This window comes from Podarcis pityusensis (assembly GCF_964106645.2).
Source record: "Podarcis pityusensis genome assembly, chromosome: 11".
NCBI lineage: Eukaryota > Metazoa > Chordata > Lepidosauria > Squamata > Lacertidae > Podarcis > Podarcis pityusensis.
The window spans coordinates 45343032-45550498 of record NC_138036.1 but is presented as its reverse complement, the minus strand read 5'-3'; the positions used below and the strand labels follow the sequence as shown (position 1 = coordinate 45550498).

The window sequence follows — 207467 nt, the reverse complement described above, 5'->3', positions numbered from 1 at the left end:
CCCAGTTTAAAATCACAACCATATTTCTCTAGATAGTGTGGTGAGAGATACAGTTTAGCTTCAGATTTACAGGTATGTGCTATTTTTCTTCAATAACTAAATCCCAATGGATTTTTTACGCCATAAGGGTATAGTCCTTTTTTTAAAAAACAATTTTCACTATTTTGCTATAGGGATCCTGGCAGCACCCATGTCACAAGTTTCTTTTGGCAGAATGTATTCATGGTGTATGCCCTCTTATTTAGTAGGGATAACTGGGGAGAAAAATTGAATATGTGTTTTAACAATCTTCCATATTTCCTGAATAACTTCATTCCAGAATAAAGCAACCGGTAGGAATCCCTGTCACCATTCATCCTACAGTTTGGTGATGTATTAGAAGTAATATTTGGAAGTGCACAATATTTATAAAGAGGTAGTGGGCTTTGGGTTTGCTTTGTCATGAAAGGAGTCTTGAAGGATCTTGAAACAACAACAAAAAGTTGTTGGTATTCTCTTTAGCATTTATATAGCAATATGGGAAGTAGGCTAAACTTAGACCTGCTGTATTATATGGTCCCAGATAATTTGCCATTATTGTAGCTTCAGCTCCCCGTCTGTTAAGGGGGGAAAGCAACAAACAATCTTGGAACTAGCATTGGAAGTGACCCTAAAGGTCATCTTGTCTTCAGTATACCACTTCAGACTGTAATGAGGCTGAGCACAAATACAAACTTTTAGAAGTCCTAGGAAAACAATATCTATGAGTAAAATTTTGGGTTTTAGCTCTTTAAATAAACCACACACTTTTTCTACTAAAACATACAAAATACTATACAGAAGTTTAAAAACAAGGAGAGAACTGTAAAAGGCAGAAAGTAAGAGGCTGTAAATTAAGTTTAAATGCTATTTTTCATAGTAAATGGAAACATTGAAATTTCTGGCTTTTAGGAGCTTAATACCCTGGCTCCCCTTTTCTTGCAACTACAGATTCCCTTATTAATCAGCTGCACTTCCAATTTAAAACCCTCCCTTTAGATCCACAGTCTTCACCTATTTAGGAAAGCCTAAAAAGACCTACCTAATCCTGAGAGAAAAAAGAGACGACTCATCTTCTGTCTGAAAAATGCAGTTTTAAATTGCTGTCACAGGTGTCAGGTCTCCTGTTTGTCTTGCTTTATAATTTTGCAACGTTGCAGCACTTATCTCACAAACTTCCTACTAGTACACAGTAATTAAAAGCATATTAGTCTGCTTCAGGTGAAAAGCTTCTGGCAGTCCTAGAGTTCATAAGTCTGAAGCAGAAGCAGTCTTCCTGGCTGACATAGGAGACACAATAAAAATCCAAATGTTTTATATATGTGGCACAATCAAAGCTCAAGTAGAGTATTAAACATTGGTCATAGGACCCGTTTGGAGAAAGATATTTTCCTCCTCCTCCTCACCCGAGAAACTAACTTTGTGCTTGCTCCACTCTGCTCTCATAGTGTTTAAAATACAAAATTTGAAGATGGGCCATAGCACTTGGATACATTAATCACTTGAAGGGGGGAGGGTGAGTACAAAGGATCCTTGGCCCCAACATCCACATGCTGGGCATAGACACCTCTATAGGTCAGGGTGGAGAACCTGTGGCCATTCAGATATTGGATTACAACATCGGCCCAGTATACCTGAAGGAGCGTCTTCACCCCCGTCGTTCAGCCCAGACACTGAGGTCCAGCTCCGAGGGCCTTCTGGCAGTTCCTTCATTGCAAAACTAAGGTTACAGGGAACCAGGCAGAGGGCCTTCTCAGTAGCGGTGCCCGCCCTGTGGAACACTCTCCCACCAGATGTCAAGGAAATAAACAACTATCTGATTTTTAGAAGGCAGCCCTGTTTAGGGAAGTTTTTAATGTTTGATGTTTTATTGTGTTTTTAATATCCTATCGGAAGCTTCCCAGAGTGGCTGGGGAGGACCAGCCAGATGGGCGGGGTATAAGTAATAAATTTTATTATTATTATAGCTAAGATTCCTGACCATTATGCTGGCAGGATCTGAAGCGAGTCCAACAAGATCTAGATGGCCACAGGTTCTATACTGAGAGAGCTCAAGGCCCAAATATGCCATTTAGGTAAAGGTAAAGGTACCCCTGCCTGTACGGGCCAGTCATGTCCGACTCTAGGGTTGCATGCTCATCTCGCTCAAGAGGCCGTGAGCCGGCGCTGTCCGAAGACACTTCTGGGTCACGTGGCCAGCGTGACGAAGCTGCAGCTGGTGAGCCAGCACCAGCGCAGCACACGGAAACGCCGTTTACCTTCCCGCTATAAAGCGGTACCTATTTATCTACTTGCACTTAAGGGTGCTTTCGAACTGCTAGGTGGGCAGGAGCTGGGACTGAACGACGGGAGCTCACCCCGCTGCGGGGATTCGAACCGCCGACCATGCGATCAGCAAGTCCTAGGCACTGAGGTTTTACCCACAGCGCCACCCGCGTCCCTAATATGCCATTTAACTTGCATCAAACATTGATTCCCATTTTGAAGGAAACTAGTGGTTTGGAGGGGAGGGAGTTAATAGCTCTTCCTTTCCTTCTATATATGTATTTATTTACATAGTACTTTTTGTCTGTATAATTCTAAGCACCATATCATGGGTTCCCTGGTGGTCTCCCATCTGGGCACCTCAGCAGACCTGCCAAGTGTCCCTATTTTCCAGGAACAGATTTACAGAAGCCATTGTGACACCTCCCACTACTGGCTCACTGGTCTCCAGAGTGCTAAAAGGCCTGGTGAGGTCCTATGGTTGGATCATTTTGTGTTTGTTACAGAAAGAAGATAGACATGTAAGTAAGATTTCTCTCAGCATCTGCATTCTGTGATGATAGTGAATTCCTCTTGAGCTTAGAGGCGTGAATGCCAAAATCAGTTTAGGGACGTAGATCAGGAGAGTACTAACTGTGGGCCCCATTTCTCACATTTTTCTCTTTCTTTTCTAGGCTTTCAAGGCTGAGAAAAGTGTTTTCCTGGTTGGGAAGGAGAAATAAGATTTCACCTCTCCATGAGACCTGCTCCTCACCCACAACCTCCCCCTCCGCCTTCCCCTTTGGACATAAAAGGTAAAACGCTTCTGCATATAGATGTAGCTTCCAGAGTAATATTAGTCCCTAAGTAAGGCTTCTTACGCGGGTGGCGCTGTGGGTAAAACCTCAGTGCCTAGGGCTTGCCGATCGTATGGTCGGCGGTTCGAATCCCCACGGCGGGGTGAGCTCCTGTCTTTCAGTCCCAGCTCCTGCCCACCTAGCAGTTCGAAAGCACCCCTAAGTGCAAGTAGATAAATAGGTACTGCTTTCTAGCGGGAAGGTAAACGGCGTTTCCGTGTGCTGCGCTGGTGCCGGCTCGCCAGAGCAGCTTCGTCACACTGGCCACGTGACCCGGAAGTGTCTCCGGACAGCGCTGGCGCCCAGCCTCTTAAGTGAGATGGGCGCACAACCCTAGAGTCGGACACGACTGGCCTGTATGGGCAGGGGTACCTTTACCTAAGGTTTCTTAGCAAAGGTCTCTCTGTAACCGTCTGAGTCCTGTTTCGAGGCTCAGAAAATAAACATATCCCATGTGACTCTTTGTTTCCCTGTAGGCTCTGCAGACCTCCTGCCAGCCAGAACTGAAAACCCCAGGAAAACATGAAGGCAATGTCTATTTCCAAGGATAAGTTCAGGGTATATAAGAAAGTCCCTAAAACAGTTATAATTGCTAGCCTTCTCTTCTTTTCCATTGAGATGACATAATAACTGAAGACCTGGAGGGAGAGCAGGGGCAGGACAGCTTTTATACTAACACCATGAACCACAGAACCTAAACACGGAGTTTGTCCTCACTCTCTACCAATGCTGGGCAGAGCTTCACCATGGAACGAACCTCGCCATTTCCCCAGTGAGCGTGTCTCTTTCCTTGGGGCTCAAGGAAGCCCATTGGCTCAGCTGCATCATGTTCTGGTATACAGCACTCATGGTAAGGCAACCTTCTGAGAAACAGCTTTTCGGTGAGCAGTGCATGCTGTCGTGAACTTCCCCTTACAGCTTGGCCTGTCTTTTCTCTGAGACGCCAAGGAAGCTGCCCTCCTGGGGCACCAGGGCTGCCTGGGTCATGGCGGGGTCCGGAGAGCCAGACCTCACATGGCCCAGCAGGAGCAGGGACAAGGGAGGGCATGTCCTCTATGGGGGGTCTTACAAGCCCAATTGGGGAGAATTTAACATTTTTAAAGCAAATGTCCTGGATTTGGGGTTTGGTTCAGGCCCTGACTCGGCAGCAGTGGAGGGTCTATCGGGAGACTTCGTATGTCTTGAAAATTGGCAACCCCAGATGTTTTTGCTTCCCTGATTCTCAAGACAAGACAAACTGATTCTATTGCACACTATTTTGCACTGACACGCTTTAAGACATTGCTATGTATAAATATGCTATTAAGCTAGAGCAACTGTTCACTCATCTGATGAAACCTTTTAAAAGAATTGTTGTTTAAGCCTAAGCAAACACCTAGCATAATTACTTTTATTTTAAATTGTAATCTTACAATTCCTAAGTTATTCCTTATAACAGAAGGCGATGGGTTATCGAGTAAAGCTATCAGAGTGCAACTCAAAGTAGAAATATTGCACAGCTGGGCTGGATGCAGATGACCACATCTAACACCACAGAAAACAGATGCCCAGTGTTTTTAGCGCAGGTAGCATATCTGATTAGACATACTTAACTGGTGGGCAGACAAGGCTGTTGTTTCAGAGGCTTCTTTCTTTGCATGGCTTGTTGAGATCCTAAAATGTCTGTCCAACAGTTGCTTGAAAAGCTTTGAGAGATTGAAAGCGTAACTTGGTATTCATGAATTACAACTGACTTAATTTTCTTTAATGATACATTTCAAGGCAGCTGCTTTTTATAAACTGCCAATCTGCCTAGGGACAGCAAATCAATGAGTAAAACGAGTGGTTGCATTGCACAAACACACTGTATCCTAACAGTGATCTCCGGATCATTAGATTTGTATAGTATTTTCCACTAGTGCTAAGGTAGCTGACTTGAGAAATTCTAAAGTAAAATTTTCCACCATTTTTTAAAAGTAGCATAATACACTGAGACTTAAAAAAAATAATACTGCAAGATCTTGTGTAATATCTTCAGATGCTCAAAAACAAAAAAACCCCTTCTTTCCCCTGCCCTTCCTGGGAGGCATGAAGGCAAGAAGTGGTGTCTGGTGAAGCAAATTGTGCAACATTTCAAAGCAGTATTGCCATTGAGAAAATGGCAAAATGTTTTCAGTGGAAGGGAGAGAGAAAAGAAAGAAAAATACACCACTGCTGGCCCCCTTTCCCTTCATAAGAAAATTCAGTAACTAACAGTCCACCTTCAGTGCAAGCCTTCCACATGAACTATTTTTGGAAGTTCATACTTTCATGTGATTGGAGGGGGGGAATAGTAATTCAGTAGTTTCTAATTTAGAAATTGAAATGATGATTTTGTTTAAGCAAGCAATACAATCACTTGAAAGGAATGGGGTTTTTTTCTGCCAGGGATCAAATCTAAAGGGTTCAGGACCATCCACATATGAAATAGGGCTAAGTAACTGCTGCAAGTAACACCTAAGTCAAAAGCTGCTGTTCAGCTTAAAAACACAACTTGTCTTGGTCAGTGCCAACTGCTACATCAGAGTGGGGAACCAGCATAGGTCCCAATTTGGCCTGCAGAACCATTTCCCTCAAATCCTGTGACCCACACCTGATGTCATATGTGATGTTAGGTGTGGGGCAGGCAGAGACTGGGCAGGAGAGAGCTGCAGAACCAAGTTCCTTATGGAAAGTTTGTGCAGCAGAACCCTGTGGAAAGCAGGGTTGAAGTCACCACTCATCAGCTGCGTGACTGAGTTTCCCATGGGAAATTTGACTGCACAGCCAATCCTTACAGAAAGCAGCTCTGCTAAACATAGGGATTGCAAAGCCCCTTGCACTGCACAGACACACCAAAACAGCAAGCAAAACTCCTGTTGCATGATGCTGTCTCATACATAGGCAGGCCCCTTCTCTGGATCCAAGCCTTGATGTTTCACGTTCGATATTCCTAGATTCCCAACTTCCCATCAGCCTCAGCTAGGTGTGGGCCATTTTCCAATGCTCAGGGATGTGGAGTTTTAGCTGAAACCTACAGGCTCCATGGGACGCGGGTGGCGCTGTGGATTAAACCACAGAGCCTAGGACTGGCTGATCAGAAGGTCGGTGGTTCGAATCCCATGACGGGGTGAGCTCCTGTTGCTTGGTCCCAGCTCCTGCCAACCTAGCAGTTCGAAAGCACGTCAAAGTGCAAGTAGATAAATAAGTACCGTTCTGGTGGGAAGGTAAACGGTGTTTCCGTGCGCTGCTCTGGTTTGCCAGAAGCAGCTTAGTCATGCTGGCCACATGACCCGGAAGCTGTATGCTGGCTCCCTCGGCCAATAAAGCGAGATGAGCGCTGCAACCCCAGAGTCGGTAATGACTTGACCTAATGGTCAGGGGTCCCTTTACTTTTACCTTTACAGGCTCCATACAGGACAGCAGGACTTTTGTTCAGCCAGAACTCACTGTAACCCAGTTCCAACACCTCTCAGGTGGGCACCATTGTCATAAGAAAATAAGGGAGGCGTTCATGGTGAGTTCTGACACCTCTTTTTCTAGAATATGCATGATAGCATTCTTAATGACCACAGTAGCTGAAGAAGCCACCAGCAAGCACCTCTTGAAACAGCACCAAGAAAGAGTCTCATTACCTCCGAACACTCCTTGGTGCCCAGAGAAGATGCACTAAGGAGGTGCCCAGATAAGCACAGGTTACAGATGTAAAGTTTCCTCACTCCCATCACTCTTGTCTTTTCAACATCTTGAAAGTCTTAGCTGTGAACAAGAACTTAGCAATTACGCTCATGTAAGGAAATTTCTTTAACGTTAATCATCATACACCCTCTTATTAAATGGTTATGTTGGGAAACAGCCAAGCACTTTAGGCTTTCTGCACAGTTTCTGGGTTCCACCTTGCTAAATGAAGGTGCTGTTCCTCCCAGACAGAAGCAAGATCCAATCTTCTGGCCTGCAGGTGCTAGATGGGACAGCGCACAGGCGCATGCAGAAGAATGGAAAATGAAGTAAACAAAGAATCTTCTGTACTTCATAGTATTTTGTAGTACCAATCATATAGGAGATTTTCCCCAAGAATTCTGCTAATCGACATTGCATTGAGAGGAACAAACATGCATACACAGGAAGTGCCTTTACACGTGTGAAGAAAAACCTGGTTTACATCATACACATAGCGTACGTATTTTAAGGCAGCATGGCTTTTAATGAATTTTAACTTAACATTGGAGATTTTAACTTTGTCTTGGTATTTAATGTTTTCTCTTACTGTGCCAGTTCATTGATTTTTGTTCTTACTTTTCTTGTAAAGTGCCTTGTTACAGCCAAACAGTGGCATAAAATGTTTTAATAAATACTCTATATGCCGGTAAGTAAAGGTAAAGGGACCCCTGACCGTTAGGTCCAGTTGTGGACGACTCTGGGGTTGCACACTCATCTTGCTGAATAGGCCGAGGGAACTGGCGTTTGTCCACAGACAGCTTCTGGGTCATATGGCCAGCATGACTAAGCCACTTCTGGCGAACCAGAGCAGCGCACGGAAACACTGTTTACCTTCCCGCTGGAGCAGTACCTATTTATCTACTTGCACTTTGACGTGCTTTCGAACTGCTACGTTGGCAGGAGCTGGGACTGAGCAACAGGCGCTCACCCCGTCACAGGGATTCAAACTGCCAACCTTCTGATCAACAAGCCCTAGGCTCTGTGGTTCAACCCACAGCGCCACCTGTGTCCCCATGGATCGTGGTGTCTAGCAAGCTGAAATGTTTGCACTGACAAGTTTTGCATCAGAAGAGTGTGACACTGAATTCCTTCCTCTGCTATCAGTCTGATGTGTTAACCACTCTTGGTACAAATTCATGATCATGTATGAAATCTATATTTCAGCAACAAATTGATTAGAAGGGTGGGGAAAAGTGCACACCTTACCAATCTTCAACATCATACCATGGTGTCCCCAGTTTGTGAATGAGCCAGATTGAGCACTGAACTAAGTATACCAAAAGATGAGTAGAATGATCCAGCTTAAACTGTTACACCCAGTTTCAAGGAATTATGGTTTGTTTAAACTACGGTTTCATATCCTGGGCATTTGAAACGAACCACAATTCCTTGAGTTGAGATGTAAGAAGGAACAGTGGTTAGTTTCAAACTCGGAAGTTGCATGCTTCAACCTCTTCACTAGGAGCACAAAAAAGAAAGGTGGGAGGGAATATATTAAATTGAGGGGACAGACATAACATGATTACCTTTAAAATGACCTTCACGCTAAGGAAAGAGTCTTCATAAAAAGTTCATAGCAACTATGGCATTTTGGAACAATGATTCTCTACACGACTTTTTATTTAGGCATTATGGGTGGGTACTAAATACATGACAATATTACAAAATTTGAGTTATTAGCTGAAGAGTATTCTTCACAAACACACTCATTCACCCATTTTCCTTGTAGAAGTGCAGAACTGTACACAATATTGGAATATTGGCATACTTAAAGTGCAACTTGTCAAAAGGTTTACTGAAAAATAATAGTACTTCTCAAAATATAAATTTCCATCTTAAATTTATTTATTTCTTTTTTAAAAAAGTCTGAACTGCTGGTACCCTGAACTGTAAATTTTCAGTATGCTTGGCTGCCTTTGTGATTCAAATATAAAACTCAGAAACTGGAAAATTAGGGTTTGTCTCTTTAACGTTGAAATCATTTCCCCATATTTGTCTTTTGAATTAAAATGTGAAGGGCGACAGTGTTTAAAGAGGAAATGCTTTAATACATACATGAAATATAATCGTCACAGCACTCAAACTCATGATCTGCTCCAAAGTTCTGCAGGCTTTCTGTCCAACATAAGCATAACTTTCCATAACCCTAGCATGTATCGTCCTTGTTGATGACTGTAATAGAAGCCCCACAAGGGACATAGGCCACTCTACAGGCCACTCCAAGCACTTATTTGCTGGTGCTAGTTCCTTCACAAGCAGGGTATTAAAAGGCATGCCTTCCAGTCATGTGACTGCTTCATGGCACATGATAGAGCTATTGTCACCAAGTCACCCCATGGCCTGATCATTGTGTCTTAAAACATCAATTGATTCATGGGAATTTCAGAGGAAAAATGATTAAAATTCAATGTATCAAACAACTGTGCTAGTTCTTTGAAATGCCACTGTGCATTTCTTCTCCGCAATAGTAGCATATGTGTTATTGCACAAATTTAAATGCAGGCTAAGTGCTTAGAAACCACCCCTCTGCTCCTTGCACAGAAATCTGCAAAAAATTACATTTAAAATCATATAAAATGTTACAAAATATTAAAATTAAAATGTTAAAGTATGTGTCCTGAGAATATTACAAAATTCATTATACAAGCCCTTCATTTTTGTTTTATTTACAACATCCATTCCCAGACATATTTTTTTTTTACAATTAGCATTGTAATGACACTGTTCCCACCCCCCAATATTATAGCAAAAAGTATATTATTTGCATTTGAGTAACCAGTCTCTTATCTAGTTTACATACTTTTCTACACTTCTAAAATGAAAGAGTAACCCCAGAATAGTTGTTTTAGCACATAGAAAACGCTGAAGGCTTTGTGCATTTCTATATTTTGGTCAAAACAGTTAGTGTATACACTTTTTACATTTTGGCAAAAGAAACGTGAAAATCTTATTTCAATATACTTTGATTTCCCCCATTATAAATCTATAGTATATTTCATACCCCAGATTAGTCATTTTCTTTTGCAGTATTTTCTAAATTTGCTTCAGAAAGGCAGTTACAAGGTAAACACTATGATCTAAGTGCTGGGGAGTGAACAGCATCTTTGGGCTAAATGAAAACAAATTCACCAGAAAGAGTAAATCGCATTATTTGTCTATTTCCTGAAACACTCAGCGTTTTACAAAAGAACAATTCGCATTCAGCATCCTTATCAGCACATTCCTATGGTTCATTTCATCAACACTAAAGGTTCATGTATTGTTTTCTTTAAATATAATTCTTAAACAGTTTTATGAGAGAGATAATCACATAATATTTGCATATTTTTAAACAGGGCTTAGATAAAAATATATATTCTGTATGTCTCTTGGTTTAAGGAAAAGACTGCCATCCTGATAGCAGCCGTTCAAGCATGGAAAGTTCCGACACAAAGTCTACCCTTCAATTCTTAGCTCTGCATACAGAGTTCAAATTGCAACAATGATCAACTTGGATTCCAGGGATTAGGTAGCAGCGGTGGCTCAACTCTCAAGAGGTGCTTATTTTAGACAAGTACAACCCATACTCATAGCTAGCTAGGAGGAGGAATTTGGCAACAGATAGTTGTATTTATCAGGCTAACATCATAAGGCTTCGTTATGGTATGGGTCTTTAGAGAAGAATAAATGAAAAAAAGACCACGTTCACCTACAAATTAAAAACACAGCAACGTACATAAAAAACTTCAGCAACATACATATTTTAAACATTTACTGAATGATCGCATATGGTTTAGGCAAAACCAGAAGGAACTTATTAAATCTTTAAGGCATCAGTGCATTGAGGACTGAAGCGCCAAGAAATAAATATAAACATCGAAAAATGTTATTGTGGTGTTATCTGTACAATCATCAACATACTTTACATACAATTGTTACCCACTTATAAAATATATTTCAGTATTAACACCATACTAGAGCATGAATTTCACATCACTTTTCAATACTTCACTGAGTGAGCTAAATCGATCTGGCAAGATTCTCATCTTTACTGTCCCATCAGCTCCACATGAGAATATGTGATTTGCTGGTCCTGTCTCAATCTGCATGACACCCGTCCCAAGATTTCTGAAAATAGACTGTCGAGAATGTTCATTGATGAAAGTGTGAAGAAGACCAAAGTTAGATAGACTCCATACCTAAAAACAAAAAGAAAAATATTTCAATATGTGGGTTTGTTTTTGCTATTACAAGGACAATACTGTTTGCTTAATCAATTATCTTGTACTAAAATTATTTCATCAATACTGTAACTTTGGTTATTGTGTTTTTTAAATATATTTTATTTTATGGTTTGTACTGCAAGCCTACTTAAACTTCTATAAAGAAAGGCAGGGCATAAATATTTTAAATAAAAATGAATTTATAGTTAAGACAATACTAAATAGTCTTAGGTTTAAGGAAAAAGCAGAAGAGAACGAAACATGAAAGTCCTACTCAATATAATTCTTAGGCAATGCTCTAATGAAAGTGTAATAAATTTATATTTATCAAAGTCTTAAAAAATGGAATTTTACAATGTGTTACCTTTATGTTTCCTTCAGCAGATCCTGTGACAAAATATTCTTCTGTAGGATCCACAGCAATTGCTTTAATTGGAGAATCATGACTCTGGAAAAATTGTCGTTGTTGCTTTTGCCGAAGATCTATTAAACAGGTATAGCCTTTTCTGCCACCTGATATTAATAGCTGGTGTTTCGGGGCATATGCTAAGACAGTTGCTCCAGTATCATGACAAGTAAAGGCTAAAATCCAAATCAATAAAATAAAATTAGTATTAGTATTTTTATTTGCAGTCTTGTATAAAGCTTTGTGTAACAACAATAGTGCACATGAACTGCAATATGAAACCTAGGTTTTATAGTGCTTAACTCAAGTCCAAAGAAACTAAAATGTTACTGATTCTCCTGTTGGCTCTCATGCACGTGGTTCAGAGATTTCTCCTCCCTAAGCAAATGACTACGAGGAACCACTTAAATCAAGAAATTTGCCCTCTATTAATAATGCACGTATTCAACAAGATGTTGCCAATAAGCTCTAGCACAAGTTCCAATAATCTATTGGTCAGTTGATTGCATGTAAAATGAATAGTGATTTGTGAGGATTTGTGAGGAACAAGAATGTAAATCTAGACCACAGTATTTGTTTTGCAGAAGCTCAATAAAGAATGTAGTGAACTTTAAGGGAAACATAATTATCTGAAATGTAAAAGCTCTACCTACATATAAATATGTAGTTTTAAATTGTTTGTATGTATGCATTAAACTTACCATGCACTAAGCTACTAGAATGTGCAACCAGAGTATCCCACAGACAAATATTTCTAAAAAAGAGAAAGATAAAAATAATCAAATAAACTTTTCTGAATTGCACTTCCTGGTGCCCTCCCTTTTTATACACATCAAATAGTGCTTGTGTGTATACAGTGTGTCTACTTCACTATATCAGGATAGCGCTTCCTGCATTGGATAAAATGGACTGCCTATCTGCAGCCCCTGAAAGATTGCCTCTGAGGGAATGACACTGTTGCAATAATAATTAAGTTCTACTCCAAGTAGATCCACTGAAATTCATGGCTATAATTTTGATGCATTAATTTTAATGGGTCTGCTGCGTTTGGTGGTTTTATGCTTGTAGAAATCATTTGTGCAAGGCAGGATAATGCATTTTTGCCAATTCTCTCCTACCTACTGTAGTTTCCTGTACACTCCGATAAGCTGGTCTCAAGGACTGGAGGGCCCTCCTAAGTAGTGTGAAATATGGGGTCGAGGACTTGCAGAGGGTTGGTGGAACTGGTGAAATTCAGGTGTCCCACCTTGTGCGAGCAGAAGCACTTCCCCCTACTGCAAGCCACCACTGGCACAACCCAACATAAAAAGTACTTTCTTCATTTGCACTCAGTTTACCACTGTGATCTTGGAACAAGTTTAAGTACCTGTTGTCAGTAGACTGCCCAGCTGTGGCTATCAAAGATGAAGAGCTGATGAAAACGAAGTCACTGGCTGTTTTGTTATGGCACTGCCACGTCTGAAAATTGTAACGGGCATGTAAAGATTGGAAATAAAATTAATATATAATTTGATCTTATAAACAGTAACATGTATGAGATTGTCTAAGGGCTTTCCACTGTCATAGTAAAAACCTGAATTTGGCCCAGTAACAAATCCTCAGCCAGTATGGCAGGAGTGTTAAATGCTGATAAGATCTCGCATCTGTCAGCAACCATGCAGCATGCAGCCTTCTGCTCTAACTGCAGTTTCTGGGGCAAGTGCAAGGGAACCGTAACATTCATAGTGCATTGCATTAATCCCATCTTGAAGTCCCAATGCCACAACTATTGTGGTCAAGATCTCCCAGTCCAGGAATAGTCACATCTATCATACCAGCCAAAGCTGGTAAGGTGTTTTTTTTGTTTTGTTTTGCTTTTACTTCTTTTCATTGAACAGAAGGTCCCTAAAACCATATCATAACATACTTTTAGAAAGTCCCCGTTTCAGAAGTGGTTTGCCATTTGGCTTGTGGGTTTTTGTTAGAGAAGAAGAACGAGCACAAAACCTGCAATTTTTCAACCAAGTATATTTAACAATAGATGTCTAATGTCTTACAACAATTAAAATACAGCTTTTCAATGTCATGGTGCTATCAAACAAAAGCAAGTTGGGGGGGGACTTTTTAGGCTCACCAAATATGGTTTGGGTGTGCTTCCATTAAGTAGAGACGTTTTCCAGTTTGTTTGATACAGACTTATAAACCCATCACCATCAACGATCCCAAACTGGGGGGAAAAAACAACATTAAGAATATGAATATATATGCAGTTCCAACATATATTGTTTGTGTTTGTGTGTTTATATATTGTCCATACATTTAAACTTATTGTATCCTAAATGTTTAAACCTGTGGTTCCCAATGTGGGGCACACACCACACAGGGGGGCCACTTGATTTTTAAGGGGGGCAATTCGAAAATGAGTTATTAACAGTGAATGGCCTTTTAGGCTTCCTCCACGTGAATAGGACTTCACTTTTTGAATAATAAGAATTATATGTCACGGGGGGGAGGGGGGGGATACATTTTAGAGATTATTAGGTGGGACATGGCCCAAAAAAGGTTGGGAACTACTGATTTAAACTTATTGTATCCTAAGCTACTGGAAGGAGCAACCAGAGTGTTTCATAGAAACACATTTCTTTTTTAAAAAAATCTCTATGAGATGCAAAAGGGATGCTACCTTATTGCCTTGATAATTGAATCTCATCCGTGTAATCCTGGAGTTGCCACCAGACCGGAAACATGTAATTTGCTGAGAATGGCCCCACTCAAACATTCTCACACTGCCATCCTGAGCACCTGTCAAATCTGGAATAAAAAATAATCCATAAAACTTCAACACTTCTTTAAAACTATAGTTAAAATAGCCAAAAAATAGATTCAATCTGAATTAAGAATTACAACCGCCTACAAGTATGCTGGTTTTTTTCTCCATCTTTTTAAACAAGGGGCACTTTTCCTTCCTGGATATTTTCAAACATTTTCCCCATACGCTGCATAATAAATTGGGACTATTGCAAACATCAAAATGGCCTAGAAATATTAAACTTACAGTAAGGTAGTGTTGGATGGGAAGCCATTCTTCGAACATTATTGATAGCCTTCTTGATCATCTGTTAGATGTGCAAAAATAAATAGGTAAGATGCAAAATTGATCAGAAGCCTTTAAAAGTAATTAGTGATGTAAAATGCAGACGCTACTAAGTTTGTTTACCTTCATGAATTTGGGGCTGAAATACGGATGGAAGTCAATGAAAGCTACATAATTCCCTCAGCATTAGTGCACACTGATATCAACAGAACATAACCCCTGAGTGTGGGAGCTTTCGTTCCACAGGACTAAGGGTCCCAATAGAGACACTCTAGGCTGCATTCTTACCTCTTTTCTTGCCAATTCCTTTCTGATTCCATTAAAATTATTGGAATATTCCTGTATATTGTAAGGTAAGTAAGACAGAGGTAGAAGCAGAAGCATGTAAGAGAGAGGCAAACAAACTTTTACAGAAGTTAACTAGGAATGAAGAACATTATGTTTTGCATTTAATCAATCACAGAAAATTTAGTTGTGACTTATTTGCATTAACTGGAAAATTATGTATCTAAGTAGCCTTCGGTTAAAGAGCATGTATTACAGCAGTTAGTAAGGTATTGACACAGCTATGTGGCACATTCATAAAGCCTAATTTTTAAGGAGTTTCCTAAATACTCCTGCAGCTTCTCCTTTCACACTTAATTTGTCTCCCCTGCCCCCATTACTTTTACATATGCTTCTTTCTTCATTTCTTATCCCCATCTTCTCTACTCCAAGTTTATTTTTTAATATTAACCTTTTATCTCTTTATTTCCCATCAGTACCCACTTTGGCTCTTTGCCCCTCAGAAGAGGGAGGAGAAGCATTCTGATTTGGTAAGTGATTAGCAGGAAGGATGGGAGAACTGGAGTGTGGATGTGGGATTTGAAAGGGCCAGAAGATGCAGGAGCAAGCCCCAAATGTTTCCTTCTCCCTCAGTTCATCCATTCATTCCTCCTCCTTTTCTCATATTTGGCTGGGCACTCTGTCCTCCTCTCTCTCTCTCTCTCTCTTGCTCCTTTCCAACTTTGCATGGTACATCTCACTCTCCAACCCCCTCTTGCTTCTGTGTGTGCTTATACACTCAACGGTGCATGTAAGCAGCTACTGGGAATGGTGTCAGTTCCATGAAAAGGCTATGAAGCCCATGGGTGGTCCCTTGCCCACAGTTTGAGAAAAAATGTAGAACAAAAACAGAGTTTAAATTACGTCAAAAAGGCAGACACATTAAGGAAAGTGTTTCATCCGCCAATGTCATTTGAACGAGGCATTATTCCATAGCTAGCAGTGCCTATTTCTAGGTAAAAGATTAGGTAAAACAAAACATGTACACATCCAGCTTTGCTGAATACCGCACACTTGCTTTGGTCTTCCTAGTGTAACAGCTGAAGGGAGTACTCAAAATTCCTTCTACGTGGATGTGTAAGTTGCGCCAATACTTTAGCATGGGCAATTTGCCCAAGTTCTCCCTTTGGATGTTACATAAAAACCATAAATTTGAAGTAAGAATTCAACCTTGCAGCAAAAGAAGATATATGGTAATTACAATGCATAGGATCACAGCCTTGCTACTGTCTGAGCAATTACTATCTTCCTACAGTATCACTGGGCTCAAATATACATGCCTTAGAGATTATTTGAGATCTTAGTGTAATCCATTTTACTTTTGCTCTATTTTCTCTACTTTTTGCAAAGGCAAAAATGACTGAGCATGGATACAAAAATCAAAACCAAGGATACATATAGAACCCTTTCAAGCAGTTATTTTAAGTAACTAGTTCCAATATTTTATAAACTGAAGCTAATCCCTGATAGTTGTATCAAGTTTTATTTATTTTGCTTTGTGTTTGGCAACTTTAACTCACTAACTGCAGATAAACCTGCCATTTTTCCTCCATCAGGAAATAAAGGGCATGAATGAGATTTGTAAAATATATCCAGTGCCCAACATCTTCTGGACCAATATACACATAATGGCTCATGCATGTTTCTTTAAAAGAATCATCAACTGAAGAGATTAAAATACAAAAACAAGTGAGCTTTCCTAATGTAATAGCAAGCAGCTTGCACAGCCTCAGATTCCTACTAGCAGAGCTGATGTGAAAACTCAGAACTGGTGAGGATTTAAAACGTTGGGGAGTAAAAGTAGAGAGATGTTTTCAGAAGTGTTCTCTTCTGAGGAAAGTGTCAGGGCAGTTGGACCAGAACTAAAACTTCAGAATCGCTTTAGAGACAGCATGGAAAGGTAACCAAAGCTAAGGAAGAAGAGGTCCTAAGAGGTTGGGGAATCCAAGGGGATGTTGATGGAGTCAACAGTGGACTGAGTTACATTGGACCAAATGAAACACAGATGGAGAAAGAATCCTGAAGAAAATGCAAACAGAAAACGCACAACTGAGGACTCTAAGTGACTCTCAGTTTCAGCACTCCCACCCCACAGCAAGGGCACAGAAATACTTGCCCCTATTGTAAAGAGTTTTTGTAAGGGTTACAATTAGATGATGCATGTAAAGCATTTTGAAAGCTCTAAAAGGTACTATATTGATGCTGTTTTGTAATGAATTATTCTGCTTAAAGGAAACTGGGCTAGGCAGTAAATAAAACTAGCTGGGAGTAACAGTGGCTGTAGTAACAAAAGGGACCATTTTACAAGACACAGCTTTTCTATCATTGTAACACCATGATGGGAAGATCCACAGCTAGTAAATTCTCCCCAAGTACAAAGGTCATATGAAGAGCCAGACATGAAGATCAGTGAAACTCAAACAACAAAAAAGGAGAGCTCAATCATGTGTAAAATTTGAAATAAATGGCCAAGGAAGGAAGGCAAGGAAGTAAACCCTAGGCTGAACTCGGATTTCTCTCGACGTTTATCCTTTGCACAACATAATAAACTTCTGAATACTGGGCATCAGCACCAGGCTCTGCCTTTGCCTCACTTCTCCATCTCTGCCCTTTGAAAGGAACCGATGGCAAAAGAGGCAAACTGAGGAAACTTAGTATTAGCATGGTACCTTTTAGAATGTTCAGAATGCTTCATGAATTTGTGTCACATTTTCAACCACCAAATATGGACAGATTAGTTTTATAATTTCTGTGCTACAATTAGGGATTGAGAATTCAACCAGCAACTTCTTAACTGATATATCATGCTCTTAGACAATGCACTATTACTAAACTTTGCTTTTTTTCCAACAGCGTTTGGATTGTCTGCACTGAAGAAAACTGTTAAATGTATGGATTCACACAGTATCAGAAGTGCTGAGAGTTTCTTAAGTAATTACTAATGTTTTAATCTTTAATAGCATTAGAAGTGTATATATTCTGAATATGATTTATAACACCTAATAAAACTTATATATTCAATATTAAGTGTGTAATAGTGTGTAATTCAAGGATTATTCTATCGCAGGTGACTCACCACAGCAGCACCTCTGCCAGTCTGGGTACTACCAAGCCAAGGCATGTTGATCGGAGTGCCAGGATTGCTGTGAGTATAAGGAGTAGTTCCCTGAATGTTTCCCAAGTCATCACGAGCATGGATAACCAAGAAATCATCAGCTCTATAAAGGAAAATGTTCTAATGAGAATTTTATGTTGCAAGAAACGGCAGTTGTTCAGCCCATCTGCATCTACAAATTACAATGCAACATCTCTAATTTAGGCTACTGTGAAATGGTAAGAGGGGGCTGTGTCAGGCTTCGGGGAATCAGCTTCCTCCCCCCCCCCCCCGGTAGTAAATAAGAAGATCAAACGAAAGGAACGCCTTACCAATTAGAATATTTAATAACCACAGCAAGAGAACTAAGAACACATCTCCTAGAAATTGTAAGGATCACACACCCCTCTGTCCCTATTAATCTACATCACTCCTACATCTTGTAATCTGTGCTTGTACCCTCTGCGCTTTCTGTTCTGAGATTTTCTGAGCTCTTTGTGACCTTGGGGAGGGTGGTGGAGGAATGCTGCCCAATGACTGTGAATCTGTCAACCCTCTCTCTCCCAGGGTTGTTTCTTCTGCTAGCTGTTCCCATTCGTTATTTCCCAGCTTCTGCCTTCTGAGCTATGTCCCTCTGCAAACCACTGTTCCAAATCTATACTGTCTTCCTGCTCCTGGAAAGGTTCAGGAGCAGGGGGAGGGGGTGGCTCCCACCATTTCTCCTCAGTGCAGCCCTCCTCAGCATGGTCCCTGACAGTCTGCTGGGTCTGGCCAATGGTCCATCTGGTCCAGCATCCTGTTAACATAATGCCGTTAACCAGATGCCTGCTTATACTTGGCTCTTTGAGTTCAGAACTAAGGTGACCATATAACCACTTCAGTGTCTGGGTCAAAGCAGGCCAGTCTTTTGAGACAGCGTGACAGCTAAGCCAACAGCTGCCAAGGGGGGAAAAATGATTGCTTTTGTCAACACAGGTGGACTGTAAAACCACAGCAAATAACAGAAAGGCGGCGCTAACATTGGGGGAAAGGTGGTCTGGGAACTGAAGCAAACAGAGAGGGGGAAAGTCCAAGGCTGAGGAGATAAAGAAAATCAGGATGGAGATCCCATAATACTCTTAGATAAATGTTTTAATAACTTTTTTAAAACTAGTTGGATTAAGAAATTAACAGTCTATCATTATCATGTATTATTATTATTATTATTATTATTATTCATTTCATTTCATTTCTATAGTGCTTTATATTTTTAAGAAAAAAATAAATTCATGTACAGAAGCCAATGTTAGGAGATACAGCCAACAAATGAAAAAATATACCCTTTAGCTTCCACTTCTACATCATCATCAACCCAAGTGTAGATCTGTGTAGCAAGAATTCCAGAAACATCTAGTTCTTGAACATCGTGACTTGAAGCTATTGCAATACAATTCCTGTTGGCCTACAATATACAAGTGTAAGGGGAAAATAATAAGCTCAGGACACCACCGGTTAACAATACCTTTAATTCCACTATTGCCTGTTCACCACTGAATACAAAAGCCCCATGGAAGCGTGAAGTTATGAGTGTGACAGGGTGTTTAAATGAATCCGCATTGGCAGAGCTCCACATAGCTTCATATCATTTGGGTCCCCAACCACACCAATCAACTACTCTTCTTTGGGTGGAAAGTGCAGAAGGTTAAAAATATAATATCCATGCTGCAGTCAGGTGCATCTGGTTCAGCAAGCTTGTTTCCAAAATTGACCAGCCAGATGCCCCAGGAAAACCATTATCAGGGCATGATTGAAAAAGCTATCTGCTATCAGTTTTTCAGTCAGTATTATTGCATTTCAAAGGTTCAACTGGATGAAAAGCTGCCCATATATATGACTTTTCATTTATGTTGTACCCACTCAGTTCCATTGCAACCATCTATTTATGTTGGTAGTAGACCAAAGTTTCTAGAACAGCAGAGTTACTGCAACAAAGATCACTGTGCCTTTTGTGCATGCAGAACACAACATAATATTGACTGTAGGAGAAATAAAAATGGTGTTATTACCTCTAGCTAAGGTCTGACTATTTTCATTAAATATTACAATAGCTCTTCCTTCTTGTGAGCCTGAACTACAACATTCCAAAATATTCATTTTTTTTAAACACCCCATTTGTGTGCATACCTTGTTGACAGCAAAAGCAGTGATAATGTCAGACTCTTTATGGATAATTCTAGCTTTACTTCCAGGGTATCCCATATCAGTCTCTATCTGTATATAAAAGGGAAACAAAGAGAGAGGGGGTCACACACATACCCTTTTTTAATCAGTAAGATTTCTATCTTTCTAGCTCATGCTGAAATATAAAAGCTACATATTAATCAGGAAGAGTTCTGTGCTACTTGAAAGCATGTTACTTTTAATTAGTTCTAGATAGTCCAGTAAAAAAAGGTAAATTGTTATAAAAAATTAAAACACATTTTAAAAGGTGTAACAACTTTGCATCCTATCTACTTTATAATCATTTATTGTCCCATCACTGTTATATTTAGTGCATAACCAGAAAACTAGAGAAAGAAAAGCAATTTCACATAAAGATGAACCATGTCTACCTATGAAATATTTAAAATTGACTCGGTATCTACCATTTAATAGTTCAGAACCAGTCACAAATAATGTGAAATTTGTCAAGAGCAGCAATAACCATATGAACAATTCTACAAGTCAGAAGGTTATAGAGGGAAATCTTCTGTTTTTGTATGTTAGGCCTCTGTTACCAAGCACAGAAATACCAGTATACACATTACTTATGCACTTGTCTGACACATAGAAGTATCTATGAAGGTTTTACAGGTTGCTGGTTGTAGCCTTTAAACATAATTACAATTAAAGTCTGCATAGTTTATCAAATACAAATAAAATTAATCCACAAATCTGCAAGACTTGACACAGTTGACTCTGGGGGGAAAAATCACATACAAAGGAGACCAGACGATTGCTGGTATTAGTCCACTCTGTATCTTCCCAATCAATACCAATGAACCACATAATGTGTTACACAGTTAAAACACACACACACACACAAACATTTTGAATGTAGGCTATAGTTTTCCCATATCACCATTTATTTTATTTCACATATACCTTATTGATTCCAGGCTCCTCCACTGAAGTACTTTTGATATGTTCGTTTTGGTCTTCTATTGACTACACCAGAAAAGAATAAATCACATGACAAAAGACAAGATGAGACTAACATGCAACTATGAGGCAAGGTTAACAATTACATAGTAGTTTTATGAATATGCAACAACATTTAACTTAGTGGAACAAAATTGTGGAATGCTGCAATAAACTTCTTTGAAGTACATTCTCCGAAGTACATCAGAAAGAGTTCTATACCTTAGATACTATGGTGAAGACTTAACTCTCAGTTCACAAATGGAAATTGGACAAACTATAATAAATGTATTTATGCCAGACAAATAATACTCTCATTATATTGTTCTCCAGCCAGTGAACCTTACTGCTTACACATTAAGCATATGCAACCTTTGTATTTGAGGAATGTGGTGCCTTGGAAACTAGAACAAGCTTGGATGGGGGTTGAGGAGGAGACCCTGTGAGTTCAAAAATTTGAGGAACGCTGGCTTAAGAAAAGCCAAGTAATGTTATTAAATTTCTGTATAAAAACATACAATACATACCTCATTCAAGCACCTTTTCTTTGAAAATATGTTTCTGATGAAGGTTTCCTGGACCATTTCTTGTTTAACGAGGTATTGCCAAAGTCTCTTCACAGATAGTGCATTATTACTTTTAGACCTAAAAATGAAGAGAAACATGTTTTTAAGCATGCTGCAGTTTCAGAAGCTTTTTCTGTAAGCCCAGTTTAGTCCCACTACCTTTATAAATCGGGCAGAGGAGAATCCAGATTTGCTCATTGCTCAAATCAATGCCAGGGAGGACGCAGATGATCGCCAAAGAGAATCATTTTTTGCCAGCATGAAATTAATAATCATGTTAACCTATTCATATGGAGCCAAAGAACTACCGTATTTTTCGTTCTATAGGGCGCACCGGCCCATAGGACGCACCTCGTTTTTTGGGGGGGGAAATGAATAAAAAAAAATATTCCCCCCCCGCCGCGGCTGCCGCCCCAAGCCTTGTGCACACCTGCAAGAAGCACGGGGCACCCTCCGGAGGGCTCCGCGTGCTTCGGGCTGCAGGCTACCGCCCCAAGCCTCGCGCGCTCGGCGGGACCTCCCACCGGGCACGCGAGGCTTGCAGACACTCGCCCGAAGCACGGGGAGCCCTCCGGAGGGCTCCCCATGCTTCGGACGACAGGCTGCCGCCCCAAGCCTCGCGCGCTCGGCGGGACCTCCTGCCGGGCGCGCAAGGCTTGCAGACACTCGCCCGAAGCACGGGGAGCCCTCCGGAGGGCTCCCCGTGCTTCGGGCAACAGGCTGCCGCCCCAAGCCTCGCGCGCTCGGCGGGACCTCCCGCCGGGCGCGCAAGGCTTGCAGACACTCGCCTGAAGCACGGGGAGCCCTCCGGAGGGCTCCCCGTGCTTCGGGCGACAAGCTGCCGCCCCAAGCCTCGCGCGCTCGGCGGGACCTCCTGCCGGGCGCGCAAGGCTTGCAGACACTCGCCGGGGCTGCAGGCTGCTGCCTGCAAGCCTTGTGAGCCCGCAGGAACTCCCACCGGGCTTGCAAGGCTTGCGGATAGCTTCCTGAAGCCTGGAGAGCGAGAGGGGTCGGTGCGCACCGATGCCTCTCGCTCTCCAGGCTTCAGCGAAAGCCTGCATTCGCCCCATAGGACGCACACACATTTCCCCTTCATTTTTGGAGGGGAAAAAGTGCGTCCTATGGAGCGAAAAATACGGTAATCCCTCAGGTTTGTTTTGTTTCAAGGAAGCTAGGTTTGAAATTAAGATGACCCAGTCTGAGCAAAGAGTGCAGATGTCATCTGGAAAAGCAGCAGAGCGTCTTAGCAAATTTTGATGAAGCACAACCAAAGGTAACAGAAAGAAGAAGAAAACGCTAAGTAATAGTGTAAAAGATAAAATAAAAGAGAAGAAACTGGATAAATAAAAATAAGGTGGGTGAAGAAGCTCTCTTATTTCCATAAAAGTCCTTATGTTTCCTTGCACATTAAGGTGAAACTTCCTCCAGAAAACAGCAAAAGGTATTTCATTAGATTTACTTACTTGTTTGTATTTGTAGTGTTTGGTTGTGGAGGACTGTTGGAAAGGCACAACAATATATAACTTAAAGCAGCAGACGGGGTCAGAGCAAAAGTCAGGTTTGTCACCAGCTACAGTCCACCCCAACTCCATGTTTATCCGCATGATTCATGTTTGCAAACTTGTGGTTGCTTTGCCTTTCCACTTTTAAATATACAGTTTTAAGTGTACATTAAAATACAATCTATACACGCACACACACAAAATTAGTGAATTGTCCTTAAGTACTATCAGCAGAGGAAACTTGCTTTGAGGTAACACATCCACAGTATCCTGAGGTACGCTTACAACACTAATTAGAACGTATTGCCGATATGGAAATGTGACAACCGGTTTACAGAGCATGAAAAGTACAAAAACGACAGAACCACTGTGCACACTTACTTAAAGGGGGTGTTTGTTGGCTCTAGCAGGGCTTTGTGGCGAAGTAGTGCAGGGCCAGAAGAGGATGCATCTTGAGAAGTATGAACAGAAATGAAGTTTTCTGGTGGGCCGCCATGCATCTCAAGTCGCCTAAGAAGAACTTGCTCCCAGCGTTGAAGTATCTTTAGTACTGCATGACACAGTGGGGAACTAACTGGAAGCTCTAAAACAAGAACAAGTTTTCCCTTAACTGCAATATATTAAGGAACTTTACACTCCATTTTCTGCTAAGGTACTGCTGTCACATCAATTGCAGATTTTACTCTATGGATGGAGCCTGCACATTTTCCTGTCAAGATGCGCACAAGCGAGGCAACCAGAAATTAAAAACAAAATCAAACGGACACATAAATTTACATGCTAAATTTGGGCATGGGCATTTATATGTGCTAATGAACTGTAGGAGTAACTATCAAAGCAAAGCTGGAGATGGCAAACTGGTTATGAAATGAGGAATAACAGTTCTTTAGCCCAACCCTAAAATCCTTTATATATGTTGTTCATGTATGCATAAATATTTTTAGGTACATTTGATCCTGCCTTTCCTCAAAAGAGCTCAAGATGACATAGACACCTTTTTTTTTAAATCTCTGTGAAATAGTGACTGGCCCAAGGTAAGCTAATAAACTTCATGAATAAATGTACATTTGTATCTTCCAAATCCTAGTCTGCCACCCTCAGCTAGTACAGCACACCAACACCCTGGTATTAAATGGAGCTTAGTTCCTCAAAATTATCCTTAATATGACTTAATATGATAATTATTTTCAAGATTTAACACAAAACAGACCCTTTTCACAGTTACATAGATTCTAGCCTGTTAGCTGGCCGTATGTGCTTTTAATAAAGGCAGTATAAAAATATTACTGCTAGAACATGGCTTGGTATGTAACTTAAATATATGCTCGTTCAACGGGAACTCAGGTTTAGCCACATTTAATATTTTAGCTGGCTGTTGTACTGGAGGATGTAAAAAAAAATCAGCCTCTCTCTTTAAGAAGCTCTGTAAAGGGAGGCTTTAGCATCTGTGGCTCATGATGACATTCTTGCAAAACTTTAACCCTTAAAACTCCTCTCACTCAGTCCCTTTTGAATATTCACTCACAAAGTTCAAGAGGGATCATTACTTCAGCATCTGGACATTATATTAGCTTCTCATCCACATATTTCAAGAGTATTGTCCCTGTTATACCTAATTGCAAATTCAAATGTATGCCTAGCGAGTTTTATGACTTCCTTGATATTGTATGTGAGCTGGAACTGGTCTGTGACCAAAATAATAAAATTCATTCATTCATATTTCAAGAAGGAAAAAGAGAAGGCTAATTTTCTCAGTCCTTAAACAACGCCATCCCACAATGCCTTTCAGGAAAACGAGTTTGCCTTTTACACCAACTAAAACTCAACTAGGCTTGTAACTGCAAGCAAGGACTAAAAAACATTTGCAGTATTATGATAACAGATAGAAATGTATAGATGGAAAATAAGATAGGGACATGCATGAATGAATAATAAATATAATGGAACCATGGAGAGGGTAGAGGGAAGTCAAGGGATTGGAGAAATCCCACACTGTGATATTGTATTGATGTTTATTTTATATTGTTTGTTATGAATAAAACCATTTTTTTAAAAAAAGTAACTGCAAGCAAGGATGTACACATATGTGTACACATATGTACACATTATTTTTTTCATAATCAATAGTTGTATAAATTTTATGAAATAATAAAAATATGCACCAGTAAAATGGGTTAATTAAGGAATATGAGGGAATTCTATATAAACAAATCCAAAAACCCACTAAGACAGACTTACCTGAAAGATCATGCCCAGCCATAGGGTAGAAAGTCTTCAAGTTCTGGAGGACAAGCTGAACCATAGCCAAGCGCATCAGAGACCAACTAAACAGAATACACAAACAAGTATACACGAGCTGTGAAAAGATCATACTGGTTTCCCTTTCCTTTTTATTATTAACTAAGGGGTGTTCCTCTGCTTGTTCCATACACCAACTCGCTTCTCCCTGCCTCAGTTGTCTTCCCCCGAGTTTCCCTCCTCAGAACCCAAAAATTTCTCCCACCTGCTTCCATATTCCTCCCCAAGACTACAATGCGCTCTTCCTTCCTCAACTTCCAAACCCACAAAGGGTTGCAATATCACTCCACGTCCCCCCTCTCTCCCACCCACAATGTAATCTCCCCCACCTTCAGTTTTCCATTCTTTCTCCTCCTCTCTCACTTTCCACAAAACCTGCAAGTTCCTGTTTGTGTACAGAAGCACTTAGGGAGTGTGCAGGAGAGAACTTTAGATGGAAAGGTTGCCTCTTCCCTAGATGCCTCCCATTTCATAGATGAAAACAAATGTAGAAACAGTAAAGGAAAACAAATGAATCAAATCATTTCATACCTATATGAATTTGAATTTGAATGTTCCTGACTCTTTAAGTCTGGTGAGAATTCATCATCACCTTCATCATCGCTGCTTTCCTGACTCTCCTCTGAGTCATATTCAATTCTAGTTTGCGATGATGGAAGAAATGGCTAAAAGGTAAATGGAAGTCTTAGTCGAGGTAAACACAAAACAAAATACACCTGCTTCAGATACTTAGGGAGATCTGCTTATCATTTCAATTTCAGATTACTTTTAGTATGACTTGGCTTGAAAAGGGTAAAACCAATAAAGAAGAACTTAGTATTTTTATTTCTTTTAACCTTAGAAATACAGACAGGAAAAATGCCAGGTTCCCTCTTTCATTTATACTTACCTTATACTTTCATTTTTCCGTCTATAAAACACCCCTATGTGTAAGATGCTCCCTATTTTGGGGGACTCAAATTTAAGAAAATGGGGGGAGATGTATCCGTGTATAAGACACCCCCTAATTTTTGACATTATTTTTAGGGGGGGAAACCTAGTCTTATACACAGAAAAATACTGTAATTCATATATTCTGTACATCTTTCTTTTTATTTCTTGGCGCCATTTCCTTTTAGAGTTGCCTCCTATGGTCAGTCCTTAAGCTACTTTACTAATTACCTAGCTTTTTACAAATAAGATCAGTCCACAGCTGATGTGCTCGTTTTTCCACCTGCTTAGCCAATAATTTAAGGTTAAGAGATTGCTTTTCAAGCAGGGTTTTTGAAATACAGTAATTCAAGTAACATGTCATATTAAAACACAATTTTAAACCAGAGGTGGAGAGCCTTCTGCTCACAGAACAAACTTGGCCTGCTAGCCCTGACCATTTGGCCCGCAAGACTGTTTTGGGGAAGCCATGTCCATCTGCCCTACATCTGATATTATACATTTCATCAGGTGTGGGGTGGGTAAGGGCTTAAAAGATGCATTCAGTGGTGCCAATGAGGGTATCTGCTTGAAGAATCAAGAGTTGATTCTGTTTCTCCTTGAAACTGGATTCTGTTTTTTGCCAAGAAAAACTACCTCACCCGTAAGGCCAGTATGTGACAGAATGAGAATCACTTTTGCTTATGGAAAATATTCCAAAAGTGAATAAAAATTAAAATAAAATACCTTTGCTATGAAGTAGTCCCAGATACTAAGTTCCGGAGGAATAAATTTCTCTTTGTAATTTGGGGCATCTTGTTCTGTTGAAGGTAAAGTAGTCTGTGAACTCTCTTTTAGAGAGGATTTTGATGACATTCTTAAAAACTTCTGTTGCTTCTCACCATCATCTAGGGGAGAAGAGGCTGCAGAGAGAAAAAGATGCATCTTTTTAGTAAAGTTTGGAAACCATTCACCAGATGTCTATCATCAAACTATTTAAGAATAAATGTTAAAAATCAATGTCTTAATTGCAACACCAACCACCAAGAACAAGTCTAGTACAGTATTACAGTATTAGCAATTTTAAAAATCTCTGGCTTCCAAACCCTTAATACTTTATCTATCCTCTCCCTTAACCCTACACCTCCAAAGAGGTGCAATTATACTGCGAAAATTCTTAGCAAGAATTGTAACTTTCATTTCTGCATACCTGAGAAATCAAATCTCCAACTATCATATTACAATGCAGACTGTCAATTTATATCCCCACAGAAGAGCAGCATGTGGTGCTGCTATTTGCTAATAGTAAATAAAATCCTCACTGGCATGCAGGTTTTAAGAGTACATAATCTATAAATGGAAGTACACGATAACACAGAAATAATTCAGATTTATTTTTCCAGTATATAATTGTCGCAAAACATGCTCATAAAATTCTCCTTAAAAATGCAACTCACTTACCTTAAAGATAAAAACATATCTGTTATAATACAAAGTATTTTAAACTTTGGTTTTTAGCTAGCACATCAAACATGCACATGCATTGCTTAATATGGTGCATTAGTTTTTGAGCTCAACGAAAATAACAAAGCTTTCTTATGTTTGAAATGAAGGCATAGGAAAATAAGCTTACAGAAAGTGTTACATGATACAGAACTTGAGTAATAATGGCTCTTTTGAATTCTTGCTTCCACTCACCCCCCATCTAAACAGTAACCACTGTGCTTAACTGCTTTCTTGATTTAAATTTTACCGTTTAGGCCTGCAGCACTAGTAGGCTATTTGTTATGGAACTACAGACAAATGCCAAACTTATTACAGGAAATGAAGTCTCACTGACAAAGTTCCTGACTCTACAAAATAACTAAGGTAATTTATCTAAAAATGGTTTAGGACTGGTATCTTAAATGGTTAGGAATATTCTTGTAGTGCTTTTTCTTATACATGGCAGAGAAACAGAGAAAGAAGTTAATAAAACATGTATATAACAAGACTAACAAAAGAACATAAATAAGTGACAATATAAATAAGCGACAAATTGAATCTAAACATCACTGGATAATTTAGAGTGTTCTATTGTAAAAAAACCTGACAAGTCTTATGTTAATAGTCTATTTAAATGTATAATATGAATTAGGCAAAAATTCCAAAATGCCCTTTTCTTATTAACCACCCCCAACTGTATCATGTTTTACACAAGCAGCAAGATTTGAGCATTCCTTAGCTTGCACTGGAAAACTGCAACCATCAGCACAGCCAGTTTGCATTCCATTTGCTATCTAAAGTCCCAAATTGCTTGAAATAACTTTAGGGAGGTTGCTCCCATGGAGCTACTTTGGCATGGCACTTTTCTGTTTTACTTTACTATTCTTTTGTATTGTCAAAACAACTGAGCACCCTAAATGAAGAGGAATATGGGCTTCTAGTTATTTTTTAAAGGTTGACAATTTGCACTGTACAATATCCTTACAGCATTCAGGACTTCTCAGCAGGTTGTTATAATAAAAGAAGAAGGAAGTGTCACATCTATATATTAAATACTTAAATATCTGAATTTAGCCGAAGGACAACCAGCAGAATCCAAAATGGGTTGGAATAATAAACATCTGTTTTGTCTACCCCTTCTTCCAATTCACAGTGCAACACCCATTTATTAGTATCTATATCCTCCATTAAATCATCATCACTTTAGACATTTCAGGAATACAGATCTATTTATGGAAGACTGCCAATCATTCACTGTGGAAGATTTCTCTTTCAGAAGTACTGTTATTAAAATATTTAGTCCAACGAGTTAAAAAATAAGAATTTATTTTCAACCTAGATGAAAATGCTAACACACCAAAAGGAAAGGAGAATTCTGATTATGGTGTGTGTGTGTGTGTGTGTGTATTTTGTTGTACTCCATCCTGGAATCTGAATTGGATGGAAGGTGGTACATAAATTCTTTAAATAAATGTGTGTGCACATATTGGGCTGGATCTTGGAGGTTTACTCCCCCACCCCCGGGTCTCTGTCATCTTGGCCTCCTCCAATTAGGCTCCTCAGTGTGAGGCCATCCCAATTCACAAATACAAAAAGAGTAACTTTTTACAAGTATTAGACCTGTGACATTTTGGAAGACATGTGAACACAAACTTGCTTTATACCAAATCAGAGTACAGTGGTACCTTGGTTTAAGTACAGCTCAGTTTATGAACAACTTGGATTAAGAACGCTGCAAACCCAGAAGTACGTGTTTTGGTTTGTGAACTTTGCCTTGGAAGCAGAACATGTTCCGCTTCCTGTTGAGTGTGTTCCATTTGTAAATTGAGTCCACCACTGCTATAGGAAAGCACACCTTGGTTGAAGAACGCTTTGGTTTAAGAACGGACATCTGGAACAGATTAAGTTCGTAAACCAAGGTACCACTGTAATTGGTCCATCTAGCTTACATGTGCCCCGACATTCAATGGCTTTCCAGTAATGGGCAGCCATTTCTGGATCTTTCTTCCTCTGAAGCTGCTGACAGTGATTCCTGCCTTCAAACACTAGTCCCACCTGAAATCTTCTTACAAGCATGGGAGGAACACAATTTTATCACTGAAAATTCCATGGTAATCCAGAGTTAAGTACAGACACTGACCGAATGTATTTCCTCTTTTCTAAAGTGAGCTGTCCAATGAAAAGCAGTTAATCCTAAAATATGTGCTTGCATTCAAGTTCTAATGAAGTCAGTTTTGCTTACTTCCGAGTACATTCACAGATGGCAAGAGCTATAAATTTTACCCTAAAGCCACAAAGGAATCCATTATCAGAATCCTTCAGAATCTAAGCGTTGACATCATTCATATCTAATCTGCATACCACACAAGTTTACTGTAGGTTATAGATAATAGAAGGGACCATGAGGATCATCTCTACAGGAATCTTTCAGAAGAAGTAGAAGAAGAAGAGTTTGGATTTGATATCCCGCCTTTCACTCCCTTTAAGGAGTCTCAAAGCGGCTAACATTGTCCTTTCCCTTCCTCCCCCACAACAAACACTCTGTGAGGTGAGTGGGGCTGAAAGACTTCAGAGAAGTGTGACTAGCCCAAGGTCACCCAGCAGCTGCATGTGGAGGAGCGGAGACTCAAACCCGGTTCCCCAAATTACGAGACTACCACTCTTAACCACTACACCACACTGGCTCTTTCACCCAGTGTGGAGCTCACACCCATGACCCTGTGATGAAGTCTCATGCTCTACCAACTGAGCCATGAACTATTCCTCAGGATCATTTGTTTGGTGTAATTAAAAATTGTCTATAATGGATTATATGTGGACATTTGAATACAAAGCAGCATTTTGCTGTGGTCAAATAAGCAGGCTATGTGAATGATGATGTTTAAATCAACTCTTCTCTGCCAAGGCCATTTTGTGTCGCCTATGCCAATCACAAATCAAATTATAAATCAGCCAAAATGAAATGTTAAGCAGGTCACATTACCAGAGGATCTGTAGACACCAAGTTTTACACTTATATTATTTGCTGCCCTACAACAATCTTTGATGGCGACTGGATTCATTTTTGCTACGAACTAAAGGCGGCTTTTATATGCTAAATTAACAGTTAGAAATCCACAGCCATATGCATGGTCATGTGACACAAAACAAGCAGTCTTCATGAGCAAAAAAATGTATTGGAAATATTTCTGGTAATTGCAAGCCATGTTCTTCCTTCAATAATGAAGTCATTTAAAACTGATTCAGAAGGGATTGTTCCAAATGTATGAATGACCAATGTGGTGGTTTTTGTTTTGTTTTCTAATTTTCAACTCCAATTCACATAGTTAACATGATATAAATAAAACACAGTAAAAACCTGAGGTCACGACTTACAAACAGAAATTTTTCTTTGTATCTTTATTCCTACATATGCAAGATCACATATCAGCACTGGATTTAAAAGCCTAAGACTGAAGCTAGTATCTTGCCTGCAGGTTTGGTAGGACTATGAGTACTGATGGCAGTTAGAGATTTGGTAAACCCCACACATTCCATGGAGAATACTACTACCTGGTGTGGGCTAGGCATAGGGAAGTGCCTACCTGCCAAAAAGAGAAAACATAGGCTGCTCTTAGAGTAAAGGAATATGGCTACATCAAACAAAAATAAATTATTTTTTCACGAATCATTTAAATATCATGACAATATTTTTTTAAACTGGCATTTAATAGGCTGCATAGAAAATTAGTTTTAGACTATCAAATACTGGAACACCTAGAACTGTTTGATTAATTTCACATGTAAGGTATGAAATGGCTATTTCAGCTACATTAGAAGTATTTACAGCACAAACCAATGTACATTTACTTTAGAACCAAGCTCAGCTACTTCCATGTAAGAACTACATAGGATTGCAGCCTTAATGCAGTTATTTACTTAATTTAACTACAGCAGATAAGAGGAAAGACAGTGCCAGACAGCCTAGCCAGTTTATGCAGCAGGAACAGGAAGGAACAGAGTTCACAAAAGTTTTATAGGTAAAGAAAACAAAGAGTGAACTAACCCATCTTTGATGTTTGTTGCACCTGGCCTTTCTTTGGAATCTTTGCTCCTCCACCAAAGACAGCAAACCACATTTTGTCATTAAGAGGATGGGCCACAATTCTGTACAGCTCATTGCTGGAATGGGTGGCGAGACCATGGATGAAGAGGCTAAGGTAGACTGCTGTCAAAATTTCACAGAGCAAAACTGTGACCCCAGATTGCGCTTCTTCTCCAGTATGATTTAATAACTGTATTAAAGCCATTATACCTAGAAAGAGAAAAAGCACTATCTAGTTTTTAAACACACAAAAAACCCACAAAACAATTCTCCCCAGAGACAATAGTAAACTTACTGTGAGCTATTTAAGGTGTTTATTTGTTATTTGTGCAGTAATTGCTGCAACCCACCCAAACCAACTGAGTATAATGGTGTAAAAATGTAGTTTTTTCGACTGAAACTACATCAATGCATCCTCAGGAATACGCCTGTTCCCCAGAATGCACTTAACAGAATCAGAGTTTTGGGGTGTTCTTGGAAGCTCAGTTACCCTCAGTGGCTAGCAGTGACTTTTACCAGCTCCCGCTGGTACATCAACTATGGCAGTTTTTGGATAGGGCTAGTCTGGCCATGGTAATTCATGCCATAGTACCACCTCAAGGATTGATTGATTGATTGATTGATTGATTAATGCAATGCACCCTTGGGCCTGCTGTGGAGGCTCCAGTTAATGCAAAACACTACAGCTAGATTGTTGATGGGGACAGATAATCACCAGCACATAACTCCGGCAAATGCTTGTACTGGCTATTCATATGCTACTGAGTCAAGTTCAAGATTCCTGTATTAATTTACAAGGCCCTTAACAAGTTGGGCCCAGGTTACCTCAAATACCACCTAATCCCTGCCCTAAGGTATTTGCGGGAGTCATTGAAAGCGGTCCCCCATGGCTCAGATATAAGTCTTGTATCCACTAGGAGCTATGTGTGTTTAAGTCCTGTATCCCCAATTTTGGGGAAGAGGCTTCCTCCTGTTCACATTCTGGCACCAACTGAAGTATGTTTTTCTTCCAGTAGGCATTTCAACTGAAGTCTGATTTTGTAGTTTTAACTGATTTTTACCCTTTCTCTGTTTTTTTTGAAGACCTTTCATAGACAATTGTAGTTATACAGTATATATTGTTTAAATAAACAAAAAAAAGGAACAGCACTGATTATTGTCAAGAAAGCTAGATAAGACAAATAAAATAAAATCATTACTACCTGGCCACTGAGATGGTGCAGTATTGGGAGTTACTGTTTCATCTAAGCTTGCTGTCCTTAAGGAATGCCGGTGAGAAAGCAGCAGTGTTTGGTAAACTGTTCCAGTGAATTGGTTTGCTTGTAATGAGCTATTAAAAAAGAAAAGTTAAAATTAAATTAAATTAAGCCACTATTTCTATTAATCATGGCACTTCTTTTATTCTTTTAGAGCAGGCATAGGCAAACTTGGGACTACAACTCCCATGATCCCTACCTAACCGGACCAGTGGTCAGGGATGATGGGAATTGTAGTCCCAAAACAGCTGGAGGGCCGAGTTTGCCTATGCCTGTTTTAGAGTGTCTTTCAACCTACAAACCCGGTTCATATAATGCTAAACTATAGTTTGTTTAGCTTAAGTCTAATTTCCTTTTCCACCAAACTCAACCAGGATCGCTACCATGGTTTGAGGTAAGCAAACCAGGATCATACACCATGGTTTGAAGTTGGTTTGTGAATCTTATTTTACACTGTAGTTTGTAGTTATGCACAAACTTTGTGTGCTGGTTTAATCAAAGCTTGTTATACTACTCTACCCCTACTACCCACCTGGTTACAGAGTCACAAGCAAATATAAAAGGGTGGAATCTGGGGTCTGTAACTTACATCTCCAGAAGGTATGAATAGTAAAAAGGACCAAATGATTATCTTACCATAAGTAGCTATAGTGCTGTTAAATAAGAGATGTAATTAAGTTTGTCCATTTACATCTAATACTTCAAAAGACCACAGAACATCATAACCCTTTATCATAGAATACACACAGAGGCAGAAGCTGGGGGAAAAAGATTTATGTATTTTTATACCTTAAGTAGGACTGCAGCTAGGGAATTATTTCTCTCAAAGCTCACATTCATTTATTTTAAAAATCATTACCTGTAGCTGTGACCACCACAGAGAGACTGGTATATGCAAGCTGACAGAGATGCAGCTAACGTATGCATTACATGGATCTGGAAGAAAGTTTTAGAGGACACATTACACATCAGGCAAGAATTGTTGTTTATGTAATGTTGGAACCTCTCGTTTCCAGAAACAAATTATCAAGTCAAACACAGTATGTCACATGACGTAATGTGCCAGCATCTATTTAAAAATGAACGAAACACACTCGCACCAATGTGGTCTTAATTAAAGTAATTCCAAGGGCAGACTTTTGTGCCAGGGAATACATGTGCGTAGATATAAACGGGTGAAATGCAACATAGCATTTAGTGCAGTATGCGTAAACAGAAGAAAGTTCTGTTGTGCAAGTGGAACCTGTTTCGCTTGCGCAGCAACTTAGTCGAATCCCACCATATTTTCAATTGTTAAAAAAAGACTTATTCAAAGACAAAAAAGAAAGTTACTTGTAATAAGACTTGCCTTATTATTTTGTACATCTGGACTGGGAGGCGCATGAAGGTTTACTATAGCATGTAGTATGTCATGAGTCAGGTTACTAAGATGTAGCAAAGGATTGGCCACCACGGTTTTGGCACTTGCAGTACAGGCAAACAGAAGCGGTATTGAACTCTGCTCAGATACGGTATTAGTAGGAAAATGAAGCAACAGTTCCTTGGGGGTGGGGAGAATAATAGAAAGCATATTTTAATAGCTGAATTCTGGAAATACTAGCATAGGTTATTAACAGTGATTGCTTCCTTCTTACGGAATTCCTGCTGATGATACATATACACACTTGAAGTGATAACGTTAATGGTTTGCCTCTTCCCTCTCAAAAAATTACTCAAAGCTAAACAGGAATCCAGTATGTTATTATATAAGCTGGTGACCAGCCTGGCAAATTACTTGCCCTCTTGAATAAGCGATGTTTCGAAAGTGGCCTAGTGATTGGGCAGGGAGCGTAAGGTTTCTGAATTGGCCAGGCTAATTTATGATCCATGTCTGATCAGCAAAACTTTCACCTGCTGCACCCCGAATTTTCAATTTAAGACCCAGCTCCAACAAATGACTATTGAGACCTGAGATTGGAGGGCTCTCTCTAGATCTGGTTGCAGTAAACTCTGCCTCAAGCTGGCCCCTATTAAGTTTTAGGCATTGCAACACCAGTAATTGTGTTAAGCTAAATCGCCAGTTTGTGTCCACACACAGCAATGAATGTTGCATGAAGCATGTTTCTCTTGTGAAATTCTGTGCCACGTGGTGATGTATACAGAGGGAGGTACAGTAGTGAGTGGCAGTTTCAGAATCATTTTTTCTCTTATATAAGAGCATGTGCACCTTTGCCAATGGTTACCTGTGCAGAGTATTTTGGGAGTAGATTCACTGTTGCCTCTTTTTGGTGGTTTATCTCCCTTTACCATTTAATGTCCTTCAATTATGCAATTTTGCTGTGACTGCCTTAGCTTCTCCCTTGTTGTATTTTTTATCTTTTTGCTAAGGTAGTCCTCCATGTCACTGTTTAAGATCTGAGAGTAAGTCCAACTGAAATCAATGGGTCTGACTTGTGAGTAGACATGTAGAGGATTGAACTGTCGACTTCAGACTAGTTTTTTGAGGAAGGGGAATGAGAAATGGGAGGTGAAACTGACATTCCAAGCCTTATTTCCCTCAAAGGAGGAATTTGAAAGGGGAGAATGAGAACAGATCCTTTAGAAATCACAGGATCCCCCCCCCCACAGAATCTGTGATTTTTATAGTTCAGTCTATATGCACGGATATAATGCATGTGTGATATAATGGTACTTCCAACAGTATGCTTTATTAACCAGAGGGGTCTACTTTTGCACAAAACTGAAGTTATTCCTGCTTTGCTGCTGTGCAGATCCATATTGAAAAATGTTGCCCTCCCCCCCTCCCAAAAAAAATTAATGGCTGACCATCTAGTATTGCAGATGGAAGTAGAGTAGAGGACAAATTTGTGCTCTTGGAGCTACTCAATGCATACACAACATACACAACAGTGGGAAGGTGAAGATGCAGCAGAAAGATTGCCAAACTAGTTCAGCAACCTGAAGGCACTAGTCCCAGTAAAGTTAGAATAAACTGTTGCTTGTATCTGTCTACTTTGTAAACAAAGCGACAGTGCAATAAACAGAAAAAACATGTCTAAAATGAGTTGATTATTGTGGCATGTGGCATGGAGGTCAGCCTCCTGTTGCTACAATGGGAAATGTCACATGACACATAAACTCACTTATAATTCAGTAAGCTTCAACATGACAAACTGCTCCTGTCTTTATCCTAAAAAGGGTGAGGCATCTCCAGCCCGCAGGCCAATCTCTGCCTGTCAGGGGGTCCAATTTTGCTTGCTGGCCATTTCCCTCAAATCATGCTCACCCACCCAGCAGCTAACACCACCAGATAAACGGATACTTTCTACTTCTGTTCAGCAAGGAACAGGATTGTACAGCCAAGGCAAGATTTTAATCTCCACTTATTAGCTGATAAGCAGGGATTAGAGTACTTCTCAAAAATGCTTCTTAAAGCAGTTCATGTACTTCTGGAATTAGGTGGGCACCAGTGGCAGCAGTGGGGAGAAAAGAAGTTTCTCCTCCCCTCTCCCCAGGTACCACCCACCCGGACAAGTGTGTGAGCTGCTTCAAACAGCCCTTTTGTGAAGTAATGTAAGGCACCCCTCATGTTCCCGTGTCAGCTGCAACAAGAGTGTGGGGACTGCCTTAAAGCGCTTCCCAAAAGGGCAGTTTTATGCAGCTGCCCCCTTCACTTAAAGGAGAAATGGTTGAGTGCTTCAAAAAGCGCTTTTGGAAAGGGCTTTAATAGAGTCCCCATGCTACTATTTCAGGCTGAAATGGGAGCATGGGGGCTTTCTTAAAGCCTGTGCAAGTCTCCCCATACCCCCCTGCTAATCTTCTGAGATTGGGAATTTAAAATGGGAAGGGTGAGACATGCAAAGTAATACACCTGGCAGGTGGATCAAATTTGGCTTGCAAAGCCAATCCTGAGAAGCTTCTGCCTCCCCGTCCTCAAAGAGCTGTGAGGATACTAGATATGATAGTTAAATACTTATGTGTAGATGCAAAACTATTTAGACATGTGTTATTTGAAGAAATTATAGAGATATCTTTATATACTGAACCAGAAATACATTAATGGGCACTATAATTATATTTTGCCAATAATATACTTTTCCTCTTAACTATTCATATTTTAATACTACATCTATACTACAAGGAGAAAACTCCATACCTGCTGAGATTCTTGAAGCAGTAAAATCAGTTCCATACGTACAGATGCCAAGCCTCCACCATGAGATCCATGAAGGATACAGTAACTTAAAAACATTCGCAAAAGTGATTGATATTTTACAAGCCACTGTCTTCTCTGAAGGTATTCTCTCTGCTGTGTATTTTGCTGTGTGTCTGATAGTTCTTCGGTCATTTCATTTGATGAAGCTTCATCCATTACTGGGCTAATTCCTGGCTGAACATCTTCTGTTTCAACACTATAGTCACAGGTTTTCTGAAGAGCTACCACTTCTCTTTCAAGCCAGTGATACAACTGGTATCTTAATTTTCCACCATCTACTTCATAGCCGGTAGATAATGTACGAAGCTCCACTGTAAGGATCTTCAAGCATGCCCTAAATTTCAGCTGTGCAGAAATGATGTCTTCTGATGAAGTGAAAACCTCATTTTCAGCACCTGAACTGTAGGTTTCTGTATAGCTAGAACTAACTTCATTTGGTTTCTCACTCACTTCCTTCTGCAAAGGTTTCATTACAATACAATCTTCACTTTCATCATCTTTGTCACTGTCCCACTTTAGCTCAAAAGGCTCATCCTGGAAAACTGTGCTCGGTTGACTCCAGTCAAACGAAAGAGCAGAATTTGAATGTTTACCTGATGACCCATCTGAAGATGATTCCAGACCATTGACGATAGGTTGTGACCAGTCAATGCTGAAAGGTTTGTTATCCTTTGATTCCAGTGGTCCTGGAGAAGAGGGTGAGCAGCCTTTACTAGTGTCCATTAAGCTAGATGTTCTTCCTAAAGGCTTTGACTTTTTTACCACTTTGGGCATCTTCAATAACACTTCCAAAGCCAGCATGGGACAGCCAGCTTTTAAGTGAGCATACGCAGTCGTAAAAAACAATCTTCTTTCCCTTAAATTGATTTCATCTGCCAGCCCATTTTCTCCTGTTACACAAATCCTCGTGGAAGATAAGTCAGAAGACCCAAAATGGCGTCTCAACAAGAGAGGATGTGTCCTTAGGTAATTATAAAAATTGAACACTGAAGGGTTACATCTTGACACATTGCCTTCATCTGTAAAGACATTGCATCAGAGATTATTGTTAATGATTTATTTATTCCATAAAAGAACTCAACCATTTCCAGTTCTAATACAATCAATCCCCTGGAACTACAATTGTATGTAATATTATCCCACCACTATGTTTATAATGTGCAGTAGGACTCCCCAAGAGGTTTATATTCAAAACATGTAAAAAAATTATATTTGTATCTGCCTTATAAAAAGAATCACATCATGAATTCATTTAGCTCAGTATTGTCTCCATTTCAAACAATAAACAATTGGTTTATCATTATGTGTAAGAACGCTGGATTAATGCGCTTTGTACTCAGGTACTCTTGCTCTCTTCTCATATTCTCCAGTGTGACCATGTGAACAGACTTGTATTTCTGAAAAAATATTGTTTCTACAGAAGAAAGAAGTTCATGTCGAAGAGAAAAAGTAAATAGCAGATGTCTACAGATATTCTTCAAATGATATGATCATATCAAAGTAAAGGTTTTCAAATACATAGTAACATACTTGAGAATCAGCACTGTAATGATCACTCAAAGCTCCCATTTTGTAACTAGAATGAGACGGTGACAGATTTTCTTTCTGACCCTGCCCACTTTCCCCTTATTCCATTGTTGAGAGATTAATTTCTTATGTAGCTAAATGTTCATTCACTGTTGTGAACAATGTCCATCTGGACTACCAGTCTGAACCAGAATAGCAATTCTTTGCTTTCTTTTACTGATATAAACTCAAAAGGTATTTTCTTCAGGTGATAGACTCTTTATATGTTTCCTAATGAACAGCATATATAAAGTGTCCCAGCTTACCTTCCTCATCCAAAATGGGTTGGCTTATAAGAGTATCAAGAGCATGGCTATAATCCTCCAAAATCCAATAAGCCATACTCCGAAGAAAAGGATCAGCATGTGTGCTTGATGGACTCTCTTTAGTATGATGTCTGCTTCCCAGAATTCTCTTCTGTAGAATTGATTTGTAAGTTCCAGATACTTCAAACTCTGGCTCATAAAGTCTTGCTATTATAAGAGCCAATTGAATATCATTTAGTTTCTCTAGGCAGACCTTTTTGAAACAAACATAGGATTACTTTTAAAAATTGTTTCTGTCAATTTGTATCTCCACTGGGTTTTGTTTTAAGAAACTTAATATGTAAATGGAAAACAAATGTTGGATTACAGCTCATTATTTGGACAGCTTTCTAAACAATCTACCTGCTGATATTTTGCAGTAATGTCAGAAAAGTATTCAGCCTAATACCCAACAAGCTAATTAAAAACAAAGCTGGCTTATGAAGCTTTCCCCCCCAATAAATACTGTTCTTACCTACAGCGTCCGTTTTCAATTAACTGCAGTTTATTGATTTGTCTGAATTTGGAACTGCAATTAGTTGAATTATGGTTTATCTCCAAAAGCCAGAATCAGAAACCAGAGCCTGAAATTGGCTTGTTCAGACAACTATGAAATGACCAACTGCAGTTTGTTGAAAATCGAAGTGGGTGCTTTTAATTTTCTTACTGGTGGAAGAGTGGGGAGTGCCCACTAAACCTAAATGTAATCACTATTTATTACAAATGTACGTTGATTATCAGAGAACAGTAAATACAAAGTGTCAAAGTTATATACACAAGACTCAAAGAAAAAGACAAGCCTAGACCCAGTACCTTAATGCCAGTAGTAGCTAAGTCCTTGAAATAGGTTATTTTTTAAGCAGTACAATGTCACTAACTTGAAAACATGAATATCAGTATGCACATTTTGAACTGAGTAGAACACTGGGTTAAAGAGAAAAATCATAAGTGCACTGGAGATGATTTCACAGTCCCTTCTTTGATTCCAAGTACAGAGGCATTTGAAATCTTTAACCACAGTAAGCCAAGCCAATGACGTTTTTCTTTTAAGAATTCAAGCCTAATATTTTTCCTGTAGCAGCACATTACATAATTATGGTAATAGTTATAGCCCCTGTTCTAAATATTTATCACTAGTCTCAAAAGGTACTTTTATCCTACTTACCTCAACAGCATCTTTTAGGTGACCAGCCAACAAGAAAAATGCTGCAGAATGTTCAAAGCGTTGTTTGCCTAGCAGTGAAAAAGCATTCTTCAATGCAGCTTTACGCCATCTGTCTTCAGTAAAATTGTGTCCAAAGAACTGCGTCATCTTAGTGTCATTTAGAGATCTGAAAATGCAAATATTTAATACACTTGATTAAATCAGAACGTATTCTAATAAGTAAGTGATTGGTTCAGGAGCATCCAGGGGGAAAAAATACTGGTAAGCATATTATCCAAATATCACAGGGTAGACCCTACTCAAAGTTCAAACAGCAATTCAACTTGCTTCTGAAAATTTCTATACTTAGGAAAAGACAGGACCATTGGTCTTATCTGCAAGTTATTTCTATGTGCATGCAAATATGTTTTCTCATGGGTCTCAAGCTCACCTAAAGGATGAAGAAAAGAACACTGTTTTGCTTCAAAATACCTAAGTTTCTGGATTTTACTCAGTCTGAAACTATCATCAGATCATTCATGCCTTTGAGTGAAGCAGATGATGAGTGTATTCTCTGTCGGGTCTTCCATGGCTCAAGCCGGTATACTGCAGTGTGTGCAATTAGTTTTCAACATTTGCTTGTCTGTTACTTTGTACCATTAGTCTTTGTCTATCATTCCTGTTTTTGTTTCTGAGTTGTGACTGTGGTCTATATGTTTCTCTTCAGTGTGAGTCTTTCTAGTCCCCTCCTGGCCCTGGTGTGATCTAACTCAGTTTATCAGTACTGTATTTTAAGTAATCCCTGTATTCCCCATTTTTTTTGAAGAGTCCATTTTTCTGAGTTGCTGTTGTTTAAAAAAGAGCCATTTATATTCTCACATTTTGTCTGTCTCTCCTCTATTTTTATGATAGTCCTAGCCCTAAGTGTTTTGTTGTTGTTGTTTTAAACTTGCTCCAGGCTTTGATCCTTTAGTAGTGATGAAGAAAATGTACAATTCAGAGCTACCAGCTAGAACCCCAACAGCTTTCTTGGTAATAGATGAAAAAGAGTAACAGAGCTGCACGTCACCTGCATGCAAAATCCTCAAATGACTTCTCTCAGTAGTTAACACAAAGAGATGTTGAACAACATGAGAGACAGAACAGATTCCTGAAGTAGACCATGCATCAATGGCAAAGGTGCTAAAAGGAATCTAACACCTCCAGTATGACTAGTCAAAACTTATCCAACATACCAGGGTTCAGAAAGGGCTTGTTAAATAAAGGTCCTATGCTGCCAACTTAAGGTTAGCTAGAACTACACTTTCCTGAATGTCTTTGTAAGTGGGACTAGAAAACATACTTCCTATTTGGGGCCATAATATTTAAAGTTCTATTTCAGGCACCTGAGTTTTTTTGACTCCTGCTTGCAAGTTGGCATTTGTAATACTATTGGCAGAACAGGTGTGCTATGACATCAGTAATGAACAGCTACTGGAAATCACAGAAGCTTCAAAAACTTATAGTAAAAAAAGTAAAAGTAACCAAGTTAATTATCCACATGTATTGAATTAAATCCAGTTATAAATCTTTACCTGTATAATCCCCAAATCACAGCCTTCTTTTTCATTGCAAGGTAAAAAATGGCCGCATCTAAGGGGTCATTGTTTCTTTGAAAGGCTGATTTAGCGACCTGTAAAGATAATGGTGTACCTAAGCATTACAGATTTCATACATTTCTATCTAGAGGACTGCAAGCAATACTGAACAATAATATTTGAGTCAAGGTAAAAACATTTATGTCAGTGCTGCTCATTGTTGTGGTTCGAGGGCCCGATCCCCGCAAAGTGGAATGAATACACAAGGACACATGATATAAGGTTAATGGGCAAGAAAAGGCCACAACTTTATTGATTACAGCCGAGGAGGGGCTGGCGCCGCAGCATTTAGGCTGCTGTACACGCCCCCTCGGAGGCACCTGGTTGGGTGCCTGCTGATGGGTGTGGGCGCCAGCCAGGTGAGTGGGAGGCAGCGGGCTAACGCCCCCTGCTAGAGGCGGAGCTTGGCTCCCGCCCACAACCACTCCCCTCTCTTCCAGGAGGAGAGTCTTTATAAGTCTTCTTCTTCAGCAATCACTCATAGCCATGAACACGGTCTTAACGTAAATGACTGTGGAGGCTAATTCTGGATCCACACATCCTTCCACAGTGGGGACATAGGTTTCGGGGCGGGGGTTGATCATGGTGAGGGTTTGCCAAATGTGCCTTCCTCTTAAGGGACATAGTATGAGCTGAATGACATTAAAATGAATTAAAATAAATTCCTACAATGTCTTGCAACAACAAAAAAGCAACCTGAAAACACGTGGTACAATGCATATGATAAATGAGAATTAATGGTTTGTAGCCAACACTGTCCATGTGTGAACAGAATGGACTTCAGTTTGTGCAATGGGACTTTGCCTTCTACCCCTCCCCTCATGCATCCTCAAAATCCAGGAAGAGAGATCAGGGACAGGCTTAGATTCTCATACCTGGCTCCCCACTCCCTTCACTGTATGGAATGATTGAACTAGGAAAATCAGTGTTTGCTTGACTACGGAATCTCCCTTCACATTACAAGAAGAAACCCTTTTTAAAAAAGGGAGAAGTTAAACTCAGGGTCTTCTCCTGGTCTTTCACTTGCAGGATGTGAACATACATGTGTGGCCTTCCAAATACAACCATTACACAATGGTTACACAACCATAAATTTAAATTCAGCGTCAAACGCAGGCAGAGATCTTTGAAAATGTGGTCTGGGCTTAAAATACAGTTGAAAAGATATTTTCTTCCGCTGCAGTCCCAGCTTTAAATTAAGCAGGGGCTTCAAAAAAAGAAAGAATGAATCAGAGAACACTTATGAGTGTGCTTACAACTGAATCACCTTATCACCTTTAAAGGTGAATCATATGATGCCCAGTGATAGAAAGGTAAGTGGCCCTGTCCACCTGTTGAAAATCATGGATCTAGCTCACTGGGCGGATCCAGTTCCTCGCCCCTGATTTAGCAGAAAAGGCTGAGTGTGAAAGATCCTTTCCATTGGCTTTACTGGTAAAGGTGATACATGCCATCTTCTCCTCTCAGACTATCAATGACTGCAGGACTAAGCTTCCTTTCCATTTGTCTAAATTGGTTCATTTGTCTTTTATATTTCTTTTCTTATCTACTTATCTTTTTCCTATTAAAAAGGTAAAATATATAGAAAGTACACATTTTAGTTTTAGTTACCCATGCTGAAAATACTGATGTTTTTGCTTAAGAACATTCCAAAATCATAAAGCAACATGCTATCAAAGTATTTACCTTCTCAATGCATCTCCGCAAGCTATGGGTATTTCGAACCCACCATCCTACACCCATAGCTCTGAGCTCTGACCATGTTGGATCACCTTTTTGCATTGCAGGAAGCATGTTTAGCAGTTCTTCTCCTGCTACTGAATGAAACGCCCAGGCAAAATGACTAGAAGATAAGCCTAAATTGTTCAAAGAGATTATATTGTTACATGTGTAATTTATAACATGCTATCATGCTAAATGCTTATTTTTTTGTTTCTTGTAATCAACGTTTCAGAAAACTTTGGAGATCTTAGGATAACATCCAAGGGATCCACATCACATCATTTGGCTTTTTGCACATTAGATTTGCCAGTCTAAATATGTTACATGGGCATTTGATTGTTAAATTGAACACGGAATTATGCCAATCTCTATGAAGCCCCCATAATCCTTACATCGGGGTGGGAAAACTTTTTTCAGTCTGAAGGCCACAGTCTTACTTTGGCGTAGCTAGAATATAGCCTAAAAAGTCAGACCACATCACTCCATTCAGGAAAACAAGAGGCATTATTAAGAGTTAAATGACACATTCCAGTCAGGCAAAAGCATGAAGCAGTCAGTGCCAGTGAGGGGATGTGAAGTGAAGAGGGTAGATGACTTGGGGAGAATCCTATAGGCTAACCGACAGGCCTTGAGAACCACATCTGGTCCCTGGGTCTGAGGTTCCATATACCTGCATTACATGAAGAGCCCCAAACCAAGCCAAAATAGCAATTGTCCAGGCAGCCCTAGTTGTGCAATCATACAAAGGAAATCCAGTTGCTCAGTGGAGAACTATGAAAGCCTACATCAGCACAATGACAGAGCTCCCGAAGGCTAACATTTCCTCAAAAATCAATTGTTTCTAAAAATGTTGCCCTACATAATGTAAAACTGATACTATAGGCAGAGTGAAAACCATTACCTTGGTGAAGGAGCTGGGCTCTGTGAGCAGGTGGCAGCGAAGTTGTCATAAATGAGTGAAGACGTACAGCCAAAAGAAACTTTAAACCACATTCATCAAGTGTTTCTCCTCCTATGATTAAATGTTCAGTGTATATAATTTAATTCTTCATGGAAAATGTAGATATTCATTCCACCCTCATCTTGTTTCACATCATTTAAATCGCATTAGGAACACATGGTTCAACAATTTTATAATGTCAGGAAACCAGTGTACAGTAAAAACTGATTTACTAGCAATCAAAAACTATTCTAAATTAATATTGTAGACAATTATAGTGTTCATTAATTTGCTCACAGGCAATAAGTATAGCTGAAGTCCTGCGTAATTATATTGTGATATTTTTCAGTGCACAATTGTGTTACATATTACATCCAGAAGGAATATAGTCTGGATACAAAGGAGATGAATGTTGGACATTTGCAAAATAATATAGTCCAGATACAACATTGGGTAGCTTAGAATGACTCTCTCCCTCATCTCTAAGTACCTACCACTAAATCAAAAGCTGTAACTGCTCTATTTCATTCACAGAACTCTTTGATTCTCAGAGGGCAGCTATCATGTTATATGCCTAAGCAAGTGTTTCAGTGGGAGGCAACTTCTGAAACCATTCAACTAACCATATGTAAGAACTGACAACTATAAAATAAGTATAAAAGGTTCCTAAAGGGCTGAAGCCTACAAGGGCTGCCATAGTTGAACTATATCCCAATATGATGCTAAACCACTGTATCCTTCAAAACCAATCCAATTAAATCCTTTCTATAGTATGCCTGTGGAATTAAGTTTCACCTACATTGGTCCCTCAGATTTCATAGACTTCCAAACCCTTTCATAATAAACAGATACATTCTGTGACTATTAGCAACACTAGCTAATGGATTATAAAAGTATTGGCCTTTGTATTTCAAAGTGCAATCTAAACATGTTAACTCAGAACCAAGTTCCATTGTATTCCAGGGAAGTATTCAAAGGTTTTTAGCCTAAGGGCCACATCCAACATCACACAATCACAATTCTCACAACAGAATGTCCCCTTCTTCTCTGTCCCCTGCAGCCTCTGTTCACATGCCCCAAAATCTGCTCCGGGTCCTCAACCTTCTCTCCACAAGCAGTTTTCTGGGGCACAGAGGGAGAGAAGGACTCCATTCTGCCAGTGGTGTCTGTTCCCCTGACAAATGGATATCATTTGATTTCTAAAGCTTGGTTTAACTATGGACTTTTAAGTATATAGCACATCAGATGAGTATCTAAACAAGCATACATAGAAATTCTGAAACAGTTTTGAGAAGGTGAATATCTCATTTCAACAAATCATGAGAAAACTCACCCTTGCTTTTGTCTCTGCTTTCTCCTATATCAGTGCTGGTAATGGCAATTGTATCGACCAAGGCCATCAAAGACATCTGCTCCATCCTGGTGAGACCGGGTAAGCTAGCATGAAGCAAGTGCCGCGAAAGAACTTGAGCATGCTCTGGTCCAAAGTAAGTTGGACTGTACTGAGAAAGATCAATAACCTTTGGCTTTTTATCTTCTTCATCTACTTCAAACATAGTGAGATCATCCGTATGTAGATTGGAATTCTGAAAGAGATCGTCATAGTTTTCATCTGCCACCTCTTGCTTCTTAAGGGTTCTTTGGTTATTCGACTTCTCTGTACATGATGTATATGAGCAGTCCTCATCTGCAGCAAGCAATGCATATAAAGGTAGTGGTGGAACAGAGTCTATTTCTGTATAGTCTGTAATAGTACATTTGCTAAATGTCATGGGGTCCCGCGTACTGCTCCCACTGGCACAGATTGAGAGAGAACGGTACCGCTTTTCATGCTCAGGATCGTCGATGGCAATAACTTCTCCAGCAATGCATTTCACAAGATGAGAGAGGATGGCTTTTGCTCTACGCACTTTCCCTAGATCCATGAGTTCCAAAAGCTGGAGAGGATGGTACTGAGGTAAAGTAGGACATAATGTATGAGCTGCTTCAAAGAGGCCAGAATCTTCCATCTCCAGGGACAGATCATATACAGTTCGTTTCCCACTCAGTTTCTGAGCGAGACTTGTCATGGATCTGGTCAATGTCCTCTTGGGTGGGTGACCACCAGATGACTGACTTTGTTTCATTAAGCTTATTATGGATGGTGTACTCCCACTGTAAGAGTCTAGAGTAACAGGTTCTTGCTTTGTAGGGGGCTGCCACTGAGAATAAACATGCATTTCACAATCCATCCCAACTACGAGGATGCCATCACGAACCCAAGATAAAGAAACAGGTAAAGGTGGTGAACCTTCTACTGATGAAACTAAATCCACACATCTTAGCAATATAAATCTAGAAGAGCATGACGTTTTAGCATTTTCCCACACAGGCAGTACGAGCATTTCCTTACCACTTTGTTCTTGCATCTTCCCAGACAGCTGACCAAACATATACAGCTTTGCCCCAATGCCTACTGTTAGGATATGCGAGCCGTCTTCTCTAGACATCCAGTCTAAGTGAACCATATGATTTGTTCTAGGTATTAAATTCTCATTTCCATCTATCACTGAACTGCTGTCAACACCCAAAGAGTCCAATGTTGGGTTTAGCTCATCTAAGTGAAGCGTTTGTTCCAATATCCAACAAGAGCCTCCTGTAGATTCGCATTCAAAAATTCCAACCGTGACCAAAAAGTCTTGAGATGAACGACTGTTTACAGTTGGTGTTCGCTTATATGCCACAGCTAAGCGATTTGTATGTGCACAGCTGATTTCCAGAGCTTGGCCTGGCACAAAAAGAGCACTACTGCTAAGAAGTCCATCTTCTATTAGTAATGGCCATTCTTCCCATATATACATGCCACTGTTCGTAATACTCTCTGCTACAGAAGTCACACCTGATTCCACTGCTAATCTGCACCTCCAAAACCTAACCTTACCATCTGAGCATAAAGTTGCCAGAAGATAAGGTGCACGACATACAGGATAAATGGAAGAAGAACTCAGGTGACCTGAAATTAGGAAGAAAGAAACCCTCAGGATAGCAGATAAATATATTTTTTAAAATACTGTAAATCTCCTAGGAGTGACCAGCATTAAATGATCAACAAGTTTAATAAAGTATAACAAGAAAAATACAGAATTCCAAACTGGACCACCACCCCCCCCGAAATCAGGACGTTCAAATAGAGTGGTACCTTGGTACTTGAATGGCTTGGCTCCCAAATTGGCTGCCAAACACCGCAAACCCAGAAGTGAGTGTTCTGGTTTGCAAATGTTTTTTGGAAGCCGACTGTACGATGCAGCTTCTGCAGCTTCTAATTGAGTGCAGAAAGCTCCTGCAGCCAATCAGAAGCCGCAACTTGGTTTTTTAATGGTTTCGGGAGTTCAACAGACTCCTGGAAAAGATTAAGTGCGAGAACCGAGATACCACTGTAAATCCAAAGTTACCCCCCACCCACCCACAATCCCCCCCCCTAAATTACAAACCTGCTGATGGTTTGATGCTTATGATCTCTACTCCTTCTGGTAAATTCAATTCTTGACTATAGACAATTTCTGAAGAAAGAGTAAGTTGGCTGGTACTTTGAAGGTTCTCTTTGCAGGCTTGATATTTCTGAGTAAAGGAAGACTGGAGCTTCTCTTGATCTGGAGAAGTGTAAAGCTCTTCTTGAGACGCTGCTTCACATGCCTTGGAGTCTATTTTTTCATCTAAAGAAAGTGGACATTTTAGCTAGATGTATTATAAAAGCAGGTTTTTTTTAAAAAAATAAAAATAAAAATCTATACCCCATGTATTCAAATTCTAGCCTAATCCTTGCATTGATGTTGACCTATTTTCTTTCAATGGGTTTAACATGTTTGTGAGCTCGGGGTCATGTAACAGCTATCATGAACTACCCTTGGCACTCTAAGACTTCAAGTATCCGCAAGCTGTTACAACTATTTATGTAACAGTTTAGTAGTCTGTATACTATATTTTAATACTGAAATACATTAGCAAGCGGCAACAGTCACATTCTGTCCCCATAAGCTCTACATAGGCAGACCCTAGAGATAGTGAACTTGACTTTTCAAAGCCACACATAGCAATAATAGCAAAATTATCAGATGGAGCTGTTGACAGAGTTCTTCTTTCAGATACGGGAAAATGGGTAGCCCACAGCAAATTGTTTCAAGACTAACATACCTCACATGACAGTCTGAAGATAAATGATTTAAGAACTGTAATGTATTCATTCTTGTACTGGAAATGTTATGCTGTCTACAATGCACCATTCTGCACAACGCAATCATTTTGGATTATTTGCACCAATGCAAACTGCCATATTTGTATTGATCAAATTAGCGCTACGAAGCACCTTTTTTAAGGCTCTTTTAAAAATATTAGGCTGCACTCAAACACTGGATATGATTCAGCCCTTACTTTCAACAGGAGGTGTGCTTAATTGCCTGTTTAAAATCAAACACATGCAATATGTTTAACTGAATACTACCCATGGCTGGATTTCTACCCATTGCTTTTTAGGCAGACACAAACAGACTGAAAATGACTTGTTTTACTTTACTAATATTGGCCTGGGTTGCATCTTCCAAGAATTCTCTCGGTGTGCCTCCCTTCCTCTTTCCACGCTGCTGCTGCTGCATCACTGACAAGCTAAAATCTACTTTGTTTTGTTGTTTGAACCCAGGCTCACTGTTTGTTTCCTCCAAACTAGCATCAAGTCATACTATGACCTAGTATTTTCTTAGTGATGATGCAGCAGGGAAGTAGCAATGTAGAAACTTTATAATAAAGGATAGCTTATTTGAGAAGATTTTGAGGCAAGGACAAAAAGAAAAACTAAATCCCATGCGTGCGCGCGCACACACACACATTTGAAGAAGAACCAAAAATATTATTGAACTACAGCATTGCAATAATAATCAAAATAAGCAAGCATTCTATCAATAAATGTGCTTTATAACTTTAAAATTTACATTACAAATATAAATAACCTACCTATTGAGACTGGTATGGACTTCAAATGTAATTTCCACATATGTAACATTGAACAGTTCTGAGTATGTTCAATTACTATTAAATAGAACTTTTCAGAAAACCCATTTTTCTGACATCCTGCAAAAATGTAGACAGATTTAGTTATTAGTAGAGGATAATTTCAGCAGTTGTTAACAACTGACTGGATAACGTTCAACCCTCTGTTTTATGGTATGTATGCATTCAATTTATATACTTGAAGGACCATCCTTTGTATAAAAAACTACAGAGATTTTTACTTGTTAAGGAATCCTGTTTTTGACACAGATTTAGTATGGCACAAGCTTTCACGGAATCCAGTCCACTTATCAGATGCATAAAATGTTATCCTGGGTTGTAAGTACATATAAACATTTGGAGGGGGCGGAGAACAATAAAGTCAGAAAGAAACGGGGGTGCAGAGTAATGGGAGTACAATATGGTGTTAATCGTGCTATTTTATTTTATTAGCAGTGGCCATTCATACACCAAACACACAAACACACACACACAATATTTAACAAGCCAGACACTCTGGCACACCTGGTTCCATACATTGCAAAGGGATTTATTATTTCATGAGAGAGAATAAAAATTGAGCCTTAGGCCACAATTCTATGCACAATTAGTTCAGAGTAAGTCATACTGATTTCCGTGTTGCTAAGAGCCAAACAAGATGTGACAGTAAAGGTGTCGTTAGGAAAAACATTATTATTAATAATAATAATAATAATAATACGAGCATGAGTGATTTTCATCAGGTTCTCAGCACACAAGAAGGGAAGATTCCGCTTTTACTTCCCAAAACACTATTCTGATTAGGTAAAGGCAGGCTTCCTCAACCTCGGCCCTCCAGATGTTCTTGGCCTACAACTCCCATGATCCCTAGCTAGGAGGACCAGTGGTCAGGGATGATGGGAACTGTAGTCTCAAAACATCTGGAGGGTCAAGCTTGAGGAAGCCTGGGTAAAGGTAAAGGTAAAGGACCCCTGAACGGTTAAGTCCAGTCAAAGGCGACTATGGGGTTGCAGCGCTCATTTTGCTTTCAGGCTGAAGGAGCTGGCATTTGCCCACAGACAGCTTTCCGGGTCATGTGGCCATCATGACTAAACCGCTTCTGGAGCAATGGGACACCGTAATGGAAACCAGAGCGCACGGAAATGCCATTTATAATCACACAACCACCCCAAATTGGCTTTGAGAGGAAAAAGCTCCCAGAAGTGAAAAAGGGACTTTTCCCATATGTGGAAGGGATGATTTTCACTGTGATGGTAGCTAGGGATTTAAGTCTCTTCCTTCAATGTGGCTCTGTTGAAAATTCCTTTACTTTTGCCACACTAAAATAAAAATTTAAAAATGTAATTTTCTAATGATGCATGAGTTCTTGGAACTAAGGGCTGACTCTAAACATGGGACTGGAATGCTGTTCAAACTCAATCCAACAAGTCCCTTTAAACATATACAAATGATTATACATGCCATGGCAATTTGGCACTGTAGAATAGCAGCTTCTGAACAAAAGGACTACATATTCAGAATTTCAGATTACTCTTTTCTAGACTGAAGCCTGTACAATGACTGGTTTACATACACAGCGGAGTGAGAGGAGAATAAAATTAATTTGTAATACAATAAAAGAAATAAAAGAAGCAATAAAATACAATTAACAATCAGTATGAAAAATGGGATGGATGTGGTGTCTCCCATCTTCAACCACAAATCCAGACACAGACCACCTGAATGAAGCTCACTGATCAGTTTGAGAAACCCTGCTTTAGAGGCAATTAAGACATTTAGTTTGGCTCTTAGCAACATTTGGCCTTCTGCATTGGCCAGCATGGGAAATCTTTGGCAGATATGCCTTGTGGACATTTGTGAAACTATTTTGTTTTTAAAGACTAAAAATGAATTTTAGGAGACACAATTATAACTAATAGTATACAAGGTAAACTGTCAAAAAAACAGAAGTTAGTATAGTCATTTCAGAACACTTATCATTCCATAGAATCTGTAAGATATTTAAATTTTAAAATAAAAAGACAATTAAAACCATACCGCAACAGCACACCACATTACAACTGCTACAGCAGGTAGAAAAATTTTTAAGTGGTCCACCAAGACCTTCAGCAATCATCAAGTAGTCCATGGGGGGCAAGTTTGGGAATCACTGTTCTAAAATATTAACAGTATGCTAGGATAAGCCTGTTGCTTACGGGACAGGAATCCCATTTTCTTACTATAATTAGAATACAATCACTGCTTTAGATTTCATATTTCCACAGATTGTTACACAGTCATAATGCCATTGTATTGAGAAGTTACTAAAGATGCTTTACCAGAGTCAGGTAACATGGTGTTTTTCTCAGACAGTCTATTTTCATGATTATTCAAAATGAAATCTTCTTGAAAAACGTGAAGTAGCTGCATTTTCCCACCACGCTAAATAATAAAAAAGCATATTAAAACACAACATTCTGCCCAAATTAAATTTAAATAGTCTCAAATAGAATATGTTGAAAATATGCAATACTTTGCTGAACATATTTTCAGGAGGCAAGGGGTGGATTAGCCCCTGAGAGGTTGATAGAAAAATCAGGGAAGAGGAATCCCTAGAGAAGCTGGGAAGTGGAGCTAGAGCAGAGGAATCTGCAGCTTCTGTTGATTCTCTTATGATGGGACCTTCCCAGAGAGTGGTAATAATGCCTACTTTTATTTCTTTGTGGCCCAACCCTATAAGCTATAGAATAAAAGCAGGAATGGCTATACTGCTCCACCTCCACCAGTGTAACACTGCCTCCCTAACCTCCTAGATGATGAGCTGTTGCAGCCATCAAAGAAAATTTGCCCAGACTTAGGTTCCTACCACAAGTCTGGAGTCACAAAGCAAGATGACCCGCTGTGCTGCCAATAGCATGAGAGGATGACTCATAAGAGGCTTCCCTCAGCATCACTGCCACCTCCTCCTCTTCAATGTGTTTCATCTTCTTTGCGACTACACAGGCTGTGTAAAAGCCTCATCCAACCACTGATTAAATGAAGTCTGTATTCCCTTAAGTTTTACCTCTTATAGTTGTTTTAACTGCATGTCTTTTAGTTCTTATCTGTTTTAATTATCAGTTTTTAGCCATCCATTATCTATGTTTAATCTCATATTCTATTCACATGTTTTATCCAATGCCTGTTTCTTTGTTCTTATTTGCTTTAACAATTATCTGTCTAAATGCTAACTGGTATTTTAGTTATATATTTTCTTATGCTGGTCTGTGACTGTAATAAAGTTCATTTATTCCTTCGTTCATTAGAGAAAACTTCCAAAAACCTAACTTATTCACCAATTCATTTTTCTGGATCAATGCATATTCATCCCAAAGAGGGAAGTATCATGTACTGTGAGGAACTCACTGGTTTGCATGCTATTTGGCACGAGAATGCCAATTGATGCAGAGATGAGATGAGCTGAACTTAAGGTTAGGAAAAACCATCTGTAAGATTTGGTATTTGCCACCTATGTTCTCATCTGGTCAAATGAAGTGATGGGAAGTCCTGGCCAAAACAATGTGTTCTGCTTTGTGTATAAAGGATGTAGAAATGTTTGCTTGGGCACGGGCAAGCCATCTCCTTGCTGTGGTGGTCCATTCTACTTTCTGGGGGATGTGGCAAGCTGATTTGCTGTAACTCTACACCTTTCTTTTAATAAAATCTGAGGCAATTTTACGTGAGGTGGCAACTGGTTAGTAGCATCCCCTGACTCTGGGCAGAGAAGGGTGGGGTAGTACTGTTCTACCTACGCTAGCAGACTCATACCCAGTTAGAGAGAGCAAAGAGATCCTAGTTTTCCCCAGACCAGCTGCCAATGACTGGGAAACTCACTGCAACCCTGGCAGGATACTGTGGTTCCCTTTCTTCACTTCCCTGCTGAACTGAGCTGAGGGGGCCAAGGCTGGGAAGCAGTGTGCTTACGGCCAGTTTGGTGGTAGGAAGGAAGGTTAGTCCTTCTCACAACATAAATAAAAATACAATCTTTGCAAAGCTTGTCCCCATTCCTCAGCCAAGACCCTGTTCTTACAGTGCCAGATAGGGCCATTCTCATTCTCCAGGATGGGATCATAATGATTAGACCCTGCCTGGCCTTGTTGGGATGAGCTAACCCTGAAGATCTTGGAATGCCCTCTAGAATAAGGTTATCAGATTTTTTTCAATGAATCCGGGGACACTTTTCAGCTTCAATGAATTTTGTATGGGGACTGATTTGTAAATCCAGGGACTGTCCCTGGGAAACGGGGACGTCTGGTAACCTTACTCTAGGAACCACAGGAGAAAACACAATATTTTGCTCATTTTTTCAGAGGCATATGATTTCTAGAAAACAGGTTATTTCTTTTGAATAAAATAAAACAATGATGTTTCCACCCATAAAATGCAAGCGCCTTACCAGCTCTGTAATGGAATTCAACTCTACAATGCATCCTGGTCTAGCTGTGGATTGTTGACTTATGATGTTAAAAACTTCACCAACGTATTTCTGTAGAGTTATAAAGGTCAATAGTTACAATTTTTGAGATTACATAAACCATTGTCTGAATCTTAATGTAATGTAATCACTTGGGACTTTATGAGAAGGTATTTCTGCTTTACTTAAAAAAGAGTGAGAATTTTTATTTTTGTGAATTCCTTAAGGCAAAACAAGTTTTGTTCTGAGAAATCTGGGTCAGGGATGGGGAACCTGTGATTCTCTGTGATTACAACTCCCATCATCCCAGGTCATTGGTCATTCCAGGTGGGGTTGATTAGAGCTGGATTCCAGAAACATTTAAGGGGACACAGATTTCCCCATGCCTGATCTAAGCAAAGCTCAAAAACATAAAAATCTCCTTATAATTTCAGGAGCCAAGATAAATCAAGCCTGAAAAAGATTAGTCATACTTTATTAAACTACAGGGCAAGCTAGACTTGATGCATGTGGCAGGAGTTTAATCCTCCCCTTGTGATCTTTCTGTTAGATTATGTTAGATTTCTGTTAATTATGTAATTAACAAGCCTACTGGCCTTTACTTACAGAAATTCCTGGATTTGATAGCTCACAGAGAAGTTTTTTGGCATCTATTATAGCTTGATACAGTCTCAAATATTGTCCATCACTTGCAACAAAGCAAGCACTTGGTGAATTACAGTATGCACCTAAAGGCAATTATGAACAGTCTGATTTAGGTAAAAAAGATCAACGAGTACCAGTACATACACACAGTTTTATTCAGATATCATTATGAGTTGTTACTATGTTCCTTATTTTATTTATTCATAGGAGGGACTTACCTAGGCAGTAACTGGGTATAAGGGTAGGCAGCCATGCCACATTTGAAAAGGCAGAGACATGAAGAGAATTAATTCTTGCAAGCTCAGAAACTCCACCAGAAAAAGATAACGGCCCAACTGGATCAACTCTCCAAAGGATAAGTTCACTGTAAACAGCAGTGAGATCCTGTGATGTGCTTGCTGTGCCTTCATCATGAAGTCTCGATGGTGAGACGTCACACGACTCTTTTATGCTGTCAACAGCCGGTGTCCTTATTGCATTATGATGAGAGGTTGTAAGCAGCAATGGAAGTACTGAATGACAAGCCAAGTCATTAAGATGGAAGCGATGACCACAATACCTTGATTTGTGGGAAATACTGAGTACAACTGAAAAGGCAGATTCCTCTGCAAAGCTGACCAGCCATTGGTTTAGAGACCCATCTGCATGTTTGGAAATCATCATAACATTTGGGGTGAAGATGCTTAATTTTAAGCTGTTGGTTGATTTACTATGGCCCGAAGAGATTAACATCGAGCAGGAACGCCCAAGGCTAGATGGTTTCTGTTTGCCTTGCTGAAGAGCAAGATCCACATTCTTTGTACAAGCGTACATCACTACACTTTTGCAGAGCGAATTTGCATCACCAGTAGGGAAGGCCACAGGAATCCTCGAAACAAACGATACCTAAAAACAGAAATGGTACAGAGAAGCATTGGAATCAAGTGGAACACCTCAAAACTATTTAAAAATTTTATTCAGAAGAGCCACAGTACCTGTACTTGGCGAAACATGCCTGGCTGGTACTCATCTAGCCAATCTACATGCCATACTAACAGTGACCCATCCATAGGATGAATACTAAACAACATGTCTGCATTTTTATTCCATTCAGACAGCTGTACTTCAATCTCATGATCAACAATAGAAGATGACAAGGGGATATAGCTTGAATTTGGAGCTGGTTTTTCACCAGCAAGTTCTTGATTTCCTTTTTGATTTTCTCTATTGCCATCGGTTTCTGGTGAGAGAAAAAAGTGTCGCTGTCAAGAGATCTGCACACTGAAACCATCCTTATAGTTACAGGCAATGTGACGTTTTACAGCATTTTCTAGAACTCAAAAAGTTCTAGCAGGTTGAAACAGACATCTCCTATACGCATACATTGACCTAGCACACATGTTACTTTAGACCACAGCTAAGTTTGACTGTGGTTTAAAGGTGAAGGACAGTGTGTAAGTGAACAGGGAGGAAATAGTTGCCTCTTCATGCCACCCTTCGCTCCTGCCGTGATACTGGGAGTTAAATCAAAGTTACGCTCAAACCAAGACTCAGAGCTGACTCTCTCCAATCAACCCACAAGCTGTAACCAAGCCTTGTTCTTGACTTACACCTCAAGACTTTGTCTGGCAAAGACAAGCCACAAGTCCAGGTTCAGATGTAATGGTAGCGTGGCAGCAGTGGGAGAAGGGAGAGTAAATTTGCTGTTATTTTTTCCTTGTGCACCTGCATGCTGGACGGTCACCTTTAAACCATCTTTAAGTTTAACTTTTTTTCAAGTGACATGTGAATGAGACAACTTTGCCAAATATCCATGTTCAATATCTCCATCAATAATTGCCTATGGCTGCCAATAATTTACTATGACTATTTTGAAAAATATTTCATATTTGGTTTATCTAACAAGGCAATGTTCACATGAGGGATAGAATCATAGAGTTGGAAGAGACCACAAGGGCCATCGAGTCCAACCTCCTGCCAAGCAGGAAACACCATCAGAGCACTCCTGACATATGGTTGTCAAGCCTCTGCTTAAAGACCTCCAAAGAAGGAGACTCCACCACACTCCTTGGCAGCAAATTCCACTGTCGAACAGCTCTTGCTGTCAGGAAGTTCTTCCTAATGTTTAGGTGGAATCTTCTTTCTTGTAGTTTGGATCCATTGCTCCGTGTCTGCTTCTCTGGAGCAGCAGAAAACAACCTTTCTCCCTCCTCTATGTGACATCCTTTTATATATTTGAACATGGCTATCATATCACCCCTTAACCTCCTCTTCTCCAGGCTAAACATGCCCAGCTCCCTTAGCCGTTCCTCATAAGGCATCGTTTCCAGGCTTTTGACCATTTTGGTTGCCCTCCTCTGGACACGTTCCAGTTTGTCAGTGTCCTTCTTGAACTGTGGTGCCCAGAACTGGACACAGTACTCCAGGTGAGGTCTGACCAGAGCAGAATACAGTGGCACTATTACTTCCCTTGATCTAGATGCTATACTCCTATTGATGCAGCCCAGAATTGCATTGGCTTTTTTAGCTGCCGCGTCACACTGTTGGCTCATGTCAAGTTTGTGGTCAACCAAGACTCCTAGATCCTTTTCACATGTACTGCTCTCAAGCCAGGTGTTCCCCAACTTGTATTTGTGCCTCTCATTTTTTTTGCCCAAGTGCAATACTTTACATTTCTATAGGATAATCCTTGTTCTGTGGGTAATTAATGTCTGATTTAAAAGCTTTAAATGAAATATTCAGAATCTAGAGGTCAAGGCTTCAAGATTAAGAGTTACACAGACAATGAACTCTCTCGTGCACTTAGGGAAAGAATCCAACATTTTGCAAGTGGGCTTTCACACATACAATAGGACTTCTCCTTCCTCTCCTCCCCCTGCAACCCTCTGTGTGCTCTCAAAATCTTCTGGAGAAGATTCCAATCCTCTGGAGCACATTTTAAAGGTGCCTGTTAAGACATACAAACTAAATAATAAATTAGTGTATTATAGGCATTACGTTGTTTCCAAAAAGAGTCAAACAAACCAACAGTAGGCACTTTACCTTCATCAGATTTTATCTCTGTCTGATTAGACTCTTCAGTGCTGACCTCTGAAGAAATATGCTCAAAACTCTTTTTTAGTTGCTGTAGAAAGACTTCCATTGATAGGGTAAAATGCAATTCTTTGTTATTCAGCCAGTGTACAACAAAAGGCCCACTCTTTTCTTCATTTTCATTAAGACTCAGAGACATGATGGAAGGGAGCAAAGGAATGTCTACAAGCAAAAGACCAAACTTACTTTCCCTTCAAGATGTACCATAACTTTTAAATTATTTCCTTTTTAGTAAGTAAAACTTAACTGCATTAGAAGATGGACATTAACACACACATGCAAAAATCACAGGACAGTTAATCCTACATTTCTTTAATAAAGCACACCCAGAGATATACATAGACCCCACTCCCCTCTGCCCACAAAAAAAGAGAATACAAATATGACTGCTTGAAAGTATGTTATTAACATCTCAAGGATTCATGTCCGAAATTCAAAGAGCTTTTTAAAGTACACCTGAAGATTTTGGGCATGCCCATTGGGATTTCTTATTTTCTTTTATTACAGCAGCAGAAACTAAATGTTATCTGACACAAGGAAGGAGGGCATGTTCAATGGACAAAGACCAGTCTGGTTTTCTTGTCTTTGGCTGCAAGGTGCCAACATAACCCAACTATGGCATGTGTGAATCACTACCAAAGAAACTAAACAGATTATATGGCACAGTTTCATTTGAGGTTTTTGTTATTGTTATAAAATTTATATACCACCCTTCATGCAAAGATCTCAGGGCCCTGTTCCAGTTAACATAAATTATTTTCTGTTAATCATCTTCAGCAGCAGTCAAAGCCTCGAACTGAAGCTGTATATCATCATTATTTACAGTCAGACAGTATGTCTATATTACTTTCGCAGGAGAATTTAAAAATGAACTGTACCCACTTATAAAGCAAAAATTGGCATTCATAATCACCTGTAGCTGGGTTGATGCTGGCAGCAATGTGGAAGTGGCAAAGTGCATTTGATTGCAGCGGAGTGTTTCGATGAACTTCGTGAGCGTCTTGCTGATGCGGCAAGTATCCAGTATGTGCAAGTGCTATTGACCTCCTTCTTCCTCGTCGAAAGGGCTTTAGATTTAACTGTTGAGAAAATGACATGTTGTACAAAAGCAGAAAAGTAATCTAGCAGCAGCAATATAGCTCAGATTGCTATTTCTCAACAGTCAGCAGGTTAGTATGGTTGTTACTTTAAATACAAAACTATAATGATCTGGGAGGCTTACTCAAAGTCAGGTAATTATCTTCTTACCTCTAAAGCATTTTTCATGCTCTCTTTACTAGAAGCATTCCTCTTAAAGTTGTTAGTTGACTTCACAGGTTCAGGCAAATGGTTGTATCCACCTCCATATAACAGACTGTCATTTGGCAACAAAGTCTCTGCCCAGAGACGGCATATATTATCTTTGCAGCATGTCAACAGCACATTACATACGGCACCACTAGGACAGGAAAAAAAGTTTTTTAAAAAATTCTGCAGGGGTTTCTGAATTTTATACTGTGCTGCTACCTATAGCAAGTCATATTTTTCTGCTTTGAAGTCAATACTACACATGAATACTTGGAAATAACTTTTTTTAAAAAATGTAAGACATGTTCCTATTTCCTTATCACCCTTCTACTGCAGCAGTATGATGCAAATTAGGACAACTCGAGCCACAGTGGGCTTGGATATATTAGGTTCCTGCTTTGTTTCCCTATAGCCAAGGATATTTGGATGGTGCAACACTGGTGAGGACACAAACTCCTAACGTTATATGCACAGTGGTACCTCGGTTTTCAAACATAATCCATTCCGGAAGACCGTTTGAGTTCCGAAACATTCAAAAACCAAGACTCAATAGCCGACAGCTAGGTCTTCAGATCTTGCACTAAGCAGAAGCCACATAGCACATTCGACTTCCAGGGCTTGTTTGAAAACCAAAGCATTTACTTCTAAGTTTTCGGTGTTCGAAAACTGAAACATTCGACTTCTGAGACGTTTGAAAACCGAGGTACCACTGTATAAGTATTTCCTACAATTAGTGTGATCGTTATTAAGTGACTCTCATTCGATGACTATGTTCCACTCATGGATCTATTACACTAAGCAATTACTCAGTGCTGAGGCAGTGATGGAGAACGAAAATGTGGTCAGACAGCGCGCTGCTGAAATCACTTACCTACTGTATTATAGGAACTTTTATGCCCACCAGTCAGGTAGATTAAGGTGCTTTTTCATTTAATGTCAGAACACATGTGCGGAACTGATGTCAATGTTGCCAAAGTGTCGTACAGCAGACCTTCAGTGTGTTATGAGTGCTGGATGGTTCACGAGGCTTTGCACTGTGGCAGATATTTTACATGCTGCTTGTGGCATTTTACAGAAGCCTATTATGTGCAGTAGCAGTGGATGGCATGTGGAGGGTGCACCACTCACCTGACATTTCTATGCTCCTGTTGCTGCTAAATACTGGGATGTAGAAGGGGAGCAATGAGATGGTGGTAAGGTCAGTGCTGTGCAAACACACTGCCAAGAGCATCGTATTGGCTCCTCCAGTTTGCACTGCACTGACCTTAACCCTCCCATTTTCTGTCCTGATCGGCAGCTGCAACTCAGCTGGAGGGAGGTCAGGTGTGCAGCGCAGCCCAACCTCAGGGTCTACTACTGATTATATAGCTCCATAATCTTATATTACCTGTTTTGGGATCACTACCGGTGAAGACTTACTTAGATTCATCTGAATAATTACTCAACCATGGCTGATTGGCACAATTTTGAGAGCACAAGGCAAAATTTGAAACCATTCACAATTTCTACCAATTCAAAGATGGAACAGTGAAAAAATGCTCACCGTGGCATGTAGTTACTTGTCTTTCGCCAGGAGAACCCATTAACAGACCGAGGATGAACCAAGTAGATAAAGGAGAAGCCTACTTCCTGCGTGATTGCTTCTGGTGCTGTAACTGGAGGTGTGACTGCTGACTTCCAGCTTTCAGTGTTATACCACACCTTTACAAGACAATCATCCTAGCAAAGAAAAAGTGATATATATTAGAACACTATTTTCCATAATTGCTACACAGAGCTAATTCTTCCGCTTTTGCTCACTCTTAAATAAGCTTTTCAATACAACTGAATAGAATTATTTTCGACAGAATTATTTAATCATGTTGAATGGAGGATGAAGTCACCTTTTCCCCATAAAAACAACTTTTAAAAATTCTTCTTAATCTGTGGTTCATAATTTCTGCCAATTATTTTTAATGAACTCCATCCCTCACCAGGGCCACTTCTTTTTGAAAAATGTAAGCAGCAGCAAAAAAAAAGATCATACTCTTTCTGCAAGAAGAGCCAAAGGAGACTACATTTCTCTCCCGAGTTCTCTTCCCTTGTCCAATCCTGGTTTCTGTAGATGTTTGATTCCCATGACACTCATCCACCCTCTGGTTGTGAGTACAGAAACAAAAATATAAAATGATTTGCACTAAATGCTGATCTGCCTCACCTTGCATGAACTTCTCAGCTATTGACAGATACATAGCTGGCTTATTTTAACTGAAACTCATAACTCATTTCTATGTGTGTAAATAAGGGGAAAATTTGGTATTTTAGTATGCCATGCAGTTAAGATATCTGAACCATAATCAGAGCCCAGGAAGAAAGAATCACTGAAAAATCCAGTATAATAGAAAAACGGTTACTGAAAATAATAAAGAGAAAATGGAAGGTGAATGAAGAAAGATTAGCTAAATAATTATTCAAGAAAGAGATAAGCAGTTGTAAAAATTACAGAATTAACAGTCTGTAAAAAAAAATGTAGTCTATAGTCCAAGGATGCCAAGAAGTTATGACTACATGAGATAACAATAGAAAAGCATGAGCATAAAGATATCAATGAAGCTCTAGAGAGAAGCTGCTGAAGGACAAGATTTATCATGCTGTTTTGAAGGGCTGTTAAAGGCTCATTTGGAATTGAAATAAGAATGTGCATTGGCATAGAAGGTGCTATTAAAATAAATTTAAGATCTGAAAAAAAGAAAAATATCAATAGAAGTTTTCATAAGATTTGCTAATTACAGAGTAAAAGATGCAATTCAGATAAACGTTTGGACAGGGTATTCACTTAAAACAGACAACACAGAGGCTGATGTTTTAGCAGGTATGCATCTGAAAATATTAAGTAACAACCAGTAATTTTCACCATTTGTTTGAGAGACAGACAGATGAGGGACTTTTATTCTTAAGTTTTTGTTTGGAAAAGAATGGATTGCACTGCAGAATACCAAAGAAGGTCAACACTTGTTAGACATAATCAAGAGTTCTCTCCAACAAGCAAATAAAACCTAACCACTTAATGCTAGGCTGATGTTATTAATCTTTTCATCTCTCTCAAACAGAAACAGAATTTCTTGAGAAAGGAAGGAAGGGAAGGGAAGGGAAGGGAAGGGGAGAAATGAAACATGAACAAAATAGTAAGAGAAAAATGTGTAACTGAATAATGGATAATTTAAGATTATCGTCTGTTAACGTATGGAGTCTGAATTAATAAATGCATAAACATCATTAGGCTATTGAGAAAAGAAAAAAAGCTTCAAGAATTCACCTCCAGTATTTGATGTTCACTTCATCAAATCTGGCCCCCTTGGAAAAAAGTTTGGGTACCCCTGTATTAGAGCAACTACTGCCAGTGTCAAAGTATTTTCTTAAATGGGCATCCAATAATAAATAGCAGCTATCCATTTCCCTTAATTTTGGCACTATAGCCAAATATGTCAATTCCACAGAAAGTCATTCTGTCTGAAAAACAAGCATCACATGATTGCATCTTAGGCCTTAGGGGAAGTGTTAGCTGCTTCAAACAGATCACCATGTTATTGCAATATTATGCTTCTGTGCTGATGATTATTCATCCGAAGAGCACAAGAACTGTGAAATCCAATACGTTAAGAGAAAAAAACATCACACTGGATTTTAAGTTAGCTGATCTTTTGTCCAAAATTTAGTTTATAAAGGTGACTTATTATAACGAGCAATTTATTTTATTTATAAATTTGCATAGCACTCTTCATCTGAAGATCGCAGGGTGGCCCACAACATAAAATTGGAAATTATATTGTATGACTTATTCTTAATATTCTTGGAGGAAACTAAATTATGGTTTGTGAAATCTGTAATTTCCTCTTCTTTCAAGCAATTTATGACACTGTCGCAGCATCACAGTTGCTCCATGGATGAGTAGAGTTTGGGAAGATAGGGGCTTTCGCAAAACCACAGACTTACATAGCTGATTAGCTATGTGGACTACAACTTTCCAATCTTTGGCTTGTTAACCACTTGTGACTGTGTCTGCATGCTGAACATTCTACAAGGCATAGGAGTATCACAGCTAAGCTTGCTTTGCCCTGCCTTTAAAAGCTTGGTGGTGGTCATGTTAACCCATTGGGACAAATGAGCTGACAAATGAGTTCTTGCCCTGAACTTTGACTCAGGACTACTGCTTCTAGTCCAGCTAGCCCTGTCATTCCTGTTGCCTAGTCCAAGCTCTGAGGCTGTTACGATACTATGCTTGCTGCTGAGCCTGTACCTTTAATCTCCCTGTATAAAGATCTCTTCCTTACTCTCAAATAAGAACCTCTGTTGCCATGGTCTGAGTGGAAGCCAAGATAGGTAGTACCTATGAACTGCCCTCCCCTCCTCTTACTATAGTCACATGAGATGGAAAATGACTTAAAATGTGTGTGTAAGAATATCAACATTGTATCCCTGGTTTTATTGGTTCTTTTCATTTTATTGCTTTTTTTCAAAAATGTTTTATTGTATTTTTATTGTAATTACTCTTTCTTACTTTAATGCTATATGCAGAAAGCCTAGGTGTGAAGTTAAAATAAGAAATATATTTCAGATCCTATGAAACTGGTTTACCTTTCCTGCAGTAGCAAAAAATTCCCCATCTGGTGAAAACTTCATTAGCTGAACTTCAGAAGCAGTCCTGTGAACAGCAGAAAAGAAAAGGGGTAAAAGATGTTCATCGTGATTTGATACCTCAAAAGCTTAATAAAACTGAACTTGAGTTAAATATTAGAGTTAGCAAAATCACTTATTTGAAATTCAATTATTTTTGTTTTAGTTGCAGGTGATTAATTACAAAACTGATGATACAACTTATGTGGTTTACTTGGCTGTTCGCCTACCAAAAACAAAGTTACAACATTAACACAGGTTTTACAATTATAAAGCTTAGTAAAATCTGTTGAAACCCTGTTTCACTTCTTAGCATTTGCATTGTTTGCTTTATTTATGCTGGATCACCCTTCTTAGAGTAAAAGGGTGCTAAATACTCATATGCACTTCCATATGTTCAATGTTGTAAAAATGAAACATCTACTACATATTTTGGAAAGTATCTCATATATAACACTTTTTAATCTGGGAAACAACATACAATGATTGGCTCACACCGAATGCACTGAATTGCAGTTTACCAAATATGAAATTAGACCCGTGCTGAGGACAAAGGAAGTCAATTAGAAAAGAATAAGAATTGAAACATGGATATACATTTATTATTTGTTTGTATTTTTAAAAAAGTCTGTTCATTGTGTGTGTTTGTATTGTAATAATAAGCTAATAAAAAGCATATATAAAAAATGAATTGCAGTATACTTATCATTTAAATATACTGCTTTGGAGTAATGCACCGGTCCATGGAGGTACAAAAACAAGTGTAAATTAGTCTTAATATATTTCTTACTTGCACTGCCAAATGATTCTCCAATTCCGAGCTTCTGTTTTTTCAGGATTTTCATCTTCTGATGGGTTTTCATAATTGACATTGGACCAAAGCTGCAAACAACTGCAAGCCGTCAATAGACGGGAGCCTAGATTTTGAGAATGTGCACACATAAATTAGAATAAAAAATAGTAGATAAAGTCAAGCTATAGACTCTGAAATAACTGTAACAAACAATGTAACTATAAACCAACTATATACTCTGAAATATACACCTGAATCTATAAAGTTTTAGGTGATCAATCTAAACTGCTCATAATGAAACCACTTCATTTGCATACACAAAGACTAGAACTGGCAACTGTCCTGTAAGATGGCAAATTGGCAAGAAGTCAACTGGCAAAAATATGCATGCCAATCCAGCTATCAGAATTCCATCTTTATTAGTTGTCGCCTAGAGGAAGGGAAGAGATCGATCTAGCTTCACTTACCAGCAATGTACTTCAGCAGCTTCTCTGACTACACTGACTCAGCTAGTAAAATTCCATTTTTAACTGCCAAGTGCCTTATGAACAGATGGGGCAGGCCTGTGTAAAGGATTCTCTTTATGAGGGTAAGCATTAAGGGATGGTGGGAACTCAGTAGACACATACATGAGGAATGATAGATCAGAAGGATTTGGAAGCATGGAAGAACAATGACAGCTGCAGAGAATCTCATTGTCACTCAACTCTTGTTAACTAGTCAAATAACAGCTTTTTGGTGTCCAGCCAAAGAGTAAGGGATAGTAGGAAGAACCTCCAGATCAGAGTAGCCAGATGTTACTGGTCTCCAGCTCCAACCAGTCCCAGCCAGCATAGCTAAAAGTCAAAGCTGAGTCCAACAACATCTGGGCATCATTTTGGCTAATTCCAAGTTAGATACACTGAAACCTTAACTGCACAGCATCATGCATTGGGGCGAGAATGAGGCTTTGAGTTTGCTAGGAATTCTGCAACACAAGTAAGGTGAGCAATATGCATTGTCCTGGTCAATTTCTTTCAAATTAAAAATACTGATAAAGTAGCATGTGAATCCTAGGATTTAGGAAGTGGGGACTGTGTTGTAAAAAATGACCGAAGAGCAATGCTGTTTATATCAAATTTCCATAGAATCATAGAGTCATCTAGTCTGACCCCCGTTATGCTATTTAGACGTGTGTGTTTTTCCAATTCATTCATATAAATGTCTCTTATTCCTCCACCCCCAAGCAGAAAAAAATAATCTGTTCTGCAAAGTATCATAAGCTTCAACATATATTCAAGTCAGTCAGTTACAGGAAAACAGAAAGCAAGGTTGGGGGTGTGGTTTGAGAGGAAGAGAGGAATCTTGGAAAAGAAGGGTACTTGAGAATAAACAGGGAGGTCCACTTCAGGGGAGGCTCGGGTTCCCCTGAATTCAAAGCACTCCCACTCCCCAGGCATACCCCTGGGATGGGTGAGTGTGGAGACTTATGCCATTCCTTCAGCTAACACACTTATTTTCCCTCTAGCCACTCCCTATTCTCCCTAACCAGCATGAATTTTATGTTGTGAACTGCTCTGAAATCTACGGCGGTATACAAATTTAATTAATTAATTAATAATAATAATAATAGCAATGAAGCATGAGATTGGGTTGTTGTTCTATTGCATATACTCCCCCCACTGTCATCCTACAGGATTGCTCTGCCCAACACTACACTTCCTTCCATAGAAACATGCCTAAATATGAATTACATTATTATTATTATTATTATTATTATTGCCATAAGATAATTCATTGAAAGGCAGGGAGAAAAGAAAGGCAAACATTCAGCTGATTTTGTATTTACCTGTTGGATCCCATGTTAAGTTATGCACCGCATCTTCCAGTAAAATTTGATCTGACTTCTGCCACTGATAATGTAATCCCTACAAACCAAACACAAATGCAATACAAATTGTTTCTAAACACCTATATTCAGTTGCCATAGTTGTCAATTAAAGCACAAGGAATTCAGAAGATTTGCCAAACTTCCTTCAGCAGCTATAGGAGAATATTTCCAAATAACTGAGATAGCAATGACAAGTTCTAAAGGTTCAATTCTATAAGCTGAAACTGAAACTTCATTACAATGAGCCCAACACTTATGCAAGGGTTTTGTTCCAGGAGTTCGCATGCAATGGGGAAAACATTCAAAATCAGGAATCCCAGGAACCGTCCCACCCCACCCCAGTGAGGCAGAGGACTGCTCCCCAGGGGCTCTGGGAAGGTCATTGCCCTCCCATGACTTTCCCAGAGGCCAGTAAGCAAGTCGGTGCATCTGAAAGAAACTGCTCTATGTTTGGAAATACCGGTACTTGCATCAAATCTACGCAAAAGAAACTGGTCTATGTCTAGAAATATTTGCACCAAATCAAGAAATAAACTGGCATGTGAAAATGCAGAAGTTGATTTCAATAGTAATTTGTTTACTACCATTTTGATGGTTTCTGTTTTTTATGTTTTTTGCCTGCTCATTATAAAGTGGCAAAACCACATAGATGCTAGTTTCTTACAGTTCAGCAGCTTGTAGCTCCATTTGCAACAAAAACTTAAAAAAAATTAATTTGTAATTATTGTCTGCATATACTGTACTTTCAATATACCAGAAACAATAATTCTATGGTAAATGAAGTTACACATAATGCATTTTATGTTCCTAAAGCAATAAAGTTACTTTTGCTATTTAAAGAGTGCATAAAGAACCAAGTATTGCATTTTCCCACCCCCCTCCCACCCCCCAAAAAATTCTGTTCCCTCCGGAAAAAACCCCACCAAGAACATTTTCCCTCCATGGCTTCAAATAAATACAACTCACAATGCAAATGCTTAGCAAAGATAGAAAAGATAAATTACTTACAGTATGATGACTACTCTTCTGTTTCAGGTGTTGAACTGGCTCAAATATACAAATCACATTCCCATAAGAAGCTGCAATCTAAAGCAAACAGCATTTTAAAATTAGTTTGTACTGTATTTACTTGCAGGTTGTGTTACTTTCCTTCCATAGCCATAAACTTCTTTGTATCTCCACGCAAAGAGTCGCCATCACAGAAATGGCAACTAAGTTATTTTGAAGATACACAATATTCATTTGGTTAGATATGGCTACATAATAGCTTTGTTAAGACTCACAATATATCTAATTACCCTGAGGCTGGGAGCTAAAATGCACAATTACATTTGTTCAATTTATATGGTTCATGTATTTTAAATGGGGTGAGAAAGTGATATGCATGTAAAAGATACTCTGCAACATGATAAGAAATGTGTGATACAGATCAGAATTCAGCAATCCTGGGTGTCAAGAGTACAGTACTTTGAAAAAGAATACATACAAGACGTTAACATGCAAGAAACATTTAAAAATCTAAAGCAAAAAAAGCTCAGTCAGTCCGAAATAAAAGGATTAAAGACAAGCAAGGGTAAAAAAAAAAGCAAACAGAAACCACCTATGTATATTTGTATGTGAGGCAATAACAGAGACATATATAATCACAATTTTACATATTGCACAGAACTGGAGAAGCAGATCCAAAAAACGTAGGGGAAAATAATGAAAAGAAGTTTAAATATTTTAACTTCAACTAACATCTGTCAGAACCATATTCCACTTTCATGCACAATATAAAATAATATATATATTGCGTATAATGCACTATTATTTTCATGGACAGATCTTTTTTTTAAAAAAGAAAACTTTATAATGTTACTTTTGCAGAAATTCTGGAAAAATGCAGTGAGATGCAGGTTCAAGATTAAAAATCTATTACAAAAACAAATTACAAGGCATAGCAATCTACACATGAGCATGACCTAAAAATGCCAACTAGAATCTTGTCAGAACTGCACAAAATCTAGAGTAGTAAAGACAATAAGAAGGTAGAAAGGTATTGCGCGCTTAATAAAGAAAGTGATAATCTCCAGTATTTCATTCTCACGTGGATCTCAACTGTGAAGAGGAGTCTTATGTTGGGGAAAAGTTTATGAATTTGGTAGTGTGTTTAAATTCACACCTTTCCTAACAGAAGGATGTTCTCCTTTCATGATCTATGCTTCTGCAGTTTCAGAAATAAAAAGAAAAAAGGCAAGAAGTTCAGAGAGTGGATGTATGAGCAAAATCCAACACACCTTATCAGCAAAGGAGAAAGCAATGTTGGATAATACAGAGAATCCAGAGTCCTAAGATAGTGTCTTAAACTTCAAGAGAGGCCAAGAGAGATCATCAAGAAATCTGTTCCAAGGTAACTCTCAGTTGATTTTTAAAATTGGTTTTAAGTTTCATTTACAACAGTAAATTACTATGTGTGTCTCCTACTATATGACCATATCTTACCACTCCTGCAGACATCTGAAATAGCATGAAGAGACTTCTCTCCAAGGTGCTAGGTTTTGATGCTGGCATGGTTCACATGTCATATTCAAACACAGTTAAATATTAACTATGGTTTAATGCATATCAGCAGAGTGCTGCTGCATGCTGCTCTAAGTTCGTTTCACTTTCCTCCCATCCTGGATATGCCAGGAACAACAAACAGCAAAGCCTTGTATAGCGTCATCAAAATCATGGTTTGTTTCTTGCCTAAACAAACAACATGTGATAGCCAAGAAAACGAAAGAGGATAGTCTCATGGAAAAACCTGTACTATCTCAGCCACAAGATGTCTTAGCTGGCTATGTACCCACCGCTGTAGGAAATGCCTGCCTTTGTGGGGGCTTGGGCCCACATTCACAAAGAACCTTGTAGTATATTGATGACCAGACTGTTCTTCAAAACACAGTACTGTATCAGACTCTAGAATATAAACAGGAGTCTCCAGCAGAGGAATTAAAATAGCAGGATAGCTGCAAGCATAATTCAATCTTCTTACATGCAGGTCCTTGTGAAGGGTTAGTACTAAAAGTATTTGAAGAGTTTAATATCACCTTCAGACAGGATGGCATTGCAAAATACATATTGCAAGAACAAATCAGATAGGTAAGTTTAACAAGAGTATCACTTCTACTTACCTTCCCTTGTTGCATAGAGCAATCTACACATCCCACTTGTATATTTCCATGTTTTGCTCCAGGAATTATTTGTAATCTTTCAAAATCAGTCCCCAATATCACAATATCACATCCTGATGCGTATGCCTAGAAAAAAGTGAATTGTATAACTGCTCTGCCTTTTTATTATTTGTAAGACAATTCGAAGAAAGGTGTATTTCAGTAGTTACCAGTAATCTTTAAAACCCATTTACCTAATCATCTGGTTTATAAGTGTAGCCACATATTTAATCCACTGAACCATCCCTAACAAAAAATTAAAGCTTTGTATTGCTGCTAATTAGAAAAGCCACTTTGTAAGTAGCATACACATCCTGACTGGATGCCAGTTAAGTTATTTCAATAATTACTTTCACACAAATTCAGCAAAATACATCTCTTGTGAACAAACACAAGCATCTATACACTTATACAAAGTCAAAGCCAATAACAAAGTTCAGCTTCTGCTTATGGCCTGCTTAGAGAGAGACAAACCATAAGCCTGGGCTCAAACATCACAACAAACCATACTCAGACATGTTTGTGGCCCCATGCAGCGCAGTAAGGAGAAAAGGGGGGGGGGAAGCACTTGTGTTTAAACTATAGTTTATTTGGAACAATGGTTTAATGTTTTGTGAGAACTTGGCCTATATGGGGGTGAGAAAATTTTCTGAAGAGTGTGGAGAATGAAGTGTGCCCTGTTTCTCTCCTAGCTCCTGCAATCTCCCTGGAGAGGTTAATATCATTGCACATATACCTACAACACTAATCTGCTTTTAGAATATTGCTAGAGACTCAAGTAGGCCAATAAACTGAACTTCTACATTTAGGGACAATGTTAGTTAGTTAGTTAGTTAGTTAGTTTATTATTCTGCCCTTTCCTCCAATGAGTTCAAGATGGTATACATAGTTCTTCCCCTCTTCATTTAACCCCAACAACAACCTTGTGACATAGATTAGGCTGACAGGTAGGAATTGGTCCAAGGTCACCCAGTGTGCTTTACGGCCAGGTGGAGACTTGAATCCTGGTTTTCCAGATTTTAGTCCACTATACCATACTGGCTCTCTTTTGATTACAGGATGCTATGAACAAAAGTAGATTGTTATATCATAATCTGCTTGAAAGCTTCCAGAAGCACCTAACTGGTCGCTACTAAAGACACACTGCTACTGCAAACTAACAGGAAGAACTCTTATGGCCTTGTCACGCATTAATGCAACTGTAACATTATATTTTGGGTACTTGCACAATATAATGAACACAGAACACTTCTTAGGAATTCAGCTGTATTATAAATTGTGGCTAACTGAATCTGGAAGTGAAAGCTTTTGGTTTCCTCTTCACAGCATCACTGGAGAAGCATATGTAGTTTGCTCAGATAGTGTTACAACAATTATTGTTTGAGCGGCTCCCAACCCCTTCTCTCTTTTGACAACCCCTTCTCTCTTTTTGACCAGGAGCCACATTATGCTTTGTTAAAAGAGCATAATCGTAACATATCATAGAAGATGTAGCCCTTGTAGAAACTGGGCTGTGCATTGTTTTAAACCTTATCAAGATCTTCCAGGGCAGCTTTGGAGGACCAGCCCTGTATGAAAATCCTCATTACAAGTCTCCAAATATGTATTGCCAGGTAATGAGACTAGACACAGCTGCTAAATTCAGAGAGAAGCAACAAATAAAAAACCTACAGAAATTGCAGTGTTTCTGGAACTCATATACTGTAGTTCTTAACATGCAATCAGTCAGATTGGCAGCCTCTGTAGGCAGTCCCCAAATGGGACAACAGACCACCAATTCTACTCCTCAAGTAAGTTATTAGGAAAATAGCAGAGACCGATGAAAACCAAAGTATCTCCAGCTCAGGCTTAGCAACCTGTTTACTCTTCAGTCCCATTCTGAAGCTGTACCCCATCAACCCCTCAAATGGGAGCGAACTCGAGATGCATGTGCTGCTGGCCAGCACTGAAAATGTGATGCTAGCACTTTAAAATGCTGTCATTTTGTTCTTTTTTGCATGTATCCAGTACCTCAAATTGTTATGCTGGCTCCTAAAGTATTGATTCTGATGCCCAGGAATTTAAATATGTTGCCAATGATGAGGCACAGTTTTTAATACACTGGCTGAAGGAATTAATAGCCTGTTCAGTGCAATAAACTTAACAGAAATCAATTAATATATTTATACAGTTGTGTTAGTCAAGTAGAAGAAAAAAAAATATGTACGTAATGATATATTTTTTTTCTGTAGATGTGTGCTTTTTCGTTTTTGTTTAGTTTAGTTTTGTTTCCTTTGCTTTTTTTCCTTTTTCTTTTCTGCTTTTTTTTTGTATGTTCCATTCTTTTTTGTTTGTATAGTATTATTTTGGATTCAATTTTTGTAATTTTTGTTATGATTCTGCATTGAAAATTTGAAATTTTTTTTAAAAAGAAAAAAATCCACAAAGCAGTAGTGAAGTAATACCTCCACTAAAGGTAAAGGTAAAGGGACCCCTGACCATTAGGTCCAGTCGTGGCCGACTCTGGGGTTGCGGCGCTCATCTCACTTTACTGGCCGAGGAAGCCGGCGTACAGCTTCCGGGTCATGTGGCCAGCATGGCTAAGCCGCTTCTGGTGAACCAGAGCAGCGCACGGAAACACCGTTTACCTTCCCACTGGAGCGGTACCTATTTATCTACTTGCACTTTGACGTGCTTTCGAACTGCTAGGTTGGCAGGAGCAGGGACCGAGCAACGGGAGCTTAACCCACAGCGCCACCCACGTCCCAATACCTCCACTAGGACCAAGTAAAACTTCCCGAAACAATAAGCAATCTATTGAGCTTATCAGATTTTTTCTTCAGGTTACCTTAAACAAAAAAGAGTGCGTGGGACTTCTTTTTTGCTGCGTATAATACAAATACCTGTCTTAGTTTTTAATAGTCTAAAAATGGAAATAGAGAAGGACACTGTCACCTAAATGTTTGGTCTTGTCTGATAATAGGCACATTTCTACTTCCTAATGAAATTAATGGGATTTACACCTACATTTAAGGGATGAATCTTAAATTAGATGGTGCAAAATAGAAATGTTTAGTTTTCATCTGAAAAGCAGAAGCTGGAAGACATTCAGAACATTCTTTAGCAACACAAATCAATGCATATCATTGCTATAATATTGTTGCTATAATATTATAGCAACAATGTCCATGGACTCCCAGTTGCACCGATAGTCAACACTCCTGCTTAAAACAAAACACCCAGAGTTTTCCTCATTGCATCCCTTGACATAACATAGAAAGGGGGGTTGGGAGAAAGAGCTTTTCCTATGAAAAAGATACAATCTTAATAAAATATCAACTTATCCTCCATGCCAGTGGCATTTTTTCCTACTTCTAGAAACTTTTCACAACAGAAAACCTGTGAATAAATAGTTGAATTTTCATTTAAACAAGGAAAAGGCCTTCCAGGTCACCTCTAAGATAAAAATGTCCCAAGCTACTTGTGATGTAATCACTTCCTTGAATTCACACCAACAAGCAGTTACTGTTTACATTACTACGTTCTTGGACTATTTGATAAACAGTGCTTATGTTCATTTGTTCATTTTTAAAACAATGAAGAACCTGTCAGACCTTGAAGAACTAGAATTTTACTAGATGGTGCCATAATAAAAACATGGAGGGTGGCTCATAGAACTCAGCAAGCACAAGGTCCCAGTTTCAATTCCTGACATCTCCAGTTAACCATCTCAGGTAGAAGGGCAAGGAGTGGTGAAATAATTCTGCAGGGGACTTTAGAGAACTGCTGCCCATTAGAGGAAATAAATCTAGGCTAGTTGATCCACTGGTTTGACTCATAAATGGCTAGATTTGGAAATTTGAAGCACTTAACAATTTTAAGAGTGTATTTTTTGTTTTCTCTCATAGATTGATTGTTCTGACTCCTTTCAACATGTCTTAAGAACTACTTGCTATTTTGCCAATCCAATACTTTGCACGAGCAAAAGGAGTGGAGTTACTTTCATGCCCCTTAGAATATTATGCAGACGACCATATTTTTATTATTGTTTACCTAATTCCACAACTATTGCAGGGACGGGAAATTAAAAAGATAATATAGTATTTTCCAAGACACATGCTACAACTACTTTGAATTAATAGCTAGTCTACAATTTGCATATACCATATTTTTCCATGTATAAGGCACCTCCATGTATAAGACAATCCCTATTTTTTTAAACCAAAAATTAAGAAAACAGTATTTAAACATCAAAAAGGGTGGGGGGGTGCACACCCAAGATCGGGCAAATTTGTTGAGCTTTTTTTCAGAGATCGCCAAAACTGCGCTCCTGGGGGGGACAGTGGCTATGATGTTCCGGCAGCTTCTTCACAGAAGGTAAGTGGTGTTTTTTAAAAACAAAAACAAAAACCCTGTGCATTCACCATCTTTGTATAAAACAACCCCCAATTTTTTACTAAATTTTAAAAGCAATTTTAAAAACTTATCTTATTCATGGAAAAATACGGTAATTTTAAAAGATCAGTTGTGTTTTACTTAAGTTCATAACTTGGAAAACTTACACTTTTTCCTGATGATGTACAAAGTACTGGCAAAAAAGAAATGCTACGAAGTTGAATATAGAGAGATAGATAGATAGTTACACACACACATACACACACACCACAGCAAGTCTAGAACACACATTCCAAAATAATACTTCCCACGTTTCTATTATGGTATAACAGCTGGAATCAGCACAGTAGGTTTTCAGAATTTCCAGCACTGTCTTAGAACAAGTGTTGCAAATACTCTGAAAGACTGTAGTAAGACTCATCAGCTTTTTCTGGTCTACCTCTGCAACAAAACTTAAGAGTTTAACCATTTCATTCCAATAAATATGCAGACAAAATCTCAAATAATTAAATGTTGCAGCAAGGAGATACATGGCAGAAATAGCCTAGAAACAAAACATACTTAGAAGTTTAGGCCCAAGTAACAGAGTTGTTCAATAGTGGAACAGACTCCTTCCGGAGGTGATGGACTCTCTTTCCTTGGTGGTTTTTAAGCATAGAGTGGATGGCCATCTGTCATGTATGATTTAGTTAAGATTTCTGCATCGCAGGGGGTTGGACGAGATGAACCTTGGGATCCCTTCTAACTCTATGATATCAAGAAATGTATTTTATTGCCATCCTATTGTTAAAACGCAAGAAAAAAGCCTCACTACGAAACAAGTTATGAAGAACAAATGTTTCCAGAGACCACCAAAATATGCTTTATTCTCATTATAATTAGTCATAACTCAGGGAGGCCTATTGTTTTGTTTTTGTCTTATTATGTATGTTGTGTTCTTGTTTGTAGTTTATGTTCGGAACCACCTGTCATCCAGGAGTTCAAAGAATATATACATGCAATGCTAATCCCTAAGGAAAGTAGTAAGATCAAACTGTATTTATACTAAGGGTTTCCCGAGGGAGGTTGAAATGTACCAAAAAATGATTCTGGGTGACCACAGACCAGTTTTCAAACAGCAGTTTTACCCTGGGCTGAGTCAGTTTACACCACAGTTTACTGTTGCACTGGGAGCCCGTGCAACACCTTGGACTCAAGCAGTCCACATTCCTTTTCCCACACAGCTAAAAGGAGGAATTAACCATGTTTCAGTTTCTCCATCTCCAATTTCTGACTTGACATTATGTATTAAGCAGGAATTGTGGCTTACAATCAATTCTAATCAACTGCAAAAGCAAGTCAACTTTAAAATACAAAATGAGAGCACAAATACAAAAGCAAACCAATAACTCCTCTCCCACAAACACATTTAATAGGCCATATAATGTTTAATCAGCCAAAGTCTGGTTATAGAGAAACATTTCATATGTATGAAGGTGTCAGGTGAGCCTCTCTGGGGAGAGTATTCCACAAACAGGGAGCCAACACAGAAAAGGCCACCCTCTGGGACTCTTTCAGAGAGGGAACACCAAGAAGAGACTCAGGTGATGACCACAAAATAGTACTAATAATTAAGCCATAAGGAACTGTATATGCCCAAAAGTTGTTTCTAGCATGACCCTTTGTCTTGATTGCCCAATCACACACATTTTGTCACAAGCGCACAAGAATGGGAGTACTGCATTTCAAACCTCAAAACCGAATATATAAACACCACACTCAAATGTCACTTCCAGTTGTTTTCGATTGGAAAGCACAGCTGTTAGTTACATAACAGGCAGGCTGATCAATAACAGCCTCAGAAACAAGACAATCCAGATGTTTCCTGGGGCCCACAAGAGTGCCATATAGGAGCCTAACCCTATCTCTTGGCCACTTGTCCTTGATATCCCTTAAAAAGAAAAGAAGAATTCTTCCTCCCTGAACACGTCTTGAACCGTCGGGCTCTAAAGCAAGCGCAGCTATAACAACAACAATACAAATGAATAATAATAATAAAGGGAGATACCTCTGAGTATGTGGAGAATGCCTCTGTGGCATTAATGCAACCGGACTCACCTTACGCCCAAGCACTTCGGAAACTAACCACAGCTCAGATGAGGAGTGCGCATTATTGGGGGGGGGGGGGGGGAATGTAGAGAAGTGGCAAAAATGCTTGCAGCGGGAGCGAAATAAAGGGAATTGATCTGCCCCGTCATGGCAAAGAAAGGGCCCGGTCTCGTGCTCGCTCAGCTCCCGACGCCAATACAGGCTCGGCTCCGGTCGAACCGGCGAATCTCGGGCGTGCTTCAACAAGGCACCTGCCGAGCGTCCCACCCGCACCGGTGCCACCGTCCCTGACGCAAACTGCCCGCCCGCGCGCCCTCTTCGCCTGCCGGCTGAGGGAGGCCGAGCGCTGCCCAGGGAAGGTGCGCCGTCGGAGGCGGCCTGAGGGGGGGGGGGACCCTCTTGTCGCGGTGGCACCGGAGCTGAGGAGGAAGGAGACTCACCGTGAAGGGATGCCCGCCGACGTTCCCCACGGAGAAGCAGTTGTCCCCGGGGTTGACAGCCCCCGTCAGCACCTGGTGCAGGTTCATAACGGCGAGGCTCCCGCTTTCGGAGCCGACGCTCTCCGCCAACGGGCAGGGCAGCTGAGGCACCCGGAGCCGCTCGGCCGCGGCTAGTCCCGCAGGGGGCGGCGGCGGCGGTGGCACATAGTGGGGGGCGGGGTCTTCCTCCGAGGCTCCTCCCCTTCTCGGGCAGAGGCAACGTCCGCTCGCGACCTCAGGGGGCGGGCGGAGGAGCCCCTCTCGCGCGCGGACTTCCTCCCTCAAACCGGCTTCTTACTGGCCCTCGCAGAGTTCTGTCTCTCTCTCTCCCTCAGCCTACAATAGCGGGCCGACCCTCTCTTGCGAATCGAACCATCGCGAGAGCGGGACCGGCCATGACGTCGCCCGGTTCACCCAGCAACCCGCGAGCTCCCTCCTTTCCCCCCATTAGGCATCGTTACGTACGCGTGCGCTAGGACTTTGAGCGAGGGAGGGAGGGAGAGGATAAGGTTCAGAGCATGCGCGGTTGAGGCTGCGTGCCTCCGCGAGGAAAAAGACGCGGAAGCCGGAGCCGCCCGCTCGTGCGCAGGCGCAGGTTCGGGAAGGAACGTCGACTTAAGGGAGGAAGGAGCGCAGGCGCAGTAGAACCGTCTAGTCCATGGCGGGGTGTGGTTGTTGTCACGTATTCGTCATGACCGTGAGGAAGGGCGGCGTGTGTTGGGGGAAAAGAGTGTGTGTGTCGGGCTGGGTGTGGTAGAGGAGCCGGTGTGTTCTGTTCCCGCAGGGAGGATCCTGGAGCCAAGGCTTCAGCTGTGAAAGGGTCCAGTGAGGATGTGGGAGGAGGATGTGAGGAAACTGGGAGCAGCCAAGGGATGGACGTGGCAAACTGGGGAAGAAGCGCGGCTCTGCTGTTAGGAAATAAAGCCTTGGAGAAGAAAGTTAGCTAAAAAGTATCCCTACCTTCCTCTCCACCAAAGTCTCGATCTGGATGTTATAGAATAATATGTTTAAAGTTAAAATGACAAGAAAAAAAGATGTTAAGTGATTAAGTTAGTTTTATGAGAAATCTGTTTTGGAAAACTGTTACAATGATATACACTGAAATTCAGCCAGGCGGATTTGAGGAAGTCACTTAATGTTACTAAGATTGGATTAAGCAAGGTTAAGATCTATGTTTGTTTGTTTAAAAATTTTGGGAAATCAATTTAAAAAAATTGAAAAACAACAACAACAAAGTCTCGATCTGGATCTTCTAATTCCATTTTTTTAAAGCCGCTAACAAATGTCTAGGAAGCAAAACGCCGTTAGCAATTGCATGAATGGCACTCCATCTGGTCTGGCCCTAAAACGACCTGTACCCTGGTTGGTTGGCATCTTGTCTGTCCCGGGATGGCTTCGGGGGTGAAGTCTAAACCGTTAGAGAATGACATTCACCTGCTGCAGCTTTCATAATTGCTGCCTCCCGCATTGCTTTTGCTGCATAAGCAGCATCGAAGTACCAAGGCAGTGTGTATAGAGAACATGGGCTGCCCAGATGATATAAGACCCTGCCCCCCCCACCTCCCTGATGTGGTCCAAAGGAAAGCAGAGCAATACATTTGACACAAGCTTGGCAGCAGGAGTTGCTGAAGGAGGCAAACAAGGCACATTCCAACCGCCTTACAGACTCCACTTTGGATTTGTATAGGATTTACTCCTTAGACGTCTTCTCTTGAAGATGTCCCACAAGGCAGTGAGTACAGATGGTTCCTCAGAGTTTACTCCTGAAGCCTTTCTCACAAATGAGTATGACCACAAGGCAGTGGAGGTTTAGGATCGCAGTTTTTCTTCTCCTATTTGGGGCTACCTTTCCATGTTGACTAGCCCCATCTGCTCCCCTCATTTCCCTAAATAGCACATGTAGAAGTCCCCTTCTTAACTATTGGATCCACTATTGGTGTTCACGCAATCTGCTGGAGTCTGTCTTCGCATGCAGGGGATATCTTAATGTGTGGCAAGCCCTAACACTTGCTTTCTGTTTGTTCAAAAACAAATTAACAGTTCTGGATAACCTGTAAATAGTAACTGACCACCTCCCCCACAAATAGTAATCCTGGAGCATGTCTCATTGTTACAGTATCATTACACACTCAGTTTCCTCGGCACTCAAAAAAATAGTTCAAACTGTTCCTATTATTAGTCTGCCACTTTGAAATATGCAGTGGGCATACAGTGCAACCTTTTTCATATTTACTCAAAAGTAAGCCCTGTGTTCAGTGGGGCTTACTGCTGAATACGTGTAAATAGGATTGTAATTATATTAAGTGTCACTGTAGTTTGAATATATTTTCAGAAAAGGTCAAGTTAACTCATCTGATGCAACTGACATTATGAATTTAGCTTTAAGTCTTATACAAATGTGAAGTAACCTTATTGTGCTATATGTCCTGAGCATTGTTTTAAGGCAAAGCTGGCTTAAAAACATTTAAAATCAATAGAGTATATTTTCCCAGATAATGTGACATGACCTTGTGATCCTGGAAGGAGAAGGTACTGGGGTAAAGTGAGGGAAAAGTGGTGTGTAGAGAAAATAAAAATGTGTTTTTATTTTTAAAAAGTCTGAGTTCAGGTCGGTGGAGTATAAGAAGAAGGGGTGTATACATGGAATATAGTTAATCCTGTGCATTTTCTGGTTATCCCAGTTACTAACAAATGCTAAAGAGTTTATTTAGTTTATTCCCACTGTGTTAACTGCTAAGTATGCATAGGTTTTCCAGAATAACCTAAGCACATTTACTCAGAATTTCTGATGAACAGTACTAGCTCCACAATAATCTACTGTGTGGAAAAGTCCTTAATCTTGACTATTTTCAGCTGAATTGAGGTCTTGGTATAAAGAAACATGAATTTGTTTCTTACAGTTTAGGATTTCATTGTGAACTTAAGCAACTTGCTATTTTAGTGTGGCAGCAATTTTTTCTGAAGTTCTCCTCTTGGTTGTCATAGGCAATTAACTATACTATGGCTGTTCATCATCATATGTTACTGACTACTGAAATCCATGGGATGGAAAGCAGAAGGCTTAAATGAGAATGCAGAAGAGAAGAGTTTCAAATTCAGGGACTTTCCATGGTGTTGGCAAACCTATTTAACAATTATTTCTTATACTATAGTTAAGGAACATCTTCAGTGGAAAAAAAACCATTGAGCTGCAAAAAAAAAAAAAAAAAAAAAGAGTAATTTCTATGCAGTATTTGAGAACATATTGACAGAGCTATTCATGGAGAACATTGTTTTAAGAAGTGAAATCATGGTTTTGAAGTTTCAGTACCAACAAAATTAATCATAATCCTGAAATATCAAATAGATTTGGGGCAGAATATTTTGTTCTGATTTTTTCCTGTGCAATACTATACCAGAAATTTGTCATGCACATTTGAAAGACTTAAAAAAAAATGTAACAAATGTATTCATGAATGCCTATAAAACATACGTTCAATATCCCACTACAGAGATATAAGCATTGGTGTGTTTCAAAAAATACTTCACTATACCATATTACAGGAATGTAACCTTACAGTACCTCTCTGTCTCAGACATAGTTCTTTGGGAGAACCTTTAAGTGGAAACTGAACCTGGAACCTCATGAATGCAACTTATGAGCTGTACTAACGAGCTCTAACACCACCTCTGCAATCACTAACTTGCATGCTTTGGAACAAACACACTAACAGCCTAGTACTGTACTAAATGTCATAGATGTAAAGGAATTCCCCTTCTTCGTGCCTGCTCCATGAGATGTCCAGAGGGTGGCAAAACAGGAACAGGCTTTTTCTGCAGTAGCTCCTTGCTTCTGGAATGCTCTCCCCAGGGAGGCTCGCCTAGCACCTGTTACATATCTTTAGGCACTAGGCAAAAGCACTCTGCCCATGCCTTTGGCTAATATAAACAATCTGTAGCCTTTTAAGCTGGGGGGGGGGGATATTGTTTTTGTTTGTTATTGTGTTGTGTGTTTTGACACTGTAAACTTCCCAGTGCTCCTTGGATGAAGGGTGGTATAGAAATTTAATAATTTGTAGAATCATAGAACTGTACAGTTAAAAGGGACCCAACCCCCTGCAATGTAGGACTTTCAGCTAAAGCATCCATGACAGATGGCCATTAATTAAAATAAATAATAATTACTTAGTAATACGAAGCAGAAATATTTTGGATCTTTTAAAAATATACCTGTGTGCCTAGAGAGGGATAGAAGTCCTGCCTAGGCCACCTCTTTGGTGAGAGCCCTCCCTTGTTTTCCCAGTCTGCATCTGTAGCAAACTGTTCTTCTGATGTTTGTTTTTAAGGTGTTTTAGTATTTGTTGTTTGTTTATGAAATAAATAAAGGAGCTCAGGCCAGCAAACAAACAAACAAACAAACAAACCTGAAGTTATTGGGAGGAACTGATGGTCTGGGGGGTTGGAATTTACTCCTGAGGAGACTGAAATGGAAAAGGGAAACTTTGCCACTCTGGAGAAAGAAGCACACTGAAGCAGCCACCCTGGGAGAAGAGGGCCACTGAAAGCTTTGTTGTTGGGGAAATATGCAAACCATAGAGTGGAGCAGCATTTCCGAAATGAGGGCTTGTATACAGCTGGCCCGATGTGTTCAGCTGCCTCCTTTGACCCCTTTGCCAGGTATGGTCCATGTGCCCCTTCCCCAGAATTACAACACACAGTGTATAAGCAATTGTATGCAGTTAGAATATCTTGATATTCTATATCATTGATATTAACTTCTCTTTTTGTTGCAGATCAGTATCGTGCCATTTAGTAATTTTATTCAGTTTCAGTTTTCACATTGTTTGGATGTATTTGTATTGAAAACACTTTAGGGCCTCCCTGGCTATGTTGACACATGATACTTTGGCACACAAAGTCCTTGCATGTGAAAGCACAGTGTGGATTTCTGGGCAAAGGGGCTGTTTACTTCTTAATATTAGCAGCACAGAACCTGTTGGCATGTGAAATCTTACTTCTTTCCCCCCTGACACTGCAAAGAAGAATTGTGCATGGGACTTAAGGAAATAAGCTCCCATATCTGCTGTATCAGATGAAAGGCCCATCTAGCACCTTATTCTCACAGTGGCTGACCAGATATCTGTTGAAAGCCCACAAACAGGCCATAAGTGCAATGAACGCTTGTCATTCATAGCAACTGGTATTAACTGGCATATTGCCTCCAACATGAAGGCTCTAAACTTAGCCATCATGGATAGTTGCAACCGATAGCCTTATCCTCCACGAATTTACTAAACATCTATTAAAATCATCCAGTGAAATATACTCTGAGTCGAGTGCGGATTTCATGCTCTTTATTCAGCTCATAGTAGTGAGGAATGAATGTCCCCCCAAATATCTGCTTTATATACATTATTTACACAATGGGTCGCACGTGATTGGCTAATTCTGGGATTCTCCTGTAGGCCAATCAGGTTGCAGATTCACTTCCACCTGGAGCTGGATTGGGTGGCTGCTGCGGACCAATCATACTGCTGCATTGTTCTAGGACCAATCAGACTGCTGCATTCTGGACCCTATTGTTTTAGGACCAATCAGACTGCTGCATTCTGAATCCTATTGTTCTAGGACCAATCAGACTGCTGCTTTTTGGATCCTATTCAATTCAGTACATAACATCCAGGTTGGTGGCCATCACTACATCTTGTCAGAGAGAATTCCATCATTTAACTATGCATGGTGGGAAGAAGTATATTTTTTAAATTGTCTATCCTGAATCTTCCAACATTCAGCTTTACTGGATGTCTATAAGTTTCAAGTATTAAGGGATATTTTCTCTTTCTTTAAAACTAGCCCCTCCCCGACTGTAACCTTTCACCACAAGGGAGTTGCTTCATCCCCTTGCTCTTTTTGGTTGTCCAATTGTGAACGCTTTCCAGTTCTAGTCTCTTTAGAAGTGACCATAACAATAAACATCATCCCAAGTGTGGTTGCACTGTAGTCTTGTAGAACGGTGTGACAATACTGGCAATTTTATCTTCAATCCCTTTCCATTTATCCCTTTCGTGGAATTTGCCTTTTTCAAAGCTGTTGCACAGCTATCCACTGTGACCCAGTGGTCTCTCTCATTCCTAGTCAGCCAGCACCAGTTCAAGCTCTCTTAGCATAGCACAGGGGTCTGCAACCCGCGGCTCCGGAGCCGCATGTGGCTCTTTTACACCTTTGCCGCGGCTCCGGGACGGATACTAGCGAGGGGAGGAGGTGCATTGTGCGCCCCGACACTCCCCACTGTGGCGGGCGCTGTACTGGCTGTGACGTCGCATGGGGGCGGTGCGTGCGTTAGTCACGCACCGTCCCGACGTCACCTTCCCGCCCGCTGTCAGATCGGAGGGCAGCGGTGCGCATGCTTTAAATGTCACAATGGTTTTGCGGCTCCCAGTGTTTTTTTCTTCGGAAACGGGTCCAAGTGACTCTTTTTGTCTTAAAGGTTGCAGACCCCTGGCATAGCATATACCTGTGAAATTAGGGTTTTTTGCCCTAATGTGCATCAGTTTTCACTTGCTTACACTGAATTGCATTTGCTATTTTACTGTCCATTCAATTTGGAAAGATCCTTTTGGAACTCCTGGCAATCTTATTTTAACTGCCCTGCACAATTTGGCAGTTATCAGCAAACAGGGCTACTTCACTGCTCACTTGTAACCATATAGGGGTGTTCTTATGTTACATTAAGTGTGCAGTCTTTGTACTTTGGTACACAAGTAGTAGAGCTGTACATTTGTGGTTATTCACATGTAACATTCAGCAAGTGAACAATCTTTAGTCTGCACACATCTGCTGCAAGCAAAAGGAAATAGATTCAGTGACTTATTACAACTGAAACAATTCCATTTTACTGGCAACAAGGCAGGGAATGTCAGTCATGTTGTACTTCCTGAAAAAGTTTCTACAAAGGTTTACATTCAATAATAAGAATTGTGGCAGTGTGGAATCTAGCGTTGCTCTTCATTTCCCCTCTTTTTCAAACTTGCTCCAGTGAGCTTTGCAACTGAAGTTGACCAGTGGGGTGAAAATAACAGAGTTCCTAAGTCCAAGGTCTAAAATTAACTAGTTTCACCACTGGAGCTTGGAAAACAGGAAAAAAATGAAGAGCAACATTGCATGCCACTCTGCCACTATTCTTACTTGGTAGGAAACTGTTTCAGGAAATACATCAGGACTGGCATGTCCTGCCTTGCTGCCAGTAAAAGGGAATTGCTTCAAGGACGCATGTGACAAGAGTCATTGTGAAGCCATTTCCTTCTGGTGGCATCAAATGCATGTTGGCTAGCGATTGCACATTCTGTTAATGATGCATGTGAATATATGAATGAGTGTACACTCCTTGAATGTAACGTGTGAATATCACTAATGAGCAAGTTAAAAAAAACTTGTTCATAAAGCTGATCTTTGGAGGATCTGCACCTCCTACACCCCTCCCCCTGAGAAAACCGTCCATTTTCTTATTCTCTTAATCATTAACTGATCCATAGGAGAACTTGCTGTGCCGCAGAACAAGATTTCCTAGACGTTACTACAAGCGGAGAACAGATCTGAATCCGGGTAAGGCGGTGATTCGCGCCCAGCACTTAGCACGGGAATCTCCCGGCTCAGGCAGCATTCTGCGGGAACAGCCAAAGCCTTTGAAGAGCACGCTGCTTCCCGATTGGCTGGAGCCGCGTTTCTGATTGGCTGAGCATGTCCGGCGGGGGCGGGAGAAAAAGGAAAGCCCTTTTCCCATCACACGGCCGGCGTTTCAACTTTCGGGGCCCGGCGGGGTCCTAGCGCCCTCTCTTGAACGTTCCGGCGCAGGGCAGAAGCGATGGAGGGGAGGGAGACGCCGGCAACGGACGCCGCGGGGGGCAGAGAAGACGAGGAGCCGCTGCTGATGCCTCCCGCTCCGGCGAGCGGCCCCGAGGAAGAGGCGGAAGACTGCGGGGGCCTCTGGGAGCTTCCCGTGGAGCTCAGCGCGCGGAGGCCGGAGTGCGGCCGTTGCGGGTGAGTGGCGAGGCGCGAGGAGAGAATGAAGGCAGGCCGCCGCGGCGCGCGGAGGTCACGTGACACCGCCTGTCCGCCCGCGCCCCCTAGTGGCGGAGAGGCGGCGGTGCAACTTCGCCGCCTCTTTCCACCCCCCTGCTTCTCAGTTTTATGGCGCCTCTGGGGAATAGGAGGACCTTTGTTGCTACCTTTAAATAGAGAAACGAAATATTAAAAAAAAATCGTTCCAGTAGCACCTTAGAGACCAACTAAGTTTGTTCTTGGTATGAGCTTTCGTGTGCATGCACACTTCTTCAGATACACTGAAACAGAAGTCACCAGACCCTTATATGGGGAGGGGTATTACTCAGAAGGGTGGTGGGAATGGCTGATAGGTGTGGTAAACCTGTTAATGACTGCAATTGGTCTTACAGGAAAAAGCAAGGGGTGAGATGGCTAAAAACAGCTTCATCATGTATAATGAGATAAGAATCCAATGTCTCTATTCAAACCAGGTCTCTCCATGGTTTTAAGTTTGGTAATAAGTTTCAATTCAGCAACTTCTCTTTCCAGTCTGTTTCTGAAATTCTTTCGTAATAAGACAGCTACTTTGAGATCTTGTATAGAATGTCCTGGGAGACTGAAGTGTTCTCCTACTGGTTTCTCTGTCTTGTGATTCCTGATGCCAGATTTATATCTATTTATCCTTTGGCGTAGGGTTTGGCCTGTTTGTCCAATATAGAGAGCTGAAGGGCACTGTTGGCATTTGATGGCATACACAATGTTAGAAGATGAGCAATTAAATAGTCCTGAGATGGTATGTTTGATGTTGTTGGAGCCAGTAATGGTGTTATTCCCACCACCCTTCTAAGTAATACCCCTCCCCACCCTCTCATTATATATAAGGGTCTGGTGACTTCTGTTTCAGTGCATCTGAAGATGTGTGCTTGCACACGAAAGCTCATACCAATAACAAACTTAGCTGGTCTCTAAGGTGCTACTGAAGGGAATTTTTATTTTTATTTTGTTTCGAGTATGGCAGACCAACACAGCTACCTTCCTGTAACTTTAAATAGAGAGAGAGATTAGATAGTCGGCTTGTTTGGATAAGATAAGATATGATAAAATACTGCTTTTCCCCCCCTGCTGCTGCAAGCAAGCCAGCTGTGGTGCTTAGTGGTTACAGCAGGGGTCAGCAAACTTTTTCAGCAGGGGGCCGGTCTACTGTCCCTCAGACCTTGTGGGGGGCCGGACTATATTTTTTTGGGGGGGAAATCAATGAATTTCTATGCTCCGCAAATAACCCAGAGATGCATTTTAAAGAAAAGGGCTCATTCTACTCATGTAAAAACACCAGGCAGGTGCCACAAATAACCCAGAGATGCATTTTAAATAAAAGGGCTCATTCTACTCATGTAAAAACACACTGATGCCCGGACCGTCCACAGGCCGGATTTAGAAGGCGATTGGCCTGGATCCGGCCCCCGGGCCTTAGTTTGCCTACCCATGTGTTAGAAGAGCATCAAACTGTGAAGTCCAAAGTTCCAATCCCTACTTAGCCACGAAGCTCACTGGGATGCAGTGAGGCATACCTCTGAGGAAATAAGCATAGGATCCCCCTGTTACATTTGGGTTTGACAGAATATTACATCTAATGATCTAATGTGACCTTTTTGAAGGCATATGCGGTAGCCACTAAGCAACATGCATTGGTGACCCTGTGCTGCCATCTAGTGAGCAATAGTGTTCTTGCAAGTTTTTGTATTAAAAAAACACCCCATGCATCTTATTTATTTCGGCAATTGAAGTAATCGTGGTTGATTGTGGTCCATGAATTTCATCGCATCTACTCAGCGTATTTACTTAGCAGTACGCTACCCCTTGCATGTTTATAGAGGCACATATGTGCTGTTACTGTTGTCAATTCCAGATAGGATAGGATCTTGTTTGACGAAAGGTACTATAGGAGATGGAGGGAAAAGTCATTTCCCCATGTTTCTTTCACCTTCCACAAGCAGCCCATTTCAGCAGCATTTCAAAGAGAAAACTACAAATGGGACCTGCACAAAAAGTAAACTAAAATGGCTTAACCTGGCACCAAAATTGTTGTAATGTTGGCGGAATATTTGTCTCCTTGGGGTGGGGGGGCATTTCAAAGTTGGGTGTGCCACCACATAAAAGGCCTTCTCTTCCTTGTGACTACATAAAGTCACCTTTGAAGGTGACCCGGAAACTACAATTAATCCAGAATGCGGCAGCTAGACTGGTGACTGGGGGCGGCTGCCGAGACCACATAACACCGGTCTTGAAAGACCTACATTGGCTCCCAGTACGTTTCCGAGCACAATTCAAAGTGTTGGTGTTGACCTTTAAAGCCCTAAACGGCCTCGGCCCAGTATACCTGAAGGAGCGTCTCCACCCCCATTGTTCTGCCCGGACGCTGAGGTCCAGCGCCGAGGGCCTTCTGGCGGTTCCCTCATTGCGAGAAGCAAAGCTACAGGGAACCAGGCAGAGGGCCTTCTCGGTAGTGGCGCCCGCCCTGTGGAACGCCCTCCCATCAGATGTCAAAGCGATAAATAACTACCTGACATTTAGAAGGCATCTTAAGGCAGCCCTGTTCAAGGAAGCTTTTAATCTGTGATATTTTACTGTATTTTTTGTTTCTATGGAAGCCGCCCAGAGTGGCTGGGGAAACCCAGCCAGATGGGCGGGGTACAAATAATAAATTATTATTATTATTATTATTATTATTATTATTATTATTATAAAAGTAAAACCAGCCTCTTCACTCACTTGCGCAAACTGGGGTGTCCCTCGCCCTTCTTGCACCCTTCCCCACTGTCCCAGGAAGTTTATGTGGTCCTGCAGGGAGCTGTTATAAAACTGCTAGACCAAGGATGCTGGAACTGGCAGCAAGGTCTTTGGAGAAGGTCGCAGAGGAGAGGCAAGCAGGTGCCAAAGGTCACCTTTCCTCATTTGGCCCAGGGCAGGATTAAGATACTCTGAGGCCTTAATGTCAAATTTAAGTGGCCACATAGGGACTCTGACCATTAGGTCCCGTCGTGGCCGACTCTGGAGTTGCAGCGCTCATCTCGCTTTATTGGCTGAGGGAGCCAGCGTACAGCTTCTGGGTCATGGGGCCAGCATGACTAAGCAGCTTCTGGCGAAGCAGAGCAGCGCACGGAAACGCCGTTTACCTTCCCGCCGGAGCGGTACCTATTTATCTACTTGCACTTTGACGTGCTTTTGAACTGCTAGGTTGGCAGGAGCAGGGACCGAGCAATGGGAGCTCACCCCATGGCGGGGATTCGAACTGCTGACCTTCTAATCAGCAAGTCCTAGACTCTGTGGTTTAACCCACAGCGCCACCTGCGTCCCTAAGTGGCCACATAGCATTACCTTAAAGGTAATTGTTCAATGGACAATGTTCAACGGACAATTGTTCAACGGACAATGAAAATGGAAAGAATGAAGTTTTGTATTTGCTATATAGGTATGTAGGTGAGGATGCAACTAAAAACTGACTATCTGACTAGCTTTTTGGGGACAGTGGTATTTAGAGGCACCTCATAATCTGAGGCCCTAAAGTGTCGACTACATAGCTTGTGCATAAATCTGGCGTTGCTCAGGTCAGATAGTCTCATCCATTTTCTCTTATTGGTGGGCTGCTGCAGTTGCTTAATTTGTTCTTCCTTTTGGGGGAGTTTGTGGAATTTTTTGGTTTCTCTTGAATTGTGAGAATGGTGGACTAGAAGTTAAATTAAATCAATATATACTTGGCCACAGAAGTTAGTCCTCTTACCTATTTTATATATCCTTGGGCGGACTCTGGCTTCAGTTCACCTAAGAAATTAGACATATATATAAAATTTGCCTGTCTGCTTTTCCTTATAGGCTTTCTTGCTGCCTCATCAATTTTCTAACTGGATTATGAAATCTTAGCTTGTTTTCATGAAAGTAGAAAAGAAGAAGAAACCTGTCTAAAATTATTTATGTATTATATGTATGTATGTATGTGTAAGTCCAAGAAACTATGATTCTAATGTTTTAACAGACCATATGGAGGATTCAATTAATTTGCACAGTGGAGTCTTGCAAATAACTGCCTTGTGAAGTTGACTGAACTGGTGAAATTTAGTAAATCAGAGTTCTGTTATAAACTATTATTCCACAGTCCCTCTGTGAACTTTCTATCATAATCATATGCCAGTGCTTCTGGGCCTTAGAGATATCTGCTAGCCTTGACATTTTTGCTCGTGTGAGTCACGGCTGTCATCACCAAGAGAGGTTTATTAAATTTAACTTTTGAGATTTGTCAGTCAAAGAGAGAGAGACGGAGAGAGAGGAGTATTTGAAATAGCTCATTCGTAATTCAGCGGAAAGGCTGCCTTGATTTAGAGAATTAATGCACTGGCTAATGTGCTAGATGGTGGGAATAAGCTTTGCAGGTGATGAGAGATGTTTTAGTCCCTCCTAATTAAGTCCCTAATGGGTATGTTTACAAGCCATCAGGGCTTTTCAGATGTAAGCTTTTCAGAAAAAGATAGGCCTTTCAGTCCATCTCCGTGCCTTGACAGGGTAGAATTACTTACATGTACTTCTTACAGTTCTTCCTCTAACATAAATTTGACCTGGATAATTGTTGCATGGTGGTGTTAGGTGCTCTTTTTGCAACAATTTTCATCATTTAATAGATATATCTGTATAATCCACCAGTTCTTTGAAAGACCCTGCTATTTCAGGAAGCCTTTCTGAAGACCTTTTTAGAATCAGTTTTTAGTTCCAGTCCTCTTTCAGACATCCCCTCCATGTCCGTCTGAGTAATAACCTCAGTTTGTGCATGTTTTGGTCTTGTGATAACAATGTTACTGTATGTATTGACACATGAGCAGCGTTTCCCAAACTTCTCCAATTCCATTTCCCCTTCTTAACCTACTCTACCTTTCCCCTTCTCCTAGTGCTTTGCACGCAGAAGGTCCGAAGCTCAGTCTCTAGCATCTGTCCCAAACTGTGAAAGACCCCAGTCTGAAATCCTGTTGAGCCATTCCCAGTGCTGAGCTAGATAGATCAGTGGTCTCCATTAGTTGTTTGATTCGGTATAAGGGAGCTTCACCTGTTGGATGGCAGATGTGCGGAGATCCTCGTATGTAGCAGAGTGCATATTAGTCTGCTTTTGTGGACAAGGATGTATAGATGAGATAATGGGATATTATTTTGTAATAGAATGTGTCCCAGTCCTCCAACTCTTTTTGCCCATCTTCTGCCATTCATCTGCTTATGTGATGCATACAGCTCTGAATTTAGTATAGGGATGAGGCTTTGCACTCCCCTAGAGCATCTAATGCATGGGTAGGCAAACTAAGGCTCGGGGACTGGATCCGGCCCAATCGCCTTCTAAATCCGGCCCGTGGACGGTTCAGGAATCAGCGTGTTTTTACATACCGTATTTTTCGCCACCTGTGTCCCAATATTGGTATACGTGGGGCTTTTTTCAGCTGGAAGTTGCCAGAACTGAGTTCCGGCACCTCTCAGGTAGGCGCCATTGCCATTATAAGAGAACAAGGGAGGTGTTCATGGTGAGTTCCGGCACCTCTTTTTCTAAAAAGATTACACTGGGTATACAGCATGTTCAATTCTTAAATGTGGTAGCACAGTGAGTTAGGATCACATTTTAAGACTTGGTTGGGGGTTGATTATTACATGATGAGTTCTGATCTTTTCAGGCCATCCGCCCCGCGCTCATTCCATTTGGCTGCTACCTGTTTTGCTCTGTTGACATTAAAACACACACACACAATTAGACATCATTGGATGGCCGTGTCCCTTGACTGATGAGAACAAAGAGCCTCTGCCTGTAGCAGTGACTAATCTTGTTAATTAATGTCATTACCTTTTGATTGGCTTTGTCTTCTGTGATTGTATTAACTGTAGTCTTGCCTTGAGGAGTATGGGATTGAGAAAAGAAGGATATTTCAGTGCAGACTGAAACATCATAAGCTGTATCAGTATTGCTATAAGAATCCTAGGGTCCCAAATATAAAATAAGCATTCATAAATTTACAAGGCAAACACATACATAAGTATATAAACCACGTGTCTAAAATAGTACAGGAGAACAATCCTGAAGTCATTTTGACTCACCCAGTGACCTCAAATATTTCTCTGCAAGGAGGAAGGAAATGGGAAAGTCTCTCCTTTGTCTTTTGCTTACCTGTCTTAAGGGCGTACTTGTGTGGGTGAACAGGATGAGCTTGTGACCTGGATTCAGGAATTAAAGTATTTACCACCACAAAAGAATGGCCTGGCTGTCCAGGTAATGCAATCAGTGACCAGTGATCGGGTATCCTGGCAGACAGGCTTTCTTCTGTAGACCGCCTCTTTCTGTGATGTATATATGGTGTTTTGGGGGTGGTCTCTGGCTACAGGGTGGGCAACTTCAAAAGTCTTTATAAGAGTTTGCACACCATTGTTCTGGGTTCCTCTCCTCCCTCCCTGCATGGCAGGAGTGGGGGACCCTGTTGCAACAGTTTAGTAAAGATCATGCTTACTAGCTGCTTTGCTTCTCCATATTCTCTGGTTGGTCTCTGTTATTTTCTCTTACCAATACAGAACCTACATAAAGACTCTACGGGCTCTAGGATATCCCATAAGGGATAAAGGAGCAGTCCCGTCCGTCCCCCTCCCCCCCTTATAACAAGTATATTCACTGAAAAGATGACCTATTTTTGAATAACCAATTTTTTGCCTTTCACCACATTTCACATATTGTGGTAGCGGAAAAAGAGAAAACTGTCCCCCCCAAATTGTCCACTTACGAAGTGTATTAATATTTTCCCAATAACATTCCATTTAATGAGAAATTTGAAAAAAACCAAAACCACTGTTCCCAAGCTTTGTATTAATGAGCCTTTGGATCATAGACTGGAGGTGTCTTATTAAACATGTTAGAAAATGCTAATATTTTTTCTCTAAAAATATACACTCTGTTATAATTGGTGAAAGGCTTTTGTAGTATAGTTTGTAAACTCTTACAAAGAACAACAGCACCGACAGCAAAATAAAGTCAATGCATGATAAACCTATTGATATCATTGGAACAATTATATTTGCTTTTGCATCCTGAAAAATCCTGAAAAAATACATATTTGATTGACATATATGTTGATCATTATCTGGCTGTAATAACCCTAATAAAGGTAAGTTGCCACTTGCCATTCTTGAGGCAAAAATGTCCGTCTTCATCAGCATTTACATCCTGCTTGATATCTCTTTAATCTTAATTGCTTCTGCCAAGTCCTCAAAGTTTAAACAAAGATTCTGGCTGCAGGCTGTGCGTATAAGACATCTAGCCAACTGCAGGAATGAATTGTTGCCCGAGACAAATGTGATAAGGCCTTCAAAATACTGAAAGAGAAATGTTCAAGAGGCTTTTGTTTAAAGCAGCAAACAGTGTAAAATACTTGCTATTATTCTTGCCCTGCCACAAAGATATGTCCTAAGTATCGGATGATTTTTTTTCAATGGAATATAGTGAATAGTTTTCAAGAGGAAATAGGCTCTTGGATAATCCCCTTTGCTGCTTCTCTCACAATCAGTTTAGGTACTTTTCTCTATTGGCTGCTTTTCCCCCTTGTTTTGGAAATTCTTGGCAATATTCTCCGATTTGCAGAGTAGGGATTTGCAGTGACAGAAAAGGGAGCAGTGAGCCAAATGTATTTTCTCTGCAGGTACCCCTTGTAGAGAAATATTAGAGCAGGTGGGCCTGCGGCAACACAACCTGCTCTAAAATGGAGATCTCTCTCCCGTGAAGGATCCACAGGGAGTAGCAGTGAGAGGCTCCTGCATCCCGATTCACAGTGTTCTATAATAATAATAATAATAATAATAATAATAATAATAATAATGTATTATTTATACCCCGCCCATCTGGCTGGGCTTCCCCAGCCACTCTGGGGGGCTTCCAACAAAATATTAAAATACAGTGGTACCTCGGGTTACATATGCTTCAGGTTACATACGCTTCAGGTTACACACTCTGCTAACCCAGAAATAGTACTTCAGGTTAAGAACTTTGCTTCAGGATAAGAACAGAAATTGGGCTCCCGCGGCGCGGCAGCAGCAGGAGGCCCCATTAGCTAAAGTGGTGCTTCAGGTTAAGAACAGTTTTAGGTTAAGAACGGACCTCCGGAACGAATTAAGCATTTAACCCGAGGTACCACTGTACAGTAATGCATCAAATATTAAAAGCTTCCCTAAACAGGGCTGCCTTCAGATGTCTTCTAAAAGTCTGGTAGTTGTTCTCTTTGACATCTGGTGGGAGGGCGTTCCACAGGGCGGGCGCCACTACCGAGAAGGCCCTCTGCCTGGTACCCTGTAACTTGGCTTCTCGCAGTGAGGGAACCGCCAGAAGGCCCTCGGAGCTGGACCTCAGTGTCTGGGTAGAACGATGGGGGTGGAGACGCTCCTTCAGATATACTGGGCTGAGGCCGTTTAGGGCTTTAAAGGTCAGCACCAACACTTTGAATTGTGCTCGGAAACGTACTGGCTTTGACAAAGTTTTTTGGGTGTGGCTACATCTCTAAAGGTACTCAGGGCAGTATTCAAATAATTGCACTCGTGGATAAACAACTGCTTGCACAATGGGACTTTCCCGCTCGCCTCCCCCTCTGTGTCCCCTGACCTTCCAGGGCAGGTTTGGGACAGCAAGGGTGGAGGAGAGGGGGCAAAGTCCCACGGCTTCGAAGCCTCGAAGTATATGTTAAAGATAGACAATATGTTAAGGAGTTTAACAATAAAGAGCAGAGTGTTTTGAAAACTGAAGTATGATACCAATATTTTTATTGTAAACACCAAATTACACATGTATTCACAATCTCTGATAAAAACGTGATATTAACAATGTGTCTCTTACGTGAATTGTGTATTCGTTCATGCTTAAAATAAATAAAAAGTGTTGCTGATCGCCCCCCCCCCCCGCCCTAATGACTAGGAATTCTGTTTTGGCGCCCACAACCCAGGTCCCAGGAGCCATTTGGCTCCTAGCTTTTCTATCCCAGTTTCTAACACTTATGAGGAGATGCAGTTTTTAAGGCATTGAGGTCCTGCGCTGTGTACAGCTTTATAGGTCAGCACCAGCACTTTGAATTGGGCCCAGAAACTAATTGGCAGCCAGTCTCACACACACACACACACATATCATCCAAAACAGTTTCAAAACAAGCCAGATTCCCAGTGTGGAATGAGAATTCATGGCAGTTAGTCACACTAAAATTAGCCAACCCAGATTAATGTATGTAAAAGAGAGAAACACACATCCACAATGTGAGGAACACAGAGTAGTTGCATGGCTCTCTGGGTTCAGAAATTCAGTTTTCTATTTACTGTAAGGCAGAAAGCAAGCGGGAGAAGAGTTCAAGCAAAGATACTATGCGAATAGGGCTGAGCGATATATTAATATATCCAACACCGTTTTGAAGTTCACATCATGATAATTGTTTCATAATATTTGAGCCGGCGATATATGGTGAATCAGAATGTGTGTAAGGGCTAGACTAAGCAATATCTGGTTTTCAATATTGCGATAACTCACCAGCTAAACGTTGCAATGTTATCACAGCTAAACACTGCAATCTACCTCAGTGTCTGAAATAAGGATGGAACTATACAGAGGCGAACAGGACAATGTCCTGGCAACTGCTACTACTTAGGGCAGGGGTTGGCAAAGTTTACCAGTTCATTCCAGCGGAGATCCCTTCATGGGTGTGATTTCCAGCAGACGTGATTTCTGGCACCACAGAAGCAAGTCCTCGCGCCGCGCCAGTTTAGCGCAGCGTCCAGGGACTCGCTGAGCGGATGGCTCGGTTTTGGGGGGGGGGCTTGTGGGCCGGTTAAACGACCCCCGTGGGCCGCTTGTGGCCCATGGGCCTTAGGTTGTCTACCCCTGACTTAGGGGTCTAAAACGGATAAATGACAATATTATCAATCATCTCACAGTTTCATCAGCTTCTGCTTCTTCTGTCACTTAGTAGGCCTGCTGGCAGTCCGGCAGTCTCAGATTCTTTGCATTCACTATGACTCATCACTGTACTTTGGATTGTCCTGAATACCAACATTTGGTAGCCAAGCCCAAAACCAAAAGTCTCAATTGGATGCATTTTGCCTTGCCTGCTGATGAAAGTTGACCATGAGGTGATTGATAATCATTTATCAGTTTTAGACCCTTAAGTAGTAGCAGTTGCCAGGACATTGTCCTCTGTGTAGTTCCTTCCTTATTTCAGATATTGTGATATAGCAATATATTGTGATGTTTAGGTGGTGATATATCATGATGCTGAAAACCAGTTATGGCGCAGCCCTAGATGTGAATAGGAAGAAGTCTCAGTGGTCCTTCCTTGGCACTTTGTAGATTTAGAGGGATAAGCATGCTCTCCATTGCAGGCTAATAAAAATACATAAGCAAGGTAGATATTGGCTCAGATTCTTACTGTGTGTATGTACTTTTGTGATAGGCTTTTATTCTCTTTAAATAATTACCCTAAGCACTTAGAGTGATATGGACAGCTCTTTGTGGTTCTCAAGAAGAGAAATCAATAGAGTAAATAAATAGAGATGAGTGTCCTTTAAAGCTTCATTGAGCAAGTGATCGTCTCAATCCTTTTCCACATCTTTTCATTTTGACGTGCTTGCAAAGTAAATCTATATAAAGCTTTCTTCATAAGTTATTATAGGCAAGGTGGGTGGGTTTGCCAAAATACACAGATAACAATTAAAGAGGCTTAACAAAACAAAACAATCTACTCCCACAAGCTTCTGTCTTCCTTAAAGCATGAGAGTGCTCTGCAAGAAAGTATTTGGCAGAGATGCTGTAAAATAGCAGTGGTCTGTTGTTATCTAGATTGTTGCCAAGGGACCAGAAATCACACTGAGTCTTCTCCAACCAAGCACTCATCGCAAAACACATTTACCTAATTGTTTCTCACTTCAGAGAGATAATAATTTTATTTGGCAATCTTGGATTTTAATATTGCTTTTCAGTGAACTTTTCTGAAGTTTGACTCATAAAGGGCATACCTTTGGAAAGCAAGCTGTCTTGTTAGCTTTCTTAATAGAACAGCAGGTTAATTATACACTTCGGTAGCTCAGGTCTTTATAGGATGATGAAAGTAGCTGTGTGTTTAAAGCCAGATGTGCACTTTCTGCTGAAAGGACGTAATTCTTCATGCATTTTATAAGCCCCATTTCAAACACTTAGGTTCTCACGGTTCAGACATCTGAAAGCTCCTTTTTGTTTTGCATACAATATATGACATTCTTCATGGCAAATGCATACAGCTGCCTGCATCTGGACCCAGACAAGGGACATAATCCTAGCTCTCCTCTGTACTGAATAGTGGATGTGCTAGAGACGGTTGTCTTACCTTGGTAATGGACTGGATGAGATCCAACAAACTGAAGCTCAATGCAGATAAGAATGAGGCATTGTTAGTGGGTGGTTCCCTAGACTGGTTGGCTGGAGGTTGCCTGCTCTTAATGGGGTTGCACTCCCTCTGAAGGAGCGGGTACACAGCTTGGAGGTCCTCCTGGATCTTTTGCTGTCTCTTGAGGCTCAGGTGGCCTTAGTGGCATGGAGTGCCTTTCATGAGCTTCGGCTGGTGGCCCAGCTGTGCTCCTGTCTGGACAGGGATAGCCTAACTTTTGTGTTCTATACTCGGGTAACCTCTAGGTTAGATTACTGCAATGCATTATATATGGAGCTGCCTCTGAAGACGGTTTGGAAGCTTTAGCTGGTGCAGAATTCAGCGGCCAGGTTGCTCACTGGGGCAAGATGATTTGAGCATATTACACCGATCCTGGCCCTACTGTACAGTGGTACCTTGGTTCTCAAACTTAATCCATTCTGGAAGTCTGTTCCAAAAGCAAAGCGTTCCAAAACTAAGGTGCGCTTTCCCATAGAAAGTAATGCAAAATGAATAAATCGGTTCCAGACTTTTAAAAACAACCCCTAAAACAGCAATTTAACATGAATTTTACTATCTAACGAGACCATTGATCCATAACATGAAAGCAATAAACAATGTCTACAGTCACACAATCAATCAGTAGTTGAACTGGGTTCCACACAGTCACAAAAACAAAACAAAAAAGCTGCAAAACCGGAAATGCAAAATAAATAGCATAAACAGACAGACCTCAGCTTAAAACTCAGAACGGAAGAGTGGCACTCAGATCGGAAGCGTAAGACTCAAAACAGAGCTCGTTCGTCTTCCGAAAAAAGTTTGCAAACCGGAACACTTACTTCCTGGTTTGCAGTGTTTGGGTTCCAAGTTGTTTGAGTACCAAGGTGTTTGAGAACCAAGGTACCACTGTACTGGCTGGGCCCAATTCAAATTTCTGGTTTTGATCTATACATCCTTAAATGGCTCTGACCCGCAATACCTCAAGGACTGCTTCTCCCCTGATGAACTGATCCAGACCGTGTGATCATCATCTGAGGCTCTTCTTCATGTGTTTCCTCAGCGAGAGGCCCGGATGGCAGCAACACCATAACAGGCCTTTTTTTCAGTGGTTTCCCGTTTGTGGAATGCTCACCCCAGGGAAATTCATCTGGCACCTTCATTCTATATCTTTAGGCACCAGGCGAAAGTTTCTTTATATTCAGGCCTTTGGCTGATTAAATGTTATATGGCCTTTTAAATGTGTTTGTGGGAGCCAGTTAGGGTTTTTTTTTTTGTTTTTTTTGTTTTGGTTTAATATGTATTTTGTACTCTCATTTTGTATTTTTATGTTGTGAACCACCCTGTGGACTTTGGATGAAAGACAGTATACAAATTTAATTAATACTACTACTACTAATATTAATAGTGGCAGCAGAGCAATTTGTTCTCAGCTACCCGGTGTTCATAATACACTTGTTAACATGAAGTGAGGAGTTCCAAAAATATACATGTAATAATAATAATAATTTATTATTTATACCCCACCCATCTGGCTGGGTTTCTCCAGCCACTCTGGGCAGCTTCCAACAAAATAGTAAAAATATAATAAAATATTCTAATCGTTAAGGAAAGTGGTAAAATCAAACTATATTTATACCACAGCTTTCTTGTGGTTGATATATATATATATTTTTAAAAAAAGATTTTGGGTGACAATAGACCAGTTTTCAAACAGCAAATTATAAAAAGTAGTTTTACCTTGGGCTGAGCCACATAAAGTCTAAACCATGGTTTAGTGTTGCACATGCAAGCTTCTTGGAGCCTGTGCAAACCCTTGGATTCAAGCAATCCCCTCTCCTGCTCTTACACAGCCAGGAGGCATAAACCATGATTCGGTTTCTCTCCTCGATTTCTGGCTTGTCATTATGTACAAACCAGGAATTGTGGTTTACCATAAACTCTAATCAACTGCAAAAGCATGTCAGCTTAAAACGGGGGGTTATGAGCCTGGTTAATTTAACACACTGGAGTTTATTTTAAACCATGATTCCTGATTCGCATGTAATGAAAAGCCAAGAATCTGAGAAAGTGAAACTGAATCCTCCTTTATTTCTTCCCCCAGCCAGGCAGCAGGATGTTAGCGGAGAGGAGCAGAGGTCTTGAGTCTGAGGTTTCACTTGGGATTGCAGAGGTTTTGTGCACATCAAGTTAAATCATGGTTTAGTGTTGCATGCAAACTGGGCTATTGTCACCTCCTTCTCTGTCCCTCGTCTAATACATCTGTTAGTTGTCTGGCTGTACAAGGCTGTATTCGGTCATCAGACATTTTGAATGGGTAAAAATAGATGAAGACACAATTTTTTATCTCGATTCCAGACACAAATTTAGTGCATGAGACATGTGGAGCTTCCAAACTTGCTTTGCGAGTTCAGGACATTGTTCTTGCACTGGATCAATCTGGTGTGGCAAATACGTCTCTTTAGCCTTTCTTATCCTATTCCCTTCAAGTATCATAAAATACACACCGCTTGGTTGTAAACAAACAAACAAAACCCTCAAAGCTGTTTACAAAAGATAAAAGAGTAAAATCAAGAAAAACCCACAACCCTAAATTAAAATATACAATGCTAAAACAGATTAAAATCCCCCCAACTTTCAGAGCATCTGGGTAGGTTTGTCTACATAGGGATATTTTTAGCAGGCACTGAAATAGAGTACAATGTAAGCATCTGCTTGATCGCAATAGGCGGGGAGTTCCAAAGTAAATGTCAGTTCTACTTCTTTCAAATTCAGAATGGGTGCTATGTGGCACCTGTAGTAATGCCAATTCCACCCATTGAAGCGGTCGAGTGGGCACTTGTGGGGTAAGGCGATTTCGTAGATAAACTGGTCCCAAGTTGTGGTGCTGTGGTCTAAACCACTGAGCCTCTTGGGCTTGCTGATCAGAAGGTTGGAGGTTCGAACCCTTGCGACGGGGTGAGCTCCCATTGCTCTGTCCCAGCTCCTGCCAACCTAGCAGTTTGAAAGCACACCAGTGCAAGTAGATAAATAGGTACCACTGCGGAGGGAAGGTAAATAGCATTTTCGTGCACTCTGGTTTCCGTCACAGTGTTCCATTGCACCAGAAGTGGCTTAGTCATGCTGGTCACATGACCCGGAAAGCTGTCTGTGGACAAACGCCGGCTCCCTCAGCCTGAGAGCGAGATGAGTGCCGCAACCCCATAGTCTCCTTTGACTGGGCTTAACCGTCCAGGGGTCCTTCACCTTTACCTTTTTATAATAATAGTAACACCTTGAACATGGCCCAGTAGCAAATTGTCAACCAGTGCAGATTTATGAGCACAGGTGTTATCTGCCAACAAGGCTGTATAGCTCAGTCCATAGAGCATGAGACGCTTAATCTTAGGGTCATGGGTCCGAGACCCACACTGGGCAAAAGATTCCTGCATTTCAGGGGGGTTGACTAGATGATCCTCATGGTCCTTATATGATTTGTATGATTCTAAGGCCTCACTTCTGTCAGCCATCATGCTGCAGCATTCTGCATTAACTGCAGCTTCTCGATCAAGCACAAGAGAAGCCCTATGTAGAGCGCATTGCAGTTCTTCTTTGGTGATCACTTGTAGCCAAGTAAGATTGTCTTCCATAAACATGATTTTAACAATGAGTCCGTAAGTGATTGTGGAGGCCAGTTCTGGATCCACACGTCCTTCCACAGTGGGGACATTGGTTTCTGGGTGGGAGTTGATCACTGTGTGGATTTGCCAAGTGTGCCTTCCTCTTAGCATGTTTCTCCTTTGCGTCCTGAGTTCAATTGTCTTCAAAGCCCATGACACCTTTGGTAAAGGCTGTTCTCCAACTGGAACGCTCGCAGGCCAGTGTTTCCCAGTTGTCAGTGTTGATACTACATTTTTTTTAGATTTGCCTTGAGGCAGTCTTTAAACCTCTTTTGTTGACCACCAGCATTACGCTTTCCATTTTTAAGTTCGGAATAGAGTACAGTGGCGCCTCGCAAGACGAAATTAATCCGTTCCGCGAGTCTCTTCGTCTTGCGGTTTTTTCGTCTTGCGAAGCACGGCTATTAGCGGCTTAGCGGCTTAGCAGCTATTAGCGGCTTAGCGGCTATTAGCGGCTTAGGGGCTTTAAGAAAAAGGAAACAAACTCGCAAGAACTCGCAAGACGTTTCGTCTTGCGAAGCAAGCCCATAGGGAAATTCGTCTTGCGGAACGACTCAAAAAACGGAAAACTCTTTCGTCTTGCGCGTTTTTTGTCTTGCGAGGCATTCGTCTTGCGAGGTACCACTGTAGTTGCTTTGGAAGTCAATAATCAGGCATCCACACAACACGATCAGTCCAACGAAGCTGATGTTGAAGAATCATTGCTTCAACACTGGTGATCTTTGCTTCTTCTAGTACACTGATATTAGTTCGCCTGTCTTCCCAAGTGATGTGTAAAATTTTTCAGAGACATCGTTGATGGAATCTTTCGAGGAGTTGGAGATGGCGTTTATAAGTGGTCCATGTTTCACAAGCATATAGTAAGTTGGTAGTACAGTAGCTTTGTAAACAAGCATTTTGGATTCCCTGCAAATGTCCTGATCCTCAAACACTCTGCACTTCAATCGCGAGAAAGCCGCACTCGCAGAGCTCAGACGATGCTGGATTTTGGCATCAATGTTGGCCCTTGTGGAAAGATAACTAATCCAGTCTTGAAGTAACCAATACATGAACTACTGTGGCAAGGCTTTCCTGGACCAGGAATGGCCAGAGCTATGATTTTGTACTGATTGTGGTTTGCATCTTCTTCAAGGCCTATTCTTTTTGAGCTTGTGCAAAAATTGAGCTTTCGGGTTTAAAACTAGCCAGTAGAGGGCAGTGGTGTATTTCATCATTGCATATTTTCCCTGCTTTAAAAATTTGATATGGAAAAATTCTCACTGGCTCTTTAAAACAATTTCCCTATGCCTGTATATGTCACAAGAATGCTTAATGCTTCTCTTTTTAATTCATTTTAAAGATATCTCAGCTAATGTAATCCCACTCATTTGACCTACAATATATGCATTCCGTGTTTTATAAACTAGTAGGAAAAGTCCATGTAGTAAGTTGTGCGGAGACTGTAAAAGCAAACACAAAACACCTATTTAAAAAAGTATTGAACCCAATTTTACAGATATTTAGTGTTGTTGTTTTTTAACAGATTTTCTATAATGTATGGAAGGAGGCCGTTTTTGCAAATTCCACCTTTCTCTTGCAGCCCTCAGTGGCACCTCTGCTCCTCCCACCAAATGCTGTCACAAGGGTTTTCACAGCCCTTGGATCAGATTTGGGGATGGGGATAAGGGCTCCAGAAGGAAGGCGGAATGATAGAAAATAGGCTTCCCAGCGCCCCTTCATGGAAGCCTCCACAGGATCAAAGAGATTCTATGAATGGTTAAAATGGGGGGGGGGGGGGAACCAATGGCTAAAATGTTTTGATTTGAAAGACAGTTAAAACGATCCTTGAATCTACTCCTTGACACTACCTGATGGGTGCTTATTTTTATATGTTTTATTACAAATATTGTGTGTTTTAAATTCTATTTTCCCTCTCTGATTTTTTTTTTGGGGGGGGTGTTATTGGGTTGTTCTTGTTTTTATTTTGATTATGTATTTTGTGTTTTTATATTGCGATTTTATCCTGTGAACCGCCCTGAGACCTGTGGGCATATAAAGTTAATTATTATTATTATTAATAATAGAATAGAATTCTAAAATAAATGTATTTATAATTCCATGTATTGTCTAGTTTCTTTGTTCTGGAATACCTGAAAATGACGGGTTCTTCTGCAGGTATGAAGTTACAGGCAACACATCCTTTATTAAAATGTGCATATCTATGATGTTTTGTTTTGTTTTTTAAAACCCTATGCCCAGAAAACTGATTAATCTTTTTCTTCAAGTACAAAACAAAACCCCAGTCCAAACAATGTATAAAATAAAATAATAATAATAATTCTATTTTGCAGCAGCTGGTTGCAAATTGTTTCTTAATTAGTCTAAAACAAGGAGGCAGTGTGCTCCAGTTATTCGTAAGTGAAGGTAACTGTCAGTTGCAGACGTCACTACAATTATATATTGTATTATTATTTCTTTATTAGATTAGTATACCACCCTTCATCCGAAGATGCCCAGGGTGGTTCACAACAGAAATACACAGACACCATTAGTTTCTCCAAAGGTAAAAACTCTCAGTTGTACACAGTAAAACCAAACAAAGCTGCTACTTCAAGGTTCCACTTCATTTCCCCAATTATTAAGGTTATTATTATTATGCTTATGCATTATAGTGAGAGTCCTGGAGTCCTTGCCTCTAGCATTGACTGATAAATAGCTTTGAAAATAAGCTGGCCTAATGCGTACCTTAATAGCATTCAACAGCCCTTCCTCCCTTGACACATGCCCTTTATTTACATTAATCTCAGGCATTCTCCTCCGTTTTGCTTTGCATAGATTGTGAGCCAATTTATAGGATTCAGCTGATAAACAAAAGAGCATCCTTTTAGCACCGAAGAGAGATCTCCATCAGTGGAGATAGTCCATCTTAATGAGTACCTGTGTATTATATTAATACACAGATGGGCTTCTGTGGAAGAAAGTGGCTTCTTTCACTTGACCCCAATCCGTAGATGCCCTTCTACTGGTTTCTGAGTGCCAGGGGTAAGGCATATAGATGGTATCCAGGGATAAGACCTTCTCTAGGGTGGTACACTGAGGTTAAAAAAAGAAGTCCATAAAAATGTATAACCTTCGTTGTGTAGTTTTCTTGTATGCTAAATACACACCTTTTCCCCCTAGCCTGAGATTGATTTTGCTCTTTGCTTTTGACTGTAATTCATTTTAATAGATTTTAAAATAGTTGAAACTTGGGACTCTACAGTGAAGGGCGGCTAAGAAATCTAATAAAAATAATAATTTCAAGTAGAGTATAGATACTAAAGATCTATTATTATTCTCCTGTAAAGCAAGTAGGTCTATTCTATTGTTAGTTTGCACACATTCAGTATATAATGTAATTTCAGAGCATATAAAGACACTCAGCTTTTAATGTGTTACAAGATTTCCAACTACTTGAAATATATGTAAGTTGTCTGCACACATGTTCCAATACTCATTTTTCAGAACCTACGCCTCATTTTTCTGGCCCTAGTCTTGTCCCTTTTAATACCAACTTAATATGCAGAAATTAAGCAGCTACAGTGCTTCCAGTATTTTATATCTGTTCCAGGAAAGAAACTCCATCAGCCTAATTTCTCCAAGTTCTGCTGAAGGTACAGGTCATTAAAAAAACGTTGGCAATTCTAGCTCCAGCTTAATGAAAAGCAGTGTTTTTTAACTCAAAGTTATGTGCTGATGTCCTTTAATTACTTGGGTCCCATTAAACTCAGTTGGAATTCAGTGTATAATTTACCTGATATTTTAAAATTCCATTCTCTTTTGCAGAAGAAAATACGTGAGCTACAAGTCGCTTTTGATTGGTGTTGGTATGTCAGTGTTGGGAAACTAAGAACATATTCCAGAGATGGAATGGCTCAGTTAGTAGAGCATGAGACTCTTAATCGTAGGGTTGTGGGTTCAATCCCCACACTGGGTGAAAAGGGGGTTGGACTAGATGACCCTTGCGGTCCATTCCAATACTAAATTCTGAGTTTCTATGGGAAAGTAGTGTACACAACACTACTTTAAACCTGCTTTCGAGAAAATTGGGAAATAAACAAAGTGAACTGATGCTGACCTAATACTGGAACAGAAGGTGCTTTTGAGAAGTTTCTCACCTAATAAATGACTAAATAGTCATACTGCTGCTTTAAATAAGGTGTATTTATAGAAATATAGCTGGGACGCGGGTGGCGCTGTGGGTTAAACCACAGAGCATAGGACTTGCCGATCAGAAGGTAGGTGGTTCGAATCCCCGTGACGGGGTGAGCTTCCGTTGCTCGGTCCCTGCTCCTGCCAACCTAGCAGTTCAAAAACATGTCAAAGTGCAAGGAGATAAATAGGTACTGCTCCGGCGGCAAGGTAAACTGCGTTTCTGTGCACTGCTCTGGTTCGCCAGAAGCGGCTTAGTCATGCTGTCCACATGACCCAGAAGCTGTACGCCGGCTCCCTCGGCCAATAAAGTGAGATGAGCACCGCAACCCCAGAGTCGTCCGCGACTGGACCTAATGGTCAGGGGTCCCTTTACCTTTATAGAAATAGAATGGCAGTTCCCAAATATACTATTACCACTAGAGGGCATAAAATACTGAGACCTCTTTATCCAACAGACCTATGTGAATTAAAATGTCCCATGTACAGTAGTAGAAAGTAATGTTTGGGTACGTATTCCTCATATTATGCAGATCAGATTTTTTTTTAAAAAAAGTCTCTTCTATACTCTGTCACTTTCTGTTCCATTTTAGTTGATACCACTTGAGAATCATATTCTGATTTTTCTCTCCACCTCCCCCCCACCCCTTTTGCTATATCAGACCTGTGGTTAACCTGCAGCCACCCAAATGTTGTTAGACTCCAGCTCTCATCGACCCAGCCAGCATGGTCAATGGTCAGGCATGGCGGAAGCCGCAGTCCAACAACACCTGGAGGGCCAAAGGTTGACTACACCTGTTATATCAGTTTCAGTGAAGAGAGTGTGTGTGGCATCGTTCAAAGAAATTGGTAGCGACTGGAAAGTAGCACAAAGGCATCCATTTCAAAATTCTGAAGAAACACTGCTTAGTGGTCCCCCCCCCCCCGAAGTTTTTCTTAATTAAGTTTTCCAAAATTTAACACGTACATTTCAATACATAATAAAAAACATTTTTTCTGACTTCCCACCCCCTTTTCTATGGTGTTTGTTTCTCTCCCTCTGCTGTACCCTACCTTCTATCTCTTAAACCTTAACTATTATAATCTTTAATCCCTTCTGTTGCGCATCATTCAAACCCTGCTCATGTGTTCATCATATAATAAAATTTCTTTGAATAATTTGAGAAGGATTTCCATTCTTCAACAAAACCTTCACCATTAGGTTCTCTTATTTTAGCTGTTAACTTTGCCATGCAAAGACTGGAGTTCTAATTATTTCAGGAGGCCCATCGCAAAGTTAATTCCATCAGCTTATCATGAGGTTATTTTACATGTAATGTCTGCCAAGTTTATAGCCCTGATTAAAATTTCTCTTTAGCAGGAAGCATCTTGAATTCAAGATGCAGTATCAGCGGATGTTTAGCAGGTTCAAAACATTTCTATAGGGTCTTATTTTAAGGTGTAAAAAAGGAACTTGCACACCTGGGAGGGCAGGGAGTAAGGAAGTGGTAAAATCCTATACAACAGGTGTTATTGAACTGCAGCTTCCATCATCCTTGACCATTGGCCATTTTGTCTAGGCATGATGGAACTTGGAGTCCAACAACATCTGGAGGGCACCAGGATGGGGAGAGCTGCTCTACTTATCTACTCAGAAATAAGTCCTGTTGAGTTCAAAGGGGTCTACTCCCAAGTAAGTGGGTACAGAATTTCAGCCTAAAACATAGAGGGGAGAGGGCTATGAGATTTGATATCTAAATGGAACATTCCATGTGCATGAGCTGTATACATCTAAGTACCTAATGCTGGAGACAAATGACATGATATAGACACTGCTTTCAGAGACTGGCATTGGTTAGAAATGGAAACTGGACACTTGGCTTAATTTAGCAAAGCTGTTCTTATGCTCTCAGGTACAGTCGTACCTTGGAAGTTGAACTGAATCCATTCTGGAAGCCTGTTCGATTTCCAAAACATTTGGACCCAAAGTGCAGCTTCTGATTGGCTGCAGGAAGTTCCTGCAACCAATTGGAAGTTGTGGAAGCCCCGTTGGACGTTCGGCTTCCAAAAATAGTTCAGAAACCAGAACAGTCACCTCTGGGTTTGCGGCGTTCAGGAGCCAAAATGTTCGAGAACTAAGTTGTTTGAAAACCAAGGTACGTTTGTGTTCATATGAGCTCTGAGAGGGGAACTAGGAATTTCAGCCAATTCCCTTTCTGTGATTTTTATTTTATTTTATTTTATTGGTGCTCTGAAAAAGGTATCTGACAGCATGAATATTGCTGCCATCAAAATCCACAAACTGCTGACTGATAACTCACACTGCTCTTAGAAATGCAGGTGCTGGTGGTGATGTGTAGAACAGAAACATCCTCTAAAGTCTTCATTAATGAATTGTTCTTAATGGCTACGTTTAAATACCATTAGCACTACACCTTGTTCAGCAAAATGAAGACAATAAGTATCTTGTGTCGTGCTCACCACTAAGTCAACTCACACCACTAAGCAAGATGCATTAAAAATGACAACACTAAGGTTCATTAGTTCTTGACTTTCCCCGCTAAGTTAAAAACAAAAAACAATAAACTTTAGCAAATGTCCCTGGCATGAGATTGGTTTTTAGTGCTCTTGGTGTCGTCCAATGCCATTCAATTAAAATATAGACATAACTCAAGTAATCATAACACTGTTCCCTTTTTACTTGTGGGCAACTTGCATTACAATTTGTTAATGGAAATTACCCGCATAAATCCTTTCTTTTTAAATGAGCCAATAGAACCCATAACGTAGAGTTCTTTTCTATTCTTTATTTAATTCTCTCCCCATTTCCCCCTCTCTGTTCCCTTTCTATCAAATGGTCATTGGAATGGAAGAGTGAAGAAATGCTTAGTCAGATTTTCTGTCATCATAATGTTCGAGTAAATAATGTGTTACGATTTGTTCTTTGCAGCGATGGATGGGCAATCTTCCCCCAGGCTAGATTTGAAGTGGGCCTGACTGAGACATACTAATTAGGACTCCATTTTGATTGGGTCTAGATTAGTTTTAAATTTTAATTGGGACCCATCATCTCATGGTTTCAGATTGTCAGGATCAGCCACCTTTTCCTAAAACCATGTTTGCAAAAGGGCGGTGGCGTGCCATGGCATCCCAAGGCCTCAGAATTATGACCTAAATGCTGTTGTGCGAGTATGCACAGCCTTATCTTTTGTTCCCAGGAACAAGAGGATGCTTTTGTTTTTTCAGCATAACCTTGCCCTTAATCAGGAGACCTAAAAATGTTGCAAGCTCTTCTTGCTGCTGCCCAAGTTTGCAGGAAATGGCCGGCTGGCAGGCAGCTTAGTTAAAAAAAGAATTTATTTTGAAATGGTCATGAATTTAAAGGGGTTCGTGGTTGTGAGAGTGAATAAAATAAATTTGGCTTTTGAACTCTATCAGTATCTAAACTGGGTGCTAGTTCTTTGCAAAGCAGATCAGACAAATAGCTGGTTGTCTTGCCATTCTATAGCAAATTCACCATTGGATTTTGCAGGGATTAGAAGCTTGTGGAAATAACATATTTGTTATTTCCAAATAACATTGGAAGCTCCTGCAGCCAGTTGGAAGCCCCATCAGACGTTCGGCTTCCAAAAGTAGTTCACAAACCAGAACAGTCACTTTCGGGTTTGAGACGTTCAGGAGCCAAAATGTTCAAGAACTAAGCTGTTCGACTTCCAAGGTATGACTGTATTTAATAACAAGTCACCCGCTTTTATGGGACGAGGGTGGCGCTGTGGGTTAAACCACAGAGCCTAGGACTTGCCAATCAGAAGGTCGGCGGTTCAAATCCTTGCGACAGGGTGAGCTCCCGTTGCTCGGTCCCTGCTCCTGCCAACCTAGCAGTTCGTAAGCACATCAAAGTGCAAGCAGATAAATAGGTACCGCTCCGGCGGGAAGATAACTTTCCGTGCGCTGCTCTGGTACACAAGAAGCGGCTTAGTCATGCTGGCCACATGTACGCCGGCTCCTTCGGCCAATAAAGTGAGATGAGCGCCGCAACCCCAGAGTCGGCCACGACTGGACCTAATGGTCAGGGGTCCCTTTACCTTTACCCGCTTTTATATTTTTCTTACATACTATTTTAACCTTTGACTTGCTACCTATTTTCCTCACTTTCTGTACAGATTTATCTTTCCTTCTTTTTCTCCAAAATATGGTTGTGGCACCATAGGTGCAGCTCACATGGCAATTCACACCTTATCATGGGTGAAGCTCACCTGGAGTATGGAGTTATGGAAGACTTACAAAAAGTTTTAATGATGTTTTTCCCCAGTGCTGTTGGGATGCATTAAACCTCCACCTGTGGACAGCAAGTTAAGACATTATTGGCTGCTTCTGCAGCAAATGTAGATAGCTAATTACTTTGCACCTTTCCCCAGGAGGGCCTCAGAGCTAGGAAAAGGTAAATAGAAGAAGATTAAAGCTGCTTCCAGATTATCTCTGGACTGCACTCAGAATCAATCCTCTGATTATCATAATTTTCTGTATGGGTGCATTTCACATCAGCCCGACTATTGGCTCTGCTGGCTGGTGCTGACAGGTAGTTAGGTCTCCTGGAGGGCCAGAGCTTCCTTATCCCCAATTTACTGAGTCTTGACCAACTCAAAAAAGATACAAACAACAGATGTCTTCACAGAACAAATCAGGAGACTTCTGACATGAAAGTATTAAGTTGCTGAGTTCATTGAACACAGAACTGAACGTTTTCTCTTTTTAAAGAGCTAGACATACTGCAGATTATGATGCAAATCAGAGGCACCGAGGCACCACATGGTTGCCTTGGGCCAGCCCCAGTCGCTGATGGCAATCTATTTGTGGCAAGCCTGAATTAATGGACACCTTGGCCTTTGTCGGCTGTGGCCTGCTCTTCAGTGCAGATTCTGCTTTCCTCCAGACATCTGTCTCTCTTCCTCCCTCATAACATTTTAAAATGCAGCCCAAAGACATATATATATTTATGCTCCCTATTGTGCAGAGATGATTTATCTAGTGTATCTTATATTTAATCATAAGCTTGAAATGTGGTTCTTCTGTATTCTACTGTCAGGAATGAGGCTTACTTATATCCACAGAGATTTGTGTCTCCAGTAGCCTCAGAGCTACTTACCCAATCGTAACTAGGAAGAGCTTGCATTGAATTGAGACTAAGAACTTCCAGGGGCTCGTCTTATTTATTTAGGAAAGTTCTATCCAGCCATCATAAAATATATTGCAGGGTGGGATAGAGGAACCTTGCCTTCCCCTTTCAAGGGCTTGTAATTGTGTGCCTTGTAGACCCTTCATTTACCCATTTAGAAACACCAAAGAAGCTTTTTGCCTTGGTATTCTCAATCACCTCAGTTATAATTATTGAAATAAGGGGAATAGCTGTAGCCAGAATCCCAGGGTCCATCCCAAATCTGAGTTTTGTGTAAGCCTCAGTACGATAATGTCTGCTTCACCCTGTGGTCCTACAACCAGTACTCCCTGCCTGATGTAGATAGTTAATGCAGCCGCTCAAGTAATTTAATACCGTCCTTCCTTCCCAAGAGTTCATTAGCTGACTTTGATGTCCTAAAAGTTGAGCACGAATATTAAACTCATCAGGAAATATATTGGCTGCTTTAAAGGCCTCTCCAGTGGGGATGTACTTTTATGTGTCTTCTGTTATTAACGTCAGTAAGTGACACTCTACTACTGTAGCCAGTGTCTTTCAGACATTTTGCCACATTTGTCCCAATTTGGAATTGTTGAGTTGTGACTGAAAATCATTACAATCTGATGGATCTTTGGGAGTAATGAGAAGTGAATTGATGATGTCAGGCTAGGTGTCAATGAGAGAAGAATCAGGATCAAAGCTGGCATTAGTTGTCACCCTTTTCTTTGCTTAAAAGGAAACCAACATTTAAATGGACGTTGAATCCTGACTGACAGCAAGCAGTTCCTTTCTTTGAACTTTTAAGATGTGAAACCCTTCTCCTGTATTTGCCCTAGACATCTAAGTGAATAGCAATTCACTTTGCAGAAAACCTTAGTGTATCTAGACTACTCTGCCATTAGTCTTGACCACCACCCTTTAACCATCTTCCTCAAATCACCGCCTTGCTCAAATTTTCTGTGTATACCTTTTTTTTGTATGTTTATATGGCTGTCTCTGGCCCTGTTCAATCATTCATATTCACACGATTCTCATCTCATGAGGGAGCAGTGAGGATGTGCTTGGTGGCCTATTGCCATTCACTGGTGGGAAAGTCTGAAAGGAAGAATCTGTTTTAAATGTGTTGGTGTGACGAAAAAGTTGGTTTTGCTGGACAGGTTGAATCAACAAGTGTTTCTTTCTCTACCAGCAAATGGTTAATGAATGGCAGCCTCTGATTGGCGGTGGTTCTAGGAGGGAGAGTTTAAAAGGAGAGGATTTGAGGAGAGACAGGTAGTTAGGGGTTGGGGGTTGGTTAAGGAGTTGAGGGAGTTAAGAGGGTTGGTTTTGGACGGTTGGAATTGAGGTTGGAGAGGTTAGAAGATAGGTAGGGAGACAGCTTGAGATATAATGAATGGGAGAGAGAGTTGCTTCTGGGTCAAAAAACAACTTCCACTCTGAGCGTATTGTGAAGGACAGAGTGTGGTGTCCTGTAGGAGGAATAGACCGAAATTTTACTGGGAGGCAGAGGCTGAGCCAGGAGAAGTAGGAGCTGGAAAGGAACAGCCTACTTGGGACTCAAATCTAGTCTGGAGGGGAGAGATTCTTCCAAGGAAAAGAAGAAACTCCCAGACCCAGTGAAGGGAGGTGATATGGAAAGCCCTTTGGTCTAATACTTAAAGTACCTCAGGAGCAGGCTTGTTAAAGGGGGTGGATAACCGAAAGAAAGTATCACCGTATGAAGGAACCAAACCTATACAGTGGTACCTCGGGTTACATACGCTTCAGGTTATATATGCTTCAGGTTACAGACTCCGCTAACCCAGAAATAGTGCTTCAGGTTAAGAACTTTGCTTCAGGATGAGAACAGAAATTGTGCTCCGGAGGCGCAGCAGCAGCAGGAGGCCCCATTAGCTAAAGTGGTGCTTCAGGTTAAGAACAGTTTCAGGTTAAGTACGGACCTCCGGAACAAATTAAGTACTTAACCCGAGGTACCATTGTAACTCAAATACAACTGAGGAAGAATTAAAATGAAATCACACTCTTTTCTTGAAGAAACCTAAGTTTAATCCATGTGTGTTATATACTATCTTGCCTTATATAAATCTTTATTGTTTATTTAAAGAAAACCTGTCTGAGACTCCAACTTACTAGTTATCCCCTCACAAAGGTCCCCCTGCAGGATTCTCAGGGCTAGAATTATAAGAGGAAAGGAAAAGAAACCTTTGGGCAAAGGGTTGTTTAGTAAGGTGGGGGCAATTTATCTGAGTGAGAGCAGGCCCACCGGCATGAGAGGAAAAAGTGCCAACGTGCCTGTTGCAGTTGGCTCCCATCATGATTTAGAACCAAATCATGCAGACCAGATGCCCATGTATGTAGAGCAGGATCTCTGCTTCAGACCTTGCCCAAACACATGTGGATGTGGGCAGGGGGAGCAGCAGGGGTTGCAAGAGCAGACCCAACTAGTGGAACCCCTCCTCTGCCCCTTGTGTATGTAATGGTAGTCTTGCAAGTATGATTGCGAGGGCTTCATTTTCAGGCACTATGGCTGCTTCCTTGTAGCTCGCACAGGACACACACACACACACCCGCTCAAAAAATGACAGTAATCTTAAAAGTGATTCCAAATCTACAGGGCACAAAGTGAAGCGATATGTCTCAAATGACGATTTGAGAATGGATATGATAGAGGTGGCAGATTGGCAAGCTTGATGCAACATAAAAGAACTTTTAACAGTTAATTCACTCTCCTGCTTGTCTTTGACTCTGACTCATACTCATCATCTGCATTTGAAACACACAAGCCTCTTGTTTTGGGCAATTGGATTATTAAAAATGGATGGCTTTCTCTAGAGAATTCCCTGCTCATTTTCAAATATCACACTTTATTGAATCATTCATTTAAGAGGAAAAAACGATCTACAATTTCATTCTTATGTAGGAAATTAGATGCATATTATATCCCTATGAATAGATTGAGTTGAAGATTGTGAGCACCTGTTTCAGTGTTTTTCTATGCCTGTTTTTAATTTTTACAAGAAATATCATTCAGTAACTCTGATTTCTCCCCCATTCTTTTCATATAATTTTCTGATGGTTATTACATTGGAAACAAGAAATGCTTTGAATATTTTTCTCCCCAGTTTCTGTTTTTCTGTACACCTGTGATCATATTATTTTACTGCCAGCTTCAAAAGAGCCATATGCAACTGTGTTTGAAAAGTGTCCTAATGATAGAGTTTGCAGTTGGAAAATATTTATATGAAGATGGGAATTAGTAAACATCCTTTGGAGTTCTAACCAGGATTATCCCTTTGGGTTTTGGTGCTTAAAACCATTTTATGATCTAGATGGTTAAGCTGTACTGAGAGATTAGCACACATATACTACTCCTGTTTCCTAAAACTAGCCACAAAAGCTCATTTAGAGAAGGCTTTTATCACTTCCCAAACTTTCAAGCACAAATATTTACAGAGTTCCTGAAGGAATTATAACATGGGCTAGGAACCTCAGATTTGGACTCCTCATGTGGCCTTCCAGAACTTTCTAGTTCACTCTCAGAAGTTTCCTCCGGCCATATCACCTCCCAAACTCCACCCCTCATCAGCCTTGAATAGAATTGTAGAATTGGGAAGGACCATAAGCATCATCTAATCCAAACCCCTGTATCGCACCCTTCTCAAATGTTTTTGCTTGGCTGATCTATGATATTTAACAGTTGTTATCATTACAGTGGTACCTCGGGTTAAGTACTTAATTCGTTCCGGAGGTCTGTTCTTAACCTGAAGCACCACTTTAGATAATGGGGCCTCCTGCTGCTGCTGTTCTCATCCTGAAGCAAAGTTCTTAATCCGAGGTACTATTTCTGGGTTAGTGGAGTCTGTAACCTGAAGTGTATGTAACCTGAAGCGTATGTAACCAGAGGCACCACTGTATTAATTTTATGACCTGCCATTCACCAATAGATCCCAAAACAGGTTACAGCAATTTAAAATTCAGAAGTAAAAACCAGTTAAAACAGATTATGATCACAGAAATAAGGTGGGATACTTTTATCAAAATCTGTAAAAGGTTAACGAGACTGTGTTTACCCTTACAGAAGCCGTGCTGATTCTGCTTCAGCCTGTCTTGTTCTTTTATAGGCTTTTTATATTTTATTAAGCTTTTCACCATTTTTCCTGGAATAGATGTTAAGCTAGCCATCCTATTGTTTTCCAGATTCTGGCTGGTTCCCTTTTCAAGCATTAATGTTACATCAACCACAGTCCTTGGGTATGGAAGCTGATCTTAGAGATAAGTTGCACATTTTTGTTACAAGATCAGCAATTTTACATTTCAGTTCTTTAAAGAACTCAGGAGAACGCCAATGATTTGTCCATTTTTAATTTGTCAGTAATCTTAGAACTTTGTCTTTTGTCACAACTATTTGCCTTAATTCCTCAGATTCCCTTTCTGAGAAACAGGGATAGGATCTGCCCTATCTCTTTTGCTGTGTAGACAGATACAAATAATTCATTATGGCTCTTATGTGTTATGTATTTATTTTTAATGTTCATACCCCCACCCTTTTGTCAATCAAGGACCAAGGTAGCTTAGAGAGTTAAAATTTGCAGAAGCACAAATTGAACAGAAAAAAGGGAATGCGAGAAAACAGCCAATTAAAACAGTTGGCTCATAAGTATTAGGAATTGGCTGCAGCCTCCAACTGAAGGCAGCCTTGCGTAGAATATGGCCCAAAATTATCTCCTGGATTCATTTTCACTTGCTTTCATCTTGCTGCCAACATCAGCCAGGCGTTCTGCACATATCAAACATGTACGATGAAGATGGAACGAAAAGAAACAATAGTGTTGGAATGACTGTTGCACTTATGCTGATCTTAGATGGAATCTCCACAACAGGGAGCCTTCTGGCTTCACTTGAAAGGAAGGGAAACAAGATGGAAACTGGTTGGACACAACAGGACACACTTTTTATCATTGTTTGACATTCATATTATATCATATGGAAGAAAAATCTTTCAGGAGTGGGGGAGAATATAAAATTCTTATCTATGAATGTCATCATACCTGACTATTACAAGCTAGAATTGGCTCAACTGAAAGCTGTATAATTTACAAAGGCTTTAATCAATATTTACTGCAGTGAGAAGGAAGCAGGGATCAATATTATTGAACAGGCCTCCACATCATAAGGCCCATGGGCTGATGATGGCCCAAATCCTGATAATTTATGCCACCGTAGAGGAATTCCAAATGCCTACTGTTTCTGGCCATTTCATACCACTTCAGGGAAACATTTACAATCCATATAAGACCATGAAAAGTGTTGTCTGTGGTGCATCGTTATGTCTGATTGCATCTTTCCTACTCTCCCTGGAATTTAGATACACGTAACAGAAATTGTGCCAGTTTTTCCAGGCTATGCCAGCCAGCCATGCTATGTAGCTTACTTGCATCTGAAACTCCCTCACTATGAATTTCTAGGAGAGTGAAATTCTGGTGTGCTTGTGCTGTTTAATTCAGCAAGGACCATAAACAGAACAAAAATGATGGCACAAATGAGAAATACTACTATGCGTACTTGTACTCAAGAACCCAACTAACACATATCCTTTTGAGTCTTTAACTCACTTGCCACAGGATAAGTTATATTAGAAGAATTAGCACTCGGACAATAGACCAAAGCTTAGAACCAAAGAATTTACGAATTTACATCATGCTAACTGGGGCTGAAGGGAGTTCCTCCAACAGCATTTGAAGGGCCACGAGTTTCTCATCCCTGGTTTAGCCAAATACAACTTAGAGCCTATTTGAATGCCTACTCTGTGGAGGTGACAGTGGTGAAGACATTTTTCACCTGTCCTTAATATCCAGATCCATGAGGACGGCCATCACCATGGATAAGTGATGGCCAAAACGAGGAAGTAGTCCCAGGATTCCAGAGAGACAGGAAGATGAGACATAGCAGGATCAGGACCTTGGAGAAGAACCATGGAGAGGATTTCAGAATCACAGTTAGTACCATATTGGCCTGAATATAAGCCGTACCCGCAAATAAGCTGCACCTTTAAAATTCAAGGGGGGTGGGATAAAAAAAAAGACAATACAGTGGTACCTCAGGTTACATATGCTTCAGGTTACATACGCTTCAGGTTACAGACTCTGCAAACCCAGAAATAGTGCTTCAGGTTAAGAACTTTGCTTCAGGATCAGAACAGAAATTGTGCTCCGGCGGCATGGCAGCAGCAGGAGGCCCCATTAGCTAAAGTGGTGCTTCAGGTTAAGAACAGTTTCAGGTTAAGTATGGACCTCCAGACCAAATTAAGTACTTAACCCAAGGTACCACTATACCCAAATATAAGCCGCTCCCTTGAAATTCTGCAGGCACTCACACCTGTAAATGGTAAATGTAGAAGAAAATCTAGAGAGTGCCCACTAGAGAGGACCCACAAGTGAGTTAAACGCCTGTTTGTTGCACCGTAATTGCAGATTAAAAAATCCATACTGCACTGTAAAATATGGGGAAAGTGATGAATGACATTAGAATAGATTGCACAACAGTCTCAAACTCGCAATTCGGCAATAAAACATTCCCCCCCCCCCCATTTTACCATATGTCTGTTTCAACAGCGATATTGTAAAAGCCAGTTTTTTTGTAAGGGCGCAAATTTAAGCCGCACTTTAACTTTTCACGGTCGGAATTGGGGGGGGGGGGAGTGCTGCTTATATTCGGGCCAATACGGTAATCCTGCAGCTGAGGCAGGAAAGTATCCATGTGGTGTCCTGCAGCAACTGGCAGATCCATAAATCCTGGGTTAGGTATTCATTAACTAGAGACTGTATCCCCAAATGCTATATCTGGCCAGTAAAAGGGCCTGGTGTCTTTCTTCACAGTTGTTGCCTTCTTCTATGTCCTGGTGTTTCAAGCTGTGAGGATTTCTCCTTAGGTCTCTCCCGAACCTCTTGAGGAGCCTGTGGACCAAGAATCAGAGTTTGATGCCAGGAGTGTCTCCTTGGGGTTCAGGAGAAGAGATACAGGTTCCATTGAGTGTGACTCCACATGGGGCTGACCACTGAGAGTATCCATCTCCTCCTCAGCATTTCCATTGTCAGAAGACTCTGCCTCTAAGGATTCCTGCTCTGGGCCCATGACACCTTCATTATACCATCTAGTGGAGCTCTTCAGAGCAGTTAAGGGGCTTATTCAACATTATCCATATCCATGCATTCAAGGCAAATGTGTGTAGGCTTAAAACCTGGAGTATACAAGTTGTGGCCCCACACTTGCTGGTTCCATTTCAGACCTTCCCATGTTCACCACAGTGCTCTGAAGGAAAGTTCTGAATGCAATTAGAATCCTCTCCCAGGATTGGGAACCTCAGTAACTGAGATTCTGAGGACAGCTCTGTGCGATCCGTAGTCCAAGCGTATGGCTTATCTGAAAAGGATTACACACCCCTGAAAAAACTAGGCATTCTGTTGCATTGCCACTTCTCCTGGCTTTTTTTTTTTTTTACCTTGCTTAAGTAACATTTCAAATTGATGACCACAGCCATCTATGTGAAAGCTGCCCTTAGCAAATGTGCAAGCCAGGCATTGACTGGGCTGGGGGCTTATGCCAGGATAAGAACACATTGCAGTAGTGTGAATAAGATTTCTGCTTGCCAGTTAGTTTCTGTGTGGTTCTGATCTACAAAATCCTAGTTACCTAAGGTCAAGCCTGTCTGGGTTCCAGAGCTATCTGGCCACTTAATGGAAATGCATGTTTAGAGAACTCCAGCTCTCTCTTTTTTTTAGGAGACCATGAAATCCTCCCAAGTATCTGAGCAAAGCGGAAGGTTTGATTCATACTGCTATTTCATTAATGGATTATTTCTCAACACTACTGATTAAATCATGTTATTTAATATTGATTTTGTGTGTATGAGAGACAGAAAAGAGCCATTGTGTGCCGTTTCTTCATATATTCTAAAAGTTAGTAAAACAGTGAATTGACTTCTTGCAAATCTTCATGCTAGATCTTTGGTTTTGAATAATATATGTTGGGGAGGGGGAGATGTATAGATAATTTATGAACATATAATAACTGCCTGTTGCCATAATTGCAAGCTGAGATTACTTGAATTCTTAGAATGGTAAACAAATATAATTTTAATTGTCTAATGTAAGTATAAGCATAAATAGTTAACATCACTGGATGTTTCTTTAATGAGATTGTATTTGAACAGAAAATGTGCAGTTACTATAGAAGTTACTATAGGAATTCATAAGGTGTGTGTTGATCTTCAGACTTTGTTGCGTTTGGCTTTCTCTCACTTTCTCTCTTTTGGGCTGTTGAACTCCTAAGTATCTTTTACTGTTTAGTGAAATTGATTTCCTTCAATATGTGACATGACTTCTGATTGAATCACAAATGAGCTGCCATCATTCAATCAGAAACATCTGCTTCCTAATATTACAGACGTTGGATTGGATCCAAATAATCTGCTGGGTGAGTGGAAGCACTTCTGCTAGGGGAAGGAATGTCAATTTCAAACATACCTCTTTCTGTGCTTCCTAAAAACCCATGCTGGAAAGTTGTAGATCTGCCATCTGCAGCATTTTGTACCACCCCCTCCTGCTTGGGCAAATGTACTAGAAGACCCTCAGAGGATGGCAGATGAAGTTGATGGACTATATGGAATTGGCGGAAATGACTGGCAGAATCCGAGACCAGGGAGAAGAGTCGGTGGAAGAAGACTGGAAAAAGTTTAAAGACTATTTACAGAAATACTGTAAAATTAATGAATGTTAGAAAAATGTTGGAATGAAGTTATATGGCTTTAGTAGAAATGTTATAAGGAATTAAGTATAAATAGATTAAAGGGTATTAAAGGGAAAAATAAGGTTAGAATGTGTTAAGATAATTAAAGGATAGAAAGCAAAGGAAGATGGAAAGGAATTGCTGAAACAATTAACAGAAGTGGAATACAAAAAGGGAGGTGTGAGGAGGTCATTGAAATAAGTGAATGAAAGATAAGATATTGAAACTGTTTGATGTGTTTTAAACTGCTTTTGTTTTGTTTTGTTTTGTTAGTTTAATGTGTTAGTGTTATGTACTGTTTTTGTATTGTATTGTATTGTTTATTTTTTTGTAGTGTTTAAATTATTGGAAAAGTAATAAATATTATTTTTTTTAAAAAAATAGAAGACCCTCAGAGGTATAGGTGCTCCTTCCAGATGTACAACAGAATCTTAATACCTTGCTGAAATACCTCTGTGTCTGTTCTGTGCCTGGGTGGGAGATTTATATTTGATTTTAATATTTGTATTCCATTTTTCCAGTGACAAATTCTGAGCTCAAAGTGGCTCACAGCCGCTATACTGTCAAACACAATAAAGCAAATTAACAACAAATTTCATCAAAATGATTAGTGCAATTCCGTAAAGTCATCGTAATTCAAAATATCAGAAAATATCAGAAATTATTTATCAAAATGATTAATACAGTTCAACAAAGTCATAGCAACTGTGTACATCACTTGGAGTTCCATTGAAAGAAAGTGGGATATAAATTGAAGAATGTCTAAGACACTATGGACTTACTTTCTGTAGGACTATCAGGGCCGACCCTGCTATCGGGCAGAGTGATTTTGTGTGTTATGAAAAGTGAGCAAATTGTGAGTTACATAATTTATTTTTGATGTAATTATTCACTTCTGGGAGGAAGTGCTTGTGGGATTTTCCATCTCGGAGGAAGAGAACTTGGCCAACCTTGGATACTATGCTCCAAGACCTGGGAGAGAAGATGCTATTTTCTATTCCACCTCAGGCAGTACAATGTGTTGACATCTGTGCCATACTGAGTGATGCTGCCTTGCTGAAAGCTACATGATGACCTTTGTGGCAAGGATTTGAACACGTTGCTGGAACCATTCATCCTCATTTAGTTTCTCTGGTGTGAAGAATGAATGAATGGTAGATGCAGACTTCTGAGCTCTTCTTTTGTACAATCCCCAATGACAAACGTAAGGGCAGAAGCAGTGCTCTGTAGATTAACCCTAAATGATAGGTATGGTTTCTGAACACATGGTCTTATATCTGTGGAAGTTGGTGTGTTCAGGCACATTTAAAAATTACTATGCTTGGTCAAATATTTCCAACCGTTCAGTGTTTCTGAATTTTCACCTAAGAGTCTGCTTGCTTGTTTTAGAGCGCCTACAGAACCACACAGTTGTTTGGGTTTTTTAAAACGTAGCAGAAAAGCACTCAGGCACTTGTTACATAATTAAACTGCATTATACATTAACTCCTGATATAAATATACATATTTCTACTCCTTTCTATCCTATAGGCGTCCTGAGAAGGTGTGTTTGTGTCCATTCTTGCCAGTCCACCCACTGAAAGTCTCCACCTGTTTGTATATCATCCAGCATCCAGCAGAGGTGAGGAAGGTTGTGGGAAAGGCAAAGGTTCAACTAGCAAGTTAGCTCAGCAAACAGGAAATAACGCAAGTGAAAACTGGCTTAAGCCCTGTGAAATTCAGTCACTTTAGAAGCTGTTACCAACCTCTGTGGCAGTCTCTAACCTTATATGCTAAGGCTTACTTGTTTTGTGTTTGCTCAAGCTGTTTGCTGTTTTCTCCTGTGATGAGAAAAATAGTGCTGTTTAGTACATACTTCCTTTCTTTCATTGTAGCTCTTTTGATTATTGGTTTGCAGATATTTCTGATTTTAAGTGTGAAATAACTTTCCTTCACTTTATTTTTTCTGTCAGCTAGAAATAGCTATGTTATACTGTATATCACATCTCCCAATCAACACACATTATTGGGCATTGCACAAATACTGTAAATACAAATATAGGTATATGTGGTTCATTTCCTGAATATTTTTGTTTTCCTTCTTTGTACATTTTCAAGTTCAGGTATATGTTTGCTTGGTAATAGGTTGGACCCAATTGTTTGGGGATAGGTATACCATTATTTTGCCAAGGGATAATGGTTTTTAGAGGTTTTCTTCCTTATCCTGTGAGTCGTAGTGTTTTCAGGTTTATAATACAGGCAAATCCAGTTTTGCGTGTGTTCAAAAAATGACGTAAATCTCTTTGTTTTGTTTTTATAACCATATGAACTGAAGGAAAGTAGAGTACTACGAACTGTACCCCTTCTGGCTGCTTGTCTACCCGAAGAAAAATGCAAAGTCTTGATTGGTCGTCGCTTCAGTGAAGACAGGTAAGGAGCACTGATAGTTTAACTTCCATTTCTTCTATGAGCAGTTACTCGTAATTGTAAGTTAACTTTGTGTCAATTGGCTAAATGTTTTATAGTGCACATACGATGAAGGTGAAACAAGCTAATGTTCCAATGTGCCTAAACGAAATAAAACAAATTTTAGACACACCCAAGCAAATGGCAATTCTCATTGCTTCTTTTTACATCTCTAATGCCCTGTTTATTTACTGTTTGTTTATTCCTTCAGATCTGCTTCTTGGCTTTTTGCTATATATCTGCTACATATATAATCTCTGTCCAGTAAGTTGACGGTGCCTCACATAAATGTGTGTTTCACTGCCATTTTCTTTGAGTAGGATTCACCTAAGTTGTTGCGTACATGAAACAATGTCTGCTCACACAGTAAGACAGGCAGGGCCAAACTTGGCCCTCCAGCTGTTTTGGGACTACAGCTCCCATCATCCCTAGCTAACAGGACCAGTGGTCAGGGATGATGGGAATTGTAGTCCCAAAACATCTGGAGGGCCAAGTTTGGTCATGTCTGCAGTAAGACTTTCCCCTGTCTCCTGCCTGCTCTGTGCTACTGCACCCCCTAAATTTGTTTTGGCGGGTTGGGGGAACCCTCAGAACAGGTTTAGGGGATGTGGGGGGTGGGAGCAGTGAGAGGAAAATCTCACTGCATGAGTAGTCCATGCATGGATACCACCCTATGTTCACATCTAGTATAAGTCTCTGGCTTTGTGTCAGGTTTGCATCCATTCCAAACTTCTAAGTCACATATCTCCTAACTCTGTGGGGGGATATATCGATTTTTTGCCCAGGACCGCTATGAGGAGCAGACCGCAATGTCGACTTCACTCAGCGGTATATCACTGGTGAAACCGCCACCGCTCCTGAGTCCCTCTGCTAGCAGCATCCACTGGAGGGAGTCAAGAGTCCCTTCCACCAGCAGGCACTGCTAGCAGAGGGACTCACGAGTGGCGGTGGTGGTTTCACCAGAGATGTGTAAAGGTAAAGGACCCCTGGATGGTTAAGTCCAGTCAAAGGCGACTATGGAGTTGCAGCGCTCATCTTGCTTTCAGGCTGAAGGAGCCGGTATTTGTACACAGCCGACTTTCCAGGTCATGTGGCCAGCATGAATAAACCGCTTCTGGCGCAACAGAACACCATGACGGAAACCAGAGTGCACAAAAATGCCGTTTACCTTCCCGCCACAGCGATACCTATTTATCTACTTGCACTGGTATGCTTTCGAACTGCTAGGTTGGCAGGAGCTGGGACAGAGCAACGGGAGCTCACCCCGTCGTGGGGATTTGAACCGCCGACCTTCTGATCAGCAAGCCCAAGAGGCTCAGTGGTTTAGACCACGGCGCCACCTGCACTTTACCTTTACCAGAGATGTATCACTGAGTGAAACCGCCATCCCACTCTGCCATCATATGACGCAGAGGGAGAAACAAGCAAGGTGCCAATACAGCTTTTTCCTCCCTCTGCATCTTTTAAACTACTTGACTGAAGAGTGTGCAGCTGCCCTTGCCTCAGTCAAGCAGTTAAAGGAGTCCCCAGCCCATGCTGGCTCCCGCAAGCGAGCGGCGGGAAGGGGGACACTGTGAAACTGCTCAGCTGAAGGGAGCGCAGTTGCCGTTCCCAGAAGTGAGCAGTTAAAGGAGCCCTGATGCTCCTCCAGCTTGCATGCAAGCGGGGAGAGCACTGGGGCTGCCTCAGCTGGGAGGTGGGGACCTTCGCAATCCCCAGCTGAGCTGCACAAACATGCTGCATTGTCCCAGTCCGCGAGCCCCTGGGTGAAACCGCCTGAAGGTGAGAGCTGGGTCAGTTTCACCCGGTGTCTCACGGGCAGAGGCCAGTGCATCTTGTTTTTTCAACATCGCGGTATATCGCTGGTATATGTTTGGCTGGCGATACACCGCCATGTTGAAAAGCTGATATTGCCCAGCCCTGCTCTGGGCAGTGTGTAGACATCCAGATGTCTACTGATCAGGATGCAAGTTACTTCTCTTTTCTCAAGGAAATAAACCAGGGGTCAGCAACCTTTTTCAGCTGTGGGCCGGTCCACCGTCTCTCAGACCATGTGGTGGGCCGGACTATATGTTGTTGTTTTTTTTTGGGGGGGAAATGAACGAATTCCTATGCCCCACAAATAACCCAGAGATGCATTTTAAATAAAAGCACACATTCTACTCATGTAAAAACACTCTCATTCCCGGACCGTCTGCGGGCTGGATTTAGAAGGCAATTGGGCCGCATACTGCCCCCAGGCCTTAGGTTGCCTACCGCTGAAATAAACTATAAATGCAGGAATTAATATTAGTAGCTCCTGAACCTGCTTGTGGAATCTAAGGCATCTCAACCCTTTTTAAGCTACTCTTAAGTGTTCAGCTGTTACCTCATAAGAGACTGGTATTTGTATCTACTGAGTTTTCCACCAGTTTGGGTTATTATTATTATCATTATTTATTGAATTTATATACCGCCCTATAGTCGGGGGTCTCACTGTGGTTCACAGAACAAAATCAAGATATAAAACCACAAAATACATAATAAAAATAAAAACAATAACCCAATAGCCTCCCCTCCTTTCTGACTCATGGCTAGCATCCTTCGTAGCTCCCTAGTTCTTGGTCCTCTAACCAGAGCCATCTTCAGAACAGAGTGCCCTTTGCACTAACTTCTTGTCTTCTGTATTTAGTGAAGTTCTAGCCCAGTTTATCCTGCTTCCACCTAGGTAGTTGCACTCCCTAGTCTGTCACTATTTAGAGAATTGCCACCTGAGGAATTCCGACGCTGAGTCACAACCACTGAATGAAAAGGCGCTGGAAATGTCTCTTCAAGGGCTGGAGGTATAATAAATGTGATGGTATGAGCGGGAAAGATAAGATGTTTTGAGAAGTACAGAGAAATGAAGCAAAGCACGCCCCAGCCCAAAGGCACACTGAAGCAACATAACATGCACCTCAAGATCAAATTTTAGATTTCATAGTGTGCCTACTATTGCTCAGTGTAATCTTCTGGCAGAAATCTTTTCAAAGAAATGTTATTAACTTCATAGCACAGGGGGGAAAAACACCAAGCATTTTATCTATTTACCGTCATGCTTAATTTAAAGTATTCCATAAATAAATAAAGCTATATCCTGTAATGTATAATACTTTATTTAATTATCATTGTGTATTTTTGGCCAAGTGCTTGTTCTATTATTCATCAGGAAAGTTCTGATGAAGTAGTGAAACTATTATCCTAGGATTTATTTAACTCTTTTAAGAGATATTTTTACAAGCATTTTTAAAGTCATCAATCCTTTTTCAGTTGAACAGTAGAGTATCCTAATACAGTGGTACCTCGGTTCTCTAATGAAATCTGTTTGGCTTCCGAAATCCATTTGGAAACTGAGGCCCATTGGTTGCAAGAGCTTCTTGCACTCAGTGGAAGCCATGTCGCATGTCCGGGTTCTGAAAAACGTTCGACAACGGACGCATTTACTTCCAGGTTTTTGGTGTTCGAGAACTGAAACATACAACAACGGAGGCATTCGGGAACTGAGGTTCTTTTGTACTTTAAAGCAAACACTACCAACAGATTAGTAATAAAATAATCAATTTTTCATGTCATTAAGTTATTTTACTGGAGCTTTAAGGGTGATTTTGCACTTGGTTAAACAAACTTTTGTGCTAATTAAATTCTTTGAAAGCCATTTCTCCATATTATCATAGTTCTGCATTTTTATTTTTATTTTTTTAAAGCTAAAATAAGCCCATTTATTTTTTCCCCCTGATATCTTTTATATATATATCCTCCTTTTATTATTTTAGCGTCTTTTTAAAGGTCCCCCCAAGACCTTCAGTTTTAATTTTAATAAATTAAAACGCTATTGATGTTTCAGAGGTACTTAGAAGAACAGGACCTTCATATTTTGTGCAGATGAAAAGCAAAACAAATCTAAATCTTCAAAATTCTTCACAGGTTAACCTGAAAATCAATCTGAAAAGTTTTCTATAAACTTGCAGCATTGAACTGCTGAAATACAACAAAAATGTATTGGAAATGAACAAATTTAGTGGAGGGACACATTGAAAAGTTGCTGAGACTTTGCAGAATGGGCAAGAGTTTACCTCTCCAAATTCAAGGTGGAAGCAGCATTTTTGGAATGCTCATGTCTATAGAGGAAATCTGAATAAAATAAAATAAATGTAGCTCTCATGAGCAGTTTTGTGGTGATGTATTTTACTGAGTGCATTGGCCATAGACAATAAGTATGGTAACTATCCTAGGAAAAATATAACTTTAGAGACAGAGTGCAGAGAGTAATCCCTATCTATGTTATCAATATTTGTTTCCTTTTTGCCAAAAAGAGATGCCTAAAAATAGAAGAGAATGGCAAATATAATATGGGGTTTTCTTTATGAAATATAAGTCTGATAAAAGTAACCTGGAGTCTTGGTCTGTAGTCACAACTAGCATTACAACAGACAACATTTTAGTTTTAGATTCAGGAAAGCAAAATATATCTAGGAATAGCATGAAATCCCTGTCCTTTCTTAGATGAAATTGCATGGCCGTCTCAGCCCTGTCTTAAAAGTGGAGCAGCATTCTAAGTGGCAAAGAAAAAAGTAGTTCTATATAATAAAAAGATGGCTTCCAAAACAAAAAGGACTTAGAATTTTAATCTCTCTTTCAAGATGGGTTTTGAAAATTCCCGTCCCACCCTACAAGTATCTGTTTGCATTCTTAAATGGAAGTTCTTCTGCTGATATACAGCAAAGGTGTCTGGTTTCTTATCAATTTGCCCCAACACACCATCCACAAATGTATGAAGGACAATTTATACTCATATCAACCTGACTCTGCACCAAGATCTTTGGAAACCATTCTGCATGGTTTCCATACTGTCTGAGATGGGGTAGGTAGCAGTTAGGGAGAGGCCCTCATCAGTTGTTGCTTCCCACTTATGAATTCTGCCCCCTGAGGCTCATCTGGTATAGAGATGTGTTTTTAGCAGCCAGGGGAAACCTTTTAAAAAAATTAAAAATCTTTAACTCAGGCATAGGCAACCTTGGCCCTCCAGATGTTTTGGGACTACAGTTCCCATCATCCCTGACCACTGGCCCTGTTAGCTAGGGATCATGGGAGTTGTAGTCCCAAAACATCTGGAAGGCGGAGGTTGCCTCTGAAAAGTATGTTCATTTTGGGGTTGAGAGGACCAAAGAATGGAGCACGTGCCTGTGTATGTAGACCAGTTCTGTGAAACATGCACCACTTCTGTGGAGACATTTCCTTCTGGCTTCTCATATCAGTTGAGGATTACGATAAAGGCGCAAAACCCACTTTCATTTATTTTTAGTAATGCTCAGTCCTTAGCGGCTGGAAAATGCTTGAAGTGGAGTACCTCTGCCTCAATCAACGCTTTCAGTTTGTCCTCAGTTTACATTGAAGCAGCTGCCAGGCTTTTCTCAGCCTCTTTGAAGCACATAAGGCTCAAGAGGAACGTCCTTTCTTTGTAAGAAAATCACATGTGCATATAGAATGCAACTTTTATTTTCCCCTTTACATCCCGAGATGTAAGATCTTTACAAATCTGGCTCTGATCTGGAGGGGCAGGGGAATGTTGAATTTTGGGGTTCCCCCTCCCTGTGATTCCTTGAGTCTTGGGAACTTCAAAAAGGATGAAGCCACTCTGATTGAAGTGGGATTTACTATTAAAACACCTGCCACTCTTTGGTACTGCAATATCCTTGTTTCATGCTTTGTTTTATAACGGTGTTCCAGTCTTCTATGGATTCACTCCTGCATAGGTTGATACAGTAGGACAGATTTTTTTTGTTTTTTTGTTAATTTAAGTAATCTCTATGTTAAACACAGACCATTGAAGCTTTTATTTTAATAGTTAATACAGTGGTACCTCGGGTTATAGACTCTTCAGGTTACGTGTTTTCGGGTTGCACACCGCGCCAAACCTGGAAGTACCGGAACGGGTTACTTCTGGGTTTCGGCGCTTGCGCATGCGCAGAAATGCTAAATTGCGCTTTGGGCATGCACAGAAGTGGCAAATCATGACCCGTGCGTGCTCAGACGCAGCGCTACGGGTTGCGAACGTGCCTCCCGCATGGATCAAGTTCGCAACCCGAGGTTCCACTGTACTACTGTATGATTGGGTCAGGGATGAATGTCTTCTCAGGATCTCCCTCAGCTCTGTGATTCTCTAGTTGCAAGCCTTTGGCTTGTGAATAAGGAAGACTTCTAAAATGATCAAACCAGTTTCTTTTGCTAAGTTGATAGCCTTCTCCAGGTCTGTTAAGTATCTCTTCCTAGTTGGTAAAGTATGATTCTCTTAATCTCAGGTTGTGGGTTTGAGCCCCATATTGGGCATAAAGATTCCTGCATTGCAGGGGTTTGGACTAGATGACCCTCGTTGTCCCTTCCAACTCTGCAATCCTACGATTTTAATGTAAGCTAAGTAGCAGCTGACATATTGAGGTGGCAGTGCTTACTTAGCCGCCCAGAGTGGCTGGGGAGACTCAGCCAGATGGGCAGGGTATAAATAATAAATTATTATTATTATCATTATTACCCCAACCTCCCGACAGCTGTGTTGCTGCTGATTACTAGGAGGAACAGGCAGCGGCGGAGGAAGCCGCTCGGGCGCCTGGGGCGGTGCGAGCCACCCATAGGGGCAGGGCGCACCACGGGGCCTCTGGAGTCTGCCTGCCTCTTCCCACTCAGCTGTCCTATAGCTGGGGGGAGGGAGATGCAGTGGGCAGACCGTTTGGGCAGCGCGGAGCCTGTGCGTGCCCAAGCCACTGCGTCTCTCCCACTGCAGGCCCCGTGATGAGTGCCGCCCGCCATTTTGTCACCCCTCTCAGTGGTGACACCCCGGGCGGACCACACCCCCCCACCTCCTTCCTCCGCCCCTGGCAACAGGGAGGTTGGCAAAGCGATCCTGTTGATCTCACTGACCTCTCTATTGCCTTACCCCTCTCCCTCCCAGTAAGCAACAGTGACTCTGTCAGGAGGTCAGGTGAGTACTGCTGCTGAACCATGCCGTCCACTACTAGCTAGGACTATAAGTTGTCACAGAAACTAGCTACAGTGGGCGGGAGGCATGCCTTTCTCCTCCCCTATCCTGGCTGGAGGTGGTGTCATCAAGCCTTGTTGGCCTGTGGCAGGAAAACCAGCAAAGAACCCTGTAGCACCTTAAAGAGCAACAGAGGTATTATTGAGGAGATTTCACCCCTCCCATATCCAAGAATCTCCTGAGGAGTCTGCTGATTCTCCAGAGAGGAGGAGGCGTGTTCTGCTCTCTACTTATTCTGCTCCAGCACCGAGTCAGTCAGTCAGTCAGTCAGTCAGTCAGTCAGTGTCGGGGGGAGAGAGAGAGAGAGACTGAGTGTTAGAGATCATGTGTAGAGATAAGGTTGCTGCTAAGAGAGATAAGGTTGCTGCTAAGAGCAGCTGCAGACACTCAGTGCAGTGCAGCATTCATTTATGCTTAGACCTATTAAGCTCTGTATATAGTTTGTATAGTTGTAGATAGAATAAAAGAAGATATTCTACAGAACTGCTCTCCGAGTTGTTTATATACTCTGCTGTACTCTGCTGTGCGACGACTGTCTTCTTGTGGAAGTGAATCCGGTGCTCACAACTCTAAGCTGTGAGTCCACAGCACTTTGACCTGTTCCTGTGCAGAAGGTGGTCTCTGGAAGTGCTACCCAGCTCGCCTAGCCCAGTCGGGGCTGAAGTGGATGAGTCCAGTTGGTGGCACTGGCTCTAGGGCGATGCTGACATCTATGACAAAAGCTTTGCGGGCAAAGTGTGTTTCATCGCATCCTGGCAAATGCATATATAACTGTAGAGGAAAAAGTGTAAACTGTGAGACCAGAGGGAAACCTAATGTAAAAAGAAAAAGAAAATGTGCCAAGTTTAAAGGCATGTAAAATAGGCACTGTGGCCATTCATAAAGTTGTGTTGATGAGAATGCAGACATCCTGGCATAGATATAAATTAACAATTCAACATTAAATGTGTTTAATGCATTGTTCGGTGTTCCTAAATCTAAGAGCTGAATGCAGTCATTGGATCATTTTATAGCAACCGCCACTCCCTAATGTCCATACATGGTTTTTGCTGCCTCTGAAGGAATGAAACTGTTCCACCATTTTATGTTTTCTTCTTTCTTATAAAATGGTTGGCTGCTTCCTTTTTTTTTTTTAGAGGTCTACATTATACAGGAGGGTTCAAAGTTAAGCCTGAGAATTTGCCAAAGGGAAATGAAACTTATAGATTTAATGGGGGGAAAGATGTTTGGGGAAATAGAAACTATACCAAGGTTCCACTTCCCCCTCTGATTGACTAAGACATTTAGGGAGGGAGTTGAAATAATTTACATATAGGGAAGAAAAAGAGAGAGGGGGGAATATGCTATAGGGTAGAGAGAAAGAGTTGAGGCACGGGAAGCTAGCACAATTGGAGCAATGTAAAAGGAAAAGCCTAAAGAGAAGACTGCAAATGAAACTAGTCCCTGAATTCTGAAACAGATGGATATTGATAAACACAGTCTTGTCTGCGCTTAGGATCAGTTTGCCTTGTATTATTATGCTCTAATGGGGAATTGTTCAATTGTTTTATAAAATAGGTGTTTCTTTAAGAACGTCTTTTTCCAGATTGTGTTACCCTGTAAAAACCATAAGTTGAAAAATGTGGTTTTTGAGTTTAAACAACCCGACCCCATGCCCAGTTGCCTTCCAAGTCTAGCCAATAGAGAGGGTTGACTGGGACATTAAAAAATAATACTTCCAAAGATCAAAGAGCTGTTTCATGAAGGCAGCCAAGCAGCCAAGGAAAGAAGATAAAAAGGTAAAGGGACCCCTGACCATTAGGTCCAGTCGTGGCTGAATCCGGGGTTGTGGCGCTCATCTCGCTTTATTGGCTGAGGATGCTGGTGTACAGCTTCCGGGTCATGACTAAGCCGCTTCTGGCTAACCAGAACAGCACACGAAAATGCCGTTTACCTTCCCGCTGGAGTGGTACCTATTTATCTACTTGCACATGGACATGCTTTCGAACTGCTAGATTGGCAGGAGCAGGGACCGAGCAACGGGAGCTCACCCTGTTGTGGGGATTTGAACCACCAACCTTCTGATTGGCAAGTCCTAGGCTTTGTGGTTTAACCCACAGCGCCACCTGTCTCTAAGGAAAGAAGATACCTGCTTGCTAACAGTGGGGAAGTCATCAAAAAAAGGAGGGGTTGGCAGAGCTGGTTTGCTTGTTTCCTGTCCCTCTCCTGGGGAAGTCTGGTCCATCACACTGCTCCCTGCACCCCACTATTGTTCTGCCTCCAAAGGCTAACAGCTTTCTGCAGTCTCATTCACCAAGTTAATAGGAGTGCAATACACAGGTTTCTTTCCCTATGCATTTAGGTAGTCCTTGAGAGAAAATGGTGTTGGGTGAAATTATTTGGGGAAGATTGTAAATAAGCAGTTTCATTCCGATGAATGAAGAATTGGAGTTTTCTAAACCAGTGGGGCTAAGTATGTTAAACAGATTTCATATGTGTGGATACTTCGAATCCAGGTTATGCAGGATCGAAAAAGACGAGCAAGTTCTATATTTGTACTCATCAGAAAGAAAGAAAGAAAACACTAAAGTCACTTTTTCAATATTTCTGTAGGTACCCTGAGCTGGCATCTGTGTGCAGAAATAAAAATACCTTAATATTATATCCTGGAGCTGGAGCAGCAAATTTGGAAGAGGTCGACTTGAGCTCACCTGATCCCTATGTGATCATTATCATTGATGGAACATGGAACCAGGCCAAAGATATATTCTTTAAGAACACCCTTTTTCGAATACCTAAACAGGTAAGGTTTAACACAGAGACTTAAAAATGAAGTGTGCTTCTGCCTGAGTCAGTTCCCTTTGCAGACTTGCAGATACCTGCAACACAGCATTTGCATATACCTTTTATTATTAATTTAATATGGAAAATGCTGCTCCAAGTGCCCCCCATGCAATTATGCATGGAACTGTTAAAAGTTGTTACTGTTGCTGTTGAAAACAATTTAAAAAAAATAATCATTGGGGTAAAATTCTTGGAAGAGATGCTTGAATAACTCATGACTGGAGTTTTTGCTGACCAACGGCTTTACATATTCACATGTTAATGTAGTAGGAGGGTCCTCGACTCCTTTTAGTAGCTGAAATACTAGTCCTGTTTCATGTTGTTTTTACTCAACTATGCATTTGATCAATACCGTGACCTAAGAGAAATTTTTACAATGATGGCTTCTGCAGCAACACCTGGTATAATCTCTCTTCATCAAAAGTTATCTTCAGCAAAGGTAACCTTTGATTACACTGACAATAGCCCTTGTGTGCTTGGTAGAAATTCCACATTTAGTATGCTGTAAGCCTTTCTGACAGGCTTTAGATCAGGCTGAGAACTGCCAGGTCAGCAACTCACAGAAGTATAGAAAACTGCCTTATACAAGTCAGATCGTGGATCTGTCTAGCTTGATAGTATCTTTATATTGACTGACGGCAATTCCACAGAGTTTTAGGCAGGAGTCTTCCCAGCCTTATCTGAAGATGTCAGGATCTGAACCTGGAACCTTCTTCATGGAAAGCATTTACTGGACCACCAAGCTGCAGTTCTTCCCCAAACCACAAGCCGTTTAATATTAAACGTAATATGAATTAATTTAGTTATTTTGTTTATAGAAAAATATTGCATCCTGCTTTTCTCCTGCGTTTGAAAAGTATCCTGTTTTCTGACTCCAAGAAGGGGTTGCAAATGAAGTATAAAACCACAAAGGTCAAAACCAAAATACTGTTATCATTAAAGCAGTTGCAAAAAAAAAAGCTAAAAGCAGCACACACAAAAACCCCACAGGACACAAAGAACACAGAAACTGGAGGTAATGATAAATTAATTAAATTGATCAACAGCAGAATCGAAGGCTTTTTCTCCTTCTTTAAAAATACTGTTCAAATGCCAGCGGAACACAAATAGAGGAGAAAGGAACAGTGGAGCAGGGAATTCCTCACAAAGGGCACTGCCTCAGAAAAAAGAAAGGCAAAATGACATACAGTGGTACCTCAGGTTAAGTACTTAATTTGTTCTGGAGGTCCGTTCTCAACCTGAAAGTGATCTTAACCTGAAGCACCACTTTAGCTAATGGGGCCTCCTGCTGCCGCTGCGCTGCCGGAGCACGATTTCTGTGTAACCTGAACCATCCGTAACCTGAAGCGTATGTAACCCAAGGTACCACTGTATATCCAGATTTGTACTTCTACAGTGGTACCTCAGGTTACAGATGCTTCAGGTTACAGATGCTTCAGGTTACAGATTCTGCTAACCCAGAAATAGTACCTCAGGTTAAGAACTTTGCTTCAGTATGAGAACAGAAATCACGCGGCGGCAGCGGGAGGCCCCATTAGCTAAAGTGGTACCTCAGGTTAAGAACGGACCTCCAGAACGGATTTAGTTCTTAACCCGAGGTACCACTGTACTGAGATTCAAGAATAGAGGCTTGAGGAGGTCTGTGAATAGAATGCCTTATATCTCAATGTATGGCCTGGCTAGCTCAATTGGTTAGAGGGTGGTGGTGATAATGCCAAGGTTGCAGGTTTGATCCCCAAATGGGACAATTGCATATTCCTGCATTGCCGGGGGTTGGACTAGATGATCCTCAGGGTCCCCTTCCACCTCTACAGTTCTATGATTTGATAGAGGTGGAATACTGATCGTCTGTGTAGTGTTCCAAGTGAGTAAGAATATTTTTTTTAAAAAAAAGATTCTCTACCACAAGTAAGGTCTGTTACCTTCTCATCCATTTAATGTTTTGTTTTGCTTTTGTTTATTAGTTTTATTAATTTCAGAGTGGTTTTCATGGCCTAAATAAAGCCTGAAAGAAGAGCAACTTAAGTTAATGCATCCTGAAGCATTATATAGAGACATTTAAAAATAAAAATGAATTAATGCATCGTTCCAGCTCGCAAGCTCCGTTAGTTATGCTGATCCCTATCTGCTGTAAAATTCTCATGCAATTTATTAATATGTTCCTTCCGCATATCATTTTTATTCTTCTGTTACAATTTCTTTTTTTAAAAAATTGCTGAAGGTTTGCCCATATGTGGAACTGGAACCATCAGTACAGTTCTGAGTTTGGTCATCTTAAGCATGGTGAACGGGTGGCTGAGAATTTTGTTGAGTAATCCTAATTGATTATAGGTTGTTCCTGCCCACCCCCCGTCCCCGATTGGACTAGGATCTGGCCCTTACATCCTTCAGAGATGAGTTGTGCTGGCACTGAAACAGTTTGGAGCCAGGTTTTTCAGTTTGAAGGGAGAGAGAATCCAACAAAGAATGGCAGAGTTTTGAGATTTGTGTTGGCGTGTTTAGTGCGTTGTATGAAATTCAGTGGGGGTACAGGGTTTGTGAATGCAGACTTAGAAGATCTGCTCCCTGTTTAGGAGTGCATGTTTGCTTCCAACACAGGCTGCTTATATATTTGTAAAATAAAACAAATATCACAAAGACACTATAAGTCCCCAGTGCTCATTCAAAGGGTCTAAATCCTGTAGCATCCCTATTGGAACTTTCCACTATTTGCGGGGTGGGGAACACATTGTCTTGCTGTTATTGATGTACTATTAAAAGCAGAAAATCTTGAATCCACATATAAAAGAAATACAGTCGTACCTTGGTTTTTGAACAGCTTAGTTCTTCAACGTTTTGGCTCCCGAACGCCGCAAACCCCGAAGTGAGTGTTTCAGTTTGCGAACTGTTTTTGGAAGCCAAACGTCTGATGGGGCTTCCACAGCTTCTGATTGGCTGCAGGAGAAACCGCACTTTGGTTTTTGAATGTTTTGGAAATCAAACGGACTTCCGGAACGGATTCCATTTGACTTCCAAGATACGACTGTATAGGGTGGGGAATTAATAAGTCTAGCACTCTCTTAGCCAGTTTAGGATTGTGTTGTGCTTAAAACTTGTGATTGTACATCTCCCTTTTGGGTTTGAAGGAACTAGAAGTCAAGGTTCAGGAGAGTCTACTATTAGTAGGTGCAGGCTGTAGAAGGGAACTACTATTGCTAATGAAATTTAATAATAAATTCCTTTCTATTCAAGACATGCTTTTTTGAGAGATACTTTTAAACAACAGAACAGATACAGGGAGCTCTCAGATCTTACCGTAGCAACTAGCAACATGAGTTTTCTATGAGAAAAAAATATTCACTCATTCATAAAGGAGCGGCTTGAGGAAACGAAGATCTCATACAACTAGGGCAAAGTTTATATGTACTGTGTTACTAAGATATTGGGCCACACTCCACTCAGGCATGACTAGGCTAAAAATTGTTAAGAAGCAATAGCTACAAAGATTATGCCTGTTTGCTGTTGTTACAGAACCTGAATACTCATTAAGTGGTCAGTTCACACAGTGAAAATTGATATGCTGAGAATATGGTCAGAGAGAGTCAGTCAGAGGTTGGCATGTAGGGAAATGAATATTTCAGTTGCTTTGCTGCACTCCCAACACCTAATTCAGCCCTAGCTTTTTAAAAAAGCAAAACTACTTAGAATGGTTGGGTCATGGCATGGTAAACAAATGTTTTGGGCTTGGTGTAAGGGGAAACAATCTTACAGTTTTTTCAACATTTATCACCAGTTGACCATAAGATGTAACCTGTCAAAGGTGTGTGTGTGTGTGTGTGTAAAATTTGCTAACCTGTCAGTGCTAAACTCAAACTAAGAGCTTTCTAATAACTTTATATCTCATTCTGCATTCATTAGCTGAAACCTCTTCGGAACTGTGCTAAACAGCTGAAAATGAGACATAATAACTGTCTGCAAAGTTCATAATAATGTTCTTTTTCATAAAATTTACATCTGAGGACTGTAATATCCGGCTGCTGCTATCGGTAAAAGTTATTGTTGCGTGAACTGCAGCTTCCTTTTATAGCCCCAAAGATCAGCCCAACACAGGTTTAAAAAGCATCTCCCATATTTTACTGCCATTAATACAAAGGTTATATTATGACACTATTTTCTTATAATCAAGCTGTCTAACCCTTTGAGAGTAACCTGTATAACACAGAAGTAAAGCGCAATCCATGCTTTGCTTCTGCACAAAGTATGCAGTATTTCTTTCTTTCTCTAGAGAATTACTAAGATCTTCTTTCAAAATAAGTTCTCTTTTTCTGCCAGCATTTATTTGCTTCTGAAGTTATTAAAGCAAGGTTTTTATTACTAGAAATAATTTAAATTTTAATAGAACAGTTGCCACACAAAAACTTGCACTAGTTGCGGATTGCACTTTTGCCAAAAAGTACATCTGAGCAAACGTTGAGGCCAGAACTTTATGTTACATTAAACACAAGTCCATCTCTAAAATGACAATTGTGTGTTTAATTCCATTCTTCTCTTTCATAATGCCTCAGATTGCAATCCTATATTCACTTAACCTAGGAGTAAGTCTCATTAAATTTAATGGTACTTGCTTCTGAATAGAAATGTGTACGATAGTACTCTAAAACAAACCACATAGTCCATTTTTTTCCCATTCCTAGCAGCAGATAACTCATAAAACACTTTCAAGGTAATACTTGGAGGATGATAGACAGATAGATAGACAGATAGATAATTTTAAATGAAAAAGATGTCAAACCTCCCAGATCTAGAAACTTCAATTGTTTGTTAACAATGCAGCAGATGCTTCAACTGTTTGATATTTTTTGATACTATGTTTTATATATGCTGTAAGGCACCCAGAATGGCTGGGGAAACCCAGCCAGATGGGTGGGGTATACTACTACTACTACTACTACTACTACTAAAACGTTCATGTGCATTTGTGCACACACTTTGAATTGGAATAGTGATACTAAAAATCTCAGAGCTGTGGTTTGTTTTTTGTGTATTCAAAATGGTTGACATACATATCTGTAGCAGAGGTAATTATCTATATTGTGATGGGGCTGACAAATAATGGCTTACTACCAAAGGTACTTTGGACGCGGGTGGTGCTGTGGGTTAAACCTCAGAGCCTAGGTCGGTGGTTTGAATCCCCGCAACAGGGTGAGCTCCTGTTGCTTGGTCCCTGCTCCTGCCAACCTAGCAGTTCAAAAGCACATCAAAGTGCAAGTAGATAAATAGGTACTGCTCTGGCAGGAAGGTAAACGACGTTTCTGTGTGCTGCTCTGGTTCTCCAGAAGCGGCTTAGTCATGCTGGCCACATGACCTGGAAGCTGTACGCCGGCTCCCTCGGCCAATAAAGCGAGATGAGCGCCACAACCCCAGAGTCATCTGTGACTGGACCTAATGGTCCCTTTACCTTTACCTTTAGCTTTACCAAAGGTGCTTAGTGAATTTGAACTTTATCCAAGTCATAATCAGAGTATGACTTCTGAAATCAATAGACTTCTGTATGACTTAGTTGGATGTCACCTAAACTTCCTGGTTTCTACATAACTGTGCTTCACTAATTATTGGTCTTTCTGATGTTTCTGGGGGCGTGAGTAGCAGTGAAGGGATGTCTGTCCTTAGAGAATCCTAAATACTGCTCATTTATTATTATTTTTTAAGTGGCATAATTGGGATTGAAATGATAAAGGCCAGTCTTCTGCCTGGTGTTTTAGTTTTCTTTATAGAGAGAGCTTTGGATATGTTGGGATATTTCTACATTCAATCTCCACCTTCAGCTACAAGCGGTATATAATATAATCACAGATGCATAATGTGAATCTGCTGATTGTGTGGCTCAGATTTTAGTGCACTGTTCAGCCTTGTGGACCTGATCCATTATCAGGATTTGATCCATTATCAGGGAGCGGATGGAGGAGAGAGGCAATTGTGGAGAGTTAAAATTTTCATTAAATTGTTGGAAGCTGCTTACATGCATAGTTCTTATTCTTGTTTCAGATTTATTGCTGTTTATCTTGCAGATGTTGATCAGACTTTCCACAGAAGAGCTTATAATTATGATTTAAGCCTTTTCAGGGAGTCAAAGGGAATATATATCCAATAAATAAAATGCAAGATTCCTCTCATTTTCTTGTCCTAAAGTGTAAGTGTTGTATATTCCAAAAAGCATAAAGAATGTTCTAGGACTATAACAAAACAGTTTCCCTTCCCTTTTACATGTAAATTATGTATATGCATTTTGTATTTCAGCATAAGAGTATTTCTAGCATACTATTTTTGCAAACAGCATTTCTTGCAGATAATCACATAAAATTACAGGTTTCTAAATGTATTCTCTGTATGAGAGATTCTGTTTTATTTTCAGGATGAGGAGTACATTAACATGGCCTGCCTGCCTTTCCTATCTTTCATTTTTGCAGAAGTTAGTTCTGCTAAATTCAGTAGGATTTGCCATCTAAAAAGTGCCTCCAGCTTTTGTGTAGCCCCCCCCCCCCCGTTCTCAGATTCTAAATAGTGCCATTTGAATATAGATATAGAAGAGAATAAGATTCCTCATATTTTTCAAAATACATTTTTGAGTGGGATATTTGTAGTGTATTTCTTTTTCCACATGGTTTTAATGTATCTATGTGGGAGTTGTGGTTATTTTGTCCTGCTTTTTGGTTGTAAGTTGCTTTGGGTTGCCTTGGGCAAGATAAAGTGGCTGACAAATTTAATAATAATAAGAAGAAGAATAGATCAATGCAGGTACATAGAGTATTGCTTCAGAAAACCAAGTTGACAGAGCTTGAAGAAACAAGTTAATGTCTAGAAAATCCCGGGCCATTTGACTACCCAGTTCTAAACTCTTGTACCTATGTCTGAATAATGTTATTATTCTGTGTGACTGACTTTTATATCTGTCTGAAAAAACTGCATTTTTCTGTTAGCATAGGTAGTCTGTGTGCCTCGCTCAGAGGATGGAAGGGGACTAGATTGTCATAGTAAGTTGACAGAATATGTTTGCGAAACATAGCTTAAAGTTGTCCCCTTTTTACTGAGTATTGTTGTGTAAAGCCATCGTTTGTAATGCTTCATATACTTTCCAGGAGCACATCCATGTGCTTTACAAAAGCGTACTACCCTGTGATGTTTTGGTGCAGACACAACTGAGAGAGGCTACGAAGGGGCCTCGCATGCACCACAGGCCTCCTTGCAGCAGCTGTCATAGTTGGCGAAGGGGATGCTCAGGAAGCGTTGCATTAAGCTGGCCCAGCAGATACAAATTAGTTCAGCGAAGGGAACACGTTTGTGTGCACAGCAGGCGCGGCTGCACAGTTAGGCTACTGGTATTTTGCACGAAGCAATCACTCTGCGCTGCGAGAGAGGCTGCTTTTCACGAAGGGCGATATCCATAGCAGAGTGGGGAACAGATGGCGAAAAAGCACTTGACCTTATCATACTTCGTTATGTGCATAAACAAAGTTGCAGAAGCTTTTTCCTCAGTAGCAACAAACCAAATAGTAAACAGAAAACACACACGTTTAATCTTTAAGCTGTTTGAAGCCTACTTTGGGGGGCACAGCAAGAAAGGTGCATCTAAAACAAGCAAATGTTGTGCCCACTAAAAGACCTGCAGTGAATTGGCCAGGTATATCCCAAACGGGCTCCATGATCACTGCAGATGGTGATAGCAGCCACAAAATTAAAAGACGCCTGCTTCTTGGGAGAAAAGCAATGACAAACCTAGACAGCATCTTAAAAAGCAGAGACATCACCTTGCCAACAAAGGTCTGTATAGTAAAAGCTATGGCTTTCCCAGTAGTGATGTATGGAAATGAAAGCTGGACCATAAAGAAGGCTGATCGCCGAAGAATTGATGCTTTTGAATTATGGTGCTGGAGAAGACTCTTGAGAGTCCCATGGACAGCAAGAAGATCAAACCTATCCATTCTTAAGGAAATCAGCCCTGAGTGCTCACTGGAAGGACAGATCCTGAAGCTGAGACTCCAATACTTTGGCCACCTCATGAGAAGAGAAGACTCCCTGGGAAAGACCCTGATGTTGGGAAAGATGGAGGGCACAAGGAGAAGGGGACGATAGAAGACGAGATGGTTGGATAGTGTTCTCGAAGCTACCAGCATGAGTTTGACCAAACTGCGGGAGGCAGTGGAAGACAGGAGTGCCTGGTGTGCTCTGGTCCATGGGGTCACGAAGAGTGGGACACAACTAAACGACTAAACAACAACAACATCCCAAATGGAGCAAAGCCGCACAAATGTACAGCATTGCACTGTAAAGTTACTGTTAGGCGACTTCCAGAATGGTTTCTTTTCATCAACTCAAGAAAATAAAAACCATTCCAGGCTTCTTTCACTTCACTGGGGTTATGTTTGTGAGTAATTGTTCAATCACAGAAGAAAGGATGGCCCACAGCCTAACCCAGGGGTCAGCAAACTTTTTCAGCAGGGGGCCGGTCAACTGTCCCTCAGACCTTGTGGGGTGGACGGCGGTCTATATTTTGGAAAGGGAAAAAAAATGAACGAATTCCTATGCCCCACAAATAACCCAGAGATGCATTTTAAATAAAAGGACACATTCTACTCATGTAAAAACACATTGATTCCCAGACCGTCCGCGGGCCGGATTTAGAAGGCGATTGGGCCGGATCCGACCCCCGGGCCTTAGTTTGCCTACCCATGGCCTAACCCTTTAATGTGTTCACATTCTCCCCCCTTTTTAAAATAGCGAGTCCATATAGAAGGTGTTTAGTGACGTTTCCAGAAAGTACACTATCCATTCATTTTATAGAGAACACATTTTTTTCCAAACAAACAAAAAACACAAGAGTTCAGACCCTAAATTCTTTAGTTGTACTTTAAAGCTGAACAGTCATGAAAGGTGACACATCAGTAAAAATTTTCTCCATTGTTGTTGATCTTCAATCCAATAACAAGCAGAATCCTGTTCCCAGCTGATATGAGGCAAATCGTAATAAAATTTCCCTGGAACCAGCATCTGTTTCCAGCACAGGTGACCAATCCAGTTCCCTGTATTCAGCGAGAGGCAGGCTGTGCAAGAAACTGCTGTTTTCAGTTATTGTTGGTTGTTTAGAGCTGAGCTGAAATTTTGTAAAGTGCAATTTGCATATTGAAATATTAATTTTAATCTGAGGAGAGCTTTCCATTGAACTAAGTAGATAAGAAAATGGTGTGTTTATCATTCAGCCAAATTCTAGGCCACAGCACTCCTCTTAGGAGTTGTGAAAGAAGTCAATGCCTCAAGGAGCCCTGCGGTTCTGAGCTAGTTCCCAAGGGTCTGCTGGAGTAAGCAAGAGTTTTTAATTAACACCCACTGTACTCAGAGAAGACAAAGACACACTTAAGTGGTTAATGTATCTGGAAGTAGAATGGGTGGGTGGGCTCAGCAGCCTTCCTGTGTTGTGAGTTGCAATTTCTCATTCACTTTCCTCCTTGCTTCTCTTGTAACCAGTAACGCCTGATGATCCTAAGTAAAATATTCAGTTTACGCATGCAGCCATGTCACTCTTCCTTGAGTGAGACAAAGAACCTCCTGTGCAACAGGGCCAACCTCAGGAAAGTTCCCGATCTCGGGAGCAAGGAAGCTATATAGTCTATAGTTTCAAGGCCTAAGTTTGGGGGAGCTCTCTGACCTAACTCTGCACAAACTTGGGCACTTATGCTGTGGCAGTTTACCCTGTGTGACCTTTCTCCCAACCTATATTATATGACTGAGGTGCAGCAGTATGTGATGCGGTCAGGACTAAAAGCCCTATGTACACAGCACAGCAATATGTGAAAGGTTATGGACAGAGCTACATATGCTTTCTGAAGCCCTTGACTAAGTTTTACATCAAGTCTGTCTATACTTTGTGATCCATAGTTATGCCTTACGCATGTAACTGGAAAACTCTGTAGTCTTCCCACAAGAAACTTTCAGGTAGCCTCAAGTGTTGTAATACAATGGTACCTTGGTATTCGAAGGGCTTGGCTCCCAAACAAATCAGCTCCCGAACGCCACAAACCTGGAAGTAAGTTTTCCGGTTTGTGAACGTTTTTCAGAAGCCGAACATCCTACGCGGCTTCTTCTTGAGTGCAGGAAGCTCCTGCATCCAATCAGAAGCTGTGCCTTGGTTTTCGAACGGTTTCAGGAGTCGAACGGACTCCCAGAATGGATTAAGTTTGAGAAGCAAGGTACCACTGTATACAGTTATTGACTCTCACGTGTGTGTGTGTGTGTGTGTGTGTAAGGGTTAACCTGAGCCCTGAGCTCAAGTTACCATTGTGGGCAGGGCTTAGCTTGCTCTCAGGAACCTCTGCTCCCTCCTCCCACTGGCTTCCCACTCTGTTTCTGGGAGAGCAAGCAAAGGAGGAGCCATGCAGCCATGACTCCCTGCAAGTGAAATGAATCTCTCTAAAAGAGATTTAAAGTCTGCATTTTTTTCTAAGCCAAGATTGCATGTTTCTTGTCACTTCTGGAAACTCTGTGAGTTTCACTTATTTGCAAAGCTAAGATTCTTGTTATTCATTCAAGCCTAAGTATTTTCATGAGGAATGTTTGTTTAAAGGTGGATTAGAGAAGATGTAAAATCTAACCAAGTTTTAATGTGCTTGGAGCTATCGTCATTGTGCTAACTCTGCTACGAGAAAAAAGATCTTTCTCCCAAACCTTTCTCTCAATCATTGAGTGCAAAGCCCTTGGTTTATTTCCTTTTGTTCATATTCATATGGTTACTGCAAACTTATATGTATGGAGAATACCTGCATATAAATTCAGAACTCAGATATGTTTTCCTGAATATGGGCTTTCTCAATCTTTCCTCTTCATTATGAACAAAACCATAAATACTTGTAAAATCTGCAGCAACTTCACTCACAAGTGCCATCATTTATCAGCTTTATTTATTTTCTGCCAGTTTTCACTATTGGAAGAGGTTTAATCTTCTCATACTGTCACTGATGAATTTTTTCTTCACAGAACTGGACTGCGGGCTTCTGATAAGAACTAAAAAACGTTGTCATCCTGCTGGTCATTAGTTGGAAAAATTATTTTATACTTGAGGTTGTTGGTGGTTGATAAAACATCTTTCTAAAATAACCTAGTTCAATAAGTCTGAGCCATTGCTCTTTCAAAACTGAGCTTCAGGAGAAGCTACATGTATGGCTGATTCTCGTGCAAGGTTTCTTCATGGAAGGCACAGACTATTATCTTGAAAGCAGACACGTTGTTCCTTAGGCCTTTTTTTTGCCTTGGGGCCTTAGGCAGATGCCATAGGTGGTGCTGAAACTGGTTATCAGGGAAATGTAAGAAACCTTAGCCTTGGGAGCAGAGCATATACTCAGGCTTTAATCATCATCATCATCATCATCCACCCATCTGACTGGGTTGCCCCGGCCACTCTGGGCAGCTTACAGCATATACTGTACAAAAACATAATAAAGCATTAAACATTAAAAACTTCCTTATACAGGGTTGCCTTGAGAAGTCTTCTAAAAGTCAGATAGTTACACATCTCCTTGACATCTGATGGGAGGGCGTTCCACAGGGCAGGCACCGCTGTTGAGAAGGCCCCCTGCCTGGTTCCCTGTAGCCTTACAGTGAGGAAACTGCCAGAAAGTCCTTGGAGCTATGTAGATCTCAGTGTCCAGGCTGAAAGACAGGGGTGGAGATGCTCCTTCAGGTATACCGAGCCAAAGCTGTTTAGGGCTTTAAAGATCAGCACCAACACTTTGAATTGTTCTCAAAAATGTACTGGGAGCCAATGTAGGTCTTTCAAGATCGGTGTTATATGGTCCTGGTGGCCTCTCCAGTCACCAGTCTGGCAACCGCACTCTGGATTAATTGTAGTTTCCAAGACACCTTCACATAGAGCACATTACAGTAGTTCAAGTGGGAGATAACCAGGGCATGAGTTGCCCCAGGTTTTTTGGAGGGGCAGTGGCTAGCAGTTCCTTTCTAACTCTTACATGGCTGATATTAGCTGGCTACCACTTGGCTACTTTTAGCATGGAATGGTAGCTTCAGTTCGCAGACTTCATGTGTCTACTTCAGTGCAGGCAAATCTGGGATTTGGGTTGATCCTTCTACATCTGGTAGTCTTCTGGCTTCAAGATAGTAGATAGGAAACCATACTATTGATTGATTGATTGATTGATTGATTGATTGATTGATGATTGATTGAATTTATATCCCACCTTCATACTGAAGGAGCCCAGGGTGGCAAACACAATTTAAATACGAAAACATTCTGAAGCAGTTAGAACATTCTGATTACAATTGCAGTTAAAAAAATCTAGAAGCAGTCATAGTTAAAAACATACTAAAAGTAACCAGGGAGAAGAGTCGGTGGAAGAAGATTGGAAGAAATTTAAAGACTATTTACAGAAATACTGCAAAATTAATGAATGTTAGAATGATGTCAGAATGAAGTTAAGTGGTGTTAGCAGCAATGTTATAAAGGTGTATGTAAAAATGGATTGTTAACAGGTGAAAATCCAAAGTTATAATTTATTAAGTTAAAGGATTAAGACAAAAACAAAGAGGGAAAGGAATTGCTGAATTAACTAATAGAACTGGAATACAAAAAAGGGAGGTGTGAGGAGGTCAGGGAAGCAAGGAAATGAAATGTAAGGCATGCAAAGATTGATGTGTTTTTTAAGTGTTTTTTATCTTTTTTCTGTATTTTGTATTTTTTTCTTTTTTCTTTCTTTATTTCTTTCTCTTTTTCTTCTCTTTTTATTTATGTAATCTTTTCTTTGAAACTTTAATAAATATCATTTAAAAAAAATAAAAACATACTAAAAGTAGTTACAGTTAAAAACATCATTTCATCTCCTGATCTCAGGGTTGCCAGGAACAGTATTCTTCAGCCACCAAGTGTCTGGGTGATGTTTATAAATTGTTGCTGAAAGTTAATAATGATGGAGACAGATGCACCTCACTAAAGAGGGCATTCCACAAATGGGGAACCTGTATCAATATTGCCTGAATAATGCATCTGTTGAGGGCATGACTCTGAGTAGTTACAGTTTCCCAGCATTTTGGAGCTTGAAGGAACGTAGAAAACCCTTAACATGAAATATTAAGCCAAAAACTTCTTCGTTAACTGAATACAAAATTATATTTGTGGTTGTGTGTAATGTGTGTGCTGTAAATTAAGCAGTGCAACTTAGGTTTGGCTTACCCTTTGATATTGCATGCTGCCACACAGGGCCTGCTCTACCATTAGGCACAATGAGGTATCTGCCTCAGGCAACAGATGTTGAGCGACAGGAAGCAGACTGAGCTGTATGTACCATCTGGCCCCTGCCCTGTGACACCTAAGCTAGCCGACTGCCCTCGAGTATATGGCCCCATTGTCAGTGTTGAAGAAAGACCCAACTACCCGTCCAGTCAGGAGGGGAGGGGTGCCACCTTGTCATTCACCTCAGCCCAGTTTCCTAAAGTTAGGGGAAAGAGAGACCCTTTCACTCATATTTCCTATTGGTTAAAATGGTAATTTTAGGTTTTCACAGTGCAATCCTGTGCATGTTTGCTCAGAAATATTGCACTGGGTTTACTGAGCCTTACTCCCAAGTAAGTGAGTATAGGATTGCAGGGTTCATGCTATACATACCTCATCAGATAGGTCCGCCATATTTACCTTAAATACATTTTGCTACTGCATGTGTCTTCTCCGTTCATAAAATGTATTTGTTTACTATAAAGGGTTCTAATATTTTTTGTAGTGTATTTTTATATGCAAATGATATAGAATTTTAAAAAAAGACATGCTCTTTCACTGCAGAAGGAGGACTATCCTTTGAGACATTTTATTTTTGTTTCAATCTATGGGCTTCAAACAAAAGTGGTAGTCATTGGGACTACATAATGTAGGTCCTTTTGGTATGTTCTTGGAGCAGTGTTGTACAGAATTTCCTCAAGAAGTTTTCTTATTCCTTTCCCCTGTTGCTTTTTATTTTGTTTTTTTAACTTTTAGCCTAACAGCACAATGTACAGTAATTGGAAGTGAATGCTATTTTCTTGTAGAGCTGGCTATCTTATGTTTCTGGGAATCCTTTAATCTTCTTGCTCTTTCTGTTTCCTCCTGGATTAGCAGGAAACTGTCAGTCACCATCATCTGCCGTGATGCTGGTGGCCTTTCTACAATCGCTGTGTATTTTGTCTCTGTAAGTAAGGGGGAAAGGTAAAGATAGATGCACCAGCCTTGTCTTGGACTGCTAGAGCTGGCAGATAAAAAGCATTTCATCTTTTATTATTCAGTGGCTGCGCACCCATGTTATTCCCTGTTCCTTACCAGATTTAGACTGCCATCCTTACTGGAAGAAGGATTTGTGCCAGGTTCATTGTGCTAATTGTAAATAATGCTGGTATGTTGCAAACGATAATGACAGCGATGAAAAAATAAGTGGAAGCCAGAAGGAGAGACAAGGGCTCCTTTTACATCTTAGAGGCTGTTTTTTAAAAAGAAAAATCAGGCAAAAGATAAGTAGATTAACACTAGTCTTGAAGCCTGATGTTTTACCAGCTGTCTCTGAAGAGATGGCGATTTTTCACACTGTCAAGCTAGAGGGGAATGTTCAGTGTACATAAACTACATTTTCCCACTGCAGATACAACAACACTTCTTTCTTCTTATGGTACAACATATTATTTGCTATCTTAATTAAATTTTCCTTAGGCTAATTACGCACTCACTTCTAAATGGCATTGAAATGTGTATGGTATAAACACTTTACAATATCATTTTTAATTTTAAGAAACCCTAGGCATTCCTAGCTCGCATTGGTCTAACTTTATTTCTGGGTTGCTGCATTAAAAAAAAAGAAATGTGTTCAGTTTTACTATCTAGTATATGCAAATAGATGATGCTGATGAAATGCACAGGGTAACTACATCACTCAGCTAATAACTTGACACATGCAGCATACACCCTGCAAACATGGTTATTTTCAATTAATTCTAATATATGTCTCACAGCACATGTAGAAATGAATCCTTCATAGTAGTAATTGCCAAAATACACATTCTTTTGCATTAAGGGAGGGTAGGGGCCTTACACTGCAATCCAGACCGCAGCCAGGGAACAGCAGGGTTGCATCTGCAGTCTTGCCATTCAAACAGGATTGAAGGCATAGCAAGGCAAATCACTGGAGTTGGTGCAGCAATCAGATCCAAATTGGGCCCAAACAGTAGGGCTGAACTTGGGATCCAGCCGATCCTGGGCCATCTCAGCCCCTCCACTGAAACATCCCATTTGTGGGCTTTCTGTGGGTGCCACTGATGAGGATCCTGCCAGCGGCACACCAGAACAGTTCCACATCAGATTGATGCTGGCATCACTCCAAGGGCAGAGGCCAGCATGGCTGGGAGGGGTATCTATCCTCAGTCCAAACCCACAGCTCTAGCTTGCACAAAGGCAGTTTGGATTGCAGCCCCATTTGAGTAGTTGAGACTTCCAGGTATAAAGGTAAAGGTACCCCTGACCATTAGGTCCAGTTGCGGACGACTCTGGGGTTGCGGCGCTCATCTCGCTCTATAGGCCGAGGGAGCCAGCGTTTGTCCGCAGACAGCTTCTGGGTCATGTGGCCAGCATGACTAAGCCGCTTCTGGCAAACCAGGGCAGCGCACAGAAATGCCGTTTACCTTCCCACCGGAGTGGTACCTATTTATCTACTTGCACTTGACATGCTTTCGAACGGCTAGGTTGGCAGGAGCAGGGACCGAGCGATGGGAGCTCACCCCGTCGTGGGGATTCAAACCGCCAACCTTCTGTTTGGCAAGCCCTAGGCTCTGTGGATTAGACCACAGCACCACCCGCGTCCCATCCTCCAGGTATAGGGTGGTGTATAAATTGTATAAATATTAGTAATAATAATAATACCACAGTTGTGTTCTTAGTGATGATTCAGATAAAAGGAAATCTGATCATAAGTCAGATTGTTCCTTGGAAGATTTGGACAAACCTGAACAACAGACAATGTCTGCACGTTTTATATGTGTATTTATGCATGCCTGTGTGTGTGTGTGTGTGTGTGTGTGTGTGTGTGTGTATTCATATTTTTAGTTAATTGGGGCTTGCCATGAAGGCAAATGGGGCAGTGCCCCCCCTCCCCAATAGCTATATCACACTCTGTACTGAGTCTTTACATGCATTCACTCTGTAAGAACTCACCCTGCCCTGGTTTGATTAAGAAGTCATAGGGTTGCCATATTTCAGAAAGCAAAGTTGTTGAACCTTTTTAAGGAAACCACCAAAATTAGGAGAAACCTACATCAAAAATAGTGATTTTTGAGCTGTTCCCACTGCTTTTTCCCATTGCATTGCCATACATCCGGGTTTCCCCTGACATTTTGCCACTTTGACAAAATTCCCTCCTGACGCCATTTTTACACCCGAAAACCAGGACAGAATTTTCCTAACGTACAGCAAGCCTAGGCTAGTATAGCTGTAGGAGACAGCTGCTACTGCGTGGACCTCTTTTGGCTCACCAGAGGTACATATTTTTCTCCAGTGTAAAAATAGCCTCAGGTTTGCTCCTGGGAGCTACCGCTCAGTTCTTTTGCCCAGTTTCGCTGGGGTTGGTCAAAAAGGCATACCCAGAGCCAACTGGGGCACAGCTTTTTGTGGCTTCCATTGCTTAAGGATGCCTCTAGCCAGTCATGTGGCAAACAGCATTGTTGCTGCATTTAGCAAGCAAAGCTGTGGGGCTTAATCCTTGGTCAGCAGTGATGGGAGAGACTGACACTGCAGAGCCACCAGCCAGCACGATTTGCACAAGCTTCTGGCAGCAGGGATTGCTTAGGGGGCACAGAGACTGCTTTGAGGGATGAGGGGAGGTGCTGGAGAAGCCATGAATCCTCTTTCACTGTGTATTTTTCAGCTAATTTTAAAACAAGCTTCAGAGATTGTTTCCAAGTCTACCCCAGATGAACATAGCCACTTGAATTCTTTTACTCTGATCCTTGTGAATTCCAGGAGCAGCGAAAGGTGCATTTCCAGTAATGTTCATGCAGATGGGTGCTGTCAAATAGGCAACTCTTCATGCTGGCTTGCATGGGGTTATGCATTCATTAGCTGCTTGGTTAATGCAGTTACTCTAGCATGCCTCTGCCCACCTAATAAAGCCAGCTTCTGCACATGGATCCTGCTCTCTGCATTTGATTCTGAAAGATGTCTTTACTGATAGAACTGGGGGAAAGGGCTTATATCCTGTTCGGCTGGGGTTTGAGCCTTGCAGAGGAACAGGAAGCAGTAACAAGCACTTACTTCAGTCAAGTCAGACAGCTTAAGACAGATCAGCACCATGGACAGCTCCCTTTTAGCCGAGCTATATAGAAGATGCCTCAAGAAAGGGTAGAGTCGCCTTAAGGCAGTGGTTCTCAACCTTGGGTCCCCAGATGTTTTTGGCCTACAACTCCCATGATCCCTAGCTCACAGGACCAGTAGTCAGGGATGATGGGAGTTGTAGGCCAAAAACATCTGGGGACCCAAGGTGCAGAAAGGCTGCCTTAAGGCATGGGTAGGCATACTAAGGCCTGGGGGCCAGATGCGGCCCAATCGCCTTCTAAATCTGGCCCGTGGACGGTCTGGGAATCAGCATTTTTTTACCTGAGTAGAATGTGTCCTTTTATTTAAAATGCATCTTTGGGTTATTTGTGGGGCATAGGAATTTGTTCATTTTTTAATCTCCAAAATATAGTCCAGCCCACCAGAAGGTCTGAGGGACAGTGGACTGGCCCCCTGCTGAAAAAGTTTGCTGACCCCTTAAGGCTTAAGGCTGGCAGGACCTCACTTCACCCCACCCGGAAACTGCCTGCAATTACAGTGGTGCCTCGCAAGACGAAATTAATTCGTTCCGCAAGTCTCTTCGTCTTGCGAGTTTTTCGTCTTGCGATGCACGGTTTCCCATAGGAATGCATTGAAAATCAATTAATGCGTTCCTAGGGAAACCGCCTTCAGACCAGGTCCGGGGACAGTCTGTCCCCGGACCTCTTCTGAAGGCTGGGGGGGGGCAAGGGCTTTTCTTCCCACCCCCAGCATTTTAAAAAACCCCGGGACAGCAGAGGACTTCTCCGCTGTCCGGGCGATCTTAAAATGCTGGCGGGCGGCATTTTAAAATCGCCCCGGGACAGCGGAGGACTTCTCCGCTGTCCGGGGCGATTTAAAAACCCCTGGGAAGGCAGGCAGGGGGGACAAAGACTTTTGCCCCCCGCCAGCCTTCAGAAGAGGTCCTGGACCTCTTCTGAAGGCGGGCGGGGGGCGAAAGTCTTTGCTCCCCCCCGCCTTCAAAAGCCCTCCGGGACAGGCAGGCAGGGGGGAGCAAAGACTTTCGCCCCCCGCCCGCCTTCAGAAGGTGTTCCCGCCCCGCCGCCCGGCTTCGGAGCACCGTTCCGAAGCCGGGCGGCGGCGGGAGGTCTTCCCTCCCCCCCGCCCGGCTTCGGAGCACCGTTCCGAAGCCGGACGGCGGGGGGAGGTGTTCCCTCCCCCCCGCCCGGCTTCGGAGCACCGTTCCGAAGCCGGGCTGCGGCGGGAGGTCTTCCCTCCCCCCCGCCCGGCTTCGGAGCACCGTTCCGAAGCCGGGCGGCGGCAGGAGGTGTTCCCGCCCCACCGCCCGGCTTCGGAGGAGCCTTCCGAAGCCCGGCGGCGGCGGCGGGAGGAGGTGTCCCCGCCCCGCCGCCAGGCTTCGGAGGAGGTCCGAGGACAGTGGGGAAGACGCGCTGCCCTTCCCCGCTGTCCCTGAGATTTCCCTATGGGCTGTCGTCTTGCGAAGCAAGCCCATAGGGAAATTCGTTTTGCGAAGCGCCTCCAAAACGGAAAACCCTTTCGTCTAGCGGGTTTTCCATCTTGCGAGGCGTTCGTCTTGCGGGGTACCACTGTATTTAAGAGCCCTTAAATGATTCTGCAGCCAAATGCTCCTATGCAGCTGTGGAGTAGGAAATGCTACAAGGAGAAAATTCAGACACATTCTCAGGATGGAACTGTAGAATGTGGGGACAATGTCTTCCTACAAGTGGAATGACCTATAAGTTGTCGGAAACACAGTCGTGTTTTGGGTGACTGTGATGACCCAGATGCAGGGGACATAATAGTTTGGGGTGCAGTATGATGACAAATAAGGAATGGAATATGTTTTGCCAGCAAGGGGCAGGTGGGGCAGGGGGAGAGATCTTGCAGTTGAGAAGAACATCTATTGAAGTTCTAGCAAACTTTAAAAATCATTTTTTAAAAACCCATTAATTATCCATTTCTTACATTCCTATCTTTTCTGTGTGTTCAGATTAATGGTAACCTATAGGTACGGATTTGTCATTTTCTTTCTTTTGGTACAGCAACTAACATAATGTTAAGAGCATTAACAGCAACTACAATATACATGGCAGCTCTTCAGTGAGTACTAGGACAAAATTAGGCCACAGAATAATTTTAGGCTCTAGCTGTTGACCCTGTGGCAGAATGTCTTAAATGGGATAAAAGGGGGGTTTGCTTGTATAATTTAGTTCCGTATGAGGAAATGCCACTGTGGGAGTAACTGTGTGTGGTGAAATGCACATTTTTGCAGATGGCAGTTTTTATATATTTCTTGGATGTATTTTGATTTTAATATCAAATGAAGTATAAAGAAAAAATAAGCATTGCAACTGTTTAAATTATAATGTAGAATATAACAACATGCAGCTGTGGCGCAGTTAATCTTCCAAAGCAAGACCAAGTGTTGACAAATTTTGGAACATCTCCATTTTGCTTCCTTACAAACCCAGCTAACTTGGCCAGCAGTACATTTGCCTCATCAATCACTCCTCCTAGTAGCAAACTCAGCTGGTGAGTGCTGACAGGATTGTTGCCAAAACAGGGCGACAGAGAAACAAGGCGGAGGTATCAGCACTCTCAGGTGAATCTCAATATATGCACAAATCCATTTTTTAAAGCTCCCCACCTCCTGAAAATGTAAAGAGGTGACCTCACAAAAAACAGTGAGGACTGAGCCCAGTAAGCCAAGGAATGTAGTTAGGATCTGAAATAAAGCATGGAGAAGTGGGAAGTGGAATGTCCCACTTGATGGAAATGCCTGGAAGAACAGAAGCTTTTAGCAGTGAGGTTGCACTGCAACATTTGGTTGCAGGCCCTACATCTTTGCTTCTCTTTTGTTTGTGTGTCATAGCAGCCCTTCTTAATTCATAGCTGTGTTCACTGAATTTCATTTTATTGCATTCTGCCTCCTCTTCCTAGTTATTTAGAGCAAAAGGGACACATTCAATGCTATTTGGTAATCTATTCCTATCAGCTAAATCATTTGCCATCCTTTCTGGTTAGATTTTATCCATAATTCTGAATTTTTTAATCTTCTTATATATTGTTTTATAAGCATTGCTGTCAGGGGTTCAGGAGCAGAGGCACAGGAAAGGGAGGAAATAGAGAGCGAGGGGGAGGAGTCCGAAGGTAATGTTAGCGATGACAGCGGTCCGAGGTCTCTGAGTCTTTCCAGCGAATCGGAAGATTCACAGAAAGGGGCTCCCATGGTCAGAGCAAGGGGGGTGCCGAGGGGGACACCCCAGGAAGAAGGGGCCAGAGGGGACTCAGAGAGAAGCAGTTGGAAATCAGGACCAGCGTCCACACCAGAGTGCAGTAGGGGGGAGGAGTCCCAGGCATCGGGATCAGGCGGCGCACTGCCAGTGGGAGGACATGAGTCAGGATTGGCCACGCCTCCATCGGGGAGCGAGGAAACGGTCGAGAGGAAGGTTGAAGGCTGGGCGCGCGCGCCAAGTTCAAATGTACAGGAGGGCGGTGCAGTTGGCAGCCCGGATAGGGAGCCAGGTCCCAAAGCCCGCCGAAAAGACGGGGAGGAGTCAGGGGGGTCAACGTCAGCGTCAGAAGAATCCAGGAAGGAAGGGACCCCGGGGGGTAGCAGGACCCACAGGAGAAAGGAGAGACGGAAGAGGTGGAGTAAGGCTAGAATCTTAAACTGGTGTACAGGGGGCGGAGACTCAGATGGAGCTTCGCCGATCTAACCATGAGACGTAGAGTTGCACACAGCAGCTTGAGAATGGAAACTGTAACTCAATAAAGACTTTTGTTTAATGATCGCTGGCTAGCGTGATCCTCTGTGAGCTAGGATCTGGAAGCAGCTCTGACAATTGCCCTACATAACTTCTTTCACTTCCCTTTCATGGGTCAAGAAATACTCAGTGCCATTAACAAAGAAAGAAATGGAAGTGCAAATAATTAGTAGCCCTCAAAGCATCCCGCGCACAGGTATTATTTTTGTCTTTCGGCACTTCTGATATTTACAGTTAATTTAAAGTTAAATAGCTCTGGCAATCTGCATAATTACATTTCTTTTCTTTGTTTCATGGCCCTGCCTTGAGAGCCACACTCTGCTCTGTGTCTGCGCTTCCTTGCAGCACTTTCCTTGTCCATTAATTATTAAAAGAATAGCACTGCATAAAATATTGATCTGTTGCCTGACATTCATTTCAGAAATATATGCAGGGGGGGAAAAGGTAACATGAGGAGCCTTTTCAAAAGCTCGCCATTCCACTCTTCTGATTCCTGAGCAGAGACTTTTAAAAATGCTAATTCTGCTTTACTCGCTATTAATTATGCATTCCATAACTATTCAGTATGAATATTTTTCAATGGCGTGCTATTTTTTTAAATTGAAAATTGACATTTTGACCAGTCAAAAGCATACTTCTCTATAAAGGGATGTTATCTTAGTGAAGTTTCATGCCCCAGAAACCAAGAGGAGGCTACTTGCCCACATAGTAGTGATGCTTGGTGGTAAAAAAAAATTTAAGCGTAGACCCAGAATATCTCATAGTCAAACTTACCTACGGTCAGCTCCTCTCAGGGTAACTGATACTTCTGAGATAACACGCAGATAGAATTGCACTAATTGATGGCAATACAAAATGTTGATGGCACCAGCCTGCCAAAGGAATAGATTCCAAACATTTGGCAATGGTTTCCAAATGCGTAGGAAGCTGTGATCACGAAGAAAAGTGTTAACTAAACTCTGTTTCTCTGAATAGAACTAAGGCATCACACTTTCAGATTATATGGCATCCTTTTCTGAAAGAGCCCCAAACATGGACCCCTCATTTCCAGTCCTGAGATGGAGCTGCATCACTCTGCTTCAGTGTTTATCATACATGCCGACTCCGCACCCCTATTTTAAAAAATAATAATTAGGGAGTCAGTCCCCTCCAGTGTTCAGAGGGCATTCAGCTCTGCTGCCTGGCTCCTTGCAACATCAGGATGTCGAGCAATGTTGTGAACATGATGTTAGGCTGTCACGTCGGGCCCTCCATCATCTTGTACTCAGACCCCTGAAAAATGTTGGTTTGCTTCAAAGTACAGTCCGTTCGACTTCCAAAACATTTGAAAACCAAGGTGTGGCTTCCAGTTGGCTGCAGGAAGGTCCTGCAGCCAATCGGAAGCCGCAGAACCCCTGTCGGACATTCGGGTTCCAAAGAATGTTCTCAAACCAGAACACTCACTCTTGGGTTTGCAGCATTCAGGAGCCAAAACATTAGACTTGCAAGGTGTTCGGGATCCAAGGTACGACTGTATAGAAAAGTCGTACGAAAAAACATGTTACAGAATTTGTATGCACAGAAGCAGTTTTCCCATAGTGTCAGGGAACTGCCATCAGCTCACAGGCGAGAGGTGGAAGGGCAGTTGTGTTACAGGGAGCCTCCGAAGATCTTGCGAAGCAGTTCCTCCTCTGGCAAGGAGGAAAGCCCCGCCTCCAGTGGGGAGGGGGTGCAGGGACCAGGAGATGCTAGGGAGAGCCTCAACACTGAGCCTGAGCAAAGTGGAAGGGGAGGCAAGTCCCCCTTTGCCAGCACCCACTCTGCGTAGTAGGTTTGGGCGCAGAGAGGGGAGGAGAAGGATGGGGGTCACACGACTGTTATGCTGGGGTGGTACAAGGACCGGCCACACCCAGATTCTGCTAGCGACTGAGCAGACATGGGCTTGCGATGCTCTGCACTGTAAATAGTTTGTATTAATAATAAAGCCTGGAAAAGACAGGTTGGAGTCTTGCCTGTTTGCTCTCGAGCAACCACACCACCACCTGACAGCAATCTGGGCGTCTCTGAAGTTGCTCGGGGGTAGCTGCGAAAAGGAAGCACGATGAGCAAGCCAGGGACAGGTGCTGAGATGGAGCAGGAGAAAGCCATGAAAGCCCTGATGGAGAGGAACAGGGACCTGGAGGCTCATGTCACTACTCTCTCAGCCCGGTTGGAGGAGCGCCGAGCACAAGACAGCCAGGTCAGAGTCACTCCAATTGGGAGAAAGGTCCTAGCACTTGTGAGCAAGTTTGGGGTGAAGCCTCAGGATCACAACGCTTTTAGAACTGAGACAACCACACCACCACCTGACACATAGGGAGACTCACTTGGGAAATCTTTGGGTTGTCCGTACAGGCTTCCTACCTGCAGTTCCATGTTAGTGTGTTGAAAGAGAGAGTAGTAGTCTGTTTTCCGGCAGTTTGGTCAGGCATTTCCTCTGCCACTTTTCTGATTGATGCTATTTGTGCATGGCCAGTGTGGGAGTGTCATCAAGTAACATTTTGATTAGCAAATGACAGCAGACTTTCTAGGTACACTGTGAGAGTAACCTGGCTTTTGTAGATCCTGTATAGCTGTTGCTTTGCTTTTGAATCTACTGCTGTGTGGACATAAGAGCATGATTCCATAAGTTAGCCCCAGTGTGGCAGCCACCCAACATATGGGGACCATATGATCACCTGGCCCATGTTCTTTTATTCCTTAGCTTCGAATTACTTTATTTTAATTCAAGTTTCTTCTAGCAAGCAAACTCCTATTTCTCAGATGCTTACTAATAATTCTCCCTCTTCCAAAGTTTTGGAGCAAAATACTTCTCATTGATTCTCTTGTGCTGTGCATCAAGACTAATATAGGGCTTTGTCTAAATGCCAGCATCTAGCTGTAAAGAAATGCATTTAATAAGATGAGCTTCCATACCTTGATAGCAGCAATCATGTAGGAAATTATAGGGGAAAGGATTTATGACCTTAGTGGAGATGGAAATTTAATAAGAGGCTTTCATCATGGCCGCGGAAAAGTCATGGAGTTCTTTTAAGTGCAGTTCACATTATGCATAAAATGCACTTATTTTCCTAACATTTCTGTAAATATCTCATAGGTAGCGTGATTACATACTCATATGGAAGCATAAGAACATGAAAAGCAGAAAGGTTTCGTGACATCAATTTACTTTTTCTGCCTATCCATTCCTAACAGTTGCATGGCAGCTATTCCCTGTAGAATATAGCAACATGGAGCTCTTAAAATGCCACTTTAAATTAAAGTCAAGATGTTTGAAATGGCTAACTTATTTATGCTCTTGATGCAAATTTCAGCAATGGGCTGAGGCTTACTTTGTGCATTGCTTTCTCTGTCAAGAAGGCAGCTGGTGGAACTTTAGCAGCAAGCAGAGAGAAGTTAGAGCTATAGCATATAAAAGCAAAAGGAAATATGCACCCCTATTCGCCTTAAAGAAGGCATTTTATAAGATTTTGACACGCAAAGCTACACTTTTTATCTGGGCCATATTGGCAAATAGATAATACCTGCACGATATTTCACATTGCGTGTGCTATTTGGATTCCTTGCTTTTCACTGCTTTTGCATTCCATTTAATCACCACTAATACGTTGCTCATTATATCCCCCTGATTTTAATGTTAATTCTGTTAAAACCTCAACATCAAATGTTGCCGAAAATGACAGTGGCAAAAGAACCATTTCCCCACTTCAACTTAGAGAAGAATGAAGGGATCTTTATTTCTAAGAGCTACCTTCTTCTGGGATATCAGGAATCTGCACCCTCACCATTCTACCTCTTTTTGGCTATCTGCTACACCTGTCCTCCATCCTTTTATAGTAGTCTTGTTCTACTGTTATGGACCGGCTGGATGCAGAGGAGTGGCAGGAGGTACCAGCTAGGGAACCCTCAAGGGATCCTCTGGGAAAGAAGTCTCAGAGCTTGGTGGTGGGACAATAATGAGTGGTTAGAGGGAGACGGAGGCAGACTGTGAGAAGGAGGTGTTGGAAGGTGAAGAGGTAACAGGGTTAGGTGAGCAGGAAGAGGCCGTGGCAGCGAGCAGGCCAGAATCAGAGGCAGAGGCTGTTGAGGAGAGGGGCCAAAAGGCAGAGGGAAGGAAGGCTGCTGAAGAATCCAGGGAGTCTCCCCCTCCCACTGCAACCATCTCCTCTTTTCCTTGGTCTCCCAGAACATGAAGAGGAATAAAGAGGGCAGAGCAAAGAGACAAGACAAAGGAGCCTCAAGTTACTGGGGAAGCACCTGGGAGGAGAAGAGCCTTAGAAAGCGGTGGAAGGATCTGTGTGATATATAATAGAACACACAAACTATATTTGGCATTTCATATGTTCGACACAATAAAAACCTGATCATATATTTACTCAGACCACTCGATTTCAGTCTAATGTCAAAGTAAGTAGGATTGCACTGTTAGATTAAGTCTAAATATTTCATGGTCTCTGTGCAGTCCCACAGAGTAACAATGGAAACTTAACAGGATAAAAGACTTTTGGTGAAAGCTCACCTTCAGCCTTTAGTATACATGCACAAAGCGGGGGCTTTGTGGAGTATTGCGTACTTTGGCCTCAGCATCCCCTGCCAAAATGGACCTTGGATCCACTAAACTTGCAGCTTAGGCAAGCAGTCTCAGTATGCCTGCCTTGTGAAATGTTGGCAATGAAGCCACATTTATCTACTTGCACGTCCTTCACCAAAGCAGAGGAGGCAGCGGTTGTGCCCATTGCAGGTTTGCTACTAAAAGTGGAACAGCTGCATCAAACTGCCTTTTGCAGCATAGACAAAGATGTCTGCTTGGCACAAAAAAACCCCCCAAACTGAATGCAGATGTACAAATGACAACACTGTAGAGAGAAAAGAGAAAAGAAAGTAAAAATGGAAAGGCCTAACTGACATTATTGGGGGGAAGTGGAAGTTTTCTGCTGGGATAGCTCAGTCGGTAGAGCATGGGACCCTTAACCTCAAGGCCATGGGTGCAAGCCCCACATTGAGCAAAATATTCCTGCATTGCGGGGGGTTGGACTAGATGACCCTCACGGTCCCTTCCAAGTACAGTTTTATGATTCTATGATTCTTCTTGATCATTGCCATATCCTTTTGGTCATGTGTACTAATGGTTGAGACTGAGATTCCTGCCAAAACTCTTTCACCTTTCATTACAAAGTTAGGTGAACCCAGGGCTCGCTCTTGTGACAGTACTCGTCAGTACAGGGTATCAGCACATGCTGCCCATGGCAACCATTTTGTGCTAGCACCCATGATACTTTTATTAATACAGTGGTATCTCGTTTCCCAAATACCTCCATTGTCGTACATTTCGGTTCTCGAATGCTGAAAACCTGGAAGTAAATGCTCCATTTTCGAACGTTTTTCGGAACCCGAATGTGTGATGCGGCTTCCACTGAGTGCAAGAAGCTCTTGCAACCAGTGGGAAGCCGCGCCTCGGTTTTTGGATATTTCAGAAGCCGAACGGGCTTCCGGAATGGATTACATTCAAGAACTGAGATACCACTTTATATGAGTGCTGGCATGAAGTGGGGAAGCCCATATGTGTGACTACACAGATGACCACTCAAAGAAAGGCTAGCTAACTATTTTCCTTACCTACTAAGCCTGAGCTTAGAGCTGGTTTACCTAAAAGTTATTTATAGGGAAGAAAGTGAGACTACAGAAGTCTATAAAAGAGAAATATGTGTTTTACAGTTTTCAGGAACATTCAGATGCATTTCTTTATAAGCAGTAGCCAAGAATTCGATTCTGCCATCTTTACTTACTTGCACACAGCTCTCATCTGTGTTTAGTTCCATTGACATCAATGAAATCTACTCACTAAGCACTCCATTCAGATCAGGAATGTGAACATTTTGAATAGCTGTATTTTAAATTACAATCAGACTTGTGATTAAGGACAGTCTGGATTTCTCCCTCGATCAGCAATTAACTTTAAAAAATGTTCTTTCACTTAAAGTGACACATAGTTGTCATTGTGTAGAAACATATTTCAATATATTACAATGAGCTACTGAGGATAGCATAAAAACAAACATAATCTGTTAATGAATCATTAGGCAATAAGCCCCTTTGTGAAGATAAGATTTAGTACAAAGATTGACACTCTGGGCTTTTGCATTTTGCAAAAAAAAATGAACTATTCTGTTCTCAAAATAATCAGACACTAGTAATATATCTCTTACTTGCTAACTATAAAATTGTAATGTGTGCATTAACTAAAATATCAGTCATATGCTTTGCTGATCCATTTGCAAAAATGTGCTGACTAGCAGCTGTAGATGAAGATGACGTTAAATAAAGAATTATAATGAATCTGCAGCAAGAAACTTTAAGCTTTTTCCTCTACTCATTATAAAATGTATTAAAGTAACCTGCAGACAGGGCATATATTTTCAAGTCCCTCCAAAGTATTCTAATCACTCACTAATAGTTCATATCCATTTTGACCCATTTTTCCTGACAGTCCTAAAAATAAAATAAAAAAACAACGAAAGCTAGTATTGTCGAGTTGGGACTAAAGTAAACATGACTGTCCTTTTGCTCCTCTGTGACTCCCAGTTGTCTACAGAGTTGCCTTTTCTGCCACAAATGGAAGAAAATAATTAATGCTTCTCACGATGAATGGCATTCTCTCTGCAAGAAGGATCATTTGATATTCTAGATGGATAGACATGGAAGCACAAAGTGGGCAGTCACTGTCTTGCACTGTACTTTGATCCATCATAAAGGAAGTCCTGGAACTAACTTATTGGGGCTTGTTTTGGTCAGTTCAGTATATGTTGAACGTGTTATAAGGCTGGGGTAGCTCAGTGGGAAAAGCATGAGGTTGTTCATCCCAGGGTTGTGGGTTTGAGCCCCATGTTGGGCACAAGATGCCTGTATTGAAGGGGGTTGGACTCGATGACCCTCATGGTCCCTTCCCACTCTACAACTCTATTGTTCTATGGATGATTTAAATATTCCATGAATTGTTTTTATAGTGAAACAAACTATTTCCCCATCACTTTTACTAAAAGGTATTCTCTGCAATTGCAAGTAACTGGGTAGCAATCCATCTGCCCTGTGATCATGTGTGGTATAAGGTTTTGTTTGTTTTTTAAAAAAATGTATATACAGTGGTACCTTGGGTTACATACACTTCAGGTTACATACGCTTCAGGTTACAGACTCTGCTAACCCAGAAATAGTACCTCAGGTTAAGAACTTTGCTTCAGGATGAGAACAGAAATTGAGCTCCGGCGGTGCGGCAGCAGCAGGAGGCCCCATTAGCTAAAGTGGTGCTTCAGGTTAAGAACAGTTTCAGGTTAAGTATGGATCTCCAGAATGAATTAAGTACTTAACCCGAGGTACCACTGTAAACATCTGAGATCCTGGTCAGCTGTTGAGTCTGGCCACATGGAGAGGACAGTAGTACCATACGGTAATGGTTCTAGGGGTTGCTCGTGCGTAAATCGGCCCCACACATGGCTGGGTTGCCTGAGTGAACCCTTTCTGTCCGGACAGCCACTCGCCCGTGGCTGTCTCAATCGCCGTCAGAATCCGTCAGTGGGCGTTTCTTGAACTTCTTCCAGCAAAGAAGTTCTTTGACGCCTAGTCTCCGCCTACTCTCCCTGCGCGGAAGCCTTCTGCGCAGGGAGGGTGTGGGCAGCGGAGGACCCGTGCTCTCCCCGCTAGTCCCCGGCGAGGAGTCACGGAGCCACCTCGCCGATTCCCCCATCTGCCCCCCTTCTCCACTGGTGCTACGCTGATTTCCTTCCCCAGAAGATGTGCTGCTTCTCTCCCTCCCGGGACGCTCTCCGGAATCCCTCTGGAGCCCTCCCTCTCCCCCTGGCTCTGATGGCAGTTCCCTGACACATACTCATACTTCTCCATAGTTATTGTTGTTAGCAGGGAAATGAGAACACACACACACACACACACACTACAAAATCTAGGCTCCCACATAGATTTAGGAGTGCATCACGGTTGATTCTGAACTCGATTAGAAAACATTTTGTTATCCCTAACATCTTGACTCAGGTGAAGGTGTGCCTGTTCTCTGGTTCTAGAGAGACTTACAGGTATGACCTTGTTATTTGGTTAATGTGACTGTCAAATAGGTTTTTTAAAAATAATAATAATCCTGTATTTCCTTGACACTACAAGGTGTCTACTAAATTCAAATTCCATAGAAGTAAAACAATCGCAAAAACTTAAAAGCCCAAGGAATGCTGACCTTGTAAACCCCTAAGATATCTTGCCTCTCCTTCAAATGTCAATTCCACTTAAGTGGGAAAAAGGAGTTGTGGATCAGCGAGCGCATTAGAAGTTCTAGCACTGCATAGCATTCTATAGAGGTTCTTTATTTAAGGATTTGAAAGGTCAAGTAGATAAAAAAAAACCTGCAACCAACCAACCAACCAACCCGACAACTGAGCAATGTCCTTTTTCGATGGTTTTGTCTGGCAGCCCCAGTACTCACCTTGCTTTGAGCATCTTGTGGCTTTATTTCCTGTAAACATCTGTAAAGTGAGGGAACTGGTAATATCCATCAGATGTTTTGTCAAGGCTTTTTATTTCACTATGCTTTTAATGTTTAATTTTTAGTCTTCTAATTGCTGGTCTTTGCTTTTTAATCTGACTGCTGGTTTTAAGCTCTCTTTTTATTATGCAAAAGCCGAAGTATGGTAACAGTTTTATTAGAGAACCGTCCAAGGTGTCACAATGCCATGAGCGTTCTCCAACATTTTGCAGATATGAAACCTGGTGGTTACTTGCTTCTGTTTACTGTTCTAATTGGAATACTCCAGAGTAACTGTGAGCTTTTATTTCCAGAAATAAAAATGGATGAATGTCCATTGTTGCTTTGTCCCAGTGGTCCTTGGTGCAATATAAAATCTGTTAATTCATCTTTCATAGTGTAATCTAATTAAGTTTGCATAATGCCTTCTGCACTCCATCTTAAGAGGGTTTGTTGCAAGCTGCAGACTTTGGGAGTTTCCTGTCATGTGTGGTTTTCCTTTCTCATTCTCCCCTCCCCCCCCTTGGATGTTTTGTTTAGCATCCAGCAGCGCTCGGAGGATCTCAAAAGCTTATTATTTGGTGACATTTCAGATGATAGTAATGAAGGTTTTACCCTACAGTGATTTTCTCATTTATTTTAATAACTTAGCATTCTTTTGTGGCAGTGGGTCTGAAATACATGCAGGTTGTAGGGTGGGGTGGGGGGAGAGACGCTCCATATCTACAATAGGATATCTGTACACACATGCATAAGAGGGACGTGGGTGGTGCTGTGGTCTAAACCACAGAGCCTAGGGCTTGCTGATCAGAAGGTCGACGGTTCGAATCCCTGCGACGGGGTGAGCTCCTGTTGCTCTGTCCCTGCTCCTGCCAATCTAGCAGTTCGAAAGCATGTCAAAGTGCAAGTAGATAAATAGGTACCACTCCAGCAGGAAGGTAAACGGCGTTTCCGTGCACTGCTCTGGTTCGCCAGAAGCGGCTTAGTCATGCTGGCCACATGACCCGGAAGCTGTGCGCCGGCTCCCTCGGCCAGTAAAGCGAGATGAGCGCCGCAACCCCAGAGTCGTCTGCGACTGGACCTAATGGTCAGGGGTCCCTTTACCTTTTACACACATGCATAAAGAGCATCATGTCATAGGTCGTGTTATTAAAGACATAGGTTTATTTTTTGGAAGGAGAATATGGTTGTATTGTAGCTGTTGGGTGCTTTTAATCACAAACAACCAGTTTTTCTGTTTCAGTTGTGCTTTTTTAAATCTCTTTCAGGTGAGCATCTTTTACTGCTTATTTTGAAAATGTTTTATCTGCTTTTAATCTTTGTTGTTTGGACATTTTTTTTTCCGGGGGGACGACGGACTATTTCTTTCAGCTACAGTTGATATGTCCTTATAATATGCAGGTCATGTTGGAGGAATTTTTATTCCAAAAAGCAGTATGTATGTGTGTGAATCATCATAACAATAGTAGTAGTAATAATAACAACTTCTAAGATTGCTGAGCTCTGTCTATGTTGTGACTGTCAAAATGACTGTTAGGAAAGAAGTTGGGTGGGGGAAAGTGTTTGATTAAGGACCTGGAGGAGTTGAGCCCTTTGTTCTGAATTTGGGGCTGGTAACCAAGGGGAAAAGGGGCAAGGCAGCAGGAAGGTTGGTCTGGTATAGACTTTTAGAGACCCTAGTTAGTCTCCCTCGCCCCTTCAGTGGCAAAGGTTGCCACAAAATCCTCTCCTCCCCCCCATTCTTTCCCCTCTTCTTTTTGTAACTGTGGCTGTGTTGTGGCGCTTGTGTACACATGCCTCCCAGAGGCACAACACTCTGGGGAAATGAACATGGCAGCCACAACAGTTTGGAACTTTTTCTGCAGCATACCCACTCTATAAAACACTCTATTAAAAATTAAAATAAAAATCTGTGGAGGGAAAAGACATTGCAGCAACTGCAACTGATAGCCATTGTCATTTGGAGGCCTGTATACACTACGGATGCCTTTATCTGCACTCCATAATTGTGTCCTAGCAACACCCCCAAACTGTCAAAGCAGCGAACCTGTCACACTTATCAGGCATCATCAGCAAGTTATAAGTATCGAACACTTAATAGTAGCTAAAACCCCCATTTTAAGAGTATAAATTCACCTGTGAGCTTCACTTGTTGGCAGTGGAAATAAACATTGGCTGATTTACCTGAAGCCCACACAGCCAGCATATCTCTTGTGTATTTTCTGTTCCTTCAGTGTTCCTGGATGTTTTTCATCTGTAAGTGTGGACTGTGATGCTTTCTTTGGTCGCTGCTCAACACTCACTCGACCTTGGATGTTTTTATCACCAACCTCTCTAATCATTTTCATTGAAAACCGTCATTGATTTTGTCTGCCAAGCTTTCCCCCTTGTCAAACATCTGAAGGGTTCTGAGAAGTCTGTCCTTTAAGGATTATTTCCAGATTGTTCTGTTTGAAATTTAAAATTAAAACAATAGAGTTTTATCACCCCAATTCACTTCATAGCATTGATCATACTCAGAAAGTGATCCTTATAAAACAGCCCGAGGAAGGAACTGCGCTCATTTTTTCCATGTTACAAGTACAACCAAGGGGAAATAATAAGGTAATCTCGGAGGAAAAATACGTTATATCTGTGTAGAGCGAGAAATTAAATTAGTAAATCAATCATAAACCTGAGAAGGAGGCTTACTATTAGTGTTCTTTGGGGAAATAAAAACTTTGTTGGTAGAATCGTTATCGTAAGCTGCCCAGGGAACTTCATTATTGGGTGACATATAAATACCATTAATAAATAAATGCTGCTAAGCCAGGTAACAAAATGCTTCACATGGTCAGACACCCCTTCTGAACACAACACCACAGTGCAACTTGAAACTCGATCTTCGGTTGGCTACAGCTTTATTCAGTCCCCTAATGGGATTAGAAATCCCCTGCCCTGTTTGGGCATTCAGTTTCCATGTGTGATTGGAATGGCGTAAGGACAAACGGGCCGACTGCCCTCTGCACCACCTCTCCATGCCTATCGCCACTAACCTCCATGCAACGGAGGGTGAATTTCTGCAGCAGGGAGCTCCTGATGTAGCTGTCAGGAGCTCACCCTACACTCGAGTAATAATAATAATAATAATAATAATAATAATTTATTATTTGTACCCCGCCCATCTGGCTGGGTTTCCCTAGCCACTCTTGGCGGCTTCCACAGAGACCAAAATACACTAAAATGTCACACATTAAAAGCTTCCCTAAACAGGGCTGCCTTAAGATGTCTTCTGAATGTCAGGTAGTTGTTTATTTCCTTGACATCTGATGGGAGGGCGTTCCACAGGGCGGGCGCCACTACCGAGAAGGCCCTCTGCCTGGTTCCCTGTAGCTTTGCTTCTCGCAATGAGGGAACCGCCAGAAGTCCCTCAGCGCTGGACCTCAGCGTCCGGGCAGAACGATGGGGGTGGAGATGCTGCTTCAGGTATACTGGGCCGTGCTGGGAAGTTTTTGCCTCTGCACATGAGTCTGAGAATGTTCTGAACAGTTCCCATTGAGTTCATGAAACAGTGTACCCTGACCTGTTCTTAATGCATTGCTGACCACATCTACGGAACGTGATTGTTGTATTCTTTCATGTTATGATCAATCATTAGTAATTGTTTTAGTCTTGCTATATCAATCATTAGTTATAATTTAATTAGGAGGTTTCATGCCTGTCTAGTTCTGTGCTCCCTTTCCCAGCCTTTAATCTATTGGTGATTAATGCCTATATGTAACCTTTGCTTTGTACTTGTGTCAACCAATCAGCAACGAGCGCACTTGTGGCAATGTTGTAATATTCAATAAAAGGTTCTTCTCGGGACTTGCTCGAGAGATTCCTCTCACATGACACTTGCTACTCGTCTGTCGTTATTTCAACCCAACAGGGCCGAGGCCGTTTAGGGCTTTAAAGGTCAGCACCAACACTTTGAATTGTGCTCGGAAAGGTACTGGGAGCCAGTGTAGGTCTTTCAAGACCGGTGTTATGTGGTCTCGGCGCCCGCCCCCAGTCACCAGTCTAGCTGCCGCATTCTGGATTAGTTGTATTTTCCGGGTCACCTTCAAAGGTAGCCCCACGTAGGACCCTGGCAGAGACACATGCCCAACTGGCATGTTCTCTCCCTCCTGTTCGATCGTTCGGGAGCTTCAGAAGCTTTCTTCAGCCCGAACATCACAGCGACCGATGCCAACAGACATTGGCACACTTAGGTATCCGCAGAGTTTGCGCAGCTTGCGTAACAGTCCTCAGCACTCAGCATTTTGGCTAATCTATTTTATTTACATATAAACACACACAGAGCACTGCATCAGACAGCAAATAGCACTAGCATCAAACAGCAAAGAGAAAAAGAACAAAGGACAATAGTCCCACTTCACGGAACACAGTAACACAAACATCCTGTCTCCATCACTTCCCACTTTGTGGAGTCAAAACATACACCGTCATGTGAAAGACAGCAGTCCCATGACTGCAATCATGGAGCAGGAATTCTAACATCAGCCACCCTGCATGGTTGAGAACCCTGATCATGCATGAAATACTACAATAACGGAGGGACATATGCCAAGCATATCCACACTCTCATGTATGGGGAAGCTGAATGCCTGACTAGGGCTTACCTTGATTATGATTCTGCAGCCTCCTTATATGTTGTACCTTAGATCTGCTATCAGTTACTGCTTTTGGGCAGGAAGTGAATATAGCAGGTGCAGAATCGCAGTGTCCATTGCCCAAATGCTCAAGAGATCTCCCCCACCTTCGATAACCTTATGAAACAGACTCAGATATCGAAAAGGAATCCATAGCAATTTAATAGATACGATCTGATCTGCACCACACATTTAAAACAGATCCAGTGCACATTTAAACCACACGACGTCTCCCATAGAATCATGAGAACTGTAGTTTCAGGGTGCTGGGAATTTTATCTCTGTGGTGAGGAAACAGCACTTTTCTGTAATCTCAGGACTCCTTGGGGAAGTCATGCACTTTTAAATCACCACCTTTCTTCTCCATATCCGGTACAGTGGAACCTCGGTTTTCGAGCGTCTTGGAAGTCAAATGTTTTGGCTTTTGGACGCCGAAAACCCGGAAGTACCGTATTTTCCACTCCATAGGGAGCAGCGGACCATAGGGCGCACCTAGTTTTTACGGGGGGAAATAAAGAAAAAAAATTTATCCCCCCCTCAGCCCCAAAGAGCAAAGAAGCCAAGACAGTGAGCGGGATCCATCCCGCTGGCTGTCTTGGCTTCCTCTTTAGCCACGCACAACCTCTCCAGCGAGGAGGGGCTGCACGCGGCTTCGTTTTTAGCTGCGGGGCTGGGGCGGGGGAAGCCCGAGCTTCCCCCGACCCCAGCCCCCAGAACAGGCAGCTATCTGCAAGCCTTCCAAGCGCAGCGGGAACACCTGCTGCGCTCCGAAGGCTTGCAGATAGCTGCCTGAACCCTGGAGAGCGAGAGGGGTTGGTGCGTAGGACGCACACACATTTCCCCTTCATTTTTGGAGGGGGAAAAGTGCATCCTATAGAGCGAAAAATACGGTAACTGCTTCGGTTTTCGAACGATTTTTGGAAGCCGAACATGCCATGCATCTTCCCTATTGAGTTTTCCAGACGTAAATGCTTCTGGAAATGCAGGCTTTGGTTTCCGAACATTTCAGAAGTTGAACAGTCTTCCGGAACGGATTACGTTCGAAAACCGAGATTGCACTGTATTGGGAAGGGGTGTTGGAGGTAGGCGCTGTACACGTTAAGGAAGTGTTCGTGGAAAAAGGAGTCTCTGCAGGATGAAGTGTTAAGAAAAATTTCAAAGGCAATGGATTTTGCATGTGTCTCGACACTTCAGACTCTCTCTGTATCAACTCTTTTATCATCATTGATATGAATATTAAGAGGATGTGCTACTTTGGCTTTCCATCCAAAGCCATTCCATGCTATTATGTCTGAATCTGAAGGATCATAATGAATAATGTCTGAATACTATCGCAAAGGCTACTGTGTCATTTTTCAGAGGCTGTTTATAAATCCGGTGAAAGCCTTTGCAGCTGATAAAACACACAGCCTAATGGGAGATTGACATTTGTCTTTCTTGAAAAATGTTTAAACATATGTGATAGTGTGAAGTGCTTATCACTTAAGGCAGAACTAATTAATCAACTTAAAGTATTTTTAAAGTCTGCAAAGATATATTAAAACTCTCCAATAAATCACATGAATTCATTTTTTATTGTACCTTTTTATAACAGGGTACTAATTTTCATTCATAAAATATTTTGCAAGTACATTTCTAAAAATTAACCCTATACGGTATTTTAAAATGGTTTAGGTTTTAAAAAAAGGTTTTACTGTGAAATATAACACGTGAACAAATAGAATGGCAGGATTTAAATCAATATAGGAAATGATAATGATATAGCAGATTCAAACCAGAGTTTCAGAATCATGTTTTTCAAAAACATTATTATGGTGACTTTTTATTTATTTATTTAAAGTATTTTTAGACTGCTGTTCAGCAAAGCTTCATAAACAGCTGTGCTAAATGTAAAGACCAAATTTATTCTAAATACTGTTTGCGTTACTATTTAATATATAACTATTTTTAAAGATTATTAGTGAATTATAACCAAAAAACGTTGCACTATAGCAGGCATAGGCAAACTCGGCCCTCCAGATGTTTTGGGACTACAATTCCCATCATCCCTGACCACTGGTCCTGTTAGCTAGGGATCATGGGAGTTGTAGGCCAAAAAAATCTGGAGGGCTGAGTTTGCCTATGCCTGCACTATAGTATATACCTATTATAATTCTCAACTACTACAAAGTATAATGGTGCATATTTTAAGGACTGCTTTTCAAAATAGAGAGCTCCTGTAATTAGTTGTTCCTTTAATCTACAATTGTTGTTGTTTTCAGGTGCAGCTGAGAACTAGCCTTTCAAGTCAGTATGTAATTCGTACCCAGCCTACAAATGCATGCCTGTCTACCCTTGAATGTGCAGCTATTTCCCTGGCCATCATGGAGAAGAATGATGGTATTAAAGAAGTAGGTAATTTTACTCTGCTAATGGAATAATAGGGTGAGAACAAGGCTATTTCACAAGGCTGTTTCACAAACAGGGCTGTATTTATTGGCCAAGGACCATATGCCATGCATATTTATAGTTGCAAATTGTTAACTTCAGAGATTTAACAGAAGGGAGAAGCAAAGTTCTCCTAAGCATTTTGCACTTCCTTGCATGCCATACGTCAACATCTGTCAAAAGCAGCTACATAAGTACTGCTTTTGGGATACTTCATTCCATACATTTAACTATGTTCTAAGTAAAGTTGCAACCCTAATCCCATTTACCTGGGAGTAAGGCCAGTTGAATTCAGTAGAACTTACTCTGAAGTAGACATAGTTAGGATTACGGTGCAAATTACATCTTTTTTAAACAATGTTTTTAAAAGTCAGCAAAAATATTTATAGGTTCTATTCTAAAGTGAATCACAGACATATGTATAGTACCAAATTTAGACCCTTGGTTCTTTGTTCTATTTACAAAAGCAGAATAAAGGTATTAGTGTTGTTAGACTGAACAGTGTGCACTCCTCTTTCCCCTCTGAGGTTACATAACTCTCCTTTTCTTATATTTTATAACATCTCATGCCGAAACAAAGGTTGTTGAAGTCAGGCTAAGCAATTATCTTCTTTCATGGTAATGAAATACATAAATGTTTATAAATAGGTTAAACAGCTACTCTGTGGTCCAAAGGCATCTGTGGTGAACCCCAAAGAATAATAAGTCACTGCCAATCCAATTTCAACCAAGCAATTAATAACAATCATTCCTGCATGAGATACTCTGCAAAGATGACCTAAACAACCCTTGAAGTGAGCTTGAAGATTAAAATATATTTGTAAACTCATCCCAATGACTCGAAGCATTCTTCTAGCCTCAGCGTATGACCCACTGGGTTATTTCAATCTACTAATCAGCTTAAAACTGTCAGATGTCATTATAAGAATTGGGAACATGACATCTCCAGAGTTTAAGTTTATTCTACTGGGTCAAAGAACCAACAATAAGACATTAGCCTTTGCTGTGCAAGTGGATCTCATGGGTCTGTGATGGAAGACTCTGTCAAGATTCTAAAACGTCTCCAATACACTTTGGTAACTACTACTGGAAACACTACATGATTGTTAGCACTCCAAATGAGAATCCTAAGAAACAGTACTATAATGACTGTTTCTCATTGTGGGTTTTCAGAATAAATAGGCTCTGGGACAGGGCTCTGGAACCTTGACCCTCCATCTCCCATCAGCATCCATCACCATGGCCAGGGATAGGGAGAGCTGTCATCCAGCATCATTTTGGCAGCCACCACGCCTACCTGCCCTACACCTGACAGGTAAAGGTGTGACTCAGTTGAAAGTGGGGTTTACAGGCTTTATCAATCACCTGATTGTCAGGTGTGGGGCAGCTTGGCTGGGACCAGAGTTTGTGATGCCTGCAAAGCCTTGTACCTCTGCCTGTACAAAGTAGTGTTCCTTGGCCTGCATGGCTTGATTTCAAACCATGCTGGCAAGGGGAAATGGGTCACCTGGTGATAATTGTGATGTCACGTGACTACAAACGTGACCCACTAGGTGGTGAGGGAGATAAGGATCTGTGCCCCCCCCCCTCCAGATCCAGTTCCTCACTCCAGGTCTTTAAATGAGTTTATGGCCTTCACAGCAATGGATACCCAATCTTAGGTAACCTGCCAGGTTTCTGTTTCAAGCTACAGTGGAACCTTGTGTTACGTACCGCCCTCCTTACGAATGCTTCGGGTTATGAGCTCCGCTAACCCGGAAGTAGATGCTCCCGGTTGCGAACTTTGCCCCGGGATGTGAGCGGAAGTCATGTGCTGGCGGTGCGGCAGCAGCGGGAGGCACCATTGGTGAAAGCGCACCTCATGTTAAGAACGGTTTTGGGTTGCAAACGGACCTCTGGAACAAATTAAGTTCGTAACCGGAGGTAAGGTAAAGGTAAAGGGACCCCTGACCATTAGGTCCAGTCGCGGACGACTCTGGGGTTGCGGCACTCATCTCGCTTTATTGGCCAAGGGAGCTGGCGTACAGCTTCCAGGTCATGTGGCCAGCATGACTAAGCCACTTCTGGCGAACCAGAGCAGTGCACGGAAACGCCGTTTACCTTCCCGCTGGAGCGGTACCTATTTATCTACTTGCACTTCGTGCTTTTGAACTGCTAGGTTGGCAGGAGCAGGGATTGAGAAACGAGAGCTCACCCTGTCACGGGGATTCAAACCGCAAGTCCTAGGCTCTGTGGTTTAACCCATCCGCATCCCTTGTAATCGGAGATACCACTGTACTAAGATTTGTAGCCAACGTTTGCTGAATTGTTAATGGGTACAGGTTGTTTCAAACCTATCTGAATTGCATTTAGCAATGAAAAACATATTGTTAGTGAACCTCCCTGTATTTTGGTGTTTCTTTACTCCCAGTTTTATGGAATAAAATATATCCTGTGTGTATTTGGAATATGAAGGTGTACTAAATACTAGCACACTGTTTAACAGCGCTTTGCACATTCAGAGTAAGGGAGTGGGTGGCGCCATGATCTAAACCACTTATCCTCTTGGGCTTGCTGATCGGAAGGTCGATGGTTCGAATCTGCGCAACAGGGTGAGCTCCTGTTGCTATTTCCCAGCTTCTGCTAACCTAGCAGTTCAAAAGCACACTAGTGCAAGTAGATAAATAGATACTGCTGCAGCGGAAAGGTAAATGGCGTTTCCGTGCGCCCTGGCACTTGTCACGGTGTCCTGTTGCACCAGAAGCGGTTTAGTCATGCTGGCCACATGACCCAGAAAGCTGTCTGTGAATTAATGCCGACTCTCTCGCCATGAAAGAGAGATTAACACTGCACTCCATAGTTGCCTTTGATTGGACTTAACCGTCCAGGGGTCCTTTACCTTTACCTTTACATTCAGGGTTGATAAAGTTCAAAACTCTGCCTACCCTTCCTGTATTTCCCTTTGCAAGAAAAAATGTAGTTTTCTGTTTTGTTCCCGCCGCGTCCACCTTCCCACTTTTGCCTAGCACCAACACAGTAGAGCCAAAATTAGGAACACAAAGAAATATGTCCAGGAAGCTTAGAGCACGACAACAACAAAAAGCATTGTATTAAGATCTGCAACTATTTTAAACAATGTGCTTGCAATTCTTCTGATCATTTTTATATCAAGCACACATTTCAGTATATTAAATATTTCATCTCACCATGTGATAAAATCCAGCCTGCAAGCTTGAGCATAATTCAGTGGAAGCTCCCTTTGAAATCAGTGTGAGTTCCAGTGTGCTCAGGAGTGGGATATCAGTCATTTACTTGGTGCAATAACAAGCCTGTGTTAACTCAAGATGAAATAATATCTGAAACCTATGTATTAAAGCTTTTTTCTCTCTCTCTGTCTCCATCTGTCTCCTTTTTTCCAGACTGTCCTCCGTCCTCTTCAAGCCCTCTGCTCTTTCCAGCTTCAACACGGCGCCCAAGTTCATCACAGCAAGGAGCACCTTCTTAAGAATGGTTTATATGACAAGCCCATGCCAAAAAACAAACGCAAGCTCAGAAGAATGGAGCTCTTAGTGAATAATGTTAAAATTTAGCAATGTCATGTAGAATTAGGTTTATTTTTTAAAAAAAGAAAGACTCCTTTAAAATGATGAAGTGGAGTTTGATATGGATTTAATCCAGACAATCATCTCTTTTGATAATGGACAAAGTTCAGGTGGCAACTTGCCAAGGAGTTCAAACATTATAATAATAATGAAAAGCAGAATGCCTGGACCATCAGGGAATAAACAAGAGATATCCGTCCCCCATACTCTCACTCCTTTATCAGTCTGTGATCTTTGGTATGGCTTCTTTAATTTTTTTTTTTATGGGAGGCTTTTGGCATTACTGCATAAGGAACATAATTTTTTACAAGGCAGCGGTTAGAAGAGAAAATTCCAGTATGGGGATTTTGATTTGCAACAACAGTGGGAATGAAATAATAATTTTAACATTTTTCCCCGTTTAATTTCTTGTTCTGATTAAACAATATATCATATAAACCTTTATGTCCAGTTCACATTGCGAGATGTCAGTAAGAACAGACTAGTAAATGTGATCATTGGCGAACAAGGTATTTTGTCCTGTCACTCAGGAGAGCAATTACACAGTGCAATACACTTGTATGTGATTAGCATGTACATTGTCAAGGGAGAAGGCATCTCCAAAACATGCAGTGGATGTGAGCTAGAAAGCTGCAGCCAACCATAGATGATGATTAGGAGCTTAACCATGATCAGGCAACACGCTAAGCCAAATCTTGGTTTAGCTGCTGCACGGAGCTAGAAGGCAACAGAGAGCAGCAAAGCGGGTGCAAATCTCACTCCAGGAGCCTGCATGCTTCTGCAGTCCTGATCAGCCATAGTTTGGCTTCCTGTGAGTTGCAACCTATGTTTCCTACGGCCTGGCCACAGTAATCCATGCTTGAAGAACCTCACAATGCGATTGCTACAATGCGTGAGCCACCGTGAAGACAATCTGATAGCCTCACCTCATGCAAAATACAGCTAATGCAAAACAGCCTAGCTGTTGAGCAAGTCAGCTAGATGGGACCAGGAGGCACTGATCCTTAAAGCTCTTCACTGCCCACCTTTGACCTACCAGGACAAATTTAGGACATAGGTACTGATACATAAAAAAGCATCTCCCCAATATCTGCTAGCCTGTGTTCTTAGCTTGGCAGACAAGGCCCTCTTCATGATCCTACTAGTTGATATGGCCTGTGGGGCCGTTGTCTGAGACAGGGACTTCACAGTGGTGGCTCCCTGACTGTGGAATTCCTCCCCAGGGAAGTGCAGTTGCGCCTCACAATGTTAACATTCAGATGTCAATTGAAAACCAATTCATCTGTGCATTTGGGCAACAAACTCTCTGGGATTCATCAGTTTTGTTATTAATACCGATTTTTAATATCGTTTTTAAGGTTTGTAATTTTTAGTTAATTATTAATTATTGACTGTGTTTTTTACGTTGTGCACTGCCCCAAGCGCCTTTAGAAAGAAAGGTGGTGTATAAGTGTAAATAAATAATAATAATTGGTGGTATCTGACAAAGTAGTTCCATTAATGCAAGGACTTTGGGCTCCACGAAGGAACTGTGCCTCACGTCTTTCTTGCACCCCACATGCGCCACCTAGATGCGTTCTGGGGGTTCCCTCAACCCTCCAGAGCACATTTGGGGAGGGTATGCAGGGAGAGAAAGAGGAAGTTCAGTTGCACAAACGTAAATCCTTGCGCTGATGGACAGGGCCGTCTTACCCATAGGCGCTAGGGGTGCGGAGCACCCAGGTGCCGGGCTCTCAGGGGCGCCAGGCCAAGAGTCCAGGGCCTGAGAGTTGAGTCTGGGGAAGAGCCCGTCCATCAGTCGGAGCACCGCAGCAGGCTGTTCTGCTACGGGCGGCTCTGCACAGCGAGTTCAGGGGAGACCAAGCCACCAAGAAGCTGAGGCAGCCGGTCACTTCCGCCCTCCTGCGCGCCTGGGACTGGGCAACTGGGGGGGGGGGGCAGGCAGATCTTTGCACCCCTGTGCCGCATATGCTTAAGACAGCCCTGCTGACGGAACTACATGGTAGGAAACCACCCAATACTTTTTAGTCATGTGTCAGGGATTGACATTTTATAGCAATGCTACTATTGTAACACAAAATGAATATGTGGAAGAAGAATGTCCTGAATCAATAATGTATGGTTAACTGTATTTTGTCTAGATGAAAGAAATTAAATCAATACTACTGAAAATATGGGTTGCAAGGAAACACTGTTAATGCTGACATAGAACATTCTTAACTGTAGATGTATCCTGGCTGCAGCAGTTGTTCCTGTGAAAGCAGCAGCAATTAAGCTTTGTAGCCAACATATTCCTCTTAATGGAGGATGCACTCGCTTCCCTTTGATTAATTTTTACTTGCTTCAGACTCATTAACGTAGTAGTATTTTCTTCTGTACCAAAATTATTTTTCCCCCTTCAAGTTTTTAAGAAGAGAGGAAAATCTAATACCCTAGATTCACAGTTTAAAATGTCTTGGTATTATTAGTCAAATAACCCCTTCATTTATAATGCCACAGTGTGAATTTTTATTAAATGTGGATTAATGTTTCATGTATATGAAATAGGTCTGTTTTGGCACCCTTTGCAAGTCTTCTTAATACGTTAGTATATTTTTACTTCTTTGGAACTACTCAAAAGAATGCTTTGTATAATGGGATCTTTTGGAATCTCAATCTTTTAATTTTGTTGAGGTTTTTGTACATTTAGAAGTGGTGCTGTTCCTGTTTGCCACATAGAATATAGCTAGATCAGCTTTCTTCATTGTTTCTCCTCTAATAATTAGTTATATTAACTCTGTCTTATATCCATGTTTATTAGAAGTATAGCTCACTGGATGCTACTCATTTCAGGAAATGTTGAACTGCTTTTCAATTTATAAGTTACTAGCAGCCTTATACACAGCATTGTTGGGAAATTCTAATAAACAAAAAATTAAAAAATGAGTGCAGTTGTGAAATAAGTGGTCAAAATCGGTGCAGTAGGTTCCATCCGCCATCTTGATTCAAAATGGCATCCAGTTATAGCAAAATATAGACAGAGTTACTGCTCAGTGCACAAAAGGCTCCTTCCATTCACTGATGGGACTCTGATCCAGTGGAGAATCCTGCTACAGAAGGGATAAGGAGCCTGATTCAAATTAGGTGCTTGCTGTAGCACTCGGGGGAGACTCTTAAAATGACTGAACACACGCCAAAATGGCCAGAAGAATCCGAAGTCAGATGCAACAACAGCAGCAAGAATACTTATTGCGAAGTATTGGAAAACACAAGATTTACCCACCCGGGAAGAATGGCAGATGAAGTTGATGGACAATATGGAAATGGCGGAAATGACTGGCAGAATCCGAGACCAGGGAGAAGAATCGGTGGAAGAAGACTGGAAAAAAGTTTAAAGATTATTTACAGAAATACTGTAAAATTAATGAATGTTAGAAAAATGTTGGAATGAAGCTATATGGCTTTAGTAGAAATGTTATAAGGAATTAAGTATAAATAGATTAATAGAGTATTAAGGGGAAAATAAGGTCAAAATGTGTTAAGATAATTATAGGATAGAAAACAGAGGAAGATGGAAAGGAATTGCTGAAACAATTAACAGAAGTGGAATACAAAAAGGGAGGTGTGAGGAGGTCGTGGAAACAAGTGAACGAAAGATAAGATAATGAAATGGTTTTGTTTTTGTTTTATTAGTTTTATGTGTTAGTGTTTTGTAGTGTTTTTGTATTGTATTGTATTGTATTGTATTGTATTGCATTCTCTTTTTTATGCTTTTTCTTTTGTAGTGTTGTGTTTAAAATGTTGGAAAATTAATAAATATTATACAAAAAGAAAAAAAAAGAATCCGAAGTCAGGAAGTCCAAAATTTTAATAAGGAATGAGGAAACTTTATAACTTATCTTAAAGACCATTGTAAACAGTTAAAATCATCAGTAGGGTTGGAATATCACTTGTAGTTTAAGGGTGAATTTTGGACACAGTGGAGATGAAAAGATTTGGATCATCATAAAAGATGGAAGAAATGATTAATAATCAGACCCACAAAGGGGAGGATAGAAGTGCAGGAGATTCCTAGGAATCCTGTTTTTATGATCTATGTTCGATATATGACTGTAAATTTTTGATCTGGAAAACCAAATAAATTTAAATAAAATAAAATTATTGAACACACATAACACCCAGCTCAAACACATATAGGTCTATCAAGATTAGTGACACAGTGTGTTTTATGGTTGATTGCATTGTCTTCATTATTTACAGAAGAGCTTGTGTTCCTTTAGGAATCAGGCTAAATGGACATCTGGGACACCTGTATAAGCCTTCCACTTCCTGTAACAGCCTTCCTGGGCATACATGGGAAGGGAGAAGAAATCCAGACTCTTGTTTCATGCGAAGCAGGGATCATGTCCATTGACTGTGCAAATGTATTAAGCAATTTATTTTTCATACAAGCTGGTCTTCAGTTTTGCAGTATCTTCTTTTAGTATTTTGGTTTCTTTCTATTCAATTTGTTGACGACTCTTCCCCATTTTTTAAGAGAAAAACACTTCAGTCTGGCACTTGTCTTATTTTAGTTTATCACTTTAGTATTTTTTATTCAGAAATGGTATTGAAAGAAAGCATCATGAAAGTCTGGACTTTTTACAGATGGAACAGTTTTAGGGTTTGTGGTATAAGTTTTCTGAGCAAGAATTGAGCTCTAACTTCACTTTTCCCTCTATTCCTCATTACTGTTAATTATCCAAATGAGAGAACTTACAATGAATTAATGTTGCATTTGAATACTTGAGTAATTTCCTCATGTTTCTTTTCTGTATTACATAGATGAGTTTTGTTATTGAGAGTACAAATTACATGAACCTTTTGTCAAATGTGAAGGCTTGGTGTATTTCTTTAAAATCCTCAGAAGTTGCAATCAGAGAACTGCCTACTTGCAAGTTATTTTAAGGAGACAAACTTTTTTTTTTTTTTAAAAAAAATGCATTGATAGAAAACAAAGTAAAATTGACCTTGAAGCAAGTCTCACTGAATTTTGCAGGACTGATAAGTGGACATCCATACAGTTGTACTAGCATGAATGTGATTTGTGATTATGCCTACTCCAGAACAACAGTGTGGCTTTGTCGTTCACCGCTCTGGGGAAGCTGTGTAGATTTGTTGCCTCCGTACTGGCAACAAGTGAACTCAGTTGTTCCTCTCCCTCCTAGGCTAGTTTTGAGGATAGAACAGATTACAGTCATACCTTGGAAATTGAACGGAATCCATTCCGGAAGTCCGTTCGACTTCCAAAACGTTTGTAAACCAAAGCGTGGCTTCTGATTGGCTGCAGAAAGCTCCTGCAGCCAATTGGAAGCCACAGAAGCTCCGTCGAATGTTCAGCTTCCAAAAATAGTTTGCAGACCAGAACACTCACTTCTGGGTTTGCTGCGTTTGGGAGCCAAAACGTTTGGGAGCCAAAACGTTCAAGTACTAAGCTGTTCAGAAACCAAAGTACAGCCGTATTACCAGCTTTACCACCTGGACATCCTTAGCAAAAAGACATGGTACTGGTGTGTGTGTGTGTGTGTGTGTCTGTGTGTTTTAAGCAACATAACAATTTGTTGTTGTTGTTATTATTCATTTTATACCTTGTGGAATCCATTGGAGACTCTTTAGCAGCAGTTAGCATGAAGTGATTATCTGTCATTGAATAATCTGCACCTATCCTGTAACAAGTTACTCTTGGCTACAAATGTTGTCTGATCAAAATCTCCATTTGCCCAAGTCCAAATCCTGCTATATGTACCTGTATAGTCATTGTCTTGTCATTTAAATCAGATGTGGTAAAACTTCACTGAACTACAACTCCCATCAGTCCCTGCAAGCATGGGAGTTATAGTTCAGCAACTACTGCAAGGCCAAAGGCTCCCATGCCCGATTTAAATATTCAACTCCGTATTTGCTTCAAAGCGCATTCTGTTAAGGACGTCACTGAAATCAACGTGCCTTTTAGCAGAGCAATTGGGTCACCAGCATTTTAGAAGAAAAAAATATTATTTTTTCTTTCATTCAAACTGCTGCTTCGGATATGTGCAGGTATTACACATGCATAAATACCTCATCCATGGTGTGTGTTGGTGGTGGTGGGGTTTAATTGGAAGAAAATAAATGTTCATTTCTTGACTCTGTGCTCAGTTCAGGAGACAAAAGAAAATATGTTGACAGAGTACAACGGCAGAGCGGTTCCCGTTACGTTGGTGATTTCTACATGAAAATACCTAATACATAATTTAGAGAAGGCAGAAGCAAGTGCCTGGGTGGCCAATGACTCCAATGAGAAAATCATGTTGGAACCAAAACATGCTATGTAAAATGCATGATAAGACTTAGTGCTCAATTTTAAATTTTAATTGACTTCGGTCGCATGAGGCAGGCCAATGTACAGTTAAGGTGAATTCCCAAACAGCTTTTTGACATGCCAGCTATTAGAAGTGTTATAAGTAGTTCGTGGTAATAAAGAAAAAAAGGGGTAGGTGAGGGAGAATTGAAGAAAGATGCATTAGTTATCCTGAAGTGGTACCAAGTGGTCGCTTGACATGAATAACAAGCCTTCATCTAGAACATTAAGGCTATAGTGTGCAAATTTGGAGTCAGTGCTATTGAAACAAGTTTTTAAAATCTTTTCAAGTAGAGATATTAAGAATTTAATGCTGCATGCATTTTTCTGAAGACCTGGAATTGATGGCACTACTGTCAGTATTGTGGGTAGAAGGCTGTGGCTTTCAAACTTTCTGCCTTCAAAGAACCTGTCAGGGAACTGACATCGGAGCGGGAGGCGAAGGGGAGGCTCCTAGATGATGCTGGAGAAGGACCCAGCAGCAGGGGGAGAAGCAGCTCAGTGGAGGGGGAAGCATTTAAGCGCAACACCAGGAACAAAAGTGGGCAGATGGGGAAATCGGAGAGAGGGCTCCCGGACTCTTCACTGGAACTCAGTGAGGAGGGGACAGGTCCTCCGCTACCTACGCCCTCCCTGCGCAGAAGGCTCCCGCGCAGTGAGAGGAGGAGGAGATTGGGTGTCAAACAACTCTTATGTTGGAAGAGATTCAAGAAACGCCCACTGACGGATTCTGCTAGTGACTGAGACAGTCATGATTAGAAAGGGCTGTGCAGTCAGAAAGGTTTAACAAGGCAAATTAGCCTAGAGAGGCACCAGTTTACGCACGAGTAACTCATACTCATCACAGCAATCTGTCAGTCCCTGAAAGTTGCTCGTGCGCAGCAGCAGGCAGGCAGCATCATGAGCAAGCCCGGGGAAGCCAGCACCCAGGGGGGATCAGCTGGAGGGCAAACGCTGGTGGAGAGGAACCGAGAGTTGGAGCAGCATGTGGCCATTCTGACGGCGCAGCTGGACGAAAGGCGGTCTCAAGATGCACAGGTCAGACCCACCCCCATAGCAAGGAAGGTACCGGGACTGGTGCACAAATTTGGGGGGAAGCCGCAAGAATACAGTGCGTTTTGAACGGAAATAGAGTACGCATTGGAATTGCAGCATGACGATTTTGAAGACGACGCGGCGCGGGTGGCATATATTGTGGGTCACCTGCAGGACGGGGCCAGGGAATGGGTCAGGCCCCTTATGGCGACGCAGAATGCCGCCATGCAGGACCTGAGGAAATTCTTCCAAGCAATGGACGCAATGTTTTCCACTGATGTTCAAAAAAGTGTGACAAAGCGGGAATTGATGAACTGTAAACAGGGGAGCCAGTCAGTTAGGGACTACTGGTCGTGCTTTGCCATGATAGTTCACCGCCTCGGGTGGGAACTGGGCTCTGAACCCATACAGATGTTATTCGAGGAGGGGTTGTCCCCAACGGTTAAGGATGAACTTTCCCGCGCACCCCGCCCACAGGGGATGGATCAGCTGACCAAGGCTGTGCTTGCGATTGGCGTGCGCCAGGAAGCGCGGGCCCAGGAGAGGCGGGAAGGGAGAGAGCAACGTTGCCATGACTACCGCATTCCTGAAATACTAAGGCAGCCTTCCCCGCCAGCAGAGCCAATGGAAATAGATGGGGCACGCGCGCGGGAAGTTTCAAGCACCAGCGAAGGGCGCAAAAAGGAGGGAAAGGATTGGAAAACCTCCAAGAAGTGTTACCTTTGCCAGCGGCCAGGCCATTTTACCAGAGCCTGCCCTCAAAGAAAGGCCTGGCAAGGAATGGTGGGAGCCGCAGGGGGTGAGGAGGAGGTGGTAAAGGAACAGGAACAGGGAAACGGGAACGCTTGGCTGCCAATCAAGGGGCACAACAGCCAGGCCAGCCACCAGTAAAAGTGCCCCAACCAGACCCCCCCAAGGCGGCAATAGCCATCGAAGTGGTGCTAGAACTCCCGAACGGGCACCCAGTCAAGGTGAAAGGGATGCTGGATTCAGGCAGCTCATGTAATTTCTTCAGCAAAGACTTTGCATTAGAGCACCAGCTCCACTTACTGCCTTTGGATTTTCCCTTGCAAGTGACCACCATTGATGGCAGGGAGCTTCTAGGAGGGGAAGTGACACACCAGACCCCACCAATGAGAATGAGGGTGTCCAGGCACTCGGAGACCATCGCCTTTCACGTCGCCTCACTAGCAGGGCCCCCAATAATATTAGGGATGAGCTGGCTAGCACAACATGATCCAGTGGTGGCGTGGCATCAGAGGACAGTCACCTTTGGGTCAGCTTACTGCCTGGAACACTGTCTAGGGGGGGAAGCCCCAAGAATGACCGTGGCCAGGGTGGCTGGGATGGCGGTGGAGCGGAAAGGGGAGGTGCCGCCACAATACGCAGATCTGCGGGAGGTCTTCAACGAGAAGGAGGCAGATAGACTGCCACCCCATAGGCCCTTTGACTGCCAGATCAACTTGCTTCCGGGGGCTCAGCTGCCAGTGGGTAAGCTGTACGCCATGTCTGACAGGGAGATGAAGGAGTTGCGAGAATTTATTGACAAGAACCTGAAAAGAGGCTTCATAAGAGAATCAAAGGCAGTAGGGGGCAGTCCGGTGTTCTTTGTGGACAAAAAGGACACAAATAAACCCAGGCTCGTAGTGGACTATAGAGCTGTCAATTTGGTGTCAGAACCCGTGACCTTCCCAATGCCCAGGATTGACGACATTTTAACGCGAGTGAGGAAAGGCAAAATTTTTACCAAGCTGGACCTCAGGGGCGCATACAATTTGATCAGGATGAGGGAGGGGGACGAATGGAAGACCACAATGTTCACACCCCTAGGTGCCTTTGAGTACTTAGTTATGCCTTTTGGATTACAGTCGGGCTCCGCCTGTTTTCAAGCTTTCATGCACCACGTGTTGGGGTCTCTGCTGTACAAGAACTGCGTAGCCTTCTTGGACGACGTCTTAATTTATTCGGACAATGAGGAGCAACATGTTAGAGACGTCAGGGAAGTGTTACAACGACTGCAGAAGCACCAGTTGTGGGTCAAGCTGGAAAAATGTCAGTTTCACGCCAGAGAAGTCGAGTTTCTGGGGTACAAGTTGTCTGACAAAGGCTTAGCGATGGACCCAAGCAAGGTGCAGGCAGTGCTGGAGTGGAAGGCTCCCAAAACACGGAAGGACGTACAGAGGTTCCTAGGGTTCAGCAACTTCTACAGGAAGTTCATCAAGAACTTCGCCCACTTGACAGCGCCCATCACGGATTGTCTCAGTAGCAAAAAGAAGTTTGTGTGGACAGAAGAGGCCCAGCAATCCTTCGAAAAACTGAAGAAGGCGTTCGCATCGGAAGAGCAACTCCTGCACGTAGATCTGGAGAAACCCCTGAGGCTAGAGACCGACGCGTCCGACAGAGCCGTAGGGGCGGTCCTTTTGCAGCCAGGGAGGGGCAAGCAGGAATGGAAACCGTGTGCCTTTTTCTCGAGAAAACTGAGCAAGTCGGAGCAAAACTATACAGTGTATGACCGCGAACTGCTGGCAATCTACGCGGCCTTTCGTCGTTGGCGTCATCTACTGATAGGGGCGCAACAACAGATCCAGGTTTGCACAGATCACAAGAACTTGGAGTACTGGAGAACCGCACGAGTACTCAACCAGAGACAGATTCGATGGGTACAGGAGTTCTCCAAGTTTTTCTTTGAAATCCGATACGTGCCCAGAGAGGAAAACGTAAGAGCAGACGCTCTCTCGCGTAAACCGGAGTACCTGGAAGGAGAGGGGCCACCGGAGAAACGACACGTGATCCCCGAGGACCGATGGGTGTGTGGGGGAACTTTGGTGGGGAAACGAGAACTAGCCGGGCTGACCAGAAACGACGTGTTCGCGCAAACTAAAATCCGGGAACTACGAGACGGAAGAGGGACCCAAGAAGGGTTTGAGGAGAAGGAAGGGGTACTGTACTATAGGGGAGCGCTGTACGTACCGGGGGAGACCCTGAGGGGAAAGGTACTCAAACAACTCCACGACAACCCCACAGCAGGGCACTTTGGACAGCACAAAACCATGATGCTTGTGACCAGGCAGTTCTGGTGGCCCAGGGTGAGGGAGGATGTACGGGAATATGTACGGGGGTGCGACCGCTGCCAAAGGGCAAAGGGGGAGCGGGCTGCCCCCACAGGATTGCTGGAACCCTTACCCATGCCGGGGAAACCCTGGGAGGTGGTATCCATTGATTTTATGACAGATTTGCCCAAGTCCCGGGGAAAGACAGCAGTCATGGTAGTGGTCGACCTACTGACAAAAATGTGCCATTTTATAGCTTGCTCACATGCTGTAACGGCAGAGGAAACAGCCCGGTTGTTTGTGGAGCACATATTCCGGCTGCATGGCGCCCCCTTGAGGGTTATCTCCGACCGCGGAAAACAATTTACTTCCTGGTTCTGGAGGAAGCTCATGAGCTTGCTGCAGGTGGAGGTGGGTTTCTCGACGGCGAGACACCCAGAGACCAACGGGCAAGCAGAAAGAGCGAACAGTATACTCCAGCAATACCTACGCTGCTATGTCAGCGAGAGGCAGAACGATTGGGTAGAAAAACTAGCGCTGGCTGAATTTGCGTACAACAACGCGGAACACGTGTCCACGGGAATGAGCCCATTCATGGCCAACCATGGGTGTCATCCCAGGGCCTTCCCGGGGAGTGGGGAGGAAAGCTGGAGCGTACCCGCTGCAGAGCAGTTTGTGGAAGAAATGGAGGCCCTACACCAGCAACTTAAGATGAACTTGGAGCAGGCCAAGGAAACTTACAAGAGGCAGGCAGACAAGCACCGCAGGGAAGGGGAGACCATACGGGTGGGGGACCGGGTGTGGTTGTCCACCCAAGGGCTACCTTTCAAAGGGGGGTGCAAGAAGTTGCAGCCCAGACAGCTGGGACCTTTTGAGGTAACACAGCAAGTTAATCCTGTGGCATTTAAGCTCAAGTTGCCTGATAGCATGAAAATACACCCGGTTTTCCACAGGTCCCTGCTCTCACCGCATAGGGAAGGGCGGGAATTCCAGGGGCAAGAGGGAGAAGTCACCACACACCCGCAGGTAGAAGAAAGGGAACACCACCACAGGGCCACGGAAATACTGGACTCAAGGTGGCAAGGGCGCCGGGTGGAGTATTTGGTAGCGTGGGAAGGGGAACCCAGGTCCGAAAACACGTGGGTCCCCACGGAAGCCTTCGAGGACAGGTATCTGGTGGAGGTATTCCACCGCCGGTTCCCGGACAAACCCAAACCCCTGGAGAGATTCTGGGAGGAGCAATTTGGAACCACAGATGAGGAAGAGGTTTTTGAGGGATTTTCTGACTCCGAGGAGGAGGGAGGAGAGGTTTCGGAGGAAGAAGAATCAGACTGGGAAGACCACCCCGTTGGCAGGTGGAAGAGCGGTTGGGAAGCGGGTTTCGAATCCACAGAAGATGGTGACAGTTCCTTCCGGGGGTTCCCCGCCTCCTCGGCCGACGAAGGGGACGAAGTTGGTCCCACAGGTTGGTCCAGGGGTGGAGGGGATTCTGGGGGGGAGGTGGATGTCAGGGAACTGACATCGGAGCGGGAGGCGAAGGGGAGGCTCCTAGATGATGCTGGAGAAGGACCCAGCAGCAGGGGGAGAAGCAGCTCAGTGGAGGGGGAAGCATTTAAGCGCAACACCAGGAACAAAAGTGGGCAGATGGGGAAATCGGAGAGAGGGCTCCCGGACTCTTCACTGGAACTCAGTGAGGAGGGGACAGGTCCTCCGCTACCTACGCCCTCCCTGCGCAGAAGGCTCCCGCGCAGTGAGAGGAGGAGGAGATTGGGTGTCAAACAACTCTTATGTTGGAAGAGATTCAAGAAACGCCCACTGACGGATTCTGCTAGTGACTGAGACAGTCATGATTAGAAAGGGCTGTGCAGTCAGAAAGGTTTAACAAGGCAAATTAGCCTAGAGAGGCACCAGTTTACGCACGAGTAACTCATACTCATCACAGAACCCTTTCCACATCGGCCGGTCTGCCAAGGAACCCTTTTGCATCTGCCAACAAACTCAGGTATTGCAAAGAATTTTAAAGCATGTTCCAGTTCACAGAAGACAATGCCAAGTAACATCACCATGCATAAATTGATGCATGGAGCATAAGGAAATGGTAGAATGCTGAGGAAAAATAGAAAAATGTGTTAAGCTAGTCCAAAATGGCGTGTCTCACAAATTGCCTGAATTTGGACAGTTCTTACTACTCATCTCCAGCTCATACTACAGGTGTAAATTCAGCCTGAGCATACCCAGAACACATCCAACCCTGTGATTACATGTTACAGGGATAGATCCGTTGTTCAAAGAACTGTGTCTGCTGTTACTGATCTCACCGAAGAACCTCAAAGAAGCTTCTGAACACTGCTTGCAAACAACAGGCATTTGAGATTGAACTCAAATCAAACTCAGATCAGACTGGCTTCATGGTTACAAGGAAATGTGCCAAAGAAACCTTATCCCAGTTTTAAAATTTACAGCAGAATCTTTGTGTCTTTGGGATAAAGAAGATGAGTAATATAGTATGTACTGCTTGTCTTAAATGCTTGCGGTGCTTCCCATACCTTATCTCAAAAATCCTTAGAACAACTTGGCAACTACTTCAAGACTAAAACTTAAAGATAATGGTTTGTCTGATCCAGTGAGTTTATGATGGAGATGAAATACGAAATATACTCACTTCGTGCTCTTAAGCACGACATCAGACCAGCTATCAAACTGCTTAAAATATTGTTTCTACTTCCAAAGTTCAGAGGTGAACGTGGATATATACTGCATGCAAGGGGGAGTTATCAGCAGCCTGAGGGAAAGGGAAAAGAATGGAGTATTCTGGAAGAGGGGAAGTGACTGACTGGAACACTGAACATGAACACTTCACACCACAACCTTCCATTGCAAGTCCTACTTGTTCAAATACAAATGAATAGGTGTCAAGAGAATTCTCAGCATGAATATATTGGATGAACAAATAGATTGATCACTTGTAGTGTGTTCTCCGCCCCCCCCCCCAAATTGTGGCATTAAGACATCTTTTACTCCTGATTCAGTGGTACCTCTGGTTATGAACTTAATTTGTTCCAGAGGTCCATTCTTAACCTGAAACTGTTATTAACCTGCGCTACCACTTTAGCTAATGGGGCCTCCCGCTGCCACCACATGATTTCTGTTCTCATCCTGAAGCAAAGTTCTTAACCCGAGGTACTATTTCTGGGTTAGCGGAGTCTGTAACCTGAAGCGTCTGTAACCCGAGGTACCACTGTAATTGTTTCGCCCACAGGTTATAGAGGCAAAATTAGTAGTTACCAGATTCCTTCAAGATGAGGGGGTTTCCTGGTTTTCCAGGCCTGTCTTGCCAGGATCCATGGTGTTGGTCAGTGAGCAATACTGAAAGCTGCCACAAGCCAGGCTTTATCATAAATGTAAGGGAAACTTGATAATGAGTCATAGAGTTGGAAGGGACCCTGAGGGCCATCTAGTCCAATCCCCTGCAATGCAGGAATCTTTTGTCTAGTGTGGGTTTCGAACCTATGGCCCTGAGATTAAGAGTCTCATACTCTACCAACCGAGCTAGGTCCTAGCTCTGAAAGTGTTCTGAAATTTTATTTTACTCACCAAAGCAAGTGTGGTAGTTCCTAACTCAAGAAAGAGAATACATTAATGTATTTTCTTGCACCGCAATAACATCTAGCACGCTCTCACCACTGTCCTGCTGCAAATATCATTATGAAGGTTGCTGTGCTTAGCAACTCTGTAGCGCGAGGATTTGGGCTTCTGATGTCTGCTGCCTCTTTTTTCATTAGTTATTTTAGCCACAGCTTACAACTGTGGGTTAGGCCTGGGAGTATTTAAGCAGAAGTACTGTCCATGTAGCGTTGACATGAAAGTGCTGCAATAGCAGGGCCTGTCAGAAACCGGCATTAAAGAAATATATGGGAGTTCAACTTGGAGAAACTTCTCTCTCTCTCTTTTTAAAAGTTCATTAAAGCATCTAAAGAAGTGTCAGCACAAAGCAGCAAGTTTGATGGGGCTATACAAAGCCCCTGCGATGCTCAACACAAGATTTAGAGGCAGCTCATCTCCCATTGTTCCTTACCTGCCAGTAAAATGTTTATAACTGTGCCAATTTATGAATGTATCAGCATCTTGCCAGAAACTAAATGTAAGGTGCTCAAGTCTCTCCTGCAACTGTTATTATACTCTGAGATAATTTTACACAATAATGATTCCACGTGGCCCCAACGCATCACATTTCAGTACAGATCGGCTGTCAAACATACAGTGGCACCTTGGTTTAAGAACTTAATTCGTTCCGGAGGTCCGTTCTTAACCTGAAACTGTTCTTAACCCTAGGTACCACTTCAGCTAAAGGGGCCTCCCACTGCCGCCGCATGATTTCTGTTCTCATCCTGAAGCAAAGTTCTTAACCTGAGATACTATTTCTGGGTTAGCGGCAACCTGTAACCTGAAGCATCTGTAACCCGAGGTACCACTGTACTAGGAAATGTCAAGTGATTTTGACCAGCAACAACAAAACCACAACTGGCAGGAGAAGAAGGGAAGCAGAAAAGAAGCAAATTTGTTCCATTGGTTGCAATCTAGAGCAAGTTATGTTCAAGATTCATTAAAGACAGGAATACTTCCGCACTAGACTTGTACTCAAGGGGCTGGGACCGAAAGACACATGGCTGCTGTGTCCTCACTCCGCCCTCCCTGAGCCACATTGCAAGGCTGGGATCTGATCAGATCCCCAGCCTTGCCAAAGCAGCACAGCGCTGGCTCAGGGAGGGCAGCATGACCATTGCACACATGCAAATGCGCGCGCGCGCGCACACACACACACACACACTCCAATGTGAAAAATGTGGCTGGGGTGATTGCCCCAGCACACAGACACACACCCATGCTACGCCCCGATGGGTGGTGTTACCAGGTTGCTGAAGGCTGCACCCCATCATCAGAAGAAGATGGCTTTATAGAGCTGGTAGGTATTCTCTCTTTTTGCTGTGCCCTGCAGATTGTGCCAGGAGTGGTTAGTGCAGCAGGTCAGTTGCCTGTTCTCGCTCCCCCCCCCCCCGCTATGCAGTTTATGACACATTAATGTAATGCAGGTGTCAGCAAACTTTTTCAGCAGAGGGCCGGTCCACTGTCCCTCAGACCTTGTGGGGGGCCGGACTATATTTTGAAGGGGAAAAAATGAACAAATTCCTTTGCCCCACAAATAACCCAGAGATGCATTTTAAATAAAAGCACACATTCTACTCATGTCAAAACACCAGGCAGGCCCCACAAATAACCCAGAGATGCATTTTAAATAAACGCACACATTCTACTCATGTAAAAACATGCTGATTCCCGGACCGTCCAGGGGCCGGACTGAGAAGGTGATTGGGCCGGATCTGGCCTCCAGGCCTTAGTTTGCCTACCCATGATGTAATGCATCATACTTTTCCAGACACAGAAATAAGTGACGGGGAATAAAGTTGCTAAATTTCTCTGTGTTAGGCTGCCATTAAAGACACGTGAGCAGGTCCAGTTTAAAGAAAGAAGGTAAAGATATATAGCACCAGGGATAATGTAATGGAATTGGTGGTGACAGCTTGCTTTGGCCATCGCTCACCTCCTGGAAGAGCCCTTTGAATGATCCATGTGGCTGCAGTCTGAGTCTGTTGTAGAATAAGGGATGGGTGAAATACAGAGTGAATTAACTACTGAAATTCCAGATAGATTAACTCTAATCTTTAGCACCCTTCAAAGGTTTGCCTCCACACTTAGGGTTAACATCTGGAGTGTCATGGGCCAAGAGTCAGCTTCACCTGATGAACAGCAGCCTGAAGGGGGAGAAGGCAGAGTGACTCCACCTGCAGCTGATCAGCCTTCAAGGACTCAGAGGAGAAGGTCCTGATGAGAACCAGCTGGCTTCAGCCTTCTTAAGCAGAGCTTCCAGCAGCAGGCAGATGTTGGAAACAAGGTTTGTAGACCTACCTTGCTGCTTCCTGTTTGTCTTGACCCCAGCTTTCCTGACCTCTGGATCATCTGACCACACGGATTGCTCTTCACCTGACCCTAGGACTGAACCTGACTTTGGATGCTGAATCTGCCTCCACGTAAGTACAACTCAGAGATGCTTCTGGTTAGCTGGCCTCCACTGAGCTCTGCATGTTGTTGCTCAGCAACATGACTATGACACGGAGGAGGGGCGAGGTCATGGCTCCAGCTCTGTTCCCAACCTAGAATGTCCACCTCCCACCATCCCCATGGTGATATCTAAACAGAAGGCTACTGGAGCATGTTGGGTCCATAACACTGGAGAAGTAGAATCATAAGGCATGACCTGTGTGTATTAGACCAGGGGTCAGCAATTTTTTTTTAGCTGTGGGCCGGTCCACTGTCCCTCAGACCTTGTGGCGGGCTGGAGAAGCAGCACGGGGCAGGGGTAGCTGGAAGAAGAGGCGAGGGGGGGCAAGTAGTCCTCCCCATACCCCAGCCCCAGCCGCTGTGCTTACCTTCCCAGACCGGTGATCTGAGCACCCCTAGCCCCTTCCCCCTCTCCCCAGAAAGGGAAGCAGGAGCCCTTCCCTGGTGCTTCAGCCTTGAGGACTTTCGCCGGACACATCCTTTGGTGGTGGGCTGTGCTTGGGTCTGCTGGGAGCTAGCCTGCCAGGCCAGGACTCATTGCAGCGGCTCTCTGGTTTCGCCCCTTTGTTCTGCACCCGGCTCCTCCTGTGGGGCTGGAGCTTGCCTGGGCTTGCCGGGTGGCACGCTTGCAGTGCACAGTGCCTCTGCAGTGGCGGTGGCAATGGCTGCAGTGGCAGCTCCTCCTCACGCTCTTTCCCCAGGGCTCCCGCAGGCAGGATGGTGGCTGTAGACTGGCAGCCCTCGGCGGGCCGCAGGACGGGTCAGTAGCTGGTACGTGAGAGGTAGGGGAGGGAAGAGGCGCAAAAAAAATAAGGTGGCGCAAAAAAAATGGCAGCACAAAAACAGAATCCCCACAGCCCATGCCAATCCATGGACCGTCTGTGGGCCGGATCCTGAAGGCAATGGGCCGGATCTATCCTGCAGCCCTTAGTTTGCTGACCGCTGACCCCTGTATTAGACTATCGGTGGGAACCTTTTCAGCCCATTAGGTCAGATCCTTAGCTCCCCCTCCTGCAGCGGTCACTTTGCCCACCTGTCAACCATCTGTCATAACCATGACATCAGATGTGCCATCTTTCAAGCTGCACTGCAAAGGAAGATTCCAAAGGCTTAGATTAGCTGGACTCTGGAATTCCCAATCAGAAACTGTAGTGCAGCGAGTACTGTGGGACCTGAAGTCACTGCCAATCAGCTGACAGGAGCCGTCTTTGAGCACTGCTTTTAGCAGGGATTGACTACACTCGTGTGTCGCTGGACCTAGGTGGGCTCGAAGTCACTCTCAACTTCATTATACACCTTTAGGTGCCAGGCAAAAGCATTCCTCTTTAACCAGACTTTGGGCTGACTGACACCCAATGCCCTTTTAAAATGTGTTGGGGTTCTTATTGAGTGGTTTTTGTTTTTATTTTGATTATGTATTTTGTGATTTTATCTTGTGAAACGCCCTAAGACCTGAGGGTATAGGGTGGTATACAAATTTAATAAATAGTTACAGTCTAAACCCTCTATGTTTCACTGTTGTTTTTTCAGTGTGGCTGAAAACTCTTTATAATTTAAATTTGAATTTAGTAGTGGTCCATTTTATACCTGTGCATGGCATAGCCTTGCCTACAAATCTGGGAAACACTTCCTGAGTTCCGGACTCGGGACGAGCCAAATGAGTCATCTTTGATGGGAGTTTGAGAGAGAATGGCGAGGGGAGGTTTGTCACAACTTTGGGAAAACCAAAGAGAAGAGTACAAGGACTAGGAAGGTGAGCACTCTGAGGGTGTTCCTGGAGCTTGTCATGCCACATTCCAGATGGCTAGAAAAACATGGGATTGCCTTGAGCATCTTTGTACAATATCAGCTTTGTCAGTAGTGTTACCGTCCCTTCTGAATTTCCATCCATTCCTGCTTTGTGGCATGTGGCTGTCAGGAGAGCCTTGTCTGTTAGAGAGGGGTAGGGGAGGCGCTAACCCAGGTTAGGAACATCCTTGGTAGAGACATGGCAGGTTATGTTGCCATTCTAGGAAGAAGCTAGCTGACTTTCAAGAGAAGTGATGGGGGCCTGTGGCTTTCCAGACATTGTTGGTCTAAACTCCCATCCATTGATTTTTGATCATGCTGGTTAGGGATGATGGGAATTTCCAGTATCATCTAGACCAGGGGTCAGCAAACGTTTTCAGCTGTGGGCCGGTCCACTGTCCCTCAGACCATGTGGGGGGCCGTACTGTATTTTTTTGGGGGGAAATGAACAAATTCCTATGCCCCACAAATAACCCAGAGATGCATTTTAAAGAAAAGCACGCATTCTACTCATGTCAAAACACCAGGCAGGCCCCACAAATAACCCAGAGATGCATTTTAAATAAAAGCACACATTCTACTCATGTAAAAACACGCTGATTCCCGGACCGTCCACGGGCCGGATTGAGAAGGCAATTGGGCCGCATCCAGCCCACAGAACGTAGGTTGCCTGCCCCTGATCTAGACAACTGCAGCTTCTCTATTCCTGTTCAAGAGATTAGTTAGAATTGATAGTTGTCTGATCATATTGATACCCTGTTTTAAATAGTTTCATCTTCTTCCGTTTGTTCTGGGTCTGAGAGAAGCTACATTTTACAAGCTCTCCTGTACCACAAAAAAAAAATGTAAATGTAAATATGTAATTCTTTGTATTAGTCAGTTCCTGGGTATAGTGCATGATTTGTGATATGATCACAGTCATGCTATTTCTCCTTTCCTCTGCTTCTATTATTATGCATTGCGCAGCACACTTCCAACAGGACTATAAATTAGGACAGTAATTCCATCTGGGTTTCTGGTGACAAAAATAGAGAATTTAAGCTGTTTCTGAAAGTTCCTGATGATGCTGAGACCCCTCAAGTGATATTAGCAGTCTCCTGGTGTGTGGCTGAGGCAAGTTTATTAATTCCCTTCCCTTCCAAGAAGATGTAATTAGTAATTAACCACAATTGCCTTGTCCAGAGGAAAAGTTACATGATGTAATTAAGATGAATGCATGTGGTATTACCAGGTGTTCAGATGGGTAAAAATGAATTAATAAACAAAGGAGCAAATCCATTGTGAAACTCAACCGCAAATGAATCATTGGTTCACTTCATAGGATATCTGTCCAAGGTCGTCACATTAGGAATCACTATGGCTACCACCCAGGCTAAAGGGGAATTAATTTATGTCTGAGGTATGCTGATCAGTGTCTCCATGTGGTACAAGAGTCTACTTTGAAGTTGAGCAGCTCTTTGAATGTCCATAATAGTTGTGTTTTACTGCATGGATACTGACACATGGTACAAAACAGTGCCATTGATCACAAGGGCTGATATAGATAAGCAACAGAAAATTATTCACAGAACAGTTAAAGAAGTTCTGAAAGTATTCCTAACAAATAAATTAGGCAGTCGCAATATTGAGAGAATGTTGACTGAGACAAATGCCACTGGACTTAAGTTGAAGGGTCAAGTTTTAGTCTTTTTAATTTTTATTATTCATTAAATTTGTACAGTGGTACCTCTGGTTATGGACGCTTCTGGTTAAGTACACTTCGCGTTACGAGTTCCGCTGACCTGAAAGCAGGTGCTCCTGGTTACAAACTTTGCCCCAGGATGTGGGCGAAAATTGCACGCCCAGGGCACACGTGGAGCGGGAAGCGCCAATAGCGAAAGCACACCTCAGGGTGAGAATGATTTCTGATTACGAACGAACATCCGGAAAGGATTCAGTCTGTAATCAGAGGTACCACTGAATACCCCCCATTCATCTGAAGATCTCAGGGTGGTTCACAGCGTAAATAGCCTTACCACTATAGACAAGTATTTTTTCTGGCATCCTAGCCAGGGCCCCATCTTCTGTATAACTAAGATGAAGCAGAGCCAAGATCAAACACAGATATTCTAGAAGCAGGAAACTAGTCAATAAGCTACATTTTTTAAAATTATTATTTGCCTGCTTGATAAATTGGCTGTTCTTAGTTTAACTGTCTGCTGCATTGAATTTATGAGCCCCCAATTAATATGTGGTTCCTTGACGTGGCAACATACTACAGTTCCTGTTCATTTGTGCCATTGATGCATATCTCTTGTACAGTCAAGTCTTCTATAGGTGATGCGCTGCATACAATGAGCACCCAATTTGCCTTACTTTCCTTCTCCAACTTTAGAACATAAGAAGAGTCTTCCTGGATAGGACCAATGCTCCATCTACTCCAGAATTCTGTTTTTCATACTGGCCATCCAAACACCTAGCAGGACCGGAGCACTCTCCTCTCCTGCTCTTTCCCGCAACTGGAATTCAGAAGGATATTTCTGTTTGTCCACCTTGCCCTATGACATTTTCAGTTCAGGGTCATGCTTGTTTACCTTCTCATGATAAATCTGCCCTATATTTCCTGCATCCTGATAAGGACCAAGCTCTTCAGGGCCCACTAGCCACCTATTCCATCCCTTCGTCCAATGGATGAAGGAAGAAGTTTATCAGAAGAAGGGAGCATACTGGCAAAACCTATCTAGTTGATGTTGATCAGAGTGGATCTAAATTTAATGATTGTTGATATGCCATTTTAAATGTTGAAAGCATATTGCATTCTCTGGGCTCATCCAGACTTGTGCTATGTCTAAAAATCATGGGTCCAAGTGGTTTCCCACTTGACCCACGCTTTCTAGGCATGAATCCAAGCAGTTTTCGCCTTGCCCTGCTTCTTTTCTAGGGAAAACCTACTCTCACGTGTTATATCAAAACTAATGGCATTCTGGGGAAAACCCGAATTGCTGTTTGTTCTGATTGAGCACTAAAGAGCAGTTTTTCCCAGTGGGAAAGCAGAAGAACAAGAAGAAAGGTGAATAAGCCCTCTGTCTCATCCATGATCCTGTAAGGCAGATAATTCTCACTTCTGTTGCCCTGGGCTCCTTTTGGAGGAAAGTTGGGATATAAATAGAATAAATAAATTTATGTACTGAGTTGCCCTGACCATGATTACTCTGAAGTAAGCCCATTAATTCAGCAGAGCTTTCTTCCAAACTTACATGCGTAGGATTACAGTCTGAAACTTGAACAAGTGACTTCAGCAAAACTAAGTTTTGTTTTTATTTGCATTTCAGATATCCAACTTGTATTTCATCCCCTTACCCAGATTTAACCATGTAATATATACTGAAAAATAACGATAAACTGAGGACATGGCTAAGAATGTGCACCAGATTTAGGCTTTAAACTCTCCTCATCATGGTAATCTTTAGCCAACATTAAAGCATTCAATATTTTTTCCAAGAGCTTAATGTACAATCAGCAGGAGAAACAGGGCACGTTATGCCTGTTTCTCACTTATTATTAACCCCATATATTTATCATTTAATGTACATACATGCTTCCAATCTGCATTCTTCCAGCACTGTAAAATGGTCTTTATAGTCAGAATATGAATGAAAATAATGCCTGCGATCTCTAATGGCTTAACTTTAACAAAACCCATTAAGAACTTTAATGGGCACCATTGCTATTCCACTTTTAAATAATAACTTCTAAAGGGCCCTTTTGTAAGAAAAAAAGCATTCTAGCAACATGAGCAAAAAGTAAAGTTGTTGTGACTTTACCCTTTGCTGGGGGAAAATGAGCAAGTCACAAATATGTCATCCTAATGAAGTCTTCTTGTGATTATACTGCAATTTGGTCCCTGCTGCTTGCAAATGGAGAGGCACTTCCCTGCCCTGGGTTTCTAGCACCCAGCCGAGTTAATGCAAAACGTGTAAATCTCTTCAAAGCAAGGAGGTTTGCCATGGCTGGATGGAATTCCACTGTGCTGAGGTATCCATTAGGTTTGGAGACAAGCTAATTAGATGTCTGTCTTTTGGTGGGGAGATATTAAGTCTTAAATTCTAGGGCATCTAAAGTTTGTGCAAATCCAGGCATCAATCAGTTAGACAAAGGGAGAAAAAACAAGTCAATTTTATTAGACTACAAGACCCAGTCAGTTGATTATACTGAGAAAAAACAGGACTAGTTACTTTAACGGAGGGTTTGCTCTTGTAATTGATTAACTGCTGCCATCTGCTCTATTGACCTTCGTTAATTTGTTGTATTGCCTGTCATTCCTTATCTTGGGCTGTGTGGAGAGGATTTTTAGGTAAACATCGACATTGCTAAAGTCAGAAGGGAACTTCAGCTGCCGCTGTAGTTTAAGTTTAATTGTATGCATAGTCAGACTTTCTTGTCGAAATCACTGTTGTGCTGTTACTATTTCAAGCACAGGAGCCTATGCCTGAAGCAGAGGAGAAGGAAAGGAAGATGCATGCTGAGCTGATGTGAAACAGGCCAGAACTTTAATTCATGAAATTTCCATGACAGCAGCATAAGAAGAATAGGGAGACTGCCCCATTACCCTTCCCCCCCAAACTGAGTTTATGCAGAATCAAATTCTGGTGGCTTTTTGTTTGAGTGGTTACTAAAAGAGCAGATCCAATGTACAGTGGTACCTCGGGTTAAGTTCTTAATTCGTTCCGGAGGTCCGTACTTAACCTGAAACTGTTCTTAACCTGAAGCACCACTTCACTTTAGTTAATAGGGCCTCCTGCTGCTGCCGCGCCACCAGAGTACGATTTCTGTTCTCATCCTGAAGCAAAGTTCTTAACCTGAAGCACTATTTCTGGGTTAGCAGAGTCTGTAACCTGAAGCGTATATAACCTGAAGCGTATGTAACCCGAGGTACCACTGTACAAATGCAGAAAAAAAGACAGTCATCCTTCTCCCACAACCCACCATTTCTAGCCTGGGAAGATCATTAGTTTAGAAAACGTATGGAATGCTAGAACTCGGACAAAATGTGCTGAGGTGTGGGAACGTAGAGAACAAATTAGCTGCCATTGATTTACTGGCTTCCTTGTTCCAGAAGATTGCTTCTTGTAATAATGCTAAGTTTTTGTTTTCAGGCCTTCTATAAATGCGGAGTTCGAATGAAGAAGTTTCTAAAAGCATTGTTTTGTAATCCCCTATAGACCTCTTGAACTTGAACCCATCCCCCTTATGCAAGTACATAAATGTTAGAAATGTGCTGTGTAAGCTGGAAAAAAGTACTATGCTGATAGTGAAGCTAGGACTGCGTTAAAGATAATCGCATATGGAGCTTGACATCAGATGTCAAGGAAATAAACAACTATCTGAAGGCAGCCCTGTTTAGGGAAGTTTTTAATGTTTGATGTATTATTATTATTATAATTTGTTGGGAGCTGCCCAGAGTGGCTGGGGAAACCCAGCCAGATGGGAAGGGTATAAATATTAAATTGCTGTTGTTGTTGTTTTATTGACCAATGAGTCAGGGTTCCAGTTCCCTGCGGCTCTGGAACCTGAAGGTTAGGAAATGTCAGACAAACAATTAGTCTGTGGAATACCACTGAGCATTAGCTAGAGGAGGGAACTACAGTGGTACCTCAGGTTACATACGCTTCAGGTTACATACGCTTCAGGTTACATACTCCGCTAACCCAGAAATAGTGCTTCAGGTTAAGAACTTTGCTTCAGGATGAGGACAGAAATCGTGCTCCGGCACTGCGACGGTAGCAGGAGGCCCCACTAGCTACAGTGGTGCTTCAGGTTAAAAACAGTTTCAGGTTAAGAACGGACCTCCGGAACGAATTAAGTACTTGACCCAAGGTACCACTGTACAAATTGACTGGTGTCCCTTACAAGAGGTTCCTTATAAGCCAGAACAGCTCACACTATGGATTTGATAGTGGGAAAAATATTTGATCTTGATCTTCACCTTGTCTTGCTTGTTGGACCTTGCTTCCCACTGGCTTTGCAGAGAAAGGGGCATTTTTACATTCTGGGCCTGTCCCCTTCATTTCCATCCTGTGATTCTTCCTTATGCTGTACTCAAAGGACTTAGCTGTAAAGCTGCAAATAAAACGTTTTAAGTGTGTCTTAAGTACAATATATAATGTGACACTAGATGGCAATGGTGAGCCTTATGGAAAATTCAATGTATTTTTAAAAACAGCATTTCCAGAACAGTTTTTAAATATGTGTAGATTCCACCAAAGTTTACTTTAAAATTTAATTCTATCAGTCTCTGATAATTTTAAAGAGATACCTGTACCTAGGTTCTTTTAAATATTGTTAAATAGTTCCTTCCTATATCTTGTCTAACTTTCTGAAGTCATTGAATATTTTTTCCTGTCTTCCCTCTAGACTTCTGCACATATAATGTCGCTTCATCAGCATATTTAATTAACACCCCATTTAATTCTTCTTCCAGCTCATTAATGGAGATAGAGAAATGGTGCTATGATTTGCATTCTCTAATTAGGTAAGGGGAGTAAAGAACTTCTTGTTATACTTTAAACACTTGGATGCAGGGAGGGGAAATCCTCATTTAGTCCTACCATTTAGTGTTATTTGTCCTACCATTGCTAATATAGGAGGAAGAGATTTTGTTGGAATTAATGAACAAAAAGCAAAATTCCCTTTGACAGTTAAGAGTCAATGAAACTCCATTTAATGGCATTATCCAACGTAATCCATTCTCTTTTCAAACTTCGCTCTGAAAAGCCAACAAAATCTTAGGATGGGGATGCTTTAAAAACCCTGCTGGATGCTAGAAAGCTCCTGGATTCCTTTCTTTGCATCATGATGACTAATTAATAGAAACAGCTTGATAAATGTTCAAGTTCAAGAATCTGGCTTCCTCTGAAGCGTTTGCATTTGGGATGGCAGTCAAGCTGAGACAAGAAAGTTGTTGCCTCCAGACTCAGAACTTTGATCCTGCTTTGACTGATGTTGTAGAGAACTGAGAATTCTTCCAGGTGATGCACCGTAAATTCCCAGCAGTTTTACCTTCAGGATGCGGCTGAAGAAACAGTAAAACAGCCAGTCTACATATTTAACCCTCAAAGTGCATTGTTACATCTTGTTTCCCCGAACTTATACCATCTGCCGCTATCCCCTGCTTTACCAAGATTGCTGCAGGTGAATACCAATATTTATGGATAATGTCAGGAGTTTAAAGCTAATCTCGCTTGTCTGATATGACAAAGCACCCCGGGTGCCTACTACAATGGCGAAACCCCAACACGAGAACCTAATAGAATGAAAAATTGGTACTTAGCTTAACAGGCTGGAGTATCCTCAGCTCAAGCTGAGTTCAGAGTGATAATATGTCTGTTTGAAAAGCTGCTCTAAAATACTCAACTCGCAGGTACAATTTCCACATTTATAGGTATGTTAAGAGAAATAGAGGCACTCTCAGCAGGGTGAGGGGACTGGGTGAGGTCAGTAATATAAATGGTTTCTTCTTCCCTGTCTCCAGAAAAAGGAGATGGAGGTGGTGATTTTTGTCATAAAGCCTTCTTGTGTGCAAGTGTATTTTCTCAAAGCTTGGCTAGATGGCACTTCCCGCAACTCTCAGTTGTGGATCGAGGGCCCCGACCCCGCTAAGTGAAATAAATACACATGGACACATGGTATAAGGTTAATGGGCAAGAAAAGGCCACAACTTTATTGATTACAGCAGTGAAAAGGTATTGGCTTAGGCATTGGATGACTATAGGTGGTGGGTTTATTCAACAGTAGGTGGAGCCTGTTGATGCTCATCCAACTATAGGCTCACCCCCTGATGTCACCGAGGGTCGTGCCATGGCAGGACGACGAGGACTGAGGGGGAGGAGAAGGAGGGGCAGGGGCTAAGGCCCCTGCCAGGGCGGAGTCCGGGCTCCCGCCCACAACCACTCCCCTCTCTTGCAGGGAGGAGAGTCTTTGCCCAGTTCAAGGAAGGTTCTGTTGAGGAGCTAGCTAGAGGAATTACAAGCAGGGCGAGAGCCAGTATATGCGTGCTTGGTTTCAATAGGTGTTTGAAAACCATTCAGAAGCAAAAACCTTTCAAAGTGTTTTCCCACTTAGTAGCTGTTTTACCTGACCTCACTTCTATGTCAATAACTGTGGGGAAGAATAGAGTTAGGACATGTTCATTGGGCTTTTTGTTTGTGGGAAGTAGAGGTGGGTGTCTTCAGATGCATTAGCGCAACACATCTAACCCTACAAGGCACATGATACCCATATCACATCTTGACTTATCACCTCAATAATCTACAGGACAATATAATACTCACGAAACCAACATGGGTAACAGAATCCAAAGCACGCAAACATACTAAACCGTGTTTTGTAGGCAGAGTCTGTTTCTGCTTCCGTTTGAGACATCACGGGTTCTAGGAAGCTCCTGTGTAGACAAATTCTAAGTCCGTAATTTAACTCCAGACAATGCAAACCGTAGGTTTAGTTGACAACATTGCTTATTAGGTTGGAATGTAGGTTCAAGACTGAATGTTACATTCCCATAAAATGTTACATTCAACTGCATAGCTTAATCTTCCTTGTATGTGTGTGTTGGGACAGAGGGGAACTGCTTTAGTTGCAGAAATTCAAAGAGTAACTGTTGCTGCAGCGTCAAGTGACACCCTGCACTTGCTTAGTAGCATGGATCTGTGTAGTATGCCCCACTGTTTATTCAAATACATTTGCGTGCCAAGGCCCCGTGACCAACGGTCCCCTAGCGGATGGATAAAACACAAAAACAAGCAGATTTTGGTTTATGGGTTCAAATAGACCACAACTTTATTGGTTACAGATGTGAGTGGTTTGGCTTATGTGCTCGGTGAAGCCAGACTATATATCAACCCACCTGTCTGCAGGGACTCCATCTGAGGGTAAACCACTGATAGGGGGAGCTCTAAGACTTATATCAAATAGGGGATCCCCACTGGGGTAGTGGCATGGTCCTAGCCCACGCCTGGGCATCAGACAGAATCCACACCTTTGTGTCCTTTACCTTAATGAGGAGGGGCAGGCAGAGGCTACAACCTCCCCTCCAACTAAACAAAGGCTTACCCACAATGCCTGACCTCAGTGTTGTGACGATTGCTATGAGGTAGGCGAAAATCAAATGGGGGAGCCAATTTGCCAAGTAGAAAAAAAATCCTGTCTGGTCCCAGCAATATGGCAACTGACGATTAGTCCATAGCAAGGTCGTAACGCATTGAAGCAGAAAAAAGAGGGCAGGGTGGGTGGGAGATAGAATCATAGAATCATAGAATCATAGAGTTGGAAGAGACCACAAGGGCCATCGAGTCCAACCCCCTGCCAAGCAGGAAACACCATCAGAGCACTCCTGACATATGGTTGTCAAGCCTCTGCTTAAAGACCTCCAAAGAAGGAGACTCCACCACACTCCTTGGCAGCAAATTCCACTGTCGAACAGCTCTTACTGTCAGGAAGTTCTTCCTAATGTTTAGGTGGAATCTTCTTTCTTGTAGTTTGGATCCATTGCTCCGTGTCCGCTTCTCTGGAGCAGCAGAAAACAACCTTTCTCCCTCCTCTATGTGACATCCTTTTATATATTTGAACATGGCTATCATATCACCCCTTAACCTCCTCTTCTCCAGGCTAAACATGCCCAGCTCCCTTAGCCGTTCCTCATAAGGCATCATTTCCAGGCCTTTGACCATTTTGGTTGCCCTCCTCTGGACACGTTCCAGTTTGTCAATGTCCTTCTTGAACTGTGGTGCCCAGAACTGGACACAGTACTCCAGGTGAGGTCTGACCAGAGCAGAATACAGTGGCACTATTACTTCCCTTGATCTAGATGCTATACTCCTATTGATGCAGCCCAGAATTGCATTGGCTTTTTTAGCTGCCACGTCACACTGTTGGCTCAACAGTGGCAAAGGGCACAAGAAGACGCCCGCCCCCTGCTGCAATGGAGTTTAAATTCCCTGCGGACACACGCTCCGTCGGTGCTGAATGGTTGGTGAGGCCCACTCCTTGAGCAGGGCCCCACCCAGCACTGATGGCATGGGGGTGTGATGGTAGGACATGCTCCAGTCTCCAGCCCTCGGCCGGGTGATGCAGGACCTGGGGCCCGGCCACAACACTACCCACCAAATGAGGTAAGTGGACATATCGCATAGCACTAAGGTACTGGGCTGGGCTGGAACAAGAGATCCCATAGTTGGGATCACAGGGAGCTGCCATTTGCCATGCTGTTGTAGACCCATTCCCAACTGTATAAAGCTTCATAGTTGCCATAGTCATGGAGGTCAGGTGACTGCCATCGCAACAAACTCGGTAAAACATGGACCCTAGAAAGGCTACTCAGGATTTATTTGTGTTATCTCAATGTTATATTCTGGGTTAGGCAGTAGCACAAGAAGTCAATTGTCAGGGAACTGACATCGGAGCCTGAGGCGGAGGGAAGGCTCTCAAATGATGCTGGAGAAGGGCCAAGCAGGGAGAGAGGCAGTTCAGCAGAGGGGGAAGCAAATCAACGTTACACCAGGGATAAAGGGGGGCAGATGGGGGAATCAGCGAGAGGGCTCCAAGACTCTTCACTGGACACCAGCGGGGAGAGCACGGGTCCTCCGCTACCCACGCCCTCCCTGCGCAGAAGACTTCCACGCAGGGAGAGTAGGAGGAGACTGGGCGTCAAACAACTTTAATGTTGGAAGAGGTTTAAGAAACGCCCACTGACGGATTCTGCTGGCGACTGAGGCAGCCACGAATTGAAGGGCTGTCCAGACAGAAAGGTTTAACAAGGCAACATAGCCAGGAGAGGCGGCAACTTATGCACAAGCAACCCCATACCATTATATCAATATTTGAGCTGTGCCCTCAAATGCCACTGAAATATAGATAAAGAATAAAATAAGAATAGTGTGTCTATGAAGAATGGGTGGAAGAGCTTTACATTTTATGATACTACAGGGCTGGGGAACTGGATTCAGCCAGAAAGGTGGATCCTTATCTTCCCCCATCCCCTGCAGGCTACGTTTGACAGGTAGATGAGGCCAGTCACGCATTAATCAGCTGATGACACAATATGCAGATGACAAGCTATCATTGTACTATCATAATACTGTGCATGGAACTGTAAGGGTCTGACAATCAGCTGATCACTGGAGCTTTCACAGTGCTGTGCATATTAGAATAATTGACTTCCTATAATGTTGTTTGGGCTTATTTTTCACAACTGCATTTATGTATTTTTGCACAATTGCATCTCTGACTTTAAAACAACAGACCTTGTTATAATTGGATGAATAAGACTTTGCATTGGGTTTGTATGGTCTTTTCTTATTCTTCTGAACATAAACACACCCCTTATCTAGAAAGCTAACATGTCCATAGACGACTGCTAAAACATATGGGGGTTTTAGCTCCTGAAAATGTCCACATATCATCGTCTGCAGTTGGGATATATATGCATCAGCCAGGTGTGGACAGGATAGGAAAGAGACGAAAGCAGAACATAAGAAAATCCCTGCTTTATGGTCCAAGGAGTCCATTTAATACAGCTTTCTGTTTCCAAGAGTGAGTGGCCAGGCAATTCCTTCCAGGAAAACAACTGTTTGTCTTAGTCCCTTAACTGACACACAGAGGTACCTTTCAGTTGCTATAGCTACTGAGGGACATATCTTAGGTGCACAAGTGAATCTTCCTTCCCACCCTCTTCTCTGCAGCTTTCCCCATCCTGAAAAAACTATCCAGATCTACTGAACATTGTGGGGTTTGTTGTATGGGGCTGCAGTGGGAAGGGAGAATCGCCTGAAATCAGGCAGAGGAATCTTCCATCTTTACTTCTTGTGTGCTTGTTTCAATCTATATTATTATTATTATTGTTGTTGTTGTTGTTGTTGTTGTTGTTGTTATTTATTTATTCATTAATTTAATTTGTATACCACCCTATACCTACAGGTCTCAGGGTGGTTACAATATAAAACCAATAAAGAAGAAGAGGAGGAGTTTGGACTTAATATCCCGCCTTTCACTCCCCTTAAGGAGTGAACACTCTGTGAGGTGAGTGAGGCTGAGAGACTTCAGAGAAGTGTGACTAGCCCAAGGTCCCCCAGCAGCTGCATGTGGAGGAGCGGGGAAGCGAACCCGGTTCCCCAGATTATGAGACTACCGCTCTTAACCACTACACCACACTGGTTTTCTAAAAAGCAAAAACAATCCAATAACCCCCCTCCCTTGCACTAAGCTATCGTGTAAGGTGCACAATAAGTCATGCATTAGCTGATGGAAGTTCTTTTATCTGTCAAGGACCAAGTGAAGTGTGTTGTTTGACATAAATTCTTTGTTTTGAAAACTGTTTCCTTGTAACCAACTTCTATTATTTCCATAACTTTGGTGGAAGTGAGGTGAGGGCAATGTAACGGGGCCTAATATCCATAGGGTGGCAGTTATATAATTGTTATGGCATGACAAAGCCCAGGAGCCATTAGTTAAATATTGCTGCCCATTCCAGCCTTGGGACTTGTTATAGAGGTGGATAAAATGATACTTTAAGCGGCTGAAAGGAAATGTCTTAATGGAGACATGCTTTTACTCAAACCACCTCAAGCATCCATTCCTGTAATGAATTCAAAGGTTGGCAGGCTTCATTTGTTTGAGATGTGTTGGTCAGGTTCCAGCTACTTTCCCTTCCTTTGAAGAACACTGCTTTAAATATCATGGGGGTAGAACATAGCAGAGGCCGTGTCTGGTGTTTTCTTTAGTTTTGTTTGATACCCTGGAAAACTTTTTTTTTTTTTTAGCCAGGCATTTAGACTTGTTTCTTGAGAACAGTGCGATGGCCTTTTCTCATTACAGTCTTTCTTGGCAGTGATCTTAAGCCATGCCTATCCAGTTCGGCTTAAAGGGTGTCAGCACAGTTACCGCATGACTAACAAAACCACCCATAAATAAGTAAATCCGTATGTACCCCTCTCTCCCCCTGAAGCTGTCAACCAGGGCGTATAGGGATGAGAAATCCAGTCAGAATTCTACTCACATTCTCCATTTGTAACATTTCTGTTGACTGCCAGAAAGGTTGGGCAGAAAGATACTGCCTGCAATTCTTTTAATGGCTGCATGTTAACCTGCCGTTTCACCCACTTTCATTGGGCAACAAATTACTGACAGTCTCTTAGATTCTCATGGACCAGAAAATAGACAAAACCAAGAGAGAGAGAGAGAGAGAGCGAGAGAGAGAGAGAGAGCACATTTTGTTCTAAAGTGCTTTATTTTAAAACAATGGGAGCACTGTTACCGTTCTTATGTTCCATTACTCAACATGTTTCTTTTTATAGACTGATCCTTATGGTATTCTGTTCTTCTTGGGCTTGGGGCTTGCAGGAGATATAGTAATGAGTACCACACTAGGCAGATTAGGACCCTGGACAGTTCCCTGTGGTCCCTGCTGTCTGAATTAAGGAAAACATTGTCTCAGCCATGGACCAAGATCAGCTGAGAATTTAAGAAGGCTGGCAGGGCCTTCCCTTCCAGTGGCTCCATCCCCCTGGAAGATCGGCATGCCATCTTTAATGAGCCTGTAGCCTATTCTCTACTTGCATACTCCTGCAAAATAGAATATTTATTTGTATCGGCCACTAACCATAGCAATAAAATAAATAAAATAAAATAAAGTGTACTGAAGATAGAGGTAAAAACTTTAACTATAGAAAATACATTTTGGGGGTTTACATCAATAATCAAATAATAGATCTTATTCTAATTGCCCCCACTAAAAACCTTGCCGTTTTTGCTGTCACCTTATTATCTTGATCTGCTAAAAGAAAGGACACACTAGCAATGGTTGAGCAACCTGGCATGGAGAATAATAGAGGGGTAATAATCTGCTGCAATCTCTGGAGTCATTCTCGGACTCTGAGGATGATGGGAGAGCCATTTCCTCACACCACAGAGAAGGAACAATCAATCGATCACTTTATTTGTATGCTGCTTTTCCAAGGCGGCCTAGAACATATAAAAAAAATTACAAAACTACAAACATAACAAAAGTAGTCATAAACAATAAACCATCAAAAACTACACAACCAAAGGCAACAATTTCCACATAAATCATAAGATCCAAAATAAAGATACAAAAATTCACAGCAGCAACCCCCCCCGCCCCAAATCTAAACAGTATCCCAGCCCAAGATTCTGTTCAGTAGTCTCAGCTTTTGTAGCTGGAGTCAGTCAGGATTCTGCTCTCCCCCCTCCCAGCCATGTGGGAAAAGGTCTGCAAGGCAGGCTGCAGGTCTTCCAGGACTCACAACGATGATGGTCTCTGGCCTCTTCAGCAGTTTGAGGTCTCTCCCTTGAATGGGCCAACTAGCATAGCATCTGAATCTGAGTCCTCCACAGACATTTCGAGATTCTGGAGGAGAGGGATATGACGCTTGCTAGGCTATACTAGCAGGCTGTTCTTAAAGTACACCTATAGTCACATGTTAAGACAGGAGAAAGATGTAGCTACTTCTAGAGTTGCTGCTGAATTTTTGGCCTACCCGGAGTTTTCAAGTTTATTTTCTCTGAATCAAGTTGGACTGAGCTGATTTCTCAGCGCTGGGGCATGATTCACTGGCAGAGGAAGTGACATCACAGCCTTAACATAGACAAGTCTGTCAATAAACATTTGCCTACCCATTGAAGTTGGTGTACCATGCTGGGCTTCATAACCATCTTGGGAAAACGCCAGGCAGCTGCTTTCTTCCCCCTCAAGCACCCCTCGGGATGATCCGTCACTTCTCTGTCCTGATGCGCTTCTGCGACACATATCTGAAAATATGTGCACACAATACTGTAGCAGAGTCCAAGCAGAAACTAGGCACAGGGGTGTGGAATCTAAGCTAATCTATTATGTACAAGATCAAGTGTTACCGAACAAAGGAAACATGGCTCCTCTCTCCTCCTTCTCTGAGAGAGAACAGCAAATGCAAAAGTACAATAATAGCGGAACAGTGTAACTCAACTTCCGTTCTCATGACTCCAATAGTATGGAATGTCAACACAGACATGCGATGAAAACAATCACACATCAGCAGTGGAGAGAATGAAATCCCAACAATTGACACATTTTAGTAAAGAATGGCTCATAATCTTCACAAGACATTTTCATGCATCCTCTGGAGAAGGCAGACACGGATCCAGTGCCATTAAGAACACAGAGCCTAATGTATATGTTATTGAATAAAAACATGAGAGGTATTTTTGGGGAGACATCTGTTCAATAGGTCAGCACAATGGAAGTGAAGCACATTTATGTCTTAGGCAACTTTACTTACAGAACCTGGAGTTATTTGCTTCCAAAGCTTCCATAGGTGTGTAGTATGAACATTTCCAACAAGCATCTGTTAAGCCATCTGTGTTAGTTTACAGCATGCTGTGCTCACTGCAGTGCTTCATATATGTCCTGTTCAACCTCCCTCCCTTTTCACCTTCAATATAGCTGTCTCCTGTCTAATGTGACAATTCCACTAGGAGCTTGCATATAATGGGTATTCTTTATTTTGACTTTGTCAGCCACCTTGGGCATCTCTTGATAGACAAAGTAAAAAACAAACCAACCGCTGTAATAAACTTTTTTGTTTTTACATTTCTGCTAAAAATGTCAACTCCGCTTTCCCCTTCCAACAGACTGCCAAAAAACCCCAATAAACAACATCAAAAATAAACATAGCAACAAGCCACATCATTAAAATAATGAAATGCATAACACAATACTAAACTAAAAGCAGCAAAGAACTCAGAGCACCCATGAACAAATAACAACCCAAACAGCAGGAGAATCAAAAGCCTGCTGAAAGAGAAAAGTTTTCAGCAAAACACCAGTAAAGAAGAGACTAATTTAAGCTCTTAGGGTAGGCAGTTCCATACTTCAGATGTCACTGCAGAAAAGGCTCTCTGGCATGGTGCCACCAATAGTATCTCAGAAGGTCTTGGCTTGCATAAGAGGGCAGTATCAGTTGATCTCAAAGGACAGGTAGATTCACAGGGAAGGAGGCAGTATCTCAGTTAGGTTAGTTCCAAGCCATTTTGGACCTTAAAGGTAATAATCAGCACCTTGAACTGCACCCAACGATGAACCCACCCCAAACAGATGGGGATGCAATTCAGTGGCCTGGTTCTTTTACTCCCATTAGGTAGCCTCCCTGCTGCATGGGATGTGAAAACAAAAACCTGCTGCCTTTTCTTATGACAACAGCATGCTACACATATCTGAAGAAGGCCTTGGAGGCCCCCAGCGCAGTTTAAGGTAGGGGTAGCCAATGTGGTTGTCTTCTTTGGCGATTATTCGTCGCCGAGTAAGATTGTCTTCCATAAACATGGTTTTAACAATGACTCCGTAAGTGACTGTGGAGGCCAATTTTGGATCCACACATCCTTCCACAGTGGGGACATTGGTTTCTGGGCGGGAGCTGATCATGGTGTGGATTTGCCAAGCGTGCCTTCCTCTTAGCACGTTTCTCCCTTGTGTCCTGAGTTCGAGTGTCTTCAAAGCCCATAACACCTTTGGTAAAGGCTGTTCACCAATTGGAGTGTTCACAGGCAATTGTGTTTCCCAATTGTTGGTGTTTATACTACATTTTTAAAAAAGATTTACCTTGAGACAGTCTTTAAACCTCTTTTGTTGACCACCAGCATTACGCTTTCCATTTTTAAGTTCAGAAGAGAGTAGTTGCTTTGGAAGATGATAATCAGGCATCTGAACAACATGAACGGTCCAACAAAATTGATGTTAAAGGAGTGTGGTACCCTATAACTTCCATCAGTCCCAATGCACAGTCAAGTGTCAGGGGTGGCAGGAGTAGAAGTCCTCACTGACATGTAGGAACCAGATTGAACACCCCTGGTTTATGATCCATGATCAGCAATAACACCACGGTTTTGGTATTTTTAAGACTGTAAGACTGGCACGTGTAGTGGGAAACCGTCAAACCTTTCTATTTTAATACCTTGTTTTATGTATTTGTGGTACCCTGCCCTGGAGTCTTGTGACAAAGGGTGGGATATATAAATCTAACAATAAATCTTCTACCATGACAGCGGCTGCATACTATAGCCTTGCTCCCTTGCAATCACTACGTTGTGTTAGGCCTCATTTCCTCTTTCCAAGCCAGACACAGAACTCACATAGAAACACATACACACGCTTCTCCTGCACTCTATAGGCTCTGCACTTCCTGATCTGCAAAAGCCCCATGGGAGAAGTTCTATTGTAGCTCTTTAACTGAAATGTGGGAAGCTGGAGAGATTGGCTACCAAGTGCCTGAGATCGCTGATTTTGTTTCTGAGGGAAGTCCTTCCTTTTAATTTTCTGCACTGATTCTTCAGTTTGGCTTCAAGTCCTCTGCCTTTTTCTTGAATCGCGCATGACATGATTTGGATAAACCAGAATCCCACCTGTGTTCCTTGGCCACTCTCACCAAGTTCTGGGCAGTCCGGCTCACTTTTCCCAGAAGCCTAGCTGATGAATCATTTCTGTTCTCATTCTGCTAAGCAGCATGAGATGTAGGCTGCATCAGGCTTTCTGGAGGGAGAGTAAAGCCTTTACTCCCCAGCAATCCTAATTTTGCCCTTTCCCTCCCCAGTGATCCTGGTGCAGCCAAGAAAGCATCATCCATGCTGTTAAAAGTAGCATGGTGTGGTCTCTTTAAATTCTTACTGGTTCTCAGCTGAGAATGGGCTTTCAGCAGGTCAGCTCTATAACTTAAGAACTCAGTTGGGATCTACCCACTGTTGATTTCAGAGTATTTACTCTGATCCTGCTTTCTGAAACCTGTAAATGCTACCTTTAACTTTGCTTGGGCTGCATATACATCACACATTTGAAGCACATGATGTTCCCCCAAAGAATCATGGGGATTGTAGCTTACCTGCCACCAAGTGACAGTTCCCAGCAATCTTAACAAAAGACACTTCCTAGGATTATTTGGAGGAAGTCATGTGCTTCAGATGTTTGGTGTATATGTCACCTTGGTGTTTTAAGGGCTCATAGCCTAGCCAGGGAGAGGGCACAGACCATGGGAAAGGTTCTGAGTTTAAATTCCCCATGACTTTCTGCCTACTTGTTTTTGTAGTACAGTGGTACCTCGGGTTAAGTACTTAATTCGTTCTGGAGGTCCATTCTTAACCTGAAACTGTTCTTAACCTGAAGCACCACTTTAGCTAGTGGGGCCTCCTGCTGCCGCCGCGCCGCTGGAGCATGATTTCTGTTTTTATCCTGAAGCAAAGTTCTTAACCCTTACTATTTCTGGGTTAGCGGAGTCTGAAACCTCAAGTGTATGTAACCTGAAGGGTATGTAACCCGAGGTACCACTGTACAGTTGTACCTTGGATCCCAAACACCTTGCAAGTCGAATGTATTGGCTCCCAAATGCCACAAACCCAGAAGTGAGTGTTTCGGTTTGTGAACGTTCTCGACACAGGTTCCATGGATTCCGATTGGCTGCAGGAGCTTCCCGCAGTCAGAAGCCGCACCTTGGTTGTCAAACGTTTTCAGAAGTCACATGGACTTTCAGAACGGATTCTCTTCGACAACCAAGGTATGACTGTACTTTTACGGCAATCATTTCCCCCCACCCACAGCCTATTTGTGAAAATAGTTTTGACACATGAACCAATATAGTCACATTGAAATATTACAT

At 41.9% G+C, this 207467-nt stretch overlaps 2 protein-coding genes and 2 long non-coding RNA genes across 10 annotated transcripts; 2 read left to right on the top strand and 2 right to left on the bottom strand.

The window, feature by feature from the left end:
• The first annotated feature begins 2158 nt into the window (after positions 1–2158).
• On the top strand, positions 2159–18038 carry LOC308458341. Of its 4 annotated transcripts, XR_013977233.1 has the most exons (7): positions 2159–3077; positions 3596–3969; positions 7047–10372; positions 11420–11532; positions 15279–15332; positions 16398–17772; positions 17909–18038. It is a non-coding gene; the product is annotated as an uncharacterized lncRNA (long non-coding RNA). The 4 variants fall into 4 exon arrangements; XR_013977234.1 differs by lacking the exons at positions 15279–15332; positions 16398–17772; positions 17909–18038 and adding an exon at positions 12777–12905 and having other exon boundaries at positions 2165–3077; XR_013977235.1 differs by lacking the exons at positions 15279–15332; positions 16398–17772; positions 17909–18038 and adding an exon at positions 12572–12770 and having other exon boundaries at positions 2165–3077.
• DMXL1 (Dmx like 1) lies at positions 8864–77050 on the bottom strand. Of its 4 annotated transcripts, XM_080972163.1 has the most exons (46): positions 76574–77050; positions 69633–69758; positions 67483–67560; positions 66433–66511; positions 64602–64728; positions 63773–63839; positions 60702–60877; positions 59120–59309; positions 58785–58950; positions 57821–58033; positions 55774–56018; positions 55018–55684; positions 54761–54882; positions 54137–54226; positions 52041–52143; positions 49687–49803; positions 48174–48395; positions 46037–47695; positions 44665–44775; positions 43728–43897; positions 41979–42076; positions 40426–40591; positions 39222–39474; positions 37330–38408; positions 34543–34734; positions 34054–34130; positions 33141–33268; positions 31900–32148; positions 31325–31438; positions 27117–27292; positions 25992–26125; positions 25401–25486; positions 23544–23745; positions 21622–21739; positions 21059–21121; positions 20099–20185; positions 19255–19376; positions 17918–18059; positions 14806–14856; positions 14479–14539; positions 14107–14234; positions 13558–13650; positions 12811–12902; positions 12146–12198; positions 11403–11620; positions 8864–11014 (listed from the first exon to the last, which is right to left on the bottom strand). In XM_080972163.1, the coding sequence occupies exons 1-46, from the start codon at positions 76658–76660 to the stop codon at positions 10790–10792; spliced, it is 9222 nt and encodes a 3073-aa protein (XP_080828289.1). In that variant the 5' UTR covers positions 76661–77050; the 3' UTR covers positions 8864–10789. The 4 variants fall into 4 exon arrangements, with proteins under 4 accessions (XP_080828289.1, XP_080828290.1, XP_080828291.1 ...); XM_080972164.1 differs by lacking the exon at positions 14806–14856; XM_080972165.1 differs by lacking the exon at positions 31325–31438.
• A 7093-nt stretch (positions 77051–84143) lies between these two features.
• DTWD2 (DTW domain containing 2) lies at positions 84144–175304 on the top strand. The gene is made up of 6 exons (XM_080973124.1): positions 84144–84628; positions 119359–119449; positions 120143–120237; positions 129917–130106; positions 166708–166836; positions 170272–175304. Exons 1-6 carry the CDS (start codon positions 84453–84455, stop codon positions 170440–170442), a joined length of 852 nt encoding a protein of 283 aa, XP_080829250.1. The 5' UTR covers positions 84144–84452; the 3' UTR covers positions 170443–175304.
• LOC308458364 lies at positions 143956–188462 on the bottom strand. Its single transcript, XR_013977282.1, has 2 exons — positions 186859–188462; positions 143956–144340 (listed from the first exon to the last, which is right to left on the bottom strand). It is a non-coding gene; the product is annotated as an uncharacterized lncRNA (long non-coding RNA).
• Positions 188463–207467: the final 19005 nt, after the last annotated feature.

Coding starts and splice junctions, on each gene's coding strand:
- DMXL1 (XM_080972163.1), bottom strand. CDS start 76,660: ATGAACCTGCACCAGGTGCTGACGGGGGCTGTCAACCCCGGGGACAAC. Junction 55,685..55,773: donor GCATGTTTCGCCAAGTACAG/GTACTGTGGCTC, acceptor TTCTGTTTTTAG/GTATCGTTTGTTTCGAGGAT. Junction 52,144..54,136: donor TGAATTCCATTACAGAGCTG/GTAAGGCGCTTG, acceptor TTTATTATTTAG/CGTGGTGGGAAAATGCAGCT.
- DTWD2 (XM_080973124.1), top strand. CDS start 84,453: ATGGAGGGGAGGGAGACGCCGGCAACGGACGCCGCGGGGGGCAGAGAA. Junction 84,629..119,358: donor CCGGAGTGCGGCCGTTGCGG/GTGAGTGGCGAG, acceptor TCTATCCTATAG/GCGTCCTGAGAAGGTGTGTT. Junction 119,450..120,142: donor TCATCCAGCATCCAGCAGAG/GTGAGGAAGGTT, acceptor TATGAACTGAAG/GAAAGTAGAGTACTACGAAC.